The sequence below is a fragment of the Cervus elaphus genome, chromosome 19 (assembly GCF_910594005.1).
Source record: "Cervus elaphus chromosome 19, mCerEla1.1, whole genome shotgun sequence".
Classification (NCBI taxonomy): Eukaryota; Metazoa; Chordata; class Mammalia; order Artiodactyla; family Cervidae; genus Cervus; species Cervus elaphus.
Genome location: NC_057833.1, coordinates 50,758,617 through 51,046,974, shown reverse-complemented (window position 1 = coordinate 51,046,974; position 288,358 = coordinate 50,758,617). Strand labels below are relative to the sequence as shown.

The 288,358-nt window shown below is 45.8% G+C and overlaps 2 protein-coding genes across 3 annotated transcripts; one reads left to right on the top strand and one right to left on the bottom strand.

Annotated features, from left to right (window-relative positions):
• Positions 1-16,714: 16,714 nt before the first annotated feature.
• Positions 16,715-94,851, top strand: SEC22A (SEC22 homolog A, vesicle trafficking protein). Of its 2 annotated transcripts, XM_043874463.1 has the most exons (8): positions 16,762-16,801; positions 18,783-18,874; positions 29,455-29,655; positions 42,379-42,542; positions 43,687-43,881; positions 69,543-69,658; positions 82,594-82,659; positions 92,270-94,851. In XM_043874463.1, exons 2-8 carry the CDS (start codon positions 18,870-18,872, stop codon positions 92,468-92,470), a joined length of 948 nt encoding a protein of 315 aa, XP_043730398.1. In that variant the 5' UTR covers positions 16,762-16,801; positions 18,783-18,869; the 3' UTR covers positions 92,471-94,851. The 2 variants fall into 2 exon arrangements, with proteins under 2 accessions (XP_043730399.1, XP_043730398.1); XM_043874464.1 differs by lacking the exon at positions 18,783-18,874 and having other exon boundaries at positions 16,715-16,801.
• Positions 94,852-119,386: 24,535 nt separating this feature from the next.
• On the bottom strand, positions 119,387-282,306 carry ADCY5 (adenylate cyclase 5). Its single transcript, XM_043873986.1, has 21 exons — positions 280,845-282,306; positions 193,227-193,376; positions 189,421-189,542; positions 175,393-175,504; positions 173,763-173,890; positions 171,594-171,752; positions 170,605-170,746; positions 168,541-168,681; positions 163,900-163,922; positions 161,337-161,481; positions 159,993-160,090; positions 150,120-150,207; positions 140,923-141,039; positions 140,331-140,495; positions 137,018-137,193; positions 134,935-134,964; positions 133,773-133,905; positions 127,646-127,909; positions 126,393-126,597; positions 123,469-123,593; positions 119,387-121,775 (listed from the first exon to the last, which is right to left on the bottom strand). The coding sequence occupies exons 1-21, from the start codon at positions 281,970-281,972 to the stop codon at positions 121,647-121,649; spliced, it is 3,780 nt and encodes a 1,259-aa protein (XP_043729921.1). The 5' UTR covers positions 281,973-282,306; the 3' UTR covers positions 119,387-121,646.
• Positions 282,307-288,358: the final 6,052 nt, after the last annotated feature.

The following is a 288,358-nucleotide window of genomic DNA, read 5'->3' as shown; positions in this document are numbered from 1 at the left end:
CTATGGTGTTGGAGAAGACTCTTGAGAGTCCCTTGGACTGCAAGGAGATCCAACCAGTCCATCCTAACGCAATCAGTCCTGGGTGTTCATTGGAAGGACTGATGCTGAAGCTGAAACTCCAGTACTTTGTCTACCTGATGAGAAGAGTTGACTCATTGGAAAAGACCCTGATGCTGGGAGGGATTGGGGGCAGGAGGAGAAGGGGACGACAGAGGATGAGATGGCTGGATGGCATCACCGACTCAATGGGCATGAGTTTGAGTAAACTCCGGGAGTTGGTGATGGACAGGGGGGCCTGGCGTGCTGCGGTTCATGGGGTCGCAAAGAGTCAGACACGACTGAGCGACTGAACTGAACTGAACTGAATAATACACTGATTTCTATTTATGTACTGATTTAAAAAATTGTTTTAAAATTTATTTTACTGCTCTGGGTCTTAGGTGCAGCACACATGATCTTCGATCTTTATTGTAGCATGCAGGATCTAGTTCCCTGACCAAGGGTCCAGCCTGGGCTCCCTGCATTGAAACACAAAGTCTTAGCCACTGGACCACCAAGGAAATCCCTTATGTACTGATTTTTAACTTAATGTTTTATTATGAGCGCTTCTCTACATTATTTGGCATAACTTTAATAGTTATAGAATATGCCACATTATGGATATACCAATAGTTATTTAATAATGAACATTTGATAGTTTCTATTTTTTGCTATTGTAAATAATATGTATGCATGCATATAAAATATGTTTCGTTATATCTCTTGATTGCTTCTTCAGGATAAATTTCTAAAAGGAGGAGGAGTGCAATCTTGGCTCGACACATGTTGCCAAGTTGGTTCCTAGAAATACTAAATTCGTTTGCAGTTTTACCAGAAGGAGATCAAAATGAATGAGCTTCCCAGGTAGCTCAGTGGTAAAGACTCTGTCTGCTAATGTAGGAGATGCATGGGACATGGGTTCGACTGCTCGGCTGGGAAGATCCCCTGGAGGAGGGTGGCAACCCACTCCAGTACTCTTGCTGGGAAAATCCCATGAACAGAGGACCCTGGCGGCCTAGAGTCCATGAGGTCACAAAGAGTCAAACTCGACTGAGCACCTGTGTTGAAACTTCAACCATCCCACTGTGGCCAGTAGCTTAGATTCTACTTTAAATAGAAAATAAAAAGAAGCGAAAATAATAAGAAGGAATCTATTTAACAGGCAAAATTTTTTTCCTTTTTAAAATTTGATTGTTATTATAGTTGGAAAAATTAAAATATATTTTTTACTTCCATTTGTAGTTTAAAAAAGAACATTTCCCTCCATAAAAATTATAATTTTTAATATTATATCAATATTTGTTTCATAGTTAAATTGCACCATTGTCTGAAAAATGTCTTTTCTGGTTTTGTTTAAAACAAAATCCAAATACTTGTAAATCTATGGCTGATTCATATCAATGTATGACTAAATAAATAAATAAATAAATAAGAATGAAAAAAATAAATAAATAAATAAAAAATAAAAAATAAAACAAAATCCAACCCAAGACCAGACATTGAACCTGAATATTATGTCTCTTAAGATTCTTTTAATCTACAGTTCCTTTATTTCTCTTTCTTTTTCCCTCTTGTTTTCTTCCTTTCTCACTCTCTCTTTTCTTTTCTTTCAAAGAAAAGAGATTTGGTCAGTTGTCTATAGAATGTTTTATTTTTCCATATTTGTCTTATTTCCCTGCAGTGTTGTTCACTTTGATCCTCTATTCCTTGTGTTTTCTGTAAATGAGGAGCTGGAACTAAAGGCATGAGATTTAAGTTAAACATTTTTGGAAAGAATACATCACAAGTGTTGTATATTTCTTATTGCATCATATTAACAGTCTGACCAATAACATCTTGTGGTCAGTCATTAGGAATGTTAAGGTTGACCCCTGATAACAGTAGCAGCAACCTTCTCCCTCCATTTCCCCTTTGCAACTGCACAGTAATCTGTATGGTGCCCTTGAGCACCGGAGGAGTACTATTCTATTAAATAGAGCTTTCTCTCATCAACTGGGACCACTTGTTTATTCTGAAATGCAATGACTAGGAAGGTAAGATATTTCATTTTTTCCCCTTTAATTACCCCTTAAATATTTGTTTGCCACTTACAATAGTTCTTTGGTGAATGATCTTTTTAGTGCCTTGCCTATTTGCATAAAAACAAAATTTTAGGATGCATTTATTTTACTATTCCTCTGCTTAAAATCATTCAGTGCCTGCAGGATAAAAGTCAAACCTGGCAACTTGGCATATCAGCTCTTTGGAATCTGGCCTTTCCTTTGGCTTTATTTCCCATCTACATTTTAACAAGAGAAGGCCACTTGCAGTTCCTTGAATTGTTAATGCTGTTCTATGTGTCTATGCCTTTACAAATATGGAGTCCCTTCTCCATGACCCACCACAGCTTGCCTGATTAATTTCTCTTCTTCCTCTTTATCACCTCTTTCTGTAAAATGTTTTCTGTGTTTCCCTGCAGCTTAGTCACCCCTTTGTGATCCTCCAGAGCCTCTTGGTCATATTTTTATTGACTTTTATCTTATTGGATTATCATTGTCTTTATACATATTTCTCTCCCCATCCTAACTGTGAGGGCCTTAAAGGGGAGGACTGTATTGTATTTATCATTGTGACTGCCAGCACACAGAGGGCACACAATTTGTTGAATGTGTGAAAGGTTAATGAAAATACAGTTTTGGACAATAAACCAGATAACAGTTTGCAAAATTGTTGGAAACCACCTTTGCAGTGGTGAAAATGTCATTTCAGAATTTCCAAGATGTAAGATGCTTCCCCACCTCTGTTTCTAAGAAATAGAGCTATCAAAGACTTCACTAACCTAAAAGAAAAATAACTTCATATAAATATGACATGATGTGCAGTGTTAGTGACAAAGAAATGATGTCATAGTGGCAAAGCTACTACACAACTGCAATGCTGGGCAATCCTTGCCCTCTGGCTTCCCTAGCCTTTCTGTCCTGCAGTTCTTTATTCCTGGGTCTGCAGTGCTGCCATGTAAGACTCAGACACACTACCCCCAAATGCAAATCTTCACTTCCTTCCCCACCAGGTCTACCCGGAGCCTTGAGGTATGAGGGACTCCCTTAGATGGCTGGCTGCATGGAGGGTCAGCACTGTTTTTCTGTCCCTCATTAACAGTTTAAAAAAAAAGAACCCAGGCCTCCCATGGAACTGGCTCATAAAGCAATAGAGCAGTCTCAAACTAGGGCATGTAAAATGTTTAAAGATATGTGATGATGACAGTACTAGAGATAATCTTGATTTCTATACTATGAAAAAGTAATGGAATCCAACAGTGCTATCCAATAGAAATAGAATGCAAGACATATAATTTTAAATATTTAGTAGCCATCTTTAAGGAAAAGAAAAGTAAAATTAACTATGATAACATATTTTAACCCACATATTAGCATACTATGATTTCATTGCATGTAAATTTTAAAGTTCTACATTGCTTCAATTTTAAAATAAAAACTTAAATTTAACTAAAGTTAAGTAAAATGAAAATGGTTAAAATTGGTACATTTAGTATTGATACAGTACTATTGATACTATCTAATCCATTCTCCATATTCAAATATTATTGGTTGTTCAAATAATGTTCTTCATGGCTATTTCTTCCCACAGTCCAGAATCTAATTTAGAATCATATATTGCATTTAGTTGTCATGTTTCTTTAGTTTCTTTGAAACTGGAAAATAGTCTCAGCCTTTCAAGACATTGAGATTTTTGAAGTGCATGGGCCAGTTGCTACGAAGAATGTCCTTTAATTTGGGTTTGATGTTTCCATATGATTATTTTCACGTGTTGCACTTTTGGTAATCATCCCGCAGAAAATCTGTGTGTCTGCTGTAGACACAGGGACTCCCTTCCAGAATCTGCCTCAAGGGGGGACTTGTTGAATTTTATGGACTAAATGTTTGTCTCCCCTTGTTGAAGACCTACCCCACATGTGATGGTATTAGGAGATGATGCATTTAGGTTTAGTTAAAGTCATGAGAGTGGTGCTCCTATGGTGGGATTATTATTCTTATAAGAAAAGAAATAGACACCAGAGCTCACTCTCTTACTATATGAGGATATTCTAAGACAAGAGAACTTGTCATGTACCTGCAGGGAGAGTGGTCAGAAGATAGGCTGTAGCTAATAGATGATCTATTGTCAGCCTCCGTTTCAGAGAACAATCTTGTGTGATGTCATGTCCATCTCGAGAAGTCCACATATGGTGACTTGTGAGGCAAGGATATCAAAGCCTGGCCATCTGATCTGACACAGGACACTATAATAGGTGGTACCTGTTCCAGAACTCCTGCTAGACTGACTGAGCACTCCTTTGTTAGATTTGCATCACAGTTCAACTTATTCCTCTGCCAATACTGTTTCTTTCTCTGCCCTTCACAGGCGTTGGTCCCTAATAAACATTTCATACCCCAAACTCTACTTAGTGCCTACTTTCAAAGAACCCAACCCATGATGATAACAGAAATGGGATAATGAAAAAAAAAAAGGCAATAATAAAGAGTGTTTGAAATGGAATCATTTACCACCTGGCTGGGGATATTAATAGATGGAAAATTTGACAGTACCACTTGTTAAAGTCTTTAGCAGGGGTAAGTTGAGAGGTATATAGGTGGAAGGGAATATATATGAGCAGATACAATGTATGAGACATTCAAGATATATGGAGAAAAGAAAAGCTATGAGGGTAGTACATTGGATGACTCTTGCTGATTGCCATTGAGGTTCTACATAGAAATATAATATATAGCTAAAGTTGAATAACAGGCGATTGAAAACCAGGTATGAAAGTTAGAGGACCACTTTGATTACATATATAAAAAGAGAAAAATCTCATCTCTAACAAGACTGCAGAGAAAGCCCAGGAGAAAGCCAAGTGTTTAAGAAGTTAAAAGCCAATAAAGGCAGGACTGCTTTGCCAAGGTCAGATTCCTGGTCAGGAAACACTGGTTGGGAAACAGCACACAGGGTCATACGTGTAGAGGACCCCAAAGTTTTTGCAGCCCTATCCCACTCCTGTCTCTTCTGAACCTTTTGAGCCTGCGTAAGCGTCTGTGGGCCAACCCTCCACATTACGTGTTGGTAACTGACCCTCAAAGGCAGTATGTGCTCTTGGGCTATCCTATTGGTCACCAGGCCTATGAAGAGGCTTCAGCGAAGGTGTAGCCCAGCTGAGGACATGGTGAACGTAGGAAGGAAGGAAAGGAGCTATACACCAAGGGAGCTGCAAGATCCAGCCAACAGTTATCAGAAGGAGCGGGGCAGTCTATTTGTGACTGGGTTCTAAGGCTGCTTAATCTAAGGGGTCAGAGTATAAAATTGGATAGAGAAGAGTTAGACTTGGGAGTACCTTCCTGAGATTCAGGATTTAACACACAGCAAGAGCCCAGGATGCCAGGAGGTGAGCATTCAGCCCTTGGATGGCTCCTTCAAGTGTGGTTCACACAGGGCAGTTGAAACGCCGGAATGGCGGGAGAGGACGGAATGGAAAGCGGAAGTGAGCACACTGGAATGGTTACACTATGTGTGACTGCAAGAGTTGCCAGATGATATCTTCTTGGAAAGGCCCAGAAGAATGAGCTGTGGGGCACTGTTCAGAGGCTCAGCAGATCTCTCTCTGTCAGCCAGGCTTGATGGCAGCAGAAGTCATAATAGAATTTGGTTCCGTGATACTACAAGACCCTGAGCAAATAGAGGCCAAGTGTTGATGTTTAATAGCCAAATGCCAGGGTGAGACTGTGATGACTATAATGGTCTGCAAAGCTAGAGTGGCAGGCTGCTGGCCTGACTGCAAAGAATTATGCTGCTGCTAAGTCACTTCAGTCATGTCCGACTCTGTGCGACCCCATAAACGGCAGCCCACCAGGCTCCTCCGTCCATGGGATGTTCCAGGCAGGAGTACTGGAGTGGGGTGCCATTGCCTTCTCCAGCAAAGAATTATAAAAAATGGTTAATAGAATGTGGCCTTCACTGGGGCAAAATAGATGGGTAGCTGACTAAATACTACTCAGCTTTCACTAATAGAAAACTGGGAGGTTGAGTGTACTCATCCCACAAAAAAACTCATGATTCCTCATCATAACTACCATAATTCCTTGTATCCCTAGTAGAGACAATACACAAGTCTGGGTACCAAGGGGTAGAAGCAGGTTGGCATCTCTTATTATGACTCTTAATGACTCATCAAGGGACCTCATATTTCTTGTCTCCATAACCCTGGGCTCTGAGAGGTTTGAGTTCTTGGTCTCCACATGTTTGGCAGGTGATTACAAGAGTCCTAGGGGATTATGAACTATGGTTGCTCCCTGAGCACTTTGAATTCTTGTGTCCAGGGACCAGGCAAGAAGAGGGTCACTGTCTTGTCAGGGATCACGGAGTGTCAGGAGGAGGTTGGGCGCCTTTTTACACAACTGAGGCAGGGACGAACATGTGTGGAATGGAGGCTTCCCGCCTGGGAGCCTCAGAGTATTGCACTGCCCAACTGTGACTGTAAAACCACGGCTGGAGCAGGGCATGATGACCAGGAGATGAGAATCGGGGTCATGCCACTGTTAAGGCACTGAGGCCAGCAGAGTTGGAAATGGAAGATAAGGACAATTAGAAGGAAAAGTGGAGTGGGATGATGTGATGTATCAGTTGTAGTTTGTCTCCCTTCCTTCCTTCCTCTAAGTTTGCCCTCTGAAAGAGATCCACCATATCCTGGAGAAGTGGGTTGGTTGACAACAAGGTGTTGACTGTGATAGACACAGAGCTAAGATGCCTAGATCTCCCCTCTCCCCACCCCACCAGTGAAGAAAATGCTGCCCATCTTTAGTGAGTGAAGACCCTTCAGCGTCTGCATCAGCTACAAGAGTATGGCCTCATCTGGGGTCACACCCTTCCCAGGGCAGCCTGCTTCTGGTCCCTGAACGAGGTGGGACTGTAAAAGTGGTCATTTTGGCCCACATAGGACACTCTGATAAGCAACACTCACTCCAGAGCTACCCATTGGATCAGAAGAGGCTTTCTTAAGTCTGAATTGTAGTGTAAACTCTTAATCCCATCTCCACTTTGTTTTCCTTCATAGGTGTTAATCGCTAACATACATCTTACACTTCAAACTGGCTCCAAAGAACTCACTTTCTGACAGTGTCCTTTTCAGTGCCTCACATTAGGAAGCAAGCATATAAAGTCACTTGGTGATTTGGTGGCATCTGCCAGGTTTCTCCATTATAAAATTCCTGGTTTTCCCTTTGTTTAGTAGGCAATTTGGGGAGATGTTTTAAGATATATAAATATCTTGTTCCTCATTATACTTCTGTCTACTTAGATTGGGATTGGCATCCATTAATAATTTTCTAAGTCTATCATTCTTTCTGTATTTGTTACTTGGCATTTACTGTAAGGAAAGGCTTTCCTTCCTCATTTATCTATATTTATCATCTATGATTTAAATTTATATCAGTGTGGACTCACAGATTTCCCTGGTAGCTTAGCTGGTAAAGAATCTGCCTGCAATGCAGGAGACCCTGGTTTGACTCCTGGGTCAGGAAGATCCCCTGGAGGAGGGATAGGCCACCCACTCCAGTATTCTTGAGCTTCCCTGGTGGCTCAGTTGGTAAAGAATCCACCTGCAGTGTTCCAGACCTGCATTCAGCCCCTGGGTTGGGACGATCCCCTGGAGGAGGGCACGGCAACCCACTACAGTATTCTTGCCTGGAGAATCCCCATGGACAGAGGAGCCTGGCGGGCTACAATGCATCAGGTCGCAAAGAGTCAGACATGACTAAGCACATAGACTCACAGGTTATTTGTTTCACTGATATTTATTCTACTCAAGGGGAATTATATAAAAAATGACAGCTATTGCTTAGTTTGAGACTATGATATTGTCCCAGATAGGATCAGAGGAAATCCTTCAAGCTGGCTCCTGTATCTTGGATACGTCTCTGTCGTTCTTTGACACTTCTTTGTTTTCTGGCATAATATGATCCAGGTGCCTATTGTTCTTTCTGTGCCGTAGACCAGCGATCAACCTTTTCCCCAAAGACTTCTGGTCCCTTTTAGTGGAAATGGCATTTTGTTCTCTTATTTTCAGGTAACTCCATTATTTTTAAGTAACATTAGATAACTCCTTATTTTTAACTCCCTTTCTTGACTTGAGTGACCTGCCCTCCATCCTTCTCCGTGTATTGATTTCTTTGTTCAAGCCTAGAAAAGACAAAAATAATTTCAGATTGCTAGTTAGACTTCAATATTTATATGCCACTTTTTTCTTTGGAGGTAAATTTACATGCAATGAGATGCAAAAATCTTAAGTGTACCATTTAGTGAGTTCTGAATAATTCATACGCCTGTGAAAACCAAATCCCTATCAAGATAACAGAACCTTATCACCACCCCAAAAATGTCCCTCATATCGCTTTCTAGTCAACCCAACCACTAGAGGCAAGCATTTTTCTGATTTTCTTTTCACTATATATTATTTTTAATTGTTTAGACCCTCATTTAAATGGAAAGATACAGAATGTACTTTTTTAGTATTTGGTTTCTTTTGCTCCACTAATATTTTAAAATTTATTTTTATGACCCAGAGTATGGTATAGCTTAGGGAATAGTGCATGTACACTCAAAAAGAATGTACATCCTGCTGTTGTTTGCCATTATTTCACCTTCATACTTCGAAAGAAATTTTACTGGATATAAAGTTCTAGATGGACAGAGGTTTTTCTTTCAGATTTTATTCCATTAAATTTTGGCTTACACTACAGTCATCAAGACAGTGTGGCAGTGGCACAAAAACAGAAATATAGACCAATGTAACAAGTTATAAAGACCAGAGATTAAACCCAAGCACCTATGGACATCTTACCTTTGACAAAGGAGGCAAGAATATATGAGAAAAAGTAGTCTGTTCAGTAAGCAGTGCTGGGAAAATTGGACAGTTATGTGTAAAAGAATGAAATTAGTACACATCCTAACACCATACATAAAGATAAACTCAAAATGGATTAAAGACCTAAATATAAGACCAGAAACTCTAAAACTCTTAAAGGGAAATATAGGCAGAACTCTCTAGACATAAATCACAGCAAGATCCTCTATAACCCACCTCCTAGAATAATGGAAATAAAAACAAAGGGAATCTAATTAAACTTAAAGATTTTTTTCACAGCAAAGGAAACCATAAACAAGATGAAAAGACAACCCTCAGAATGGGAGAAAATAATTGCAAATGAAGCAACTGATAAAGGATTAATCTCCAAAATTACAAGCAGCTCAGGCAACTCAATATCAGAAAAACAAACAACCCAATCAAAAAATGGGCAGAAGACCTAAACAGACATTTCTCCAAGAAGACATACAGATGGCTAATAAATATTAAAAAGTGCTCAACATCACTTATTATGAATAGAGAAATGTAAATCAAAACTACAATGAGATACCACCTCACACCAGTCAGTATGTCCATCATCAAAAAATCTACAAACAAATCCTGGAGAGGATGTAGAAAAAAGGGAACCCTCTTGCACTGTTGGTGGGAGTATAAATACAGCCACTATGGAGAACAGTATGGAGATTTCTCTAAAAGCTAAGAATGAAACTACCATACCACCCAGCATTCCTACTACTGGGCATATACCCTGAGAAAACCACAATTCTAAAAGACACATGCACCCCAGTGTTCATTGCAGCACTATTTACGATAGCCAGGATATGGAAGCAACCTAGATGTCCATAAACAGATGAATAGATAAAGAAGACAGACAGACAGACACACACATACACACACACAGACACACACATATATAATATATATATAATGGGATATTACTCAGCCATAAAAAGGAACAAATCTGAGTCAGTTCTAGTGAGGTGGATGAACGTAGAGCCTGTTATACAGAGTGAAGTAAGTCAGAAAGAGAAAAACAAATATTGTATATTAACACATATGTATGGAATCTAGAAAAATGGTACTGATGAATCTATTTGTAGGGCAGCAATAGAGATGCAGGCAATAGAGGACAGACTTGTGGACACAGTTGAGCAAGGAGAGAATGGGGTGAATTGAGAGCATAGCATTGAAACATATACATTACCATATGTAAAATAGATAGACAGTAGGAATTTGATTTATAACACAGGAAGCTCAACCTGGGGCTTTGTGACAACCTACAGGGGTGGGATGATGGGGTAGGTGGGAGGGAGATTAAAGAGGGAGGGGACATATGTATACCTATGGCTGATTCATGTTGATGTATGGCAGATACCAACACAACATTGTAAAACAATTACCCTACAACTAAAAATAAGTAAATTAAAAAAAATTGTAGCTTACAGTCTCTCTGATTCATAGTAGTAATTCTTATCTTTTCCTCTGTATACAATGTGGCTTTTTCTGTGGTTGTTTCTAATATTTTCTTTTAATTATTTATTTTCAGAAGTTTTGTGTAATGTGCATTGATGAGGATTCTTTGTATTTATCCTCTTTAGGGTTGGTTTGATTTCTTGATACTGTGGATTTCTATTTATCATTAAATTTAGAAAAGTTTTGGCTGTTATTTCTTCAAATATTTTAAAATCACCTCTCCTCTCTTTCTGGGTCTCTGATTATACATGTGCTAGGTAACTTGGTATTGTCCTGTAGGTCACTAAGTCTCTTTTCATTTTCTTTTCAACTTTTATTCTCTTTGTGCTCTGGCATAGATAATTCTTTTTGTACTATTCTCTTATTCACAGATCTTTTTTCTGTATAACTAAGCTGTTTTTAAGGCCATCCAGTGAAGTTTTCATTTTGGATACTGTATTTTTCTGCCCTAAAAGTTCTATTTGGTTATTTTTGTAGTTTTCATTTCTTGTGTTTTCCTTTAAATTCCTGGCTACATTTTTAACAGCTGTTTTAAGTCCTCTGATAAATTCATTATCATTGTCATTTCTGGGTCCATTGACTAATTTTTCTCCTGTTTATGACTCACATTTTCCTGCTTCTTCACATAGTTCAGTTCAGTTCAGTCGTGTCCAACTCTTTGCGACCCCATGGACTGCAGCGCATCAGACTTCCCTGTGTATCACCAACTCCTGGAGTTTACCCAAACTGATGTCCACTGAGTCGGTGATGCCATCCAACCATCTCATCCTCTGTTGTCCCCTTCTCCTCCTGCCTTCAATCTTTCCCAGCACCAGGGCCTTTTCAAATGAGTCAGTTCTTCGCATCAGGTGGCCAAAGTATTGGAGTTTCAGCTTCAACATCAGTCCTTCAAATGAACGTTCAGAACTGATCTCCTTTAGGATGGACTGGTTGGATCTCTTTGCAGTCCAAGGGACTCTCAACAGTCTGCTCCAACACCATAGTTCAAAAGCATCAGTTCTTCAGTGCTCAGCTTTCTTTATAGTCCAGCTCTCACATCCATACATGACCACTGAAAAAATCATAACTTTGACTAGATGGACCTTTATTGGCAAAGTAATTTCCCTGCTTTTTTTTTTTTCATTTATTTTTATTAGTTGGAGGCTAATTACTTTACAATATTGTAGTCGGTTTTGTCATACATTGACATGAATCAGCCATGGATTTACACGTATTCCCCATCCCGATCCCCCCTCCCACCTCCCTCTCTACCCGATCCCTCTGAGTCTTCCCAGTGCACCAGGCCCGAGCACTTGTCTCACGCATCCCACCTGGGCTGGTGATCTGTTTCACTATAGATAATATACACGTTTCGATGTTGTTCTCTCGAAACATCCCACCCTCGCCTTCTCCCACAGAGTCCCAAAAAAGTCTGTTCTGTACATCTGTGTCTCTTTTTCTGTTTTGCATATAGGGTTATCATTACCATCTTTCTAAATTCCATATATATGTGTTAGTATGCTGTAATGTTCTTTATCTTTCTGGCTTACTTCACTCTGTATAATAGGCTCCAGTTTCATCCATCTCATTAGAACTAATTCAAATGAATTCTTTTTAATGGCTGAGTAATATTCCATGGTGTATATGTACCACAGCTTCCTTATCCATTCATCTGCTGATGGGCATCTAGGTTGCTTCCATGTCCTGGCTATTATAAACAGTGCTGCGATGAACACTGGGGTGCACATGTCTCTTTCAGATCTGGTTTCCTCAGTGTGTACGCCCAGAAGTGGTATTGCTGGGTCATATGGCAGTTCTATTTCCAGTTTTTTAAGAAATCTCCACACTGTTTTCCATAGCGGCTGTACTAGTTTGCATTCCCACCAACAGTGTAAGAGGGTTCCCTTTTCTCCACGCCCTCTCCAGCATTTATTGCTTGTAGACTTTTGGATAGCAGCCATCCTGACTGGCGTGTAATGGTACCTCATTGTGGTTTTGATTTGCATTTCTCTGATGATGAGTGACATTGAGCATCTTTTCATGTGTTTGTTAGCCATCTGTATGTCTTCTTTGGAGAAATGTCTGTTTAGTTCTTTGGCCCATTTTTTGATTGGGTCATTTATTTTTCTGGAATTGAGCTGCAGGAGTTGCTTGTATATTTTTGAGATTAGTCCTTTGTCTGTTGCTTCGTTTGCTATTATTTTCTCCCAATCTGAGGGCTGTCTTTTCACCTTGTTTATAGTTTCCTTCATTGTGCAAAAGCTTTTAAGTTTAATTAGGTCCCATTTGTTTATTTTTGCTTTTATTTCCAATATTCTGGGAGGTGGGTCATAGAGGATTCTGCTGTGATTTATGTCGGAGAGGGTTTTGCCTATGTTCTCCTCTAGGAGTTTTATTGTTTCTGGTCTTACATTTAGATCTTTAATCCATTTTGAGTTTATTTTTGTGTATGGTGTTAGAAAGTGTTCTAGTTTCATTCTTTTACAAGTGGTTGCAAAAATCCTTGAATAGCCAAAGTAATCTTGAGAAAGAAGAATGGAACTGGAGGAATCAACCTGCCTGACTTCAGGCTCTACTACAAAGCCACAGTCATCAAGACAGTATGGTACTGGCACAAAGACAGAAATATAGATCAATGGAACAAAATAGAAAGCCCAGAGATAAATCCACGAACCTATGGACACCTTATCTTTGACAAAGGAGGCAAGGACATACAATGGAAAAAAGACAACCTCTTTAACAAGTGGTGCTGGGAAAACTGTCCCTGCTTTTTAATATGCTGTCTAGGTTGGTCATAGCTTTTCTTCCAAGGAGCAAGCATCTTTTAATTTCATGGCTGCAATCACCATCTGCAGTGATTTTGGAGCCCAGAAAAATAAAGTCTGTCACTGTTTCCACTGTTTCCCCATCTATTTGCCATGAAGTGATGGGACTGGATGCCATGATCTTAGTTTTCTGAATGTTGAGCTTTAAGCCAACTTTTTCACTCTCCTCTTTCACTTTCATCATGAGGCTCTTTAGTTCTTCACTTTCTGCCATAAGGGTGGTGTCACCTTCATATCTGAGGTTATTGATATTTCTTCCAGCAATCTTGATTCCAGCTTGTGCTTCATCCAGCCTGGTGTTTCTCATGATGTACTCTGCATGTACGTTAAATAAGCAGGGTGACAATATACAGCCTTGACATATTCCTTTCCCTATTTGGAACCAGTCTGTTGTTCCATGTCCAGTTCTAACTGCATACAGATTTCTTAAGAGGCAGGTCAGGTGGTCTGGTATTCCCATCTCCTTCAGAATTTTCCACAGTTTATTGTGACCCACACTGTCAAAGACTTTGGCATAGTCAATAAAGCAGAGATAGATGTTTTCTGGAACTCTCTTGCTTTTTCGATGATCCAGCGGATGTTGGCGATTTGATCTCTGGTTCCTCTGCCTTTTCTAAAACCAGCTTGAACATGTGGAAGTTCACGGTTCATGTATTGCTGAAGTCTGGCTTGGAGAATTTTGAGCATCACTTTGCTAGCGCGTGAGATGAGTGCAATTGTGTGGTAGTTTGAGCATTCTTTGGCATTGGAATGAACACTGACCTTTGGATACTGGATATTATGGGTGCTACATTGTTTAGTGTCTGGATTTTGCTGTCCTTAAAGATTATTAAGTTTCATTCAATGAAGCACTTAATTCACTTGCAGGTAAGTTTTCTGTTTTGTTTGAGTGAGTCTAGAATAGCTTTTACTCTTGGGCTAATTTAGCCTTATCTCTAAACTGTGGCCTTTCTGAGGTTTTCTTACCAAATGCTCTATTTGTTTAATAAGGTTTTTCCATTCCAGTTGGTCAGAACTTCAATGATTCCAAACTTTATTTAAGATCTAGTAGTTGTTCAGCTTGTAGTTCCCACAGTGGTTATTATTTAACCAGCCTCCTGGAGTCTCATTAAAGCTATGTCAAAGATTCAAGGAGACTCATGTATATTCCTGAAACTCTTAATCTGTTTCTCTGCCCTGCAAATTTCAGTTGCCTCCATCTCTCATAATTCAAATTTCACTCTCCTCAGTTAGAGAGAGTACTGTATTCTGCTTAGCTTTCTTCAATCCTGTGCTTTGGAAAATACCACCAGAAAGAAAATCTGCGGACATCTTTGTGCTCATCTTATTTGCTTTCCTTCTTTCTAGGATCACAGTTCTACTGTGCCTACTGTCCAATGTCTGAAGACACTTGTCTCAGATTTGGTTCAGTTTTCTATTGTTTGTGGTAGGAAAGTTAGTTTAGTTTGGTACCAGTCACTTATTTATGGCTGGATCACCATAACACTTTAAAAATATAAAATTTCTATTGAATAATAAGATGCATACTAAAAATTGCATATCTTAAGTGTACAATTTGACTAATTTTCTTTTCTGTTTTTTTTTTTTTTTTGCTTTCTCCATGTAGCAGGCAGGATCTTAATTCCTTGATCAGGGATTGAACCTGTGTGCCCCCTGCAGTAGAAGCAGGGAGAGTTCCCACTAGATTGCCATGGAATTCCCAACCCCATGAATTTTCATTAATCAAACACACTAGTGTAATTAACATCCAGAGCAAACATTACTAGAATCCCAGAAGCCCTCTAGGGGCCCTTTCCAAACCTTAATGCCACCTAAGGGTAACCAATAGTCTAACTTCTATTACCAAATATTATTTTTGTCTCTATTTGAATATTATATAAGTGGAATCAAGTAGTATACAGTTTCTGTGTCTGGCTTATTTCAGTCAGTTTTACAGTTGTGAGATTCATCCATGTTTTGTATGTAGTTGTTGATTGTTCATTCTCTTTCCTGTATATTGTTCTACTATGTGAATATTCTAAAGTTTATTTATCCTATGAGAATTCTTATATATGTGGTATATTCTTATATATGTTTATGGTAAACATATGAATACAATTCCGTTGCATATATATCTAGGAGTGGAACTGCTTGGTTAACCCACTCCAACAACCAGCAAATTTATATAATTAGTCCAGACATTGCTTCCGGACTTCAGACTTACATCTCCAAATTTGGTTGACATCTCCATATACAAGCATGTCCAACTTAATAAGTCCAAGACCATTTACTCCTCCTTCTAGGTTCCCTGAGTCAGTAAATGGGTTCTTAATTCATCTAGTAAGTTATGGAGTCATCCTTAATGCTCCTCTTTTCTTTATCATTCTAGGCAAACCAATTCATTATTACATCCTTTGGATTCCACTGCTAATTTACAAATAAGTATTTCAAAATTATCCAAATCTTTGTGTCTCTAGTGTCATTATCCTAATTCAAGCCACTGTCATCTCCGGCCTTGACTAATGTAACTGCCTCCAAACTGGACTTCCAATAAGCCCTTCTCTCCTCTTTCAAACTATTCCCCACAAACAGCCTAAGTGAGAGTTTATTAATAAATATGTAAATCTGACCCTACTTAACACTCTATTAGCTGCCTATTGACCTTAAGATACATTCCAAAATACAATCTAAAACTTATAATGTGGCCAAGAAGAGCCTGCATAGTCTGGCCTCTGATTCATTTCAACTCGTTTGCTCCTACACCTCAAACCCATTGACTTCCTTTCAGTGACATGTTCCTAGAACACATCAAATTCTTTCATGCCCCAACAATCTCAAACATAATATTCCCTATGCCTGCAACATTCTTAAAGGCTCTTTCATGTGCCTAGAGCTTCAAAGGCACTTCTTCAAAGAGCTCTGCCCCCATAGTCCTGATTAATCTGTCGTTGCGCTCCCTAATTTTCCTTCATAGAACTGATCACAATTTATAATTACGTAATGTTACCCTTTAACATCTCTTGCTCCTATCACACATTAGATCCACTGAATGTTATATTCACTCCTATAACCCAATGCCTAACACTGTGCTTGGCACATAGTATGCAGTCAGTAGGTACTTGTTTAATAATGCATGACCGATGCAAAAGCTGGGATGGACTGAAGGAACAGCATCTGGCATTTCTTTGTCAAGGTTGGATGCCTTCCCCCGCGTGGTAATAATGGGACAGGTCCTTTTCTTGTTCACTCAGAGCGGGGCTTTCATGCTCCTTCGATAAGTGTTTCCTGCAGGGCCGCATAAGAAACAACCTGCAGGTACAGGCGGCAGACAGGAGATCAGCTTTATTTGCGAGGGACAGTATAATCAGTCAATCCAGGACTTGCCACTCTCTTGGCGTAGAAGCGTGAAAAGCTGTCAATCTCCCCCGGAGCGGGCGGGTGTGTTCTTCCCCCAGAACCTGATTGGCCTGAGCCAGATGGAACGGGGGCGGGGCTTGATCCCGCTGGGCGCCAGCCACGTTGCACGCGGGGCTGCCCCGCGGAGAGGCCACTCCCCGGCCCCACAGTGCACTGCGAGGCGCGTCACTCGGAGCGGCGGGTCTCGGCTCGACAGGTACGACCCGGCCCCTCACAGTCCTCCTTCGTCCCTTCTTGGGGTCGCTCGAACCCCTGATCTGCCGCTCCCCTCTCTCTCCCGGTCTCCTGCTACGGTCCTGACCCTCGCCGTTGGGACTACAGACCTACCTACCCCGGGCGGGAACTAAGTTCGTGGCGTGGGAGCGGGAGTCGTCGGAGTCGTGGAGCTTTGGAGGGGTGGGATTGCTGGGATTTCGTTCACTTCAACTTGAGGGATCACTGGGGCCGCGCGAAGGGCGGTTGTCCTTCGGCTGACCTGCCGGGATATCGGGCTGCTTGGGCGGGGGGCCGAGGAGGGAGGGACAGTCGCTGTGAGCTGCCAGCGGTTAAGCGGCATTCCCTGGCGCCCAGGTGTCAGAAACACTGTGGTCCTCCTAGGCTGTTTAGGTGGCCCAGAGAGCTTGACATGGCACTTCCTATTTTCTTTTAGGCAGGGTTACTTTGCTTTTTTTGTGAGGTAATCCAACCTCAATGCTAATTCAAGCGTTGAACCCAGAGATTTTCCCGCGTTGGCTCACAGAAACCTAAGGTCCTGTTAATGGTACTTAGGAAACGATGTGGCATAAGGGAGACCTAAGCAATTGACTCGACAGGTAGATGAAGGTTCCGGAATAGGAGGCCGAGCCCCAGCTTCCTTTAATCTCTCTGACAGTGAAAACAGCAGCTTTGGCCCGCCTCCCCCGCTCCTCCGCCCCCGGTTAGTTTCCTGGATCATCCACCTGGGGCAGTGGGAAAGCTTGAGAATCAGTTCCTTTTTTGCTTTGCTTCAGCCAAGGCAAAGCCTAGGGGTGAAGTGTCAGCCACTAGGAGGGAGATGATGGGATCCCAGCTAACAGGTGGAACAGCCACTTCTTAAAACTCTGAGTCACTTTGCAGGTTACTGGCATTTGTTCAGGTGCTAAGATAATGGTTTCCCTGTTGGCTCAGATGGTAAAGAATCTGCCTGCAACGTGGGAGACCTGGGTTTGATCCCTGGGTCAGGAAGATCCCCTGGAGAAGGAAATGGCAACCCACTCCAGTATTCTTGCCTGGAGAATTCCATAGGAAGAGGAGCCTGACGGGCTACAGTTCATGGAGTTGCAGAGTCAGACAGGACTGAGCGACCAAGCACATAACACAACCCTAACTTAAGGGACATCTGGGCATTTCCTGTATTGAGAACCATAATTAGTTTAGTGCTTGTGTGTGTGTGTGCGTGTGTGTGTATAAAGTGTTAGTCGTGTCTGACTCTTTGTGATCCCACGGATTGTAGCCCACCAAACTCTTCTGTCCATAGGATTCTCCAGGCAAGAATACTGGAGTGGGTTGCCATTTCCTCCTTCAGGGGATCTTCCCCACCCAAGGATCGAACTTGGGTCTCCTGCATTGTAGGCAGATTCTTTACCATCTGAGCCACTAGGAAATCCCGTGTGTACAAAACTGACTCTTAAAAAATCTTTAGTGTATTTTATGCTGGTGTGTTAATGGAGCTTGGAATTCAGTTCAGCCGCTTAGTCATGTCCAGCTCTTTTTGACTTCATGGACTGCAGCACACCAGGCCTCCCTGCCCATCACCAACTCCCAGAGCTTGCTCAAACTCATGTCCATTGAGTCAGTGATGCCGTCCAACCATCTCATCCTCTGTTGTCCCCTTCTCCTGCCTACAATCTTTCCCAGAACAGGCTCTTTTCTAATGAGTCTAGGTCTTAACAAACGGGTACTTTTGACCTTCCTGTCCACGTAGTTGAGTTGCTGCTGCTGCTAAGTTGCTTCAGTCATGTCCGACCCTGTGTGACCCCATAGACGGCAGCCCACCAGGCTCCCCCATCCCTGGAATTATCCAGGCAAGAACACTGGAGTGAGTTGCCATTTCCTTCTCCAATGTAGTTGAGTAAGAAGCTTAAATATGTTGAGAGGCAACATTTCAGAGTGTGGTTAGAATTATGCTTGAGTTTAATTCTGTCACTTGCTTGTTTCAGGATTGAATAGATTACTTTTCTGGGCTTGAATTTCCTCAGAGATAAAATGGAACGGATAACTACCTCACAGGTTATTGGAAGGCTTAAATGAGGTAATGTGTATAAAATGGTAAATAGAGGACAGTCAATAATAATAACAAACTTAATATTGCACTTTCCGTCTGCAAGGTGATGTTTCAGGTTCCTTACGTGTTCTTATGAGGTAGATACTATTAGTATCTTTAAACAGTCCTATGAGATGGGTGCTATTGGTAGTCAAAATTGACAGATGAGGATATTGAGCATAAAAAGACAAAGTTTGCCCAAGTTTACACAGTTACTAAATGGTAGAGCCAGTTTTTGAACCCAGGCAATTTGGTTCCAGAGTACACCCTGTTAACTATAATACTATACTATAATACTATACTATATAGTATATATGCTGTTTTTAAAAATTACTGTTATTTCAGAATGAGTAGCTAATTCCTGTATCACTGGCTTCTTGCCCCTTGTTGATTATAGGAGGAGCACAGTGATGTAGAGATACACAAGAGACTTAGGTTTAAGCACTGCCATATATTAGCAGTGTGACACTGAGGAAGGTTTCCTCATCTGTAAAATGGAGGTTATACCTCCCTCACTCTTCGTGAACTGTGAGGTGTTACACAAATTACTGATGCAATTGAGTATGTGTTGAAGTCCTTCTTCCTAGATGTGTGTATGATCTATGCTGGAGCTGGAGTTCTTATGCATACTATGCAGTATAAGTACCTATAATAAAAATACCAAAGTCTGTTGATAAGGTGGGAGGCACAGGTAAAGTTGCAGAATAAACTCTGGTTGTTCTTGGTACCCTTTCCACCTCTTTTCAGGCTCTATCTCCCAAGTGCCTTCCTGCTAACCTATGGCTGCATGAAGTCCTTCTCTTTTCACTCAATCTTGCCCCAGCCCAGTGCATCACAATTAGTAGAGCTTTCTCCAAAACTACACCCCAGTTCCCAGATCTCAGCTAGTACTTTTTAAAAAAATTAATTTATTTATTTTAATTGGAGGCTAATTACTTTACAATATTGTGGTGGTTTTTGCCAAACATCGACGTGAATCAGCCACGGGTGCACGTGTGTTCCCCATCCAGAACCCCCCTCCCACCTCCCTCCCCATCCCTTCCCCCAGGGTCATCCCAGTGCACCAGCCCTGAGCACCCTGTCTCATGCATTGAACCTGGACCTGTGATCCGCTTCACGTATGATAATATACACGTTTCAATGCTACCCTGTCAAATCATCCCGCCCTCGCCTTCTCCCACAGAGCCCAAAAGACTGTTCTTTACATCTGTGTCTGTTTTGCTGTCTCGTTTATAGGGTCATTGTTACCATCTTTCTAAATTCCATATATATGCAATAGTATACTGTAATGGTGATTTTCTTTCTGACTTACTTCACTCTCTACTATAGGCTCCAGTTTCATCTACCGCATTAGAATGGATTCAAATATATTCTTTTTAATGGCTGAGTAATATTCCATTGTGTATACATACCACAGCTTTCTTATCTATTTGTCTGCCGATGGACATCTAGGTTGCTTCCATGTCCTAGCTGTTGTAAACTGTGCTGTGATGAACATTGGGGTACATGTGTCTCTTTCAATTCTGGTTTCCTTGGTGTGTATGCCCAGCAGTGGGATTGCTGGGTTGTATGGCAGTTCTATTTCCAGTTTTTAAAGGAATCTCCACACTCTTCTCCATAGCGGCTGTATAAGTTTGCATTCCCACCAACAGTGTAAGAGGGTTCTTTTTTCTCTGCAACCTCTCCAGCATTTATCGTTTGTAGACTTTTTGATAGCAGCCATTCTGACTGGTGTGAGATGGTACCTCATTGTGGTTTTGATTTGCATTTCTCTGATAATGAGTGATGTTGAGCATCTTTTCATGTATTTGTTAGCCATCTGTATGTCTTCTTTGGAGAAATGTCTATTTAGTTCTTTGGCCCATTTTTTGATTGGGTCGTTTATTTTTCTGGAATTGAGCTGCAGGAGCTGCTTGTATATTTTTGAGATTAATTCTTTGTCAGTTGCTTCGTTTGCTATTATTTTCTCCCATTCTGAAGGCTGTCTTTTCACCTTGCTTACAGTTTCCTTCGTTGTGCAAAAGCTTGTAAGTTTAATTAGGTCCCATTTGTTTATTTTTGCTTTTATTTCCATTACTCTGGGAGGTTGGTCATAGAGGATCCTACTGTGATTTATGTCAGAGAGTGTTTTGCCTATGTTTTCCTCTTCAGTTCAGTTCAGTCACTCAGTCATGTGACTCTTTGAGACCCCATGAACTGCAGCACGCCATGCCTGTCTGTCCATCACCAACTCCTGGAGTTGTGGCTAAAACTTCCAAAACTATGTTGAATAGTAGTGGTGAGAGTGGCACCCTTGTCTTGTTCCTGACTTTAGGGGAAATGCTTTCAATTTTTCACCATTGAGGATAATGTTTGCTGTGGGTTTATCATACATGGCTTTTATTATGTTGAGGTATGTTCCTTCTATTCCTGCTTTCTGGAGGGTTTTTATCATAAATGGATGTTGAATTTTGTCAAAGGCTTTCTCTGCTTCTATTGAGATAATCATATGTTTTTTATCTTTCAATTTGTTAATATGGTTATCACATTGATTGATTTGCAGATATTAAAGAATCCTTGCATCCCTGGGATAAAGCCAACTTGATCATGATGTAAGATCTTTTTAATATGTTGTTGGATTCTGTTGCTAGAATTTTGTTAGGGATTTTTGCATCTATGTTCATCAGTGATATTGGCCTGTAGTTTTCTTTTTTTGTGGCATCTTTGTCTGGTTTTGGTATTAGGGTGATGGTGGCTTCATAGAATGAGTTTGGAAGTTTACCTTCCTCTGCAATTTTCTGGAAGAGTTTGAGTAGGATAGGTGTTAGCTCTTCTTTAAATTTTTGTTAGAATTCAGCTGTGAAGCCGTCTGGTCCTGGGCTTTTGTTTGCTGGAAGATTTCTGATTACAGTTTTGATTTCTGTGCTTGTGATGGGCCTGTTAAGATTTTCTGTTTCTTCCTGGTTCAGTTTTGGAAAGTTATACTTTTCTAAGAATTTGTCCATTCCAAGTTGTCCGTTTTATTGATATATAGTTACTGATAGTAGTTTCTTATGATCCTTTGTATTTCTGTGTTGTCTGTTGTGATTTCTCTATTTTCATTTCTAATTTTGTTGATTTGATTCTCTTCCCTTTTTTTCTTGATGAATCTGGCTAATGGTTTGTCTATTTTATTTATCTTCTCAAAGAACCAGCTTTTAGCTTTGTTGATTTTTGCTGTGGTCTCCTTTCTTTTTCACTTATTTCTGCCCTAATTTTTATGATTTCTTTCCTTTTACTAACCCAGGGGTTCTTCATTTCTTCCTTTTCTAGTTGCTTTAGGTGTTCAGCTCAGCTCAGTCATGTCCGACTCTTTGCGACCCTGTGAACCGCAGCACACCAGGCCTCCCTGTCCATCACCAACTCCTGGAGTTTACCCAAACTCATGTCCATTGAGTCGGTGATGCCATCCAACCATCTCATCCTCTGTCGTGCCCTTCTCCTTCTGCCCCCAATCCCTCCCAGCACCAGAGCCTTTACAAATAAGTCAGCTCTTCGCATCAGGTGGCCAAAGTATTAGAGTTTCAGCTTCAACATCAGTCCTTCCAATGAACACCCAGGACTGATCTCCTTTAGGATGGACTGGTTGGATCTTCTTGCAGTCCAGGGGACTCTCAAGAGTCTTCTCCAACACCATAGTTCAAAAGCATCAATTCTTTGGCCCTCATCTTTCTTTATAGTCCAGCTGTCACATCCATACATGACTACTGGATAGAGCAGGTTATTTATTTGACTTTTCCCTTGTTTCTTGAGGTAAGCTTGTATTGCTGTGAACCTTCCCCTTAGTACTGCTTTTACTGAGTCCCATAGGTTTTGGGTTGTTGTGTTTTCATTTTCATTCGTTTCTATGCATATTTTGATTTTTTCTGTGATTTGTTGGTTATTCAGAAGTGTGTTGTTTAGCCTCCATATGTTGTATTTTTAATAGTTTTTTTTCCTGTAGTTGACATCTAATCTTACCACATTGTGATCAGAAAAGATGCTTGGAATGATTTCAATTTTTTTGAATTTACCAAGGCTAGATTTATGGCCCAGGATGTGATCTATCCTGGAGAAGGTTCTGTGTGCACTTGAGAAAAAGGTGAAACTCATTGATTTGGGGTGAAATATCCTATAGATATCAATTAGGTCTAATTGGTCCATTGTATCATTTAAAGTTTGTGTTTCCTTGCTAATTTTATGTTTAGTTGATCTATCCATAGGTGTGAGTGTGGTATTAAAGTCTCCCACTATTATTGTGTTACTGTTAATTTCCCCTTTCATACTTGTTAGCATTTGCCTTACATATTGCAGTGCTCGTATGTTGGGTGCATATATATTTATGATTGTTATATCTTCTTGTTGGATTGACCCTTTGATCATTATGCAGTGTCCTTTGTCTCTTTTCACGGCCTTTATTTCAAAGTCTATTTTATCTGATATGAGTATTGCTACTCCTACTTTCTTTTGGTCTCCATTTGTGTGAAATATCTTTTTCCAGCCCTTCACTTTCAGTCTGTATGTGTCCCTTGTTTTGAGGTGGGTCTCTTGTAGACAGCATACATAGGGGTCTTGTTTTTGTATCCATTCAGCCCGTCTTTGTCTTTTGGTTGGGGCATTCAATCCATTTACATTTAAGGTAATTATTAATAAATATGATCCCGTTGCCATTTACTTTGTTGTTTTGGGTTCGAGTTTATAAACTTATAAACTTTTTCTGTGTTTCCTGTCTAGAGAATATCCTTTAGTGTTTGTTGAAGAGCTGGTTTGGTGGTGCTAAATTCTCTCAGCTTTTGGTTGTCTGTAAAACCTTTGATTTCTCCTTCATATTTGATTGAGATCCTTGCTGGGTATAGTAATCTGGGTTGTAGGTTTTTTTCTTTCATCACTTTAAGTATATCCTGCCATTCCCTTCTGGCCTGAAGAGTTTCTATTGAAAGATCAGCTGTTATCCTTGTGGGAATCCCCTTGTGTGTTATTTGTTGTTTTTCCTTGCTGCTTTTAATATTTGTTCTTTGTGTTTTTGATCTTCATTAATTTGATTAATACATGTCTCGGGGTGTTTCACCTTGGGTTTATCCTGTTTGGGACTCTCTGTGTTTCTTGGACTGGGGTGGCTATTTCCTTCTCCATTTTAGGGAAGTTTTCAACTATTATCTCCTCAAGTATTTTCTCATGGTCTTTCTTTTTGTTTTCTTCTTCTGGGACTCCTATAATTCAAATGTTGGGGCATTTGACATTGTCCCAGAGATCTCTGAGGTTGTCCTCATTTTTTAAAATTCTTTTTTCTATTTTCCTCTCTGCTTCATTTATTTACACCATTCTATCTTCCACCTCACTTATCCTATCTTCTGCCTCAGTTATTCTACTGTTGGTTCCCTCCAGAGTGTTTTTGATCTCAGTTATTGCATTATTCATTACTGATTGACTCTTTTTTATTTCTTCTAGGTCCTTGTCAAACATTTCTTGCATCATCTCAATCCTTGTCTCCAGACTAATTATCTGTAACTCCATTTTGTTTTCACAATTTTGGATCATTTTTACTATCATTGTTCTGAATTCTTTTTCAGGTAGACTCCCTATCTCCTCTTTTGTTTGGTTTGGCGGGCATTTATCATGTTCCTTTACCTGCTGAATATTTCTCTGCCTTTTCATCTTGTTTAGATTGTTGTGTTTGGGGTGGCCTTTTTGTATGCTGGAAGTTTGTGGTTCCTCTTTATTGTGGAGGTTCCTCCCTGTGGATGGGGTTGGACGAGTGGTTTGTCAAGGTTTCCTGATTAGGATAGCTTGGGTCGGTGTTCTGGTGGGTGGAGCTGGATTTCTTCTCTCTGGAGTGCAATGAAGTGTCCAGTAGTGAGTTTTGAGGTGTCTATGGGTTTGGTGTGACTTTGGGCAGCCTGTATATTAATGCTCAGGGCTATGTTCCTGCATTGCTGGAGAATTAGTGTGGTATGTCTTGCTCTGAAACTTGTTGGCTCTTGGGTGGAGCTTGGTTTCAGTGTAGGTATGGAGGCTTTTGGATGAGCTCTTGTCGATTAATGTTCCCTGGAGTCAGGAGTTTTCTGGTGTTCTCAAGTTTTAGATTTAAGCCTTCTGCCTCTGGTTTTTCAGTCTTATTCTTACAGTAGCCTCAAGACTTCTCCATCCATACAGCACCGATGGTAAAACATCTAGGTTAATGGAGAAAAGAGTCTCCACAGTGAGGGACACCCAGAGAGGTTCGCAGAATTACATGGAGAAGAGAAGAGGGAAAATCAAAAGGGGAGAGAGCAATCTAGCCAGTAATCAGTTCCCTATGTGCTCTCCACAGCCTGGAACACCCAGAGAGGTTCACAGAGTTATGTAGAGAAGAGAAGAGGGAGGGAGGAGGTAGAGGTGATCAGGAGGAGAAGAGGGGGAGTCAAAAGGAGAGAGACAGATCTTCAGCTAGTACTTTTAATAAAACAGTATGTATCAAAGTAGAGTTTCCCAAACTTTAGTAACTTAAGATAGGTAAGATAATTCAAATGATAAGCAGATAAACATAAAAGAAATTCTGCAAAAAATTTCCCACACATGTTTGATGAGGGAAAAGTTCTTTATATATTTTAATTTAAATTAGAAGGAAAACCTAACACCTCAAAACTGATTTCATAGATGCTATTGCTAAGCATAGGGCAAAAAATAAATCAATTGAAAGACCTGTATTAGGTAAAAAACAGTACAGGTGGGATGCAGATATGGTAATATGACTTCTGAAAATGGTACTTGGATGATGGAAGTTTGGGAAATAACAGACTAAAAGTATGAGTGATCAACCTATTATGAAATTTTTTTTCCCTTAAAAGTGGCATTTATGAAAGCATCTTGCTGGAAAGTAGATATAAAATGTACTTATTTGTTGGGTTTTGTTTATTACTTTTGAGAAATTGCCTTCCTGGAACTTTGGACCCACAGTCATTACCCCACAACATTCTGAAGAAGAGAGGCCAGCGTCTTGTCTTGGGTCTAAAAGGCTGCTAACCACTGCAGTAGGAGTTTGGTATTGTGAAAATTTTTCCTCTAGCAGTTGCTATTGGGCAAAGAATATATAAGCCAGCACTCAGATTTCTTATGAGTTTTCTGATGCTGTGTAAAGGCATATGTTACTTTTTTTTTTTCCTGTTAAAGGTAAGGGAGAATGGATCAGTGTCCTAAAAATCTATCTATAACCCCAATAAAACTACTGCTCTTGAATCTTCCCATGCAAGTGTCTTAACCGCTCCCTTTTCTCAGTTCCCACCAACTTTTCCATGTTTTCTCCAGCCACCACCCTGCCTAGACTTTAAGGGTATCCTAATCCGAGCTTGGCCTTAATGTCAACAGATTCCTTTTTCTACTGCCACAGTCCAGATTAAGATTGGAGTGTGTGTGTGTTTAAGGAATTGTATTAAGAATTCAAGGTAAAAAGAAAAAAGGGGGGGGGTGTATTTATTGAGTTAATAAAGGAAAGATTGCTAATCCAAAGAGTTGGACAGGACTGGACTGAACTGAAGGTGACTAAAGTCTCTACAAATTAGTCAAGCCTTTTATTGTTCACTGGGCAGTCATCCCAATTTCTTTTGTTAGTTCAGTGGTTTGAATGCTAGGTTAAATGACTCTGAAAGGAAGAGGTTTAATTTTTTCTCCTCAGAGAAATCTTATCAGTAGGTCTATTGAAGTAGTTCTCTGAAAACCTTTCAAGAATTTAGAAAGACTGTTGTGCTTTTGGTTATAAGCCTAAAACTGTATATTAGGAATATCTGAAAGGCAAGTTTGTGTAACTGTAGTTTTCCAGTTAGTAAAGCAGTTGGCAATATAGCTTTTGTTATGTTTGCTCTTTCCATCTGAATTTCTTTAATTCTGGGCCAATGCTTCTCAGTGGTAGGAACTATCTATTCCTAATGTCTAACATAGCCCCTGGCATAAATAATAAATGTTTCTTAAATGAATGGAACTTAACTAGGTTGGTATTCTTTTAGGAAGTATGAATCATACATTTCTGTCTTTTAAGTCATATAAAAAGAAAAGAGTAGCTTTGAAGGTTATGTGAAAGTTGGCACTGTATAGTAAAGCTTATTCCTAATATTTCTGTTGAGATCCTAGAAAGATTGAACATAAAGAATGCAGTTTCTTTTAAACAGTACTAAGAATATGGATGTTTGGAAACTGTAAGTCACAATCCTGCCCTCATGTTAAGTCCTAGAGTGGTCTTTGTGTTTCAGTATACTTCTGGAAAGATGAAATTTTCTGTTTAAATCATAAATTGTAAGTGTATAAAGTAAGCCATTTTCCTAATTTCTTACACTTAGGATAAATGTTACAATTGTGGTTTAATAAATGTAATAATTTTAAAAAGAGATTTATAGTATAGACATTATCCCTTGATCCCAGCTTTCTTTTGCTACTGCCTTCAGAAGAAAAAAGGAGCTGATTGAATAGGAAGAAAAAAAATGATTTGGATATGTCATGTTCGAACTTTTGTTTGAAGATTCCATTATGGTAAAGACTAATTTAATTCCTGCTGGGTTTTTTTTTTTCCTTTCAAATAAATGGAGAAGAAAAATATTAAAGGGTAATGACATATTAATACCTAGCTTTTCCTCTTATAACCTCATAAATAGAGGTAAAGGGGGAAGTAAATTTAATGCACTAGCTTTATTATTTGGGTTAAGCTTTGTTATCAGTTATGATCATGATTGGGCACTCAGATTTCGATTTGACACAGCAACAAAAATTAGGGGCCGCTGGTTTCCAAACTTGGTACCAATTGGTTTTCTTTGTCATTGTTTGATATATTACTCAGTTTTTCATTTTTGGAGTGAGATAATATTGAACTAACTAAGCTGATCAGGTAAGGATTAATTTAATCTCTGAGATATATTATCTTGAAAAAAGCCTATGACATTGTTACCAAATTTTTCAGTTTTACTGCTGCTAGTGAAGGAGACATATTTAGTGGCATTATGCTCTATGGCCTGGCAGGAAAGAGTTATCACTTAATTTTAGACTGTTAATATGTTGTAATTCAGTTTTTTTCAAAGTATGGTCCTTAGATAAGCATAGTAATTACTTGGGGAATTTGCTTAAAATGGAAAATGCTCAAGCTCCACCCCATAGTCAATGGATCAGAATTTGTTGAGGGGAGGACCCAGAAATCTGCATTTCTAATAAAAATTCCAGTGGTTTTGATACAGGCTAAAATTTGAGAACCACTGTGTGTGTATTTTATCAAAGTTTGACCGTTTACCTGATTTCTTTCAGACCTGCATAAACCTATGGTCTTTTATTTATTTTTGTAAAGCATGATTAGAATATAATAAAACAGGTCATTATGATTTAGTCCGTTCAGTCACTCAGTCGTGTCCGACTCTGCCACCCCACAGACTGCAGCACGCCAGGCCTCCCTGTCCATCACCAACTCCCAGAGTTTACTCAGACTCATGTCCATTGAGTTGGTGATGCAATCCAACCACCTCATCCTCTGTCGTCCCCTTCTCCTCCTGCCTTCAATCTTCCCAGCATCAGGGTCTTTTCAAATGAGTCAGTTCTTCGTATCAGGTGACCAAAGTATTGGAGTTTCAGCTTCAACATCAGTCCTTCCAATGAACACCCAGGACTGATTTCCCTTAGGATGAACTGGTTGGATCTCCTTGCAGTGCAAGGGACTCTCAAGAGTCTTTTCCAACACCACAGTTCAAAAGCATCAATTCTTCAGTGCTCAGCTTTCTTTATAGTCCACTCTCACATCCATACATTATGATTTGCTTTCTGGTAAAAAGATTGAGAACAGTATTAATTAGTATTCCTTTAGCTTTAAGATTTATTTTAAATAAAACATTTATCTGATTATAAAAATAATATGTGCCCATTGTGGACTATTGTGGAGACTTAGGAAATTGTAAAATAAACTGTCACCCATAATACTGTTTCTTGGAAATAAGCATTCTGATTTTGTCATGTTTCCTTCCAGTATCTGTTTCGCCATTTATCCCTCCCTTCTTCCTTCTCTGTGTCTTTATGGAAAACAGCATATACAGTTTTGATCCTTCCTTTTTATTACCTAACATATAAACATTTTACCATATCATTAAACTGTTCTTAACAAACATAACTTTTAGTTGCATTATATTCCATCATGGGGTGTACCAATAATTTGTTTAACCATCCCCCTGTTGTTGAATGTTTAGGTTGTTTTCAGCTCTTTTTATGCGAAAAATGTCTGTTTAAAATTTTTTTCTAAATCTGATTATTTTCTTTAGGATAAGGAGATATATGTATATATTTATTTATTGTGGTCAAAGGGCATATGTTTTTTTAAACTCTTGTTGAGCATCACCAAATTGTTTTGAGAGTGCTGTTTATTCCAATATTTATTTCCATGTATACCTACAGAAATGCCAGAAGGAAGCAAGTGGTTTTTTTTTTTTAACAGCTAATTTGTGAAGGAAAGTATGATGTGTCATTGCTTTAATTAGTATGTCTTTGATTATTAGTGAGTTGCACATTTTTGCACTGTTTACCAGCTTTGGATTTAATTTCTTACCTAACCCAAATTGTTAATTTTGTTTCAGGTCTTCTCTGCTGGTGGAAATGTCTATGATTTTATCTGCCTCAGTCATTCGTGTCAGAGATGGACTGCCACTTTCTGCTTCTACTGACTATGAACAAGGCACAGGCATGCAGGAGTGCAGAAAGTATTTTAAAGTGCTCTCAAGAAAACTGGCTCAGCTTCCTGATAGATGTACACTGAAAACTGGACGTTATAATATTAAGTAAGACTTCAGCTTGCTCCCTTAGAATTATTTGCTTAGTGGTTGTCATTTTAATGAAATTTTAGTTGTTGAAATAGAAATCAATATTTGATTAGGAAAACTTTTCAAGTCAAAAATGATGTGATTCTGACCTTACACTAAATAATATTTATTATGTCATTACCCTTTTTGTAGTTTCTCTGTGTTTATGTCTGGCTTTAGAAAATTTTATATTTTTACAGATTGCAAATATTCTGTCATTAGATATTTATTGGTGTTCTAACATATCCAGGAAAACTTTCATGGGAAATATAAAAAAATCATACCTGATAGCTGTACCTCAAAGAACTTACAAGGTTTATATCCTAGTGAGAGGAGATAGTGCTTATCTTTATTATTTATTGACATAATGCCCAATAAATAATGAGCAGTGGAATAGTGACTTTTTGGTGGTCAAGGGCCTCTCTGAGAGGGTGACATTTGAACAGAGATCTAGAAGACATGAAAAATGACAGTCTTATGAATGCCGTGGATGAAGATCAAAGTGTGGTAGATGCATTAACCTGGCCTGGATTAGTGAATGGTGATTTAGGGATAGTTATGGGAAATGTGAGATAATTAGTGTGGGGTCATATCCTAGATCTCCCTGAAAGTTCAGGTCAAGGGATATCACTTTGATTATGTAATAAGTTTAGGAAACTGTTATTGCAGGTTTGAGGAAAATGGCTTTATAAAAAACAACGCTGAGACAGTGAAATACAGGGTGAAATGAAAAAAAAACCAAACAAAAAAAAAGAAATATAGGGTGAAATGGAAAGTCTGAGCAGAGGAGAGAAGTCAACTTGTAATTAGGGCCTGAACTAGTAACATAAAAGTGCAAATGAAAAAGAAAATGCCAGCCAGAAAGATACTTCAGAAGAAGAATGGTTAAGCCTGATAAGATAGAATATCAGAGATGAAGAGAAGAAAGGGACGAAGTTGACCTGGAATTGGAATAGGACAGAATGAGATCTTTGGAAAGGGTTGTTTATGTGGTGAGGAAGAAGAGGGAGACAGTGAAGCTCCATTTTGATCATTTTAATTGAGGTTATGATAAGGTGTTCTGTTGAAGTGGTAGAGAGATTTTTGAGTTATTCACATAGAAACTGAAATGTGAGGGTAGACATGCCTACTGAATTTCAGAGAGGCCCAGAAGAGAACCTTAAAGAAGGTCCTTATTTACTTGGATTACCTGGGATAACGAGCATTGTCTTTACTTGGTCTTTCTGAGAGTTTTAGCTAGAAAATGTGGTGGTCATGGTGGTTTAAATATATCTAAGACGGTATCTTAGTCTACTTCTATATTTTAAAGAAAAAGCCTGAAACCTTAAAATATTTCATAGGCTCTTTTAGTGTCCTGGGTTTATCATCCTGAGTTCCAGTTGTTGTATAGTGCCAAGACAGATTGGTTTGAGTATGTATTAATTCTAGCAGATATCCTGGACTCTAAAAAAACCAAAAGCTTGTTTGCAAATGTTTTTTGTTCCTCTGCCTTATTGGCTTAAAAGGAGAGTAGAATGTGGTGAAATTTTAGCGCTCTTCTAGTGCTCAATGCTGTTTAATTGTTGTGAATTCTAGATTTTGTATTATTTATTTGCAAGCAGGATTCCACAAAGGATGTGAGGCAATTAAAAAAATTCAAGAGTACAGTTAAGAGAATCATATGAAAGAAAAAAATATAGACAGACTAATAAACTGAAGTAACATATCCTTTTAGAGATGCAAACTACATAGTCCATTCATTTTTTTAGAGAAAGACTGCAAACATTGTCCTGAACTTCCTTGGGGCCAAAACAAAAGGGGGATATGGATCATTTATGGGATTCACAGTATCCATTGGATAAAAACATTGTTTCTCATGTTGCTGAAACCTGATGTACATAGAGACAGAATTTGGATAGTATTCTTCCAGCAGCCATACCATGAGCTTTTTATGATTTTTCTTATAATATTCCTTAGTGTAAGCAAATAGCTTGATGCAAAAAGCAATTTATTAGGGAGTTTAGGAGTCAGGTGAATCAGCAGAAGTCTAATCAGCCTGATCTAAGAATATAATTTAGAAATGTCTAAAGGACTAAATAGATTACATGGCCCCCAGAACCACATATAGAAAAATCTCTTTGTGTATTTTTATAGCCAAGTTTTAAGAAAGGTTGGAATAACAGAATTTTTAGTTCTAGTTCCTGACAACCTGGGTTTCATATATCTTCTTGTACTGATTAGAAGTCTTGTTAGTTGATTTCTAGTTCACTGAGGTTTTTATGCTTTATGACAACAAATTTAGCCTGAAATACATAAAATTGGAAATTTATGTGTTACCTGACATATGTGAAATTCTCACATGACACCTCTTTTTCTAAGCACCATGAGTTTGCCAGATAAAACCCAAAGATCTATAGTAGTAGTTGCAGCACAACATGAAACTGGCAACACTCTGTACTTTCTTAGCCATATTTCTAAATACTTCTCTTTCTTTCAAAGCTCCGCCTATAGCCTGTGTCTTTTGAGTCACCTGCCTCATTACTACTGTTTGATTTCTCTAGTAACCTCACTCCCTTCACAGATTGCCTGTAGAACTTGCTGACTGGCCTTTTCACCATTTGTTTTTCTTATTAATATTTTTTAGAATTTCTATATCCACTCTCTAAAACTACGTTGTAACTCACTGAGATAATTGACCTGCCCTGGCTTGTATTATTTTTGATTCCTCACCTCTAAGCATTGTGGTTTTCAGATTTGTACAGAGATTGAAGTGCTCTTTGCAGAATACCCCCGAGAAGCCAAACCAAGTGTCAAATTATGTGCTAAATCAGATGGTACCTCACCTTAGATTCTAGTTGAATAGGTAGAGGAAGTTCAAAGTTTTAAGAAAAAAAATAGGTAACATTTAAAATTGAGAAAATTCTTTTAATTTTCTCCCCCTATGTATTGGATAAAAGATAAATTTCAACAGATTGTAGTATCTGAATAATGCAGCTCAGCTAATGGTGCACGTTCTGTGGAGCCTGGCTCGGGGTGGCACAGTGCCATGCACGTATCATAGTAGCTGCTGCATGAGGGGCGGTTGTTCGGCATGGCAGCAGTCAGAGTGCAATGGGGTTAAGTCTTCGTTTTCTCTTAATTCTTCAACTTGACTAATTGATTGGGGTGGGGGTGGGGGGTGTATAATCCAGTTTTGTGATTTCTTTTCGAATTGCATAGTGATAGTATAATTCTCTGTATAAAATTTTAAGGAATTCATCTGTTTTATTAATTGAAGGATACTTTCCTTAAATTATAGTGTTTAATAGATAAACTTATATTACTACTTAGGGAACAACAGTGACTCACACAATAATTATTAACCATATGGAAATTAAGTTGTATTTTATGAAATCTTGAAACTTTGAAATTGGTTTTAGGTGTTTAAAAAGTATAGTTGTATATTTTGAAATCTCTTTAAACGTTGAGACACTGATCTCATGAAAAGACAAACCCTTTGGAAGGTCAGTCATACTTTGAGGTGAGTTTAGTGCAAGAAGTGAAATTCTTTAGTTCTTTCATAGCAAATTCATTTGAAGTCTGATATTGGCTGTGAACTTCATAGGTTCTCTCCTTACCTGTGGAGTCACTTTCTTCATATTTGTCCCCAAACTGCTGCTACCAACCAGGAATGCTGTCTTAGACTTATCTATCTTTTTGTTTTTATTTCTGGCATTCCTTTCATACTTTGTTTGTATTTTCTGATTATAGGAGTAACAACTTCATCAATGACCCAGTTATTAATTACCTGCAGTTGCCAGGCACGTTAGTTACAGTAGATCCCCTACATGTGAATGAGTTCCATTCTGAGAGCATGTTTGTAAGTCCAATAAAGTTAGCCTAGGTACCCAGCTAACACAATCAGCTGTATCCCATTGCTTTTATGCTTGCTTCTGGACATCCTCAACTTGAAGTAAAGATACTATACTACTGTACTCTAAAATACACAGAACCCAGCCACTTGTAGAGGATGCATGCGTTACACTGTATGCCAGACATGAACTAACTTACATGATTAGACGTGTAAACACGTTTGCATCTTTGAAAGTTTGCAACTTGAAGGTTTGTATGTAAGGGATTTACTGTGCTTTTCATTAAATTTTGCAGCTGCTCTGTGAATGACTTTTAAATAGAACTTTTCCCCGTTGTCAAGGGCAAAAACACAACTCACACTTGCTTAAGCAAAAAAGGGTATTCTGAAGGATAGGCCAGATTCCTAGTTGGATGGAGCCAGGGACTTAGATGTTACCAGGAATTGTTCTCTCATTTCTCCAGTCTTTTGTTTTGCAGATAGATGTTCTGCACATATTAGAAAACACTGTACGGTAGCTTCAGGCTTACTTCATTACAGCTGGGCAACCCCGCCTCCTCCATGTTTCAAGAAGAGGACCTCAATTGGCCTTGTTGTGTCGTGGCGCATTTCTGGACTAACTTTGTGCTTGGAGGTACTCTTAGTTGGCCTGACCTTGTACATACCCATCTGGTTGGTGGGGAACTTTATCAAAGCCACATGGAATAGGTAGTGGGGCTGGAGGTAGTTCCCCAAAGGAAAGGGGTGAAGGGATGCTGGGCAGATAGCTGTATAGTACTACCACTCCTATTGTACAGATGAGGGGACTGAGACTTAGGGGTGTAAAGAAACTTGTTCAGAGACACAGAGCTAATAAATCTATACCTCACGTACAGTCTTTAGGGGTGCTCAGAGGGTAAAGTGTCTGCCTGCAATGTGGGAGACTTGGGTTTGATACCTGGATCGGGAAGATGCCCTGGAGAAGGAAATGGCAACCCACTCCAGTATTCTTGCCTGGAAAATCCCATGGACGGAGAAGCCTGGTAGGCTACAGTCCATGGGGTCACAAAGAGTTGGACACGACTGAGCGACTTCACTTTCTTTCTTTTTCTTTTCTTTATTCACATTAATCTCTGGTAAAAGAGGGAGTTACCTCCCTTTACCCTTAACCTCTTTCTTGACAAAGTGCCTTCCTAATTCTTTTCATTTTATGGACGGAGAAGTTAACTAGGGAAGAGTATTAAGTGAAACTATCCCCTTCCTTTTTTGGTTGAAAAACAGTGAGGAATAGAGTATATATAAAGTCTAAAATTGATGAGAAAACATCAATTTTAGGTGTTTGGTGGGGGCGGGGGGTGTAGCAGGGGAATGCAAGCCACCCAGTAGTTACCAGGCTACTTGGGGGAAGAAGATAACCTGTGTTTTGTCTCATTACTAGCATCATATTACTTTTCTAATGTTTATTATGGTAAGATCCACAGCTTTTCAGCTCCATGTATGTTAAATAGGCTCTTATGAACTGATCTAGAAATCCAGTTACTCTTACAATGCAGTTTCTGTAGGTGTAGTAAACCTCTGAAATACAGCTAACAGGCAAATAAGAGACTGTCAATGGTTGGTTATCTAAGTTAGGATCTTTATTCCCTGGAACGTGAAGGTGTAAAGGTGTTAGGGTTAGTGGGAACAGGTAAATCAGGAGATAGATTAACTCTGCAGAAAAAGAAAATGAAGGCTGTCAAAGGCAAAGTTTGTATCCAAGGTTCTGATGGTGTAATCATCTTCAGTCACTTAAAATCATCTGATTCTCCTTTTGTTTTTGTTTAGTTGATAAGTCATGTCCACCTCTTCTGTGACCCCATAGACTTGCAAGATGACCCCCTGGGTCAGCAAGATCCAAGAAGGGAATGGCAACCCACTCCAGTATTTTTGCATGGAGAATTCCACTGATAGAGTTGCTTGGCAATTTATAGTCCATAGGATCGCAAAGAGTCAGACACGACTGAGTGTCTAACGCTTTCACTTATTTTCTCCAAGGCATCTTCCTGACCCAGGGATTGAACTGTGTCTCCTGCATTGTCAGGCGGATTCTTTACCACTGAGCCACCAGGAAAGCCCAATTCTTCTTTAGCTTACTGTTATAAGTTGCTATCACCTGATATATTACATATTAATACATATTTTCTTATATAATGAAGTTTAAGTAATGAAAATGGGTCTTTTATTTATGGGATAGTGTATTTATGATTTAGCTCTTCACCATTGGCGGATAATTAAAGGTTGGCTATGTAAGAGAGGAATAAGTGAGAAAATATGAAATTCCTGGTAGAATGTGGAGCATGGCAGATGCTCATTATTACTTAGTTCTCTTTCTGGTTCTTGTCATCGTACTGTCAGTGTACTGTCCCTTTGGTAGTAAAGTCTTGTTTTCACTTTGTTTCTTATCATATATATTTGGTGATAACAAATTCATAAGGTATACTCAATTTCATAACATCAAACCATTTTTGTTTAAAACTTTAAAATCATTATTTTAGGAAATGGAATGCAGTGTGGAAGGTTTTTTTTCTTAGGAGTTTTAAATGTAGATTAGAGATTTCATGTCCAACTGGAGAACTTTTCTTCACCCAGGAAAGCTATTTACTTGGTAAACATGGCTACAAAGGATGAGCAGATTTTCTGTGTGCAATGGTACAACTGCAGAATGAAAACTATCAGTTCAGTTCAGTTCGGTCACTCAGTCGTGTATGACTCTTTGTGACCCCCATGGCCAGCAGCGCTCCAGGCTTCCCTGTCCATCATCAACTCCTGGAGCTTTCTCAGACTCATGTCCATCAAGTTGGTGATGCCATCCAGCCAACTCATCCTCTGTTGTCCCCTTCTCCTCCTACCTTCAATCTTTCCCAGTGTCAGGGTCTTTTCAGATGAGTCAGTTCTTTGTATCAGATAGCCAAATTATTGGAGTTTCAGCCTCAGCATCAGTCCTTCCAATGAATATTCAGAACTGATTTCCTTTAGGATGGACTGGTTGGATCTCCTTGCAGTCCAAGGGACTCTCAAGAGTCTTCTCCAACACCACAGTTCAAAAGCATCAATTCTTCAACACTCAGCTTTCTTTATGGTCCAACTCTTACATCCATACATGACTACTCGAAAAACCATAGTTTTGACTAGACAAACCTTTGTTGGCAAAGTAATGTCTCTGCTTTTTGATATGCTGTCTAGGTTGGTCATAGCTTTTCTTCCAAGGAGCCATTGTCTTTTAATTTCATGGCTGCAGTCACCATCTGCAGTGGTTTTGGACCCAAGAAAATAAAATATGTCACTGTTTTCACTGTTTCCCCATCTATTTGCCATGAAGTAATTGGACCAGGTGCCATGATCATAGTTTTTTAAATGTTGAATTTTAAGCCAGCTCTCCTCTTTTCACTCTCCTCTTCCACTTTCATCAAGAGGCTCTTTAGTTCTTCTTTGCTTTCTGCCATAAGGGTGGTGTCATCTGCATATCTGAGGTTATTGATATTTCTCCTGGCAATCTTGATTCCAGCTTGTGCTTCATCCAGCCTGGTATTTCGCATGATGTACTCTGCATGTAAGTTAAATAAGCAAGGTGACAATATACAGCCTTGATGTACGCCCTTCCCGATTTGGAACCAGTCCGTTGTTCCATGTCCAGTTCTAGCTGTTGCTTCCTGACCTACATGCAGATTTCTCAAGAGGCAGGTCAGGTGGTCTGGTATTCCCATCTCTTTAAGAATTTTCCACAGTTTGTTGTGGTCCACACAGTCAAAGGCTTTAGTGTAGTCAATAAAGCAGAAGTAGATGTTTTTCTCGAATTCTTTTGCTTTTTCTGTGATCCAACAGATGTTGGCAATTTGATCTCTGGTTCCTTTGCCTTTTCTAAATCCACATTTAACATCTAAAAGTTCATGGTTCATGTACTGTTGAAGCCTGGCTTGGAGAATTTTGACCATTACTTTGCTAGCATGTAAGATGAGTGCAATTGTGCAGTAGTTTGAACATTCTTTGGCATTGCCTTTCTTTAGGGTTGGAATGAAAACTGACCTTCTCCAGTCCTGTGGCTGAAAACTATATGTAATACAAATATTATTACTATTTCAATTTATAACTATTTTTATACTTTTTCATTTAGCATGCTAAAAGGTTCAGTTTTGTTTCTTTAATCTTGTTTTGTATATCATTTTAAGTATATTCCCAGTACCTAACTACAGGTGCCTGGTGGGCAGGGATTTGGTCTTTGACATTAAAGCCTGTAGAGTAGAATGCTGGATATGTACTGGGTACTTTATTATTTGCTGTGAGAAAGATCATAGTCTTCACTTAATCATTTTAGTTTGGTACAACAAGCCAAATCCTAATAATGTTGATGTTTAATTGGTGATGTCTAAAACAATTTTTTTGACATTTCATAAATAAAATTAGGTACTAGGAAAAGTTTAATGTCTAAAACCACTTATTCATTTTGTTGGACTTTAGGAATCACTTGAGGTGTGGCCTGCTTGGATACATGTTAAAATTAGCTTTTAAACAAAGTGACTGAAAGTGGTAAAGTCTCCTTATCTGTAGTTTGAACTTCAGCCAGCCTTACCTGTCCCAGACACTCTTGACTCTTGAAATTCCCTAAAGAATTTCTAGTATATGTGCCATGGAGAGGAATCAAAGATGTAATGAGGTTAGATAAATTCCTGGGTCAGATGAAAGGCAGTAGCTATAGAGATCAAATCCCATGGATCCCAAAGTCCAGAAGTGGAAGGAAATAAAAAAGGAAAAGGAAATTAGAGTGAAGTAGGAAGAAAATAGTAGCAATTTAAGAATTGTACTCAAGGTGGAGAAAAGAGGACTTTCTGTTGTTGTGAGGATTAGTAATGACTGTGATAAGAGGAAAGCTGACAAACTTGTTAGACCTTTATAACCACCTGGAGGTACTCAGTGCACAGGTGAGTAATTCTACATGATCTCTGAGACCAGCCCTGTCTTTTGAATAGGGGAATGTTGAAAATTTAGTGACTTGAACTCAAGCCTTCTGGGAACAATGACCTGGAAGAGTATGTGAAGTTCTACTCCCTTCTGTCATTAGTCAGGTGTTTATTGAGCTTCTTGGTGTAGATGCCACTGAGCTGTGCAATTGTCTGTGCATAGTATCTAAACCAGTTAGGTATAAATGAATAAATGAATGATGCCGTCTATGCACTTATTTACAAATTTATTGAGCACTTATTGTGTACTGGACATAGTATTCTACGTATTAAGAATACAGTGGTGAACCGTAAGGAATCATCTCTGCTATCATGGAGCATAAATATTAGTGAGAAAGACATGAAACAAACATACAAATATGTAAGTATAAACTGGGTTAATTACATGAAGATAGATAACATGTGCTTTATTTACATAAAGTAGGAATGAAATAAGATAAAATATGTAAAATGCTTAGCAAAGGGCCTGGTTCATACCAGGTGATCAGTAAACTGTACCTGTTACTATTACTGTTACTACTACTTCTCTTCTTCCTCCTCATCAAGGCAAAAGAACAACAGCCAAATTGTCTGTAACAAGTGAGCCAAATGAACTTGATGGACAGGCTAAAGCTTGCACAAACTTGCTTGCCTCTAGTGACTTTAGACTATTTCATTGCAGGTTGTCCTCAGTGCGATGGTAGTAGTCTTTCAGTTTGTCCCAGTGATATGAAAAAGTAGAACCTTTGATAATAAAGTAGAACCTTTGATAACAGAGTTGTATGTAATTTTGGAAAACCAGCTTTGCATTTCAAAAAAAAGACAGCATTGTAAGGGTAAATTCACTATGAAAAGTCAGAATACTATAGAATATAGCATTTTTGGAGACTATTTAGCATTTATAATAAAATAAAGACTTGGTAATAAAGACTTGAAAATGTTAATATACCATCTTAAAAACAGGACTTTTTTTATTTCACAAATAATTTGCCAGGTAAATTGAATGCAAGCAAGAGAAACCATTTGAGATAAACACATGTAGGTGTCTATGGTTCACTCTGTTATTAATATGGAAGTACAGTAAAACCCTGTTATAGCACAAAAACTGGAGTGTGGAAGTTTTCATCATATTATTGAAGGATAGTGAAATAATGCCTCAGTAGCTACTTGAAAGTTCCAAGTGTTTAGAAGCCAATCACCAATTGTGTTCTATCGCAATTCAAGTTATTGTGAGATATATTTGAATGCTAATGACATGTTGAAGAATTTTGATAGTGACAGTGAAGATTTTTTTGGACAGGGAAAAGTATTTGGGGAAATCATACTTTGATTTTTCAATTAATAACAGTTGAAAAATTGACAAATTTCTTGACAATTTTGTAGAAAAGTACAGTACATTATGGCTAAACTTTTTTGACTGTGATCCATAAGAAGAGATACATTTTACTCTGTGCCTGTTACTTAGCATACAAATAGGATAAACCAAAGTTTTATGAAACAATTTGCATTCCAGCATTTTCTGTAATATTCTATTTCAGTTTTTAAGAAAATGCTGTGTGTAATTCATTAATTTTATGATCTACTGGGGAGGGGTCACAACTTGCAACTTGAAAAACATTGCATCAAATGGCTGTGTGTTAAGTGGAACTTCAGAAAGGAATTTCAGGTTATTTCAGAAGCACAAGATCAGCAGTTTCCCTAGTAGTGTATCCCACACCATTAATAATAGATGATTAACAGGTACCAACTTCACATCATTTGGCTGCATTGGGTGGTCTTTTAAAAAAGATAGATGTATATTTGTTTTCATATGCATAACTCTCACTGGAAGGATGCATATGAAATTAATAGTAACATGAGTTGCTTGAGGGACAGAGAACTGAGTATCTGAGAGCAGTGGTGGGGATAAGACACTTCAAGTATATATTTCCTTTCATTTTTCATTCTTTTAAAATTTGAGTCATGTGAATATTTTAAAAGTTAAATTTAATATCAATGATATTAAATTTATCAATAAATAAATTCTGCTTCTATAATAGTAGAGAAAAAGGGGGAGAGAGGGACTCTGATATGGATCAGGGTTCGGTAGTAAAAATTGCTGTGACAGATTAGCAGTGTCTGGCATGGGATTGGCGGTTACAGCCTGTACACTCTGTTTGCTTCCCTTGATCTAGACCAGAACTGTGTTGACAGTACCATGCAAGAACGTTTAATGACTCATTAAAAACGTCAATTTGTGTCCCATACTATGCATGTTATAGGGCAATGTATACTTTGTTTTAGAAATTTTTTTTCCTATGGAAGATAGTTAATTTATTAAACATTTTTGTTTTGAAATTTTAACTTATGTAGAAATAATTTCAAACTTTCAGAAAAGTTGTACAAATATGAAAATTACAAATAATACTTGAACCCAGAGTCACATTTTGTTAACATTTTACCCCATTTACTTTATTGTTTTATCTATCTATCTGATTTACTTTTGTCCAAACCATTTGAGAGAAACAAAAATACCATACCCTTTTATTCCTAACTACTTCAAAGTGTATTTTCTAAGGTTAGAGATATTTCTATACTTAATTATAGTACAGTTATCAGGTCTAGTATATTTAATATTGATACCATACTTTTACCTAAACTATTGTACTGGCTGTTTTCTGTTTTTGTCAATTGACCGAGGAATGTCCTCTATGGAATTTTTCCCCTTTTCTAACACAGGATCCAGACTAGTGTTAGATATTGCATTTAGTTGTGTCTCTTTAACCTCCTGTGATCAGAAACATTTCCAAAGCCTGCCTTTATTTCTTTTTTTTTTTTTTTAAACATTGAGGTTGCTGAAGAATACAGCTCCCTGCCCCACTCCCTTTTAAAGAAAATAGAATGTTGATTATTCTGGTGTTCCTTCATGATTAGATTCAGATTATGCGTTCTCAGCCAGAACTGATAGGTCTTACTGAGGATCACATCTGGAGGCATGGGAAGGCCATCTGTCCCTCTTTAGTGATATTAGAGTACTTGGTTAAGATGGTGTCTAGTTTCTACTGTTTGATAAATACAGTAGAATTCCCCTGCAGCCAATAAGCAATCCATGAGAAGACATTTTAAAGCCATGCACAATTTCCTGCTCCTTACCAAAGTACCTACCTAGATTTAGCATCCACTGTTTATAAATGGATTCAATCTTTACTGTGTAGGCTGCAAAGTGCTAAGTTTTCCAGTTCTACCACTATCTCCACATTTACCAGGTGGTATTCAGCATTCTGCTGTGAATGAGAGTTTTCCTTTCTTCCCTTTTATTTGTTGTTACGAACTCATAAATTCTCTTTTTCCTCCAATGATACGTAATTCATTTTGTGAAGTAGAGGATTTGATTTTGGAGTCAGTGGATAACTTTAGGAGGTCAGTAATCATCTTGAAACTGTCTGCCAGATTCTGTGTTGTTCTGCAAAGAGTGTCTATAACTTTCATCAGAACCTCTAAGAAGTTCTTGGTTCGGTGTTAAATTCCTCTAGGTTGAAGGATTGAAATGTTAAGCTATCTATGACCCTTATCTATTTGCATAGTCTTTTCTGCTTTCTATCCCAAATGATAAGTAACTGAGGTGTTCGAATCACAGTATATGTCCCTCTCCACTTTTTTAAAATGAATCTAATTTGAGTATGGTTGATTTACAATGTTGTGTTAGTTTCTGCTGTACAGAAAAGTGAATATATTCCACTTTTTTGTCTATTGTTTTTAAACCGCAACTGAAACTAGTATTATATTTCAATTACTTTAATTTTTTGCTAAAATATTTAATAAGTGTTAATATCATCAATGCCTCTATAGCAGCAGTGTATGGTGTATAGAGCCAGTCTTGTGAAGTAATGAATTACCTTGATTTAATTTGAAATTTTAAATCCAATGTTTTTTACACTGTAGTTTTATTAGCTCTATGGGAGTGAGCTACATGATGTTGTGCACTGAAAATTACCCAAATGTTCTGGCCTTCTCTTTCCTGGATGAGCTTCAGAAGGAGTTCATTACTACTTATAACATGATGAAGACAAATACTGCTGTCAGACCGTACTGTTTCATTGAATTTGGTAAGGGCCTGAATTTTTTTTTCCCCCTTTTCATTATCCTGTCTCTATTCAGTCATAAATGATTTTTCATCTAATACTAAGGGACGGAGAGAAAACTCAGAAAATTCTACTAACTTGCTTTTGACAGAATAGTTTGACAGTCTATAAATTATGGCAACTTCTTCACTTGGATGCCTATTAGAAAAGGTTCTGTTTGAACTCTGTAGAGGATCGTGATTATTGGCTCAAAGAATTAATCCCAGAGGATAATTTCTCAGTGAGAAATTTATAAGCTAGAGATCCAGAGCTTTGTGTTTATGTGATAGTATTTTTAGGCTGCTTAATGTAGAACAAAAGTTGGCAAACATTTATTGGAAAGGACCAGATAGTACAATTTTAGGCTTTAAGGATTATTTTCTCACTGTCTCAGCCCTTGCCATTATAGCTTGAAAACAGCCATAGGCAATGCATAAATGAATGAGTATATTTATATTCTAGCAACATTTTATTCACAAATAGAACCAACAGGCTAGATTTGGCCTGTGGACATTAGTTTGCTTGACTCCTGATGCAGAAGGGGGAAAAGGGTAAATTCAGGGTGCAAATAGTGGAAATAAAATTAGGAGAAATTTAGGAAATGTCTTTTATTCATTTCATTAAATTTGTTCTTTAAAGCATATGTTCTAATGGTATAAGCAATAAATAAGAAAACATTTATATGAACATGCAATTTATAGTATATATTTTAATGTAATTACAACTGGTAATACTTACAGATAGTATTTTATGAGATCTGAATCCCTGTACAAATTAAGGCTTTGGTTCAAATTTAAAGGGAGCTGTTTTCAGTTTTTTTTTTTTAAGAAGTTCAGAGTAATTCCTTGAAGTGGATATAATTGTAGACATATTCTCACAATCATGTAATATTAAATCCTTAGTTTCTTTATAATTACTAGTTTCTAGAGTATAATTTCTAGTGAAAAAAACTGATGATGCCATGATATATTAACCATTAAACACAAATAATATTAGGGCATTCCATGACAGGTTGAACATTTAGGATAACAAACTGTTTATCACCAAATTTACTGTCTGTAAACATCACACTTTCAAATGATTTAATTAACAAATGACTGCAAGGAAATTTATTTTTTATTTTACATAGATAACTTCATTCAGAGGACCAAGCAGCGATATAATAATCCCAGGTCTCTTTCAACAAAGATAAATCTGTCTGACATGCAGATGGAAATCAAACTGAGGCCCCCTTATCAAATTTCCATGGGTGAGCTGGGGTCAGCCAATGGAGTCACATCTGCATTTTCTGTTGACTATAAAGGTGCTGGTAAGATTTCTTCTGGTGAGTTCTGGATCTCAATTACTTCATTAAAAAAGTGTTTTCTAAGAACTGAGGGACTCTTAAAAAAATGAATTAATTTATTCTAAAATTTTAAAGCAAGTACATGAGAGAATGTAGACGCTCAAAGTAATTAATCATTTCTCCCAATGTTTTATATAGTTATCTCTCAGATATGTGATTGATCAGAAAAATACTTTTAAACAGCAATCTCAAAGGAACTCTTCGCTAGAAAAACATTTAAGAAGGTTTCTTTGTACACATTTTTCTTGAAAAGAATAATAGTTTATTTGCAATGTATACCTATAGGCATGTAAAGTGCTTTGCATTGTGTAAAAATGACATTTGAGGTCAGGGTTCTTGACTGTCATGGAAAATATGATCATCTACTCAGAGGTCCCTGTCAAACAAGGAGTGCCATTCTCAACAGTTGTGACATGTTGAAAAGTTCTGCTTAAAAGTAAAACTCTTGTTATTTTATAAGGTAGTATATGCCACTGTTGAATTGCTTATTTTAAAAATTCTTTCTTGTATTTTTGAGCTAAAATCTGTTCCCTCTAATGCCTACATTTGTCTAAGTTCTGTGATCTCTCCCTCCCTGGCTTCAGCTGTACCAAAACAGTGAAATCAGCAGCTTTGTGTCCTTTTTATCCTGTTAGTCTGATTGACTTCATGTAAAATATCCCCAATTTCCTTACCCTTTTTGTCTATTGTATTTTGAAACCCTCCTCATCCTGGAAGCTTCCTCTTTATATGCTTATGTTTGTTAGTATTCTTCAGATGTGGCATTCAAGGCCGAACACAACATTTCATGTTTGGTTTGATTAATACAAATTATGGGAGAGAGAGGAAGCAGATTTTACTAAAATAATCCAGCTAGTCAGAAAACAAGTAAACAAATAGTATTAACAATCCCTGGGGGAGAGGAGGTGGATCAGTACCCAGAGTTGTTAAAATATAGTTTCTAAAATTCCTAGTTTCCAATAAAAACAATTACAAGACATTCAAAAGAAAAGGAAAGTATAATTCATTCACTGAGGACGGGGTATGGTAGGGAAGGCAGGCAATAGAAACTGCCTGTGAGAATGATCTGATGTCAGATTTAACAGACAAAGACTTCAAAGTAGCCATTATAATTTTTTTTCAAAAAACCAAAGGAAGCCATGATTAAAGAATATGATAGTGATGTCACATCAAATAGATAGTATTAATAAAAGAAATTTTAAAGTAAAGGAACCAAATGGAAATTCTGGAATTGACAAATACAGCTGAAATAAAAAACTTGCTAGTTGGGCTCAACAGTAGATTTGAACAGGCAGAAAAAAGATCAGTAGAGATTATGTAATCCAAAGAACAGAGAGAAAAGTGAAGAAAAATGAACAGAACTTCGAAAAATGTGGGTCCCTATTAAGCACACTAACATATGCATGATGGGAGAACCAGAAGGAAAGGAGGGGGGAGAGCAGAAGAAGCATTGAAGAAATAAGAGCTGAAAAGTTTCTACTTATTCAAATATGTCAATCTACTTCTCCAGGAAGCTCAAGGAATTTCAAATAGGATACATGCAAGAGATTCACAAATAGATGAATCATTAAAAATGCTGAAAGACAAGGAAAACTCTTTAAAACAGCAAGAGAAAAACAACTTGTCATTTGCAAGGTTAACCACAACAAAATTAACAACTGCCTTCTCAACACAGACAGTGGGGACAAGAAGGTAATGGGATAATATGCTCAAAAAACTCAAAGGGAAAAAAAAACTCAACCAAGAATCCTACATATAGCAAGGCTGTTTTTCAAAAATGAAGGTGAAATAAAGATATTTGCAGATAAGCAGAAGATGAGAGAATTTGTTGCTGGTGGACTCACCTTAAAGAAATACTAATGGAAATTCTTCATATTTGAAAGCAAGACCCAGACAATAATTTGAATCCATACTGAAAGAAAAAAAAAGCAAAGAGCAATGGTAAAGGTAATTAGGCAATAAAATGTATTTTCTTCTTTTCTAAGTCAGTTAAAAGCAATAGTATAAAGCTATATATACATAGTCTCAGTAGATGTGGAAAAAGCTTTTGACAAAGTTCAACAACCATTTGTGATGAAAGCTCTCCAGAAAGTAGGCTTAGAGAGAACCTGCCTCAACATAATAAAAGCCATATATGACAAACCTCTTGTGTTGTTGGAAGAGGGTATTTGCTATGACCAGTGCAGTCTCTTGGCAAAACTCTATTAGCCTTTGCCCTGCTGCATTCTGTACTTCAAGGCCAAATTTGCCTGTTACTCCAGGTGTTTCTTGACTTCCTACTTTTGCATTCTAGTCCCCTATAATGAAAAGGACATCTTTTTTGGGTGTTAGTTCTAGAAGGTCTTGTAGGTCTTCATAGAACTGTTCAACTTCAGCTTTTTCAGCATTACTGGTCAGGGCATAGACTTGGATTACCGTGATATTGAATGCTTTGCCTTGGAAACGAACAGAGATCATTCTCTTGTTTTTGAGATTGCATCCAAGTACTGCATTTCAGGCTCTTTTGTTGACTATGATGGCTACTTCATTTCTTCTAAGGGATTCTTGCCCACTGATGCTGCTGCTAAGTCACTTCACTCGTGTCTGATTCTGTGCGACCCCATGGACTGCAGCCTACCAGGCTTCTCTGTCCATGGGATTTTCCAGGCAAGAGTACTGGAGTGGGGTGCTATTGCCTTCTCCGATTCTTGCCTACAGTAGTAGATAAAATGGTTATCTGAGTTAAATTCCCCCATGCCAGTCCATTTTAGTTAACTGATTCTTAAAATGTCGACGTTCACTCTTGCCATCTCTTGTTTGACCACTTCCAATTTGCCTTGATTCATGGACCTAACATTCCAGGTTCCTATGCAATATTGCTCTTTACAGTATCGGTCTTTGCTTCTATCACCAGTCACATCCACAACTGGGTGTTGTTTTTGCTTTGGCTCCATCTCTTCATTCATTCATGCAAAGATGGGCACAATAAAAGACAGAAATGGTATGGACCTAACAGAAGCAGAAGATATTATGAAGAGGTGGCAAGAATACACAGAACTATGTGAAAAAGGTCTTCAAGAACCAGATAATCAGTGGTTTGATCACTCACCTAGAGCCAGACATCCTGGAATGCAAAGTCAAGTGGGCCTTAGGAAGCATCACTACAAACAAAGCTAGTGGAGATGATAGAATTCCAAGTTGAGCTCTTTCGAATCCTAAAAGATGATGCTATGAAAGTGCTGCACTCAGTATGCCAGCAAATTTGGAAAACTCAGCAGTGGCCACAGGACTGGAAAAAGTCAGTTTTCATTCCAATCCCAAAAAGAAAGGCAATGCCAAAGAATGTTCAAACTACTACACAATTGCACTCATCTCACATGCTAGTAAAGTAATGCTCAAAATTCTCCAAGCCAGGCTTCAACAGTACATGAACCATGAACTTCCAGATGTTCGAGCTGGTTTTAGAAAAGGCAGAGGAACCAGAGATCAAATTGCCAACATCTGTTGGATCATTGAAAAAGCAAGAGAGTTCCAGAAAAACATCTGTTTCTGCTTTATTGGCTATGCCAAAGCCTTTGACTGTGTAGATCACAACAAACTGGAAAATTCTTAAAGAGATGGGAGTACCAGACCACCTGACCTGCCTCCTGAGAAATCTGTATGCAGGTCAAGAAGAAACAGTTAGAACTGGACATGAACAGCAGAGTGGTTCCAAATAGGGAAAGAAATATGTCAAGGATGCATATTGTCACCCTGCTTATTTAACTTATATGCAGAGTACATCATGAGAAACACTTGGGCTGGATGAAGCACAAGCTGGAATCAAGATTGCCAGGAGAAATATCAATAACCTCAGATATGCAGATGATACCACCCTTATGGCAGAAAGCAAAGAGGAACTAAAAAGCCTCTCAATGAAAGTGAAAGAGGAGAGTGAAAAAGTTGGCTTAAAGCTCAACATTCAGAAAGCTAAGATCATGGCATCCAGTCCCATCACTTCATGACAAATAGATGGTGAAACAGTGGAAACAGTGTTTCCACTATTTTTGGGGGCTCCAAAATAACCCCAGATGGTGATTGCAGCCATGCAATTAAAAGACGTTTACTCCTTGGGAGAAAAGTTATGAGCAACCTAGACAGCATATTAAAAAGCAGAGACGTTACTTTGCCAACAAAGGTCCATCTAGTCAAGGCTATGGTTTTTCCAGTGGTCATGTATGGATGTGAGTGCTGGACTATAAAGAAAGCTGAGCGCCGAAGAATTGATGCTTTTGAACTGTGGTGTTGGAGAAGACTCCTGAGAGTCCCTTGGACTGCAGGGAGATCCAACCAGTCCATCCTAAAGGAAATCAGTCCTGAATATTCATTGCAAGGACTGAGGCTGAAGCTGAAACTCCAATACTTTGGCCACCTGATGTGAAGAACTAATTTGAAAAGACCCTGATGCTGGGAAAGATATGAAGGCGGGAGGAGAAGGGGACAACAGAGGATGAGATGGTTGGATGGCATCACCGACTCAATGGACATGAGTTTGAGTAAACTCCAAGAGTTGTTGATGGACAGGGAGGCCTGGCGTGCTGTGGTCCATAGAGTCGCAAAGAGTCAGACCCAACTGAGCAACTGAACTGATGACAGATGTACAGCTAGCATCATACTCAATAGTGAAAGGCTGAAAGCATTTCCTCTAAGATCAAGAACAAGACAGCAAGCGTCTTTTAATTTCTTGGCTGCAGTCACCATCTGCATTGATTTTGGAGCCCAAGAAAATGAAAAATGACACTGTTTCCACATTTTCCCCATCTATTTGCCAAAGTGATAGAATTGGATGCCATGATCTTAGTTTTTAAATGTTGAGTTTTAAGCCAGCTTTTTCACTCTCCTCTTTCACTTTCATCAAGAGGCTGTTTAGTTCCTCTTTGCTTTCTGCCATTTAAGTGATATCATCTGCATATCTGAGGTTATTGAAATTTCTCCGAGCAGTTTTGATTCCAGCTTGTGATTCATCCAGCCTGGGATTTTGCATGATGTACTCTGCATATAAGTTAAATAAGCAGGGTGAGAATATACAGCCTTGATGTATTCCTTTCCCAATTTGGAAACAGTCTGTTGTCCCATATCTGTTTTTAACTGTTGCTTCTTGTCCTGCATACAGCTTTCTCAGGAGGCAGGTAATGTGGTCTGGTATTCCCATTCTCATTAAAAATATTCCACAGTTTGTTGTGATCCACACAGTCAAAGCCTTTAGTGGATCAAGTGGATGTTTTTTGGAATTCCCTTACTTTTTCTATGATCCAGTGGATGTTGGCAATTTGATTTCTGGTTCCTCTGTCTTTTCTAAATCCAGTTTGCACATCTGGAAGTTCATTGTTCATGTACTGCTGAAGCCTAGCTTGAAGGATTTTCAGCATAATCTTCCTGGCCTGTGAAAGAAGTGCAATTGTATGGTAATTTGGATATTCTTGGCATTGCCTTTCTTTGGAATTGGAATGAAAACTGACCTTTTCCAGTCCTGTGGCCACTGCTGAGTTTTCCAAACGTGGAAAATCCTGAAGATGCTACCAGAAAACTACTAGAGCTCATCAATGCATTTGGTAAAGTTGCAGGATACAGAATTAATACACAGAAATATCTTGCTTTCCTATACACTAACAATGAAAGATCAGAAAGAGAGATTAAGGAAATAATTCCATTTACCATTGCATCAAAAAGAATAAATAAAATACCTAGGAATAAACTGATCTAAGAAAGTAAAAGACCTGTACTCAGAAAACTGTAAGATACTGATGATAGAAATCCAAGATAACAAAAATAGATGGAAAGATACACTGTGTTCTTGGATTGGAAGAATCAATATTGTCAAAATGTTATACTACCCAAAAGCGGTTTATAGATTTAATGCAATCCCTATTCAAGAGCATTTTTCAAAGAATTAAAAGAAAAAATTTTATAATTTGCATGGAAACAAAAAAGACTGAATAGCAAAAGCATCTTGAGAAAGAAGAATGGAGCTGGACTTCCGACTATACTACAAATTTGCAATAATCAAAACAATATGGTACAGGCACAAAAACAGAAATATAGATCAGTGTAACAGGATAGAAAGGCCAGAGGTAAACCCATGCCCCTTTGGCCATCTAATGTATGAAAAAGGAGGCAAGAATATACAATGGAGAAAAGACAGTCTCTTCAATAAATGGTGCTAGTAAAACTGAACAACTGCATGTAAAAGAATGAAATTAGAACATTCCCTAATATCACACACACACACACACACACACACAACTCAAAATGGATTAAAGACCTAAATGCTGGACACCATAAAACTCTTAGAGGAAAATGTAGACAGAACATTCTCTGACATAAATCACAGCAAGATATTTTTTGATCTACTGCCTAGAGTGATGGAAAAAAAGACAAAAATGAACAAATGGAACCTAATTAAATTTAAAAGCTTTGCACAGCAAAGGAAACCACAAAACAAAAAGACAACCATCACATGGGAGAAAATATTTGCCAATGAAGCAACAGCAGGGATTAATCTCCAAAATATACAAACACCTCATGCAGATCAATATAGAAAGAAAATTAACAACCCAATCAAAAAAAGTGTGGAAGACCTAAATAGACATTTCTTCAAAGAAGACATATAGATGGCCAACAGATACATAGAAAGATGCTCAACATTATTATTAGAGAAATGCAAATCAAAACTACAATGAGGTATCACCTCACACCAGTCAGCATGGTCATCATCAAAAATTCTACAAACAATAAATGCTGAAAATGGGAACCCTCCTACACTGTTGATGGGAGTGTAAAGTGGTACAGCCACTGTGGAGAATAGTATGGAGGTTTCTTAAAAGAGTAAAAATAGAGCTATCATATGACCCAGCAGTCCCATTGCTAGGCATATATCTGGAGAAAACCATATTTCTAAAGGATGCATGTACTCCAGTGTTGATTTCAGCACAGCGGGCAATGCAAATGTCCATTGACAGAGAAATGGATAAAGAATAGCTTCTTTATTCTTTCTACTGTACATATACACAGTAGAATACTTGTGTGTTTACTTGGCCATAAAAAGGAATGGAATAATGCCGTTTGCAGAGATGTGGATGGACCTAAAGATTATCATAACAGGTGAAGTATGTCAGAAAAAGATGTTGTATAATAATGCGGCTTTTCTGGTGGTTCAGATGATAAAGAATCTGCCTGCAGTGCAGGAGACCTGAGTTCGATCCCTGCATTGGGAAGATCTCCTGGAGAAGGAAATGGCAACCCACTCCAATATTATTGACTGGAGAACTCCATGGACAGAGGAGCAGCAACTAACACTTTATATGTGGATTTAGAAAAATGGTAGAGATGAACCTATTTGCAAAACAGAAATAAAGACACTGACATAGAGAACAAATGTATGGCCACCAAGGGGTGGGAGAAAGAGAGAGAGGGAAGAACTGGGTGATTGGGACTGACATATGTACACTGCTAGATATAAAATCTGGAGTAGGAAATGGCAGCCCACTCTAGTATTCTTGCCGGGATAATCCTGTGGACAGAGGAGCCTGGCAAGCTACATACAGTCCATGGGGTTGCCAGGGTTGGACACGACTTAGCCACTAAACCACCACTATGTATAAAATAGATAATGAGCACAGGGAATTCTCCTCAGTGCTCTGTGGTGAGTTAAATGGGAAGGAAATCTATGAAAGTGTGGATATATGTATATGTATGGCTGATTAACTTTGCTGTACAGCAAGAAAATAATACAGCATTGTAAAGCAGCTATTTGTTGTTGTTTAGTCGCTAAGCTGTGTCAGACTCTTTGCAACCCCATGGACTGCAGCTCCCCAGGCCTCCCTGTCCCTCACTATCTCCTAGAGTTTGCCCAGATTCATAAGCTTCAAATCGGTGATGCTGCCCAATCATCTTATTGTCTGCCACTCTGTTCTCCTTTTACCCTCAATCTTTCCCAGCATCAGGGTCTTTTCCAATGAGTTGGCTGTTCGCATCAGGTGGCCAAAGTACTGGAGCTTCAGCTTCAGTGTCAGTCTTTCCAATGATTATTCAGGGTTAATTTCCTTTAGGATTGATTGGTTTGATCTCCTTGCTGTCCAAGGGGCTCTCGAGAGTTTTTTCCAGCACCTCAATTTGAAAAGCAACTGTACTCCAATAAAAATTAATAAAAAATAAAACTGTGTATATTTTGCTACCTATGACATATAGAAATATAATGTATTTTCTGTTTCTATAGTGCAAAGGAGGTAGATGGTGGCAAAGTTCCATTGGGTTAGAGAAATGACCCCAGATGGTAATTTGATACCCCAGGTAGTAATTTGATTCCACAGGAATAAATGAAAAAGCCAGAAATGATAAGAATTCATATTAACAAAAACCTGAAAAAATATAATTGCAGCCCTTTTTCCTCTTAATTTCTTTAAAAGACCTACACATACACACAGAGCAAAGCCACAAAAACAGGAGAAAGGGAATAAAGCCATATAGGAGTAATTTTTCTGTAGCTCATTTGAATTAGGTTAGTATAAATCTGAAGCTGTTTCTGATAAGTTAAGATGTATATGGTAAATTCTAGAGCAGACACTAAGCAAATAACTCAAAGAGTGAAAAATCATTGAAGAAAAACACTGCAGTATTCACTTACTGTAAGTATAGCAGTAAGTAAGGAATAGAGCAAAAAGTATGAGGGATATCAAAATGAGTAAAAATGGCAGGTGTAAATCTTCTGTCTCAATAATCACATCATATGTGAATGGATTTTTTAAAATGTGAATGGATGAGACATTCCAGTCAAAAGTTAGAGATTTTAAAAGTGGATTAAAAAACCAAAATTCAAAGATACAGATAGATTGAAAGTAAAAGAAAGAAAAGAGATATATATTGCAAACGACAACCAAAAGAGAGCTGGAGTGGCTATTTTGATACCAGACAAATGGAATTTAAACAGAAACCAATACTAGAAAAAAAGGACACTTTATAATGATAAAAGGAATCGATATACTAGGGTATAACAGTTTTAAATACATATGCATTTCTCAACAGAGAAAATCCTAAAGAATTCACCAAAAAACTGTTAAACTAATGCATCAAGCAAGGTTATAGGGTACAAGACCAAAATAGAAAAGTCATTTATTTGTGTTCTAAATAACAGCAGTGAATAATCTGAAACGGAAATTAAGAAGATCCTAGCAACTACAGACATGACAAAACAAGACAGACATGTATATATTCTACTGTTTGCAATTAGAAAGAAAGAAAATCCCATATGCTGAGAAGTACCAAACAGGAAGAAATTAAAGAAGACCTAAATTAACGGGAAGTAAAGTAGTCCTTTATTCACGGATTCAAAGACAGTATTGTTTTCATAGCCATACTCCTAAATTGATACACAGCTTCAGTGAAGTCTCTGAAAATTCCAGCTTTTGTGTGTGTGTGCAGAAATTGGCAAACTGATCCTAAAATTCATATGGAAATGCAGGGAACTAAGAATAGTCAAAATAATCTTGAAAAAGAATAAAGTTGGGGGACTCACACTTCTAGCTTACTACCAGGCTGGATAGTCAGGACTGTAGTTCTGGTGTAAAGATAGACATCCAGATCAACAGACTAGAATTGAGAGTACAGAAAGAAATTCTTCAATTCATTTTTAAGAAAAATGCCAAGACAATGGTGAAAGAATAGTCTTTTCAACAAATAATTCTGGGACAAGTGGATACCAACTTGCAAAAGAATGAAGTTAGACCTCTACCTTACAAAAATGTGTTGAAACTGACTCAGAATGAATCAAAGATCTAAATTTAACAGCTAAAACTGTGAGATTCTTAGGAGAAAACTTACTTCTACATTTCTACAAAGAAAATGTGCAGCTGGCTAATTAGCACATGAAAAAATGTTGAACATCATTTAGTCACTCAGTCATGTCTAACTCTTTGTGACCCCATGGACTGCAGCACTCCAGGTTTCCCTGTCCATCACCAACTCCCGGAGCTTGCTGAAACTCTATTGAGTCGGTGATGCCATCCAACCATCTCCTCTGTCATCCCCTTTTCCTCCTGCTTTCAATCTTTCCCAGCATCAGGATCTTTTCCAGTGAGTCAGTTCTTCGTATCAGGTGGCCAGAGTGTTGGAACTTCAGCATCAGTCCTTCCAATGAATATTCAGGACTGATTTCCTTTAAGATTGACTGGTTTGATCTTGCAGTCCAAGGGACTCTCAAGAGTCTTCTTCAACACCACAGTTCAAAAGCATCAATTCTTCAGCGCTCAGCTTTCTTTATGGTCCAACTCTCACGTCCATACATGACTACTGGAAAAACCATAGCTTTGACTAGATGGACCTTTGTCGACAAAGTAATGTCTCTGCTTTTTAATATGCTGTCTAGGTTGGTCATAGCTTTTCTTCCAAGGAGCAAGCATCTTTTAATTTCATGGCTGCAGTCACCATCTGCAGTGATTTTGGAGCCCCCAAAAATAAATTCTTTGTTCAAGAAAGTGCCATTGTTTCCTCATCTATTTGCCATGAATTGATGGGGCCAGATACCATGATCTTAGTTTTTTGAATGTTGAGTTTCAAGCCAGCTTTTTAACTCTCCTCTTTCACTGTTACATTGTTAATCATTAGTAAAAAGCAAAGCAAGGTGTTAAGATACCGCTTCACACCCACTAGGATGACTATAACAGGACAGACAATAACAAGTGTTGGCAAGGATGTGAAGAATTTGGAACATTCTTATGTTGTTAATAGGATTTTAAAATGGTGCAGCTGCTTTGGAAAATAGTTTGAAAGTTCTTGGAAGAGTAAACAGAGTTATCATATGACCCAGCAATTCTAGTTCTTGGTACATACCCCAGAAATTGAAAGTGTATGTCTAAACAAAAATTTGTACATGAATATGCATACCAGTTAAAAAGTAGAAATAACCCAAATGTCCATCAGCTCATGAATGAATAAAGTATGGCATATTCACGCAATAGAATATTACTAAGTAATAAAAAAAGAATGAAGTATTGATATTACATGGTACCATATGAACTTTAAAACATGCTATGTGAAAGAAGCCAGGTACAAAGGTCACATATTTATAATTCATTTATTCAATATGTCCAGAGTAGGCAGATCTACAGAGATAGAAAGTATATTTGCAGTTGATAGGAGCTGGAGGGAAATAGGCATAATAACTACTAAATGTTATGAGGTTTCTTTTTAAGGTGATAAAAATGTTGTGGAATTAGTTGATAATGATGGTACAACTCTGTGAATGTATTAAAATTTCTGAATTGTACACTTTAAAAGGGTGAATTTTATTATATTTGGATTATATTTCAATTATTAAAATCAGTAATAAATGAAGGGGTTATTACTTTAAAGACTTCCAATAATGATGGAATAGGGTCATGTCTGACTCTTTGTGACCCCATGAACCATAGCCTGCCAGGCTCCTCTGTCCATGGAATTTTCCAGGGAAGAATACTGGAGTGGGTTGCCATTTCCTTCTCCAGGGGATCTTCCTGACCCAGGGATTGAATCTGGGTCTCCTGCATTGCAGGTTGATTCTTTACCATCTGAGCCCCCAGGGAAGATATTCAGACCAGTAGTCCCATGAAATACATGTAGACAAGCTAAATGGAATGTATATATTATATAGAATAATAGGTCTAATATAGATTTTAATTTAAAATATAATGTTCCTGAAGTCTTTGGAGACCTAAGAATATTACTAAGAATTACTAGGTTACAGGGGAAAATGGAGGCTCAGGAAAATGAGCCCAATGTTTGGAACTACTTTTTTGGTGGGGAGGCTTTTTCCAATTCTGGAGGGAACTACTGATAACCTCTCAAGACCTGGGAGACAGGGATTAGAGAACAGAACCCACCAAGGTGGTGAACCTCATGAGCAACTCTTCAGCTTTGGGTTAGAATTTTGCGTGTCTGCACTTTAAGAAAAGGATAGACAGGAAGGAGTATGAAGTAGATAGGCTTTATGTATGAAGTAGATAGGCTTTATCAGGACTGAAGCTTAGTTTTGAACTATATTGGTCTCTAAAACTGAATTGAGCCGATTATACCATGCTTTGCTTCAAAGATCCTGGCAGAAACAAACAAATTTCCTAGGAGAAATAGCCTCACAGGCTTTAGATGTCTACAATACGATTTTGAAAATAGATTGGCAAGCAATCAAAAATAACCAGATTCCTTGAGGAGACTAGACTATGTGAATGCAAACCATTAGACACATACACACACTCTCTCTCTGTCCCTCACACAGAAACTGTGGAGGCCAGAAGGCAACTTAATGATATCTTCTAAAAAAGAGGATAACTGCAAATGTAGAATGCTGTGGTTAACAAGGATATCCCGAAAGAATAAAGGAGTAGGAATGGATAGCCTTGCTTTGTTCCTGATTTTGATCTTACCAGGAAAAGCTCAGTCCAAACAGTTAAATACTTATAATACAATATTAACTTAGGGTTTATATTTGATACCTTTTTACCAGGTTGAGAAAATTCCCTTATATTCCCAGTTTGATGAGTGGTTTTTATCAGGAACTGAAGTTGTATTCTGTCAAATGCTTTGTCTGCATTTTTTGTCTGCATTTATTGAGATGATTGTAGCTTTTCAAATGTTAAATCAATCTGGTGGTTCTATGATAAACCCCAATGAGTCATCTTGTATTATCCTGTTTATATAGTCAGATCCAATTTGCTAAAATTTTCTTAAGATATTGTACCTGTATTCGTCAGGGAATTGGTTTGTAGTTTTCCTCTTTTGTGATTTTTTTTGTGGGGGGGCGGTGTCTGGTTTTGCTAACATGAAAAAACTGGCCTCATAGAATAAATGGAAAGGTATTCTCTCTTTTTCAAAGTCTGAGAAATGTTTCTGTAGAAGTTTTATTTCTTTAAGCGTTTGGTGGGTGGAGCCTTTCGAACTTCTGGTTTTCTTTGTGGCAAGATTTTTATCCAGAACGGTTTCTTTAGTGACTGTGGTTATTTATCTTCCTGAGTGAGTTTTAGTAGTTTGTTTAAAAATTCTGTCCATTTCACCTAACTTATTGAATTTTGGGGCATAAAGTTTGACATCAGTATTCTTAGAGTTTATAATTGTTCTTTGTTTTTTAAAAAAATATATTTTGTATTGGGGTATAGCTGATTAACAATGTTGTGACTGTTTCATGGTGAACAGCAAAGGGACTCAGCCATACATATACATGTATCCATTCTCCCCCATAGAGTTTATAATTTTTATCGATTTTCTTAAAAAGCTAGCTTTTGCTTACTTTGACTTTTTATTGTTTTGTTTTCTGTTTCATGATTTATGTTTTGATGGTTATTACTTCCTATCTTTTTCTTCCTTAGAGTTTAGTTGAGTTTTCTTTTTGTAAGTTATTAAGGTAGAAGTTGAGGTAGTTGACTTCAGAACTTTCTTTTTTAATACAGACATTTAGTACTGTGTATTTCCCACTAAATATTGCTTTAGCTACATTTTGTAAATTTAAATTATAATCTGTTGCATTTTCGCTTTCATTCTGTTCAGAATGCTTTTTAATTTCCCTTTTGATTTCTTTCATGATCCATGGATTTGTTAGAAATATGTTACATGTTTCAAATATATAGAGATTTGTCAGATACCTTTACGTTATTGATTTCAAATTTAATTTCACTGTAGCCAGATAGCAAATTTTGTATAATTTTAATCCTTTTACATTTATTGAGCTTGTTTTGTTTTCTCCGAGTATAGTATATCTTAGTCATTTTTCTGTGTTCATTTGAAAAGAATATGTATTCTACTGTTACTGGCTAGATGATCATATATCAATATTGGTGATCAATATCATTTAGATCAAGCTAGTTGATGGTGTTCAAGTCTTTTATACCTTTCTGATTTTCTGTCTGTTTCTGTTAATTATTGAGAAAGGGGTATTGAAATCTCTCACTGTATTTGCAAATTTATGTTTTTTTCCTTTTAGGTCTATTGTTTTTATTTTGGATATTTTAAATCTTGTTAAATATTTAGGATTGTTCTCTTGGTATATGTACTCCTTTGTCCTTTGAAATTACTTTCTTTATATCCAGTAATATTCTTAGCTCTGCAGGCTACTTTATTAATATAGCAATGATAATCTTCTTTTTTTAAATTAGTATATATTTTACCATCTTTTTTCTTTTAACATTTGTTTTTAACATTTTTAAATAGGTAAATCTATTTTTAAATATTTAAATAAATTAGTTAATTTAAATACATTTACATATTTTAAAATATATACATTTACTTATATATTTTTAAATTAAATATAGTTGATTTGCATGTTGTGTTAATTTCTATTTTATAGCAAAGTGATTGAGTTATACATATCTATCTATATTATACATTCTCTTTCATGTTCTTTTCCATTATGGTTTATCACAGGATATTGACTATAGTTCCATTTGCTATACAGTAGGATCTTGTTTTCCATTCTATATACAATAGTTTGCATCTGCTAATCCCAAACTCCAAGGCCATCCCTCCCCTCCCTGCTTGCACCTTGGCCACTGCAAGTCTGTTCTCTGTGTCTGTGGGTTTGTTTCTGTTTTATAGACATGTTTGTGTCATATTTTAGACTCCACATATAAATGATATCATATGGTATTTGTCTTTCTCTTTCTGACTTACTTGGTATGATAATCTCAGAGTCCATGCTGTTATGTGCCATTGTATATATGTACCACATCTTTAGCCATTCATTTGTCAATGGACATTTAGGTTGCTTCCATGTCTAGTAAATAGTGCTACAATGAACATTTTTGAATTATAGTTTTGTCTGAATATATGCCCCAAAGTGGGATTGCTGGATCATATGCCAACTCTATTTTTAGTTTTCTGAAGAACTTCTATACTGTTCTCCGTAGTGACTGTACCAACTTACATTCCCACCAAGGTGTAGGAGGGTCCCCTTTTCTTCATACCCTTTGCAGCATTTGATATTTATAGACTTTTTAATGATGGCTGTTCTGACCGGTGTGAGGTGGTACCTCGTTATAGTTTTGATTTGCATTTCTCTAATAATTAGTGATGTTGAGCATTTTTCACATGCCTGTTGACCATCTGTATGTCTTCTTTGGAGACAGTCTTCTGATCATTTTTTTTTTCCTGATCATTTTTTGATTGGGCTTTTTCCTTGTTCTTGTTATTGAGTATGTGAACTGTTTGTGTATTTTGGAGTTTAAGCCTTTGTTGGAAAACATTTTCTCCCTCCATAGGCCGTCTGTTTGTTTTGTTTATTGTTTCCTTTGTTGCACAAAAGCTTGTAAGTTTGATTAGGTTCCATTTGTTTATTTTTGCTTTTATTTGACTATTGTATTTTTATATTTAAAGAGTTGTTTTTTTTAGGTATCATGTAGTTAGGTCTTTTGGGGAAAAAATCCAATTTGACAATATCTGCCTTTTTACTTATGTATTCAGATCATTTATGTTTGGTGTGGTTATTGATATGTTTGGGTTTAAACCTATCATCTTGGCTATTTGTTTTTGTTCTTTTGGGTTTTGATCACTTGTCTCTTTTTCTGCCTCTTTTTGTATTGATTACTTTTGATCTATTTTCTGTTCTTTGTTGCCTTATTATACCTCCTTGTTTCTTTTGTCAGTTTTTGTGGTTCTTTTGGGTTTTGTAGTCTTTCTAATGGATAAGCTGACAAGGTAACTTCTGACTGAGATAAGACAGGAATTGAAAATACAATTTCTCATGCCTTAACTGCCCTATTTGACAAAATGAAAAAAAAGAAGAGAGATTATTAATATATATCTGATACTTCATGGTAGGGACACAAGGTTCTGCTGTGGCTAATAAGCAAGCCTAAAACTAGTTCTGAAAATGAAAACAATTTTTGCCTAAGGGCTGTGTCATTGCTTCAGAATACCTGGAGCCTCTTTTATGATTTTTCTTTCCGGGTTCACTGCAGGCTCAAAACATCATCCCTCTTATCCACAGATTTTACATAATTAGTTAATTAATTTTTAGCTGCACTGGGTCTTCATTGCTGCACACGAGCTTTCTCTAGTTGTGGAGCGTGGGGGCTACCCTCTAGTTGTGGTGTATGGGCTTCTTATTGCTGTGGCTTCTTGAAGTTGTTGCAGAGCACAGGCTCTAGGCACACACTCTTCAGTAGCTGCAGCACATGGGCTCAGCAGTATGGCGTGGGGGCTCTAGGGCCTGTGGGCTTTAGTAGTTGTGACACAGGGGCTCTTGTTAGTTGTGGCTTAAGAGCCCAAAAGCATGTAGTCTTCCATAGTTGTGGCCCGTGGACGTAGTTACTCCACAGCATATGAAATCTTCCTGGACCAGAGATCGAGCCCGTGTTCCCTGTATTGGCAAGAGGATTCTTTTCCTCTGTGCCACCAGGGAAGTCCCACAGATATTTTTAGCAACACTGGATCCCTGGGTCATAAGTACTGAGTAACAAAATGTCCTGTATTGAAGTCTGGATCCTTCTGTTGCTTTGGACCCTCCTCAACCATTGTCATTTAGTAAATATGTTGTAGCATTGTATACAAATCTAGAAAGGCATATTAAGCAACATATGTTTTCTTAGTGGTATGGGTGGAAAGGTGCAACTTGATCTTTACTTTGAATGTTCTCTAGACCTTTAATCCCCAGAAACTTGACTGAGGTGGTAGACTTTTATAATCTTGTGATTATTTTTTACCCTCTGGCATATATGTCATCTCAAGGTATCTAACCCAAAGCATATACTGTCTGTTCTTCAGGCCCTGTCAGCGTGAGGTCCTCAATGAAGTAGATTAATATAATGTTCTATGAGGTGTTAAGATGTTAAGTGCTTGTAAACCAAGATTTAGAAAACTTTTTCTGTAAAAGGCCAGGTAGTCAATATTTTAGATTTTACAGGCCATGTGGTCTCTCTCATAACTACTCAACTCTGCTGTTATAGTATGAAGACACATATGCAGTGAAAGAATAGCTGAAACTGTCTTGCAGTAAAACTTTATTTACAAAAATAGGTGCTAGGCTGGATTTGGTCTGTGGGTCATGGTTTGCTAACCCCTGCTATAAACAAATCAGTGGCACACAGTTGGTAAAACCTAGTGGCAATATGATAAATTTACTGATATCAGCATTAAGTAAAAGCAAAATGCTTCTGATCTTCTGTTTTAGTATAGAGAAAGTGAAGTGAAAGTGAAGTCGCTCAGTCGTGTCCGACTCTTAGCGACCCCATGGACTGCAGCCTACCAGGCTTCTCTGTCCATGGGATTTTCCAGGCAAGAGTAATGGAGTGGGGTGCCATTGCCTTCAGTATAGAGAAAAGAAGTGTGCAGAAGTTAGTACCTGTGTGCCAGGGAGTTAATTGGTTTGTTCCACATGGAGACTGCATCTGGAAAAGCATGTGCAGTTGGAACCTACAGTAATCTGTTGTCATCCTCTACGGTGCACCTATTTTGGAGACAAATTAGAAAGTTAAAATGGAGTATGATAGGAATCATCACCCATGCATCTTTTTAAGCAAGCCTTGGGTGGTCACACCAATCTCTGCAGTTAGCCTAGGGATTAATTTTTTGATGATATTTGGGTTGAGGGAGCTATAAGACTTCCATTGGTCTTTCCTCCAGTAGTTTAAATTTCATAGGTCTGGCACTTGCTAAGAATATATGTTCATTAAAATATACACTCAGGATTCAGGAGAATTACCTTAATTTGGGGTAGAGGTTCAACTTGACCTACTAGGAGGAAGACTTTATTAGAAACTCCTTGTATTACTTGACTTCCATAAGTCTCCACTCTGATGTGTAGATTGCAGTGGTATCTTGGATCACCAAATAGGAGATACTTGGAAAATGGGGAGAAATCTAGAATTTGTTATTGTTTTAAGAAAGGGAGAGAAAAACCATAAGAAAGAGAAAATTTTAAAAGTAATTGGCAATTGGAGATTATCATAATATTAACTTTAAATTTGTTTTAAATTCAGATCAGGCCTGCATAATATTTTCTGCATAGTCTCCCAGTTTAAATATACTTTCTTGTTTTGCAGTTTTCTTTCCTAAATGAATTTATTTTAGAATCTGATTAATAGTTATTTGATAAGCATTATTTTGCAGGCCTTTTTCTCTCTTACTTTTGATGTCTTTTTTCTACAGATGTTCTGCTGGGGTCAATATGTTAAATACTATATCCCACTTTTACTTGTTTTCTGTTTTAAACATTTTATTATAGAAAAATTTAAACATATATCAAATAAATAGAATATTACAATTAACACTTGTATCCATCATACAACTGTTATAACTATATCAACATTTTGACATTCTTGTTTAATCTATACCTCCCCTCACTCCCCATTTATCCACTTGATAATTTCTATAGTTCTTTCTCTTTTTCTTTTTAAATCAAGTTTTTATACAATTTATAAAGGCTGTTTTTCATTTACAGTTATTATAAAATATTGGCTATATTCCCCATGTTGTATAATACATTGTTGAGCCTGTATTATACCCAATAGTTTGCCGCAGTTTTCTTTTTTAAGGGAAATTTTCACATACTGAAATGCACAGATATTTGCCGTATGGTTCAACATATGGATACAGTTGTATAAACCACACTCTGTTTCAAAATATAGATTTTACTCTTATTCACGTATGGCACGGCATGGCCAACAGATTAGGAAGTTGAGTCTTTGCTGTGATTTCCCCAGGAAGGAACTGGAGAGGCAGAGAAAGTACATTTAAGATTGGCTAGTTTGAATACTTGTAGTGATACCTGCCCCTGGGGTGGTTCAGGCAGGGGAATAGTGGCCTTGAGTATGAGAACCCTGTAGTTAGGAGCGTGGGCTCCAGATGTGGGGTTTGCTTATGAAAGACATGCTTGCGGGTGAGTTGTTTGCCATCTCTAGGATTTAAATAGTCCTGGGAGAGGCAATCCTCTGATGTCTGCAAGGTCCCAAGATGTCAAAGCATCAACAATACAGAGTAAAAACCATGATAGTACACACCCCTATCACAGTGTGGACCATTTCCATCTCCCTGGAAAGTTTGTGTCCTTTCCTAGTCAATCTCTGTCCCACTCCAGACAACCACTACTGAGATTTTTTTCACTTTAAATTAGCTTTATTTGTTCTATAGCTTTATATAAATAAGACTATGTAAATGTAATTCTTGTGTTCAGCCTCTTTTGTTCAATGTATGTGTATGTTGCATCTCTGTAGTTTGTTCCTCTTTATTGCTGAGTAGTAGTCACTGTGTGGGCATGCCACGATTTGTTTATCCAGGGTGGGTAGACACTGGACATTGGCTTGGTTCCAGTTTTTGGTTATTGTAGATAAACCTGTTATAAACATTCATCTTTTGTTGCTGTGTGTTTTCTTTTCTTTCTTTTCCATTTATTTTTATTAGTTGGAGGCTAATTTATAATATTGTGGTGATTTTTGCCATACATTAATTTCATGTCTCTCAAGTAAGTATTAGGAGTCAAGTTGATAGGTCACAGGTTAGGTGTGTGTTTAACTCTTTATGAAACTGCCAGTTTTTTGAAGTAATTGTGCCATTTTACATTCCCACAAACAATGTTTGAGAGTTTTGATTGCCGTCTATCCTCACCAACATTTAATGTTGTTATTCTTTTAAATTTTATATCCTTCAAAACAAATTTATGAAACCCTAAATTTAATACATGTTTCTCAGTTCCTTTAATACCTCTTTTTAGCATAAATACTTGGTGGTTAATCAGCGTTTTGTCAATCTGTGTAATTTTCTAGACAATTTATTAGTTGCCTGCAAATGTGGCTGTATTTGGTTGTTGTCCCACAATGCAAGTGGGTTTCCCAGTCTCTTTCTCTTATACACACACACACACACACACACACACACACACACCCTCATAATCTAACAAATATTTATTGCTTTTTTCCCTCCAAAGTATTGTGTTTAAATATTTTAGGGCATTTTATAAAGACAATAAGCACATATCTGGTTTCAAGATGGTAAAAGCAAGTAAAAGTCAATAAGTAAAATACAAGGTAGAATGTGATACATGCTCTAAAATAAAAAGGAAGTAACACTTTTAGACCTTGGAACCTGAAGGACATGCAGGTTTTTGACAAGTGGTAATGATAAGAAAGGGTCTTGTAGCAATAAATGCTGGAGAGGGTGTGGAGAAAAGGGAACCCTCTTACACTGTTGGTGGGAATGCAAACTAGTACAGCCGCTATGGAAAACAGTGTGGAGATTTCTTAAAAAACTGGAAATAGAACTGCCATATGACCCAGCAATACCACTTCTGGGCATACACACCGAGGAAACCAGATCTGAAAGAGACACATGCATCCCAGTGTTCATCGCAGCACTGTTTATAATAGCCAGGACATGGAAGCAACCTAGATGCCCATCAGCAGATGAATGGATAAGGAAGCTGTGGTACGTATACACCATGGAATATTACTCAGCCGTTAAAAAGAATTCATTTGAACCAGTTCTAATGAGATGGATGAAACTGGAGCCCATTATACAGAGTGAAGTAAGCCAGAAAGATAAAGAACATTACAGCATACTAACACATATATATGGAATTTAGAAAGATGGTAACGACAACCCTATATGCAAAACAGAAAAAGAGACACAGAAGTACAGAACAGACTTTTGAACTCTGTGGGAGAAGGTGAGGGTGGGATGTTTCGAAAGAACAGCATGTATATTATCTGTGGTGAAACAGATCACCAGCCCAGGTGGGATGCATGAGACAAGTGCTCGGGCCTGGTGCACTGGGAAGACCCAGAGAAATCGGGTGGAGAGGGAGGTGGGAGGGGGGATCAGGATGGGGAATACATGTAAATCTATGGCTGATTCATATCAATGTATGACAAAACCCACTGAAAAAATAAATAAATAAATAAAGGAAAAGAAAAAGAAAAAAAAGAAAGGGTCTTGTAGTGAAAAAAATAGTGTGTTTTTGTACCTTACAATTAGTGTCAGTCTTAATTTAGTAATAAGTTTGCTCATTTAGATAGAACTGACTTGAAATTTCTCTGTGTTTTAAAACCTGTGTCTCTAGGTGTTTTGGACATCATTGAATGACTGCACCTTTTGAACTTTGTCTTTGACTCAGCATAGACACTGGTAGTATGATGAGGTTTGAGGTTAGAATGGTACCATCTTTTTGAATACTCACTATGACTCTTCTGGTACTCTGTTTCACCAATTATTTTTCCTTTCTCTTGATTCTTCTATTTCTTCTTCACTGAATTTGTTGTTCCACCTATAAATGTGTTAAAGTCTCCTTCCTCCACCCCATTACTGGGGAAAAATAATTATTTTTCAATCCTATTGTATCTGTCAGGCTGTCGTCCTCTTTTCCTCTCCTGTAACTGCAGAAGTGTCCACTTACTGCTTCTGTCTTTTACCTTTACTAGTTATTTAACTTCTTGCAGTATGAATTTTGCCTTCAGTCACTCTTCTGAAACCATTGAATACTTTCTGAAGTATCTTAGTCGGTAAATCTAATCTTTTTTCTTTTTCAGTTCAGATTGTCTTTGGCCTGTTTACAGGCATTGTAAGCCACGTCTTGATGGTCTCCCCTTCCTGAGCTTCTGTTGCTCCCTCCTCTTCTGTCTGTTCTACATCTATCTTCCTTGCCTCCCCTTCCTTTCTGTAAAGGTAGTGTTTACTTACCAAGGATTTGCTGTTGGCTCACTTCCTTCAGTGTAATCTCATCCAAACCCTTCCCATCAGATGCAGACCTCATCTGTTTTTCCAGCTCACCGTTCTTGCGTTCTTCAGTTGCTTATTAAACATATCTCACCATCACTTCAAGTTTGATATGTTTAAAATGTCTCCATTCTCAATCAAACCTGAGTTTCTTCCACTGGGTCTGTTAATAGTACCCTTATCTTTCTAATACCTGCACTCCAAACCTTGGCATTTTCCTTGATTTTTTTTTCCTTTTTGTTTCCCACATCTAGTTAGTTGCCAAGTTTAATAATTTTAGACTCTATAATCTCTCTCACCTCTTCTTCTCCATTTCTACTTCTCTATCCTAATTCAGGCCCTCAATTCAGTCAATATCTTATAATGACTTATTCATGAATTTCTTAATGCAGAGTTGTAGAAAAAGCATGGGATTTTCAGACCCAACTGCTGATTGTGAAGATGGAACTTACCAGCCATCTTAGAGCAAATTATTTAACCTCAATTTGTAGGTGAGAAAATTCAAACACAAAGAAGTTAGTCATTCCTACCTCATGAAGTACACTGTTTTGAAGGATAAATGGGACTGTGTATCCCTAGTGAGAAGGTACTAAGAAAATATTATTTATCTCTCCTTTTAAGAAAATATTATTTATCTCTCTCTCCTTTTAATCTCTACAACCCATTTACAGGTTAATATTCTTTAAGAACAACTTTAATCATCAATCTTGCTCTTCCATGTTTCTCTGTTGTTGAGTTTGTTCATAATTTTTAGCCTCATATTTCAGACTGTTAATTTGTTTCAGCCTCCCTTTCTGACCTAATTTCTTCCTACTTTTAACAAACATCTTTTTGAGCAAAACAAAGCCAGTAGCAGTGCCCAATAACAAAGTGGTGAAGAGCATGAATTCTAGAGTCAGGCTGTGTGTGTGCCCAGTCACTCAGTCGTGTCTGACTCTTTGCAGTCCCATGGACTGTAGCCTGCAAGGCTTCTCTATCCATGGAATTTTCCAGGCAAGAATATTGGAGTGGGTTGCCACTTCCTACTCCAGGGAATCTTCCCAACCCAAGGATCAAACCCAGGTCTCTTGCATCTCCTGCATTGGCAGGCTGATTCTTAACCACTGTGCCACCTGGAAAGACCCCCCTAAATTTAAATCCCAGTCCCTTTACTCATTTTGGGCAAATTTCTCAATTTCCCGAAACCATAGTTTCCTGACAGAAAAAACTTCAACAAGTGTGTGTGTACTGCTTTGAATTCTTGGAAGGATAGAATGAGATTGTATATATGAAGCACTTGGTGCCTGGTATGTTGAGAGCAGCCACTATTAGAAGGATTAGAATTAGTAGTGGCAGTGGTTTTTGTTGATGCTGTTATAATTTGCTTCTCCCATTTTCATCTCCAGGCTCCTCATGTTCTTTTCTATGCATGGAGTACAGTTCTTCCCATTTGTACGTGTCTTAAGTTTTAACCATCTTTAAAGACCTACCTTGGTTCTCTTACCACTCTGGTGTCACCATCTTCCCCTAGTTATCTTTCCTCTTCAGAATTCCCTAACTCTTTTAATTTAGAATGCTTGTTACTTCCATGAGCTTGCTGTAGAAGACTAGAAGTGCCTTGCAGGCAGATTGGGTAATTCATTTTTTTAAATCCTGTAACGCACGGCATCTTACACAGAATCACGCCCAAAAATGTATGCTGAATAAATATATTAGTTCACTATAAGCAATAGCCCTTTTGTTCCAAGGGATTTGCTCTTATTTCTTTAGGAATTTTTTTAAACTTTCCATTAATCGTTGGCACATTAAAATTTTACTTTTGACGTGAAAATGTAATTATTGGGCTCAAGGAGACTAATCTAAAAAAAAATCATAGTAGAAGACAATAATAGCTAAACAAATAAAAAGTGACCTGGTAGTGTTATTTTGAATTAAACAAAACTATTGTTTTCTACATTACCTCTCATTTCTTCATTTCTTACTGTTCCAAACCTGCTTTATACGTAATAGTACCTATCATGGTGCCAAATTGAAGGGTGAAGTAAGCATTTGTGGATAATTCATCTAAAACCTGTTTTATAAAATAAAAAATATGTAATATAATTCATTGAAATGTGATTAAATATCTCATTCAGTTCGTTAAAATGAGAAAGTGTCCTTACAAAGTGTCAGCCTCACATTCTGTGCAGATGGAGTTTTTCTTAGTAAGTGTTCCCACAGGTCTTAGGAAGGGGGTGGGGTGGGAGTGGGGGAATCTCCACTTGAGATTTTCTTTCTTGTGGTGATTTGGCGCCTTTCCAGCCTGTCCTTCAGTATAATTTGTGCCTTGTGCTTGTTAAAGGAGGCTTTCATGCCTTAAAAATGTTTCTAGTCATTTGAAATAATTTTTAAGTCGTATACTATCATTATAAAGAGAGTGCTCCAAGGGCCTAAGAGGCAAGTGTTAGAAACTTGGTAAATATTATTATTTATTTCTTAAATAGGTATTGATCAACACATTAAAATGATAATATTTTTTCGTTTAAGAGTGGTCATTCCTTTCTTGACCACAAAAGGCTATGGTTCTTAATTACAGTATAGATTACTATTTGGTTTTTTGGTAAGATAAACTTGTATACTTTAGAAGTGTTATTTCTGTAATCTGTTTAGTTATCAGGTGGCTTTGTGCTTGAGGACCTTGCTAAGGATTTCTTTTTCACTTGGAGGTCAGTTTCCTCTTACTACCCAGAGGGAGTGGGGAAGGATGGAGGGAGGGATGCAGAATAGGACTAACTGGTGGACCATTGGATAGATTCTTAAGTTGTGCGATTTTTTCTCTAGTGATAGGAAATTTGGTACTAATACTTTACAAAGACATTTAGTTTTTGCTTTCATATTAATCTCAAGGAAATTAACTGGGAGAACAAGCAGTTAGCTTTGGCACAGAAGAAATTTAAGAAAATATATCCTATATTTGGATTCCTACTGAATTTGAGGAATAACTTTTTTTCGTGACGTGGGTTTTTGTGTTTTTATGAATTATTTAGGGACACTTTTCTGCTGTACTGGCTGAATATAAGTTGCAAAGATTTAAGCCTTTATATTAATGTTCTACCTCATTAACTTCATTGTTAGGGCTTTTACACTTCAGTGATTTAAAATAAAATGATCTAAATATAGTTCTGTTGTCCTCTTTTTCCCTCTCTCTCCCTTTTGAGGTCTAGATGATTATGTATTTAATTTTGTGTTTTCATTTAGACTCTGTAGTTAATTTTGTTAACTGTAGGATAATGAAGGGAAGCTATTGTATATCTAAATGTGTTACACTGTGAAGCCCCGATGGATAGGGCATGTGTTTGTAAAATAAACTGGTCACTGTTTTACCTTCAAGTGGTCTTCAGAGACCAGGAACCTCATAACTGTAAGAGTCCATTCTATTGTAGAGTTCAGATCAGTGGTTATAGATGAGCTTTCACATATATCCTGTGGTATTTATAGCCCTGGAATCCAAATAAGGAAGAGCTTTGCTTAAAAGCAAGCTATGTTTGTCCTTTAAAATGTTTTCTAAGCATTTTCAGAAAAAATAGGAATTATGCAGTGATTTTTTGAGCAAAGTCACCTTAGCAAATATTTGCAGCTAAAAAAATATACATATTTGCAGCTACTTGTAAATGGTAGACATATTTAGGCAATAAGATTTTTTCCTATATGGTTTACTGGCAAATGTGACAACTCCTTAGCACTATGTACCCCAAATGCAAATTAGGTGTCTTTGTTAAAAATGTAGAAAAAAGTTAACTTGAGTTCAAGGGAATGAAGCTGTTATATCAGACATTTTGCATTTTAAAAAAGATTTAATCTGTAAGGTATCTTATTAAATAATTTTATGAAGATTCACCAATATTTGATCCATTTAAATTGAGCAGTGAATTTCATTTTATGTAAGTATAGGCATTGATGTGAGGTATTGATGTTCATTTCTGATCATTTCTTTTATTTTTCAGCTCACCAGAGACTGGAACCAGCAACTCTTTCAGGGATTGTGGCATTTATCCTTAGTCTTTTATGTGCTGCTCTGAATTTAATTCGAGGCTTTCATGCCATAGAAAGTCTCCTGCAGGTACTGTGCTATTTTTGCAATTTCAGGTGACTGTGCCTTTCATACTACTTGTTACACAATTGATTTAGATTGATTTGGTTATTAATACAACTTACTGTGCTCAGATTTTGTATCCTTTATACTACTCTAGTTTCCTCTCCCCTTAAAAACACTACTTTCTAGTTGGCTTCTTCAACTTAACTAATACATATTTATTTATTATCTGCTTTGCAGGAGGCACTGTTTAGAGGTATTCTGGGGAAACCAAGATATGTGTGACAAGGGCCCTGCAGTCTCAGGCCCTGGAATTGAATTGGGAGGCAGAGAAGTCCACAAATAAATGTCAAGTACAGAGAGTTTGAGAGAGGAGTCAGGATAGGAGAAGGAAGCTCTGGGGGCGGGGTTGAATAGGACCTGGAAGGACCTGAGTAGACAGAAGTAGAAGAAAGAGGAGAGCACTCAAAGGCAGGTTTTTGTCCTTCTTTTGGGTTTCATACCTATTATTTCCAGAGACTATAGCTATCAGAACATACTTTTTCTCTTACTCTTTTTGTAAACTTTTGAAACTTCCTTTCTTGAATTAACACACATCTCCCCGTTTCCTTTCCCTGTTTTTGCTCACTTTCTCTGAAGAGTTTTTGACATTTACACATTGTAAATTAGTTCTTTTTTCTTTGGCTAGTATTATGCTAAAAATATCATTTATAAGAACCCAATCAAGACACTTTATATTCTGTTTTAAAATTGCTGTTAGTTTGCGGAATACACAAGAGAGTGGCATCTTTAGTACCCTCTGAAAGTCCTCAGCCACAGGAAGCCGAGAGCAGAGGACATCACAGCTTTCAGGCAGCGGAGCTGTCCCTCCAGGGGGGTTGAGGGTGTTCTTATGGCTTCCCAGTTCCTCTCCTGAACATCCCGGGCCTGCAGGTAAAGCCCCTGTTCCCTTTCAGGCACAGGGCAGCTGGCTGCTCTCTCTGGGCATTCCTGCCCTGGTTGCTTAGCTGTTTAGCTTTATTCCAGTAGGGCATCAATTTCAAACCACTTAAACAACCTGCCAAAAAGAAACAAAGGCAATTTGGAGACTGCTGACTGGAAAAAGCTAATAAATAAGATCTTCTCTTGCCTTAAAAAAAAAACAAAACAAAACTTGATATAGTGGAAAGAACAGCAGCATAGAAGTGTGGGAGCTGATTTTTGTTTGTGGAAGAGTGAGAGAGAGGGTTAACTCCAGCTGAGCTACTGATGAGTTCTGTGACCTTGAATTGCTCACCTTACTTTATGGTTCCCCAGTTTCATTTCTTAAAAAATGAAGGGGACTTCTCTAGTAGTCCAGTGGTTAAGACTCCATGCTTCCAATGCATGGAAGGGGACATTGGTTCAATCCCTGGTAGGGGAATTAAGGCTTCCACATGGTGTGCAGTGTAACCAAAAAAAGAAAAAAAAAAAAATGGCAGAATACATCCAAATAAATCCATTATGTTAAAAAAAAAAAAAAGTGAATGATGAATGGATAAGCAGATTTCAGCAAACCATACAGTGGAATATTATTCAGTAATAGAAAGAAGTGAGCTATCAAGCTACAAAAAGACATGGCTAAACCTTAAGTTCATATTGCTTAATGAAAGAAGCCAGTTTGAAGAAAAACTATATACTAAATGATTTCAATTATATGACCTTTTGAAAAAGGCAAAACTCTAAAGACAGTAAATGAAAAGATTCCGAGGGATGGAGAAAGGGAGCATGAGGTTTTTAGGGCAGTGAAACTGTTCTTACTATAATAGTAAGTCATTATAGTACATATATAGTGTTAGTTGTTCAGTCATGTCTGACTCATTTGCAACTCCAAGGACTGTAGTCCACCAGGCTGCTCTGTTCATGGAATTCTCCAGGCAAGAATACTGGAGTGGGTAGCCATTCTCTTCTCCAGGGAATCTTCCCAACCCCGGGATCGAACCTGGGTCTCCTACATTGCAAGCAGATTCTTTACTGTCTGAGCCACCAGGGAAGCCCTAAGTCATTATATAGTTGTCAAAGTCAGTAGAATGTACAACACTAAAGAGTGGGCCCTAATGTAAACGGCGGACTTCAGTTAATAATAGCATGTCACTGTTGGTTCATCAGTTGCAATGTTAGTGCGTGATGTTAGTGATAGAGGAAACTGAGTAGGGGAAAGAGTGGATATATGGGAGCTCCCTGTACCATGTGCTTAAATTTTCTGTAAACCTGAAACCGCTCTAAAGATGGCAGTCTGTTCACATGTACACATACCTCCCCACCACCACCAGATTAAAGCAAAGCCTGGAGGCACATTCTCCAGACTTTGATATTTCATTAGGTGTGGCTCTACTTAGTTAAAGTACAGCTTGTTACCCTTGGCCAGCTCTTAGGAAATGGTGGATGGGGCTTTCTTTTCTAACAGAGTGGCAGAGCGTTCCCCCTCACACAGGCCAGGTAGGGACACCAGAGCCCTAGCCAGAATGGAGCCAGGGTTCAGGAGTCTGATTTGTGTTTAATAGTCAGATGTACAAATTTTTGCTGTCTGAGAACTATGGCCATTTTGAGAAAGCCACTGAGAGACAGAGCAGGTTCTCTGACATTGCACCCACCAGTCTCTCTCAGCTTGGCCCCCAGCTCCCCTCATCAAGATGTCCTGGGAAATAACTATAGTTTGCATTAATTTGCACAAGGAAAGTCTGGAAAGATAAGAAACTAATAAATGTAGTAGGAACTGGATAGATAGGAAGCAGAGTAGGATTGGGAATCTTCATAATGGATATCTTCTTGATTTTTACTTTTTGAACCGTATAAATATATGACATTCAGATTTTAATGCTAATAATTAATATTAGCACCTATTATGTAAGCAGGAAAACACTTTTCTTAATCCAAATTAATAGGTAGATTTTCAAGAAACAGAAATTTCAGGCAGAGTAAAGGTATATATTTTCATGGAGGGTAAGAGGAAGCTGAGCATTTTCCCTACATTTTTAAAGCTTCTTATTGCCTCTTAAAGTCTACAATTTCCCTAGGAGCTTCAGGAGTTTTTTGTTTTAAACAGTTCCTTAAAACTGTGGTGGTGGGGTATGAAAGCAGCATGGGGTGAATTATGAATGGGGAAAAAGTTATAGTGGTCTTTTATAGTTTGGATGCTTATATCTTTGAAGATGTGTCTTTCTGATAGTTGATATGGAATTCTTTTTCGCTGTCATCCTAGACTAAATTCACCCCAACAACACTGCTTTCTCATTTGACCCAGGGAACTGTAAAATGTTCCATGTGGGGTTTTTAGCTATCTGGAGGCTAGGGACACCTGGTTATGTTACTCTCTCAGCATTGTTTTAAGTCTTTGTTCTGCCATAACCCAAATACACTCATCAACAGTTGAGGTTCTTGAAATAGTGATGCTTTAAGAGAGGAGTGAGGAAACAAAAGAGTACAAAGTTGGGGGAATATAATCTACAGATACTTTGTCACTCATCAGTAGTTTTAAGGTATTTTCCAGCAAATTTTGATCCTCTCACCTAAATGAGAATTACTGCTTTTGGAAATTTACTGGACCAAAAGTAGAGATTCCCATTGTTCCAGTTATTGGGGTTTTTACGTCTGTATAGAGAGAGTGTTCTGGTAAGTGACTGGAGCTTGGAGATATGTTTCCTTGTCTTGTTATGAAAATAATGAAGGAGTTCTATGTAGTGTTGGATTCCATGTAGTGTTGAATTCCTGAAAGATGGAATGGACACTAGGCTAACAAGTGGAGAAAAATGTCAGATTGCAGAGAGCACTGTGATAAACTTAGAGCTCTTACCAGGATGAGATTAGTCGTGCAAACTAGATTAATTTCAACAGTACATCCTTTATAGCTTGAATTAACCTGAAAGAAACTATATACAACATTAGGGACCTGAGTTCTCTCTCTTTTAATCTTCCCTCAGCATCTCTTTTATCATTGTATATGACTTATGTTGGCTAAAAGGTTCTTTTTATTTTCATTAAAGCCACTAAACTTAAGACATACTTCTTAATCTTCTCTCTGTTCATCACTGTACTTTGTGTTTGGGATAATCTCTACAGTTGCTGTAGATAATTTTTGATCAATAAAGTAGATCTTTTTGAGGTGGTCCACGGTGCAAATTTGAGTGCAAAATCCCAAACATGAGTCTTAAACCTTTATCTGTTCTGAACTAACCTGTGTTGGTGTTAACTCAGATCATGGTAGTAACAGAGGAGATAGAAAGATAGTACCTAGATTAAGTGGCCTCAGCATTTCCTTAATACTTGATTTAAGAGCAAAGGGTTTATTTGGGGGCCATATTTTTAGATCTAGCTGAAAATGTATAGTGTGTGCCCTGAGTGTGAGCAATATATTGATATTAATTTCAAATTTGATTTTTTAAAGCTGTGAATTCTAAATACTCTCCTTAAGTATTAAAAATGATTGCCACATTTATCTTCTAGTATGTAACTTGGTGCCTGAGGCAATTTAAATTTGAGAACCCGCAGGAATCAACATTCCTGTGTAGTTAATGTCGTTTGAAGGTTCAGCATGAGTTTGTTTCTTCTAGATTAATAACTGATTCTTAGGGTGATAACGAGCAATTTATTACAATGCCAAAGTACTGAAGTTTTTCTTTGGTATCTAAGTTCGGACTGGGGGAGGTTTAGGATGAGTACAGCTTTTTTTTCAAGTTGGTAAATTTGATTTGGTGTTCACAGTAACGTGTAAATTAGATTATTTTCGCTCATTTCCATACTTTGTTCTGAGTTTAGAGATGTTATTGTGAGTTGACACCTCATGCATAAGCTTTTATCACATTGGGCTTATTTTTCCTGTGTTCTTTTAAGGATCAGCCTTGGAACAATGATCTTAATTAGGCTGATGCCAACCAGAAGTAATTCACATGTGGTGCACTAGAAAAAAAACGAGTATTCCGATACAGAAGTAGAAATGCTCATCTGAAAGTCAGAATACCTGGGTCACATTTGCCAATAGCAAACTTTGTGACCTTGGATGGGCTATTTTACCTTGTTGGATTTCATTTTTCTATTCTACAAGAGGAAAGTTTTAGACTACATAGGCTTGAGGATCACTTCATTACTACATCTCTGATTCTAAAATTGTTTGTAATGGATACTATAACTAAAAGTCAACTTGCTTTTATTCCTGGAGTTCTTTATTTCCCATAGATTTGTTACTATCTTTTAAACAAATTACGTACCTATTAAAGCTCAATGGAAGTTTTTATTTCTTTAGTAGCATTATATCTATGTTAAGATGCAGTGATTGCTTCCTTCAAAAAAGTAAATGCATTTTTCGTGTGTTCTGTGCATAAAGAGTTGGAAGGAAAAGTATAAAGAAGAAAAGGAAAATCCCCCAATTTTCTCTTATTTTATTAATACCTACCATATATATATATACACATATCATACCATTATGTAACTTTGTGTCCTTTTTTCCACTGAAGTTTAAAAAGTGAATGTTTCTCAATTATTACAGACATTTAAATAGTATCATTCTAACACATTTTGTGGCTATCATAGGAAGCTTCTGCTTACCTTGACATCCTCATTTTAAAAAATTCTTTGCCTTTACTAGTTATTTTCCAAGCAATATATTGGTACCCTAGCATCCTCTGAAGGTGAATGTGATTTTTAAAAATTTGGACTCTTTACTTCAGCCCTTTCTTCCCCGCCCACCCTTAATCCCATCTCCTGTCCACCCTGCCCCCACTGACTCCCACTTTTGTCTCTCTCTAAACCTCTGCCCCATGTTTCCCCAACCTGTAGCTATTCATCTGCTTTTCATATGCTTCCTCTCTACTGGCTCTGTTCTCGAAGCTCGTGGGCATGTTATAGCCTGCTGATCTGTAAAAAAAAAAACAAACAAAAAAACCCCTAAAAAACTTCTTGATGTGTGTTCCCTTCTAATATTTTGAAAGCATAGACTATACTTGTGCCCCCTATTCCCTTACCTCTGTTCTCTTGGTTTACCATGATCTCTTTCTTCCCTTATAATTCTTTCAGTGACAATTAAGTTCACCAGTGTCTTTGGGTCACCAGATATTGCAGCCATGCTAGAGGCCTTGTTTTATGTGTCCTCTCTGTCTCATCACACATGTTGTTCAGTGCTTGCTTTTGAAAATAATTCATTGTTTAAATTCAAAACTAATGCTTATTTTAGAAAACTTAGAAACAAATAAATAGATCACTGTTAAAAACTTCCCTGGTGGCTCAGACGGTAAAGCGTCTGCCTACAATGCGGGAGACTCAGGTTCGATCCCTGGGTTGGGAAGATCCTCTGGAGAAGGAAATGGCACCCCACTCCAGTATTCTTCCCTGGAAAATCCCATGGATGGAGGAGCGTGGTAGGCCATAGTCCATGGGGTCGCAAAGAGTCGGACATGACTGAGCGACTTCACTTCACTTAATAGTTTGATGTTTTACTTTATTCTTGACATAATCTCATCCCTTCATTTCCATGAAACAGTTTTTCCTATTGTATTTTTTTTCCTTTCTCTTCTTGTTGTTCAGTTTATTTGGTAAGTTTCTTCCTCCATCTATCCTTTAAATTGTAGGGTTTGTGTCATGTACTTGGCTTTATATTCTTTTAAGTCTACATCTTCTTGGATATTATCATAATGACTTTAAAAAAAGTTAATGCATGTATATCTAAGACATCAACAGTCATGCATACACAAGTAAAATATGTACAAGGTAAATTTCAAAGCCTGTAATTTTCATAATAGGCAATTCTCTTCCCATTTCTCCTCCCCACAGTCAACCACTGGTGTATCCTTCTAGAGAGACTATGTGCATATGTTAGTGAAATGAAGTGAAAGTCGCCCAGTTGTGTCCGACTCTTTGTGACCCCATGGACTATACAATCCATGGAATTCTCTAGGCCAGAATACTGGAGTGGGTGGCTGTTCCCTTCTCCAGGGGATCTTCCCAACCCAGGGATCGAACCCAGGTCTCCTGCATTGCAGGCGGATTCTTTACCAGTGAGCCACCAGGGGAGCCCACATATGTTAATATGTATGTATTTATATATTTACTTATATATTCTTTTAAAATTATTCCTTTGTAAATGGCAGTATATTATTCATATTGATTTGAATCTTTTTTCATCTAACTATGTAAATCATTTCATAGCAGTATATAGAGATTCTTGTTAGTGACTGAATAGCATTTTTTCTTTTCATTTGTATCCCTGTTTCCCCCACCACACAGCATTTTAGTTTGAAAGAATTCAAACTTACAGAAAGGTTTTAGAAAGCAATATAATTAACAGCTACCAAACCATTCAATATCACAGTAATCCAAGTCTATGCCCCAACCAGAAATGCTGAAGAAGCTGAATGGTTCTATGAAGACCTACAAGACCTTCTGAAACTAACACCCAGAAAAGATGTCCTTTTCATTATAGGGGACTGGAATGCAAAAGTAGGAAGTCAAGAGATACCTGGAGTAACAGGCAAATTTGGCCTTGGAGTACAGAATGAAGCAGGGCAAAGGCCAACAGAGTTTTGACAAGAGAACGCACTAGTCTTAGCAAACAGTGCTTCCAACAACAAAAGAGAAGACTACCATGGACATCAGCAGATGGTCAATATAGAAATCAGATTGATTATATTCTTTGCAGCCAAAGATGTAGGAGCTCTATACAGTCAGCAAAAACAAGACTGGGAGCTGACTGTGGCTCAGATCATGAACTCCTTATTGCGAAATTCAGACTTAAATTGAAGAAAGTAGGGAAAACCACTAGACCGTTCAGGTATGACCTAAATCAAATCCCTTACGATTATACAGTGGAAGTGACAAATAGATTCAAGGGTTTAGATCTGATAGACAGTGCCTGAAGAACTATGGACGGAGGTTCGTGACATTGTACAGGAGGCAGTAATCAAGACCATCTCCAAGAAAAAGAAATGCAAAAAGGCAAAATGGTTGTCTGAGGAGGCCTTACAAATAGCTGTGAAAAGAAGAGAAGCTAAAGGCAAAGGAGAAAAAGAAAGATATACCCATTCGAATGCAGAGTTCTAAAGAATAGCAAGGAGAGATAAGTGATCAATGCAAAGAAATAGAGGAAAACAAAAGAATGAGAAAGACTAGAAATCTCTTCAAGAAAATTAGAGATACCAGGGAAGATTTTCATGCGGAGATGGGCACAATAAAGGACAGAAATGTTATGGACCTAACACCAGCAGAAGATATTAAGAAGAGGTGGCAAGAATACACAGACAAAGTATACAAAAAAGATCTTCATGACCCAGATAACCACGATGGTGTGATCACTCACCTAGAGCCAGACATCCTGGAATGGAAAGTCAAGTGGGCCTTGGGAAGCATCACTACAAACAAAGCTAGTGGAGATGATGGAATTCCAGCTGTGCTATTTCAAATCCTAAAAGATGATGCTGTGAAAGTGCTGCACTCAGTATGCCAGCAAATTTGGAAAACTCAACAGTGGCCCCAGGACTGGAAAAGGTCAGTTTTCATTCCAATCCCAAAGAAAGCCAATGCCAAAGAATGTTCAAGCTACCACACAATTGCCCTCATCTCGCACACCAGCAAAGTAATGCTCAAAATCCTCCAAGCCAGGCTTCAACAGTACATGAACTGTGAACTTCCAGATGTTCAAGCTGGTTTTAGAAAAGGCAGAGGAACCAGAGATCAAATTGTCAACATCTGCTGGATCATTGAAAAAGCAAAAGAGTTCCGGAAAAACATCTACTTCTGCTTTATTAACTACGCCAAAGCCTTTGACTGTGTAGATCACAACAAACTGTAGAAAATTCTTAAAGGGATGAGAATACCAGGCCACCTGACCTGCCTCCTGAGAAACCTGTATGCAGGTCAGGAAGCAACAGTTAGAACTGGACATGGAACAACAGACTGGTTCCAAATCAGGAAAGGAGTATGTCAAGGCTGCATATTGTCACCCTGCTTATTTAACTTATATATAGAGTACATCATGAGAAATGCTGCGCTGGATGAAGCACAGGCTGGAATCAGGATTGCCGGGAGAAATATCAATAACCTCAGATATGCAGATGACACCACCCTTATGGCAGAAAGCAAAGGAGGACTAAAGAGCCTCTTGATGAAAGTGAAAGAGGAGAGTGAAAAAGTTGGCTTAAAGCTCAGCATTCAGAAAACTAAGATCATGGCATCTGGTCCCATCACTTCATGGCAAATCGGTGGGGAAACAATGGAAACAATGAGAGACTTTATTTTTGGAGGCTCCAAAAATTTTTTTGGGGGCTCACTGCAGATGGTGACTGCAGTCATGAAGTTAAAAGATGCTTGCTCCTTGAAAGAAAAGCTATGAAATTAAAAAGACGCTTGCTCCTTGGAAGAAAAGCTATGACCATAATTAAAAGCATATTAAAAAGCAGAGACATTACTTTGCCAACAAAGATCTGTCTAGTCAAAGTTACGGTTTTCCCAGTAGTCGTGTATGGATGTGAGAGTTGGACTATATAGAAAGCTGAGCACCAAAGAATTGATGCTTTTAAACTGTGGTGTTGAAGACTCTCGAGACTCCCTTGGACAGCAAGGAGAGCCAACCAGTCCATCCTAAAGGAAATCAGTCCTGAATATTCATCGCAAGGACTGATGCTGAAGCTGAAATTCCAATACTTTGGCTACCTGATGCGAAGAACTGACTCATTTGAAAAGACCCTGATGCTGGGAAACACTGAAGGCGGGAGGAGAAGGGGACGACAGAGGATGAGACGGTTGGATGGCATCACCAACTCAATGGACATGAGTTTGAGTAAGCTCCGGAAGTTGTTGATGGACAGGGAAGCCTGGCATGCTGCAGTCCACGGGGTTACAAAGATTCGGACACGACTGAGTGACTGAACTGAGCTGTTACATACCTACCATTCTTTCTTACTTTCTCTCTTTTTATTTTCTTTTTTTTTTCTGAATCATTGGAAAGTAAAATTGTCAGTATTATGACAGATTTATTCCAAAATTATTCAATATGTCTGTCTTTAGGACTAGAACTTTCTCCTGCATAATCACAATACCTTTATTAAACCAAAGAAACTGAAGACCAATGTAGTATTAGCTAATAAGAAAATCTATTTTCAGATTTCACAATTCATATTTGACCCCAAATATCCTTTAATTTATATTTTTTCCTCTCTCCAGTCTATCAGCCAGTCAAGAAATATATTTTGCATTTCGTTGTCATACTCCTTTATTTCATTTAACTACTATTTAAATATATGACTACTAAACTAGATCTGTAGGTTAAACTCTTCCCTGAAGCTGACTTAAATGTCTACTAAACTTATTTATTAGGATATCTCACTAGCAACTCCAAAGTACCTTGTCCAGAATGAACTCACTTTTTCTTCTCTCAAGCCCATTTTTCCTCCTATATTCCCAACTTAGTGTTTGTGTATGCTTAGTCTCTGAGTTGTGTCCAACTCTTTGTGATTCCATGGACTGTAGCCCGCCAGGCTCCTCTGTCCATGGGGATTCTCCAGGCAAGAATACTGGAGTGGGTTGCTATGCCCTCCTCCAGGGGATCTTCCCAACCTAGGAATCAAACACATTGCAGCATCTGAACCACCAGGAAAGCCCAACTTAGTGAATGGTGTCATTCAAATGTTGCCTAAATAGGAGACCTTTGAGTCATCCTATCCTCCTCTTAAAACTGCACAAGCTACTCCGTTTGCCTGGAATTCTTGTCCTACCTTGTCCCACCTTGAAGGTTTATCCTTCAAGATGCAAATTAAGCTTTACTTTCTGTGACAAACCTTCCCTGATCCTTTTTTTCTCCAGAATTAAATGTGTCTCCAGTAGGCTTCCTTAGTACCCTGTACATATACCTATCCCATCAGTTACCACTTTGGATGCAAATTGTTACTTTCTACCAGCCTCTGCCTTCCTGATTAGAGTTGAGCTTCCTCATTTTGTGTTGACTTGTTTTCTGTCCTTGGTTGCATAACACAGTACTTGGGCCATCAGTGTTTAATGAATGACTATTTTTTGAATGGAAGAATATGTTTATAGATATTCTCTTTAGTAAGTGGAAATAAAGATTTTCCAAAGCACAACTCAATTTGGCATTCATTTGTTGAGTTCCTACTTTGTGCACAGTTTCTTGCAAGTAGTAAGATTTATTTTCTGCCTTGAAGGAAGGTTAGGATCTCACTGAGAAGACAAGGCTAGTACATTAGAGATTTAAACAATATTGAAACGTAATCCTAATTATCTGATAAATGATGCACATAGTAACTTCTGGGAAGGAGAAGTTAGTGAATGTTTTTGAATACTTACAGTCAGTTACTGTTTTTTGTGTTTGCCAATATTATTGATATTTCATTGAATCTCTACAACATTTATTTTCAAAAAAGGGAATTGAAGTTAAATATTAATAATAGTCCATGGTCATACAGCTAGCTAATAAGTAAAGATTTGAACCCAGTTCTTATCTACTCCAGAAACATGCTGTTAAGTGTTCCAAAGGCAATTAAGAGAGTTATAAAGTGATAGTGTAAATTTAGGGAAAATATAATATTCGATTTTAAGACAATGAGATTATTGTATAGCCCCACAGTTAAAGGTTATGTAATTATTACAAATTAAGTGTTTGAGAAATATTTAGTATCTTGAGAACATGTTTTATGACATAATGTGAAGTATTAAAAAGTAGTACATAAAAGTATGATTCTATTTTTTTCAATGTACATATATTTTTGTACAGAAAGGATTAGAAGGAAGTACATAAATGGTTAGCAGAATTCTCCCAAAATTGTGATATTATGTACTATTTGAGTTTCTTTGTAACATTTTGTTTCAGATTCTCTACAATGAACATGAACTTTTATAATCAAAAAAGATCATTGAAAGGACAGAAGAAAAAACAATCAAGCAGAACTTATTTAAAAGTCTTAGAATTATTAAAGTAGAAGGGCTTTTTCTTGACCTTCCTTGTCTCTGGGATAGAACTGGTCTAACCATCCCAGACAGATTAATGGTTTCTATTTTAAGATCCTCTCACTAGGATAAGCCATTTTCTCTCTGCCTTACAGGCACTTCTGTTGCCCAATAGCAAATGGAAAAGGAATGTTCTCTTTATGTTATTTCAAGTACTTATGGTCATGAGAGACACTCCCATGTCTTCTGAAAATTTTTATTGTATAGAAAGATTTTTTTTTTTCCCTAAAATAAGAGCCAAATTTATGTTTCTATCTAGAAGAAAAGAAATTTGATGCTCCTGCTTGGGCTTTATGTTCTACTCCATCAAAAGGCATGAGAAATACAGATATTTAAAAGTAACCAAAGAGAAGTAGGAAAAAATAGGTTTTTACATGTCTCCATTAGTTTTCTTTTAAAAAAGAAATACTCTTATGCATAATCTCTGTTTTTCCTCTGAGTGGTTTTAACTTAATACATGTGACTGAATTTCCTCATTGGGATTTAGCACACTCTAGTGGACAGTAGCTTTTCAATTTTGGTTGTCTTTTTAAAAAAATTTTAATCATGTCAAATGACTTCATTGGACAGTTCATTGATGTGCTAATTCTAGATGTAAACTATCAGTATTTATTTGAGTCAAGTAGTAATCCTAACAAGCAGGCCTAACTTTATAGGCTGCTGGAGTGTTGTATATTTTCATATGGTTTCTTTAGTGGAAAGTAGAGACATGTTTAATGTTACACAGAAACTTGTTTCCGTTGGCTTTCATCTTCTCTTGGGTAAGATATAATTGATGGAGAAGCCCAGACCTAGAGGAACGCTGGTAGTCTTCCTCTACCTCACACTCCCAGGTTCTTATGATGTGTTTTATGTTTCTCTTTTAGTACTTGAGTATTTTTATATGCCACTTTTGAAAATTTTGACCATTTGTGCATAAAGGTTGTCATATCCTATCCCAATGGATTGTTTTTGGAAATGGGCTTCCACAGAAAGAGTAACTTTTTATTTTATTTTTGCAGAGTGATGGTGAGGACTTTAATTACATTGTTGCATTTTTTCTTGGAACAGCAGCCTGCCTTTACCAGGTATGTACTCTCTCATTTGTAAGAAATACCTTCCTATTATTGCTCATTTCAGGTGTCATTTCTAATTAACTTCTTGGGCACTTTAAATAAAATAATGTCTGAGTTCTTTGCCTCATTTTTCAATTTGAGCCTCTGTTAGCTTTGTGACCCTTTTGAATGGACATAGATCCCAGTGAATTCAGTGTTAGCCCTCTTCCTGTTCTGGGGCTTTATTGGCAGCTGGTCATCAGCCTGTGGCAGTAAAGGCTACGTCTAGATATTCTGGTGACTTATTATTCAACTTGCAGGCTCTGCTTTTACTCCAGGTTGAGGATTTTGTGTTTTTGATAAGGTCTGTGAAGAGGGAACAGCAAAAGCATGGTTTTAGGATATTTAATTTAGCAGTGATGAATAGTGTAGATTGTCAGAGCAAAGAGACTACAAGCAAGGGTATTAGTTTTGAGGCAGAAGGTAATGAAAGCCTAAATTATGGTAATGGCAGTGAAAGTGAAAGTCGCTTAGTTGTGTCCGACTCTTTGCAACCTCAAGGACTATACAGTTCATGGAATTCTCCAGGCCAGAATACTGGAGTCGGTAGCCTACCCCTTCTCCAGGTAATGGCAGTAGGGATAGGAAAAGAAAGGACGGTGAGAAGGAAGACTCCCTGAGATTAGAAGACCGAGTAGATCTGAGACTTCAGGAGAGAGGAGGTTTTGTACCTGAATGATAGGGAGATACATACTCCCATTTCCAAGACCAGAGGAGGCACAGATGTGTTAGAGAAGGGAGAGTTAACCATGCTGATTACCCAGATTCAAGTGTCTTTGCTGAAACATGTTAGAGCAAGCAAGGCCTTTTGACTTAACACTTACAGGTGACACATTTCTCTGTCTTGCATAGAAAAATGTTAGATTCAGTACTGCAAATAAAAGGGTACCTAAAACTCAGAAGAGATCGTTAGAGAAATATATTAAATATATGCGTTTGACTTTTATGTAAAGACATATTAGAAATTTTAGTTTCAGTGACCCCATTTTTTTTTAAATCCCCTAATTTTTCTTAATCATTTATATTAGCTTTAGAAATTGTTTTTCTGTCAAATTTGACAGATTGAGTTACAATGAATGACATTTCGTGCAGGAGATATGAAAGCTTGTCTTCATTGATGTCACAAGTACTTTAATTTTATGAAATATTCTTGTGCAGATTTTGTCATTTAATCTCTACAGTCTATCACAGAGGGTATATTATCCTCACTGTTTTGAAACAGAGAAATCTGAAGCAGTTTCAATACTATCCTGAGATCACATAGCCGGCAAGTGGTAGAGTCAGAACTGAACTGGGTCTTCAGATTTTAAATGTCACATTCATTTCACTATATCATGCTATCTCTAAGCAAAATTCCTATATTTGCATGACTTTTATAATGCTATAAGTTCATAACTTAATAACTTATATGCACTATTTCATATTCTAAAACAATGTGAGGTAAATATGACTTTAAAATAGTTTCATGAATGATTATCCTTATAAAATATACTTTTAGCTGTTTTACCTTAATGAAATAATTTTAAATGCTAATAATAATGCAAAAATGTGTTGAGCTCTTCCTTTGTGGTAAGCCCTTTACATTTCTTATGCCATTTGATCCTCAAAGAAAGCCCCGCACTAATCCTATTATTATCACCATTTTTTACTGCAGCCTAGACAGTTCTTACAGTCAGTCAGTGACTTGAAATCTAGGTGATCTTAGAACCAGTGCTCTTGCCAAGGATAGGCATACCTCTGTTAACTTTCTCAGAACAGATGAAAGTATTGATAGTTGTAAGAGTGGTCTCATGGTAGAGCAGTGTCACCCAGGTCTTCTTTTAACTTGAGAAGTAAACAGATACATACTTTAAAAAAGAAAATTTAAAAAAAATGTCCTTCATATTGACAGGCTTGAAACTGAATGCTTTCCAAATATGATTAGCAGAGTGATAATAATGTTGTTTTTCCCCATAGGAAAAATTAAGTGATTAGGTTTTACCATGTGATATGCTGTATCTCCAATTTCAGGATATTTTTTAATCTCCTTTAGATCAGACCTCAAAGGCCACTACTACATTGTTTGTTGCCTTTTCCTCCAGGCTCTGGATACTTGTAGAATCACAGGGTTCAGTCAGATAGAGATCATCTTGATATGGAGCATTTACAATAGGAAATCTGGGAATTCCCTCTCAGTTCAGTGGTTAGAACTCCATGCTTCCACAGCAGGGGGCATGGACTCAATTCCTGATCTGGGCACTAACATGCTGCAAGCTGCATTGCATGACCAAAAACATAAAATAGGAAATCAGAGGAAGTCTGAAGAAACTAGATACTCTACTTTTCCCTCTGTGTTTTATTTTGAAAACCTTTAGACTTACAGAAAAGTTGGGAAACTGGTACACCTAGAATCACCAGTTGTTAACATTTCACAACATTTGCTTTATCTCATTCTTTTTTGTGCATTTATGTATATGGGGTATATACTCATTGTTTATAATGTAAATTGCAGATAAGGTGAATGTGTAAAGTTGTTTTTCTCATTAGACTTTTTATTTTGAGAGACTCACCTGGAGTCGTAAAGCATGCTTGAATAACATTTATCTGTTTCCCCCCAATGTAACCACCTTGGAAAGCTATAATCCAACATCACAATGCACATTGATGCTGTCAAGTATATAACAGTCCTTACCATAAAGACTCCTCATGTTGCCTTTTATAGTTCTCTCCTGCCTCAACCCCAACCCCTCTTTAATCTCTGGCAACCACTACTGTATTCTCATATAATTTTCTCATTTTGAATGTGTTATATGAATGGAACCATGTAGTGTATATAACCTTTTGTTGTTGGCATTTTTTATTCAGCATAATTCTCTGAAAGTTTATCCATGCATGTGTCAATGGTTTGTTCCTTTTTATTGCTGAATCGTACTCCATGGTATGGCTGTACCACAGTTTGTTTGATCTTTCACTCATTTAAAGGACGTCTGAATTGTTTCTAGTTTTTGGCTATTATAAATAAAGGTGCTATAAACTTTCATGGGTGGGATTTTGTGTGAAAAAAAAGTCTTCATTTCTCAGAGCTAAGTGCCCAGGAGTACAATGACTGGGTCATGGTAGTTGCATGATTATTAAGAAACAAACTGTTTTCCAGAGTAGTGTACCATTTTACATTCAGCATTGTGGGAGTGATCTAGTTTCTCTGCACCCTTGGCAGCATTTGGTGTTGCCTGAATTTTTTAATTTTAGCCATTCTGATAGATGTGTAGTGATAATCTCATTGTGGTTTTAATTTTCATTTTCCTAGGGGCTAATGATGTTGAAAATAGTTTCATGTTTGTCACCTGTGTCTTTTCATGTCTTTTGCCTATTTTCTAATGGGATTGTTTGTCTTTTACTATTGAGTTTGAGAGTTCTTTATATATTCTAGATATTAGTCCTTTGTCAGATATGTAGCAAATATCTTCTCCCAGTCTTAACTTGTCTTTTCATCCTCTTAAGAGTCTTTTGTAGTTCAAGTATTTTAAATTTTTATGAAGTTTAATGTATCAGTTTTTCCTTTTTTTTCCCCTCTACTGAATTGCTTTTGCATTGAAAAAAATCTGTTTGGCATGTTTATGTGGATCTGTTTCTGGATCCTCTCTTCTGTTCTGTTGATCTATGTGTCTGTTCCTCTGCCAGTACCGTACAGTTTTGATTACTTCAGCTATTAGTAAGTCTTAAAAAAAAAAAGATTATTTTTATTTTTTGGCTGTGGTGCATCTTCGTTGCTGCACACAGGTTTTCTTTCGTCACGGTGAGCAGGGGCTGCTCTTCACTGTGGTGTGCGGGCTTCTCATTGTGATGGCTTCTCTTGTTGCAGAGCACAGGCTGTAGGTGTGCAGACTTCAGTAGCTGCGGCACGCAGGCTCAGCAGTCGTGGCACATAGGCTTAGTTGCTCTGCAGCATGTGGGGTCTTCCTGGACCAGGGATTGAACCTTCGTCCCCGCATTGCAAGGTGGATTCTTAACCACTGGACCACCAACAAAACCCTAATAAGTCTTACAATTTTTTTAAATAGTTATAGAGCAATTCACATAATTGTTTACAATGGATGGTTTGCATTTTAGGAGGAAATTTTCCATTTCACTTAAGTTATCAAATTTGTGTGTTGGATGGTTGTGGTATTCCCTTACTATTCTTTTGATGTCTATAGAATATGTAGTGATATTTCTTATTTCAGTCCTCATATTGATCATTTGTATCTTCTCTCTTCTTGATCAGTCTTATTAATTTCATTGATCTTCTCACCAAGCCTATTCTTTGTTTCATTTTTTTTTCCTATTTTCTATTTTATTGATTTCTGTACTACCTCCATTGTTTCTTTCCTCGTGTTTGCTCTGGGTTTATTTGACTCTTCTTTTCCTGGGTTCTTGAGGTGAGAGCTTAGATGATTTGATTTGAGAATTTTCTCTTTTGTAATGTGTACATTTAATATTACAGATTTCCCTCTTAGCACTTCTTTAGTTCCATTCTATGTTTTGATATGTTGTATTTTCATTTAATTCAGTGTATTTAAAATTTTTTTCCTTGCAGTTTCCTCTTTGGCCTATGGATTATTTAGAATTGTCTTGCTTAGTTTTCAAGTGTTTGGATATTTTCATTTTCTTTCCATTATTCTAGTTTGATTCCATTGTAGTTTGATAACATATTCTGTGTGATTTCAGTTATTTTACATTTGTTGAGGTTTGTTCTGTGGCCCAGAATATGTTTTGTTTTGGTATATATTCCATGGGCACTTGAATAGAATGTGTATTCTGTTGTTGTTAAGTGAGTATTCTGTAAGTGTTGATTAGATTCTGTTGGTTGATAGTGTTGTTCAGTTTTTATAGGTCTTTGTTGATTTTTCTGGCTAGTTCAATCTTTGGGCTTCCCAGGTGGCACCAGTGGTAAAGAACCTGCCTGCCAACGCAGGAGACATAAGAGATGCGGATTTGATCCCTGGGTCAAGAAGATCCCCTGGAGGAGGAAATGGCAACCCATTTCAGTATCTTTGCCTAGAGAATCCCATGGATAGAGGAGCCTGGTGGGCTACATGGGATCCATGGGGTCCATGGGGTCACAGAGAGCTGGACATGACTGAAGCAACTTAGCATGCATGCACACTCAGAGGAGTATTGAAATTTTCAACTATAGTTGTGCATTTTTATATTTCTTGTTTGAGTTCTATCAGTTTTTACATCTCTGTTGTTTAGTTCATACACATTTAGGATTGCTGGATCTTCTTAATTGATTGATCCATTTATCATTATATCCCTCTCTGTCCCTGGTTATTTTTACTTTCTTTGAAATATTTTTACTTATTTATTTTTATTTTTTGGCTTTACTTTCTGGTTCTTAGTTTCTTGACCAGGGATGGAACTTGTGCACCCTGCAGTAGAAACAGAGTCTGGACCACCAGGAAAGTCCCAAAGTATTTTTATATTTATCTAATAGTAGGATAGCCACTCATGCTTGCCTTTGGTTAGTGTTTGCATGCTACATCTTTTTCCATCCTTTTACTTTAAACTTGCCTATATCATTTGAAGTGAGTTTCTGGTAGATAACATAGAGTTTGTTATGCTTTTTAATACATCCTGCCAATCTCTATCTTTTAATTGCTATACTTAAGCCATTTATATCCAGTGTAGCTATTAACATGTTAAGGCTTATGTCTGCCATCTTATTTTTTTGTTTTCAGCTTTTTCATTTTTATGTTTTATTGTTTGTGTCTTCCTGTGGATTACTTGAACATTTTTTTTTAGAACTCCATTTTGTTTTGTCTGTAATGTTTTTGAATGTATTTCTTTGTATGACTTTTTAAATATTGCTGCAGGTATTACATTTTACTTACTCATCTCAGTTTACTGGTGTCATCATTTTACTAGTTCAGGTGAAGCATAGGGATTGTAACTCTTTATATCTCTTTGTCCTTCTCTATTTATAATTGTCTTAAATATTTCCTCTACATATGTTTAGAAACATATCAGACCTGTTACAATTTTTATTTCAATCATTAAACATAATTTAGAAAATTCTTAAAAAGGCAAAGCTAGTCATTAACATGTATTTTTGCTGTATTCCTTTTCTATCCAGCATTCCAAGGTTCCCTTTTTTTGGTTTCCTTTCTGTCTAGAGAACTTTCTTTAGCCATTCCTTTAGAGTATATTTGTAGGTGATGAATTCTCTTCATCTTCTGTCATCTGAGAATGTCTTTATTTTTCCTTCATTCCTAAAGGATATTTTTGTTGGATATAGGATTCTGGATTGACAGCTAATTTTCTTTCAACACTTGAAAAATGTTGTTCCATTCTCATCTGAACTTCATAGCTTCTGATGAGAAATCCATTGCCTTTTTAATGCCAAGTGGAGGTGAATTTCTGCAGTCCTTCTTAGTCTCCAGTGATACACCATGGGGTGGGGTTGAGGGACTCCTACCATCCAGTGGAAATCAAAGTTCTGGCTTACCACTTGCCTTCTCTGAAGCCCTGGAGAATTAGAACATCTCCTTACAGCATGATAGTCTCCCCACATAGGCTTTGATGGGGTGAATGTGGGTGGTCACAGTTTTTGTATGTATGTGTGTGTGTGTGTGTGTGTTGGCTTTTTTGGTTTGTTTTGGTTTGGTTTTGGTGGTGTTTGTCTGTGGTAGAATAGTTGTTATGTACAAGTTTCTGTCGTGGAAAATCGCATCACTCTTGGTCTTTTGGCTAGAGAAAGCAAAATTTTATTGAGTTTTGTTTGTTTTGTTGGTGTGCATCCAGTGGTTTTCTAGTTGTCAGATTCTTCAGCTCCAAGTGTGGGGTACATGAGGCAAAATAAAACAAACAAACTTAGGTAATTTACCAATGTGTCATTCCTTGAGACTTAAGGTCCTTAGCCTGTCTGCCTTCTTCTCTTTATCATCCAGAGTCATCTGATACTTGTTTGATATATAATGTCCAGGGTTTTTAGTTGTACCTAGTGGGAAGAATAGAGGAAAGTGCATCGACTCCATCTTCCCAGAAGCAGAAGTTCCTGCAGTTTTTTGTTTTTTTTTTTAAAGTAAGTTACAAACATCAAGATACTTCACCTCTGGAAACTTAAGCATGTGTCTTTTGAGAACAGAGACATCTTTCTGTTGTACATAGCTGTGATACCTTTATCACACCCAGGAAATTTAACGTTGATACAATATTACCTAACATAGGATTCATATTCAGATTATGTTGTCTCTGAAATAGTCTCTATAGCTCTTTTCCTCTGATTTCAAATTATGCATTGTGTTTGGTTGTATCTTTTAACCTACAATGCCATCTCCTGGCCTTTTTGTTGTTCTATTTTGTTTTGGTCTTTCATAACCCTGACATTTTTTAACAGTCCAGGCAAATACATTATAGAATGCTCCATAATCTAGATATGTCTCTTCTGATTAGATTCAGGTTAATTATTTCAGCGACCATACTATGTAGTATAGTGTGCTGTATACCTCTAATTATATAAGTCAAGAGGCATGTAATAAATTTGATCATTCGATTAAGTGATGTCTAACAGATATCTCCATTGCAAAAGTATCTTTTCCCTCTTTGTAATTAATAAGTAATCTGTGGGGTACAGACCATTATCTTTAAAGCCTTTGAAAACCACAAATTAAATATTTTTAAAAAAATACCAGGTAATCTAGCTCTTCTTCATAGTAGAATTTTCAGTTAATAAATGTAGAGAATGATGGAAATTGAAAGTGACCATTTGGTAAACACCTATGGCAGGCAGGAATCATCAATAGATGCTAAAATTAGTGGGCAGAAGTATGATGGGATAGAAATCTACATAATCTCAAAGTATCCTCCCACAGGATACTGATTACAAAGGGAAAAATAGTAACTAGCGGAGAAACCTGTTGGATACCACCTACCAAAAGATCAAAGTTAAGAAGTAATTTGGCACATCACACATTCCCTCTTTGGTATTCTTCTTTCCAAAATTGGATATCCTCTATTCAGTTTTGAGATAATATCAGGCGAACCAAAATTAAGGGCCATTTTACAAAATAACTGATCAGTGCTCTTTAAATTGTTAAGGTCATGGAAAACAAAGAAAGACTTGAGCTGTTAAAGATTCAAGGAGACCTGACAGCTAAATGAAATATGGAGTCCTGGATTGGATTCTGGACCAGGAAAAGGGTCTTATGGGACAGCTGGCAAAACTCAAGTGAAGTGTTTAGGTTACTTAATAGTATTAAAATCAATGTTAATTTCCTGTTTTGATGATTATACTGTGGTTATATGAGGACAACATTTGGTTGGGGTGAAAAGCTTTTGCAACTTTTCTTACATTTAAAATTATTTCAAAAGAAAATTTCTCCTATTTTTTTTCAACTTTTTAAATTCAAAACTCCAATAAAATAAAATTTTCTAATTAAATTTTGCTTGGATAGCAAACACAGTCCTGATTTGTATAAGAACTAAACATATTAAGCAGAACATCACATTCTTTCTGTATTGTCACAAACACTCTAATGTTCTTCCTGTTCTGAAGTCTGGATATAATTTCACACAGAGACCTGCACCTCTTTCCTAAGGCTTTCTGACCATATGTAATTCCTATATATCCCAGACTTGGAATTTTAGATATCTTCTAGAAAACAGTTCATTGATTCAACAGATTTTTATTGTGCACTTATTATATACATAGCAGGCACTGTCTGGGGCAATGGAGAAAAGTGAGTGAACAAGGCAGTTAAAAACCTCTCCCTTCATGAGGCTTGTATTTCATTGGAAGAATATAGATGACAAATAAAATAAGCATATTTTTGAAGTATTTTAATAAATGCAATGTAGAGAAAAATAAAGGAGGAAAGGTGAATGCCAGGGTTTGGGTGCAGGGGAGTACTTTATCTTCTAAATCAGCACTCATTGCGTTCTGTGTCCCATTTTTAAAAATCTTTTTTAAAACATAACTACTTGATTTTATATATATAAATACATATATATACTTATATATAAACTTTATAATCTGGCTTCTTCCAGTAGAATGTAAGCACCATCTGAGTGAGGTCTTTGTTAACTTGAGACTAAAGAACAACGCTAAGTAGATAAATAAATTTCCATTGAATAAGTTCTCCCTCAGGTGTTCTCTCGGGCCCTACACCTAGGTTAACTCCTGGGACTCAAATAAATGTTTGTTGATTTCATTAATATACAGATTCAGGTTATATGAGCCCATTTTGCTGAATAACTTGCATGAGTTTTTTTTAACTTTTCTGGAATAAGAACCCTTAAGATCCTAAGAATGCTTCTTAGTTGCCTGTCATCTTGAGGAATTTGTTTAGCTTGTTTGCATGGAGGTTATCTATTTTATATATGATACAAAACGCTTTTTCTTTTGAAAAGTGAAAAACATAAAAGGAGACCCCTATTTCCCTCTTAAGCTGTGGAGCTTTCATAGCTGAATGTCTTAAAGATATTACATTGTCTTATCTGTAGTTGAAAAATCCCCTTACTGCACTCTCATATTTCACCCTGTGGCCTGTTAAAGTTTATAGCTGCAGCATCTATTTCTTCTTCCTGTAACCCTAACCATCATTCATTTTTATATTTTCAACAGTGTTATTTACTTGTCTACTATACCAGCTGGCGGAATGTCAAATCTTTTTTGACTTTTGGTTTAATTTGTCTATGCAACATGTATCTCTATGAACTGCGTAATCTGTGGCAGCTTTTTTTTCACGTGACTGTGGGAGCATTTGTTACACTACAGATCTGGCTAAGGCAAGCCCAGGGCAAAGCTCCTGATTATGATGTCTGACACCATCCTTCAGACATAGTGCCTTGCCTTAAGGAGGAAAAGGAAGGACACCACCACTGTGATGAAGAAACTGTTCACCACAAATGAGAAGCTCCGCTTTCTTTCTCTCCAGCTGTCCTTTTTAAGTCAGCCTAGCATGCCTGTGAGCATGCAATACCTGGTAGGCAAACTGTTCTCAACAGAATGTTGGCCATGATTATCATTCAGAAGAAGATGAGGAGACCTCTCTACAGGGCAATGGCAGTGGAAGAACAGTCAGATGCCATTGGAAGACTTGGCCAGCAGCTCTGAATCATGGCTGGAGAATTCAGTCAAAAAGTGTGTGTGGTACTTGCTCTGAGAACCAAGCAGGAACTCTACAACCCCGGTTTGCCTTTGTGAGGCATTAGTATAGACCAAATAAAAGATGCTGCAATGAATTGGAAAGTTTATGTGTAAAACAAATGACTTACTAAATATTAGATCATTTGCACATTTATTGTACCATGAGTTTATGAAGTCCAGATTGGTGTGGAGTGGGTTCTTTTTCCTTTTATATTTTTGCTTGAATCTTAACTCTGGAAATCACCTGATGTAGGAGAAGGCTGTGGTGAGGTCATCCCTGAAGCGTCATAAGTATTGAAAACACAGTGACACATGTTTCTTTCCTAGACCGCATTTATACCTTCTTTTGAAATCACTTTTTAAAAATATGTCATTAGGCTATAGCCATTATTTGCCAAACTTCAATCACTTAAGTATTACATATACTATTATTTACTTAATATTTATCTTTTAAATTTTAAAATATTTTAAAAAGAAACTAACCTCTACTCCAAGTGAAAAACCAGCATCAGTTTGCCATTAAAAAAGAGAACTACAAAATAAATTAAAAATAAGCCAGGATGTTGTTAGATTCTAACTGTATGCTAATGACTGCCAAGGCTCTGAATCCAAGAAGCCTACTCTTTCTTTGTTGCAGTGAGAGATATTACCTAGCACCAAAATGGGCTCTCTCTGTGGAATTATCAGAAGTTTAAAAGAAAATTATAAAGGGAATGACATTCACATTGTGATTCAGCATTATTTAATTCTGTGTTGTGAATCACCTAAAGTCATCTCACACGCCACCAAGTGATATGGGTCCTGCCCTGTAGAAACACTGAGTTGTTCTAAAAGAATCAGAAGGTAACTTTTCTCTCAGCACTTATTATTATTCCTCTTATAATTTCATAGCTTCAAGGAGTTAAGCACCTAATATCTAAGTGGTGCTTTTCAATAACTTTGTAAAGATTGTTTAAGCAGTTGTGAATTATTAGAGGAAGCATATTTTGGTTCTTTTAGCAAAATCTACAACTCTTGTGGTTTTGAGGGTTTCCCTGGTGGCTCGGATGATAAAGAATCTGCCTGCAGTGCAGGAGACCTGGTTTGATCTCTGGGTCGGGAAGATCCCCTGGAGAAGGGAATGGCTACCCACTCCAATATTTCTTGCCTGGAGAATTCCATGGACAGAGGAGCCTGGTGGGTTATAATCCATGGGGTTGCAAAGAGTCAGACAAGGACTGAGGGACTAACACTTTCACTTTCTGGTTTTGAAATCATCTTCATGAGTGATTTTCTTGAGGAAAGATTCCAATTAAGGAATTCATAAGGTTCGAAATTTGATATCCAGAGAAAAGTGGACTCATTACATATAATTCATGTTACTGGGTATATTAATTATGCAGAAAAAATTGTCCAGAGGGGTAAAGTCACCAAACTGCATTGTTTCCAGAACCAGTATATATAGGTATGCTTACAATGAGAAATCCTGCTTAACTAAAACCTTTTTGCTACACTCTCCTTTTTAGGAGAATGAGGCAAAAGAAGACAGTGAAAGCTTACGATTTTGGGGATTTATTTAATATAAGAAACTCCAGTTCCCTCCAATTTTCTGCTCCTAACAAAACTGAAAAGAAATTATGAATATTCTGAGAGATATCCCAAGGTACCACATGATCCTAAATCATCAAAATGATGTTTGGTATTTTGTAGTTACTGAACCAGAAAGTTAACTGGTTCACTTTACTTTAGAAAGTAAAACTTGAGAAAGTTTTTTAAAACTAATGGTTAAAGCAAGAAGAGTTTTCTTGTAAATAGTTTATTAACCAGGAGATTGGAGTATTCTGGTTTATCAAGATTTTGCTGTATATTGATACTTTATAGCTCTCTTACCAGTTTGGTTCTTTTTATTATTGAGTCATAATGTTTGGTATTCAGCAAGGACACTTGAAAACTCACCAGCTATCTTTAAAGGCTTCATTTGTTTTTCGTTTTGTTTTTTCACCAGCTATTTTGGATAAGGGGATGTTTATATTTTAATGTAAAAAATGAAAACAGGTATAAATAATGTTTTATGTATAGATATGTTCTCTTTCATTATTTGGTGCCTGCACCTTTGTTTGTTTATATAGCTTTCCTGCCTCTGTCATGTTGTTGCCAAAGAAAGTATGAATTTAGAAAGATAAATTTTTGCCATAAATGTAAAGAAGTTTTTAAGCTCATGAGAAAGAATCACTTAGGCCTCTAATGTGTATGATGGTGACACGTTGCATTTATATTGCAATTTTATTTCTAAGAGCACCTACCTAATCATAATGGGTCTTCTACTGTCGAGGAGGTACTATTTTCCCAATAGGAAAGAGGACACTATGGTAACCAAGTGTTAATGACTTACCTAGGGTCAAGAGCAAAGCACACACAATTTCTGATCTCTTAGCCCAGGGTTGGGCTAATGAGGGTAGCTAAGATTATATAAATGAAGATAACTAAGATTATATTCAGGAAATATGTCTATTCTTGATAAAATTGAAGTCCTGGGGACTTCTTAAAATAATGAGCTTTAGCCCACTATTGTATCTAGGTGTATATTACCTTATTTAAGGTAATTCTGAAATACTGCTTCTGATTAAGGTGTGCTGTGAGGGCAAAGATACTCCCTTTTATATCCTAAAAGTATTTGCAATATTTGCTTGCTTTTTTCGGGTGTGTATTTGAAGTATACCTGTCCTCTTTGCCAAAAGAATTTGGGAAGCATATCCAAAAAAGACATACACAATAATGGTAATAAAATATGAACATTAAGGGAAGAAAAGCAAAACCAATGAGACCGGAAGGAAGGGTGAACACATTGCTGTTACTGAGTATAAAATATGATTCTTGAACTTCTTGAAAGTCAAGGCTAGAAAAAGGAAAACAAGTTTTGCCTTGATTTATATCCATAAGTCAAAGTGTGTTTCTCAGAGAAGACATCTTCCTGATGAATTCAGGTAAAAATGTTTGCACTTGGGGGTCTTGTGAAATGCTAAAAGGAACAAAATCCTCAATTGTTTTACACACATTTCCACATTACAATTGTGCCTTGGATCTTCAACTTTGTACCAGCTTTCAAAGACTTTCATTTCAGGTATTTTTTTATGTGTTTAATAGAGGATTTTGTTCCAGTAAGAATTCTGCTCCTAAGCTAAAACCAAGTATCTGTGTTAAAACTTGAAATCCATTTAAGACAAATGCCTTGACACTTGGAAAACCTTTACCCAATTTTGTAATTTTATGACTTCTATAAAGTGAATCTGCTACCTCTGGGTTAGCACATTTGTTTGGTATTAAATATGGTCTTTTTTCACAGTGGAATCCAGTCTGGAGAAATGTATAGCTCCATTTCTTTTGGACTGTATGTGGAATCTCATTAGAATTCTGATTTGTCAAGCCTCCACAGAGACCAGATTTGTCAGGTGAACCTTTAACCCTCCTGTCACAAAAGTACTTCCTCCTGGGGTTAGCTACCTACCAAAAAGGCAGACACTTGGCCTTTATTACAGAAGATTTACTGAGTAACCCAAGAACCCATTCCAGGCTGTTGGATTTCCAAGAGATACAGCAAAGTGTATGCATGTGTTCACTATTTTTTTTGCTGTTTTAACAGACATTTTATTCACTTTATTTATTTATTTTTTTTATTTTATTCACTTTAAAATAGTTTTAATAGAGTATGTAGTAAAAGAACAAATTATTTCAAAATCAGCCACTACTCAGACCAAATTGAACACTTAGCTCTACTACATATTATAGGTCACTCTTCAAGGCTTCCCTGGTGGCTCAGATGGTAAAGCATCTGCCTGCAATGCAAGAGACCTGGGTTTGATCCCTGGGTCAGGAAGATCCTCTGGAGAAGGAAATGGCAACCCACTCCCATACTCTTGCCTGGAAAATTCCATGGACAGAGGAGTCTGGAAGGCTACCATCTATGGGGTCGCAAAGAGTCAAACACGACTGAGTGACTTCACTTTTTTTTCAGGGCTTCATTCTTTGTCTGTGGTCAAGCCTTTGTATTTTTCTGCTTTATATCTCTAAGGAAATGGAGTCTTTCTTTCTAAAAATATTGTGATAAAATCAAACCTAATTTTGGGGTTAAATTGGCTTTAGGAATATCCTGGCCTAAAGTTAATAGAAGAAACCTTTCCAACTCCCAGGGTTATAAATGAATTGTGCAGAGACCATGTCAGCTGAGGATTTTACTCTTCTGGTCATACTGAGTAGGGTCTGATGATCTTCATCAATGTCCTGGGACTGCTGTTGAATGCTAGCATATTGCAGCCTTCTGTTTGAGCAGTGAGCTTTTCAAAGAGAAGTGGTGTTTGTGGCTGCCACTCTTGTAACATCTCTTCCTTGGGTGGCCAAGCTTTCTAGGTTTCTTTATTCAACAGGTGAAATCACAGTGCCACAGCAGTGTGTGACTGGAAGCCACATGGCTTGTATCCTCCTTGCCTGTTACAGTGAGCGGCATTGACATGAGTGCAAACGTTTTCTTCTGCATTGGTGGTGCTGGTGTGTAAAGAATAGTCTCAACACAGTGGAGGCTAAAGAATCTCAAGAAGAGAAAAGGCTTCATTCTCAAAGAGTTCCTGAAATCAATACCGTAACCTTATGAATTGTTCCTGGTGTTTTCTTGGCAACAAGTGTTTTTAGCCCAACCCCACCCACAGTTTACATTTGCCCTTTTCTTCTACATCCCACAGTACAGCAGTGCAAGCGTCACACACAAAAGCACATTCAGGCTCCATCTGACAGTGGGCAATAGGGCTCATCAGTTCTGTCTCCTGTCTGGTCCCAGCAGCCCCTTTCCAGCTCTGCCTTGGTTACCTGCCTTCTTGTGCTGGTGAATTTCTTTGAGGCTGGGTTTTCAAGGGGACCTTGCCTAAAGGAGAACAAAGAACATTTTGCCCTTGCTCTTTGAATTCTCCCAGAAAATTGGGAGATACCAAGGGAACATTTAGGCAAAGATGGACACAATTAAGGATAGAAATGGCAAGGACCTAACAGAAGCAGAAGAGATTAAGAAGATGTGGCAAGAATACACAGAACTATACAAAAAAGGTCTTAATGACCTGGACCTAACCACGATAATGTGGTGACTTAACCTAGAGCCAGACATCCTGGAGTGTGACATCAAATGGGCCTTAGAAACCATTACTATGAACAAAGCTAGAGGAGGTGATGGAATTCCAGCTGAACTATTTAAAAATGCTAAAAAAAAAAAAAAAAAATGATGCTATTAAAGTGCTGCACTCAGTATGTCAGTGAATTTGGAAAACTGAGCAATGGCCTCAGGACTGGAAAAGGCCAATTTTCATTCCAATCCCAAAGAAAAGCAATGCCAAAAAATATTCAAACTTCTGTTCAGTTACTCTCATTTCACATGCTAGCAAGGTAATTCTCAAAATCCTTCAAGCTAGACTTTAGTAGTATATAATCCAAGAACTTCCAGGTGTACAAGCTGGATTTAGAAAAAGCAGAGGAACCAGAGATCAAATTGCCAACATCTGTTGGATCATAGAAAAAGCAAGAGAATTCCAGAAGAACATCTGCTTCATTGACTGTGTTAAAGACTTTTGACTGTGTGGATCACAAAAATCTGTGGAAAATTCTTAGAGATGGAAATACCAGATCACCTTACCTGCCTCCTGAGAAACATGTGTGCAGGTCAAGAAGCAACAGTTAGAACCAGGCATTGAACCACAGGCTCGTTCAAAACTGGGAAAGAAGTATATCAAGGCTGTATACTATCACCTTATTTATTTAACTTACACGCTGAGTACATCATGGGAAATGCTGGGCTGGATGAATCACAGGTTGGAATCAACATTTCTGGGAGAAATATCAGCAAACTCAGATATGCAGATGATACTACTCTAATGGCAGAAAGTGAAGAGGAACTAAAGAGCCTCTTGATGAAAGTGAAAGAGGAGAGTGAAAAAGCTGGCTTAAAATTCAGTATTCAAAAAAAAAAAATTCAGTACTCAAAAAACAAAGATCATGACATCTGGTTCCATCACTTCATGGCAAATAGAGAAACAGTGGAAACAGTGACAGACTTTATTTTCTTGGGCTCCAAAATCACTGTGGACAGTCACTGCAGCCATGAAATTAAAAGATGCTTGCTCTTTGGAAGAAAAGCTATGACAAACTTAGTGTATTAAAAAGCAGAGATATTACTTTGCCCACAAAGATCCATCTAGTCAAAGCTATGGTTTTTTCCAGTAGTCATGTATGGATGAGAGTTGGACCATAAAGAAAGCTGAGTGGCGAAGAATTGATACTTTTGAACAGTGGTGTTGGAGAAGACTCTTGAGAGTCCCTTGGACTGCAAGGAGATCAAACCAGTCAGTCTTAAAAGAAATCAAGCCTGAATATTCATTGGAAGGACTATTGCTGAAGCTGAAACTCCCAATACTTTGGTCACCTGATGCAAAGAGCCCACTCACTGGAAAAGACCCTGATGCTGGGAAAGATAGAAGACAGGAGAAGGGGACAACAGAGGATGAGATGGTTGGATGGCATCATGACTCAGTGGATATGGGTTTGAGCAAACTCTGGGAAATAGTGAAGGACAGGAAGCCTGGCGTGCTGCAGTCCATGGGGTCGCAAAGAGTTGGACACAACTTAGCAACTGAACAACAGCAACAATACCTACAACTCATGTAAAAAGAATGCTCATTAGCACCTTTTGTGGGCCAGTGCCCATGTAATTAATCCTTATTGGCAGCCTTAGGGGACAAGGGTGGCACTATTTCACATTCATTTGAGGAAACAATGGCTCAGAGTCAAACCTAGGATTCAAGATTAAATGACTCAAAAGTTGGTGCTCATTTTTCCATGCCGCAGAGCCTTTCAGAGAGCACGTTCTTCATGTGTGTGTTACTGACAACACTGGGCTCTTACCAGTACAGCAGCAGTGAGAACAAATGAAGCCAACATGGAGGGGAAAACAGTACTGTGTATGTGCTAAACATCCTCACAGGTTGCTCTATGAAGGCTTTCTGTGTTATAGATGAAGCACCTGAGGCCCAAAGAAGTCAAGTGACTTAAACACAGTCACAATCTAACCTTTGTGGTGGCACCAGGATTTCAATCCACATCAGCCTTAGAATTCACCTTCTTAATCAACCACCCTATAATATTAAGCTAGGCAACATGGAAATATGTTGAAATATGTAAGGAATATATATACAAGTAATGCACATTACTTTGAAAAGAGGTGAAGTCATGGCTAATTCCTGCAATATAGATGTCCTAGTAAAATTGTTGCCTAAAATCCCTACATGTATAATGGTCAGGACAGATGGTTGCCATAGGTATGGTGAACCTCAGGTGTGCCTTAGATTTTAGGGCAAGGAGGTATAAAATTTATTCTTTCTCATAAAATTAACTCACAAATTAATGATTCTTGATATAGAATGTTAACGCTTCATTGGTATTACAAACCAATGTAAATGTGTTGCAAACATTTCTTTTTTCTAGCTGAAGGGCAGCATAGGTTGACTCTGTGATATGAAAAAATTTCATAGGAATTCTGCTTTAAGTCATTCCTATATCTGAAAATATTAAACAAAAGGTAAAAGGTAACTAATTGCTTAATCAAAAAGTAGTAATGATGAGTTTAGAGCCAGACCGTCTCCCCTGCACCCTCTACCCCACTGGCTCTTCCTGCCACTGGTATGGTGACTTCGGCAAGTCATGTAACCTCTCTGCCTAAGTTTCCTTAGGTATGAAGTAGAGGTAACTGCTTTGGGCAAATTGTTGTGAGGATTGAATGAGTCAATAAATGTAAATCACTCAGAGCTGGGCACAGCAAGTGCTAAGACAACGTTTGCTGCCTTATTGTGGTCTCCCTAATAGGTATTGCTGTTACTTTCAAGATAATAGGCATCTTTATATATATATATATGTTTATTTTTAATTGAAGGATAATTGCTTTACAGAATTTTGTTGTTTTCTGTCAAACATCAACATGAATCAGCCACAGGTATACACATATCCCCTCTCTGTTGAACCTCCCTCCCATCTCCCTCCCCATCCCACCCCTCTAGGTTGATACAGAGCCCCTGTTTGCATTCCCTGAGACATACAGCAACGCAAATGCCCCCAAATATATCATTGCCCATAACTTTTCAGAAATTGTGAATTAAGAAAGGATCCTAATTCAAAAACAAAAACAGATGAAGGATCCTGTTGAAATATTTGGTAGGCCGTTGACCTGCTCTCGCAAGCTCTTGTGTGCAGAATTCAGGGCAGTGTGCTGGGGATGCATTCAAAGTCAGAGAAGGGAATTGAGGGACTGACATTTGCCATATGCCTGCTGTACATCAGGTGTTTTACATACAGGATTTACGTGAGCTTAACAAAATCCATCTGAGGTGAGTAAACAGGATTAAGTTGTCACTTTATAGAACGTCACTCAGCTTGGAAGAAGTAGACTGCTCTCCGGGCCCCCTCAGTGTCCTGGGTGCTGGACCACGTCAGATGGGGAAAGTGCCTCTGGGAACCGCTCCTGCTACAATGTGGCACTGGTACTTTGGCTGCCTCGTCCTTTGTTTTGAACATCCTGTTTTGGTCTAGTGGGTATTCCTGGATGGCTGCCACCTAGTGCCTACAACTCTGCAGGGCCTCCACAGAGTGGAGTGTGTGTGTGTGCACATGGTCTGTGCCTGGCCGGGAGAAAGGGGTGAGGAGGCAGCCAGCAGCCTTCTAGAACAGAATGGAAACATGTAGATGCTGATGATGTGAGCAATTCAAGGCACTCTTCAAACATGCAAACGCAACATGGCTTTCAAGAGAGTAATCTGAAGAGAAATGCGTTCTCCCTGCCCCCTAAAAAAAATCCCATGTGAGCCAGGGAAATGCCTGTCTAGCTAACAGAATCAAAGCAGAGCAGCACAGTTTGCAAAATTGGAAAATAGTTTAAGAGAATAACCAGAGATGCTGACAAACTAGAGATTATGGGTGGATCTACATTGGAAATTGGTTGAGGGGGAAAAAGTGATGAGGCTTCTTTCTAATGAATTCCAGTGAGACTTCTTTATTCACACAGGCCTAATAGGCCGGCAATATGAAAAGGGCCTTGGGGATGAATGTGCACTCAACAAGGGAGGGGGCAGCTCCGCTCTGCTCATTAGAAACAGATGGTGAGGTTTGGGGCTGACAAGCCAGTGGGGACAGGATGCCTACTTAACCCGCAGCCCCAAACAATCCTTTTCTTTCTCTTTGTCTTCTCACCATCATCCTGCCTTTCTGGATCTCTGCTTGCTCTGTGAACCTAGGTTGACCTGCACTCACCTCTCCTCACTCCGCGGACCAGGGCCCTTGATAGAAAAGGGTATCCATCGTGCATGGTTGCTGCTCCTGCTGGGTTGGCAGGAGAAGGACCAAACAAAGGCTGCTTCTGACTTTGGTTTGAAGGTGATCCTCCCACAGATTCCCCTTGGCAATGTGCTTTCACCTCATTTGTCTTTCTGTTTTTGTCTAACATCTTAAAATCCTATTTCAATTGTGTTTATGTTTGCACCATCCTTGTAGTCTGGCACTTGAAGGTAAGATGAAGAGTTGCACAAATGTTTAGTTAGGGAATGCCATTCCAGTGGCCTCACTTGGCTTTGTTCTTGTGTCTGTCTTGCAAAGCAGTGACTTTGCCAGTGAGAAGGGGAGATAGGCTAGAGGAAGACAGCAAAAAAATTTTTCCTCCCAAGACAGAAAGAAAAAAAACCCACCAAAAGGCTTTTTAGAAATTTTGGAACAATAAAATCTACAGAATACTATAGCAATTGGATCTCATTTCATCTATTGTCAACCTTGGAGAGGGGTAGACCCTCTGTTCCTGCCAGGATCATTGGTACTTAGCCAGGTGGGTACACTGAACAAAAGTGCCTCTGGGCTAATGCCACAGCTTTTGTCCCCAAAAATCCAAGCCACTGCAGGAGCTGCACTGATCATTTCTCCCACTGCCTGCTAGTCATGGGGAGAAAGTGTACATGAAAGCTCTTTATACACTGGGAAGTTCATCCAAATGAGGGGGCTTGGTATCCTCTGGTCATCTGTGCCCTCACCTGACCCCAGCTCCACAAGTAACACCAGCGCTTCCACCTTTCCTCCTGACAACTGTGTTCCACGCTGCCTGCCACCGCCAGCGTGGCCCAGCCGTGTCACCCCTCCCTTCTGGACACGGTGACCTGTACGGTGTTCCCTTCCATGTGGCGTTGTTTCAGTCTAGGCAAATTCAAATGCTGTGGCTTTTCTGGTGTGCTCATCCTTGCCAGTGCAGTTCTGTCCAGTGACGGGGAGACCCTGCCCAGCACTGCTTTCGAGCGTGTACCTTATGTCCAGGAATGCTTTCCTGCCCTGTGACGACGCAAGCCCGGCATCTCTTTCTGGGTCTGGGAAGCTCATTTCCTATCAATTAGTAACTCATGGCCAGATTGCCTGTGGAAACATCCATGCTTTATTATGTAAAGACCACAGTTCAGGACATGATTTATCTGTGTGCCTCTCAGGTGATACTCGTTTTAGGAAAAGTTCTGTAAATGTAATTTTGAAAGTCTTAACTTTCAAACGTAGACTTCCCTGATGGCTCAGATGGTAAAGCGTCTGCCTACAGTGTGGGAGACCCAGGTTCAATCCCTGGAAGATCTCCTGGAGAAGGAAATGGCAACCCACTCCAGTATTCTTGCCTGGAAAATCCCATGGATGGAGGAGACTGGTGGGCTACAGTCCGTGGGGTCGCAAAAAGTTGTACACAACTGAGCGACTTCACTCACTTAACGTAACATGGCTACCTGATGAACATTTAGCTTCAGCTTCCTCAGTGCACCAAAATTCACTGTGCCTTCCTGCTAACATCACTACCACCACTAAGTCATCCCCCTGTTGGATGAAATCAGGTCTTAGTTTTAGCGATCTTTGCTTCTTTGCTGTCAGTTCAGTTCAGTTCAGTCACTCAGTCATGTCCGACTCTGCTACCCTGTGGACTGCAGCACGCTAGGCCTCCCTGTCCATCGCCAACTCCTGGAGTTTACTCAAACTCATGTCCATTGAGTCGGTGATGCCATCCAATCATCTCATCCTCTGTTGTCCCCTTCTCCTCCCGCCTTTAATCTTTCCCAGCATCAGGGTCTTTTCAAATGAGTTAGTTCTTCGCATGAGGTGGCCAAAGTATTGGAGATTCAGCTTCAGCATCAGTCCTTCCAATGAATATTCAGGACTGATTTCCTTTAGAATGGACTGGTTGGATCTCCTTGCAGTCCAAGGGACTTTCAAGAGTCTTCTCCAACACCACAATTCAAAAGCATCAATTCTTCAGCGCTCAGCTTTCTTTTTTTGTTTTTGTTTTTATTTTTATTTCTTTTTAATTTATTTTTATTAGTTGGAGGCTAATTACTTTACAATATTGTAGTGGGTTTTGTCATACATTGACATGAATCAGCCATGGATTTACATGTATTCCCCATCCCGATCCCCCCTCCCACCTCCCTCTCCACCCGATTCCTCTGGGTCTTCCCAATGCACCAGGCCCGAGCACTTGTCTCATGCATCCAGCCTGGGCTGGTGATCTGTTGCACTATAGATAATACACATGTTTCGATGCTGTTCTCTCGAAACATCCCACCCTCGCCTTCTCCCACAGAGTCCAAAAGTCTGTTCTGTACATCTGTGTCTCTTTTTCTGTTTCAGCTTTCTTTATAGTCCAACTCTCACATCCATACATGACTACTGGAAAAACCATAGCTTTGACTAGGTGGACCTTTGTTGGCAAAGTAATGCCTCTGCTTTTTAATATGCTGTCTAGGTTGGTCATAACTTTCCTTCCAAGGAGCAAGCGTCTTTTAATTTCATGGCTGCAGTCACCATCTGCAGTGATTTTGGAGCCAAAAAAAAATAAGGCCTTTCATTGTTTCCCCATGTATTTGCCATGAAGTGATGGGACCAGAGGCCATGATTTTAGTTTTCTTAATGTTGAGCTTTAAGCCAACTTTTTCACTCTCCTCTTTCACTTTCATCGAGAGGCTCTTTAGTTCTTTGCTTTCCGCCATAAGTGTGGTGTCAACTGTATATCTGAGGTTATTGATATTTCTCCCGGCGATCTTGATTCCAGCTTGTGCTTCATCCAGCCCAGCGTTTCTCGTGATGTACTCTGCGTATAAGTTAAACAAACAGGGTGACAATATACAGCTTTGACATACTCTTTTCCCTATTTGGAACCAGTCTGTTGTTCCATGTCCAGTTCTAACTGTTGCTTCCTGACCTGTGTACAGATTTCTCAGGAGGCAGGTGAGGTGGTCTGGTATTCCCATCTCTTTAAGAATTTTCCACAGTTTGTTGTGATCCTGTCAGTGAGCATTAAAATGGTGTTCAGAACTCACTCTATATAATAATGATGCTCTTGCTAATTAACATTCTAGTATGGATGTGCTTTTGAAAAAAGTATAAACCTTTGGGAGAAACAAGCATGTTCTCTGGATTAGCTCAGTGGAGATGGAGATGGGAAGGTGTGAATTGTGTCCTTTGTTGTCACCGTGTGCCCTGGGTGTGTGCGCATGCCTGGGTGTGTGATTTCAGCGCCTGCCGGAGGCTTGCTCTCCACCACCCACTGCAGGGTGGGAGGTTCATTTTGCTGGATGTGCAGCCAGCCAAAATACTGTGATGCTGAGGTTTGCAGCAAAGAGAGGGTTTATTCCTAAAGCAGTCGAGCAAGAAGACTAGAGAACAAATCTGAAACCTGCTTCGCCAAAAGCAACTGCCTTAGGGTGTTTATGAGATAAAGAAGAAAGAAGCAGGACAGACAGGCGTGGGGAGTATGGGGAGAGGTGATTGGGGAAAGGTGTGGTAACTGATGTTTTGTGCAGGCGTAACTAGGCTACCAGCCTTGGTGTGTTCTGAGGATGGAATTTTCAGCCCTCTGATATCAAAACGTCACTGAGCGGGTGCTCACGTGTGCCCAGTTGAAAGATTGGTGATCCTGCCTAGTCTTAACCAGCTCAGCTTGAATTGGACACAGCTGACTCCTAACTAAACTGAACTAGGCATAGCTGCGAACATCTTGTTTTTTAGGCTATGTACCCCTTGGAAGAAGGGGTACAAAGAAAACATGCAAGTTTTCAAACTACCTTATTAGTGAAAGCAGGAGAAATGCATTTAACCCATGGTTTCAGTTCCCCTTAGCTTTTGATCATTCCTCAGTCTTGGGGGAAAAGGGGCTCTTACTGAAAAAAACTTAGGTCTGCTAGCCCACAGCACAGCATAGTCAAGCTGCTGACACATGGTTGTGGTAGACAGTACAGCATTTACTGCAGGGTGCCCAGTAAGAACAGGCAGCTTGTGTGCAAATGACCTAAACTCCCTAATGGCTTTCAGGGAAGGGTTTTTAAAGGCAACATTTGGGGTGAAGGTTGTAGAGGGCATGACCTTCTGCTGATTGGTTGGTGGTGTGGTAACAGGCTATCATTTCAGGAATTTTAATCATCATCCTTCTGGTTCCAACCAGTACTTGTTCTGCTGCTTGTGGTCAGCAGGTAATCACTATTGTCCTCTTGGGTAGGAGTCTTAATTTCTTCAGAACAACTCAAAGATATGCATCAAATTGTTATATATATATATATATGTATATATATATATATATATATCCCTTGAGGAGGACCTAGGTAAGACTGTTTTGTTTAAGCTATCATTACTTAACTTGCTTCACTGCTTTTACTTGGTTTCTGCTTTCTCTCACTTCCATACTTAGTAACTGCTTGAGTCTGCTCTTCGGAACTCAGGGAAGGCCTAGAGACTAAAATCTTTTATCTACAAACAGGCAATGAGGGACACAAAGGGGCTTTTGTACCCAGAGTGGCCCTGTTGAGTAATGGGGTCTGGGGTGTCCTGAAGCTTTAATTGGCCTGCTAGTAGACAGGGCCCAGATGGTCACAGAGTAGGGTCTGGCCTGCTGTGGATGGACTGGGTTTGCAGGCTGCAGGGCTGTAATTTTCCCCTGTCTGATGTCTGCTCCCTGGTGGGGGAGGCTGGTTTAAGGCAAGCGTAGGCTTCTTCTAGAGTGGGGCTGGTTCCTGCCCAGTGATGGATAGAGCCGGGTCTTGGCCCTCTAGTGAGCAGGACTGTGTCTATGGACATGTCTAGAGGTGGCCATGGGCTCAGGAAGCCTTAAGGCAGCCTCTCTGCTGATGGGTGGGACTGTGTCCATACCCAGTTAGTTGTTTGGCCTGAGGCAAACTTCCCTGATAGCTCAGTTGGTAAAGAAACCGCCTGCAGGGCAGGAGACCCCAGTTCAATTCCTGGGGCAAAAAGATCCACTAGAAAAGGGATAGGCTACCCACTGCAGTATTCTTGGGTTCCCATTGTGACTCAGCTGGTAAAGAAGACCTGGGTTTGAACCCTGGATTGGGAAGATTCCCTGGAGAAGGGAAAGGCTACCCACTCCAGTATTCTGGCCTGGAGAATTCCTTGGACTGTATAGTCCATGGGATCGCAAAGAGTCGGACACGACTGACCGACTTTCAGTATCCCAACACTGGTGCCTACAGATTGTTGTGTGAGATTCTCTTTTCTCTGCATCCTTGCCAACATTTGTTATTTGTGTTCTTTTTGATGAGGGCTGTTCTGACAGGTGTGAGGTGACATCTCATTGTAGCTTTGATTTTCATTTCCCTGATGATTAGTGATGGTGAGCATCTTTTTATGTGCCTGTGGAACATCTGGTATATTTCTTTGGAAGAATGTCTATTTAGATTTTCTGCCCGTTTTTTAATTAGTTTTTTGATGTTCAGTTGTATAATCTATTTATATCTTTTAGATGTTAACCTTTTATTGGTCATGCCATTTCCAAGTATTTTCTCCCATTCAGTAGGTTTTCTTTTCATTTTGTCAGTGGTTTCCTTTGCTGTGCAAAAGCTTTCGAGGTTCAATTAAATCACATTTATTTTTGCTTTTGTGTCTTTGGCCTTATGAGACAAATTATAGCAATCTGTGGAGGGTCTATGTTAGAGTATTCTACCTGTGTTCTCTTTTAGAAATTTTGTGGTTTCAGGTCTTACATTTAGGTATTAATCTATTGAGTTTTTTTATAGGGTTTGAGAATATGTTTTAATTTCTTATACATGTAGCTATCCAGTTTTCTCAGTACCACTTTTGAAGAGACACTTTCAGTGTATATTCTTGCTTCCTTTGTTGTAGATTAATTGACCATAGGAGTGTGGGTTTATTTCTGGGCTATCTATTCTGTTCCATTTATCTATGTCTTTTTCTGCTAGACCATACTATTTTGATTACTGTAGCTTCATTGTATAGTGTGAAGTCAAGAGTGTGATTCAAGCTATGTTCTTTAAAAATTGTTTTGGCTGTTTGGGGTCTTTTGAGCCTCGGCTCATTCAAATTATTCCTTAGATGTGCATCTTAATTATATAAGTCCAGCATCCAAAGCACAACATACATCCTATTTTTCTCCATACTGAGTTTCCCTCAGCACACACCATGGGAGCAATGGGCGGTAGCTATGGTGACTGGTAGCTTGATCCTTGAACTGGAATGGCAGGCAACATTCCCTTTTCACAACCTCAATAATCAATACCACATATCTGCCAACTGTCGAGGCCTTCACTGGTAATCAAACCAATGGTAGATAAAAAGACATACCCTGAAGGGGTACACAGAATGCCAGACATTAGACTCCTAGGAGACAGTCTAGTTAGGGATCTGTGTCTTACCTTTACTTATTGGACTTTCTCACCATTCTCAGTTTGTCTCAGATACCTAGATGTTAAACATGGAAGTGACATAGACTGGGAAAAATAGGTACTGTTTCTACTTTTTTTTTTTTTTTTTTCAATCTGAGGACCAAATTTCAACTTAGTCAATAAAACAGGGGACAGGAAATTCTGTTGACTTGCCTAAGTTGTTATGTTATATCCAAGGACTTTTTATTGTAAGTCACAGTGACATTAGAGATGGTTGAAAATTGATAACAGGCACAACCAAGGGGTCAACATGTGAAATACAGAAAATAGTTTTGGATGACATATCAAGAGCTTGAGAGATTATCTGCTTTTGACAAAATCTGAGAAATTCTCATCATTGTTCTTTTAAGCCTGGAAAGTTAGAGACAAAGAGAAATCAAAATAAAAGAAAATAATCATTCTGGTAAGCTAGCAAACTATTTATACTGCCTTCTGAGAAGTTTCACTTTACAAAGTTACCACTGCAGCCATGCTGTTCACCTCAATTTCTTTCCTGTAGCTTCCTTCTGAAAAGCAACTTAGGAACCGTTAGGGGTCCACTTGCCCACTTGGAAAAGCCAGTGCCAGGGTCTGGAACAGCCACGTTTTGATGATCTCTGCCAAGGTTGTCTTCTACTGCCTGGTTTCTGTTGATCTTTGCAAGATGAGCTTACCATGAGTATGATGAAGCCATGTCTTAATTCTCTTCCTCTTCACTGTGGAATGGGACACAAGTAGCACTTGTAAGGTCCAGTCCAGCAAGTATGGAACTGGTCTTCTGGATGTTTATTCTTCCAAGGTTTCAATAGGACCCAATCTCCAGAATAGACACGGTTGACAAGAAGCAGGTAATTTCCAGCAAAGGCCCTCCTACAAAGGTCCTCCTGTTGTCTCTGAATGGACATAGATACCAAATCTAGGATTTATTTCTTGCAATAGGGCTTTAACCTCAGAAACTTACAGAACAGCAGGAAAATACTTCTAAACAACCAGTTTAAGTGTCCAAGAAAACCAATAAGTGCCTGAGTACTCTAGTGGTTCTTCAGCATCATAGTAAAATCAACCTGCCAGTCTTTGAATATAAACTCAGTACTGATAAAATGATCATACTAGACTACCCAAAGCAATTTATAGATTCAGTGCAATCCCTATCAAATTATCAATGGCGTTTTTTGCAAAAAAAAAAAAAAAAAAAAGTTTGTATGGCAACACAAAAGGCTCCAAGTAGCCAAAGCAATCTTGAGGAAGAAAATGGAGCTGGAGGCATCAGACTCCCTGACTTCAGACTATACTGCAAAGCTACAGTAATCAAAAAGTAAAAATATGGCACTTGCACACAAAAACAGAAGTATCAATGGGACAAGATAGAAAGCCAAGAAATAAATGGTGGTCACCTAATCTATGGCAAAGGAGGCAAGACTATATAATGGAGAAAAGATAGTCTCTTCAATAAGTGGTGCTGGGAGAACTGGATAGCTATGTGTTTTTTTTAAAAAAAGTGAACCATACATAAAAAATAAACTCAAACCTAATGTAAGGCCAGACACCATAAAACTTTTACTGGAAAATATAGGCACTCTTTGACATAAATCACGACCATATCTTCGACACACCCCCCAAAGCAATGAATACAAAAACAAACGCGACTGAAAAAAATGTAAAAGCTTCTGTACAGCAATGGAATCCATAAATAAAATGAAAAGAGACACTTAGAATGAGAGAAAATATTTGCAAATGAAGCAACTCACAAGGGATTAATCTCCAAAATATATAAAAAGCTCATGCAGCTCTATATATTTAAAAAAAGGACCTAATCAAAAAATGAGCAGAAAATCTAAATAGACACTTCTCCAAAGACAACATACAGATGGCCAAACAGTACATGAAAAGATGCTCAACATTACTAATTATCAGAGAGATGCAAATCGAAACTACAATGAGAATATCACCTCACACTAGTCAGAATGGCCATCATCAAAAAGTCTACAACAGATGCTGGAGAGGATGTGGGAAAAAGGGAACCCTTCTACACTGTTGGTGGGAATATAATTTGGCACAACCACTGAGGAGAACAGTATGGAGGTTCCTTAAAAAATTAAAAATAGAACTATCATATGATCCAGCAAGCCCACACCTGGGCATGTATCCAGAGAAAACTATAATTTGAAAAGTTACATGCGCCCATGTTCATTGCAGCACTACTTACTATAGCCAGGACATGGAAGCAACCTAAGTGTCCATTGACAGGGGAATGGATAAAGAAGATGTGGTACATACATACAATGGAATATTGCTCAGACATGAAAAAGAACAAAATAATGCCATTTGCAGCAATATGGATGGACCTAGAGATCATCATACTAAGTGAAGTAAGTCAGACAAATACCAAACGATATCACTCATATGTAGAATCTAATTCTTTTAAATGATACAAATGAACTTGTTTAGACAGATTTACAGATATCAAAAACAAACTTATGGTTACCACAGAGGGTATAAATCAGCAAAGAAATAAATCAGCAGTGGGAAACATAACCTGCTAGGCAAAACACCTATAGCAGTCAGAGTAGCTCCCAGTGATTGCATATATTCGACAATGTCTGGTTTTTTGTATCAAGTTTCCTCCTGGTCTAAACTATTTCTGGAAAATAGGAATTGTCTCCCATAGAACATTCCATAGGGGCTCAATTGGAACTTGCTTCTAGGGACTGCTTTCATTCAAAGCAGGGCAACTGGTAAGACCTTATTCCAGGGAACTATAGCTAAAATTTGTCAAGAGACTTGTCTTTTTAAGATTATAATTCATCTTTCCTTTTGCCAGTAGATTAGGAATTACATGCATGGACTTTCCTGGTGGCACAGTGGATAGGAATCCATCTGGCCAATGCAGGGGATAGGAGTTGGATCCCTGGTCTGGGAAGATTCTACATGCCACACAACAACTAAATCTGTGCATGACAACTACTGAACCCGTGTGCCTAGAGCCTGTGCTCTGCAACGAGAGAGGCCACTGCAGTGAGAAGCCTGCACTCCCTGCAATTAGAGAATAGCCCCTGACCTCTGCAAGTAGAGAAAGCCAGCATGCAGCGATGAAGACCCTGCACAGCCAAAAATAAAATAGGTAAAAAATAAATATAGCAGTGTGTACATGTCAAAAGAAAAATTACACGTTTCATGGCAACCTCAACGAAGCTTTCAAACTCCAGATACTTGAGTTGCTATAAAGGCCCCTCCACCATCACTCTGAATGGACAAAGAGAACAGAAACCTAGGAATTCTTTCTTTTAGTAGGGATTTTTCAACCTCAGAAGCTTTTTCAGACCAGCAGAGAAATGCTTCTCACCAGGCAGTAAAAGGGTCCACAAATACTAGTAAGTACCTAAGGTTTCCAGTTACTCTTGGCCTCACAGTGAACTCAGCCTACCAATCTTCTCCTAGTCCAGCACTTCTGGTCTCAACATCTTTGATTGGCAGTAACCCAGTGATAGTGTTATTTAGCACATACAGTGTATTTCTGTATCACCTTTTGAATTGTCCTTTTCATGTTTGGTCCTATAGTAAATTTCTGAATCCACTGCAGGGTGGATCTCTCCCATTGTGGATGCGCTTATGTAAATAATTTGTTAGATCTTCCATAAGGTGTTCAGGGGCAGGCACCTTGCCTTGTCTATTCTAAACCAATCCTTCTTTGTTGTACCTTTATAGTCAGCCTCCTGAGAATAGCCAGGAGGACTCCAGTCAAATCCCTATTCACTAGCCCCTTCTGAGTTTTCAGGAGACTACTTTGGATAACATTTGTCAAGGGTAAGGGCCCAGGGGTTTTAGTCCTAACTGCTAGCTTTTCCACGTGAACTGCTAGATTATTCCCTCAAGCAGTCAGACAACCTGATTTCTAATGCCCTGCACAGTGGGCAACAACCAGTTGTTTTGACTCTCTGACAGCTTCTAAGTTTAAAATTTCTTGGCGTGTTTAGTTTCCTTCTTTTCTGCAGTTAATAGTCCTTACCCCAAATGGCCCAATGGACTTGGGCCACCAATAAAGCATATTTGGCATCAGTGAAAATCGTTATTTTCTTATCCTTATTAGATGGAGGGCTCTCACCAGGGCTGTGAGCTTCCACCTTTTGAGTGGGGCGTGCCTCGCAAGGGCTTCAGCTTCCAGTGCCTCTTGATGAGTCAACACCACATACCAAGGCTTACATTGGCCCCGGTCCCTAAAGCTGCTTCCATCTGTGAACATCCTGTCAACTTAAAAATTCACAACCCAAAAGTTGATAATTATGTTGAGGGCAATACTGAGGACATAGCCTGGGGTATAGTCTCTTGAATAGCTCTGAGGGGCTGTACTGAAGAGGAAAAGGAGGAGCCAGGACATATAGGAGTTTTTGCAGGAAAACATGAAAACAAAAACAAACCAGGTAGTCAAACATTGGAAGAGTCACTTAAACAGACATCTCAAGTTTTGCACTTTTCTTTGTATAGGTGCTTAGTCGCTCAATCATGTCCAACTCTTTGTAACCCCGTGGACTCTAGTCCTCAGGCTCCTCTGTCCATGGAATTTTCCAGGAATTCTGGAGTGGGTTGCCATGCCCTCCTCCAGGGGATCTTCCCAACCCAGGGATGGAACCCAGGTCTCCTGCATTGCAGGTGGATTCTTAACCATCTGAACCACCAGAGAAGCCCTTTCTTTGTATGGGAAGATGCAAGAGTCTGGGCTCGTTGAAATCATCCCTTTGATATGCACCATAACAACCTGTCCTGTTTTTTTCCATCCTGAATCCCCTCAGGGTGCACAGTCAGGGGCAGCTGCAGTGGCTGATGGCTGCAACGTTGGTTGTCTTCTTTGTCTGTAGTAGAGACTGCTTTCAGAGTAATATTAGGAACGTTACAGCCTTTTTGCTTATTTCCATGGTGCCATAACAGTCCCAGTTTGACCACGCAGGGTCAAGAAAACTCCTCTGCCGTATATGGACAAGGAGCTGATGATGGAAGTTTGATGTCTACTCAAGAATGAGGAAGGGGACTTCCCTGGTAGTGCAGTGGCTAAGACTCCATGCTCCCAATGCAGGAGGCCAGGGTTCAATCCCTAGGAAGGGAACCAGATCGTGCAGGCCACAGCTAAGACCTGGTGTAGCCAAATAAATAAATATATTTTTTTAAAAGAATGAGGAAGAAGATGCTCTTATTCCTCCCCCACCTTTTATCTATTATAAAACTGTAGCCCACTAAGTTCTCGGTGGCACGCCCTTTCCTGCCTGCTTATATCTCTCTCAAGCGTCCTATACTAATAAATTATTTCCTGCCTGACCCTTTGCCTCTTGCAGAATTCTTTCTGCACTAAGACAAAAGAACCTGAGCTTCATTTAGCCCTGAGATGCGTTCTGGGGTTTTGGCAACCTATGCTCTGAGTCCCAAGACTAGTTGTGTGGTTTTATGAGGAAGTACCATCCAGCAGTACTGTTAAATTTTTGTTTAACTTTTGTATCTAGATCTTCCCATTTGAAAGCAGAAAACTCTTGGGATTCAAAAACTTAAGGGTATACCCAAAAAAGGCGTTCTTTGAATCCAAAATGGTAAACCAACAAAAATCTCCAAAGTAGTGAGCAGAGTGTATGGGTTAGGCACTGGATGAATATCTTCTACAGTTTGAATAATCGTTCTTTGGTTTGTGCACAAACCAGTTTGTGTCTGGTTTCTGACCAGTAAAATTAGAGTTCTAGAAGGTGACAGGCAGAGGTGTATTAAATCATATTCAAGGAAGGCTATTAGCAGGGGTTGACTTCCACACTTCCCCTGTTCCTTTAATGGGTAATGTTTTTAAGTTTGGGAGTTTTGCCCCAGAGCAAAGCCTAACCTATAGAAGTATAGCTGTGTTTGTTCTCCCTGCCTCCCATCCATTCACATCTCTGAGCTCACCTTCTGCCATCTCTCTCCTTGGATAGTTGCTAGATGTTTTCTTCAGGGTCAGAGCCATAGAGCCTGCAATGTGCAAGCCTGCCCTGGTGGTATTTTAATATCCATTCTTGCAGGTGCAAAGGTACCTTTGGCATTTAACTCAGTAAATCTCAACCCAGAGGGGAATGAGGCCTTTAGGCATGTATAGAAAGCCATGCTTCAGATGGGTCTCCCCCATCTGACTGTCCAGTAGCAGGAGAAAAGGCTTTTTCTAGGTTTATCTGGACATCCTAGCCTCAGAAGAAAGTTTAGAAAGCCAACTATTTTTAACAGAGTGAGTGGCCTTGGCATCAATCAGAAAATTCAAAAGCTGATTTCCCACGGTCATGGTCACCTGCGGTTCCATATGGGGATATTGATGGATGCAGGATTGAGAGGAGGTCCTGGGCCCTGTCATTCTTGTTCACTGTCATTCTCAGCTCACACACCTGACGTGCCACCTGTTTGCCTTCAAGAATCTTATTTAGGATGTGACAGTCTTTTCCTCCTGTTGGCAGTATGCACATTGAGGGGTCCCACTGTTGAGTGCCCCATTCAAGTGGAAGTTCGGGGCTTGAGGCCTCCCACCTAGTGCTGAGTCCCTTGTGAGGCTCCTTGATTTGGTCTAGCTCTGCCCTGTGTTGAGGCAGCAGCCAGCTCCACGGCCTGTCTCACTCTCCACTGTTTCCTTTTCTCTTGAACATGGTTCCTGCCATTAAAACCTTTGAAGGCAATTCCAGCACGTTGAGACACAGGTATTCCTAAAGCCCTTTCCACCTTTCCAGTTTCTCTGTATATTGAGGTTGCTCTCACCAATAAAAGCCATTAACCATTTTTTTAAAATTCTCTGGAGTCTTAGCATCTGTATCTGCACATTGCCTATAGGCTTTAAATACTCCTTCTAGAAATTCTGAAGATTCTTACTCAGTTTCTGTTTTACCTCCCTGACTCTATTAAGGCTTTTTTGTTTTGACCCTGGGTCCTGCAAGAATGCAATCTTGATAATGTTCAGAATTCAAGCCCCAATTAGGATCCACTGTTGGTGTAGCTCTGCTTGCAGCAGCACATGCTGAATTACCAGGTGTTTCTGTCTGAAGCCTATCTGCCTCCTCCCTAGCTTTATTCAGCACCATTCTATGTTCTGCTGAAGTGTGGGTGGTATTTAATAAACTTTCAACATCTGCCCAGGTTGGGTTGTGGGTTGCAGAAATTGAAAAGACACTTTTCATTTTCTGTGTGTCATCTCTATAAATTGGCATGTTTTTGTGTGTGTGTGTGTGTTTGGTTTTTTTTGACTGTGCTGTGTGGCATGCAGCATTGTTGTTCCCCGACTAGGGATGGAACTGGTGCCCCCTGCAGTGGAAGTGCAGAGTCTTAACCACTGGACTACCAGGAAGTTCTGGCATTTTGTTCTTCTGATTAATTAAACCTGAAGTTAAAGAAAGAGTGGAACGAAATCAATGCCATCAACTGCCCAGTCTCAGCATTTACACCCTCATTGTGGATTTGCCTTAATGGTAGGATTGCCCTACCTGAGTTTGGGTGGCTCTCTGGTGGATATGATTGGACTTCCCTGGTGGTTCAAATGGTAAAGAATTTGCCTGCAATGCAGGATACCTGTGTCCAATCCCTGGAGAAGGAAATGGCAACCCATTCCAGTATTCTTGCCTGGAGAATTCTGTGAACAGAGGTGCCTGGCAGGCTATAGTCCACAGGGTCGCAAAGAGTTGGACACGACTGAGCGACTACCTTTCACTTTCTGGTGGATATGAGAGGCGAGACCATTCCTATTTCTTGATTCTCAGAGACAGGGGCAACCGTGGTCCAGAGGCTGTGGCTTGGGCACTGGCAGGGAAGGAGTAGCAGCCCCATCACATGAGGGTGGAGGAGGAACAAGCAGAGTGTTCTACTGAATTAAGAGCAAGTCCTCTTTTTCATTAGGATCAGGCAGAACGGCTTTCTTTGCCTTCCCTTCCTGTTGAACTGTAGTCTTATTTTCTTTGCACAGGTTTACTCCGATACAATGACATAAAAAATTACATTAGATTTTCGTCACACTTTTCTTCCTGCTTAATAAATAAATCTATCTGCAAAATTGTATTATGATTTAAAGATCCATTTTTAGGCCATTTTGTTCTTGAGCCTAAAGCCAAGCTGTGCTATCAAAAACTACCATCTTCTTCTCCATGGATTCATAACTGAAAGCTCCCTAGTTTTGGAGAATGCAGCCTAGAAGGCTTGAAGAGGGAATTGAATTAACATTTTTGATTTTGAAAGCGCTTTACTCCAGGTGGTCACAGCAACCAAGTCTTTCAACCACTGCTTACTATGGTCACCAAGAAGCTTAGTCCCCAGTAGCCAGTTCTTAATAAGTGACAACCTGACATAGACGTCGACAAACAAGACCAAGCCAAAACCAAGACAAAACCAAAATAAAACGAGACAAAACCAGGAGTCCCCAAGCCTTTAACCCATTGTCTGCCACAATTCCACCAGGTGGGCCTTCAACCCATGATCTATATGGTCAGTCTTACACAGGTATACTTCTTTAACAAGGTTTCTCCCCCAAAGACAGCTTCCAAACCCCAAAGCCACTTCTTTGCTACAAAACGAAACTAAATGCTAGAGGTCAGTGGCCCCTCCCTGAGGAAATCGGGGTGGGTAGCCCTAGGAACAAACGGCCCAGGAAGCTGCTTGAACTTGCTCATAGGCTCTCAATACAGGCAAGGGGCTGACAAACAATGGGCAGAGCTCCCTCTGGACTTCTCTTCTGGCAGGCTCATCAGATCTATTACCAGATCAGGTTCACCCTCCCTGAAGAATAGCAAGCCAAAATACTGAGACACCAAGGTTTGCAGCAAACTGAGGATTTATTTGCAAGGCAGCCAAGCAAGGAGACAGGAGAAGGCATCTCCAATCCACCTCCCCAGTGCAAGAGACATAGGTTACTGATACAGGATAACCAATAAAGAAACAGGGCGATTGGAGGACGAGGGAATGTGGGGAAAGGTGACTGGGGAAAGGTGATTGGGAAAAGATGCAAAAATCCTCATTCTGCACAAGCGTAACTAAGCTACAGGCCTCTGCCTGTTCAAAAGGTCACTTGTGCCTGCCTAGTTGAGGTGTCTGTGGTTAAGAGTCTGAACTGGCTGGCCCATCTCAAACAGGACATAGCCAACTCTTTAGTTTCTGGAAAACAACTCGGACCAATATCTCATTGTTTAGGCTACATGCAGATTGGAGGACATGCAAGTCTTTTGTAGCAAGTTAAAATGATTAGTGAAGGCAGGTTACAGATGAAATGGATTTGACTGATGATTTCCCATGGTTGCTCTCCTAACAGATCCTGAAAGATCTCTAAGTTAAAATTTAGCTCCATGTTGCAGAGCATGGGCTCTAGAATGCTCGGGCTTCAGTATTTGCATCTCCCAGGTTTTAGAGCACAGGCTTAATAGTCGTGGTGCACAGGTTTAGTTGCTCCAAGATACGCGGGATCCTCCACGCTCTGCAACAGGAGAAGCCACTGAAGTGAGAAGCTGGCACTCTGCAACTACAGAGTAGCCCCCTGCCCGCCACAATTAGAGAAAAGCCTGTGCCGCAATGGAGACCCAGCACAGCCAAAAATAATGAATGAATTAATTATAAATAAACTTTAGCTCTATGCAACTACATTCTTTTCCACACATATTTGAATTCCTAATGATGTCTCTTCTCTTTGGAACAGGAGGCCTACCTAGAACCAGGAGTACCATATCTGTGTCTCTCTGTGGCCATTATTGCAATGACCCCCAGTGAAGTGTCTTTCAATAGTTCTTTCATTCTCACTTGTATTCAATTTTATTTCACCAAGCTCCTCTGGTTTTATTTCCTAAAGCCAAATATAACCCTGCATTTAATGGAAGCAGCAGCTGGGAATTGCTGAAAAGGGTCCCCTGATCTCCTACTGGAGAAGGCAATGGCAACCCCACTCCAGTACTCTTTTGCCTGGAAAATCCCATGGACGGAGGAGCCTGCCAGGCTTCAGTCCATGGGGTCACTAAGAGTCGGACACGACTGAGTGACTTCACTTTCACTTTTCACTTTCGTGCATTGGAGAAGGAAATGGCAACCCATTCCAGTGTTCTTGCCTGGAGAATCCCAGGGATGGGGGAGCATGGCGGGCTGCCGTCTATGGGGTTGCACAGAGTCAGACACGACTGAAGCGACTTAGCAGCAGCAGCAGCAGCCCGCCTACCACCTTTCCCTTCCTCTTGGGAAAGGAGGAGTCCTGGACACATGTGAAGTTACTCATCTGTGTGGGCTTACTAAACAGGCCCGCTTTAATCTTGGTTGTTAATTACCAGCTGTGTGGACTTAGGCAGATGACTGAACCTCTCTGTTGTGGTGGCCAGGAGGATTAAATGAAGCCATGTTTGTAGGGTGCTTTTCCCAGGCTTTGGCACACAGATTGCCTGATAAATATTCCTAGCTATCCAAGTCAGGTCAGTTCACCTCCTGCCTACATCTCCCCAACTGCCACCTACGTGGGTCCTTTCGATGATCTGTGTTCCCTCTTGTATTTTCAACTTTCATTCCCTTAGCATTGAAACACATTTGGCTCACCTGTTTTAAAACATCCTCCCCTTGGTCCTGAATCTTTCTGGTTCCGTCCTTCATTGCTTGTTCCCTTGGTCCCTCTGCTTATCTCTCCATCCCATGGCCTCCTGAACCCTGGCACGTCCAAGGTCACCAGTGTTCTCCCACCTGCTGCCACAACGACTGCAGTCTTTGGCCAACATTCTCACCTCAGCAGTGCACTGTCCCCACTCAGGGGCGCTCTCTGCCCTCTGAGCTGTCCTCTGCAGGACCTGTCCTGCACTGAGAGCACCGTTCTTCCCACTGGAACCAGACCCACCGCCCAAGACGCAAATTAGACCAAGACACATTACCAGTGAAAGTGTTTAATAGTTAAATTATTTAAATAGACTTTTCCATTTCCATGGGAAATCATAATTGTATTCATTTTTGCAAGAGCAGGGATAAAAAGAGTGCACACCCCTTGGAGGGAATGAAGAGCTAGCACTGCACGTGGTCACCAGTCACTGCCGGGATGGGTGGGAGGGCCCCACAAGGCCAGGGAGGCCATGACCAACAGGGGAAACAATGGAGAAACCAGCACGCACATTACTCAGGTTGGGAGCAAAATGAAAACCCAGCACCACTGGCGGGCCGTATGGAGAGGTCAGGGACTCGAATACAACACCATGGAGAATGCCAGCCCCTTGTGACAGATGCAAGAGGGGTGATGCAGAATTCAGAGGATGGAGCAGCAAAAGCATAGATAGACTAAGGCTGCCAGTGTTAGGCCCATAAGCTTTGCTTCTCAGAATTGTGTTTGATTGGGGTGGGAGGTGGTGTGTAGAAAGGGGAGGGCGGGGCTAGTGTCCACTGAGAGGTGGTGCAGGGGGGTGTCAAAGTAACGTTTTGCAGCTGGCATATAGCTGCCTCCTCACCTCCTTCAAGCTCACATGGGAGGTGAGAATAATGCTGCCCTGAGACAGAATGAAGAGATCTGGGCACAGGACCCAAGATTCTGTTTGAATAAGGTCTGTATGACAGTATATCATTTTCCAAATGCCTCCCTCATAGGACATAAAAAATAGCAATTTTTCTTGGTATATTTGGCTGCTCCCACCCCCCAAATGAAATCAGACAAAACGAAGTTTCTGCTGGCTTTGGCCCATGGATTGGCCTCCACTCTTTCCTCTGTCTGATTTGTAGATGGAGAGCAAAGACCCCATCCTTTCCTTGCCTGAGGGATCAGCTCGAGAGAGAGATGCCTGCACCTTGGCCAGCATAGGAAACCAGGCAGCCCAGCCTTCCCCACACCCCCACACCAGCTGAGCTCTCAGGGTTGCAGGGGCTGCCTCTCTGCTCAAAGCAAAAGCTGACATCTCTGAGAGCAGAAGGGTGGAAGGAGGCCCGGCTGTCTGCCATGGGTTGAGGCTGCTTCCCTTGACTCCAGCTCAGCCTGAGATGGGAAAGAGGCTTTTGTTTTCTTTTTATTCTGTTTGCATTTTACTTAAGAGAGGTGACGCGTGTGTGTGTGTGTGTGTGTGTGTGTGTGTGTGAGAGAGAGAGAGAGAGAGAGACAGGGAGAAAGATGGGGTAACGTGTGCATGCATCTTCCTACATATGGTACCCCAAAAGGACACGCTCACTGCTATGGTTGGACCTGGGAAAATCTGAGGTGAGGGAAACAGGTGTCCTGAATGAGACCAGTTCCACAGCATAAACACACACACACATACACACGCACACACACTCCAGTACATACATCGACATACATACAGTACAAATGAGCACAAACGCCCTGCTGTGCACAGCTGTTTTCTAATATAGAGAATTTACAAAATATAGAATTTGGTATATTTGTTAGATCTCCAAGGTTTTCAATAATACAAAATAAAAAATACAAAAAGACAAGTTGGGATCCCTGCCCTCCCTCCCCAGTGGCATCCTGGTTTGCTTGTGGGTCTCTTACACGCATACAACTAGCATAGTCTAAAGAAGGGCACAGAAACGTGTTTTGTTTTATTTAATAAATATTTTCTTTTTTTCTCAGAACCACCACTCCTTGCTTCGAGTCCTCTGGCCTCCCCCTCGCAGTTAGTTCTGCCCCCTCCAGGGGCACCGGCTGTGGGTTGTGGGAGGGGCCCGCGATGAAGGCCACGGGCCATCCAAAAGCCAGCACTCCTGCCGAGGCCTGCAGAGCCTCTCGCTGCCTCGGTCTGAAGTGTAAAGGCTCACATAGAAAAGCAGCCCCGGGCCCGGGCCAGAGTGGCGCCGCCTCCCGCCCGCCGGAGGCCGAGCTCCGCGGCCCTGCGCCCAGGCGGCCTGCCCTGCAGAGCCCGATCCCTCCTGCTGCTCCTCTCCGCGCGCGCGGCAGCTCCCTTCAGTCAGAAAACTCGAGGTTCCGACCGCATGTGGCGGCGCCTTCAACAGAGGGAGACATCTTTGGTCAGCTTGGTGCTCGCAGGACGCTGGCACCCCGGGCCTTAGACGGAGACCGCCAGCCCTCCCGCCCGCAAAGGCAGAGGCTGCTTCTGGAGTCAAAGTGGGAAATCTCAGGGCGGCCTCGCGGGCTGGAGCGAGGCTTCCGCCGTGTCTCTGGAGGCCAGGCTGCCTGGCGTCCGCGGTGGCTGCTAACTGGGCGGGGGCCCTCCGTTGAGGAAGTAGGTCATCATCTCGCCTTTGCCCTTGACCTTGACCACACCCCGGCACTCCAGCTGGTACGTGTTGGCGGCCAGCACCTGGTACATGTCTGTGGTGACCTAAGAGGCAAAGGAGGAGAGAGGACAGGCCAGCCATGACCTGACTGCCCCAGACTCCGAAGGGTGGGTGGTAGCCCCACTGCGGGGCAGCTCCTCCAAGGAAGGGCCTCAGAACCCAGAAGGAGGCAGCACCCACTCGCGGCCAGGTGGGGTGGCCAGCCCCTCAATGCGCCTGTAGCCACGCACTGCCTATCCTCCCTCCACAATGAGAGAACCGCAGAAGCCTAGGGGAGCTCTCAGGAGCTCACAGCCCTCCCACTCTCCACAATCCGTGCCCAAGTGTTTTATTAAAGCCTCACTCCAGAACTTTCAGAAGGTTCTAGAAAATGGTTTTCCACCACAGACAGTTTGAGAACCACTGCTGATTTCATTTCATCTTCCTATGAGGTGAGAACTATGATCTCAGACTTGGAAAACCTATGCCACTTGCCTGAAGTCACACAACTGGTAAATGCTAGAGCCCAGATTCACTTCAGATTGTGCTGCCCGCCTCTGCTTTGGCTTTTGGAAAAAAGAGGAGGACTCACAGGCAGTGTCAGTAACGACAGGACATGACTGCAGGGCAAAGGGCCAAGCAGAGGTGACAGGAGGAGCAGTAAGACTAAAGCTTCACCACAGGGTAATCCAAGAGCCATTTTGAGTATGGCCAGCACCCCTGCCAGGGCCCCCATCCACACCTGCTGTCCAGCCAGGGAGGAAGGGGCAGCACATTCTGTGAAAGGTAAGCGCTATGTAAAGGTAGGTGCCCTGCCGTCGGTTACTGACTGAGTCTCTCACATCTGCATATGTGTGGGGGCGGTGGGGTTGAAGCTCTGTAAACACTCCTCCTCTCTTTCCATCTCTCCTCAGGACCCCCACTCCCACCTTTCTGTCCCACTCTCTTCCCCCCGCCAACCCCTGCCCCCCCACTCCCAGGATGGAGGTGAGAGAAGGCCATCTGGCCAGGCCCCTCAGGCAACACCCACAGGCCAGCCAGGGCTGTGCTGGGGTCAGTCCCTTTGTTCAGAGGCCCCACAAGGGAGTGAAGTTAGTGGACAGTTAAGCAGTGTCAGTGTGAACTAGGACCTTAAAAATGGCCCAGTTTGCACTTGGGAAAACCGAGACCAGGAAGGCTACCCGAGGTTCCACGGTTCAGGGTCTTTCTGTGTCAGATCAAGCAAGACCTGAGAAAAACAAAGAAAAGCAGCTGAAGAGCACCAACCAGCCTGCACAGGATGAAGAGATGAGAAAGTCTCCAGGTCTCTGGCTAGGCTCCTTGGCCGTTAAGACTGGTGGGGGCACCATCCAGGGACCAGTGGCCTTGGCTTGTTTTCGGAACCAGGCCCTGAGTGCTCTGAGCTCCATTTAGCAAATCCTGCTCCCTACAACCGCCTGCCTCGTGTCTGCTCTGTGTGCCTGGAGTGTGGCATTAGCCTCCTGGCTTGGCATGGGCAGCTGGCTGTGCCATTCCCCACAATTCCTCCTGTGGCCAGTAGAGGGCTTTGCGCAGGCTAGAAGATCTGTCCAAGGTACTGACAGCCTGAAACACAATTGTGTTCTCCAAGTTTCCACTGCATCAGCACCAACCACCCCATCTCCCTCAAATGTGGCTGCAGAAATTCTGAGTAGGAACTGTGAGCAGCCTGCTGGAAGACCGCTTAGCAGCACACAGAGGTCCCCCAGTGGACATGGAGGTGGACGCTCCTGCACTCACCTGGATGCGGTCGGGCACACCGGTGCTGTCCATGCGGCTGGCCACGTTCACTGTATTGCCCCAGATGTCATACTGAGGCTTGCGGGCTCCGATCACACCTGCCACCACGGGGCCAATATTGAGCCCTGCAGGGGACAGAAGTCAGAATTCTCATCAGGGTTCAGACCAACTCTTTCCTGCCTGCCCTCGATCCCATTCCTCCCCCTATTCTTGGCAGATTCTCTCCCCGACTCTTGGCCTGAAGATACCCAGGGTCCTTCTGGCTTGAGGCTGTACCTACCCCCAACACCTGCCACTGCTCTGATCCTATCGCACACTTCCTGACTCGAGACCACAGGAACCCAGTCACATAGTCGCTACTCCTGTGTCCTTGTCACCCAGGCAGCACTCAGCTCCTGCAAATCCACTGCTAGACTGCCCTCTTTAAGGCATCCAGTGACCTTTTGCATTTTCCGGTTGCCTTTCTTTAATCACCCCTCTCCCGGTGGCATTTAAGTTTCCACCTTTAATTCAGACTCAGCATCCCAGACTCACCTCGCTCCTCTGTTCCAGGGGTGCCATCACTCTTGTTCTCAGAACCTGCCTCCTAACCCATTTCCCTGCCCAGTGTCTCCTCTCTCCAAGTAATTAACCCCCAGGTTTCTGCACCAGGGTGGTGATGCCTCAGTGACTGATGCCAGGAAGTAATCTGCTGCATCCATGTGGACTCTCCCTCTCCGTCTCTCTCCTCCACTTCTGCTCCAGTCTGTCTGCCTTCCTAGTCCTGCCCAAGACAGCACTGAGCAGCCCTGCCCCAAGCCTCTGCTGTGCTGGTCTCTACCTCAAATGCCCTTTCTCCTCTCCCAGCAAAGTCCTTCCCAGACACATCTGCCTCAACCAGCACTCTCTGGATATTTCCTGCCCCATCTCCAAGGCCCAGGGCACTGCCTCCTATTACATAAACTGTCTCTCATGATGGGCCTCATTAAGCCTATTTGTGGCTTAACTATTTTTTAGCGTGTGCCCACAAATACAGCAGAAGCTCCCACACACCCTCCTCGACCACTCACTAAATCAGAGATGTCATCAGTCCTCAAACCCTTCCCTCCACCAACCTCCTCTTTGGGTCCATCAAGCCACAGGTAGCTTTTTACCCCATGTGCTATTCCCAGGCTGGGCCGCCGCCCTCACTGGTGACAGCCATGCTCCCCAGGGAAGACATCCCTGCGTCTGTAGGGCAGGATCTACCACATGAGACTCCAAGCTGCCTGCCCAGCTCCTTGTCTGCCTGCCACTCAATCCCCAGTCCTGGTCCAGCACAGGAGCTGGGGCAGCTCACAGAAACATACATGCCAGGAGAGAAGTGCAGATCATTGGAGGTGGGGAGGTGGAGTGGAAGAAAAACAAGGATGGCAACATCATGGGAAACCAGGGGTGATGTTTACACAGAAGCACAGATGGCTCATCAGTTAAAGCCACCCCCCAGCTGGCTCTGGTCTGGCTTTAGAGCACCTGATGCAAAATGAAAACCTGGTCCAGTCCACAGGCATGTGCCCACCAGCCCGCACAGCCAACTCCTCAGGGAAAGACAGTTCCCAGCACTCAGGCCAGAACAAAAGATCTCCTGAGGACCTTCATGATCACAATATTGACTTTTAAGAATCCATATTTCAGTTTAACGTGCTAATTTTGAGAACTGAAATACCAGTATCTTTGCTGGTGAATCACTGTTCCTTTTTTAAAAATTTGAAATCTGAATCATTTTTGGCCTGAGACATTTCTGGGAGGGAGCTGATAATACATTAAAATTTTGACAAAGGACTGCTCTTTCGGAAAGCATTCTTTATCTCCACTATCCTCAACAGGCAGAGAGCAGTGCTCGACAAAGCTGTTTCTTTTGAAAAAGTAACTCTTATTCTGAAAGCCTGGGTATCCTTGACAAGATAAGGACAAAACGAGCCACTGAGACACCTTGAACCTTATCAAGCAACACAGAGTTGTGTTTCTCAGATCATTTAGTGCATGCAGTGGTGGAGCAAATAGGCAAGTGTGCTGATATACATGGGTTTTCCCTGCACTATTCTTACAGCTTTTCTGTAGAATAGAAGACTAGAAGACTGGGGTAATAAACAACAAAAGGAATAAAAAGATGTATAGCACAGGAAATATAGCCAATATTTTATAACTTTACTTGGAGTATAATCACTATGCTGTATACCCACAACTAATATTATATTGTAAATCAACTATACTTCAATTAAGAAATAAAATAATAAATACAAAAATTGAAAAAAATTATATAGGGTTTTGGTTCAAAGGTTTTCTAAACAAGTAGAATACAGCTCTGCCTGTTTTGAAACTGGCCCAGGGCTTTTGCTCAGAACTTCCCCCTCTCTCCTGCAGCAGCCCTGCCCTCCAGATACCACAGCATCTATGAAGCACCTCAAAGCCACCCAACAAGGGCCAAAGCATTTGACAAAGAAGGAATCCAAGGAAGATACATGGACTCAACTTATCTCCACATCCTCACCATTTCTTTCCCCAGTTTGTGTAGATTAGAAGAACCTTCACAGCACCTAGATCTTGCTCACACACACACAGAAACCACTTAGAACTCAGCAATAATCTCTTTCTGAGTTCCAGCCTCTCCCATGGGGTGCCCTGTGTGTGCCCTTGGCACACAGCATCCCCCACAAAGCCTCTATGGTGGGCATAGTGAGTAGAAAAGGCAGGAACTGAGAAAAATGGTGTCCCATGCTCACCACCATGCAGAGGAGGCACCTCTAGGCCCCGGAAGAACTCTGCTGTGTGATGGGTACCATCCCCCACCCCTTGGGCAGGGACATTCTATAACATCAGCCTCCTTGGACTGGCTCATGGAAGCAGGATGGGAGAGGGGGATTGGGGAGCCCCTACAAGCCCTCAGCACTCTGAGCCAGGCTCACCGATCTTCATCTGGAAGTTGTTGAAAGAGTGCTCGTTGATGTACTTCATTTGGTCCATCAACTTCATGGCAAAGTCGGCCAGGGCTTTGATGTGGGTCTTGCCCACCTTGTCGTAGGTGGAGTCATTGAGTCCCGAGGCGGCCATGTAGGTGCTGCCAATGGTCTTGATCTTTTCCAGCTGCCTGAACCGGTCCTCACTAATGATCTGGGAAGAAGGAGGCCAAACCTGGGTCACCCCAAAGTTGGGTACTGAGGTCTGCAGGGGAGTGTAGCAGCACAGCCCCTCGTGTCTCCCTTGTTCACACAGAGGGGCCCATCTCTGTCACCAACTCAGTGTAAAGCCTCGGTGCTCCCCAATAGTCAGGCCTCCTCTGGCACTCACCCGCTGGCTGTCTAGGGGCTGTGGGCTATGAGCCCAGCCACATACCAGAGCCCCTGGGGCCAGGTCACGAGTCACCTCTGGGGCTCTTTCCCATAATATGGATTGGCAGCTGCCCTCCCCTTTGCTGGCTAAGGTCCCCAGCCCTCCCAGGGAAACCTCCTCATTGTTGTCCAGCAGGCCACTCTTCTCCTGTCTCCAGGATCTGCTGGAAGCCTGTCCATATCCATTTCAGCCAACTCCAGTAACCACAATGCCCGGGAGTCTTGGGGGCTGCTTCTGACACTGCCTGGTCCCAGCTCTACCATCTCACTAGTGTTTGTGCTCCATGCCCCGGCCCCTGTATTCCTGCTGGGCTTGTCCCACTCACACTCCCTACATGGTGAGCTCCCAGCACCGAGACTGCTCTACTGGGCACAGTATTCCTCAGGGTCTGGCACACACTAGGTACTCAACAAAGAAAATGTCTTTGCTTCTGCTTCTGCTGTTCAAGGCTTTGCAACTTGGTCCCACCTCCTCCTCTAGCCGGGGAATCCCTCCTCCCTTGGACTCTCTCAAACACTGAGTCCCAGCCTGAGGCCCTGTCCAGCCCAAGATGGCACAAGAGGAATGGCAGGTGATGGGGGTGGTTGGCGAGTCAGCCAGGCAGGGCCTTGATGAGGCAGCTGAGGCTGAAACCCAGCTCTGCCGCTTACAGGCAGTGACCCAAGGCAAGACACTTATTGTCTGTGAGTCTGGGCCTCCCCATTGTGACATGGTGATGGAGAAGAGATACACGCAGGTGCCTGTGGCAGTGCCTGGGACACAGTCAGGGCTCCTGACGTCTCCGCTCACACTGGTGATGGGAAAGGGGGGTGTCGGGGCCCAGCTGCACCTCGTCAAAGTCTGCGATGATCTCGTTGAGCAGCCGCAGGCACTCGACGCCCTCGTTGTTGGCCTCCAGTTCCACGTAGAACTCAGAGAAGTTGGCGATGGAGGCGAACATGACGGCCACGCACTCGCATGACTGATAGTAGAGCTCGTCGTTGCGCCGTTCGCGGGCCAGGAAGTGTGCTGCCACGTCCTTGGGTAGAATATTGTGCAGCAGCCGCCGGTTGTAGGCCTGCAGCTCCTCCATCTCCTCCTTCTCCTCTGTGGCCTGGGACAGAGGGCCCGGTCAGAGGGAGGGCAAGCTGCAGGCTGCTTAGAAAAAGGCAGTGCAGCCCGCCTACATGCCTACATGGGTCCAAGATTTCAGCAAGTGCCAGCTTTGCATCCTCACTGCTGTCTCTACTTCCAGGTTTTCTATCAAGAGTATCTATTACTTTGACCATCAGAAAAGAGAGCTCTGTAAGTGGCTAACTCTTCCCGCCTGCCTCTTGGTATATGTGCTGCCGAAGCGACCACCTGCCTGCCTCTTGGAAAGCGACACCTATGAGAGCGTTGATCCTGAAGGAAGGACCCTGAGTGAAAACAGGTCCCAGAGGAGAAGCTAGACGGATCCTGTCTGCCCCAGATGAAAAGGAGGCAGAAGGATAAAAGGATGGTTCAAACCCAAACCTACACGGCCCTCTAGCCACCCAAGTGCTCCTCGATTGTCCATTTTCCTCTTCGTATAAGGAAACACACACAGAAAAGCAATTTTATAAAAATCATCTTTAGCAGACTGAATGCAGGGAAACCTGCTCAGAGCCCTGCCTGGTCTCCCTGGTTCCCCGAGAGCTGACCCACCCCAGGACCAGAGGGTGCAGATGCCCCGAGGTGCCACCTGGGCAGGACAGGGACATCACTGATGTCCCCAAGCTTGGGGCCCGGGCCTGGGATGAACTCACCATCCAGGATAAAGGGACAGTGCAGAACCCTCAGGTCAGGAGGCCAACAGTGGCCCACAAGCTGAAGCACGGAGGTAGTCCTACACTTTGGTGTGCAAGGAGCCAGCTGACCGAGTGTTCAAGGGGCACAGGGGTCCAGAAGGGGGGTCTTCTTGCTTCCTCCCCTCAATGGCTAACAGAATGGTCCCTTGAATGGGGGCAACCAACAGTGTCGGTGAGCCAGGCAGACAAGCAGGCCAAGCATCACTAGCAGTTTAAAAGATATAGCCAGCTTTCTTGGGCCTTCCTTAACTAAACATGGAGGCCTTTCTATTCACTGCAGCTAGAACCTCCAAAAAGGCCAGGACTATTTCTCAGGGCCCCGGGTCTCCAGGTGGGCAGTGGCTGCTCATGAAGAAGGAGCTGCTATACCCATCAAGGCTGCAGGTCTGGCTTCAGGGGGAAAGGAGAAAGCTGAGGGATGAGGTGAGAGGACCCACCTTATTCTTGGGATGGGTGGGTCACACCCAAGGAAGTTCCTGGACCCTCAGATGCCAGGGGGGTCCAGCAGGTACATGCTGTCTTCCTGCCAGGTGGCTCCTGTGGGGTGGGACACTTTGACCACCCCCTCCCCTAAATTGGGCTTCCCTGGTGGCTCAGTGGTAAAGAATCCTGCAATGCAGGAGATGCAGGTTCTATCCCTGGGTCAGGAAGATCCCCTGGAGAAGGGAATGGCAACCCATTCCAGTATTCTGGCCTGAAAAATCCCATGGACAGAGGAACCTGGTGGGCTACAGTCTATGGGGGTCACAAAAACAGACACGACCTTGCGATGAAACAACTCCCATAAATAAGGGCCCCTGCTCCTGCTCTGGAACAGGTGTGCCAGAGGGAGAAGGCTGGTGTGGGAGTCCCTCTCCTTCTCCCTGCTGTCCCCGCAGAGGGGCCCCAGCTGCTTTGAGGATGCACCAGGCTGCCCCTACTCCTGCCCCTACCACCTACGGAGACCACACGCCTGGGGACCCAGGAGCACCTCAGCTCCTCTGATCAGCCCACAGATGGCAGGAATGCTTTCCCAGAGAGCATCTGCCCAGAGTGTCAGGCAGTGGAGGCTGGGGGTGGGGACGCTGGGAGCACAGCTGCTGCTGGGAACAGAAGCCAAACACAGAGTCGCTGGTCAGGTGCACCTGCCACCTCTGGGAACTCTGCCCAAGACATGTGGGCAGTTGCCGGCACAGCCAGCTGCTTCTAGGGCTGGGCTCTGCTCAGGCAGGATGGCTCAGGGGTTCACAGGTGCTTGCTGGTCCTAATAAGGTCAAGGCTATGGGAGGAGACACGAATGGGCTCTCCTGAGAACCAAGGCCCAGTGGAGGGGGCCATGCAGGTGTGTGTTTTTTGCAGGTGCTTCAGGGAAGCTAAGGACCCCAGGCTCCCCACCTCCCTGTCAGCACTACACCCACCCACCATGACCATAGATCCAACAGCTAAATGGGCTGCTAGGCAAGACTGGGGGTGGGGCAACAGACCATCACTCATCCATCCCAAGAACCCGTGTTCAGGTTATTACTTACCCCTCCCCAAAGCCCTGGAGGACGATGGGAGATGGAAGGATGTGGGAGCAACATGAGATGCTTCAGTAGAGACAGGCTGACACACCTGGCAGGTAGAGACACACTCACCCCCACACTCACATACATGTGCATGTTTTCAAAATGGGGAGTAGCCAGCCACTTCCTTTTCAATTTTCCCTTCCTTCCCAACCTTGTACAGAGTGCTTGTGACTGAGGAAGGACGTGATCAGAGGAAGGAGTGCCACATGTGGTGTATCCAGCAAGGAAGCAGGGCCGTGAGGTGGGGAGAGGGCATGGTGGGGCAGAGAAGGGGGCTGGGGTGATGGGGAGGTCAGTTCCATTGCACAAATGAGTAAATATGTGAAAGAAATAGAAGGGGAAGTTCTCACTGCCAGTGATAATATTTGCATGCATGGAAGGAGGAAGGCTAGAAAGAAGCCTGAGGTATTGCATTGGGAATGGGGGTACTGCTACCAACTCATGGTTTTAAATATCAACTGACAGTTACTGCAGTAGTATCCATTCATATGTATGTGTATATGTGTGTATTTCCTATATACTTACATACATTTCCTAGCTTTGTCCACAGAGGGGACCTAGAACAGTGAGCACACTGGGTGCCCTGATCTGGGTTTCTAAACACCATTCTCCATGAAGAACAATTGGGGCGCTTTGATGGGAAAGTACATGATGAGCCTCAGACATCATCTTGTGCCAGAAAGTAAAAAAAATGCTCAAAGAATGATGGAGACGTGTCAAAGAACATGGAGGCCAACCTGAAGACACACTGACCAAAGCCAGGACACATGAAACATTAAAATAAATAATGAGAGGAGCAGAGTATAAGCCCCACCGAATTCGATAGGAATCTATGAGTGTAGGCTGATGTAGATAAATGAATGAAGCAAATAAGAGGAAGATAAAGAAAGCTCTGGGCTTCCCTGGTGGCTCAGATGGTAGAGAGTCCCCCTGCAACACAGGACACCTGGGTTGGATCCCTGGAGCAGGAAAAACCCCTGGAGCAGGAAATGGCAACCCACTCCAGTATTCTTGCCTGGAAAATTCCATGGACAGAGGAGCCTGGTGGGCTACAGTCCATGGGGTTGCAAAGAGTTGGACATGACTGAGCAACTAATAGACACAAGGAAAGCTCTGCCTTAAAGGAGAATGTCGATTAACAAATATAGAAGGTTCTACATAAAAGAAGAAGACTTCCCTGGTGGTCCAGTGGTTAAGAATCCACCTTGCAATGGCAGGGGACATGGATTCAACTCCTGGAACTAAGTAAGATCCCACATGCTGTGGAGCAACTAAGTCCATACACCACAACTACGACGAAAGATCCTGCGTGCCGCAGCTAAGACCCAATGCAGCCAAATAAATAAATAAGCAAATGCAGAAGTAATGACAGACATAGGTCATCACACCTGGCAGGCAGGAGTCAGTGATGGATTGCTGAGACTGCTGTGTGAGGTTTGCTGAGAATCAGAATATTGGAGTAATGCCAGAGTATCTTTCCACAAAATGCTAATAGGGTACAAAAAGGAAGATGGGGACCTGACAGTGGAGAAATCTGGCAGATGCCCACTTGAGAGGGTGATCAAGGTTAATGTTGCCAGGGGTGGGACAGGCCAACACAGAGGAATCTTCAAGGTGATGCTCTGAGAAGTGCCTCGTGAGTGTCACTTCCACGGTTTTCCTCCCAGAAGGCGGGGCCCGAGTCTGGACACAGGAAACATCAAGGGCCCCGGACTGAGGGTCACAGAACAAGGACCTCTTTAAGACTGACAAACTGAGAGACAAAGACAGGAAACATAATGACTAAATACACAGGGTACCTTGGATGGGGCCCTGGGCCAGAACTGGGACAGTTGACCAAAACACGAAGGGTTCTGTGAGTGGATGTATTATGGGTGGACAGTGTTGATTTTCTGTCTGGGGGTTTGCATGGGAATAATGCAGAGAGTGTCTTTGCTTTGGTTGGGGAGATAGACACTGGGGAACTGAGGGGGTGTCAGAAAAGAAAGGGTGATGGAGCAAATGCAGAAAAATGGTTGGGGAATCTGATGAAGGGACTGGTGGAGTTATTTACACTGTTCTTTTAACTTTTCTGTAAGTTTAAAATAATTTTTTTACAACTTAATGCCATAAAAGCAGATGAAACCTGGTGGGAGCCTCTGTTTGAACCTGTACTCTCACAAGCTGGACAGGGTCCGGGGGTGGGAGGTGAAGGGTTAGTCAGTCATAGGAAGCAGAGCGGCAGGCTCCCTGTCCCTGGCCTCCACCCCTTTCTCAGGGTCTTTGCAATACAACTGAGTCACACAGCAGCAACTACCTTGGGAGGGGCTTCTGGAGGGCTCATGGGGGAGGTGGGAGGGGGCAAGTAGAGGAATGGAGGGAAATTGGCTTCAGGCTCCACAGAGTCTGGTCAGCCCCCAGGGGAGAGCTGGGGGCCTCCCGGGAGCTTCCCCAAGAAGAGGGGCGCGAACCAGTGGGAAGGAGGCTGGGAGGCCGCTCCCTGAAAAGAGAAGATGCAGCCTTACAGTGGGTACCCCTGAGGCCCGTCCCGACCCAGGGCCTAGGAGGGGCGATCTGCAGGAAAACATGTTTCCCCAGCCTCAGGGCATTCTCACCGGAGACCTCAGTGGGGACCTCAGCAAGCCCTCACACAAAACTCCCAGTAGCAGGTGCAGCTAGATGCCTCCACTTTCACTCAGCAGCCAGTGAAAATCAAGGCTTCCTGCCCTGGCCCAAAGACTTCAGTCTCAACATTACTAGGAAGCTGAGGATGGAGGAAGCCTAAGCAAGCTACAGATGAGCTGGAGAAGTGGTCTACACACAGGAGTCAGGCCAAAGGAGGCAAAGAGGCCAGGCTAAGCTATGCCTTACAAGTGGCTGGGCGGGAGCAACAGGTCTGAGCCCCACCCCTACTCCTATCTAAAGCCAGGTGTTCTCAAAGGTCCTGGTCACCCTCTCCTGCACCTTTTGAGGTGGCCCAGCAGGTAGTAAGGGGCCACACAGGGGCTGCCACTAGCACCTGGAGCATGCTGTGCATGGCCCACATCACCCCCTCCTCCAGGTAGACACAGTCAGCATGCAGGGCACAGAGCCTGGACAGCAGAGTGCTGGTTGGATTTCAGCTCCACCAGGGCACCCAGCACCCAGCACCTCTGCCCCTGCCTGGGCCACTGCTCATCAAGGCCAGGGCATAGCCACCTGGCTGGACATCCTGTCAACGATCTTTGATGCCCCTTCCAGCTGTCTTCCCCCGGAGGAGGCTTCAAGTCCAGTTCTGGTCACATCGAGCCCTGCTCAGATGCCTCTGGTGCCAGCTCCTGCACTCAGGCCCCTGAGACCCCAGAACCGCACACCCCCTGCTCCCCTCCTCTCCTCCTGCCTGTCCATCAGGGTCCCAGCACTGGGCACTGTTGCAGGTGGGTTTGCTTGGAGCTCTGCGGTTTTGCCTCTTGGCCCCAGAGAGCAGGAGGCAGACTCACCGGGACACAAGGTACCAGGCAATTGGGGCGAGGCCTAAGCAGGACACCTCGTCAGTGCAGAACCCAAGCCCGGCCCAGCCCAAAAAGTGCCCAGAAGTCTGGGTACCTCCTCCCGCCCCCTGCCCCAGCCCCTGGCCACCCACCTGAAGTTTCCAGAGGAAGTCAAGGCGGGCAGTGGACTCCACCTGCTGGGCGTGCAGGTACAGGGCCAGCACGAAGACGGAGATGATGATGGGCGTCACCACCTTCAGCGCCACCTTGGTCGGGTGCTCAGGGCTGCAGGCAGGAGGCAGAGGCCCCACGCTTCATGTCAGGCTCTGAGGGCCGCTCAGGCCTGTTTGTCTTCTTCCCACTCCAGCTCCCTCCTCCTGCTCTAACTTTGCCTGAGGTGTGCCGTCTTCCTGGTGGACAGCCCCGTCGCAGCCCCTGCTTGCCCTGCAGCTCAGCAACCATTACTCCTTCCCTGAGGCTCACTACCCCCCATCACTGGGGTGCTTCCCTCTGGTTACAGCAGGGGATGAACCGGGCCATCATACAAGGCAATGTATACATCCCAGGTCTCTCTCAGTTGACAAGACAGGGGTTGTAACAAGGGAGCCAGGCAGGCCATACTGACTGTCTCTGGTCAACCTTGGGCAAATCTCTTAACCTCTCTGAATCTTAGTTTCCTAATCTGTAGAATGGGATAACAATACCCACATTTCAAGATTGTGGCAAGAATTACAGATACTGTATGCAAACTCCTGTATAGTATCTGAGAAACAGTAGGAACTCCAAAACTGGTAGCAATTATTGTCTGATTATATTTCTGTTGACATTACTAACACTCCTAATAAAAAACAGCTGTCCCAAACCCTTCTCCTGTCCCAGCAAAGAGCCCAAACCTTGAAGGCTGCATACTCCCTGTGCAGCAGCGGCCCGGAGGCAAGACCCAACCAACCAACCCTGCAGGCCTGGCCTCTGCTCCTCCCCTCTGGGGCACGTGTTCTCCTGTGCCTGGGGTCTCACATATGCCCCCAAGGAGAGCTGGAGGCCTGTGGAATGGCCTCTGAGTCCTGATAATCTTGGTCCTGAGTCTGTAAATCATCTTGGGGTGATGGAGATGGTAAAAGAACGGTACCTATCCAGGGAGGCCCCATTGGCACTTAGAGAGGGGAGGGCCTCCTCCTTCATCACCCACCTTGCCACCAAGGCCCCCTCCCACCTGTGCACCGCTGTTTTCTCTGCTGGGCTGGTGGCCTGGGCTGGTGGCCTCTAGCAGGCAGTGGTCATATCAGAGAATTCAGACAAAGAGCTTCAACTCACCACTGGGAGGTCCCGTTGTTGTTGAAGTCTCTGTGAACAGGAGTGGAGAGGGCTGTTCAGAGCTGCTCCTGCCTCACAGCCTCCAGGCCTCTCTGCGGCCACCCTCTTCACCCTTTACACCCAGCTCTGTGTCCCCATACCTCATACTTCTGCCCCCACAACTGCTGCTCCTTTGCCATCCCCCCAGCATCCCTCTCCCCAATCCAAGGACACTTTCAGGATAGGAGGCTTGCAGAAAGCCTGGTCCCTATTAGCATCTGGTCACCAGGACCACATATCACTGGTCCTTTCCTGGGACCCCTCTCCCACCCCAGCCCATCGCTGCCACCCAGAGGAGAAACACTACACTTGTACTCTCCAGTACAGTAGCCACTAGCCATATGTGGCTACTGAGCTTAAAATGTGGCTAGTACAAGTTGAGATGTGCTATCAGTGTAAAATAGATACCAGGTTTTGAAGAATTAGTGTGGGAAGATATCAAATACTTCATTAATAATTTAAAACTGACTGCATATGAAAATAATATTCTGAATATATTGGTTAAACAAATATATTATTAAAATTAATTGCATGTTTTGCTTTTTAATATAGCTACTAGAAAATTTAAAATTACATCTGTGGCTTGCATGATTTTTCTAGTAAACAGTGCCTCCCTAGAGCCACGCCAGGGTTTCTCAACCCAGAAAGGACCTCCACTCTCTGGGTGGGGCTCCTTTAGCAGGAGGACGGGTGGGGCTGGCGGGGGAGGGGCAGGACAGGAGAGAAAAACAGGCAGAGTCCCGCTCTTGCCCCATCCTTGGGTAGAAGGGCCGATTTCCTCCTTCTCCTGTCCCCACAAGACTGTAACCTGCACGGCTCTCCATGCTACAGTCTCCCTGTCATCTGCCCACAGCCCTGCGCAGCCGCTGGGAAGTTCTTCCTTGTATCTGCCTTAGATCCTTCACTACCTCTTCATTTTCTCAGGTGACACTCTCTGCACAAGAAGGTAACATCATTTCTGACACTGGAATGGCCGATGTTATCCATGACTGTACCTCCACTGCCAAGCTCGGTGCCTGGAACAGGGTAGGTGCTCTGTAAATATTTTTGAGTGATTGGATAGATGGATGAATGAATCTCTTCCTCTAACTCAGAGAAAGCACAGTTTGCTGCATTTTCTCAGGGGACACAGACCTGTCAGCTCACATGTTTTGTCCTTCCTGATGTGTATGTGTTGGGGTAGGGAGGGCAGAGATGGTAATGGGAAGAAAAGGGTACTAGGTATCAGGCACTTTACACACATATTGCTGCTATAGGCATTATTATTCACACTCTACTGGGAAAAAATAATGGGAGATTCAGGAAAAATAGCCAAATGTGTGTCTGAAGCTGAGATTCAAACTCAATTCGACCCCAAATCAGAGCTCTTTCCCCTCACAGAGCCACCTCCCTGGGAAATCTGACATCTGTCACTATTTGACCAGATTGACTGCCAGCTAGAATGCCCGGGGCACAATCCTCATTCGTGCCACCTCTTGGTTGTGGGACTTAACTGCTCACCATCACAGTCAGGAGGCTTTGAGCAGTGCACAAACTACCCAACTGTCCAGGGAGGTCCTCTCTACTTTGCTGAGTTGCCATGAGGATGAAAGGGATAAAGTATGTCCAGGTGTCTAGCTTAAGGCAGGACAAATGCCCACAAACAACGAGGCTGTTCCTTTGCTCCCACACACCTTGCTTTCCAGCTCTGTTGGACCTTGACCCCTCTGGGCCTGAGGCTGCAAGGCAGTGAGGTGAAAATAGCCCTCAAAGGCTGCCTGGGACAGATGAGGAACAAATCACTGAAGCCTGAAGTCAGGACTGAGTAAGAGTCTGGAGGCAGAAGGACAGGGGACCTAGTAGCCCTGAGGCCACCCTCATCACTGGGAGAGGGATGGGGGAAAGAAAAATGACACTGAACTGTTTTTGCCTAGGTGGTCAGAGCTGGGAGCAAAAGGATACTCCCCTGGAAGCCCCCTGCGGCCCAGGACCCCAGTCTTCCATTTTTCCTGTCTCTCTGCAATGCTCCAGACCCCTTTTGGGGTCCAAGGCGGGTGCCACCTACATGGCGTTGGCCGTGACCAGTAGGTCGGCATTGTCAAAGAGCGTGACACCGGGCACCTCAACGACGAGCACATAGATGAGCTCGATGGCCAGCATGAGCGCCAGCTTCCCGATGCAGCTGATCTGCAGGAACACGGAGCAGGCCAGCAGGCTGAGCAGCACGCTGTAGGTGAAGTACTGCGAGAGAGGAAGGCAGCTTTAGCACCCCAGGCCCCACCGGTCCTGGCCCCGCCCCCCAGCCTTTCTCCAGTCTGAGTTGATCTCAGGTGAAACCGAGTCTGGGGATGTTTCTGCTGATGCAAACTTGTACTGTGATGTGAATGGCCATGGGTAGAAACCAGGAGATGGGGCTGGCAGGATAAATACCACCAGTTCCAGCAGTGATGCTCAGTGGTTAGAGCAGGTCTTCCAGCTCAGGCAAACTTGAGTTTCAGCCCTGATTCATTATGGACTGTTTGTGTGACTTTGGCCATTTATTCAACCTCTCTAAGCTGGTTGAAAGTGAAAGTCGCTCAGTTGTGTCCGACTCTTTGCGACCCCATGGACTATACAGTCAGGCCAAAATACTGGAGTAGGTAGCCTTTTCCTTCTCCAGGGGATCTTCCCTACCTAGGGACCAAACCCAGGTCTCCTGCATTGCAGGCAGATTCTTTACCGTCTGAGCCACCAGGAAAGCCCCTAAGCTTGTTTCCCTGCATGCAAAACGTTTTCTCTCTTGGGCTTACTGTGATGATTAAAAATGATATGAAGCCCCCTGCCACAGTGTGTGGTGCCCTCGATAACTATGAGACTGCAGGCCCCAGCCCTGGATCTACAACTTCAAAGTCCTAAAAACTGAAAGTGTTTTCAAAACTGATGTGGTGGCAACATATGAACTGCCTTATTTGGTGGCCAAACTGATCTACTGACGTGATGTGAAGTACCACCTTGGTCCTGCTTCCTGTGACTATTCATACATTTTGCTGCAGAAATATTTCTGTGTTTCATTATCAGGTGCTGCCCAGATTGCACCGAGGTGTGAGGTAATCTTTTAACTCTGAAGAATTTCACAGTCCAAAACGTATCTGATCTGAAAGGTTTCAGATGAGGGACTGTGCCTCCCTGTACTTTGGGGGGAATCCCTTCTGGTCTCGGAGCCTCAGTTTCGGAGCCTCGGACAATCATCTGAGAGGCCAAACCAGGCCATCTCAGAGGTCAGTTTCTGTTCTGTTGTCCCCTAATATTAATCCAAGACAGTCAGCATCTATTATTTTGCTCTTTCTTTTAAATTTAGCATCACTATTTCTGCGCCAGGCAAAAAGACCCACTGCTGCCACTGCCTTGGGATGGAGGCCAAGAATTGGTGGCTGGAAGTGAGGGTAGCCCCTGGTGACTGGAAGAGGGAGGGACCTGCTTCAGCTCACCAGCAGGAAGGGGCAGAGGAAGGAGTAGACACATCAGCCTCAAGGATAATAATTGTGTCCTCAGGGGGTGGGGAGGGGAACACAGCACCAGCCTGGAGGCCCATTCAGACCCTGGGCCCAGACAAAGCCAGAGCTTAATACTGAGGTCCATCCAGGTCTCTGAGGAGTTGCTGAATTGCTGAATCAGAACAACACTTGTGGGGTGGGGTCAGCCTGAGGGGTCTGCAGCTGGTGAGGCCTGGGATCTGAGGGCCCAAAACGGGTCAGGCTGGTGAGAGCTGAAGGCTGTGATCAACTGTCTCCCACAAACACGGAACCAGAACAGGCCCTGCCATCACTTTGTTCCCCTGCTCTCCCGTGGAGCAGCCACCAAGGGACACGTGCAAGACCAAAAACGGCCTCGGCTTCCAGCCAACAGCCCTCAGGCAGCAGCTCCTAGAGGCTGTCAGCCAGATGTGAGAGGGAGAGAGGTGGACAGCCAAGGGCAGGCGCTGGAGCATCCTTCCAGGGCAGAGTTAGCGCACCGTGGGGCCCAGGGACAGGCAGTCCGGTGACACTGTGCGGGGGAGCCCCACTTCTCACTGAGTCTCCCTCATCCCGTCCATACAGGGGAGGTAGATCAGTCCCCTTCCCTGGGGCGGGGAATGTGGCCAGCACTGTGAGAGTCCCCGAGGGCCCTCACTGCCATCCTGGAGACTTCTTATGAGTCATGGGCCCTTTGGGAGTTGGATGAAAGCATGGGCTTTCTCCCCAGAAAAGGGCAAAAATCGCCATCATCTTAGATTTCACGGGCGCCCTGGTAGGGAGTCAGGTTGTGGGAGTGACCAGTGCTGGGAGAAGATGTGCTGGGCTGGAAGCCTGATCCTGCTGCTCTCTGCAGAATGGCTCCCTGAGGAGGCCCAGCAGGGTGGCGGAGCACTCAGCATGCTGCTTTCTAAGGGTTTGCGACACCGAGTTTTTAAACCCAATGATCTGTAGGTACACGATTTCATTTTGGGGTGACAAAAATGCTGTACAATCCCATTATAATGACGGCTGCACAAGTTGTGAATACACTAAGTGTGTTAGTCGCTCAGTCGTGTCCGACTCTTTGCGACCCCGTGGACTATAGCCCCCAGGCTCCTCAGTTCATGGAATTCTCCAGGCAAGAATACTGGAGTGGGTTGCCATTCCCTTCTCCAGAGGATTTTCCTGACCCAGGGACTGAACCAGGTCTACCTGCATTGCAGGCAGATTCTTTACCATCTGAGCCACAGGGAAGCACTAGTGAGTTAGTAGGAAAACCCAACCCAGTGATACACTAAAAACTACTGAACTATACTTTGAATGGGTGGGCCAGGTGGTAGTACTGGTTTGGGATAGTTTCTTTTGCTCTCCTCCACTCTCTGACCTACAGCAAAGGGATCAGACAGGCCACCCAGGGCAGCACTGGGGTGTGCTGCTGAGGCTGAGGGTACAGAAACAGCTCTGCCTTCAGGTTAAAAGCAAAAATTCTTAAGTCAGGTGACCTGGGTGGGAGCTCTGGCTCTGCCACTTGCTGTGTGACCTTAGGCACATTACTTAACCTCTCTGTGCCTAAATTTCATCTGTATAAAGGAGCTAATAATAGCATCTTTGTCACAGGGTTGCCCTGAGGACTAAATGAGTAAATGTGAAGTTCTTAGCACTGTGTCTGGCACATGGTAAGCACCCTATAAGCAATAGCTATGCTATTATTGTTGGTAATATTATACAGGGAGGTTGGCCTTGCTCACTGGTGTCTGGCACATAGAGTGAGATAGACTTCAGGGGAAGGAGGTTTCTGGAATGGCAGTGAGCCCAAGGGCCCCTGACTGTCCGTCAGAGTAGTTGAGGGTGGAGAGGGGCTGGTGGCGGGTCCCCATCAGCATCCTGCCCCACCCTGCCCAGTACCTCGGGGAAGTTGCAGTTGGGCCAGGAGCTGCCGCAGAAGCCCTGCTCATCACCCAGACTGTAGTTGACGGCTGACTCCACCACATGGCAGGCGTTGACCTGACTGGCACTGATGTTGTGCTCGTCGCCCAGGCAGCCAAACAGGTCCTTGGAGTTGCACGTGAACTGGGGGCGGGGAGGAGAGGCTCAGCCCATGGGGGCTAGGCCAGAGCAGCCCGTCTCCACAGGCAGCACATGCTCATGCTCCCCGGCTTTGGGTGCAGTCTGACCCTGACCAGGGCAGGGGATGAGCGTGGAAGAGGCCGAGGAACAGGCAAGACTTGCCCAACTACCCAGGGCAAGGCTCATAAACCTCCCTTGGGGGGTGTACTTCCGTGAGCCTTTCTGGTCCTCTGGCCTTAAGAGTGAGGACTAAAGGCTGTGTGAGAGGCTTTAGGAGCTAAATCTGATTCCAGGCCTGAGGTGAGACCCAAATAAGAATTTCCAGGGAGGGAGAACCCCAGGGCCTGGGGGAAGTCTCCTCCCAGTGCATGCTTGTGGGGTTCAGGGCTCCAATGGGCTGGGGAGGTGCTGGGGAGGTGGAGCCACCCACCATGTTGACAAAAGCCGACAGGAACACGAGGGTGATGGTGAACACCCCCACCAGGGTGCTGTTCATCTTGGACCGCACGATCTTCCTGGAAAGGGTCTGCAGTGGGGCCGGGAAGAGCTGTCCCAGGGGCAGAGGGAGGGAGAGAGAGAGAGATGAAACAGAATTCAATGGACTCCACATACCGCCACAGAGGAGGCAGTGAAGCCTCTCCCCCTCTTTGTCTGTCGCCAGCAGAACCCTGAAAGCTTTCCTGACCCCTCTCCCTGTGTGTGAGCCTCCAACCTCTGCTACCAGGCCAACAACAGTTAGATTCTGCAGGGGGCCAGGAGGGGTCCACCTGAGGAGGTCACAGGTGAGAAAGGATGGATGAAAGGAAAGATGCTACCTTCACCCCAACATGGAAGCAAAGGAAAAAGCCCATGTACCCTCTGTGTGAATGCTGGGCCCCTTAGAGTTACATTCAAAAGGCGGCAGGAGGCAACAGTGAAAGAGTCATGGAGGGCTCAGAACTTTCCGAGGAGGGTCAGAGGGTTTCTGGGACGAAGCAGGGAGCTGTGGATCTGAGGGCTCAGGGAGAGCCTGGCATCTGGAGGAAGGGGATGGGCACGTGTAAAGGGGCAGAGCAACCTGTGAGCAGAGGGTGGTGCCCCGGTCACATGAACTGAGTTTTTTCAGCAGGACGCCCATGGGTCTGCCATTTCCCTCACCTAACCCTCCCTATATATTTCCTTCAACTACACACACTGTATGTCCAAAAAGACCCACTGCAGTTTTGGTAATTAAATGGTTGGGTCTACCAAATCTGATACAACTGGCCTTGGCCACCACGTCCTCTTCATCTCCTAAGCAACCCAAAGAAGTTGGCAGACCCAGAAAAGCAAAGTGGTGGACCTGTTTCTCTCACCCCACCTATCTTAATGCCTCCTGGTAGGCTGATTTTCAAGCTTGCCATGTGTCCCATGGAAACCCCTACAGGCAGAGGAAGCTGGTGGAAAAGCACCCAGAGGCCTGGGTTCTGGGCATGGCTTTTCCTGGGTGACCCTAAGCATACCTGCACATTCTGACTGAGTGTGCCGGATGCAAGGCTTAGCCACCCACTGTTACAGACAGTAACACAGACAGCTAGGTAGGTGAGGGCACACAGTGTGACCGTGATATGACTGCTCATTCCCAATGTGGAGAAGACTGGCTCATGTGCTACAGTGTTTAAGGCCAGCAAGTGTCAGGCCCTCGGTCCAGTGTTCCTCAACTGTGACCCAAACTTATTACATGTGGTTCCACGTGGGCCCATCAGGTTGCCCCCATGAGACTTTGGCAAACCAAAACAAATATGCTGATGCTTGTAGTGCTTGCTATGATATGAGTAATAAAGTCTCTTGTCCCTGACGCAGGAGTCTGGTGACTTCTGCTAGTATCTGTGAAAGAGCAACAAGAGTAAAACCAAACCTCAGACCCTTCACAGTTCTTGACACCAAGAAAGTGCCCTGCTTATCCCTGAGTCTTGGGCTTTGGGATAAGTATGCATGTAGGGAAGCTGTATATCTTTTCCGCTCCACATCTCCCTCTGCCTTACCAACAAGTCCATTTCCTATTCAGCAGAGGGAAAGAAGGGACCACATAGAAGGACTGTAGCAGGGACGGAGGCTTGCAACCCACTTGGGCTCTAGGCTGAGTGGTGAAGACCTTGAACTTCATGTGCCAAGCAGGGGTGCCTCTCAGCTGTGTTCATGGAGCACTAAGTCTGTGGCATTTTTTTCTGAGAAAACACTTCCTTTGGAGGGTAATCTGAACTCTGACTGAACCCACTCTTTAATACTCTTAGGTATATACCCAAGAGAACTGAAAACTTAAGTCCATATAAAACTTCATATGCAAATATTCAGAGCAACATTAATAGCCTGAAAGTGGAAATTGCCCAGATGTCCATCAACTGATGAAGGAAGAAACCAAATGTAGTAAGTCTACATATGGAATATTATTTGGTCACAGATGAAGGAATGAAGTGCTGTTTTATGGTACAAGATGAACAAACCTTGAGATATGTTATGTGAAAGGAGCCTATTTCAAAAGGCCATTTTTTATATTATACCACTTACACAAAAGGCCCAGAACAGGCAAATTCATAGAAACAGGAAATAGATCTGAGGTTGCTAGCAGATGAGAGGAACCGGGAATGAGGAGTGACTGCTAATAGGTGTGAGGTTTCTTTTGGGGATGATGACAATGTTCTGGAATTAGTGGTGATAGTTGCAGAATTTTGTGAATATGCAGGAAGCTACTGAATTATAATTTTATGACCCTTTTAAGGAGAATTTTTTAGTATATAAATTATATCTCAAAAAAGTGCTTATTTAAAAAATTCCTGCTCACCCTCCAGTGTGATCCTGGGAAAGTCATTAAGATCTTAGAGTCCAAGTTTCCTTATTGGTAAACAGGGAATATCTACTTTCCTGGGTAGTGGATATTCTAGGGTGGTCATGAAGACCCAATGAAATGATGCATTTGAAAGTGCTTTGAAAGCTGTTAAATTCAGTAGAAAATTTAGTTAATATTTTCATTTTAAAGAGCTATGCTGCCAATAAGAACAAAAGTCCTTGTTTCTCATTAAAGGAATTTTTGGTTTCACAGCTGTGGAAAATGTTTTGGCAGGAGCATGAGGCACTTACTCCGAAACGGTATGACAGATGGTTTCTAATCTTTGCCTGCTTAAAATTTTGCCATTTCATCCTCCCATCCCCCATGTTGCTTAAACCATTTCAGTTCTGATCACCCTATCCATCAATTGAATGACTTCTTTCATTACCAGTGTAATGACTGATTTAGGTAAGTTATCACTAGATGCTAAAGCCTTTATAGAAGGTGGTTTTGTTGTTCTCTAGTTGCTAAGTCATGTCCGACTCTTTTGCGACCTCATGGACTGTAGCCTGCCAGGATCCTCTGTCCATGGGATTTCCCAAGCATGAATACTGGAGTGGGTTGCCATTTCCTTCTCCAGGGTATCTTCCTGACCCAGGGATCAGACCCACGTCTCCTGCATTGCAGACAAGTTCTTTACCACTAACCTGCCAGGGAAGCCCATAGAAGGTGGTGATTGTTGCTGTTCAATCTCTAAGTCGTGTCCGACCCTCCCTCTGTCCTTCAGTATCTCCTGGAGTTTGCTCAAACTCGTGTCCAGAAAGGTGGTTGGGGAACACTAGGTGCACAGAGGCTTCCTGGTGAACCTGGGACCAGGAGCCCCACGGGGGCCACCCAGAGGCCAAGAGAAGAACTGCAGGCTATTAAACAAAATTCAACCAGGAATAAACTTGTAACAGCTAAACAATGATTACCTCAATGCATTGGCTTGCTACAAACCAATTTTCCTTGTCACCATTTCAAAAGATCTTCTCTTAACTTTAAATCTCAGCAGGAACCCAGGAATTGCTGATTTTTTGAAGTCTGCAGAAGATTTGACATCCTGGCCTGGCAAAGGTTTGTGGAATATCTCATCTCCTATAATAAAAAGTTCCCCTGTATATTGACCTGAAATCCTACCTGTACTAATCCTGGTGTAAACAATAAGATTCTTCACCTGGAGTAGAATCTCCTCGTGGGGCTGCCCTACAGCTGCAAACAGATCCTGGAGGGCATTTGTCTGGCAGAATGATTATATCTGTGCAAACCAATTGCTCAATGCCTGTTCACCAGCAGAGCTCAGGAAAAGAATCAATTAAAAAAAATTTCCCATCCAGTACATTCCCAATCTGATTAATTCAAATCAATTCAACTTGAAAAATGGGAATGGCGACACAATTAATAAACCGTGACTGGGTGAGGGACAGCTTTGATCCTGGCCTCTCTGAAAGTCTCCAGGCAAATCAATGACCTCCCTAGGGTCCTGGTTCCCTTACTGTGATGCAGGGCCAGGGTATCCAAGAATGAAATCTGGATGCAATCTGACAGCAGAACATTTAAGAAAACAGACTTTCTGACAAGGAGCTAATAACAGAAGCAGTGGCTCCTGCTTCAGAAAAAAATTTTTAAAAGATACTAAAATTTCAGAACAAAGCAGACAGACAGTGACCAGGTGATGCACTACTGCTGTCATCACCTGGCCTTTCAGGGGTCAACTGGACATATTAAAGACAGCGTCCTTGAGGGGAAGGGTTGTGGGCTCTGGAGTCAAGAACCATCTGCGTATAAAACCCAGCTATCCCATTTCCTGGCTTCCCTGATGGCACAGTGGTAAAGAATCTGTCTGCCAATGTAGGAGATGTGGGTTCGATCCCTGGGTCAGGAAGACATACTGGAGAAGGAAATGGCAACCCACTTCAGTATTCTTGCCTGGAGAATCCCACGGACAGAGGAGCCTGGCAGGCTACAATCCATGAGATTGCAGAGTTGGACACGACTTAGCAACTAAACACCAACAACAACCCCACTTCCTAGCTCTGGGATCTAGGGGAAGCTGTCTAACCACTTGGAGCCTCATTGTTCTCATCTGCAAAGCAAATATAATAAAAGCTGCCTTCAAGGTTTGGGAAAGGCCAGGCAAGGTGGCACAGCTGGGCTCTGGACCTAAGACAGCAGACTAAAAAGCCACGGGAGGAACCTAAGTTCTGCTTCCTGGCATGAAGTGTTCTCCACCCCTAGAAGACCTGTGCCCGGCAGCAGCACATCCTCTTCTAGTAGATGGAGTGTGAGCCCAAGCATCTGGAAAAGTGAGTGTGGGATTCTGCAATGGTCACAGGACAGAGGTACTGGGAGGTGAGATGTACTGGTGGTGGAGTAAGACCTTACTTCAGAAGCTGTGGGCAGGAGTCAGGGTGGAGTGGTAGGAAGGAGAGCTGGCAAGGTGGGACTTGGCTACATTCAGGCTTCAGGGAGAGGGACAGGGGGCCTTTTGGTGACTGCACAGGGCAGACAAGGGCCTGTAGGAAGCTCCGGTCAGATACGCCTTCTGGGCCTATCTGTACCCAGCTCCCAAATTGCAGGAAAGCAGAGTTTGGCCTTCTGAGATAGAACATGATGAGGAGCCACAGGAGAGACAGGGAACCCTGATCAAGTGTAGGAACAGAAGGGAGGCATACTCTTCTACCCACTTGGGTGGCAGCGTTGGCAAAAGTGCCAGTGCTGTCGGGGGCAGGCCTTGGCCCCTTCACTGGATGGTGATGGGACGGAGGGACAGGGAGACTGATGGACCAGGCAGAGCCGGCCATAAAGGGAATGGACTGCACTCAGGAGATATAACAGGCTTGCACCCCTGGAGGGGACCCAGCAGAGGTTGGCCTGGATCTGGCAGGGTTTTGCAAAGGGGTTCCAGGCTCAGGTGGTTGTCTGGACTGTCTCACTGTTTGGGAACCTTCCAATCTGAGATTCTCTGAGTCTGTGGACCACGTGTGATGCAAAGAGGGATTTAGCATGGTTTTCTCTGAGCAGCTCTGAGGCCCAGATCACCACCAATGCCAAGGGGAGAAAGGACTGGAGTGTCTGGGTGTCCACAAAGCCCTCTAAGAGCCTCACCAGAAAGAGGCGCTCAGGGGACGCTCCTCAGGACAAAGTACCCCAGGCAGAGGAGCTCCAGAGGGCAGCGAGACCGGACTTTGGGACAAGAGGAAGATCAAGGCTCCAAATCAGTCTTGCTGAGAAATCTAAGTGTGTGTATAATCTGGACCAAGCTGTGTCAGGAAGAGATCACACAGGCCCAAGATAAAAACACACTCAGAGCCCTTGGTGAGCAGCACATTTCAGAAAAACCTTCCAATAGAAAGGACCCAGGAATTGCTCCCAGACAGATGGCTAAGAAGACTGTGTCAACTGACTCAGACTACAGTTTCTTCATGTTTGTCTCTTCAAAAATAAAATATGGATGGTTTAAGAAATCATCCAAGTCCAAGTTGTTTTGGGGAAATGGAAAAGTAAATGAAACAGAGAAAGAGACCATGTCTGACAGAACCGCCTGGCTTTGGATCTGAGGAGCCCATTGTGATGGGGGTGATTTAGGAACTGCTCTATCTCTTCATAATGCCAATAGCCATGACATCTGAGAAACTGTGGGAATAAGATGAAAAATGTCTGAGTTCTGGCAAATCTTTTCACAGAGAAAAACAGAATGACACTGAAAATTCCAGTTCAATCAGCTTCATGGCAATACCTGAGAAGGTGATATAATCAACTTTCAGTCAGTCAGGCTGCAGGCAGTGTGGGCAGAAGGGAGGGCCAACCTGCCTTGCTACAGACCAAAGGGGAGACTTAACCCCCTTCACATCTTACTGTGCAGTTCATGCACAACACGAAGAGGAAAGATTAACTGGAAGATTAACTGGAAGAGGAGTTCATACTACAGACAATTGCTCAGGTTGGGGTCTACTTTACAGAAAGTGGATAAATGCTGAGAAGATGGATTATCAGAGGCTTGTGAGAGACAGATGCAGCCAGGACCCCAAGATGGGTATTAGAGTCTATTTGCTTCTTGGCCTAGATCAGCAGGTTTCAGGCCTGATAAGTCACAGAGCACTTTTTTTTTTCCTAAACACACTCTTTATAGAAACTCTACATCTGCAAGATAGAAGAAGCAGGCTCCCCTGGTGGAAGGGTGTGGGGAGGTGGAGGTGGGGGATGTAAGTGTTCCAACCACCCCCTGCCCCCCAACCCACCCACCCCCCCCCCAGGAAAACTGAGGCCTCAGAGCAGTCAGAAAATCGCTGAGCTGGATAGAGGAATTGAGAGCAAGCTGATTAAATGTGACGTTGATTACAAAATAGGTAGACTCAATAAAACACAAGGAGGCGGGGAAGATTTTTATAAATAATCTCCAACAATGGCAAGAAGAATTCACTAGACCAGAGAACTAACTCAACATGGCAGTGCGGGTGGGGAAATGGGTCTGTCCCCCGTCCCTCCCCGATTCCGCCTCTCCCCCGCCTCCCCCACCAGCAGATACACACTCAAAACAAGGAACACAACCCAGATGAATTCAGTGTAGCTCAGGCTTACCACAGCAGCTAATAGAAAAGAGATAAATCTAGGTTCCAGTTTAAAAATTGTGAACAAAACTTTGATTCTGATTTGAATAGGCTCATTAAGTTCCTCAAATGAACAATGACTTTGCCTCAGTTTATAACTTCAAAGAAGGAAAGATTCTTTTTTGAGCATTCAGCAAAAGAATGTTTAAGAGGCCCTTTCAGCTATGGTATGCTTTTTTTTTAAGGTTGTGGTGAAATATATATAACACAAAACTTGCCAGTTTAACCATTTTTAAGTGTCCATGTCAGTGGCATGAATTACCTGCACAAATGCCGTGAAGCCAGCACTTCTGTTTCCCAAACCCTTCCATCACTCCAAACAGAAACTCTGAACCCAGTAAGCAATAACTCTTCATTCTCCCTCTCCCAGCCCCTGGTACCCTCTAGTCTACACTCTGTTTCTGTGAATCTGTGTGTTCTCGATACTTCATATAAGCAGAATCATGTAATATATGGCTTTTGTGTTTGGCTTCTTTCCCTTAGCGCAGTGTCTTCAGGCTTCATCCATGTTGTCGCGTGTGTCAAAATCTCAGTCCATTTTATGGGAGAATAATACTCCATTGTATGGATAACACGTTGTTTATTCGTTCATCTGTTGATGGACACCTGGGCTGTTTCCACCTTTTGGCTCTTGTGAATATATGGTGTGCTTTTACAGGCATGAGATGAAGAAAGTGGGACAGTCCACGGGGGGATAAACAGGTTTGGGGGAGGCGGGCTTGACCACAGCAAGACCAAAGGGCAAGAGGGACTGAACACAGAGCAGGAGCGAGGCTGTAGCCTCGGGGAAGGAGCTGGGGAGAGGCAGGGAGCCAGGGTTAACCCCTACCTTGCAGCACAGCAACAGGCTGAGCACCCAGCTCAACCTGCCAAGTCACCTTGGCCAGCCCTGCCTCTCCCTCAGCCCACGCAGGGGCAGGGCTGTAGCACACAGATGGTTGTAAGGTCCTTCCGGTTCTGACCATCCATCCTTCAAGATATTGACCATCAGGTGATGAAACAGTGAACAGCCCAATGAAGGACTCTGTTTGGAGGGTGGAGGGAGAAAGAGGACTCTGGAGGTGACAAAGGCCCAACTCCCCAGGAAGGAGAACAGGGTGCCCCCTGCAGAGGGTGTAGGGAGTGGCAGCAGGGCCTGAGGCCCCAAGGGGCTTGGCTCCACGTGAGTGTCCAGGAGGAGCAGAGAAATGGCTACAGCACAAGCTGGACAGGGCTTGTCCCTGCCGGGATAGAGCGCTTTCTAGAACCAGACTGGCCCCATCAGGGAATTCTTAGTGAAAGTGAAGTCACTCAGTTATGTCCGACTCTTTGCGACCCCATGGACTGTAGCCTACCAGGCTTCTCTGTCCATGGGATTTTCCAGGCAAGAGTACTAGAGGGGTTCCCATTTCCTTCTCCAGGGGATCTTCCCGACTCAGGGATCGAACCCAGGTCTCCCATGTTATACGCAGACGCTTTACCCTCTGAGCCACCAGGGAAGCCCAGGGAAGCCCAGGGAAATCTTAAACCAGTGGGAAAGAACTGAGGAAGAGGTTTGGTGGGCAAGGCAAATGGGAACCTGACTGATTTCTACAACTGACCCTAATGACCTGTGGTCAGGTCCCCTCAAAGGACACAGCTTGGATGGCAACACGGCATGCCTAAGAAGAGACATGGGAGAAAAACATAGAGCAGGGTCTCACATCCTTATCCCTAGCCATGTGGCCTAGTCTGAAACAATGGACCACTCTGGATCTCCCTCTCATCTATATGATGGGCAGCTCAAAAGCTATCATCTCTAAGGCCTCCTCCAGGGCCATCTCTGGGGCACACTGGAACCCAGAAGAGGTGTGACCCCTTTCACCCATTCTTTCAGCAGATTTTTTGCGACCACTGCTCTGTTCTCGGCTTTGTGCTGGGTGCCCTTCCTTCGGCCCATCTGATACCCAGGGGCCAGATGGAAGAGGTGGCAATAGAATCTTCTTGTTGCAGAGATGGGCAAAGGCTAACAGAAACAGCCTGTACAAATAAACACCCTCAGACAAACTATGGCCCCTGCAGTCTGGCTTGCTGCTAGTGCCAATCAAGAGGTATGATCCAGCTTCAGGCACCTTGGTCCCGAGCATGACCCTCCAGCTCCAGCGCGGGGAGCTTATCAGAGGGCTGGAAGTGAGGGGAGAAGGCAACTGGGGATCAAGTGTAAACCGGACTCACCTTCACGCAAGAATAGATCACGGACACAAACACCACCAAGGTCAGCAGCAGGAAACAGGTCAGGTAGAAACTCAACATGAACACGGAGCTGGAAGGAGAGAGGAGGTGGGAATCCCAGGGCTCTGAGAGGCCCTGCGAAGGAAGCAGAACTTGCTCATTTCTCCTGCACCCACTGCCCAGTCTTTGGTGCCTGGCTCCTGACTCACCGAGGGGAGATTAGAGCCTTACAAGCTGATCTAGGACCCTCCTCCGTAATGGTCTGGCTCCTGCCCTTCCTCTTGGTCCTGTCACTTTCCTGGGGAGCACAGCCCACAGCAGGGACGAATGGAGAACTGGTGACACCTGCTCAATGTTTTACCTAATCCTTAGCTATCCATAGACTCACTTTGTTTAACTGGGAAGGACCCATTTTAAAAATCACCTGGTTGTTCCCTCCAGGTAGTCACTCATGGCTTGACAAGTAACTCTGAAGATGGAACATTGATTTGATAAGTGGCCATCATTTATAGAAATGCATTTGTCAACAACACAACCAGCCACTCTGAGAAACAGTAGTGACATGTCCCTTTGGAGGGCAGAGTCCCTAAAGCTGTGCCCACTGTCAGGCTGTACAACAGTCCTGCTCAGTCCTTCTGTTCCCCTACTCCCACCCAGCTCAACAAAAGTCATAAAACCTGCCAGGCTCTCTACATTGTCCCTCCTTACAGGAGCAGATCACAGGTGAGCTTAATGTTCACCAAGAGCCAGAATCCTCGGACGAGAGAACTGCAGATGACTTTCCATCTGGGGCCTGCCACGGCTCTCCTGGGACAGGAGCTGGCTGAGGCACGGCACTCTCCACCAACCACAGGAGCCTCAGACACTCCTCCCTTTCAGGGAGTGAGATGGCCTGAGATGCCAGGCGTTGTCCGCAGGTTAGAGGCAAGTGGGGGACACAGAGGGCAGGTGGACACCTCCAGGGAGGAGTCTTTGTTCCAGGCTCTCCCAGGAGCCAGCACTTATCTGCCTTAAACAAATAGAACAGGCAGAGAGAACTCTCTTCAGAGGGAAAGAAAGACCTTTAAAGTAGCTTTTAAGGCTTCCCTGGAGAGAGGATGGCCAGAGAACGACCTCTGTCCATGCCTTAGCAGCTCGGTGCTGTGGCCAGGAGGGAGGGAAGCTGCTGCTGGCAGAGCAGGGATCTGCAAAATCCCAGCCCCAAGCCACGCTGTGGAAAAAGAGAAGCAGCAAGGAGGCGGACTGTGCACCCAAGCGAAGGGGACTCTCAGCTGCAATGGGACAGAAAGTCTAGGTTGCTTATTATGCCTATAGCTCCATTTCATTACTGAACGTAGGTCCATGCCATAAAGACCCACAATCCCACCAGCTCTGCACACCCTCAGTGCAGGGGGCAATGGGCACTAGCTGCCTAACCAGGGAGCAGCAGGCTGCTGGTGTCTGGTTTTCACCTGCAGTATTCTGATAGGGTCACGGCAGACACAAACGCAAGGGCCATCTCTTCAACAATGAGCACCATTAAAAAAATAAAAAGCATTGAGTAATAAGACACCATGACGCGTGCACCTCCCCATATGATGCACTGAGGACACTTCTGTGGGATTCTTGTCAAAAATAACCTCCATCGAATCATGAGGAAACATCAGACAAACCTAAATTGAGACATTCTAAATCGAGACATTCTACACATTAAAAAAAATTTTTTTTTTTTGGATGCCTGCAGCTTGTGGGATCTTAGTTCTCAGATCAGGGATTGAACCCTGGGCCCCTTGCATTGAAAGCATACAGTCTTAACCAGTGGGCCACCAGGAAGCCCAAGACAGTCTACACATTAATTGGCTAGTACTCAACAAAAGTGCCTAGTCCACGAAGGATCAGTAAAGGCTGAGGAAGCATCACAGACTAGAAGGGACTAAGGAGATACAGCGGTTAAATCCAATGTGGGGTCCTGGCCCAGTGCCTAGAACACAAAAAGGCCATTTGGGGGAATGCTGATGAAATGAGAATATAGCCTGTAGATTGACAATCATAGTATTGTTGCAATGCTGACTTCCGAATTTGACTACCGTACTACAGTTATGTGGGTTGTTAACAATAGGAGAAACTAGATGAAGGATGTACAGAAACCCTCCACAGTACTTTTGCAACCTGTTTATAATTATTTCGAAATGAAAAACAGAAGGTGTTGGGGTGAGGGGACACTTCTAGATTGTTAGATTTAAGAGACATAACCAAATGCAACCAGTGACTCTTGAGTATATCCTGGCTATGAATAAATTAGAAGCAGAAGACATTTAGGGGTACAATTTTGGAGATTTGAACATAGATTTGGTATTAGATGATTGCAGAGGAACTGGGGTTAGTTTTGTTTGGTATAGGAGGCATGGTGGTTAAAAAGCAAAATGCCTTTAAAACAGGTATTGCGGGGAGCGGCTTGAAAGAGCTGACTCTGGGAGCTGCCTTGATTGATTGTCGAGGGTCTGTTCGCAGACATAGCTCTCTGTCCCGCCACCCCTCTGAAATTTACTATCCAAGTTAACTCCTAACAGACCATTAGTGAGCCTTGAATGCACACAAGGTGCAGATAGATGGCTTTGCACGACTGCCCTTAAGATAAGTAGGATGCCTTTGGCGCCAGGAGAGAGCTCTGGTGATTGTTATCTTAAAGATGATGTACATGGGGAAGAATTTTCTTTGGGATGCCTCTCTTCTTGGTTTAGTATATATGTAACCCTGAGAAATAAAGAATCATCGTTGACTGCAGCGATCCTCTCGACCCCATCTGTTCTGTCTCCTTTTTTCTTAGCCTAAAGGAACGCATCGTGTTGCTCGCTGAAATCTTCCGGCTGGCCCGGCAAGTGGCGCCCAACAGCGTGGGGCTCGACGAAAGTTCCTTGCGGCCGCTGCCCGTTGAAACTATTAAGGTAAGTAAGAGTGTGTGTACTTGTATATTGAGGGGCAGGAAGGAATATTGTCGAGAGTATAAACCATGGGACAAGATAATAGTCGTCAGTTGTTTGTGCATATGTTACAGATAATGTTGAAGGATCGGGGAATGCAGGTTACTAAAATGAAATTGCAGACTTTTCTTAGTTTTGTTGAGGAAGTATGTCCCTGGTTTCCACAGGAAGGGACTATGAGTTTAGAGATATGGAAAAAGATAGGGAAACAGATTCAAACATATTATACTCTCCACGGACCTAATAAGGTTCCTGTGGAAACATTTTCATTATGGTCTTTAATAAGAGACTGCCTTGATTTTGAACATGAGGAAGGGAGTAAATTAAAACACATGCTCCAACCCAAAGAACCAATTTATGCTACTCCTAAAGTTTATGCTACTCCTGAAGGGAAAGGACCCAAAACCTTTGAATTAGAATCTGCAAAACCTTTGAAGGAAAATGAGGGAACGCTGACTCCAGAGGATGAGGAAAGTTTAGAGAAACAGGCAGCTGCTTATCATAAGGATGATCATTGGGAATTACTTGTAACTGACAATTCGAATGAGCAGGCAGCAGCTGCCCCTCCGACAAAGGGTCTGGAGGCACTCATGCAGAAATTATTAATAACAATAAAGGAAGAAATAAAAAGGGAAGGTAGGGATGAAGGCGCTGGTGCAATCTCTACTGCGCCTCCTGCTTATGCACCCTCAACTATTGCTGGATTAGATCCTCCAACTATTTCCAAACCTGAAAATTTGTTGAATATAACTCGTGAATCACACAGTTTGTCCCCCTTGCAAAAGGCTATGCAACAGGCCCAAAGAGCTGGAGAAACTGTTCAGGGATTCTCCGCTACTTTCCCGGTATTCGAGCATGAAAACCAAAGGTATTATGAAGCTTTACCTTTCAAACAACTAAAGGAATTAAAAATTGCCTGTGGTCAATATGGACCTACGGCTCCTTTTACCCAGACCATGATAGAGAGTCTAGGAGGTCAAAATTTGCCACCTAGTGATTGGAAACAAATTGCAAGAGCTTGCTTATCAGGAGGGGACTATTTATTATGGAAATCAGAATTTACAGAACAATGTGGCCATATAGCTGAACTAAACCAGCGACAAGGGATCAATACTACATATGAAATGTTGGTAGGGGAAGGGGCCTACCAGAATACCAATGCTCAATTGAACTATTTGCCTGGAGCATATGCTCAAATTTCTAATGCTGCTCGGCAGGCTTGGAAAAAGCTCCCTTGCTCTAGTAATAAGACTGAGGAACTTTCAAAAATTCGTCAGGGGCCTGATGAACCATATCAAGATTTTGTGGCTCGTCTTCTTGAAGCAGTAGGTAAGATTATAGCTGATGAGCAGGCTGGAATAGTGCTTACTAAACAATTAGCCTATGAAAATGCAAATTCTGCCTGTCAGGCTGCACTTAGACCGTACAGAAAAAAGGGAGGTCTATCAGATTACATTCGTATATGTGCTGATATCGGACCTTCCTATATGCAGGGTATTACCCTGGCTGCAGCTTTACAAGGTAAAAGTATAAAAGAAGTATTATATCAACAGCAAATGAAAAATAAACGAGGATTACCTAGTAGGGGAAATGCTGGCTGTTTTGTTTGTGGCCAGCCTGGACATCGTGCTGCCTTTTGCCCCCAAAGAGCCAATTCAGGGAATATTAAAACTCCTAATTTATGCCCTAGGTGTAAAAAAGGAAGACATTGGGCAAAAGATTGTAAATCTAAAATTGATGTCCAGGGCCACCCACTTCCCTCGCAGTCGGGAAACTGGGTGAGGGGCCAGCCCCTGGCCCCGAAACAATGTTATGGGGCAATGCAGGGAAATCAGATGGTAGAAGGCGAGTTACAGATTTGTTCAGAGCCACCTCAGGGAGCGCAGGCTTGGACCTCTGTTCCTCCTCCTACACAGTACTGACTCCCGAAATGGGAATGCAGGCTCTGCCCACTGGGGTATACGGCCCTTTGCCTGATGGAACCGTTGGACTTTTGCTTGGACGTAGCAGCTCCACCATAAAAGGACTGCTCATAGCTCCTGGAGTAATTGATGCTGATTATACAGGAGAAATCAAAATTATGGCCCATTCCCCACAATGCATTACCACCATAGCTAGTGGACAGCGTATAGCTCAATTGATATTGGTCCCTGCAGTGCAAACAGGAAAAGCATTGGCTTCCAGGAGAGGGGAAGGTGCCTTTGGATCCTCTGACGCCTACTGGGTCCAGGCAATAACTAATAATCGTCCTGAGTTCACATTAAGAATAAATGGAAAGTTGTTTACAGGCATTCTGGACACAGGAGCTGATGTTTCTGTTATTGCTGAGAGACACTGGCCCCGAGAATGGCCTAAACAGATAGCTATATCAACATTGCAAGGAATTGGTCAAACTAATAACCCTGAACAAAGTACAGAGCTGTTACATTGGACTGACCATGAGGGTCACGAAGGAGACATTAGACCTTATGTCCTCCCAAACCTCCCTGTAAATTTGTGGGGACGAGATGTTATGACTCATATGGGAGTATATTTATACAGCCCCAGTGATCAGGTTAGCAATCAGCTTTTAGATCAAGGGCTTCTTCCCACCTCGGGACTTGGAAGAAATAATCAGGGAACTGTTGCGCCTGTTCAGACAAAAAGGTTACCAAAAAGAAGTGGACTTGGGTATTTTTAGAAGGGACCTCTGATCCTCCTGTAATTCACGCAGATCCTATTACTTGGAAGTCTGAGGAGCCTGTGTGGGTTGATCAGTGGTCCCTTTCCAAAGAGAAAATTGACGCTGCCCAACAACTGGTGCAGGAACAGTTAGAATTGGGACATACTGAACAGTCTAATTCACCTTGGAATTCGCCCATTTTTGTTATTAAGAAAAAATCTGGGAAATGGAGGCTTTTGCAGGATCTGTGAAAGGTTAATGAAACTATGGAAGCCATGGGAGCATTACAACCAGGATTGCCTTCTCCCATGGCTATTCCTAGGAATGCCCACATAATAATCCTAGATTTAAAAGACTGCTTTTATACTATTCCTCTAGCACCTCAAGATTGCCCTCGATTTGCTTTTAGTGTTCCATCTGTTAATTTTTCCCAACCAATGCGCAGGTATCATTGGAAAGTTTTGCCACAGGGTATGGCCAATAGCCCCACCTTGTGCCAGAAGTTTGTTGCAGCAGCATTGTTTACGGAGTTTTTCTGCTATGGGCCTACCTAAATGCATCAAAACAGACAATGGCCCTGGATATGTTGGCCGCAATTTTCAAACCTTTTGTGCCCAGCTGCGCATCGTACACAAGACTGGAATCCCATATAACCCACAGGGAGGGCCAAGGAATTGTTGAGCAGGCACATCAAACCCTTCAGCACCAACTGAAAAAATTAAAAAGGGGGAGTTTGTATGCTATTACGCCTAACAATCTTCTTAGTCATGCTTTGTTTGTTTTAAATTTTCTGAGCCTTGATAAAAATGGAAAATCAGCAGCTCAACGTTTTTGGCACAATGATAATAAAAAGGCACGGCCATTAGTCAGGTGGAAAGACCCGCTAGAAGGCAGATGGCATGGGCCGGATCCAGTTCTAATATGGGGGAGAGGTCATGTTTGTGTTTTCCCGCAGAATGCCGAAGCGCCGCGCTGGCTCCCGGAAAGGTTGGTACGCACGGCAGAGGAGAGCACTGGAGGAGCGAATGAGACAGCTCACAATCCAGGAGATGGTCCCGCTGCCGACAGCTCAGCAGATACAGGAACTGTTACAGATGGCGTGTGAGAATGCTTCCAACCCTTCCCCTGCCTCTCCTACTAGTATATTAATTTCATTATTACTTCTTTTAAACCAGATAAGTTCCATGGAAGCCAGTATCTTCTGGGCGTATGTTCCTGATCCCCCTCTTTTACAGCCCGTTGGATGGGAAATGAGTTCTGTTCCTGTGTATGTGAATGACACAATACTTTTGGGGGGGTTTTCTGATAAGCATGTTTTTCCACAGAATGCCAGTATTTCTTATACGGGATCCTCTTCACAATTACCAATGTGCTTTTTCCGAAATCATAATGTTTCAGGTTGTCTCACTGTTACAGATGTTGGATATTCTGATTACAGCACTGGCTGGAGTGTGGATATTCCTGGTGTGACCAAGCTCACAGGGCATGCACAGCGACGCAACGGGACGGGACCCCAGGATATCCCATTCTGTGGCCTGGGGCATAAAGGGAAACATATAGCGGTGCCATGGAAACTCTGCCGGAATGAGACTGCTACGGTGTATTCTATTACTAATGACACGCACTCACTGTGGGACTGGTCGCCAGACTCAGAGAGAAACCCCGGAAAGGAAAGTAACAGACAGTTTGCAGCGAGAATTTGGAATCTTGGCGGCACCCTTGTTTATCAAACTGAGGTCTGGAAGTTGCTGGCCGCTTTTGAAACAAGCGGATCCTTCATGCAGACTGGAGAAAAGGTTAAAGGTGGACTTTTTTGGAATGCAACTTGGAGATATCCTCGGGCTTGTGTACCTTATCCATTTATGATTATTGCTGGTTCTGTAAATCTTACTAAGAATAATAGTCAATATCATGTTCATTGTTTTAATTGTACCCTGACTAATTGTATAAGAGGAATAAGAAATAATTCTGGAGTCTTGATAGTTAAAAAACCACCTTTTGTTATGTTGCCTGTAAATCTTACTGAGCCTTGGTATGAAGAGTCAGGGCTTGAGCTGTGGAATAAGGTGCGTACAGCCCTTGCTAGGCCAAGAAGGGGGATAGGATTAATAATTCTAGGAGTAGTAACACTTATAACTTTAATTGCTTCTGCTGTTACTGCTTCTGTATCTTTAGCTCAATCTGTGCATACTGCTGGCATTGTAGACGATTTGGCAAAAAACACTTCAAAGGCTTTAGGGATTCAAGAAGATATAGATAGAAAATTAGAGGATAGACTAAATGCGCTTTATGATGCAGTAAGATTTTTGGGAGAAGAAGTGCAAGGGTTAAAGCTAAGAACAAAAATTAGATGTCATGCTAACTATCGTTGGATTTGTGTTACACCAAAAATTTATAATGATACTGAAACTCCTTGGGACAGAGTGAAATCACATTTAGATGGTATTTGGCATAATGAAAACATTTCCTTAGATCTATTACAACTTCATCAGGAAATTCTTGATATAGAAAATGCTCCTCGGGCTAGTATGGATTTGGCAGAAAATGCTGAAGAGTTTGTTAACAGTTTGTTTTCCAATTTTCCTTCGATAACCTCACTTTGGCATCTTTTTTCAGGGGTCGTGGCCATGCTTCTGGTATTAGCGCTTTTTGTGTGCATTACTCCTTGTATCATAAAGAAATTTGTCAAAGAGCTGTGGGACATCAAGGCTGTCCTACACAGTAATTATTTACGCCAAAAGAATCAGGCGTGCCATTTTATTAAATAAAAGAGGGGGAGCTGCGGGGAGCGGCTTGAAAGAGCTGACTCTGGGAGCTGCCTTGATTGATTGTCGAGGGTCTGTTCGCAGACATAGCTCTCTGTCCCGCCACCCCTCTGAAATTTACTATCCAAGTTAACTCCTAACAGACCATTAGTGAGCCTTGAATGCACACAAGGTGCAGATAGATGGCTTTGCACGACTGCCCTTAAGATAAGTAGGATGCCTTTGGCGCCAGGAGAGAGCTCTGGTGATTGTTATCTTAAAGATGATGTACATGGGGAAGAATTTTCTTTGGGATGCCTCTCTTCTTGGTTTAGTATATATGTAACCCTGAGAAATAAAGAATCATCGTTGACTGCAGCGATCCTCTCGACCCCATCTGTTCTGTCTCCTTTTTTCTTAGCCTAAAGGAACGCATCGTGTTGCTCGCTGAAATCTTCCGGCTGGCCCGGCAAGGTATAGATTGACATTTCATCAGGGGCACAATGTCCCTGTGTCTAAAATTTACCTTAAAAAATCAGAAATACAACATTCTAAATCAACTATACTTCAATTTTAAAAAATCAGATAAAAGCAGATGAAACAAAATTTGCAAAATATTAACAATTGTTCTACCAATGGGGTGGGTGTTGATTACATTAATTACTTCTCTGTATGCTTGAAATATTGCTTAATGAAAAGTAAAAGATGTGTATATATGCATATGCATGCATATATATATACACATACATAAATACATATGTGGAGTGGTTATCTTTCTCACTTAGCTGTGAGCCTACAGTGACTGACTGTCTAACAAACACTTCATTTCCAACAGCCCACTTCCGAGTGGTTCCCTCAGAAGACACAAGCCTCTCTCAGGACACGGCCAGTCCTCAGAAAAGTTCAGGAACATCTCTTTGAGAGAAGCCTTCAGAATCTGAGATCCATTCTTTGAAATATCCAGAGTAGCAGAAAACCCTTATCTTAAAAAAAATTACTTATTTTTTATGTTTTGGCTGTGCGGCATAGCACATGGGCCCTTAGTTCCCCAACCAGCAGTCCAAATCCAACCTGTGCCCCCTGAGTGGGAAGCACAGAATCTTAACTACTGGACCATTGGGGAAGTTCAACCTTTATCTTTTGAAGATGCATTGACTTTTTGCAAGAACCAAAGGTCACACAGAAACCAACCTGGTGAATACTTTGGGTGATTCAGTGGGCAACAGTGGTCTGTGTTAAAACAGGATAAGAGGATGAAGTGGAGAGAGGGGTGTCCCATGTGCTGGCTTGCTCCCAGATAGAAGTTCCCCACAAAGAGCACTTCGCCTCCCCATCAGGGAGGAGGCAGACCTCGGCTTCCTGGTTCCCCTGAGCACACATCTGGAGACTTCTCTCCTATCTGAGCAAACTCAGCTCAGATCCCACCCCCCTCTGATCTCCTATGACCTCTTCTTTACTCCTGGAGCCCCTAAAGCCAGAAGAGGTTGCCTGGAAGGGATGAGGTACTTACTGGGGCACGATGGTGATCTGGACAAAGCAGATGAAGAGGAAGACGAGTGAGGCACATGCCACGTAGGCACCGAATCGGTCATCCACCTGCTTGGAGTACTGAGAGGACATGGACAGGGTGAGGGGGCGGTCACCCAGCCAGTCTGCTCCAGCCCCCTTCACCCCAGACACAGCCGGGACTGCCCACTCCTGATACATGGAAGGCCAGGTCAAGAAGCAGCACTGGCCACAGCTCTCAAGAAATCAGTCCACTCACCACACTGTGGTGGCCCTGGGGAGGGCGGCTGAACTGTCTTAAACCAGAAACTCTGCAGGCTGGGTCACCATGAGAGGAATCCATAACGATCATGGCACACGTTCCTGAGCACCACCTACACACTAGGACATGTGCCGGAGCCTGCAGGCATCACTGCACATCCTCACAAGAGCCCCAGGAAACAGGCACAGGACTGCTGCTGTTTCTGTTTCAGAGATGAGCATGCTGGGTCTCAGAGAAGCCAGGCGGCTTGTCAAGAGTCACAGAGCTCATCTCCAAGGTCCTGACTCCCAGCTCCCACCCCTCCCATGACATCAACCAGCTGCAAGGATGGCTGTGCTGGCAGAGAGAGGGTAATGCATGAGTCAGTTCCATTTATGCCGGTAAGCAGACTAAGTTCCCTTCTCATAGCTCCCTCCTCCTGATTTGGAGTGCCTCACTTGGCCACGATCATGAGTCCACATGATCCCATGTTGCCCAAACACAAGGGAGACCCTGTGATGTGTAGCAGAGACCCTGGACCCGCTCTGTCTGGTTCCGGTTCTGTCTCTACCTCACTGGGTGGCCTAGGGCAAGTCACCCAACTACTTTGAGCTTTACTCAGTCACAATTTAAGGAGGGGGGAGAGAGAGCTCTTGACCACCCCTTCCAACTAGAATACTTTGAGGTTCCAGTGTGCCAAAGGCAGCTGATGGTCCAGTTATCATTATAATGATAATAACAATAATACAAACAGCAATATTTATTGAACATCTACTATGTGACAGATACTGTTTCATGTGTTTTACACATATGGACTTGCTTAATCCTCACTGACACTATGAGGTAGGTATATTAAATATTCCCATTTCCAGATAAGGAAACTGAGGCACAGAGAAATTAAGATTTACCTTTTTCCACCAATAAAGTCTCCCTAAAAGCCCCATTTCCTGGTCAGGACAGCGTCAGAGCTGGGGAAATGGAGATGACAAGAAGGAGCTCTTTCCATGGTAATGGAAGTGGGAAGGGAGCCAGCCTGTTGCTTCGACCCCCCTCCCCTGTGGTCCTGATTCTGCCTGGGGCCCCTCCTTCCCAAATGGGGTGCTGTACCTTCTTCTCTAAGTCAGGCTCCCTGAAGGTCAAGAGGAACTTGCGAACATGTTCAGATCGCAGCCTGTCGATGCTCCTGGCATCAATGGCACGGCCCAGAAATTCATCCACTTCATCCTCAGGGTTCGAACTTTCCTGGGCGTTCCTGGTGAGCAAGGAACCGCAGGCACAAGATAGGCTGACCACCAGGGGGCGCTACTGCGAGGGGACTGCCGGCTCAGCCCTGTACCCAGACCCACTAGAGGGGCTGGATCAACCCTAATTAGGGGGTGGGAAGCTGAGAGTGACACCAAGACAGCCAGAAGCTTAAGTGCTTACATGCGCAGAAAACTTCCCAATTCTCAGAAAACTGCCCCCGCGGGTTGTGGGGGCTTCACTGACCATAGTGAAAATGAAAGTGTTAGTTGCTCAGTAGTGTCCAACTCTGCCACCGCATGGGCTGTAGCCTGACAGACTCCTCTGTTCATGGGATTCTCCAGGCAAGAATAATGGAGTGGGTTGCCATTTCCTTCTCCAGGGGATCTTCCCGAGCCAGGGATTGAAGCTAGGTTTCCTGCATTGTGGGCAGACTCTTTACCATCTGAACCACCAGGGAAGCCCCCGACCATAAGGATTTTCTAACTCTATTGGTATATATATTATTATATGATAATGATAAAACATGTAACCCACCAGGCTCCTCTGTTCATGGGATTCTCCAGGCAAGAATACTGGAGTGGGTTGCCATGCCCTTCTTCAGGGGATCTTCCCAACCAAGGGGTCGAACCTGCGTCTCTTAACATCTCCTGTATTGGCAGGTGGGTTTTCTTTACCACTAGCACCACCTGGGGAGCCCATATATGTTATATATGATAATGATAATATGAATTATCATCAAAGGTTTGTTTTTTTCCCCTTCAGGTAACAATTTCTGCTCTTAACTCTTCAGCTGTACCATCATCCTGAAATCAAAGGCTGAGACCAGAAGGCAAGACCTCTGCCACAAGGCCTGGGAGCCTCCTGGCTGCTCTTGCCTGACTCTGGGGACTCTATGGAAAACATGGTGCACAATCTTTTGGTGCTGAACTAAACACTCTACTTCTAGAGTGAAGCCCAGTCCTCGAGTGGGATTTCTGACAGCCCCAGAGACAGGGAAGTGGAGGAGAGAGAAGGGGATACTCCCTCAGGTCGCTGGGATAGGGCCAGGAGCTGGCGACCAATGTATAAGGCCCTCCCCAGCCTGGGAGCTGCACGTGTGTGTGTGTGCGGGTACACACGCAGAGTGTGTGTGTGTGTGGGGGGTACACATGCAGAGTGTGTGTGTAGTTGTGTGTGTGTGCGGGTACACATGCAGAGTGTGTGTCTGTGTAGTTGTGTGTGTGCATGTGTGTGTGTGCGGGTACACATGCAGAGTGTGTGTGTAGTTGTGTGTGTGCACGTGTGTGTGTGGGTACACATGCAGAGTGTGTGTGTGTAGTTGTGTGTGTGCACGCGTGTGTGTGTGGGTACACATGTAGAGTGTGTGTGTGTGTAGTTGTGTGTGTGCACGTGTGTGTGCAGGTACACATGCAGAGTGTGTGTGTGTGTAGTTGTGTGTGGCACGTGTGTGTGTGTGGGTACACATGCAGAGTGTGTGTGTAGTTGTGTGTGTGTGTGTGGGTACACATGAAGAGTGTGTGTGTGTGTAGTTGTGTGTTTGCATGTGTGTGTGTACGGGTACACATGCAGAGTGTGTGTGTAGTTGTGTGTGTGCACGTGTGTGTGCGGGTAACATGCAGAGTGTTTGTGTGTGTAGTTGTGCGTGTGCACATGTGTGTGTGCAGGTACACATGCAGAGTGTGTGTGTGTGTAGTTGTGTGTGTTCACGTGTGTGTGCGGGTACACATGAAGAGTGTGTGTGTGTGTAGTTGTGTGTGTGCACATGTGTGTGCGGGTACACATGCAGAGTGTGTGTGTAGTTGTGTGTGTGCATGTGTGTGTGTGCGGGTACACATGCAGAGTGTGTGTGTGTGTGTAGTTGTGTGTGTGCACGTGTGTGTGTGCAGGTACACATGCAGAGTGTTTGTGTGTGTAGTTGTGTGTGTGTGTGTGCGGGTACACATGCAGAGTGTGTCTGTGTGTAGTTGTGTGTGTGCACATGTGTGTGTGTGCGGGTACACATGCAGAGTGTGTGTGTGTAGTGTGTGTGCACGTGTGTGTGTACGGGTACACATGCAGAGTGTGTGTGTGTGTGTGCAGTTGTGTGTGTGCACGTGTGTGTGTGCAGGTACACATGCAGAGTGTGTGTGTAGTTGTGTGTGTGTGTGTGTGCGGGTACACATGCAGAGTGTGTGTGTGTGTAGTTGTGTGTGTGCACGTGTGTGTGGAGTGGAGATTATAAATGGGTGGTCCCAAGGCCCAGCCTCTCTACGGGGGCCTGGGCTCCAGAGCTGCTGGTCTCTCAGGTGCAATGGGCTCCGTTCACTGGTGGCCAAGACTGCGTGTCCTGAGCTCATCCTCTCCAGAGCACAGAAACCCAGCTCCGGGCAGCTTGGAGGCAGCCCCCAGACCGAGGAGCAGGAGTGAAGAAGGGCACGTGACTCACTTGTCCTTGGGGTCTTCAAAGCCCTGAAAAAGAGGGATGGAGAGAGAAGGAAAGGAGCGTGAGAACAGAGGGGATGAAGTCAGGGGGCTGCAGCTCATCCTCTGCCCACAGTTCATCCAGAGCTCAGACACAGACAGCACTGTACTCAGCCGTCCGCTCCTTCCTTCGTTTGGTGAACACAGCTGGGGTTGGGACAGGCTCCGTGCTAGACACTGGGGGTGCACTGTGATTTCACTTCCTCCACTGGCAAAATCCATGTGTCTGAGCTCTTCTGGTCCCCACACCTGATTCCTCGTCTTTCTCCAAACCTCCCGTCACTTTCCTCCTGGACCATGGGCTTGGTGGTGTATATGTGTTAGTTGCTCAGCTGTGTCTGACCCTTTGTGACCCCATGGACTGTAGCCCACCAGGCTCCTCTGCCCATGGAATTCTCCAGACAAGCATACTGGAATGGGTAGCCATTCCCTTCTCCAGGGGATCTTCCTGCCCAGGGATCGAACCCACATCTCCTGCACTGCAGGCAGACTCTTTACCATCTGAGCCACCAGGGGCTTGGTGGGTACCCTCCCCATTCTCCCACTTACTTAGATGGAAATAAGAGAAACTGCTAAGTCAGTGAATCCCCACATGCCTGTGCACACCCATGCACACACAGCTCATGGACACTCACCGCGCCCACTTACAAGCACACAGAGAATCTGGGAGTTCACAAGTTTTGAGCTTAAGAACATGAAACTCTGGTTACCTGAAACAGCTTTTCTGGTATCTGAGAATCTGTGTTCTTGTAAGGCTGGGGTGGCTGGGGACCCAGGAGGTGAGATACCTGGAGTCAAACCTGCCCCGGTTTGACTACTGTCCTGATGTTCTGATGTTCACTCACACAGGGCAGGGGTGAGGGTGGGAGGGGCCCTCACGAGTTACCAAACTCAAGGCCCTACCTAGAGTCCACCTACAAAGTCCACAAAGGATAGCGGTGTGTCAGGGTCTGACTGACGGAATGGAGGGAGGGGTCCCTAAATGGGGAGGGGTGGGACTCAGGAGGCAGTGAGGGAGACATAAGCACCCAGGGCAGGCAGCTTCAGGTTGCCAGGACGAGGGCAGAGCGTGCCCTCCTGTCCCTGCGATCCAGCATGGAACATACTGCTGGGCAGACAGGGGGCTGGTAAACATCAGGGGGGGCCCAAACCCCAGAGGAACACACCCCTCTTCATTCCCGCTGAGGAGGGGGACTTAGGTTGGTCCCCAGAAGTCAGAGCTTCCCGGCTCTGAATAGACGTGGGGCCCATGGGAACTGAGGTGTCTGTTCTCCCCGCCAGCTCGGGGCCTGCAGGGACCTCGGCAGGCCCTAGTGCTACATCCAAGGGCCCGACCGTGGGCTCTGAGAGCCTCCCGGGCTGCCCAGTGGAGCTCTTCCCTTCTCCTTGTCCTCTGAGAACCTCCAAGCCCTCCGTCCGGGCTGCAGGATCTGGCCCACCACACCGTTCCTGCTCGAAGCTGGAGGAGCCGGGGCCACTCAGGTGGGTGCCCCATCTGGGGGCAGGCAGGACCCCTCAGGGTACAAGGCCCATTCCCCACAGGCCACGGTGCCTCAGAGGACGTCCAAGCCACGTTATGCCTACACTGGTCTCTACAGCTCAGAACTAGAGCCGACACGTTTCTAACAAACCTGTCTCTGAGTTTCTCCAGCATTCCTTTGGTCATGTGTATGGGCTGCTGTTGGGGGCTGTGTCCGCTCTAGGCTCCCTGAGTGCCGGGTTGGAGTGGTGAGCTGACGACTGTCAGAAAACACTTTGGTGGATGAACCACAGCAAAAGGCCTCTGAGAACACAAGCCAGGACTCCCCTGAGGGTCCAGTGGTTAAGAACTCGCCTTCCAGTGCAGAGGATGCAGGTTTGATCCCTGGTCAGGGAACTAAGATCCCACTTGCCTTGGGGAAACTAAGCCTTCATGCCATAACTACAGAGCCTGCACACTCCAGAGCCTGTAACAAGAGAAGCCCGTGCACCACGACAAAAAGCCCATGAGCCACAGCTAGAGAAAGCCTGTGTGCCCCAACAAAGAGCCCGCTTGCCACAAGGAAGACCCAGTATGGCAAAAACAAACAAACACAGAAACAACCCACAGGCCAGCGGGCTGGGTTCCAGTCCCCGACCTGCTCACCAGCTCTAGGACTGTGGTCCTCAGCCCAGGGAGGGGGGGGGTCCTCAGATGGGTTCCTGCAGTTCTGCCTCAGCACTTCTGGGTAGCAGCTCAGCCCAGTGTTTCTGTCTGGGGCCCAAGTCCTCACCTTACACACTCCCCTGCCAACCTTTGTATTAATAAATAACCTTAGAGACTTTACGACACACGCCTAAAGCTCCTCACTATGCTTAACAAGCTGGGTAAAAGATGGATCAAGATTTAAAGAAAGAAGCTTCTGACTGCTAGTTACTACCCTCTCACTGCTCTCGGTCACTCCTCAATCTAATTCCTCAATCTAATCTCCACCCCATCTTCAGTGAAAGTCCAGGAAGAAGCTCTCTTTTTGCGTATCTTTCTCCAGGGTTTCTGGGCAGATTTAACACCCAAAGCCAATGGTATTCCAGACAGGACACTCTGACTGGGCAGGCAGGGGCCCAGGAGATGGTACTTCGATGCTGGCCCCTTGGGTAACTCTGCCCAGCAAGGAGGGGGGTGGGGAGCCTCTTCTCTCCTTCTACAGGGGTGTCCTCAACACTTATCTTCTGCTCACTCTCCATTTCCTCCCCTCTGGGCGAAGCAATTAACACCACGAGGAACCTTTCCTGCAGCCAGTCTCCCCTGAGACTCTTTCCCAATTACGGCCCTTCTGCTAATTCTTCCAAGGCTTCTCGTCCTAACAATGATTAATGTGTCTGTCAAATAGGTGCTTATAGTCCAAACTGGCTCCTCTGAGACTCTGAAATAACTGAAGAGTCTACTTACACCAAACATCACTAGAGAAAAGAACTTTCCAAAGATTTTAAACAGAGAACGGACAGCAGGCAGCCTGCCTTGTGGCGCTTTTCCCTCCTCACCTCTGTCCCGCCACATCGCTTTCTTCTTTCTTCTCCCGGATATCTCCACCTCCCCCTTACCCTCTTTCTCCAGTCTTCCTGCTCCCCTGTGCTTCTCTTTCCTCCCACCTGATGAGAGCTTCCCTCTTTGCATCCTGTTCTCAGTCTTCCCCCCCTCTCTCCTCTCACCCTCTCTCTCACCTCTTGGCCATCCTGGTCACACCGTACGGAGTCTGCAGAGGATGGTTAAAGAACCGGGGTGAGAAGAGAGAAGGTCCAGCAATTGCTTTGCAGAGGGGCCTGGAGGGAGTTGGAGTGGTACCTAGAGCCCTGGGTGGCACTGACCAGGTCCAAGTTCAAAGCCCTGAGGCTAGAGGCCAGCCTTCCTCCACCCTGTCCCTTATATTATGACCTTGGTGTCCTGCAAGTTGCCTCTTTACCGTCAAAAGTTAAAGTGGTGGTCCTGACTCAACTCACTTTTTTACTTCAGGGCATTTTTGTTACAACTTCGTCATTTGCTACTGGCTAGCTGGCAAGGAGCAGAATGACTGGTCCCCAGACTGTGTCCTCCCTCAGACCCCTGGATCTGTCTGCCGACTCAGCTGGACTCTTGGAGTCTCTAGTCACTGCAGCTGCAACTTAAAGCCAGTCTGAGCCACAGATCCCAACGTGGGGGTCCTCGTGTGGGTGGCATGCCTCCCATTCCTTGATCAGAATCTGTGGGAACTAAGTGGACACACACACACACCCCATCCCTCTCTCAGGGTGGGCAACTCCTGCCTGGGAATCGGGCTGCCCTTGAGCTGAGGAGTGTGTTCAGATGTAGAGGCTAAGCTCTCAGGAAAAAAGAAAGGAAACACTGCTGCTGAAACTGACTTCCTGTCACCCCTCTCCCTCTTCTTCCCACCCGCTGATGTCTTCCTTCCAGCCTCACTGATGGAACCCTGGCAGCACCTCCTGAATTAGCTGTCCCCGGTGTGTGCAGGGGGGGCTGAGGGTGTCTGTCCCCCGAGGCAGGCAGGGTCCCTTGAGATGGAGGCAGCGCCCCTACCACAGCCTCAGCTCACTCAGCCCACACTCAGTCCAGATGGTCTCACAGGGAGACTGGAATTAGCAGGGTGTTTCTCAGCCCCGAGGGCAAAAAGACCATCTCCTGGCACCTGCCAAAAAGCAGTGGGATTTATTCTGGGTGACTGAGCCAGAGTATATGTTTCAGCTGTCTGGGAAATGTACCAGATGCTGGAAGGTGTCTGAAAAGCTGGTGCCCACCTAACTCCCCAGGGTTCCTCAGACAGTTTCAAGAGACCCCTGGAGGCTCTATGGGACCCTGAGTCTAGCCTGCACCAGCAAGCTCTGCCAAGCGGGAAGGGGAAAGGGGCATTGCCACTCTGTTCCAAAGTCAAATCCAGCATGCCAAGAGATGGTGGGGCCCACAAAGAAAGCCCGGGGCTGGAAGTTAGGTGCTCTGGCTCCTGGTTCCAAGTCAGGGTGAACCCCTTTCCAACATTTCCTCCCGTGGCTCCTCAGGTTCCCTTGGCCACATGAGGGGCCTGACCCAGTCCCCTCACCCACAGGAGGCCCCAGCCCTGGAGAGTACGGCCCACACACTGCCCCACCAGCCACTCACCATCCGCTTCATCTCCTTGGACACCTGGTTGCCACCCAGGTGGTTGTAGAAGGGGCGCTCGGCCCCCCAGTGAGGCGGGTTGTGCCCGATGGAGTTGGTTCTCTGACGGTTCATCTTGGCAATCATGGCCTTCTCTTCTTTCTGGGAGAGCAACAGAAAGGCATCAGCCCATGGACAGGGCCCTTCGGGTAAGCCCACACAAAGTTTCATTTCTCCCAGTGCCTGGCCAGGTAGGAGTTGTGGCAGAGGCCTCTTCCTTCTCTGCACAGCCTGGGGCCCTAAGTGCACCCAAGAAATCATCCGAAGTCCCTCCAGACTCCCCAGACCAGTGCTGGCTGGGGGCTGTGAGCCTCAGGCGGGAGCAGCAGGACAGGATGATGAGGTTGGTCTTGTTGGAAAGCCATGGGGCGTGGGAACATCTGTCATTGGCACAGAATGTTAGAGCCTGTGATGCAGGGAGAGAAACCCGAGATTCCAATTTCTACCTCAAAACAGGCTTGTTCTAGCACAGTGAAGAGTAGAACAGGTCCTGCTGCTCAGAGGCAGCTTCGGGAGGTTTGGGTCATCAGAACGTGAGGTTCAAGGGCTGACATGCATTGTACAAATACACAGACGGGGCCTCAGCCAGCTCTCCGTGTGCCAACCACAATCTATCTGTTCATCCATCCAAACGAGCTAGAGGTGGAGGGCTAGAGAGGTCCTGGGAGGAACAGGGTGGCCTTCCCTTCTTCTCCATCCCTGAGCCTGGGAAGGCAGCTGCTCAGATCAGGGAGGCAGAGGGGAGAGATATAGCCTGCTCCAGCAGACATGGCTCTGGGTTGGGGCTAGGGTTGGGGGTTGTCCCATTTCATCTTTTCTGGACCACTTGTCAAGCTAGAAGAACCAAGACCCAGAGAACCCAGGGCAGAGGGTAATCCTTTATCCTGGGTGGGGCAGGATGAGGAGGCCTGTGGGCCCAGCGGAGAGGAAGGGTGTGGGAGGAGGGCCTGGGAGAATTTCAGTTCATTTATACTCCAGCCAAACAATAAGCAAATGCTTTAAAATGAGTCAACTAAACCACAAGGCACTTCCCCCAAAGTACCTACACCCTCCCATCCCTCTCCCAGGTGTCTGTGGCAGGCCTGACACAGCTCCCTCAGGGACCCTCCTCAACACCTCCCACACCCCACTCCCTGCAGCCAGAATCCATGTGCTGGGCTGCCCAGAGAGGGTGGGGTACCCCTCTGATGTCCCTCACAGGGTGGGCGCCTGCCTCAAACAATTCTGCCCACTTTGAAAAATCTACTTTTGCTGTCTCCAAGACTTTCGCTGAAATTTTCTCACAGCTTAATTTTGTCTTTAGTCTAACTCCTAATGAAAGAAACAGGGAAGTTTTTTTCTATCAAAGGGCTCTGACCAACAGATTAATTCAATTGGAAAATTTATAAGTAAAAGCATTTAAGTCTAGAGAGAAATATGAAGTGGGTAAAATAGAAAATGCTCTCGTTTGCTTTAAAAATTAAGAACATGGAACATGACACTATTAAAAATAGAACACTGAAGTCTGCTAATAATTCTGTTTTATATTTTGGCAAGTGTGGGCTGAGACAAAAGAAGGAAGAAGAAAGACTAGAAAGTGAGAGAGGGGGAAGAGAGTACGAAGAAACAGAGATATATAAGTACAGGCAGAGAGAGAGCAAGATCAACCTAGTTAGGCAATAGATAAGGAACGAGATGGAAATAAAGGACACCGTATACCCTGATGCTTCATGTCCATCTCATGGTCTTCTGTTGCATTGTTACTAACTGATCTGAGGTCTGTTGCATTTTTGCAACAGAAGGAAAATGAAAACATCTCCTGTTTGCCATCAGCCTTTGCTAAGCCTCTGTGTCTCTCATGTCCTTCTGGAGGTGCAGGAACCACGACTGCATCGGGACTTGACTCAAGGAAAGAGTAAGAGGAGAAGGAAGCAGCAGGCCAAGAAACATTCCTCCCCCAAGGAACGAAGCTCTTCCATCGTCCCCCCCCTCCACCGCAGGCCCCTGCCCACGCCCAACCCTGCCCCCAGCCCTTGGCCCCCTGACCCGCTTCTGGGTGCAGCGCAGGATGAGAAAGGTCTCGATACTGTGCTCCTTGAGGTAGGCGTTGCGCTCGCCCCCACAGCCTGGCTCCACCTCGTAGTCACCATTCAAGTAGTTGAGTGTGGCCTTGGTGATGTGGATGCGTCTAGGGTGGGGAGGCAAGCAGGGAGAGCAGGGCAGTAGATATGAATTCAGAACCCCCGCTCCTGTGCAGAACCAAACTGCCACCGACTGAGTCATTATTCAAATCCCAGAGCTCTGGCTCAAATTCTCACCCCTACCTGGGTCCCTCAAGGGACTGTACCCCTCCAAGTCATCAGGGTGGCTTGGTGGGCCCCGCCCCAGCTCGCGTCCGATGAGACTACACCATAGCACATTGGCATCATGTTATTATAATAAAGTAACATGTCAGCCTGCCAGGAGAACATGGCCTCCAGTCTCACAAACCTGCAGAAGCCAGCGGTGGCTCTTGCTGACTACAGGATTGTGTCCAAATTCTCCAGCCTGGCGTGAGTGTCCTCTGCACAGACATGTTGCTTCTCCCACTGGTTCCTAAAAGGCCATCTGCTCTACTTGCATTCCTTGGAAGTACTGTGTTTCCCTCCACCTGTGCCTGTCCTCAGCCCAGCACCTCCCCCAACCCCACCTTCCTCACCTGTCCCCATACTGCCCCTTGTGCCGGGCCAGCTCACCTTCCACCTCCATATGTCCTGGCTATCCCCGAAAGTATCCAGGGATCCTCCCCCATCTAGAAGTCTCCCCTACCTCCTGCATCTCAAAACAGGCCACCAGGTTCTGTGTAAATATTTCGGTGAGGGTTGGGACATGCTCCCTACAAATTGCCGTGTGTGGTGTCAGTGCTCAGTTACTAGAGGAATCCCACTTAAATTCTGCCACCCCCAGGCCCACAGTTACCTGGTCATGCCCATCCTGGCCCCTCCCACAGGAGCCACCTGGGTGGGCCAGGCAGGAAGCTGCCGTCCCTCACTCACCCCGCCTTGCCTCCAGCCTCCATGTGGTTGGCCAGCGTGACATCGTTAGACCAGACATCGAACTGCCACTTCCGGAGGCCAAGGACACCGCAGTGTACTCTCCCGCTGTGAATTCCCACACGCATGTTCACGTTCACACCTGTCACCTCCCGGACCAGCCTGGGGATGGAGCAGGGGTAAGGCTGGGAAGGGGTCAGGGCCAGGCGCAGAGAGTGGGGGTGGCTGGAAGGCATGGGACCAGGGTGCGTGAGAAGGGGCAGGGGTCAAAGGGTCGTTTCTCTCTGGGCCAGCCCCAGTCCAGAGTCTGAAACTGTTCAACCCGAAGGGCAAGGGCTGAGCCCTTGGTGCTCAGGGGCTCTAAACTGTGAGAGCGCTGTTTCCCATCTTTCCCACAAGGTGGCGCAGCACCTCACAGTAGAATCCAGGCCCCACTGCTTCCCCCCACAGCTAGGACACCTGAGCCAGCTCAGTCATCAAAGTTGTGTTCTGAAAATGCAAGCGCACGTTAGTGCCGATTTGAGTTAACAGGAAAGTTACAGTCACTCCAAACTCCATTTATATAATTGTCAGATTAATCCACATTGCTGCTTCTTCAATTTTAGCAGGATGATGGAGAAAGAAAACACAGACCCTGCCCAGGAAAGAAAGGAAGCTCGGGCAGGTGCAGGGGACCAGGGGTCTCCACATGCTGGAAGACAGCTCCAACCCCACCACATGCACCATGCACGTACCCAGGGGTCCCCAGTAGATGGGTGGGCCGCCTGTAGGAGGGGGAGTCGGATGGAAGCTCTGCAGCTCTGGGTGTGTCTGGGGCACAGGAGAAGGAGCCAGTACTCTGGGGGGAGGCTCACATTTGCACTTTCTAGGGGCCTGGACCCTCCCTGACTCCCTGCATATGGGCGCACTCAGCCAGCCGTGGGCCCGGCAGTCTGACTTGGCCTGGTGGGCAGGACCACCACGTGGACTCCAGCTCTTGCCCCATCCTACCACCAAGAGGCTGATACCCACCACAGGGAATACTTAGGTCACCCAGCATCTCTCTCTTCCTGGGATCAGCTCTGCCAATACCTTTGCTGGAGCTGTGTCTTCCATCCACAAGACCTCTGGACACTTTTTTAGGTTAATGTCTCTCATTCTGCCTTTTTGGCTTAACTCCAAGGCCACCTCCTTTAGGAAGCCTCCCTTGGTCCTCCCAGTGGAATCAACTGCCCAATCCTGGGCCCTCTGCTGCAGTTTGCCTCTCTTACCTGATGGGGTCCACTGCGCATGCCTGGTATCAGAGCAGCGGGAGTCCTGGTCTCTCTCCCTCAACAGACTCCATGCTTCTGGCCCCATGTCTAGCCCAGGCACGCAGGGGAACTCGGAAAACACCGCCGAAAGGAAGCGAGCCAAACAGGATGGACCCGGCCACCTCCTGGGCCAGCTACTCTGACCTCTGACCTTGCCCACTGTGGCTTTTCTTTTGCCCCACCCAGGCTACTTCTAAAACTCACAATTATTAATCCTGGATGCAATCCTGATCCTCTCCCTTGACTGACTGTAAGCTTGGATTGTCCATGTCGTTTAATGACTGGGGCTTCTTCTGTGGTCAGCAGTGATCAAGAACTGGCCCAAAGATCCTGTTTGCTATTGTTCCCAGGAAGGATGGATTTTCTTAAATGGGAAATTTGTGTCTACATCCACCTGCCTAGCAGTATTACCCCGGGGAGCTATTTAGCCCCTGTGAGCCCAACCTTTCTCATCTGGGAAGAAATGGGACTGGTTACTTCTTACTTGGCTGAGTGGCTCTGAGAAGACATAGGGGCTAGAGTGGTAGGCCCTCCCACAGCACAGGGCACAGTGCGACTGCCAGCCAGTCCCCCTCTCCTGGGGGGTGGCTCCACACCTCCTGCTGCCCTGGAGTCTGCAAAGTCCTCCCTTCTCCTAGGACAGGTCCCTGTGTGCAGAGCTTCCCAGGCTGCTGCGGACAGCCCAGGAGAAGCCCTGCAGGTGTGGATCGACCCTCCACGGTGGCCAGGGTCCTTGGGACGTGGCTTTGGCCCACTGTTTCCCTGCATCCACCAGTTCAACAAGAGTCAGTTACTCAGGCTGTGGGACAGCAGACGGGCAGTCCCCTGGAGATGGACATGTCCTTACAGGCGGGCAGTCACCCTGGAGACGGGCACTTACGAGATGGCCTCGATCATGTCCATGCCCATCTCCACGCAGCAGTGGGCGTGGTCAGCCCTGGCTTCAGGCAGCCCTGAGACACAGTAATAACAATCTCCCAGGATCTTAATACGTAAACAGTGATTCTCCTGGAAAGCAAATTAATTTTAAAAATTAAAAATAGCAGGAAAGAGAAGTGGGAGGGAAAGAAGCAGGAAGCAAACAGATTCACCCTCTGCCTGGAATAACTTGCCTTTTAGGGCAGCGAGCACAGACCCAGGGCTGGCACGAGGTGAGGCCCCAGCACTGGGACAGGCTTATCAGGAGTCGTGGGGGACGGAGGACAGGCCAAACAGCCCTAGAGAAGCACTCCAGCCCCCAGACTCAGGAACTCGCTTTTATGGCCACAGCTGAGGTCCAGGGAGAATACAACTGGCTCAGTGTGGCAGCGAAGGTGGCAGGCTCATCAATGTGAGGCCCCGAGCTGAGAGCAAGGGCCCCATCCCACTCCAGCCTTGGGGCATGCTCCGACTCTTGGCTGAAGGTTCTACTAACAGTTTTGTGACTCTCCTTTTATGAAAGACTGAAGCAGAAACAAGATTTAACTAAATCTCAGCTGACCCTCAGCCTGGAATCTTTTATCCAAGGGAGTTTTGCTAAGCCTGTGAGCACATGTGTGCTAAGACCGCCATGAGCGGAAGCCCCTGCCAGATGCAGGGTCACCCTGCAGGCTGCAATTGATGAGGAATTGGGACTGAGATGGACTGTCATTAATCACCAATTCAGAGCTGTCCAAACCTGCATCCCAGAAGTTATTTCATGAAGCTGGGATGCTGGAACCCAAGTATTTGTGTGCCCTGGACTCTCCTTTAAGGCCCTTCCCACGCCCAAGGGCCGAGCCTGTTGCCGTTCACCTTGCCCACATTCGGTGGTAAAATCCGTGAGGTGTGAGGCCCCCTGTCAATGCCCTCAGAGACCCTGGTACCAGCTCTCAGCTGTGATCTGGCCTGGCATCCTGAGACTGCCCTGGGACATGTCCACATGCCAGTGGACACTGCGGTGTCCCCGATACAAGACTCCAAAGGCAGAGCATGACTCAAAGTCACAGAGTAAGACAGGGACTAATGAAACACTGTGTCCTTTGCACTCCGTGTCCGGGCGGGGGGTGGGGGGCACTTCTAATCTGTCCCAACGTGGAGGAGTCCTCTTTCTGGAAGTCCCAGGGGTGACACACAGCTGTTTGCAGGCCAGTAGAGATTCAGACTCTTTCTTTTTTTTTTTTTTAATCACTCTGGCTACCTTCATCAGGAAAGTGACTGTGTGGCACCGAATTTGCTCCCCCACACACAAATTCCACAAATTCAGGGGTCTGGGCCACGATCCCTGCAGACCTCACCTCCTGTCTGCTGATGGAGGGCTCATTCCCTTCTGGCTGGTGACACCATGGGAGCACCTCTGAGTGTGTGGTCGGGGATGACGCAGGGCGTGAGAACACGCAGCCACAGCCTGTGCAGCCCTGCTCACCAGTTCCAGTGGCCGCCCCGCAGCACCCTACCCCAGGCAGCCCGGATCGGGCCACCCTTCCGGCCCTGACTCAGGCACACAGGGGTCCCAGGGCAGTGGTGGGCGCAGGGGGATGAGGGGGACTCACCGCAGCCAGCTTGTCGAAGCGGGCGAAGAGCTCGTTGAGGGTCATGACCAGCTCCTGGGCAGTGCACTGGGATGCCAGGCTGGTGAAACCCTCGATGTCAGCAAACAGGATGCTGGGGAGACAGGGGGAAGACCCCCGTGAGGGAGGAAGGTCGGGGGGGTACACAGCCAGGGTCACCCTCTGCCTTAGGAGGACCGCTGGCCGGTGAGTCCTGGGAGCTCCGAATGGCTGCTGGGGAGGGGACAGAGACACAGCTGACACTGGTGGCCTTTCCCAGCTGGCGGGGAAATGCCGGGTCAGCCCTTCTCTCTGAATCTCCCTGCACCCTCACCCCCGACCCACGAGGAAAGGGAAGGCAGAGGCCTGGGAACGTGTGCTTCTGCCTGAGGCCACACCAGCAGGGCTGGGGCCCCCCATCTGATTCCTGGGCAGTGTCCTCAAGGTAGTTGGGTCCAGGAGAGGGTCTTTGGTTCCTCTTGTCTGGAAAGTGTTCAGGCCTGATGGGAGCCACACAGACGTCTCACTTCCCAACCCCATACACAAGGGAATCCCAGCCCAGGCCCTCCACCCCGAGGGAGTCCTCTAGCATGCCCCAATCTTTTTGGCACCAGGGACCAATTTCACGGAAGACAACTTTTCCACAGACCAGGGGGAGTGGGGATGGTTTCGGGATGATTCAAGCACATTGCGTTTATTGCCCACTTTATGTCTAATCAAATACTGCCATGATCTGACAGGAGGTGCTTGTCCTCAGCCCAGAGGTTGGGGACCCCTGCTCTAGCAGAGACAGAACAAAGAGGCCAAGGGAAGAGAGAGAGGAAGATGCAGCCAGTGAGCACCTAGGGAAGCCCCCCACCTTGTCCCACCAGCTCCTTCGGTCTCACCCCTAAGCCCCTCGGGTGTGCCCGCTGGTCCCTGTATTGTGTGGTGTGATCTTTCATCTGTTCCTGAGATTCAACATGTCTTCCTTTTCTTTCAAAACAGACTCTCAGAGGTGAGGCCCCGGGGCCAGAACGTGTAAGGGCTCTGAGAGCTTTTTCTTAAAACAGACACAGAAATATAATAGCTCTTGTGAGCCAAGCTGTTCCTGGTGGCCACGCACGGGGGCTGGGGCCCTCGAGGCAGCACTGAAGGAGGTCCCGATGTCCCCGTCCCAGGACAAGTGGGTGGACCCTCAAGAGGAGCTTGTGGACGGCAGCGTGGGGGCTCCTCCCCACGGCCTGTGCTCTTTTCTCTGATCCATGCGGCTCTCGAGGCTCCAGACCGACAGTCTCACTTCACACCAGAATGTAGAACTAAATGTATCTTGTCATTTTATTTGGATACTGTGTGTTTGTGCATGAAGCATGTCTTTTCATTCTGCTGTCTGACATCTGGGGCCTTGCTGACCTGGGGAGCCTGCCCCTCCCAGGCCAGTCAGGTGCTAGAGATGGTTAACCACTTGCCTTAGAGTCCAGAGCCTCCCACCCCAGTCAGGTCCTCACACCTGGGCCATCACTCCCCTGCCCTCATCACCCCAGGGACAGATGCCAGGTGACATGGGACAGTCCTGTGCCCCAGAGCCCGCCAACATTATTCTAAAACTAGACAATCAGAAGCCTGCTGACTCTCCCTTTCCTGTTCATTCCTGCAGAAACCACAGCAGAGGTTTTGCCCACGTTTCTCCTCACTCTACCTCCTGACGGACCCCTGTGTATCCCCGAGTGCTCCCCCCACACGGCACAGTGCACCCTCTCTTCTCGGGACCTGTGAGTAACAAACTCTCTTCAATGGCGGCTGCCTCCTGATCTGTCAGCCTCATCGTACCTGGATAATAACACAGGTCTTAAAACAGTTGGACACTGTACTAAACCTTTTACATGTATTAACTCATTTAAGCCTCATAACCACCCCATGAGGTAGGAATCCTTTTATAGGTAAAAAAACTAACACAGAGAGAGGTCAAGTCAGCTGCCCAAGGCCACACAGGAACCTGGCTCCACAGGCCAGGTGTTAAGCCAATAAACATTACACTGTCTATTGACCCCACCGTCATCTTAAGTGAGTAAAAGCATAATGCTCTGGTCTGGCACTGTATATGGGATGGAGGGAGGTGGAGGGGTGGGTGTGGGCTGCCACAGGTGGGCAAGTGCAGGACTCCATCACAAGGGGACACGCTGGGCACCAGTTTACACGATGGGAAGCGGGAGCGCCTCCTGGGGCTTGGGCCAGGCAAGTACAAGAAGAGTGTGAGGAGGCAGCCCCTGGGCTGGAGCTCAGTGCTGCCTCCCAGCTTCCCGGCTCCACCAGCCACTCTGATCCCAGTGGAGACCAGCAGACAAGTTCAGAAGGAAAGGCAAAGAGGGTGGCAGACCTGGGGGAGCTGGTTCGAGAGACAAATGAAGGGGAAGGAAGAGAAGGTAAGGAGGGAGAGGAGTGGAGAGACTGTGGGTGAGCCCACAGGACTCAGGAATCAGTCCAGCAGCTCCAGAGGGCAGCCGCAGGGCAGGGGCTCGGAGTCCCCATGAGGCTCTGATGCCTGGCACCTGGAAATCCACACTGATGATGATCCCGGCTCCTTACGTAAGTGCTGACCACAATTCGGCCCACCAGCCACCTCCCTGGCTCTCAGCCTCTCCGGCAGCCCCACCCCACCCAGGAAAAGGGAAAGGTCTCTCCCAGTCTATGTGAAAGAACCGTTATATAGCTGTTCTGGAAATTCTTCTTTAACTTTCAAGAAATCAAAGCCAGGGGAAGTTGGAGTCAAGATCAACTGCTCAGTCAAGGAACACCTTTATAAGCATCAGTGTTTTGACTTCAAAGCTGGCAGACACCAGGCCCACGGGCTGTTCCACACTGGAGCCCAAGCTACACAGAAGAAGCCCGACTTTGGGGGTTGATTAGTCTCTGCCATGGTGGGAAGGAAAAATAATTCCCAACTGAGCTCCTAGGAGGAAAGGCTATGACCAACCTAGACAGTGTATTAAAAAGCAGAGACATCACTTTGCCGACAAAGGTCCATATAGTCCAAGCTGTGGTTTTTCCAGTATTCATGTACAGATGTGAGAGCTGGACCATAAAGAAGGCTGAGTGTCAAAGAATTGATAATTTCGACTTGTGGTGCTGGAGAAGACTCTTGAGAATCCCTTGGACAGTAAGGAAATCAAACCAGTCAATCCTAAAGGAAATCACCCTGAATATTCAATGGAAGGACTGATGCTAAGGCTGAAGCTCTAATACTTTGGCCACCTGCTGTGAAGAGCCAACATTGGAAAAGACCCTGATGCTGGGAAAGATTGAAGCCAGGAGGAGAAGGGGACGACGGAGGATGAGATGGTTAAATGGCATCATGGACTCAATGGACGTGAGTTTGAGCAAGCTCCGGGAGATGGTGAAGGATAGGGAAGCCTGCTGTGCTGCTGTCCATCGGGTTGCAGAGTCAGACACGACTGAGCAACTGAACAGCCTGGTAGAGGCAGGATTGCTGCTGGGCAGGGTAACCCACAGCACCAGGCTCAGGAGGAGAGGGGAGGAGGACAAGCACGAGGCAGACATGTGTGGACCAGACTCAGGGGGTCTCGCTTCACTGCATCCTCAGCCCACAGCTGCCTGAGCTCTCCCAGCCATTGAGCCAGGTGGGCTTCTGCCTGCCGCATATGGATACAGGCAGGCCTGCCACCAGTCTCCTCCACAGGCACCTGGCTGGGCTTTGGAGAACTCCTTTCTCCAATGTAGCTCTCATTCACTAACCTGATGGTTCTCAGACCTGGTGTCCATCAGAATCCTCTGGGCGCTTTTCTATGGAGAAGTCCCGCCACATCCCAAGAGACTCTGACTTCATCGGTCTGGGACAGGGCTCTGCTATTGATTGTTTTTGTTCCGTTTCATTGTAATCTTCCCTGGTGATTCTATATGTAGCCAGGGTTAAGAACCACTGTACTAGTTTAAATGACACGTTCTCAAGGCTTCCACCACCCTGCTTAAATCTACAACCCCTCCCATACGTCTATCTCCCTTCCCTTCTGTATCTGTCTCCACTGCATTTTTACCACTTAACCTATTAGCTATTCTTGCTGTTGTTATTTATTATCACGCTTCTGTCTGTTTCTCTCCACTAGAATGTAAAGCCTTTGAAAGAGGAGTTTTGGTCTATTTCATTTAGCGCCACATCCTGGCCCCTAGTACAACGTCTGGCAGACAGAGGAACTGCTCAGTGAAATTTGAACTGACTGTGTGAATGAGGACAGGTCACATCCACCATGCCCTCTGCTCTGTCCAGCCCAGTTCCACACACTCACACACCCAGCACAATACCCAGCACATGGCAGTCGCCTGTGTTAGCTTCCTAGGGCTGCTATAACAAAGAACAACAAACTGGGTGGTTTAAGACAACAGACATTTCTTTTCTCAGTTCTGTCCAGCAGGCAGGAGGCTAGAAGTCTAAAGGTGAGAAACCTGAAGTCAAGGTGTCAGTAGAGCCATGCTCTCTCTGAGACTCTGGATAGAATACTTCCTTGCCTCTCTACCTTGCACGAGTGGATGTCAATCCCTGTACTCCTTGGCTTGCAACTGTGTCACTCCAGTCTCTGCCTCTCCCTGCAGAAGGAGTTCTCCACGTGTATCTGTGTCTGCATGACATTTTGCTCTGCTTATAAGGGCACCACATATACTGGATCAGGGGTCCACCCCCTCCAGCATGCCCTCATCTTAACTTGACTTCACTGCAAAGACCCTATTTCCAACTCAGTTCACATTCACAGGTCAGGACTATGTATCTTTCAGTGTTAGTCAATTAGTCGTATCTGACTCTTTGTTACCCCACGGTCTGCAGCCCACCAGGCTCCTCTATTCATGGGATTCTCCAGTCAAGACAACTGGAGTGGGTAGACATTCCCTTCTCCAGGGGATCTTCCCAATCTAGGGATTGAACCTGGGTTTCCTGCATTTGCCCACAGATTCTTTACCATTTGAGCCACCATCTTTTAGGAGAACACAATTCAACCTACACAGTGTCTAATATATATTTGTTGAAAAGAAGAGATTAGTTATAATTTAAAGCAAGGAAGAAGCAGGCTCAGTAACTCCAGTAGCTTGTCCTTCTATCACACTGGGCCTGTTGGGGTCCCAAGCACGTCATCTGAGACACGAGCCTGGGGAACCCTCGGCCTGTCACCCCATTGACACTCAGCAGTGTGTCAATAGAATAAATGGTGTAATAGTTACAGAGGAGGCCAGGCAGCTTCCTGGTCTATGCTAGGGGACATCAGAAACAACATCCATGGGGATGGTGCCTTGGGAAGTCTGACCCTCCCTCCAGCCTGCTGGGATCTACTCTTCCATTAAAGAAGTTCCTGCAACAGCTGCTGAGGAATCAGGGAGGGGCAGTGGCCTGCTCCCTTCCTTCACACGGAGTGACAGTGACCAGCAGCCAGGCAGGAGGTGGCTCAAAGCAAGACTTGTAACTGGCATGGAAGCTTGGAATGGTCCCAAGCCCGAGCCCTGCAACCGGTCCTCCACATAGATGGAAATGCTACCCCCGACCCCATGATCCCCCCCACCTCCTGTCAGAGGGGAAGTCACACTCCTCCGCTGCCTTGGGGTGGGGGGGATGAATCTGCTTAGTGTCTGTCACTTCTGGAGACTCCTCTGGTTTATGAGGTTTACCCAATGGCAGGCTATATATTCTGCTGGCCAAGATTTCCCGATCTGCTCCTCAGTGGTTCCAAAGGCCATTTTACAACAGCGCGGGGCCCAGACTTGCACTAAGGCACTAATTCATCCATTAGCTCCCACTTGAGAGCTCGTCTTGGCAACGTGACCAGGCCCTCGTGGCTGGTGCGCGCAGAAGCTGGGCAGGCCCACCCCGGCTGTGCGCTCCTCCCTAACTGCATGCCATCCATCACTCAAGTAGCCTGCCTTCTACTCCAGGGGCAAGAGTGAGCAGGCCTTTCATCCCAACTACCACAACAGGCCCTTCCTCGAAGCCTTACCATGCGCATTTTTGGTTAAGCGTGTTTCCTCTCTCTTGTTCCCTCTTGCTGCCAGCAGACCCTAGGACTTGATGGAGCTGCCGGCATCTGATCCTATTCCTATGCTGAAACCGCATCCCACAGCATATCTGAGCAGCCAGGAGTGGGGGAAGCGGGGAGGGGGGTGTCTGGGCTGGCAGCAGCAGGAGGGCCCACCCCTCTGAGCTCCAGCGTTCCCCATCTGGCGCAGAGAGGGAACTTGAGAAATGCCAAGAAACAAACCATCTGTCCTGGTGAGCCCAGGAGGAGGGGGAGCCTGGGGAAACAGAGGTCATGGGGTGGGGGTTGGGAAAGGAGCACAGCCAGGTCTCAGCCCAAATCCTGGGGTGGTGGGCCCAGGGGAGGCAGAAGGTTCTCGGGAAGCAGGGCAGGAAGTGCCCTGCAGGCCCTGAGTGTGCAGCCTGGGGAGGCCCAGCCACAGGCCAGGGGTCTCTTCTAGATGGAGAGGGATGCCCCCTCAGTGTCTCTCCATTTGCTCCAAGCCCTGTAACCCAAAGAGCCACCCGGCTCCATGCCGCTTGTAAGATAAGGGAGGGGGTGATGGGCCACCCTCAGGCCCTAGGTGAGCAGCACAATCAAGTGTGGTCTTATCAACGCTTGGCTGAGAATGGGCACCAGATGACTGGGCATTTCCTGAGGGGCAGTGGAGAACAATTAAAGTGGGGCGTCAGAATACGGAGCAGCCAGAGGACCGTCTGACTATGCAGGCTGGGAGGGCAAAGGGGGAAGGCCAAGCAGACGACCTGAGCGCACTGGGTGTCAGCACACACCCACCTATGGGGAGAAGCTGCTCTGGGATGGCCGTGCCCTCTCTGTTCCCACAGATGGGACCTCTGCCTCCAGAAAGTGTGGGTCCTAAGACAAGCCTGACTACTAGGACTGGGTCCAGGGCGGCTGGGATCAAGGTATGTCCTGGGATCCCCACTGCTGACCTCAGGGTCTCGGGCAGACCTCAGCTCCACCCGCCAGTCCCTTGCTCTTGCTTCTGCCCCCAAGCCTTTCTCCCTCCCCAGACAGTGAAGCCCACAGCAGCTGCAGGCCTTCTGTTTCCAGAGTCTAGGGAGAGCTGGGGGGACGCTTCCTAAAGGGAGGGGCCCTGCGCCAGGACAGAGCACAGTCAGGACCTCTCAGGGGTGTCAAGACGGGTGCTTTTTATTTACCTCTCATGCTGCTTTTATTTTCCAATTTTCCTACAAAGAACATATGTCCTTTGTATAATAAAAATGTTAATTTTTAAAAGATGGAAAGTAAATCACATTCTTCTTTTAGGCCCTAACTCTAACCCTTTCATCTTCACGATGTCCTCTTTGACTCACTCTGCCCAGAATCAGCCTTCTTGTGTCTGAATTCTTATTAGAATCGGAATCACAAAGCACAACTGATCTCAGCTGTTTCAAAGGCAGCCTGACCTGTCTCACTGGCCAGTGACTCTGCACCCTGACTTCTCTGTCTTCCAGTTTCCTCCAGGGCCCCCCATTTTGAGAGGCAGAGAGGTGCTGGTTCCACTCCCCACTGATACCCATTCTATGCCCCAGGACAAACTTAGGTCTGTTGTCAAGACCCAATCCCAGGCAAGGATGTGAAGAAATTGGAACCTTTGTGCACTGTTGGTGCAAAGGTAAAATCGTGAACCACTATGGAAAACAGTATGGTTCTTGAAAAAGTTAGAAACAGAATTACTGAGATTTCCCTGGTGGTCCAGTTAAGCATTTGACTGCCAGTGCAGGGGACACAGGTTCGATCCCTGGTCTGGGAGGAACACACATGTGGTGAGGCAACTAAGCCTGTGCGCTATGACTACTGAGCCCAAGTACCCTTGTGGTGCTCTGCAATGAGAGAAGCTACTGCATTGGAAGCCCATGCACCACAACTAAGTCGGCCCTGCTCACCGCAACTAGAGAAAGCCCACACAGCAACGAAGACCCAGCACAGCCAAAATTAAATAAATACAATTTTTTTAAAAAGAAATAGAATTACCATATGAAATAGCAATCTCACTTCTAGGTGTATACCCCAAAATATTGAAAGCAGGGACTCAAGGAGATATTTGTACACCCATGTTCATAGCAGCACTATTCACAGTAGCCAAGAGGTGGATGCAACCCAAGAGTCCATCAATGGATGCATAGAAAAACACAATGTGATAAAAACATACAACAGAATGGTATTCAGCCTTAAAAAACAAAGGAAAACATGATATAGTCTACAACATGGATGAACCTTAAGGACATTAAGTGAAATAAGCCAGACACAAAAGGACCAACACTGCATAATTCTATTTAAATGTGGTACCTAGAAATAGACGAATTCGTAGAAAGTGGGATGGTGGTTACCAGGGGCTGGGGGAAGGGCAGGAATGAGGAGTTAGTATTTAATGAGTACAGAGTTTCAGTTCTGCAAGAGGAAAGAACTTCTGGAGAGGCATGGGCTGATGGCTGACACAACAATGTGAATGTACTTAATGCCACTGAACTGTACCCTTAAAATGGTTAAAACGGTAAATTGTATACTGTGCATATTTTACCACAACTAAAATAATCAATTGATTGATTAATTAAAAGAAAAGACTCAACGCCAGGGACCAGATTGGTCATCAACCCATAGCATCCGGCTCCGCCTTACCTCACTGGAGAGGGCTGGACATTCTCTAAGGGGCAACACAATGTCTTTTCCATCTACTCTGAGTCATGCCTGGCACAGAGTAGCAGCTCAAAAAATGTTTGTGGCAGGAATGAGATGATAAAATAAAGCCCCTTGTATCTATAGTTGATAGGAAGTATGACAAGAAAAGGGCTTCCCAGGTGGCAATGGTGGTAAAGAACCTGTCTACCAATGCAGGAGATGCAAGAGATGTGGGTTCAATCCTTGGGTTGGGAAGATCACCTGGAGGAGGGCATGGCAACCCACTCCAGTATTCTTGTCTGAAGAATCCCATGAACAGAGGAGATTGGCGGGCTACAGTCCATAGCGTTGCAGAGTCAGACATGACTGAGGTGATTTAGCACACACGCATGCACATTACAAGAAAGAATACTTTTCTTAATATCAGATTGGAGACAGGAAACCTGTATGTTTGTAGACCACACTTCTGTCTGTCCACTGGCTAGGGACTTGGGGAAGTAAACATTTCCCCTCTCTGCCCACAGGGTGTACAGTCCACCCATGGGTATCTGAGCATCACAGACATTGTCTCGTGGTCATTATAATTCAGAACCATGCCGTAGTGGAGCCAGACGCCAGAGTGACCTGGGGATGCAGCCAAGTCCTTGAAGGAGATGGGAGAGGAGACGATAACCTTAAAAGGGGGAGGTTGGGGATAGACGGGGAGAGAAGGAAAGGGAGTGGGGAGGGCTGAGGTAAGAGCAGCCCTCCCCAGATCCTGCTACACCCCCACTGCATAGTGAGGAGGTGTTACTCACTTCCACCCCCACCCTGGGTCAGCAACCCTCTGCCAGGACCCCCAACTCCAGCCCCACGGGGCTCCTGGGTCCCTGAGAATGAGGCTCTCATTCAAGCCAGTGAGCTAACACCCTCTTCCACACACTGGAGCCTGCTCTGCCTCTGCAGGGCAGACATTCTGCAGCCCATTCCAGGGCCCAGGGCTTTACACCCTGCACCTCCTCTACCCTCCCAGCACCCTTGCAAAGTCCCAGGCCCCCTCTTACAGACTCTGCTCCTCAGTGGCTGAGAGGTCGGTTGTCTAGCATTGTACTCTGCCAGAAGGCAGAGTCCGTGTGTCAGCTCAGTAGCTTCACTCCCCGTGTGTTATGTCTCCAGTTCACTCTCTATTGTTTGTGTGTCCTCCCAAACAGAAGGGGAGCTTCCTGATGACAGAGCCAGAGTCCCCCTCAGTTCCCACCATGGCTCCTGCCTCTAGCTGAGTGTCTGAGAGCACAGTCAGCGGTTCCCAGCGAGGAGATAGAGATGAAACCTCTGCTGAATGGATGAGTGGGTGGACATCACCATTCCCATGTCACAGATGAAGAAACTGAGGCTGAGACTCAGTGACCTGCCCAAGTCCCCACAGCTCCTAAGGGGCAGGGGTGTTATGAACTAGCCTGCTCAACACAGATGCTCTTCTTCCTCCACAACAGTGACCTCTTGGCAAAGGTAACCCGGCTGCACCCCGGCTCTCCTGCATCAGCCCCCTCATTCTTCTTCCCCAAGTGGTACCTCCTCTAGGTGCCTCTTCCTCCAGTCTCCATCTCCTCCTCCCAAAGCAGAGCACTAGGAGCTCCCAGGCATGAGCAGCCTCCACTGGCATGATCTGGAGGCCCTTGTCCCAGGAGTGAGGACAGCATGGCCCTCCACTGACCCTGGCACTGTGGCTGCAGCAGGAGGGCTCTGAAGCCACAGGTCTGAACCCAGCCATGGCCCCAGCCCCAAATGACCTGTCCAGCAAGAGTGGCAGAGATATCTCCACCTGTTACCATACATCAGAGGTGAGAAGCATCTGGGGACTCCACGGGGGTCTTGAGGGTTCCGTGGCCTCTGACCAGCCTCAATCCACAGGACCAGCGCATCCAACAGGCCTCCCCAGAAACCCAGGAATTGGATGCGATAAAAGGATCCTCCTCAGGCCCAAGGGAGAATGAGGCCATGGAAAGTGATGGGCGCCCATCTGTCACCCTTCTCTGCCAGGGCCAAACTCTCCAGCCACCCATTAGTCTCTTCCCTCCCTTAGATCCAGGCCCAAACTGTCACACTGCACAGTTGATTTATTTATTCTTGTGGCCTTGCTCTTGGTGGGGTTAGAGAACAGCGTGTCATCGCCCTCTCTAAATATTACAACTCCACAGAGAATTGATGAATGTGACTTATCACCTTTCCACTCCAGCTCCAGAATCCCCAGACCGTTCTCTGTTGATAGGAGTGTGATCATAATCATAATAATAACAGAAACAACAATAATAGCTGCTCCCAATTACTGAACACTCACTCTGTGCCAGAGAGTGTGCTAAGCGCTTTCCTCGTATTATTTCATTTACTCTTTAACAACCATTCTGTCCTACTACACAGAGGAGGAAACTGAGGTTCAGAGTGTCTCAATGCTGATAACTTGCCCTGGTCATAGCAAGGCTGGAATGACATGAAGGGCAGCCTAGTCCAGGCCCTAGGGCCAATCACTGGACCATAAGCCAAGCCCCAACATGCATTCCTACACCATAAAGTCATTCCTCCACCTACTACTCAACCCCTAACTGAAGGCAAAGGTTCAGCCCCAAACCAGAGGCCAAACAGAGCAAGCCACGTGTTTCCCCCAAGAGCTGCACTGGGCAGCGGCTGCTGAAACAGGGAAGGGGGCCAGTGGGATATTTGCATATGATTGCTTGCGGCTGGCCTCTGATGTGTACCAGCCACCCCTGGCCCCGGCAATTTCAGAGCCAGACTTATGTCTGTCCCCGTGAAAATGATGGCCTCTTAGCTTTTCTCTCCTTTCATCTCTTTCCTGATTGCTGTCATTGATCCTGAGTGCATTCTAGAAGAGACACCACCCCCCGTGTGGCTGGGGTCTGATTTTGATTCTTGCCATGCAGATGCTCTCGCCACTCCGTGACTCCTGCATTGACCCAGAGTCACGGCCTCTGTGGGAGTGGAGGGGGCGGGGGTGCTCCTCAGAGGGTGGGCCACTCCATGGGGCAGTCCCTGTGGAAGAGGCCTGAGTCAGCCTCTCTGACCAAAACCTTTGCTGGAGGGCTGGGGGCCCAAGAGCCAGCAACAGAGGGGTGGGAAGTGAGACGCTGCCCCGCCATGTGGGAGGACAGAGGGGTGAGCGGGCAAAGTGCTGGGCAGAGATGCAGAGGTGGCCAGGTGTGAAAGCCACGGCAGCCAGGCCAGCCTAGGCTGAGACTTTGTGCCTTGAATCCAGACTGTTTCTGGGCAGAGAATTTTCTGGATTTCCTTTGTGTTCCACTTTACAGGTTAGTAAATCTGCTGAACGCTCTGCTGTGCTAAGAGGAGTCAAGAAAAGCACCCTTTGTCCCTGCTCTGCCTGGAACAGAGCCATGCTGGGACCAGTGGGGTGGTGAAGACAGGACCAAGAGAGAAAGTTCCAGAGGAGCTCAGGGGTTTGTATGTGTTGGAAGGCTTGGTGGGTTACCCCCTACCCCCTGAACCTTGGGTTCTTGTTCTCTGGGACTTGTTCTGAGAGTGAAGGCTGTTTCTTTACCTGGCCTAAGGTGGGGACCCCCACATTTGAGGGGTAGCCATCAGGCAGGAAAGGCCCCCCTGGCTCCTCAGTCACACACACGCAAGTGGAAAACCTCTCCTCTGGCCAAACTTCTCTCCTCCTCTTCTCCGAGTACCCTCCCTCCTGAGGGCTCCCCAGGCCTCCTTCCCACAGAACCATTATACAAACCCCTCCTGCTGGGCAGATAAAAAACATCTGTCTAGTAGTTGGGCCAGGTGGAAACTTCAATATCAAAAAGCTTTCTGGGGGCAATTCCCTCACTTAACAGTTATGGATCTTGGACAAGTTCATCTCTGTGCCTGTTTATTCACCTGTTAAAAGGAGAAAATAATAGTACCAACATCTTATATTTGTTGTGGGGATTAAGTGAATATACAAAAGTGCTTAGAACAGTGCTTGGGTTAATGAAAACTCTATATAGGTATTAGCTGTTGTTAGTGATTACCCTACCACATGAGGACAGAGGCAGGTATGAGCAGATGAGCAGAGAAACCCTCAAATCAGCACCACCTTTCGAGGCCTGGACCCCACCATCATGTTGAATGGAGCACACCTGAGCCCACAGCCCCTCAGGACACCTCCTGGGCGTGGAGACTCAGCCAGGGTGGCTTTCTTCCCTGAGAGTCCAAGGCTGCCGCTGGCCATGATCTCCCTGCCTGAAGGTGAAGTGTGGATGGGCGTCAGAGGGGGTGAGATACTTTGAAAACTGAGGACAAATATGGTCTGCATGTACTTTTTCTTTCCAAAGGCTTCAGATCTGTTTTGGGAGGTGGATGGAGGACACACCGGGAGGACGGGCAGTCTTGGGGCACACTGGGAACTGCGCAGTTCTGCCCACTCCACAGGACAACACATGCCTACTCCCCATCCCACCATCAGCCTCATCTGACTCTATGGATACATATTAGTGTGTGTTTGTGTGTTTATCCATGCACAATGGTTTAATTATTTTATTTAACCCCTTTATTGAAAATTCAGCCCAAAGCTCCAGAAGGTTGTCTTTGTGTCAGCTTTCAAGGACTCCTAGGAAAACTCACGCAGGGAGGGAAGAACCTGCCCAAAGGCAAACACAGCAGCTCCTTTTCTGGGCATATGGGAGGATTAGCGGACTCTCCAGGAAGCCATGCTGGATGAAGGCCACTGTATCACTTCATGTCCCCGTGGAACGCAAAAGCAGATTTTGCACTCTATTAATCTACATCTGTTTGCATGTCCCTGCTGTTAGCGCTTCTGTCTAGGGAAGCAGCAAGCAGGCAGTAAAAGGAACATGGGCTTTGGCGGGGAGGGGTGATCTCGGTGCACCCTGCTCTATCGCTCCCTGCCAAGTGACCTTGGGCAAGGGTCTCAGCCACTCTGAGCTCATTCTCTAAACAGAGGATGCTGATAAGGGTCCCCACCCTGCAGGGTTGTCAGTCTCCTGACAGGATTAGCAATGAGGTGGATAACGCCTGGCGCAGTGCCTGGCACACACTGGCTTAGAAGGCATGGAGGTTGCCAGAGATGCTGGATGCTGGTGGAGATTGAGATGATGATGGTGACACTGAGGTCCCAAGTCTGTGCTTTCTGCCTCCCTTGTTAGGCTAGGGGTTTCTCCAACAGCTGGTGGTGGTGTTTTCTCCTTTCTCCTCCTTCCTGCAGCCTCACCTCCTCCCCACAGTACTAATTCACTTAACAGAGGGGCAGGGCTGGGGTGCCCCAGACAACACACATTCCAAAGCCACCAGACCTCCTGGTTGGGCTGTGCCCTCTTGCAGTGAAGGGAAGGGACATGCCATCTCCTATGGGATTCAGTCTTCCCACCCTGCCCTCGCCCCCCAGCCTTGCCCCTACCTCACGTTGTCATGTTTCTGGATGTAAATCTTATGGAACATCATATCCTCCTGTTTGGCATTGATGTCTGCTTTCATCTCCATGGCGACGTGACGGGGAAGGACAGACAGCAGGAGCCGCTCCTGGAGGGGAAGCAGATGCTTTCATCATAGCCTCTCCCCAACTTGGCAGTCCCTTCGCCTCCCCAGGCTTCACTCCTTCACACCTGTGTCCCCACTGCAGGGCCCTGGAAAACTCCTCAGGCTCTCCTCAAATGCAGGGGGCTAACACTTGTACATGCTGGGGGCAGAGACATGCCTCAGGGCCACCTGGCCCCCATCTCCCTGGGACACCTCCTGGTTCTTCGGTTACATGGGGAAAAGCACTCCTGGTGAGCCTGTAATACTAAGCACCTTGGGTCAGAGACCTTGGGCAAAGAAGTGAACTTCTCTGAGCCTCCAGTTGCTTATATAAATGGGGGTAGGGTTGCTGGAGCTTTAGATTAGATTAATTCAGTCATCAAATATTCACTGCAAACTGACCATGTTCCAGGCATCATGCTGGGTGCCAGGAGTGATAACTGTGAAGAAGACAGGCCAGGTTCCCCTTCACAAATTCCCAGTCTCTTGCATTACAGGTCCTATGGGGCACTGAGCAGGGGTACCTGTCTGAGGCTAGGGAGAAGTGGGGTGGTCACAGAAGGCTTCGTGGGGACTGGAGGATGACGCGCTCCATTTTCACGGGATGCTGGCCCAGGAGGATGGGAAAGCTCCCTGACTTGAGAAACTGGGAAATTAAGATCAGCTGAAGGGGAAATTGGAGGGAAGCAGGGAGAAGAGCCAGGGCCACCGTGGGAAGTGGGGGAGGGTCACGTCAGCCCTTGATGGAGTCTGGATGTGGCCTCCTCTCTAAGTTCTCTGGGCCCTGCCTGCTCCGAGAGGTTCAGCTGCCCCCAGGGTATGCAGCCTCCACCTGTATCCTCTGCAGCCCCCTCCCCATGCCAGACGCTCTGCCAGGCTCACTCACGAATCCTCTCATCTGAAGCCTTTCCTCCTGGCTGCCCGCAGCCCTTTCATCTTCCCTCCCATCCCCCAGCATCGGAAGCTGGCCACTCCTTCCCAAGGCCCTAAGACTTCTGCTCCTGCACCTGTGTAGTTCCCCTCCCTCCTTCCTGCCCCACCTCTGTCCTCCTCCTGCTCACTCCTGGCCTCAGGGAGCAAGGCTTCCACCAGTACCTCCGCTGGTCACCTCCCAAGCCACTCCCTGGGCCAGGTCCCCAGGTCTTCAGCTGCCCGCCTGATACCTTGCCACCAGCACTGACATCATGCCCACACCACACTCACCCTCCCGGTGGCTCTTCTCAAGTCCCCTGCCTTTGCCCATGGCACTCCGGGTCACCAAGGTCAAGGCCTTGCTCCTCAGCTAGAATCACCATTCTCACACATGCTGCTACCCTTCCTTGGGCTCACCCCCTTCCGAGAAGGAGGGTCCTGGCTCCAGCTGCCAGCCTCCCTTGCCACCCTGGGCCTTCCTGTAGAGTCCCCCATTACTCTGCATTTCAGCCTGTCACTGGGGCCTCCTGAGGGTGGGAATGTGTCTTGTTGGGCTTAGAGCAGACAGTCTTATGCTCAGGAAGCTCTGGTAAACTAGTGAGGAATGGTGCTCTCTGTGGACCAGCCTGACCTCTGGTCAGGACCTCCATCAGTGGACACGGCCATTACAGGCCATCTCTTATTCACTGAACTCTCCATAAACAGCTACTGGTGATAAAAATACAAATGAAAGGACAATTCTGTGGAAATATAGGATGACTGCGAGAAAGTGTGCAACAAATTTTTTCGATTCCTGAGAGACCTTCCTACATTTCCAACTAGTTCTGGGACTGAGGACCAGGAGGAGTGGGCAGGGGATGGGTGGGGAACAGTGTTGGATCCCCTCATCAGGTGGCACTGAGGAGCATCCTCGGATCTAAGAGCACCCCTTTCTGCAGAGGGCAGAGGAGGCCGGACTCTGGGCCGTGGCTGGGTGAGGAGTGCCTGTCCTCTGGAAGCAGGCCTCCCCTCCCTGACCTGAAACACGGTATGGTGAACATACTCCCCTCCCCCCAACCAAGATCCCTGTGGATTTGCTGGAATGTCCAGCCTGGCCAGGGCCAGCACAAGTAAACTGTGATGAACTGTAAATGCTATAAATGCTAATTTTACTGCAAAATGGTAAGGTCCAGGAGTGGGAGGGCAGGGGGGTGGGAGGCACTCCCTAACCCAGAAGGGGCGGGAAGGTATCCTGATCTCAGGTAAGTGATGCTGGGGCCTGATACGGGCATGAGAGAAGGGGCTTTTGAGGCAGACAGGGGCTTGGGGGTGAGCAGGGTGCAGAAGTGAGGTAGCCGTGTCAAGAAGAGACAGTGGGAAGACTCAGGGACACCCCTGGGAATGAGTTTCATTGCAGAGCTGGGCCGGGAGCCTAGATGGGACCAACAGAACGCATGGGAAGGCCAGGCCTCAGCTGGGACAGCCTGAGCTGGGGGCCTGGCCAGGCACAGCGGCCAAGCTCAGGGCTGGAAGGGAAGGGGGGGCAGGCGATGACTGGGGGTGGGGGGCCTGGAGAGACACCGCGGAACTCTGCCCCCTGGCTCAGCTGTCTGAATGTCACCAGCCAGGTCACTGTAAGTCCCTAGACTGAACCCAGACAGAGGCAGAGGGGTGCCTCACCCTGTGATGAACGCTGCACTCGTGGGGACTGAGCTCGTGGGGGGCCCGTGGAGCACCCAGGCAGGAGGGCGCGCGTGACTCCTGCGCTGCTGGCCAGGCCTCTGGCTCCCTGTCCTCACGATCAAAGGCGGACCTTCCATGTTTACACCCGCCTGACACGGTGCGCACACAGAACAGAACTCCGCCAGCGTCTGGGCAGGCTGTGGGGGGCCGCCAGCCTAAGAATAGAGCGAGGCCCCTCCGGCCTGGGTAGTGACCTTACCTCTGAGAGCCAGGATGAGTCCCAGCCCAGTGGGAGCCCCAGTACCTGGCCGGCCTGCCTGCTTCCTGCCCCCAGGTCTCCCTCCAGGCCTGCTGTTTGGGAGCAGTGTACCCTGTGCAGCCTCAGAGTTCCAAGCTTCTATCCAGTTCACACACACGAGAAGACACAGGGGCGACCTGGCCAGACCTGAACCCCGAACAGGACGCCCCCAGGATGCTAGGCAGGGAACCCTGACAAGTCCTCAGTCCCCACCCCACCCTCAGCCAGAGGGGCACAGCGGGGCAGGTCCCTCTGCCTGGGGCTCATGGAGAGAAGCCCCCGAGTCTGTGGCCCGAATGAGTGACCTGCTTCCTAGCCTTGGAGTCCTGAGGCTGAGGTTTGGGGTGAGACATGGTCGTCTTCCTTTCTCGAACTAACCAGACCCCAGAACTCAGCACACAGTAAGTGCCTAGTGAGGGCATCATGGGGCCGACAGCTTCTCTCCTCCTCCCTCCCCCTCCCCAGGGAGCACCTTCATCCCAGGAGGGAATGCTGATGCTCTCATCACCCAGCTCATCAGCCCTGGGGACAGGAGGGAAGGCTGCTTCCTGCCTCCCAGGGCCTGGGTGCTTGGTTTGAGTGCAAACCACAAGGAGGCTGAGGAGGCACTCTCAGCCCAAAGCTTGAGCCCAAAGCTCATTCTCCAAAGCTTCTTGAGAACATTCCCACAGAGCCAAGAACGCTGGGCACCCTCCAGAGGAAACATCCCCCACGGCCTGGGCCCCCGCCCAGGAGGGGCTGGACAGCTGCCCTCAGCATCGCTGGCGGGCAGGCAGCAGCTGGGCAGCCACGCGGGGCAGGAGGGCCTCACCCACCTGCTGCTGGTTCTCCCGCTGCGAGTGGAGCCGTGCCTGGATGCACTCCCGGGTCTCCTGGAAGGCCTGTCTCTGCGATACCTCAGCCGGGTAGTGGGTGCACACACCCACGATGTTGGTGCAGGAGAAAATGAGGACATTGGAGACGAGCTGCAGAGGGAGAGATGAGGACATGAGCTGAGGCCTGGAGCGGGCACTGGCACCCCAACCACGACCCTCCCACTCCCAGGGCTCGGAGCCCTCAGGTCCCACTGTAGCAAACACACACCTAGTTGCCAGCAAAGAGATGCCAAGGGCTCCCACCTACAGCCAACTACTGGGAGCAGCCAAGTGCAATCAGTCGGGCTCCCTGATGTCCTCAGAGCCCAGAGCTTGGCTGGCCTGCGACAAAATATGGCCCTAAGGATGCTGAGTCACAGAATGATTACCCTGGCTGTGTCCATAGTACCAAAGGCGACAAGGTTAGGTGTCCTGGGGATGCTGTGTCAGAGCTGTGGGTGTTGGGGTGGCAAGGCCACTGCAAGGAAGTTTCCTTGAGGGGGATAGGACTTCATTGTTTGAAAGAGTGACAGGGCCCACACAGGACAAAGGACTGCTCTTTCACGGAGAAGCATTAGCTGGCTAAGGGGATCAGGGATCAGCTCTAAGAAGCAAATAGCTGCTGATGCGCAGCACTGTGTCAAGTCCTCTGGGGATGGAGGGGAGGACGAAGTCCCCAGCCAGTGGGGATCGGGGTCCACACAGGTCTCATCTCCTTCTCTACACCAGCACCAGGGCCTCCTGATGACCCTCCCCACAACACACCAGTTGGTGGACATCCTCCTTCACCCCCACTCCACACGGACGCCCATCTCTGTGCTGTCAGAGATGTGTGCAGAGAGACACTATTGTCATCAGGTCACAGAGATAAGGCTGGAGTTCTTTTGAAAGCAACACTCACTGAAAAAATAAGGGAAAACACAACACAACCCACAAAAGCTAGTTGACAGAGCACATTCTGGATCTGGTCCCTTGGACAGCAAGGAGATCAAACCAGTCAACCCTAAAGGAAATTGACCCATAATATTCACTGGAAGGACTGATGCTGAAGCTGAAGCTCCAATACTCTGGCCACCTGATGCGGAGAGCCAACTCATTGGAAAAGATCCTGATGCTGGGAAAGATTGAATGCAGGAGGAAACGGGGATGACAGAGGATGAGATGGTTGGATTGCATCACCGACTCAAAGGACATGAGTCTGAGCAAACTCCAGGAGATAGTGAAGAACAGGGAATCCTGGCTTGCTGCAGTCCATGGGGTTGCAAAGAGTCTGACACAGCTGAGCAACTGAACAACAAAAGGTGCTGTTTGGCCAAAACCGCTCTTGGCAGGTACAATTCCTGGGTAGTCTGCGTGATGGGATTCTGGTCCTGCCCTTGACTCAGGCCACATCAGACAGAAGCCACACAGGCTCAGCTTTCTAGGCTTCAATCACTCCCTCTAAATACATAGTTCTTAGTCCCAACTGCTGCAGGGGAGCGCGGCTGGGCCTGCGCCTTCTGCTGTGGTTCCACCCTATCCTCACTGAGAGCCCTCCATTGGTCTCCAGTTCACTTATCCATTTGGATCCCAAAGAGCCTCCCCTTGAGACTTCAGTTGCCAGGCAGTGATCGGCAGCAGTTCCCACACGCTTCTTCCAGGGTCCTCTTTTTCTCTGGATGTAGAAGTCCTGTCCTTGGCGCTGCTCTGCCTTCTACCTGAAAGCTTTCCCCACCCCACCCAGCCTCCGAGGTGGCCCTGACTTCCACCCAGGCTCTCAGGCCCACAGCCATGTAGGCTTCAGGCTGAAGGCAGTGCCATCTTTCCCTGGAGACGACCCACACCATGTCTGTCCCCAGTCGACGCACAAAGAAACCTTTCCTCTCCCATCTCTGTCTTGCTCCGTCCTCAACTGCATGATAGACTCTAATGTTCTGGCTGAAAGACACTGTGGACTCCCCTCAAGCACCTCCTGGACACCCCCAGATACCTCCCTGAGGAGCCTTCAGGGAGGGGGCAGACTCAGATCACCAGTCCTATCAACTCAGCTGATGACTCATAACCCCCCACCCCAACCCCATTCACCCCAGAATCCTACCACTGTCATTTTATATAAACACATCACAGAGAAAAATCCAACCAGTTTGTTACAAGCAAAGAAGACTTCTGATATACAGAAGCTTACAGTCCAGTTGAAGAGCTAAGTGGTCACGACTGACAGAGAGCCAGCAACAGGAAGCGGAAACTGAATCATGCCAAGCAAAAGGGAGTAGAGGGGAGCACAGGGCAAGGGGAGATCTCTGGGAAACCTGGGCTTGGGGTGAGGGGCATGTTTGGTGAGGCTGGCAGACATGAGACAGAGTATCCCTGGAGAGAGCAACTACAATAGCCAAAATAATTTTGAAGATGAACCAAGTTGGAAGATTTATACTACTCAAGTTCAAGACTTCCTATAAAGCTACAGTAATTAAACTGGTGCAGTACTGTTCTAACAGAAGAAATATAGATCAGTGCAACAGAATTGAGAGTCCAGAAATAAACCCTTATGTTTATGACTTGCTGAGTTTTGACTAGGATACCAAGACAATTCAATGGGAAAATAATAGTCTTTTCAGCAAACTTGCTATCCCATATGAGATAGGAGACTCTACCACATACCATATACAAAATTAACTCAAAATGGACCAAAGACCTAAATATGAAAGCTATAACTATAAACTTTGAGAAGAAAACATAGGAATACATCTTAATGACCTAGGATTAGGCAGTGATTTCTTAGACATTACATCAAAAGCACAAATGATAAAAGAAGAAAAGATAAATTGCACTTCATCAAAATTAAGAAGACTTGTGCTTCAAAAGAAACCATTAGGAAAGTGAAAAGACAACCCATAGAATGGGGGGAAATGCCTGCAAATCATCTATCACACCTAAATAAAGGTGTTATATATTTTTGACAAATATACAAAGGCAACTAAATGGAGGAGGATAATCTTTTGCAGCAAATGGTGCTAGAACAATTGAATATCCATGTGATTAACTCAAATCTCACAAAACATTACAAAAATTTATTCAGAACAGTTCATAGGCCTAAATGTAAAACCTAAAACTATTAAACTTCCAGAAGAAAACACAAGACTTTGGATTAGGCAAAAATTTCTTATATACCACAGCAAAACATGATTCATAAAAGAAAAGATAAATTGATAAATTAGACATCATCAAAATTAAGAACATTTGCCTTCAAAAGACACTGTTAAGAAAATGAAAAGACAAGCTATAGAATGGAAAATTTTATTTGTAGATCACATATCTGATTAAAAGACTTGTATCCAAAATTCACAAAGAGCTGTCAAATCAAAAATAAAAAAACCCTCAAACCACTTTTTAAAAGAGCAAAATATTTAAGTAGACAATTTAGCAAGAAGATATAAGGATGGCAAACACAGAGAAAGATGGAAATCATTAGCCATTAAGGAAATGCAAATGAAAAAAAATGAGATACTACTAAACACTATTAAAATGGTTAAAATAAAATTAAATTTAAAAAATGAAAATAAGGATGTCCCTGGTGGTCCAGTGGTTAAAAGTTTGCCTTGCAATGTAGGAGACATGGGTTTGATCACTGGTTGGGAACTAAGATCTCAAAAGCCTCAGAGCAACTAAGCCCACATGCCGTAACTGCTGAGCCCACGTGCCAAAACTAGAGAGTCTGCATACCTCAACGAAAGATCCCTCATGATGCAACAAAGATCCCGTGTGCCACAACTAAGACCAAAAGCAGCCAAATAAATAATGTGCTTTGCTGCTCAGTCGTGTCTGACTCTTTGCAACCCCATGGACTGTAGCCCGCCAGGCTCCTCTGTCCATGGGGTTCTCCAGGCAAGAATGCTGGAGTGGACTGCCTGCCATGCCCTCCTCCAGGGGATCTTCCCAACCCAGGGATCAAACTCAGGTCTCCCACATTGCAGGTGGATTCTTTACCATCTGAGCCACCAGGAAAGCCCAGGACTCTGATAACTTCCTGTTAAAATGGGGCATAAGACTGCCTCAGTTTGGAGAATAGACACAGAATTGGAAGTATTTCTGAGTTTCAAGTTCTAGATCTGAGTCTTGTATGATTAAAATCTCAATCCCTTGGTTTGTCATTTTGGTGTAACAGAATTAGAAGTACCTGGAGGAATGACAATTGGAATTTTAACTGACAGAATAAATCTCATTTCTTTACAGAAGCATAGGTCTGAAACCCAGTCTGGACCAGGCACTTCGGGGAGACTTGTAGCTAGGTAGCCAGTTGCCTAGTTTTATAAAAAGTAAGGCTGTAGTTGCTAGCTGTCAGCAGACATTGTTTTGAGAATGTTTTGTGGCATCCAAGCCTAACACTCAGAAAACTCAAGTGTTTAGAAATACAAGGTCTAGTCTGAAATTACACCCATAGTATCACCTAGTTATTTCCTTGGATGTCTGAACCATAGCTACTTTATTTTGACTTTTAATTATAAAATTCTCCTTAATAGCCAAAGCAGATGTCACCATTAATTATGTCAGTGTTTCTCTGAGCTTCCCTGGCGGCTCAGATGGTAAAACTGTCTGCTTGCAATGCTGGAGACCCGGGTTCAATCCCTGGGTCAGGAAGATCCCCTGGAGAATGAAACAGCAACCCACTCCAGTACTCTTGCCTGGAAATTTCCATGGATGGAGGAACCTCGTAGGCTATAGTCCATGGGGTCACAAAGAGTCGGACACAACGGAGCAACTTCACTTTCACTTTTCAGTGTTTCTCTAGGTATAGAATATGCAAGAATTGGGACTCATAAAATCTTCTCCTAAAAAGATCTAACTATATGAAGCCCTGTTTTGCCAGTTTTTCCCAGAGCACAGAGTGCACAGAAATAAGTAATAAATAAAAATAAATATTTTTATAAAATGAAAAGAAGAAAGAACTGCCAACACTGGTACTGATAAGAGGGTGTAGCAGCTGGAACTCTCATACCTTGCTAGTAGGAATGAAAAATGGTACAGCCATGTTGGCAACAGTCTGGTATTTCTCATACATACACTTGACCAGCAAGCTCACTCCTATCTGCCCAAATCACAGGAAAAGTTATGTTCAAATGGAACAATCTCATGATAGCACATAATAACATGGATGAATCTTAATTATGCTGAGTGAAAGAAGCCACACTCAAAAGGCTACATACTGTAAATGACTCCATTTATTTGGCATTTTGGAAAAGGCAAAACTTCAGGGGCTGAAAACAGATCAGTGGTTGCCAGGGGGAGGGGCGAGTTTGACCAAAAGGGGCGGCTAGAGGAGATCTTTCAGGGTGATGGGACTGTTACATACCATGATTGTGTTGGTGGTTACACATCTATATGCCTTTGTCAAATCCAAAGAATGATACACCAGAGAGGGCTTCTCAGGTGGCACAGAGGTAACCTGCCTAACAGTGCAAGAGACGCAAGAGACACATGTTCTACCCTGGGTCTGGAAGATCCCCTGGAGTAAGAAATGGCAACCCACTCCAGTCTTCTTGCCTAGGAAATCCCATGGACAGAGAAACCTGGCAGGCTCCAGCCTACTGGGTCACAAAGAGTCAGACACGACTGAGCACGTGTGTGTGTGTGTGTACACCAGAGAAGCCAAATTCTACTATATGCAAATTGTTTTTATTATTTAGTTGCTAAACTGTCTGACTCTTTTGAGACACCATGGACTGTAGCCCACCTGGCTACTGTGTCCATGGGATTTTCCAGGCATGAATACTGGAGTAGGTTGCCATTTCCTCCTCCAGGGAATCTTTCCAACCCAGGGATTGAACCCACGTCTCCTGCATTAGCAGCTGGATTCTTTACCACTGAGCCACCAAGGAAAAAAAAGAACAAGAGTAAAAGTCCAGGAGGGACTAGCAGAGAGAACATGAGTTGCCGGCTGGACAGGGAAAGGGCAGCTTTTCCTCTCTGAGGCCAGAAAGAGGAACCAGAGTCTCTTTTGAGACATGACCCTCGAAGTAATTATCAGCTGGCCTCTGCGTATCTCGGCACTAATCCTCTTGGCCTCTCCTGCTGTAATCGGACTCTTCCTGCAGCCAGAAGGCCAATAGCAACAGAGGGTGTAAATCCAGGTAAAACGATGTGCTGTAACCCAGTAGGGTCCAAATGGCTCAGCTGAGCTTAGCATGCCTCAGTGTTCCTCTCTCCCATTGACTAAACATACAATGGGGTGAGCAACGAGAGAGCGCTGGGTGTGAGAGGCCTTCAGAAAGGCCTGCTGGAAAGGGTGATTTTGGCAAACTGGACCTGAGAGTGAAAACGTAAGAGATTAATACATCAAACACACATACACCCACCAAAAAGGTGAGAATCTGTGTGCCAGATCTTAATAGATGCTAAGATCCCTGTGCAGATGCAAAGGTTATGAATGAAGAGAAAGCTTCAGTAAAAGCTGATGGAATTCTGCTTCCAGTCTTCCAGAAAGGAGTTTGTAGCTTAAAAATGATCTCACACCTCAGGCAGGAGGGTCCAAATCAAATGCTAACCAGCTTTCTTCTCCACTAACAAAGAAGATCAAATATTGAGCCCCTTCATACATGCTTATGAAAAATACTTAACTAGTAAATAATGACAGGTATCAGTCACAATAACAGGTAAACAGGCCTAATTAAGGGTTTGTTGCTTTTCCCTGTGCATACTTCACAGGACATGTCCAACCACATGAAAGAGGCGTGTGTGTGTGTGTGTGTGTGTGTGTGTGTGTGTGTGTGTGTGTGAAGGGATACCTACATCATATCAGGTGGAGTAACAGGGACACCTGACAATACAACAAACCTCAGGCCTTACACTGGCCTCAGCATCTGCTTTTAAAACCAGCCCTGCAGATGGTTTGGGTCTGGGAGGTCCCAGGACCACACCAGGAGAAACCCCATGAGAGGGGAATGTTTGGAATTCTGGTCTCCAAGTGGAAACCCAGAGGAGGTGCCTGTGCATATTTATAAGTCCACTGGCATTCCTAAATCCCCAGCACTTCAGAAACCCAATCTCTCCTGTCTGCAGGCTGCAGGTTTGATTTGGCCACGAGTGAAGTTACTGCTCAGGGTGTGCAGCGCCGCCGTGGTGAGGCCTGAAAGGGCTCCCAGCAGCTTGCCTTGGGCTCTGCCATGCCTGCTGCCTCTTCTCCCTTGAGTATTCAGGGGACCCCCATGGGCCCATTGCCATAGGCTTGCTGTTTGCCAGTACTGAGAAAGGTGAGAGGCAAAGAGGAATGAGGAATGAACTGGTTTGGAACAGAAGAAAATAAGCTAGGAGGACCTCTTCACCATCTACTATTTTGCATGGGTTCTGTTCTGGACAGGTCAGCTGGTGCCTTGCAAGGTAGTTCACAGGGTTATCTAATGGGGGTTAAGGAGACAGAGAGCCAGAATTCCCCAGGGAGCCAGATTAGGTGACTGGGGCGAGGGGCCAAGATGTTCAGTTGTATTTGAATTTCAGATAAACAACAGGTTTTTTTTAAAGTATGTCCTGTGTGATAGTGGGAACATGTGTGTTAGTTGCTCAGTAGTGTCTGACTCTGATTAGGTGCAGCAATTTACAACCTTCTAAACACCTTCACAGGTCATATTTCATTGCATCCTCACTGCATCCTTCTAAGAGAAGCAAGTTGGGTGGTATCACCTCCTCCTGCTAATGCAGGAACTAAGTTAAGTCTCGAGGCAGGAGCCTTGGCCACTCAGCAAGACGGCAGCAGAACTCAATCAGATTCTCATTCTGAGTTCAGAGCATGTCCTGTTCTACTGTACTAAGCGGTTATTTATCCCAACTTAATTTAGGTCCACTTTTGTTTGATTCTATTTAATAAAGGAACACTCAACTTTCTTTCACCCTCTTCCTAGGTGCCTTAGGCCTTCTTTATAGATCCTGGTCACATAACATGCTGCTGATTAGGGACCTACACACAGCCACTGCCTCTAACCCAGCTCTATCCAAGGAACTCGCCACTGTGAGTGAGAACAGCCCATCGCCTGTCTTACAAGGCCAATTCTTACCCCAGCAGAGCTTTCTTTAATTATTTTTTCATTGGTAGAGATCATACACCACACGAGAGCAGTCTCCAACCTTTTTGGTACCAGGGACCGGTTTTGTGGAAGACAATTTTTCCATGAACCGGAGGCTGAGGGAATGGTTTCAGGATGATTTAATAAGCACGTTACATTTATTGTGCACTTTATTTCTATTATTATTACATCAGCTCCACTTCAGATCATCAGACATTAGATCCCAGAGGTTGGGGACTCTCTGGCCAAAGAATTCATCCTTTTAGAGTATACAATTCAGTAGCTTTTAATGTATTCTCAAGGTTGTGCAGCCTTCACCACTAATTCCAGAACGTTATTAACATCCCTTAAAGAAATCCCACACCCATTAATCATTGCCTATTCCCCACCTCTACCTCCACTCCCGCCCCCAGCTCCTGTCAACTACTAATTTATTTTCTGTCTTGATGGACTTGCCTGTTCTAGACATTCATATAAATCGTATCATGTAATAGCCTTCTGTGTCTAGCTGTTTTCACGTAGCATAATACTTTCAGGATCCTTCTCTGGTTAGCATGTATCAGTACTTCATTCCTTTCTATGGCCAAGTAATAGTCCACAGTACAGGTATGCCACGTTTTGTTTATTCTTTCATCAGTTACAGGCATTTGAGTTGTATCTACTTTTTGACTGTTATGAATAATGCTGCTATGAACATCCATGTACAGTTTCTATATATGTTTTCAGTTCTCTTGAGCATATACCTAGGAGTGGAATTGCTAGATGTTATGGGCTGTTATGTTCATGTCCCCTTCTCCTAAATGCTTATGTTAAAATGCTAACACCTAATGTGATGGTTTTGGGACGTGGGGTTTTGGGAAGGTGATTAGGTCATGAGGGTGGCACACTCATGAGTCGGATTAGCACCCTTACAAAAGTGACCTCATAGAGTTTTCTAATCTCCTTCCACCATGTGAGGACACAGTGAGAAAATGACCATCTATGACCCAGGGCTCTCACCAGACCCTGGTTACTTGAATCTGGATTTCCCAGGCTCCAGAATGTGAGAAATAAATGTTGTTTAAGCCACTCAGGCTACGGTATTGCTATTTTGTTATAGCAGCCTGGATGGACTAAGACACTGGGTCACACGGTAACTCTACGTTACATATTTTGAGGAGCTGCCCAACTGTTTTCCAAAGGGGCTGCACCTTTGATATTTCTATCAGCAATGGCTGATAATGCTCCACACCCTCCCCAGAACTTGCTGTGTCTATCTTTTTTATTATGGCCATCCTAGTGGGGGTGAAGTGGTATTACGTTGTGATTTTGATTCCCTTAAAATTCAGAACAAACAGTGACAATAATGAGTGAAGTAGTTTATTCTGTAACTTGAACAGCTGTGCTCTTAGAGAGAAATGGCCACACTGTAAATTTTATTTTTGTCACCTTTGATTATTGACTCCTAGGAAACCCCCAGACCTTATGCACATAGCCAGAGGGGAAAAAGCAGCTTTCATGTAACAGTACTTGCTTGAACAGGACATTCCCTTAATTCATTAAAAAATTACTGACTGAGGACCCAGTACAGAGCCCAGTGTCAGGGCATTGGGGAACCTGGACTCCAGTCACCCAGCCCCTGGCCTCCAGGACACCACGTTTGGTGGTGGAGGCAAGTACATGCAACAGAAGCAGCTGGGAGGACACAAACTTTGCAGGTTTTGCAGTCACTAACCCCAAGTTAGTTCCACAAACACTCAACAAATATGGCAGAGGAGACAATACTCTTACTATTGATATATGAACTGGCTTATAAATTAACGAAGAATAAGTAAAATTAGGGTTAATCCCTGGGTCGGGAAAATTTAACAGAAAAAATGGATAATGTAGATGAAGAAGCTTTTCCAAGAAGTAAAATTACAAATGACATAAACACATGATATGAGATACGTGAACCTCACCAATAGGCAACAAAATACAAAATGAAAACAATATTCGCCCATTAAACCAGCAAAGCATTTTTTTGTGGGAATAATGTTGGCAAGAATGCAATAGAACAGGCACCCTCCAGTACCTAAGTGGGGATGTGAAGACAATCCTTCTGGAAAGCATTTTGGTCATGTGTATGAAGAGCTTTAAAAATGTTCACACTCCGTGACCCAGATTCGGTCTCCTCTCGGGAATCTGTGCTGCAGAGACTCAGGAGCTCGGGCAGGGTTTTACAGCCAAGGATAATTAGAAAATTAAAAAATGGGGAATGGTTAAATGTTGAACAACTAGAGGATAGTTAAATAAATTATGGTGCTTTGATACCCTGGAATATGTCAAGGCCTTTCAAATGTTTCATTTGAAGAAGATTCAACATCATGGGGAGGTTTTCAAAATACAATGTCACATGGGATAAGAAGAGAATACAGAATGGCAAATTCAGCATGATCCCAATCTCAAACTATATGTATGTTAACAGTGGTAGGATGTCTCTAGGTAGTGGGATTATAGGTATTTTTTACTTTTTTCTTTAGATCATCGAATAGTTTCCTACTTTTTGCCGTGTGTATGAATCTTAAAAGAGAAAAGTGATATGTTTATTTTAAAAAGAGGAAAAACATACATGCTTTTACTCTGAGCATGGCAGGATGAAGGAACTTCTTTTCTAAATAGAAGAGATGAGAATTCAGATGCCTACACAACCAGCCAGAATAGGTCAAACAGGAAAAGAAAAAGAAGTCATGTCTGGGCAGTGGGGACTAGGAAGGCTAGTCCTGGAGATGGAGCTTGGGGTGTGGGCAGGATCTGGGCAACCAGCATGATAGCAGAGGTGCATCCCGGTGGCAGAAACAACCTGAGTTAAGGGGTGGAGAGAGGAAAGTGCAAGGCTGTCTGGGGAATGAGAAGTCACCCCTGACTGGGACGGAGCCCTCAGGGGGAACTGAGGCATGGTGGGGTTCACAGCTTTATCACAAAGGACATCCATGTCAGGGTAAGGAGCTGGCACATAATCCAGGAAGCACTGAAACCTCTTGGTGGCTGCATTTCCCAAAATAAAAAATGTATTAATTTTTCAATTTATAAAGTGTGCATTCATTAGAGAAAATTTCAAAATCATAGGAAAAAAATCAATTTACCACCCCCAAAGACAACCAATGTTGTCTGCTTCCTCACTTCCTTCCTCTCTAATCTACTCAGTTTTTTGTTTTTGTTTTTGTAAAGCTGAGATCTTACTGTTTCTATAATTTGGCTTCCTGCTTTTTTTCACTCAGCATTATAGCATAAGCATATTCCCCTGTTCTTACAATCTCTAATGCTGTGGGCTGTCAACAGGGAAACGTGATCAGAGCTGCTGTTAGGGAAAAATAATTGGACAGCTGGGAAAGAAGTAGTCAAGGGCAAGGTGCAAGGGGTGGAGAGACCAAGAAAGAGGTAGGGATGGGAATTCCGTGGTGGTCCAGTGGTTATGACTCCATGCTTCCACTGCAGGAGGCATGGGTTCAAACCCTGGTCAAGAAACTAAGATCTCCACAAGCCTCGCAGTGTGAGAGAGAGAGAGGTGGGGAATGCCACAGATGAGAAGGACCAGGGTCTCAGAGGGGTTGGGGGCCTGCAAAGGGAAGGGGGAGCAGTGTGTTGGGAGGTCCCAAGCAAGCATGGACCAGGAATGGCTCTCCAGGGGAACGGAAGTTTGCACAGTGAGTGGAGTGAGTGAGGTGGTGTCATCAAAGCTAACTGGAAGGGAGTCATTAAACTGGAAGAGTTTGTGGAAGAGGTGGATGAGGCACTATGAGTCCAAGGTTGTCAGGGCCCCATGCATGACCTCTGAGGGAGACAGGATAGAATAGGGGTCCTGGCTGCAAAGGCTTTTCCCTGGTGGCTCAGATAGTAAAAAATCTGTCTGCAATGTAGGAGACCCAGGTTCAATCCCTGGTAAAATACCCTGGAGAAGTGAATGGCAACCCACTCCAGTATTCTTGCCTGGAATCCCATGGACAGATGAGCCTGGCGGGCTATGGTCCACAGGGTTGCAAAGAGTCAGACAAGACTAAGCAACTTTCACTTCACTTCAAGTCATAGGGGCTGAGAAGGTGACTCTTAGGATGCTTAGGAGAGAGCACAGAGTGAAGGGAAAGGAGAGAGAATTTGATTTACCCAAAGGCAGAGGGATGAGAGGATGACAGACACAAAGGAGGACAGGAATCTATTGAGCTGCAGGACAGCGCCATTCACACTGGCAGCCCCCAGCTGCACGCGGCTGTGAGCACTGCAAATGTGACTCATCTGAACTGAGGTGTGCTGTGAGTGTAATATTTCCCTGGTGGCTCAGATGGTAAAGAATCCGCCTACAATGCAGGAGACCTGGGTTCGATCCCTGGGTTGGGAAGATCCCCTGGAGAAGGGAATGGTCTGCCCACTCCAGTTATTCTGGCCTGGAGAATTCCATGGATTTCCTGGAGAAGTCCATGGGGTCGCAAATAGTCAAACATGACTGAGCGATACACACCAGTTTGAAATAATTTTTTATTTTAACTACCTGTTGAAATGATATTCTTGAGATACTGGGTGAAGTAAAAATACATTATTAAAATTAATTTCACCCATTTAAAAATAAACTTTTTTGGTGACTGGAAAAATTAAAATTACATATGTGGCTCTCATTATATTTCTATTGGACAGCACAGCTGTAGAACAAAGGGAAGCAAAGCAATAGGGGCTGGGGGCACAGCAGATGTGGGAGAGACCACAGGCTGATCTGCAGACTACCCAACTGCTGTTTGGAACTCGACACTTGAACTGACCTAGAGCCCCACCTTTGGATCACAGAGGGACTGGCCTCCCTCCCTGCCCTTTAGGGGGTCACTTTCCAAAGACTCAGATTTGTTCATCTACCAGGCTCAGAGCAGACTTCAGATGGTGTGCCCCATGACAACCACTCCCTCTGGCCTTTGGGAGTATGACATCCATAGGAGAAAAGGAGAGGGTTTCTAGGGGCTGAGACTCAACCATAAGACCCCAAGGGACTGGAAGCTTTCACACGGGGTCTCAGGTACAAACTGAGGTATTACACCAAGAGGTAAGGCGGGGAATAAATTAGGACATTGGGATTGACATAAACACATTCTATGTATAAAATAAATACATTCTATGTATAAAATAAAGATAACTAATAAGAACCTACTGTGTAGCACAGGGAACTCTACTCAATACTCTGTAATGGCCTATTGGCTAAGGTATAGTGTAGTATGGGGGCTTCCCAGAGTTCAATCCCTGGGTTGGGAAGATCCAAAGATTAGGAAATGGCAACCTGCTCCAGGATTCTTTTCTGAAAAATTCCATGGACAGAGGATCCTGGTGGGCTACAGCCCAGAGGGTCACAAAGAGTCAGACACAACTGAGTGACTGAGCACACATATAGGGAAAAAAATCTAAAAAAGAGTGAAAATATGTTTAACACACATATAGGTGATTCACTTTACTGTGTATACCGAAACTGACACAACATTGTAAATCAAAAGAACACCAATAAAAAATCTTTTTTAAAAAAAGGTTATATTAAGAGAGGATGTCAATGTTTGTATCATGTCATGAAACTTGGGAGCTTTGGGAAAGTATATGAATTTAAAACCATGGGGAGGGGACTTCCCTGATGGTCCAGTGACTAAGACTCTGCATGCCCAATGCAAGGGGCCTGCATTTGATCCCTGGTCAGGAAATTAGATTCCACATGCTGCAACTAAAGAACCCACATGCTAACAACAAAGATTGAAGATCCCATGTGCTGCAGCTAAGACCCAGCACAGTCAAACAGATAATAAAAATAAATAAATAAAACCATGGGAAGAGAGAGCAGCCTAAAAACAATGAGTGAATGTCGAGAGGTAGCACGGTGTAAAGAAAGGACTAGGGATTTCAGCAGCTAAGTTCTCTTCCTGGATTTGCCAAAAAAAAAAAAATTAAAAGCACTATGGCTCTAAGCAAGTCAGTTTTCCTCTATGGACCTCAGTTTCCTTGTCTATAAAGCTGGAGTGGCAATGGGTGATGGCCACAGTCTCTGACAACTGGGACAGTCCATGGAGTGGCTGTGGCCTGGGGCGCTCTGGCAGCATAGCCATCCTGAGCACTGTAAATGGAGATGCCACATGCAGGATTTTCTGGGAAATCTGATTTCAGATGTTCTGTCCCACGTTCTCCTGAAATGCAGTAAAATGCCCAACACTTCAGCATGGAAGTCGCAGCTTTAAGACAGCCGGTCACACCTGTAAGTCATACACAACTCTCCTGTCTGACCCAGGCTGAATCTGTGGGGGATCCCAGAGGAGGCCAGAGTCCTTCAGAATCTAGGCCAGGCAAGGACCCCTCCCACATACACCCCAAGCTGTGGGAAATCGCATGTGCAAAGCAGCGTGGAGACATAGATATGTTCCCACACAAAGCAAGAACATGAGTTGGGGTAGAGGGGTCGGGTGTGATGGACAGGCTGGCTTGGTGGGCATGCCTTGGCAAGGCTTTCTATAGAAGCTGGGTGGGGCTTTGCCACCCATAAACTGCTTCTCATGCAGCTCTCTGACCTCCGAGGTAAGACAGAGTTTGCTCTGTGGCCTGGCAAGAAGTTTTGTGGGCTAGAAGTTTATTTATATCTGAGTGCAAATGAAGTTTCTCCCCTCCAAAAATCTCATCTTGGAGAACAATTATCCAGCCCCACCTCCCCAAGTTCCTCCACCCTCAGCATTGTCCTCCCCCTTCCAGGAAAGTCAGACAAGCTTTCATTGTTCTAGGTGAGCTCTGGTGACAGCTGAGGATGACACCGGGCTGTGGAGGTGGAGGGAAGGGGCTGACAAAATGCTGGAATTGGATCCAGGGGCGGGAAAAGAGCACCCCTCCCCCAATACTGAGATCGGCTTTCGACCCCACACAGGTGAAGTGTGCCTTTCCCCCCCACACCTTCCCCACCCACCGCCTGTCCTCACCTCCAGTCCTCACATCCAGGGCCCCATTTTAGGTCTGCTGAATTTGGAAGGAAGAAAGAAACGCCAAAGAGAAACTGGAATTGCCAACAAGCCGCTTACCTAACCTCGGTTTGAGTACAGAACATGTATGGGGCTGTGTCTATCTGTGTGGAAGGCCTGGGCACCCTGTGAATGACCCAGGATGCAAGGTCACCCTGTGGCTGTTCAAAACAAGGCAGGCTTGCCCAGCTCAGCCAGATCCCTCAGCAGGGATTTCGGGCAGCTCCAGGGGTTACCCCAGAATGACAGGCAAGGAGATACCACGGAAGGAGTGCTTTACTGGGAGTCAGGGGACCCGGGTGCTAGCTTTGTGACTTTGGGCAAGTCACAGAACTTCTGCAGATAACTTCTAAAATGCCTGCTGATTTTACTGATGCAAACATGTTACAGGTGTAAGGCAATACAAGTTGGTCTAGCAATGCCCTGAGTAGCCAGGAGGGGCGAAAACTAGATGACAGCCCTCCCAGGGCTGGCCATGCCTCCTTCTGCACACCAGTACATCCTTGTCCTCCAGGGCAGAGGCTGACACAAAGAAAGTACCAGTAAATGATTGTTAAATGAATAAATGGGTGAACAGCACACCGAAGGTTGTGGGGCACTTTCAAGGCCTTGACTATCCCAGCTCACGTCAGAAGACAGTTCAGACTCCCAGTCTTTGCCTCTGACACTGAGCAACAGGCACAAGGTGGAAGAGGAGGTTACAACACCCCTACCCACGGGAACGCAAAGGCCTGAGTTAGAATTAAATAAAACACAAACAAGACCAAGAAAGATAGACAAATGTGGCACTAACTGCCGTGGCTGCGAAGGGCTTGGTGATGGTTTCTACCAGAGGAGGCAAGTCTACATGTCCCTGTGAGCGGGTGGACAGCTCTGTCAGGCTGGGACCCGGGAGACTTGGGTGTCTTCTTGCTGGGTCCCTGCCTGGCTGGCCAGCCTTGAGCAGATCACTGGGGAATCCCTGGAGGCTGAACCTGGGAGGAGAAATGAGATAATGTGGAAATGAGGCTTGATGAACAGCCAGGACCTGGACTGCTGCAGGGCCAGCCCTTCTCCTCACAGGCTGGGCCGCCTCAGCAAGTCTGCTGGGTCCCCTGAGGTTTCTTATGTAAAACAGAAGAACGTGACTCCACGTCTCTCAGCTGCTTTGTAAGGACCCTGACATCCTAGGACTCAGGGGCCTTCTCTGTGACATGACAGCCTCCCCGAGAGAAAACCAAGAGTTGGCTCCAGGCGATGCTGACTCCCAGCTGTCCCACCAAGAAGGGCTGGCACCAAGAGCCCAATTCTTGGGACAAAAGAGTTAAGACTCCTTCCCCATGAGACATGATCTGAGTGCAGAAGGGTGAGCAATTAAACTCAACCATTACTGATGCAAGCCTGTAAAAAGCTCCCCCCACCCTGTGGGAAGAAGGCAGCAAGTATCCACCTGCAGACTGACCACCCCCCCACCCCACTCCTAAAAACATACTTTCAGCTCGAGGGCCATCTGGTAGACTATAGATGATCACACTACAACCTCCCACCATGTCCCTTTAGAGTAGATAATTAACTTTTTAATTAAAAAATAATTTTACATTTGCAGCAACATGGAAGGACCTAGAGATGGCCATACTGAGTGAAGTCAGCCAGGGAAAGACAAATATCATATGATATCATTCAAATTAATATGCGGCATCTAAAAAAAAATGGTGCAAATGATCTTATTTACAAAACAGAAATAGAGTTACAGATGTAGAAAACAAACGTATGGCTACCTGGTGGGAAAAGAGGGGTGGGAGGGATAACTTGGGAGACTGGAATTGACAGATACACAGTACTGTATGCAAAGCAGTTTACTAGCAAAAGCACCTACTATAGAGCACAGGGAATGCTTCTCAACACTCTGTAATGACCTATGTGGGGAAAGAATCTAGAAAGAGTAGGTAGATGTGTATGTATAACTGATTCACTTTGCTGTGCTGCAGAAACCAGTACAACCTTGTAAATCAACTATACTCCAATAAAAATTACATTTAAAAATAGTTTCAAAGATCATGACAGAGACTGTTAGTTGTCCACCTAAATTCATTCTCTCCCTTTACCAAAACACTGCACAGTAGCTGGATATAAGGCTGCCCAGCTAGAGTATTTCCCAGCCAACCTTGCAGCCAGGTGTGGTCATGTGACTATGCTCAGGTCAAAGGGATGTGAACAGAAGCGATGTGTGCAACGTCCATGCCATTTCCCTCTCTATCATCAGATAAGCCCCTTGTCCCACCTGGACCAGCACTTTCTTTTACCATCTTCTGGGCTGAACGTGGACAGCTCCCCAACCCAGCTTTGACATACAGATGAGGGTAACGGCCTTGTGGGTAGTGGGACACCCTAATGGGATGGACCAGAATGGGTCACTTTGGGACAACTACCTGAGACAGAGAAAGAAACGCTCATCTTCTAAAAGTGACTGCATCCTGGCGGCTCTCTGTTACACTAACATACCTGCAAACAGCAGATATTTCTAGACTGGAACATCCACTGGCAGCCTGATCCCATCCTTCCCCCTCCTCTCCCATCACTTCGTCCAGCACAGAAAGGAGAAACCACAACACGCAGAGCACGGAAGATGAGGGAAGGCAGGATGGGGTTGGAGGTGTGAAGATGGGAAGACCACTTCAAAAACAGTGGAAGGCTTCCGAAGCAGTGGTCCTGACAAGTGCTGGGCCCGAGCCCAGAAACAAGACCAGAGGCAAAGCAGACAGACTGGCTGGATTCTCAAGGGCGGAAGGAAGTAGAGTGGCTGCACTCCTCAACCTGGGAGACGGAGGCCCAGAGGAAAGAATGAACGGGCTCTGCATTATCTCAAGGGATGAAGCATGTGTGGTATGGGGGGGAACATGGGACCTGGTGTCAGAAGACCTGGGTTCAGGTCCCAGCTTAGGTTATTATGAGATAAGTGGTGTGGACTGAGTCATGTCACCTTAGTCAGCTTCAGATTCTTCTCCTAGAACATAGGGAGAAACTACCTACTTCTCAAGGACTATTGATAGACTAAATTGGGCAATAATAGTAAAATGTCTGAAAAGCAATTATTCTTTTTACAGTGAAAGCAAGAAACTGAGAACCCCAACTAATCTATGCCCAGTCCCCGGGTAGGGAGTGGGGAAGGGAGGCTAGAACAAGGATCAGCGTTTGTCAGGCATGTTGAAGCACCAAGAACGCGGCTGGGAGCATTTCCCAGAGCATCTCCCAGGGAAAGTGACACATGACCAACTCCCTGAGGGTTTGTCTGGAGCCCTGGGACCCTGCGCACAGGCAGCCTGGCTTCTCTCAACCAGGCCTGGAGGACTGGGCAAGGGCCTGGGGGCAGAGGCCTCCAAAGATGGGGACCCACCCACGCTGGACAAGGGGGCTCCCCTCCTCAGTCCAGTGGCCTCTGCAGGCTCTAGCCTGGAGATGACAGGCCTTGACCGGGAATGAAAGCAAAGACCAAAGCTTCTCTTCTCAGGGGGCTCTTGGCAAACTGCCAGGCCGGGACCAGCACAAGCATTGGAATCTCAGCTTCCAGTCTGATGTCCCCTCAGCACTTCCACACAGCAAAGTACAGGAAAGTAGAAGAAGCCTGAGGGCTTTGTCTCAGGAGCAGCTGGACCTTGGGCTGCTCCTCAGCCAGATTTGGGGAAGAATGAGGGGTTTCAGACAGGCAGCAAGGTCTCCAAGGTCTGTAATGAGGCTAGAAAGAGGGCCTGGGACACCCGGCCCAGCGGTTCCCTTCTCATCTTTTAGCCCTTTTCCTTCCTTCTCTTCTAATTTTATTTTATTAATTTTTTCATTAAAGTACAGTTGATTTACAATGTTGTACCAATCTCCAGTGTACAGCAAAATGACTCAGTTATACACATAGACATTCTTTTTCCTCTTCTTTTATAATCCAAGCTCTTTTCTTTCTTCAAAAAATGATTTGAGTTGGTAGAAAAAAGTGAGCTCAAGCTCAGCCCTTGCCCGGTCCTGCAGGGGACCCTGATACCCCAGCATCACCAGCGGACAAGCTCCTCCTGCAGACCCTTTGTCTTTCTGTCCCAGGGCTCATCTGGGAGCCTTGAAAGGTGAGCTGCCACACCAATGCAACACCTATTCTCTTGCCTCAGTTCACCCCCATGCTCCCTGCCAGAACACCAAGCCCTCTGAGTCCCCGCTGCTCACACCCACTTCAGCCCTAGCTCTGTCCTGGCTGGCCCTCCTCACCTCTCCCCAGAGACCCAGCAGCGGCACTCTGCCCTGTCTCCAGAACACGGGCAGACAGGACGTTTCCCGGGACCGCCCTGGGATCTGGAGAAGTGTCACGATACCCTGTGAGATAGGATACCAAGCCCCGAACGGCATTCCCATCCTGAGTGTGGCTGGATGAGAGGGGCCAAAAGAGTCCTTTCTCCTCTCCATCTGAGGGAAGCAGAGTCCTTCCCGAGACTCAGAGGTGCATCGAGAGAGACTGAGTCCTCGGAAAGAATTCTGGAGTGGAACCCGAGCCAGCAACGCCAGATGCTCTCCATTCCCTGGCCACATGCATGTGCCTGGAGTGACAGAGCGTGAGAACGAGAGAAGAGAGGAACACAGCAGCCTGTCTCCCCACCACCAACCCCACCCCAAGCCCTGCCCCACGCCAGCAGTGAGGCAAGAAAGCCTGACCAGGCTTGTGGCTGGCAGCAGAGCCACCTGACAGTCCTCTGTGGTTCAAGGTCTGCATAAGGCAGCTGCCGTGGAAAGGAAGCCGGGGGTGCGCCCTATGTGATGCAAAGGGCCACTCCCCTAATAAATCAGCTCAGCAAGCTTGGATGTTTGTCAACTCCACTTTCTCAAAGAGGGCCACAGCTGCAGCAGAAAGCAGAGTCTAACAAAGCCACCTTAGACCCCAGCAGCCTGAAGCCTGACAAGCAGAGGAGGGGGCAGAGGTGCTCAGAAAGGTGGACACTGCACCACTTGGCCACCTGTTCTCTCCAGGCCAGTTCAGGTCCTCATCCACTGTGGGAATGAATCATCCACAGCAGTCCACTACCCAGGGTCAGCCAGGCTGCTCTCGGGGCACAGGGATTACATCGTTTGGAGCCTCAGCACCCCACAGCATGCTTAGCACACTACAGGTGCTCGAGAAATGCTGGGTGAGTAGGAGAATGGGCAAACACATTAAGGAAAGACTGGCTCACCCTTACCATGGCCATTTCCAGGCAGCAATACGTACACAAGGAATACAGATTGATCTGACCTCAGCATGAGCCCAAAATAATTAAGAGAGGAAGTCTGCTACAAATCATCCAATGCATTCCAAACTATCAAATGCATTTAGAAATCCTCTGCTGTTTGGTATTATCCATGCCTCTGGCTTCCTCGCTTAATGGAGCTAACTGGATGAACACCCAGAGGCACAGAGAACTCTCTTGGAGCCGACTAGTCTCAGCTGGGGCTACTCCAGGAGCCAGAATGGGACTGGAAGAATGAGGGCTGAGGGGGACAAGTTCTCCCCAGCCCACCCCACGGTCTCACAGCAGTGACCCCCCTCTGCCGACCATAAAGGGCCCTGGGGAGGCAACTGGGGCAGCAGTTCTGGTGAGCACCTCAAGCGCTAGCAAGTAACATAAGCTAAATTGCCCTGTCAAAACAGACCACTACAGGGCTGGTCCCAGCTCTTATCACTGCCACTTGCTGAGCTGTGGAATTTGGCCAAGAAGCCAAGATCCCCCCTCCCCCACAGGTAACAGAGGCTCAGGCCTGAGGGTGCATAGGACCTGGGCCGGAGTCCAATTCCGCTGCATCTGCATGGTCACTTAGGAAGCTTAGAGTATAGCTCTTGACCTTTGGGCCCCTATCAAATCAGGATAGGACTTCCATATAATTGATGGAGAAGTTTCTACTGATCTCTAGGATCAACTCCCAGGTCTCCATGTTAGGGGAGGCAGATCAGTAGGTGGCTGGCCCCATGAGACAGGCTGGGGACATTCAAGATGAGGCCCCCTTCTTCACGGCAACCACAGGAATAAGTGATGGAGAGCAAGATGGCTGGGTTCAGGCTACAAACACCTCTGTTGGTCACAGAGGCCAAGACGGGCTCAAGGAAGTGGTGAGGTTTGGGTGGGAAGGTGAAAGTTTCAGATGGAAGTAAGTGACAGTCCTGGAAAAATCCTGGCATGGCTGAGGCAGTGAAGGGACTACCTAGCAGGATCAGACAGTGACAGGTGTAACACTGCAGCCAGCTGTGGCTCAGAAGTAAACGTCTACCAGGATCGGAAGCTTGTCTCGGGATCACAAGCCTTAAGGAGCCACTGATGGTTGGTGAAATGATCTTTAACAACAACTCCTGTCTACTGAATGACTACAACGTGCAGATATATCCTCCTTTCATTCTCTGGACAATCCAATGAGTTGGGTACAATTAGAATTCCCATTTTACAGACAAGGAAACTTGTGAGGCATGGCAACGTTAAGCAACACGCCCAAGTCCACACAGCTAGGACATGGCTTAACTGCTATGCTCCCTGGCCCCCAAGAAGGAAGAATACATTGTCTGCAGTTGCCAAGAGGCTTGGAGATGGCAAAAGGAAGGAGCCACAGCATCCACTGGGAGCCCGGGCCTCCAGGGCAGGAATCCTGTTGCATTACGAGTTTAAGGATAGGAATGAGGCTGGAGAGGAGTTAAATTCAGGAGATTTCATGAGGAAAGTACTGACAAAATTTGGGACCAACCCATCCCAAGCCCCAGGGAGACTCAGATATTTAGGGGACGCTTGCCAGAGAAGGAAAGTTAAGAAAGGCACCAGGTATAGGGCAGATGATGAATCTAGTCTGAAGAATTTATGAACTGTCCACAGAGTGGACACCGACGTGTCTCTCCTTGTGAAGTTCTTCTCCCACCTAGCCTAACCTTCACCTGCAGCCCAGGTCTTCACAGGTCACCCTCCAGGGACAGGAGCACCGACCATCCCTCATCCCCTCCACAGGCCCCGTCTCAGTGGCAAACCCACACCCTACCACGTCCCTTCTCCAGGGAAGTGCATCTGTTCCCAGGGGAAACAGACAGTATCTGCTTAGTGTCTGTTCGCTGCCACAGAGTCCAAAGTGGGGGACTTAATATTTCCAAGTCTCTGTGTGTGAAAGCATGCATGCATGTGTCAAGATCCTACAGATATAAACAGCTCTGCCTCCAAGAAGGAAGCACACTCTCATTTTTCCTCAGTGGACGACAAACAGAGATAAACCAGGCGCTGAGCTTTCCCAGGTCCCACTGCCAGTAATCTCAGCCAAGAGGGCTTTCCACAGGGTGTCCTTCCTGGAGACTCTGGGCCCTGACACTTAAGTGTCAAGACATCACCTCAACAACCCAGCATATCCTGCTCTGGTTTCAGCCACCCATGTCAGACAGGCCACTCTGGCTCCCAGTTTTCAGAGAAATCTGGAGAACGGATATTTACAAACCAAGGTCAGCAGGCACCATCTTGCTTTCTTGAGAAGGAATGTCAGCAGCTACAAGTTGCCCCAAGAATACATGAGGGGTCAGAGGGACCTGAGGCTTCTGGCAGGCCAGCCACTCTAAGAGCTGATTTCACCCTCCAGTGTTAACAGGGGCCACTGTGTGCTGGGCACTCAGGCATCTGAGGAAGCTGGACAGGGCACTGGCACAGCAGGTAGACAGCTGCAAGGCTGGGAGGGTGATTTCAAAGGCCTCGTTTAACCCTGAGAAGAGAACACCTTGCCCTCTTGTCCATATCAGCATCTGTCCTGGAGGTTCTCAGGGACACACGGTCCCACAGCTGGGCTCCGTGCAAGCCTTCAGAGTGGTGGTGGGAGTCATGGTGGCGATGGTGGTGTGGGGGTTTTAAACCAAAAGCTGAGTTTTTTCATGGCTGTTTGGGGGCATCTGTGCAGCAGACCTGGAATTTCACAATCTGTCTGCTCTCCAGGGCAAGGGGCTGCAGTGCGGGTAGGGGAGACTCAAGGACTGCTTGGCCGTTCTGCCTGTCTCAGCAGGACTGTGGCTAAAGTGCTCTTTTGTCCGGGGGCCCACAGGATTGAAAAGCGTGGAAATGCCAAGACTGTAGCCACAGTGGTCACGGTTAAGCTAAGGGGTCCAGGGGCAGGCTGTGGGTCTTGGCATTTCTATAAGAGAAATCAGAATTTCATCTGAGGACTGTCTAAGTTCTCTCTGCCTGGTGCCTCCCAGTCCAGGCTATATATTTCTGAGAAATGTCTCATTAGGAGGAGGGGACACCTGCTAAGAGGAAATCATGATCAGCCAATAGCCAGTCTGCCCACTATTTGGATGCCCAGAGAGGTCTTAAATAGGCAACAATGGGGAATTCCCTGGTGGTCCAGTGGTTAGGACAGTGCTTTCACTGCCAGGGTTCAGGTTTAATCCCTCGTTGGGAGACCTAAGATCCTGCAAGCTACACGGTATAGCAAAAAATTTAAAAATAAAAAAAAGTAACAATGAACCCCTCAACCTTAACCCTAGAGCAGAGGGGGTGGCTGAGGTAAGAGGATGAAGACAGGCTGGAGAAGAGAGGTCTAGGCAAGCAGGAGGAAGGAACCAGAGCCAAGCCCTCAGCAAGGAAAGAGCAGGAAGAAATTTCACTAAAATATTCCCAAAGCCTAATTTTAAACAATAGTTCCTTTCTTCACCAGCATTCTTCTCAGAATTAGGATCTGCATCTGGTGAATTCCTGCCATCCCCTGGGGAAGTTTCATCCTCTGGTGTTTCATGCATGGAACACCATGCATCTGATCTGGGTTAGGGCAGGCCAGGGGAGAGACATGCCCCAGCAAGCAGCAGGCAACCTTGAACTGCAGGCGTTCTAAAATCTTACGCATGCTCCCCCACACAAACACACACACCTGTCCACCTCCAGCTGACAAGCACAGAGCAGACAAGGACTGGAGTTGTACACAGCAGCCAAGATGATCTTTTCAAAACACAAATCTGATCATGTAAACTACACATCCTCTCCCACTTCAAACTTTGATAACTTCCAAGTCTCTTGGAGTAAAAGCTAACCTCCTAACTCAGCTCCCTGGGCTTGTGTCATCTGCCTCTTCCTGCATCTCCAGCTTCATCTCACATCATCTCTTGCCATCACTACTGTGAGTTCAATTCCACTCCATTTGGTCACAGGGCTTCTGCATACACTGGTCCCTCTCCCAAGAAAACCCCATTCCCACCCCTCTTTACCTCATTACCTCCTACTCTTCTTTTAGACTACAGCCAAATATCCAATCCTGCTGAAAAGCCTTTTCTGATCTCCCAAAGTGACAGCCCCCAACAGCTACCATAGTCCATGCCTCTCTCCCTTTTGTGGTGAGTATGGTAATTTCACCATTACCAGTGTGATTTCTTATCAGTGTACAACCTCCCTCCTAGACTGAGAGCCCCATCTGCTCACTAGCAAAACAGCAGCACTTAGCAAGGTGGCAGCATATACTAAATGCTCAAGGAATTTTGCATGAATGAGTGGATAAATGAATAAATGGACAAGAAAATCAACCCAGTAATGAGCTGGGCATTCTCCAAAGTTAGAGCCACCTGTAACTCCACTCAAGAACAAAGCTGACAAACAACTTGGGCAAAGCAGCCACCTGCCCTGACTCTTCACCCCAAGCCCAGGAATCAATCCTTCCTTCTCCAGTGTGTTTACTCAACTCTGATCTTCACAGCCTCACCAAATTTCAGAACTCGAGAGGGCTTGGTGCTCTACTTTTTCATATGAGGGCATGGATTCAGTGCCTAAGACCACACTTTGAGGGAGCAGTATAGCACGACTACAACTCTTTTTTAAAATTTATTTATTTGGCTGCGTCGGGTCTTAGCTGCAGCATGTGGGATCTTTGCTGCCACAGTCGGGATCTTCCACTGTGGCAGGCTTCTCTCTAGTTGTAGCATGTGGGCTCCAGAGTGTGCAGGCTCAGTAGTTTTAGCACGCAGATTTAGTTTCCCTGCAGCATGTGGGATCTTAGTTTCCCAACCAGGAATTGAACCTACATCCCTGGAATTGGAAGGTAGATTCTTGACCACTGGACCACTAGAGAAGTCCCAGGCCCCTTGAATCTAATGTGCTGCTGGGTTGGAATAGGTTCCTGCTTCAGGACAAATACGCCCTGACAACTCTGGCACTTAGCTCCATAAAAGTTGAGTTCTGGCTCATAAGAAATGTGATGCAGGCCACATCCGGACCATGTGGAGGTTCGTATCAGGTCCCTGTGGAAAGGGAGAAGGGAAGGCACTGGGCTTTTCATAGACCAGGTCTGGAAGTTGCGTCGAGGTGTAATTGGCTTTCACCCACATTCCGCTGGGGACAACTCAGACACATGGCCTTGAATTAACAGTGAGGGAGGCTCAGGTACACAGCCTTCCCAAGTACCCATAAAAGAGAATGATGTGGAGAGCACGTCTCCGCACTGCTGTGTGACCCTACCTACAGCTACTTTAGTCCACAGTCCTGAAGAGTCCTGCAGCCTCCACTGACCCAGTGGCCCCATGTCCCTGCTGGGAGAACAGAGCCTCCTGTCCTGAGATGACATGCTGACCAGGAGCCCAGTTTCCCAGAGCATGGAGTCCCAGGCAGAGATCAGCAGGTGGTCCTCCGGACTAGTGTGAAGTTGCGGAGAAGGGCCAAGGTAATACTGAGACCATGCCCTCCTGCTCCGACCACTGTGACCTCACTGCTCGGAGGTTCCAGAAGGTCCAGCTGGCCCTGTCCTGCAGGAGGGCAGCCTGATACCATTCAAGGGAAGCCTCACCACCATGTTGAGATGGAAGGCTCCTACCCCTGTCACTGCTGGAGATGTGGAGGTTTGCTCTGATTGGCCAAAGGTCTTAGCTGTGTCTCTTCGTGCTTTTGTTTACCCAAAGGTAAAATGGAGACGCTCAGCACCAAATCCCCCCATCACAGCCGAGGGTTAGTTCCAGACTCAAGAGAGGAGGTGAGGACTGATGTTCAGGTGAAAATGACATCAGTTGCTATAAACAGAGACAGTCCTCTAAAGCTCCAGGGCAGCTCCTTCTCTTTGCTGTCCTCTGACTCTGCAAAAAGGCCCGTGCTATCAATGCCCTGTCCTACACTCTCAGTTTCAGAGTGTGCAACTCCGTTTCCAGTAATTCAGGCTGAAATTCTCCAAGTAAAGTGAATTCCTGGTATTGGCTATTGTCCCGTGGTCCTTAGAAAGGGCATCAGGTGCAAATGTTTACTTTTCTACATGCGCCACCCACCCACCTGCTCACAGATATTTCACCATCTCCAGCTGAGGTGCACAGGACCACTTGTGCCCTTACTAAGGGTAAGGACCACTTTACCTTAGTGCCTGGTCTTTTGCAGGCAAAGGTTCTGGTGTTGGAGGGTGGGGTTGATAGAGAGGATGAGAGGTGTTGGGGGAGGCATGTTTGAGACCCCTTGAGGCTGAGCCTGGGGCACGCTTTGGCTTCCCTGGGGTGAGACCTCCCATCAGCTTCCCTCCTGGAGGACTTGTGAGGCAGTCCTCTCTGCCTGTTTGAAACAGCACCGAGTCTCGAGCGGGAGTCATATGAGGTAAGAAAGGAACTGACATAGGGCAGGAGGTGAGCATCTTCAGGCCCACAAAGTAGGTGGGTTTGCAGGAACTTTGAGAGGATCCAGAACAGCAATTGCAGCCTAGGGGGGTGGGGGGCTCGGAAGTGGGGGCGAAGGCAAGGGGGAGAGAAGGTGTGAGAAGAGAGTGGGTGACGCAGACAATGGAGGCTGTCAGCAGGGCTCTGTGACAGCACAGAGTGTGGGAAGGGTGTGTGGGTGAGGGTAGGGTCGCTTCATGGGGGCTCAGAGACATAGGGACTTCAGAGTAGAGCAGGGAGTCGGGGTGAGTGACAATTGCAAAGTTGAGAAACCCAACCGGAGGCCCCAAGTCTCTGTCAACTTTTGAGCAGACTTTGTCTGAACAGCAAAGAGACTCTAGACTAAAAGCATTTCCAGAATTGCATTTCTCCTTCCTGTTAAGTATCTCACCGCAGGTCCTTACATCACCTCGAACACACCATCCTCATTTTTGCAGAAGAGGAAACTGAGACTCAAAGGAGAAACCAAAGCTCAACCCAAGGATAAAAGTGAAAGTATTAGTCGCTTCCATTGTATTCAACTCTCTGTGACCTCATGGACTGCAGCCGTCAAGCTCCTCTGTCCATGGAATTCTTCAGGCAAGAGTACTGGAGTGGGTAGCCATTCCCTTTTCCAGGGTATCTTCCTGACCCAGGGATCAAACCTGGGTCTCCCGCATTGCAGGCAGATTCTTTACCATCTGAGTCACCAGAGAAGCCCCAACCCAAGGATATGTAGAGAAAATATTAAATGCAGGGTGAGAATTCAAGTCTAGGACCTTTTAATCCCAAAGGACATAGCCAGCCATCTCTGGGTCTGGACTTCCCCTCCCATCAATAGGCCAGACTCTCCTAGCTAGGGCTACTTCCCTAATTAGAAGTAATTAGGGACTTCCCTTGCCTCTCTTCTCAAAATAAATCCAGGCTTGAGTACATTTTGGTTTCCCAGGAAAAAAAAATAAGCCAGAAAAATCCCAGTTACAACTATCAATGCCTCAGTATGATTATCAACCACAAACATTTATAAGGAGCCATGGAAATGGGGAACAAGCTGAGTAGAGGCAGGTGGAAAATGACCGTACTACCCTCTGCCCTCAACCTGATTCTGGTCCTGTCAACCAAGGCCCAACTCTGAGCAGCATTCAGGGGATTGTGGATCCTGGCCCCCAGAGCAGGGAGTGCAGATATAGAAAGTGACACCTAGGTGAGTTTTGTCAGCTCACTTACCAACCTAAACCATGCTACAAACTGCCCTCTTTGTTACAATGAACACTGTTGGCTCCCTCTCGTAGAGTCAGGATGCCCTGTGGGAAGCCACCTCCCCCAAATTTGGGTGAGCACACACCCACAATGCCAGGCCTGGGGTCTCTCCCATGGGCTCTCCTCAGATCCTGTCCTTCCCCCAGGAGAAGTGCAAACAGCATGGTGCCCCCTCCCTTGGTGTTTCCTCTCTACTCACAGCAAGGACCTGACTGTGCCTCAGTCTCCTCTCCTGTGAAATGGGGACACCTTCCAGGCTGGCCTGAGGATTAAATGAGTTACTATAACATAACGTACTAGCAGTGCCAATAAATAGAGCTCTCATCCCACTCAGAGTAAAATGAAGGACCAAATCATGATGGTGGTCTTGAGCCCCCTCACAGTCTGCACCCTCTCCTTCCCTTGTTGACCAGGCACATTCCAACCCCAGGGCCTTTGCTCTGGCTATTCCCCCTGCACAGGACACTCTTCTTTAGGCTTTTATATTAATATTTATTATATTCAGCATTCAACAAGCATTCCAATGGCTTTTGGGGCCATTTATAAATTTTATCTTCCCCCATCCTAATCATTCACTCTTTATTTACTCAAAGGACTTTTACATGTATCCCCTCTCCATCTTGTATAGCATCATTCCTTTTCCCTTTTTGTGACCTTTGAATATCCTTCCCTTTGCTTTTAAGTAGACTGATTTCAGGGCTTCCCTGGTGACTCAAACGGTAAAAAATCTGCCTGCAATGCAGGAGACCCAGATTTGACCCCTGGGTCGGGAAGATCCCCCTGGAGAAGGGAATGGCAGCCCACTCCAGTATTCTTGCCTGGAGAATCCCATGACCAGAGGAACCTGGAGGGCTACAGTCCATGGGGTCGCAAAGAATCAGACATGACTGAAACAACTCAACATGCATGCAGACTGATTTCCAGCAACTCGGTTGTTGCACTGCAATCCCAAATCACATGAATGAGCCAAATATTAGTCAACTGAATAACTGAAGAAGACAGTCCTTCACTTCCATTTGTGCACAGGACACACTTACCTCAGATATCCTTCCCCAAACAGAGGACCAAACACCCCTTTCAAGCCAGAAAAGTCCTCTTAAGTCATATCCATCCTATGTCCCCAAGCTGGACTGCTCTTAATCCAGCCTTTAAAAAGCATAGGGTGTTGGTAAGGATGTGGAAAAACTGGAACTCTTGTGTATTACTGGTGGGAATGTAAAATATACAGTCACTGTGGAAACTAGTATGGCAGTTCCTCAAAAAACTTAACAAAGAATTACTACTGGATCCAGCCATTCAACCTCTGGGTATATACCCCCCAAATCGAATAGAATAGGTATTTGTACACCTATGTTCACAGCATCATTATTCATAATATCCAAAAGGTGGAAACATCTCAAATATACAGGGATGAATGAATGGATAAATAAAATGTGGTATATATATAATGCAATATTCCTTAAGAAGGAATGAAATTCTGACAGATGCTTTAACATGGATGAACCTTGAGGACATTACACTAAGTGAACCAAGGCAGACACAAAAGTACAAGTATTGTATGATTAAACTTAAATGAGGTATCTAAAATAGAATTCATAAAGACAGTAAGTAGAATAAAGGTTACCAGGGCTGGATTGGGACGAATGAGGAGTTACTGTTTAATATGTACATAGTTTCTTGCTTAGTATGGGAAAAGGTCTGGAAACGGAAGCAGGTGATAGCTTTACCACATGGTGAATGTGTTTAGTGACACTCAATTGTACAGAAATTTGGTTAAAATGATAAAATTTATGTTATTTATATTTTGCCACACACAAAAAAAGGAAAAAAGCATGAGGGTAGAAGGCTCGATGGCATCTGGAATCTACCCTGGCCCCTGCCCTCCCCTCAGCACCCTCCGCCGCCTCCTCACCACCCCAAGGTCTGATGCTGCCACCTGGTGACTCTGACCACCGTGCACCATGGGGGCTGAGAGTCGCCCTGTCCTGGAGAGGGCAGGGGGTGCTCCGGGTCTGCTTCGTCCCTCACTGACGCTCTGTGAGGGATGCTCAGGTGCAGACACACACGGGAGGTCTCTTGCTGAGAAGAGGTGGCTTTGTGCAGAGGTGGAAAGTGCAAAGGGAAAGGCAGTCAAAGGGAGAGGCGTCCAGGGACCCTGGTTCTGCCTCCAGGACCACGGGCTTCCGTAAAGCCACGTCAGGGCCAGGCATGGCCACAGCATGTGACAGAAGGGAAGGTGGGGGCCTCTGTCCCCTCCACAGTCCAGCCCAGCTGCTGCCCTGCGGCTGCCACAGGGATGTGAAATGGGTCCGTGTGGCTCTTGGGCTTTACCAGCCATCAGTCAAGGCCAAGAGGGGAGAGAGAGAACGATTCTTCTGGTCGTTGGGGAAGTCTGCGATGCTCGGAGTTCTGCCCCCAAACCGAGGTGAGGTGGGGAGGAGCTGCCCAGCTGAGCTCCAGGCTCCCACCTTCCTGAGATGGACAAGCTCTTCAGGGAGAGGAAAAGCAGATGGAAAAGTGCCCGCCCATGGGGCTAATTTTAGGCTCCACAGCAGCAGCTGCGGCTCCCCATGCACAGGCCCCTGTGAAAGTCAGCTAAGAGACATACACTACAGGGCCACCCAAGAGGGCACACAAATACACACGCACACGTGTCCATGCAGATGTACATGTATCCATGCCAGTGAACATGTACACATGTCCATGTACACACAGGTGCCTGAGCACACACGTGTGCACACACCCTTCCTCCCCGCAGGCCTTGGAAATGCCCCTTCCTGTCTTGTAAGAGGGAGGGAATCCATGGATTCTTTACTCCCTGCAGCTCTGAACCGAGTAAGGCCCCACCAGATATCACGGCCTTATGATTCCCAGGTCAGAGGGCCTGGGGTGGCTACGACCCAAGAAAAGATCCTGAGGGAGATTTAATAATAAACAGCCTTTAGCCCACAGCTGCAGATGGGACCAGCTGTCTCCTCTGAGAACTGAGCAGAATGGCTCAACAGTACGTGTTATCAAGGAATTTGGTTGCATTTGAAGATGAGCTGTCCCACCAAGGGAAATCTAAAACACAGAGTCCCGGAGTCTGGTCCCAGAGCTCGACTACATCACGGAAGGGTAGTTAGCAGGGCCCAGTGTGGCCTGCCTGTGGACAAGGGGCGGCTTCGATGGCCTTGACAACACCAGCTGTATTTGCACCAGCACCTGCTGTGACTCTCCATACATTGCCCCGGGCTCAGAGATGCTGAGAGCCTTGCCTCAGGGCATACAGTGGGTAAGAACCAGAGCTAGGACTTGAAGCCAGGTGTGTCCCAGTAAAGCCTGTCCACCGTCACGTGCACTCCCCTTTCTCTGACCTCAGAACCAGGCTCCAGGGGCCATTTAAATTTACTGCCTGAGAAATTGTTCCTTCTTTGCCTCCTCCCCGTTAAAGCCACAGGAACTGACCCGAAGCCCGGGGACACCTCTTCTTTCCCCACCACCTACTCTGACGCTCAACTCTGGGACAGTCCCTGAACCCCAACATTTCTAATCTGAGGAGCCCAGAGGCCATTATATTAGTAGCCGTCTTGGCCTTCTTGCTGCTCCTAAAGCCACCACTCCTTCTGTGAGCCTCAGCTCTGAAGAAGGAGGGGACATGAGACCTCAGGGATGCAGCCACCAAGTGCAAGGCCAGCCCTTAGGTCTCCTTGAAGTCAGTTGATGGGACCCCACCCCGGTCCTCGAAGTCATATTTACAGGCAACACTGCAAAGCCAGCCACCCCAGCAGCTCCGCCTGGCTGGCAAGTTACTGCAAACAGCAGATGTCTCTGAACAATGTGAACACAGCGCCCCCTCCTTACGCTCCACACCCCACCACGCCCCCGGTAAACAAACAAACAAGGGAGCCGCTGGAGCCAGGCTATCTGCCCTTCCTGCGGAGGTCACCCTGGAGTCTGCATCATACTCCACTCCTTCTAGGGGCAAAAAATGTTCATTGCAGATACACACACACACACACACACACACACACACACACACTCACAACCAGGGCTATAATCTGTGTGTGTGTGTGAGAGAGAGAGGCAGGGGAGGGAAGCAGTGGAGAAAGGAAAGAGAGGGAATGTCAATACAGCCAAAAGGCTTATTTTACTAAAACCTTTTATAAATAAGTCCCACTTAGCTCTAGCCAGATACACAGTGTCTGAGCCAGAAATCATGACTCCTCTACTTTCCGGAGACCTAGCTGGTGACACAGAGGTGTGCACAGGGTGAAAGGGGAGACCTGCCAACATTTGTTAGGACCCTGAGTTTCAGAGAAGGACCCCCACAGGATCCCAACTCCCACCCCAGCCTCTCAACTTCCCATGATGACCAGTCTGCATCGGCACCCTGTGGACGGAACCACAGGGCTCCTAGAGCAGGCCTGCCTTCCATTCGGGTGACCTTCTGTTCTGATTTGCCCAGGACAGTCCTGGGCAAATTATTCACAGTGCTCCTCCCTTTCCCTTTCACTGCCAAAAGGAGCCTGGTTTTAATGCTAAATTATATGAACACCATACTTTGACCCCCTAAGGCTCCTGAGCACTGGGCCTAAATCTGCTACCTCTCTGGGTAGCTCTAAGGACCTTCAAGAATTCTGACCACCTTCCTTTTCTTTTCAGTTCAGTTCAGTCGCTCAGTCGTGTCCAACTCTTTGTGACCCCATGAATCGCAGCACACCAGGCCTCCCTGTCCATCACAAACTCCCGGAGTTTACTCAAACTCATACCTATCGAGTCGGTGATGCCATTCAGACAGAAACTTTCTTCCCACATTGCCTGCCAGCCACCTCTGCCCGTGACTTCTAGAAGGGGCCCAGCTAGGTTTTCACAACACCACATAAGGGACCGAAGGTCATGAGTCAGCAGAAAAGGCCACTCCAGAGAAAGGAGACAGGGAGAAGTGTCACCCAGCACTGCCCAGCGTTAGGATCCATGAGAAATTGTCGTACCTTCAAACAGAAAACATACTCCCTCAAGCTCTAGTCTGTTCATCTGTTTATTTGTTCATTCAACAAAAATTGAGTAGACATCAGCCAGGCTCAAGGCTAGGTCCTAGAGTCAACAGGACCAGAACCCACAACATTAAAATATATATACAACCTACAGAAATAGGGTGGAGATACACATATGCATATGTAAAATTCAGTTGTTTGTGTTTGTGAGGTGTGAGGTATCCCATGAATAATCTGAAAATCACTGAAATCAGGTTTCAAAATGCATTAGGTGATTTTATTTTCAATACCTGTATCTCCTTGGTACTATTTCAGTCCATATGATACTACATTGTTATTCAAATGAGCTTGGATTCTGAGATCTCCTTCATTTCCAGAAAACATCTGGTTTTGGGGAAGCTAGCCAGGGGGGAAAAATCAGTTTGACCAAATTTATCACTCTGGATGGGCTTCCCAGCTGGTGCAGTTGGTAAAGAATCTGCCTGCCAAAGCAGGAGACACAAGAGATGCAGGTTTGATTCCTGGATTGGGAAGATCCCCTGGAGAAGGAAATGGCAACTCACTCTAGTATTCTTGCCTGGAAAATTCCATGGACAGAGGAGCCGAGCGGGCTACAGTCCATGGAGTTGCAAAGAGTTGGACATGACCAAGCGTGTGCATGTACACACACACACACACACACACACACCCCATTCCGGAAGTATGTGTTAATTGACCAGGATGTGACAAACATGGAGGAGGCTGGAGGTAAACGACATGCAAACAGGGGTAAGAATAAAAAAAATAGGCAAATCCAATAGCCTGCAGAGAGAAGCCTGAACACAGCCGAGGAATCCTGTGAGAAGCTAAGGAGGACATTCATCTCAGCACAGCCCAGTCACAAATATGAGACATTCAAACCAAGTGACACAGTAACCTCCTTTAAAAAGGTTTATTAGCATATGTAAGAGAGAATGTATCTTCATACAACATTAATTAGACAAACATGTACTGAGGCCAGCGGCAGGCCAGGCACTCTGCTAGAGCTGGAGAAATCAGCAATAAATAAGGGCTGATCTCTGATCTTGAGACACACACATCCTCAGACTGGGTGTGTCTTTCTCTAGGAGGAGAAGGACAAAACCAGGAGGTCACAGAGGGGCCCCAAGGAGAGGAAAAAAAAAAGAGCCCATGCCTGCAAGTTGGGGTGTGGCCCAGGAAGCCTTCCTGGAGGAGGTGATGTTTGACTTGGGTTCTGAAATGCAAGATAAGTCGGCACTTGGAGGGACTGAAAGCCTTCCAAGAAAGCTTGGAGAGGCAGCTGTGAAGGGCAGATGGGGAGAGGGAAGCCACACGCAGAGCCAGAATGGCCTGGAAGCGATGTGCTCAGTCCTGAAGTTATGGAAATGCAAGATTACAGCTGTGCGGAAGGTGAGCCAATGAGGGAAAGAGCTGAGTCAGGGGACCCAGTTAAAAGGCTGTTGCAATGATGTAGATGAGAGATGCTAGGGGCCAACCAGGGCAGGCTGGGAGGGGATGCAGGAAGTGGAGGCACCGAGAGAGAGTTTTCAGAGTTACAACCGTCAGCACCAGATGACCAGCCACAGGTGAAAGTGGGAGGCGAAGAGTGGCTGAAGATAACTCCCAGTTTTTAACTGAGCAACAAGGAATGGTGATGTCAGAACACAAGACAGAGAAGAGAGGTGGAAGAGAAGCTAGCCTTGCCAAGGAAGTGGGGCAGATGGATCAGGCTGTGCACACGATGGGTTTTTGATGTTCCCAGGGATGAACAGCCTGGGAGCAACAGACAGCTTGAAATCTGAGAGTGGATCTCCAGAAATACCTGGGCCAAAGGGATAGGTATGGCAGACAACTAACTGAATCACAGAGGAGCGCAGATCAGCCGGAAGAAGGGAGCTTTTTGTGGAGCCTGGGAAATGCTTCAACGCTTAAGGTGGAAAGAGAGGACCAGGGGCCAAGACAGGAGATGGAGTGGGAGCAGGCAGAGAGGAGAACCTGGAGTGCCAGGAAGGAGGCAGGGCCAGGCTGAGGAGAGGCAGGAGACCAGTGGCTGAGCGGGCTCAACCGCACGGTAGCCAGGGAACCCCAGCGTGTACAGCGATGGCTGCTCTCATCGTGGGTGGCAGGTGGGGATTGCCGGGTTCAAGGAGAACTACCCTGTTGAGAGGGCTGGTGGTGATGAAGAGGGGAAAGAACATACGAGGTGGAGGCAAGTCTGGAAGAGACAGGATGGGTTTGATGCAGGAGAACCTGTGTTCTCACTCAGCATCGGAGGGAGGAGAGGCCAAACAATGCCAGGAGTGATGGAGGGAGGGAGGGAGGGAGGGGGCCAAAAGAGACATAACAGAGGCCTGGCTAGTGCAGCGAGCACTGTGGGCAGGAGAAGGTCAGGGCTGGCTCCGAGAGGCTGGGAAGGGTACCCAGGAGGTGGCTGAGACAGAGAGGGACAGGGGTTGAGGGGTCCTCAGTGAGGCAGGAAGTTCATCCAGAAACAAGGAGGGCTTGGTGGTGGGACAGGACCAGAAGTCAGAGACAGACAGTGGGAAGGGTTCCGCCTGGCAACTCTGGCGAAGAGGATATGAATAAAACTGTGAACCTCATTAGAAAATCCTTGCAAGAAATTCTGGCCCTGGGGGAGGGGGAACTGGTTCAGAATTAGGAACACAGCTTGAAGAGTTTCCTCGGGGTCAAGATTTACAGCCTTGTTCCTTTTTCCCAATACCAGTAGGGTTCACTGGCACGTGGAGAGTTTTCACAAAAGACAGCGAACCACTCCCCACCCCCACCCCCCAAACGCCCTGCACACCCCGGCTGGGAACTCCTAGTCCAGCATAGGCCTGCATCTGTTTCTTGTTTTTGGTGATGCCCCCAGCAGAGCGCCACATGCAGAGAGGCATGTGACAAACAGATGCGAGGGACGCTGACCCTGAGATTAGAAAACCCTGTAACTTTCCCCCTCGCTGACCACAGGGTCAATCAACTCTCCCAGAATAAATGCTTCTCAGTCCATGACTCAGAGCAGGATAAACTCTAGTGTGAAGTGCATATGATTAGAACCTAATTGCATGGAGTGTACACAGATGTCCAAAACAGCCTGCATGCTTCCTCAAGAGCAGAGCCAGGGTGGGCGAGTGTACGCTGAGGGCAGAGCCATGGAAGGGTCTGGGGAGTGGTTCTGGCACATAGCTGGACATCAGCGCAGAGCAGCCCACCAAGGTGGCCCTTGGTGACAGGGGTGAGGGTGGCTGCCAATCCCTGAGCCACCAAGATTCCAGCTTCAGGCTCCAGCTGGGAAGTTGAACAGACACTTTGAACCATCAGATCAGAAAACAGACCCCACTGCCTACCACTCATCCCCAGCAGGCACAGCTTACAGCCAAGCCTGACTTTTTCGCTGCTTGAAGAAGAGTGGGGAGAGAAGAGGGAGCTGGTGGTTCCTGAGTGCTGTCATTGTGGCAGAGGCAGAGCAGACTTCAGAATTCACTTGATCAGCCAGCTGGGCATTAGTCTAGCACTTTCTCTCAAGGTCTCCCACTGCATCCTCAAGCCCGTTCCCCCATGCATGCTGGTGGAATGGGCCATGGAGAGTCAGCCTCCCTGTGAGATCTGGTTAGCAGGGCTCTACCCTGAGGCTTGTGTAGGTGGTCTTCAGGAGTCCAGGTCTCCCTCAAATGGTACAGTTCCCTTCAGGGAAGGTGAATAGCTTTCCTTAGATTTTTTCCAAGAGGCTGAGACACAAAGGAGGATGAACAGCTGCTTCAGAGAAATAAGAGGTGCCATGAAGTAAGGAATGAGAGCTGGGCTTAGACTCCCGTGGAAGTGGGTGAAACACCTTCCTCACCACCCCCTGGTGGTGGTCCTGGGCCATCACAGTGAGGCCACCCAGTCCCATCCATGGAATGGAGTTGTCCTGCTCCTTCTCACCCCTTCATCTGCTCAAGACAGCAGGCTGGAGTTTGTATCCATGAAGGTTCACCTCTGTGGTCTGTCTTTGTCCCCCAAAATCTCTACCTGAGAATAGGGTATTTGTTCAACTTTCAGTCCTGCTAACAGAGACTCAGGGCATGAAGGGGACATTTCGAGATGGAGAGACCTCCCTTGGAATGACTCTAGAAAATCAGAAACAAACACTGAAGCACTTTGTGCTGACCCAGCTTTGGGTGGGGGCCAGCACACTTCCCATCGACCCTCCAGGGGCTTGGGGGCCGCCCAGCACACCTGCACATGGGGACCAGCTGCCCAGGCAGACTGGCCAGCAGTGCCCGGAAGCTTGAAGGATGTGCAAGTACACTGATCCCTCCAGGTAAGTGGGATGGGAGGAGATGGACGGGAAAGGAAGCAAAAGTGTGTGGGTCTGAGATGCAAAAAGCAAGCTACATTCTGAGAATTTCAAAGTGCCTGCTACCCATGAAGCCGCTGGGCCACTGAACTAGGCCAAACCCACCCTTCCCAGCCAGTTCGCGGGGCCACTGCGTGATGACCACAGACTGTCTAAACACTTCCAGATGTCCATGAGGGCCGTGCAGGGGAGAGCAAGTGCAGCTCGGACAAAATAAAGTGAAAGATCATCTCTTGGGAAAGAGAGGCTATAAATTACAATTTATGACTTCCCACACAGAAGGAGGGAGAGACCCTGGGGCTGAGGGCTAAGAGAGGACAGTGGGCATGTCCCTCCTGGGAAGTGGCCCCCACCCAACCCATGAGGCTGAGAAGAAGCAACACACCCCCAGGACTGTCCCTGTTCTCCTTGCTTCAGCCCAGCCCCTACCAGCTCCCCTTCCCAGGGTCCAAATGCCACAGGATGGAAACACAACCAAAATAACTTCACCCCGTGAAATGTGCTGAGCCATTTCCAGGGCCCAGGGCTCCTATTAACTCACAGGGGTGACACAGGCAGTCTCTCCGGCTTTGGTACAACCTCTCACTGCACAACACAGGGGGTGCCACTCATAATGCAGACTATGATGGTTTTGCCCCAGAGCCCTGCAGGCTGATGGCTGGCCAGGTCCTGGGGTACACGCAGTCCCCGCCATAGCACCTCTGTCATGGCTTCCTTGACTGACCAGGGCTCTGAGGCTAAGGGTAGGGCCACGGGTTTCCAGAGGACTCAGAAGCACGGTCATTGACACAGGCTGCTGAAGGGCAGCCAGCCCAACAAAAGCCTCCTCCTCATGTCTAATTTGCTTTACGTAATGAAGAAAGATGCGCTATGTAGTGACAGGAGTGCGGGAAGCAAGTTACAGAATGGTATATCCTGTATTATACTAATTTAGGTTTTAAATGATCAGAAGGAAATATCAAAATGTGGCAGAACCAAGGGGGATTTTACATTTTCTCCTCTATACATTTTTTTTATGTTCCAGACTTCTTCAAAGGATATATATAGCTTTTATGATCAGAGAAAGAAAGCTATGCATGCAATAAAGATTTTTCTTCCTCAGAGAAACCTTGAGTGGAAAATTCTGTGAGTTCCAGGTAGGATAAAATCTGTTGAGTTTTTAGAAAGTCTGAGGAATGGTGGAGACAGGCTAGTGTCTGCAGGTATCACAGGAGGGCATGCTTCTTGAGGTTCTCAAAATCCGCAGAGTTACAGACCAAGAAATCACTTCCAACTTTCTCAGCTTGTGACTGGCGGCCCAAGGCCCAGAGCCACCAGGCTGGCCTAAGGTCTGTTAGCCAGGAGGAGTGGCCAAGTAGAGTCTGAAGCCAGGCCTCTTGATCTCCAGGCAGAGGAAGGTGTTGTTACCCTGCTCTGCATCATTCTGTCTCTGTTTCTCTCTCTCTCATACACACACACACACACACACACACACACACACACACACACGCACTGTCCTTACCTATCCCACCCCCCCAGCCTGAATAGGACAAGTTCTTTGTGTGTGTGCGTGTGTGTGTGTGTGTGTGGAAGGGGTGGAGGCCACCAGTCTCCCCCACCCCAAGTGGCTCAAAGGACGTGCGTGCCTGCTCAGTCACTTCAGTCGTGACTGACTCTTTGCAACCCTATGGGCTGTAACCCGCCAGGCTCCTCTGTCCGTGGGATTCTCCAGGCAAGAATACTGGAGTGGGTTGCCATGCTCTTCTCCAGGGGATCTTCCCGACTCAGGGATTGAAACTGTGTCTCTTATGTCTCCTGCACTGGCAGGCAGGTTCTTTACTGCTAGTGCCGCCTGGGCTCAAGGGACACGTGGCTCTAAATGCTCTGGGCCTGGACAATGGAATCCAGTAGGAAGACTCAGGTCCTATAATCAGGCCACACCAGGCAGACAAGTGAGTAACCAGGCACAGAAACCCATGCTGCTTCCAACTAAACCACTCCCTACCCCACTGCACCAACACGCGCCTTGAACAAGCTGTTTCTCTTAGAGCTGAGCTCTGGCGGTTGTGAGCACATGAGTCCTCTTCTCTGAGCCCCCATGTACAGGCAGGACAAGAACATTAGCTCCTAGAGGGTGGTATCACATGAAAACCAGACAGCATAAGCAAAGTGCCCACTTGAGTTGGCCTGGCCAGGTGCTCACTGACTGGCAGCTACCGTTGTCATGAACTTGAGCCTTCTGGACACCCATCTTCCACCCCCACACCAGCCCCAGGCCTGGGCTGGCCCATTCCCAATTTCCCTTGCTTCCCTCCAGCCCTGGTTGCTGAGGACCCTCAGAGATGATTACAACAGCAATAGCTAATTTTAAGATGGTAGTGTTTTAAATTTACTTTTCTAACTTTAAAAGGTATATACCTTTTCTTTATTCTCTTAATTAAAAAATTTTTTTTCTCACCCAAATCAGATATGATAAAGGATGTTTCCTCCAATACTTCAGCAATCAACTGTTTTCTGTTCCCTTCCAGGGATCTGATAGTTGTTTTTTTTTTTTTAAAGACAGTTCATTTTTATTTATTTATTGGCTGTGCAGGGTCTTCGTTGGGGTCAGCGGGGCTACTCTCTAATTGCTTCTCACTGCGGTGGCTTCTCTTGTTGTGGAACACGGGCTCTACAGCATGCAGGCTCAGCAGTTGCATGGTATGTGGGATCTTAGCTCCTGGACCAGGGATTGAACCCTTGACCCCTGCATTGGCCATAGGATTCTTAACCACTGGACCAGCAAGGAGCTCCCTAATTGTTTTTGAATGAATTAAAATAATGCATATTTACACTAGCCTTCTATAGCAGAGGTTCCCAACATCCGGGCCATGAGACAGTACCAGTCTGTGGCCTGTTAGGAACCAGGCCGCACAGCAGGATCTGAGCAGCAGGCAAGCAAGCAAGGTTTCATCTGTCCCTACAGCCGCTCCCCATCTCCCACATTACCACCGGAGCTCTGCCTCCTGTCAGATCAGAGGTGGCACTAGATTCTAGAAATAAAGTGCACAATAAATGTAATGTGCTTGAATCATCCCCAAACCATCCTCCCCACCCCCTACCTACCCACCCCAACTCCATGGAAAAATTGTCTTCCATGAAACTGGTCCCTAGTACCAAAAAGGTTGGGGACTGCTGTTATATAGCACAGCTGAGAACCCAGAAATAGCCCCAAAGACACCCTACATGGGACAAAACAGATGTCACTTAGACTATGTACTCACATTCATGAACTTTACCCATAAGGGAAAATCTCAGGTTATCACTAAGTCCCTGATAACTGTTAGCTTCCACAAATTCTAATAATGTATTTGCCAAGCTCATGCAGTTTAGAAACAGTCAATTAGAAGTGGGGTGGGAAGGGGTGGGAGAGGTGAAGAGTTGCTTGGGAAGGCACCGTGATAATTTTGAGAAGTGACAAGTGACAGTATGTTCACCAAGAAAGAAGACAGAAAATGATTTCTCAAGTATGAATAAGTTATTCAAAAACTTATCCAGTACTTAGACTATTTCATGTAGGAGCAAACATTCCTGCAGTCCCTAAGCAGGCCTGCCCTGTACTATAGCAGAAGACGATAATTAACTTACACAATGGTGGTTCAAGTCACCCAGAAAAGGTTATATTACATCAGTGACTATTTAAGGAGAGGACAAAGAGTTATACATATTTTAGGAAGAGTTCATCAGAAATAGTTATAATAATAAATGTCAGCATAAATACTTAATTATCTAGAAATGGCCTACTCCCCAAGGGTTCTGGAGAGAAGGGGTTTACTGGGTAAACTTCACTTTTTAAGTGACTTACCCTTTGGACCTCTCCACTTTGAGTAGCCTTGTGAGCAGAGGGGCTCCCCAAGCCCCAAGCCATGACTTAGACTTCTCCCCACTCAAAGGACCCATCAGGCCAGTGCCCAGTGTCCAGGTGGGATCTCAGCATCCCCTGGGCCAGTCATCTGACAGACGGGCCACATGGGTATGAAGTAACCCCCAAACTGGGGTCTGCTGAGGCCCCGGAGGGCTTACCTCCCCCAACATACCCACACTCCCACCAGTCTCCTCTTCCCGAACCATACCACCCACCCCGACAGGGCCTGCAGTGTTCCCTCACACATGGTCCCCACATGGCACCTCCTTTGCCTGCAGTGTTCCCTCACACAGCCTGCCACCTCTCTCCCAGCAAAGTCCTACCAGCCCTTGAAATCCTCCTCACGGTCGCCCTCGCAGGCCCTGGCCTGGGCTTTCCTCTGAGCTCTTTCCTATCCCGTGTTGATGGGACCTGCTTGCACACCCGCCTCCCCTGCTCTGCTAGACGGTAAGCCGTGTGCAGATGGAACGCAGCTTGTTTGGTCCCCCACAGTTGACAGCACACTCAGCACCCAACAAGTGTTCATTAGACTTTTGTTGGACTTGAAGACCCACGTCCACACCACAACAGATCGGGGCCCTGCTTTGCCGATCATACACAGGCGTGCACGCCCACAGGCACCCTCATACACATGACTTCCCACCTCTTTGGGGAAACTCATGGAGGACGTGATCTCCCAGAAAGGGGGAAGGACAAAAGGAGGTCCAGCTGGGAAGGAATTCCTTCTTGCCCAAGAAAGGTTTTATGCTAAATTTTTCTCCATAAACTCTAAAAAAATAGAAGGGCTAAATTTGTTTCTCTTCTGGTGTTCCTGAGAATGGGTGGAACTAGGTGGAAGGGAAGGGGGCCCTGCCAACAACTCCCTCTGTGCCTTGCCTAACTGACTTTTTCCTTACTCTTTGCTATGGCATGGTGGGGGACAGGCACAGAAACATCTAGGATCACTAGGCCCCTCTTTTTCTCCTACATGACCAAGCAGGAGTCTCCCTTGTGCTGAGACTGCCATAGAAAGGAACAACTGATGCAGCCATTCCAGCACTTAATCTTCAGGTCTGGAAGTTCTTCCTGATGTCTAGCTTAAACCCCTTCTTCTGTTCTGTGGGAATGACCTTCTTTCCCACTCTGTACCATTTTTTCCCCTCTGATCTTAAGTGATGGGCTTTTTAAACCAGAGAATAAGAGGGATGAAGAAAAGAGGGCCTCAGTCAAGTGTATCTCTGGCTCAAGCTGTTTGATCTTAGGGCTTAAACAGGAAAGGGGGTACGTGCAGGAGACACAGCACAGAGGCCACTGTGGAGAGTGAAGAAGAGGGGACCTGAGAAGAGGAAGAAGGAAGGTTTAGGGGTTAACCCTCCTGTCTCAAAGTCTAGCTGACTATTGGGCACCAACAAACCACTCAAAGGTATTCTTGGCATTCAGACACCGCCTTGTCTGGGTGCCCCACCTCCTCAGCCCTGTAGCACCCAAGCAGCTGTCTGCTGCCCTCCTCCTCAGAGCACTTGCCAACCTGTGCCCATTGCCATGGCAACCAGCTCTCCCAGCACCTGGAGAGTGGGTCTCATCAGCAAAGAGGCCCCCGAATGACCTCAAGCAAAGCCCCTTTCCCACCAAAATCAGGGGCTTTACCTGCCCCTCAGCTGAGACCCACATACCCCGGCTAGAGTAATGGAAGAGGGCAGTGTATAACCCCCTCTCAGGCCATCACATGGTTTGGGGGCCTGCTTCAGGGATCCCCAGGCTGAGGTGACACAGGGACACTGGGAGGTGCTCAGTTCTCTGAGATTTTGCAAGGATGGATCCAAATATGCCTTACCATCTATCATCACCACACCCTCTACCCACTTGTCACCTCTGGTCCAGATTCCAGGCCAGTCAGCCCTGCTCCAAACAATCACACTCATGGCCACTGCCACCAGGATAATCTTCTTCAAATTCCACTTTTATCCAATCACCCTTCAGCTCAAGCACCTAAAATAGCCTGCCCCAGCTTATCAGTTCATTTCTAAACCTTTACAGTATTTACACCCCCACACACTCAACCCCAAATCCAGACCCTCCTCTCTGAAAACAGCCACACCCATTTCTTCTCTGTCTCAATTTTCTTATTCCTGCCACGTTTTCTCTGCTTATGCCATTATCCCCCTCCCACCACATCCTTGCATCCTGGCTCACATTTCCCCTCCTTCAACAAGCCACACTGTGTTCTGTCACTGTAGATACTTGCATCTACCATGATGTTCCTATAAATGACCATTTGATTGTAGGTTCCAAATTTCTAACTTCATTGCAAGCTCCTCAGGGGGGATCCTCCTCTTTCATTAGGCTGCAATATCCCCCTGTTAGTTGGGAGCCCCCAGAGGGCCCACAAGTCTTCCTCCATTACTAGGTACTCACAAGACAAGCACCACAGCTATTGCATTAGAATTCTGCAGGGACAGGTCTGGGGGGCTGGTCATCTCTCCACCTCCCCCAGGCCTCAGCTCCTCATGGGCTTCTCTACATTGCAGCCAAAGCTTCCAAAGCAAGGTGGAGGATGAAAGTGTAGAGCAGTGCTATCCACTGGAAATTTCCGCAGTGCTGGAAATATTGTGTGGCTGAGCTGTCCACAAGTTGCATGTGGCTACTGACCACTTGAAATGTGATGAGTCTAAAATGACATGTAAAATGAGATGTAATGTAAGTATAACATAGACACTAACTTCATAGACATCATAAAGATGGAAAATATCTTGATAGTTTTCTATACTGGCTAAATATTAAAATTATACTTTGACTTTGTTGGGTTACATCAAATATAGTGCTACCATAAGTTTACCTGTTTCTTTTCTTTTTTTGGCCTCACCATGCAGCTTGTGGAATCTTAGTTCCCCAACCAGGGATTGAACTTAGGCCCTCAGCAGTGAAAGCACAGAGTCCTAACCACTGGACCACCAGAGAATTCCCTGTTTCTTTTCATTTTCTAAAAATGTGGCTACCAGGAAAATTTTAAATTACACATGTGGCTAACATTATGTATCTACTGGAGAGTGGCAGTCTAGGGAGCTCTGGGGGTCCTTACTGGTCTGTATCTTTTAGTTCTGTAGGGTGTAATGAGTGTTCCTGTGAACTGTCCCCATGTCTCGGGTTTTTTTTTCCCCCTCCGTCTCCATATTGCATAATGTGGTAAAAATATCGTTAACATGAAAGCAACCTTTTCAACATTAGAAGTATACAGTATGGTATTGTTAACTTTATGCACTTTGGTGTACAGGATCACTTTTTTTACTTTCATGTATAGTCTGACAGATGCTTCGTATTCTCTCTAGAACAGACTGGTATTACAAGTGAGTTAATTAATTTAGACCTTTAGTTTCCTAATGCTGAATTCTCCTATCCCAGGAATACTTCCAGAATAAACCATAATCATAATAGCATGTTTCATTTGGATTGTTCCTTACTGTACTGTGATACTTTTTGCACATTGATCCTGTGAAGTGGGAAGGTCATGAACTGACAGCCCCAGAAAAGAGGTAAGGGAACAGAGGTTGCGGGGGGTGGGGGGGGGTAGTCAAGTGTGCAAAGGTGGTGTCAGGACTAGGACCCCAAATCCTTGACACCCAGACACCTTCCACTTCACACATGCAGGAAGGGCAGTGCATATGGTTCAGAAGCAGCAGAATTACATGCTCTCCTTGCCTCCATAGGAAAGACTGGGACACAACTCAGAAAAAGGAAAGGAAACATTATAAAAACAAGAAGGTGATGAGGACAGTTGAAGATGTCTAAAGTGAGAGCCTACAGGCCTCGATTCCGGAATCACCTCTGTTCTCGAGGAACTGTGTGACCCTGGATCACCATTCCTTTCATGTCTCTGCGCTTCGGTTTCCTCATCTGTAACAAAGGAGCTGGATGTTCGAGAAGCAGCTGGATAGTCACCCACTTACCCTGCTATTGGGAATGCCAACTGGCTAGATCCTTTTGTACAGAAATTTGGTAATATGTGTCAAGAGCCTTAGAAATGTTCAAACTCTTTGACCCAGTAATTCCATTTCTGAGAATCCTAAGGAAATAATCCTAAATAAGCAAAAAGCTTTATGTGCAAGGACCTTCAACTCAGCACTACTTATGACACTAAAATACTAAAGGAGCTAAAGTCTAATAGTAGGAAAATGGTGAAACTATGATATAGCAAATTCATTTAATAAACCATTATGCAATTATTTGAAAAAACAGAATGTGCTTTTGGCCACATATTAAAAAAAAGCAGGGTACTAAAAGGCTAGTACTGTAGAGTTGCAATTAAATTTTTCAAAAAAAGAAGCTGTGTATCCTTACATAGGGTTCAACACCTACATGTTCACAAAAACTCATAAGAAATTCACCATAAAGCCAACAGTGACTATTTATAGAGCAATGGGAATAGGGGTGTTCATTTTTTTTTCTTCTTTTCTCATTTTCCAAAGGTACATAAATAATTTTGGGGAAAGAACACACAACAAGGGTCCTGATTTGAAGTTCCCCAAGAGTACTTTTGAACTGTGAAGACTCTTGAGAGTCCCTTGGACTGCAAGGAGATGCAACCAGTCCATCCTAAAGGAGATCAGTCCTGGGTGTTCATTGGAAGGAGTGATGTTGAAGCTGAAACTCCAATACTTTGGCCACCTGATGTGAAGAGCTGACTCATTTGAAAAGACCCTGATGCTGGGAAAGATTGAGGGCAGGAGAAGAAGGGGATGACAGAGGATGAGATGGTTGGATGGCATTACCGACTCGATGGACATGGGTTTGGGTGGACTCTGGGAGTTGGTGATGGACAGGGAGGCCTGGCGTGCTGCGGCTCATGGGGTTGCAAAGAGTCAGACATGACTGAGCGACTGAACTGAACTAAACTGCAGATACTCCTGGCTTGAATTGGTGGATGGATCAGGTAGATGGGGAGGGAGGGCTTGGATGCTAAGCCCAGGCACGTGCCTGGGTTGGTCAAGGAAAAACCCAGCACCTGAGGACTCCTCCAAATGAAAAGCAAAACACCGTGAGATCAGGGACCAGCAAAATTCACATGCTGGTGGGAACAACTGTCCCTATCCCATCCCTCTACTTTAAAATAAAGAGCATTTCGTGGCCATTGGCACTTAAGGTAAAAACAAGCATATGTCTGACTCTATAGCCCAGAGCAGATGTTTTTCAATCTGTGCTCCTTGCCGCCCAATTGGTGGCTGGGGTCAAGGTAGGGGAGCTGGGCAGAGGAACGGGAGATGGAAACTTAAGTGACCATTAACTGTTTTTCCCAGGGAGACCTATATAAGATTTCATTGAAACAAACGGTGGTTAAGATCAAGGCAACTTTCCTGAGCAGGTAGGGAAGAAAGCTGGGTTCAACTTGAGCCCCGATCTCTCTCTCTCTGTTGTCGGCATTCTTCATGGCAGGAATAACTTGCTCCCAAACTTTCCAGCTGTTCTCCCGGGCCCCTGCTGAGATGTGTGGCTCTAACCAAACCAACCTAGAGATCATGGCCTGTCTCAGAGAGGGCCTTAGAAACACACCAGGAGGCTGAGATGACCCCAGATGATCATACAGTGCCTGCCCCTGCCCTGGAATCCACAGGCAATGCCTCAGAAAAGGCCTTGCTGGGCTGGAGTGGGCCCTGAGGGGAAAGCCGCCAAGTAGACAAGGGCTGAAAAGGCAGGTTTTCTGTGCATCAGCTCCTCCAAGACCAGTGCTAAATGGGGATAGGGTGTGTATTAAGTTGCTTCAGTCATGTCTGACTCTTTGGGACCTTACGGGACCATAGCCCACCAGGCTCCTCTGTCCATGGGATTCTCTAGGCAAGAATACTAGAGTGGGTTGCCACGCCCTCCTCCAGGGGATCTTCCCCACCCAGGGATTGAACCCATGTCTCTTATGTCTCCTGCTTTGGCAGGCAGGTTCTTTACCACTAGCGCCACCTGGGCTTAAAGAAGCACGGTTAGGATACGAGAAAGAAGCACATTCTCCAAGCTGGATGGGAATTCCTGGCCTCCATCTCTCTAAAAGCTGAGATAGGCTGAGGACAGAACAGGCTTGTGGAAGGTTCAGATAAATTAAAGAGAAGGCAGAATCACAACTGGTTATCAAGGGACATGAGGGATGCCTGGACCACAAGCAGGGCCTTTTAAGGCTGATGGCAAGGAGGACAACACTCCACTCTCCAAACATACGGCTTGGGCCGGGCCCAGATGTGGAATGCTGGGGCTGCAGAGCGTGGCTCCAGTCCAGTTACTATTCTTGGGACCCAATCTGGCTGCCTGACAGCACTGGACTGCTGCTAAGCCTGGTGACAGGCTGACTGACAGTGCTGGCAGGATGTTAGACGGCAAGAGGGGGCCTTGTAATGCAAACAAGGGTGTCTTCCAAGCACTCCATCCTAAGGCAGAGTAGTTCACAGGACCATGGCTGGGAAAGGTGTTCAAATGGGATTCTAGTCACAACTCTAGTTTTTCCTTTTACGCAGGGAAGATGTACTTATATTTATTATCTGATTAAAGACTGGCAATTAAAAAAACAAATCATTAAAGCACTGATGCGATGAACAACGAAATCAAAAGATTTCTTTCCCAGGGCCTCCGTGTCCTGCTGAGTCTTAACTAACATGAAGAGCACACATTTAGAGCTGGAGGACCTGGTTTTGAATCATGGTTCCACCACCTACAGAAGATATGACCCATGTCTAGACATCTTGTCAGTGAGATGGGGATGGCAGTAACATTCAGCTATCAGAATCACTAGAAGGAAGAACTCAGGCAGTGTCCCAGTGCAGTGAGGAACCCATTCTCAGTTCCTTCCACCTAAGGACGCCACCTTCTCCTCCTCCCAACCCACCCCCATACCACCACCAGATGAATGAACCAGCCACATTAATCAAAAGCTCCCAGAGGGTTCCCACTGTCCACGAGATTAAGAATGAACCTCTGAACCAGTCTTTCCCAGCCCACAGGGCCTCTCCTCACAGATCCCTTCTTATGTGCTCTTGTCACATTCCTCCTTCTATCCTTCTACTTTTGATCCCATTTCTCTGTGGAATCCATACCCACCTACAGTCCCTCCTCCGTGAGGTCTCCTCTGACACACACCCCAGCCAGGAAGGATTCTCTCTCCCACCACCTTGTCACATGCTGCCTAAATAGAGTCAGCTATGTGAAGGGGTTCACCCTCCTGACTTAGCCAACAGCTGGAGTTCGGAAAGAAAGAAGTAAAACCCACTCCTTTCGAAGCACTGGAAACACAGCAAGGAAGGACAGAGACATGCCCACCCCAGGAAACACCAAATGAAGCGGAACAGCCAACTGCAAAGCGCCAGCAAGAGCAGCACACCAGCACTGTGTCTGAGTCACAACCCTGTCCCGGCCAAGCAGAGAGCCGCTGCTGCCAGCTTCGAGAGGGGGCTTTTATTTATTTTTTAAAATATTTTACTTATTTATTCGGCTGCGCCAGATCTCAGCTGTGGCAGGTGGGATCTTTGACCTTCGTTGTTGTATGTTGGATCTTTCTTTTTTTTTTTAAATTGCGGCATGTGGGATCCAGTTCCCTGACCAGGGATCAAACTGGGCCCCCTGCACTGGGAGTGCAGAGTCTCAGCTACTGGATCACCAGAGAAGTCCCAGAAAGGGACTTCAACGTATATAGCATGAATGGCTGGTGGAACAAGCACTGCCAAGCACCTGAGTGCTGAGAACACAAGACCCCAGTGAAGTCAGGCTCCTCTTCCTCTAGCTTCTGACCTTGGAAAAACACTGTCCTTTCAGACCCAGGGGAAGGACATGGTCACTTTGGAGCTGCCGGTCCATTCTGAACATCAAGCAGAGGACCTCCTGGTATCTTCAGCCCTTGCCTCACCAACCCCCATCCAAACTTCAAACTCCAGAGAGGTCAGAGGGATGTGGCCAGAAGGCCAGCAGTCAGCTTACGTCCCCCGCCTGTGTTTAGGGCCTGCTTCCTGCCTTGCCCTGTCTTTCCAGCTGTGTTCTGGAGGGAAGAACATGTACTATGCCCAGAACAAACACTAGCACAGACCTCCTGGGTGGGAAGGCAGCTCAGGAAAGTGGGATCCTCCACCCCCATCAGACCAGGGCTCCTAGCAGCTCTGTGGGCTGCGTGGGTGTCACCAGAGCCATCGAGTTCAGCTCTAGGGGATTTTTCAGACCAGATGAGCAAGCATTGTAGGAGAGTCACAAAACCAGGGCTCCCTGGAGGAGTCAAGCTGAACCTGGACTTGTCTGGGCATGAGTGCCCCTGGCTGCAAGGTAAGGTGGCTGACAGATTTCTGTCTTATTCCATCTTTTTACACTCCATCTTCAACTGGCTTTCAAAGAGAAACCCTGTCTGAAGGGCCTGGTAAATGTGTCCACTTTGGGGTTTGAGCCCCCCCCCCAACTCTGGCCTCCTTTGAGCCTCCATCTTCCTATGCACCACAAAGAGACCTAGACCGATGCTCTCTGACTCGGAGGGTGCTGCTGGGACAACACAGAGATGACAGAAGGGGGCGGTGGGACAAGCACGCCAGGACCACCAGAAATGTGACCCATGACTGCTGCTGCTGATTGCCCAGAAGGGCAACTGAAAGCAGAGCTGCCTGATGAAGGCCTGAGGTCCAACCAGCACCAGCTTCCAGTCCTGCCCTCCTGCTGCCGTGGCCTTGATTTTGTGGTGAGACCCAGGCCCTCAGTGGCCCCACCCTGCACGCTCCTCCCTGCATCTCTGCTCAAGGCTCTGAGCATCAGCCTGGAACTGACAGAGATGGACAGGCAGACACCAGTCATCTTGGGCCAGAGTGTGGACATCTTCCAAGTCCTCTTCTTCCTTCTTCCTGGAAGGCAAATGCTTCCAAGAGTCCACCCAGGTGGAGGAGAAGACTCTAAGTTTGTTCTCTTCTCTAGTACCTGGAGCTATGAGAGGCAAGGAGGAGAGCAGGGGATGAGGGGAGATGCGCCCATGCCAGACCTCAGCCGGACTATGCTGTGAACACAGTCCTGTGGTTCCTCATTGTACCAATCATAACTTTTTATTCTTCTGTATTTCTTTTCTCTTTTTTTTTCATTTTTATTTATTTTTAATACTTTTTTATTTGCTCCCAGAGATGCTTAATACCTAAGGACCAAAACAATCCACACTCTGCATGATTTTACTTTGTCTTCTCCAAAGAAAGTGCGGCAAAATAACATATGGCTGGGTGTTGCAATAAATTCATTTATACTGAAGCAGTCTGGGTCTTATTATACAAAGGCAAGATGGCAATGATGCTGGTCATATTTAAAATTTGAATTATTAATGAGAGATATAATCAAGTACTAAAGTTTGCAATGTTAAAATAAAAAGTCTGTGTGTGACATGGCATTAAATATTGGGTTGGCCAAAAAATTCATTAGGGTTTTTTTTTTGTAAGATGACCAACACAAGATGTAAATTCAATATTGTATCTGTTTCTGTTATCTATTTATATATAAATATTGCAATACATATATATATATATACACACACACATATTCTAAATCTAACTTTTATTTGGCAAGTTTAAAAAGAATATGCTCTTCAGATTATACTAAATTTTTTACTTCCAGGTTAAGTTCTGGGGTCATTACCCTAGGCATGCAGGGGATACTTTCATACTTTGGGACCTAGTCAGTTCCTAGAGATAGTAAATGACTTGCTTCCACATGCAAACTGATGAGTCCAGAGCCCTACCCCCAACCACCTCTTTTATCAAGTTCTTACACTCTCACACCACTCCCCTGCCCTAAATCACCCCAGGGACAGACAATGGATAACTTGGACAGTCCTGTGCACCAGAGCCTGCTGACATCATTCAAACTAGCCAATCTGAAGCCTGCTGACACTGCCTCATCCATTCTTTCCTGCAGAAAGCAAGGTTGAGGCTCTTGCCCACATTTCTAATCACCCTACCTCCTAAAAGACCCCCGTGCATCCCTGTGTGGCCCTCCCAGGGTAAGGCACCCTCAACTCTCGGGGCCTGTGAGTAAGAAACTCTCTTTTCAAAGGCAACTGTCTCCTGCTCTTTCAACCTCACCATACCTGGATAATACACCTACATTTTAAATGCTCACCCTATAGTCCTCCAGTCAGTTACAAAGATAGTTGTCTGGTGTCAATGACCAACAAAGTAGTGTCTCATTTGAGTTCAAGGGAGTGAGAAGGAGAAGAAAGGGATTTTTTTACCCTTCTGACACTGTGCTTTGAGACTTGGGGCTCTTCCCTTTCCATTTCTCCCATGATCACTCAAATGGTACAAACAATGGTCTAATGAACATTGATTACTGTAATGCTGGGAGGGACAAGGGCACTCGGGTGACTTGGGGTTGAGCAAGCTGGCATTCCCACAACTCCGCCCAGCCAGGCTCCTTATAAGGCCCTGCTCCTCTCCGGGACACAATGACGCCAGGCTCAACCAGCCAGTCACTCGAACACCCGCCTGCAAGCCAGGTCCCAGCTATTGCTTCTGTTTCCCAGGAAATCCAGGACCTTTTCCATCTGGGCATCAGGTCATGCCTTGGTTTTGGATCAAAATTCTCCCACTTGAAGCCATTCACATGCAGGCTTGGGGACATCCTTGGAATTCAGCCACACGTTTCCCTGAACTAACTGCTCCTCTCTTCTAGGAATATGACACCCCCTCAGCTGCCCCTCCCTGCCAACCTTCAGCATTCTGATCTTCCCGCTCAGCCTCTCAAGGGCCCAGACCCAGTCCCATCTCTGACCTCCAACCTTCTCAACACCCCCAACCACTCCCCCCATGTCCCATGTAGCCCCCATTGATAAACTGCTCTCCTACACCCACTCTCTTCTCAAACATTAGCATCACACTCCAACATCGAACATTAGCTCTTGGATCTCCCTGGTTACCAAAAAGAATGTGGTTAGATAAACAAAATGTGATATATCCTTGCAAATGAATATTATTCAGCCACAAACAGGAACAATGTACATGATATATGCTATAACGTGGATGAACCACAAGACATTATACTAAGTGAAAGAAGCCAGACACAAAAAAAGACACATATTGCATGATTCCATTTACATGAAATATCCGGAATAGGTAAATCCATGGAGACAGAAAGCAGACAGGTTGTTGCCAAGGACTGAGGGAAGGGGAGAATTAGGAACGACTTCTACTGGCTATGAGGTTTTTAGGGGGTAACAAAAATGTTTCAGACTAGACAGAGCTCATTATTGTCAGGCACGATGAACGTACAAAATGCTACTTAACTGTACACTTTAAAATGCTTAATTTCATATTATGTGAATTTCACCTCAGTTTTTTAAAAAAGAATCAGATCAGATAATTCATCCGTGATCAGAGTATACAGTGCACACATAAAAAGAAATATAAAAAGTGGTCCCGGATGTACAAAGAGCCCTGGACCTACAGTGAAAACTCCAAAAACCAATTCCACGTTCATGATGCTTGGAAAGCACTGGGCAAACCGGAGAACATCACCTCCGTGGGACAGTCCATCCCATGAAAACAGTCACAATACTACCCTCAGTATTGCTGCGAGAATTAAATGAGATGACGTAGGGCCATCACACGAAAGACATTTCGTCTGTACACTCAGGAAGAAAATTAGTATGCAAAATGTTAATTTAAAAAAAAAAAGCAGCCACAAAACTCTAGCTATGTAGACTGCAATTACATATACACAATGCATCTCTGCAGATACAGAAGAGACCTGAGAACCAGCTGATGTTCTAAGCTTATGAAATTGTTTTGGTCAAATTGTCTATACAGAGAGTAAATAGTAGGAGTCCAGGAAGCCAGGTTCTAGCTCTGATTTGCCCCTAACCAGACTAGAAGGCCTCTGTGCAATGCCCTCCCCACGTGAACTTCAACTTCCTGGTTTTGAGAATGACCTAATCATGACAACCTCCCAGTTTCATCAGACCCACTGATCCCAGTTCCTCTATGTGCCTGGCCCTATTCGAGGCACCACAGGGGCTGGGAATTAGTGAGAGGGACTCCCGGTGCTGAGGGAATGTTCAACAGTACTGTAAAACCAGCAGAATGTGAAAGTGAAGACAGATGGCCCAGCACAAGTGGCGCTCAGTCTGGCCATGAGGGAAGGTATCCTTTGAGTCAGGGCCTCAAGGTAGGATGTGGATTTCTCAGGTGGAGAAGGCAAGTTCCCAACCACAGACTTGTCCAAGGAGCAAGGTGGGGTGAGTGAAGAGTCATCATAAACTCTCATTTCAGTGTCTAGCACCACAGTTCTCAAAGTGGGATCCCTAAACCAATAGCAGCAGCAGCATCTGGGAACTGGCTAGAAATGTGAATTCTTGCACCCCATCCTGGAAACTCTGGGGTGAGCCCCTCCACACACCGCTCCCATGCCCACAAGCCCTCCAGGTGGTTAAAGTACAGCTTCCCTGGCACCTCCTTCCTTAACAATGCAGAAACTGCCCCAGAAAGACACCCTTTCCTGGCCTGGCCCCGCCTAACCCCCAGGCCCCAGCCAAGAAAGTTTCCTGGCTTTAGAGGAACTAATCCATCACCTGGATATAGATTAACTTTCCCTCTCTTCACCAGCCCACTGGCTTGGGAAAAGCAAACACCTAAAGGGACAGCCATCATAAATCTGTCTGCTGCAGCCACCCAGCTTTTTCCATAGCCCCTCCCATACCCAATCCCCCACCCCAGGACCTATGCTCCCCAGGACAGTGGCCCCATCGTCTCAAGGTCCCCACACAGGAGGGGGCACGGGGACCTTCCTCTGTTCTCCCCACAGGGCCCAGGGCTGGTATCCTATCAGCTCCGTGGGAAGCCCCCATCCGCCCCCAGGGTCCCCTCCAGAGCTGGGAGGCTGTGGGAGGGAGGGACGGAGGGATGGGGGTGGGAACACAGCTCATCACTCTTAAGGGCGGCAGGGTGACTGGGAGTTTCCTTTCTAGAGCTCCCCAGGAAACAGCTCACAAAGACTCCCTTCCAGGGCATCTCCGCCCAGTGAAAGAGTGCTCCTCCCCTTCTCCCCCTCCTTCTCCTGGAGGGAGCAGCCTGGGACCACCCTCACCTCCGAGCTGTCAGCTCACGCTCCCATATTCCAAGGCCCTTGGCCACACCCTGCACCTGATCTGGCTTGGGAATCACACTTCCCCTGCCTGCTAGATGGATGACCTTTGAGACTCGGTTTTCTGGAAAACCAGAATAACAATACCCTCCTTAGAGGGCCGCAGTGAGGATGAAATCAAAGCACAAAACAACAAAAAGCGCACAGAGGAAAGGCTCAGTAATGGAAGCTCTTACTCTCATCACCACCATCAGCCATCCTTTATGCAAACACCTTCAGTAGCTAATGGTCACCTACTGGGTAAAGCTCAAATTCCTTAGCACTGGCCATTCTGGCTCCTGTTCACCTCCAAACCAGCAGCAGTACGACATTCTCAATTTGTCAAATTATGCCTTTTGCCACCAAGCCTGACCTTCATGACCTTCCTGGCTCTATTTGTCAGAAAGCTCCTCTTTCCTGCCTTGTGGCCCCTCTCCCAGCGTTCTGCCCGGGCCTGCCAGTGATAAGCGCTGGCTTTGAGGAGAGCCTGCTGTCCATCACGGGGTCCCCTTGCAGAGGGCTGACCAAGCAAAACAGATGTTTGGAAAATTGAATGGAATCCTTCCAGGTTCAGAAGAGAAAGCAGAGCCTTAAATAAGCAGGGAGCAAGTGGATGCCGGCTAGCCGACCAACCTTCTCCCATTGCTGTCCGAGCAGTCAGGTGACTGTGCTAGGGGGCCTGTCCTGGGCACCTGGGAAGGGGCAAGGAATCACATTCTGAGGCCATGCCCTCAGAGTTCCCAGCCTGAGACAGAAACATTCAGAGACAACAGACACTGACCCAGCCCCGAGGGGACAGAGGACAAAGGCCTGAGCCCAGCCCAGGGTGCCAGCGCCTACCTTCTCTCCTCACCTGACCCCCATCCCTGGGCTGAAGACCCACCAGCCAGAGGCTCATCACAGCCGGCCAACCCAGCGTTACCTGCTCCGCCCCTAGAACTCAGTCCAAGTCCTAAAAGCAAAGCGGGGAGGGGGTTAAAGCTGCTCCTGAGCTCACACTCTGAGGCTAGCTCAGCCTGGGGAGCCAGGCTGCTGAGCCTGCCCCCAAAGGGCTCAACATAAAGGGACAGCTGTGCTGACATGTCAATACAGGTGAAGGGGCCCCTGCGTGGCTTTCAGTCCGTGCTGACTGCACTACAGAGTCCCAGGTGGACAGCTGCAGCCTTCACCACCCTTCCCCACACACGGCCTAGTTCCTGTCCCTGCAGCCTGTGGGCCCGCTTGCCAAACCTACCCAAACAGAACTTCCCACCGGCTGGAGCACGCCCTCCCTGCACGGCCAGCAGAGCTTTGGAACACCAAGCCAGGAGCTCAAGACACCTGCCCACCTGTCTACAAGGTGCCAACAAGGCCTCCACTCACAAAAATCTTCCTCCACCTCACACAGGGGAGGGTCAGAAGAGACAACAGGAGGGAAGGAGACCAGACCTCTGGGAGGCTTCCTGACCAAAGGAGAAGGTCATGGAGGAGAGAAAGCATCTTCCCCTATGGGCTCTACTGGGCCCAGCCTGGGCACTCTGTCTTAGTTCAGATTCCTGCCACCAGGCCGCCCTTAGAATGGGGGGATGGGAGAGACAGGACCAGAGGGACCAAAAAAAACCTAACGGGACTGTCCTTGTGTGTCTCTTACTCCAAAGAAATGCCAAATATGCAACTACAATGTTCCCCAACATCCAGGCACTTCTTAAAGAGTGATTCCCAAAGGGGCCAGGGCCCCAGGGATGGTTTGTGGGCTGACATGATAAGGGAAGGAAGACAGCAATTCCAGAGCCAGTGGCAGAGAGCTGAGAGAAGGTAAAAACACAAACCTAAGAGGGGGCTGTGCTGGACAGTCAGGCTGAAGGTGGGAGTCCAGAGCAAAGGCAGCCTGAGCCCCCCAGGGAAGACAAATTATCAGCTGGTTATGTTATGTGGAAGGCTCTGGTACCACCGACCCCCACCCGCAACATCCTTCATTTTCTATCTCTAGTCGTCAGCTTTACCACAGAAAACAGCTGGAGAACTAGAAACATCTGGATCCTTCCTTGGGCTAAAAACAAAACACACAAACAAAAAGGGCAGTCACGGTCACACATTCCACCAACGAGTGCCCTAAATAGCCCCGTCCACGAACATGCCCATCACAAAGGCTGGGGACCATCACGCGTCAGGTACAGATGCCCAGAAGAGCCTCCAGAGTGAGCATCAGAGCTCAGCCATGGACTCTATCTTCTGGTGAAACCCAGATTCGTGAGAAGTCACGGTTCCCCCAGCAACATATGTCCTCAGTGTCAGCAGACTTCACAACACGGGCTGGTCCAGGAGACGATGAGCCTCTTTTGCCTATTCTATTTTCTCGTCTCATCTGAGAAGTGCTGCCAGCTTATGGGAGAGGCACTGCAGACTCTGCTTCCCGGCAGAAGGGCCAAACCCAGGACCTGGCTGTTTTCTTAAGCAATGACCTTTCCAAAGGCAGGCACTGAGCGTGCCTAAGACGCGTCACGTTTCCCTGAACCCTAATCTCAAGCAGCGGGAGCACTTCCCGTCCCTGATGAGATCCCAGAGCCATGAGCTCAGGCCCATGGGTGGGCTGGGGCCCAAGCAAGGTTGTCCGTGCCTGGGAGGCCTCTGATCTCCATCCAAGGAGGGAGAGAGACACTCCCTCCCAGATAGAATTTGTGGAACAGAACCCAAGAAAAATGCATGTGGGGAGGGCCTCTGCTCAGAAGTTTGAGGCCTGAAGTTGGGAGACCAGATCAGGAATCAACTCTGTATCCAGACCTGCCTTGAATTCTACCAAAGAAACCCAAACTGGTACGGCTCTCAGCAGAGGAGGCCACTGAGTCCATAGCCTCCAGAGATGCGAACAGCAGGGCCACCACCGGAAGTGGACCTGCCTGAGCTCACTGTCAGCCTAACCTAAATGCCTTTGGCTGCAACTTGAGGCATCTTCTGTTTCATCTCAGAAAGAACACAGAAAGCAGTTCCCTTCCCCTTTGATTTGTTCAATCAGTATTTATTAAACATGATTGTGCCGGGTGCATGAGACAGAAACCCAGGATCTGCCCAAAGGAGCATATAAGCAGCAAAAACCAAGGCCTGGGAGTCCCAGCCCCACCGGGGACTGTGTACCGACTCTTTACAACCCCAAGGACTATTAGCCTACCGGGCTCCTCTCTCCATGGAGTTTTCCAGGCAAGAACAGTAGGATGGGTTGCTATTTCCTACTCCAGGGGATCTTCCCAACCCAGGGACTGAACCCACATTGCTGGTGTCTCCTGCATTGGCAAGTTGGTTCTTTACCAATAGCACCTTCTGTAAGAGATGTATGCCCCTGGGCAGGTCATTTCACCTCTGTGTATATAGCCTCACTTTCAGACAGAGCTAGGGGAGGTGACCCCCAAGGTCCCTGTGGGCACTGGTTCAAAGAAAACAAAACACAGAGAGGAAGAAAAAGGGGGAGATTGAAAAGTGGTCCAGGCAGGGACTTCCCTGGTGGTCTAGTGGTTATTAAGACTTCACCTTCCAATGTAGGGAGTGCAAGTTCAATCCCAGTGAGGGAACTTAGATCCCACATACCTTGGGGCCAAAAAATCAAAACATAAAACAGGAACAATACTGTAACAAATTAAAGACTTTTAAAATGGTCCACATTCTTTGCCCCCAAAAAATCTTAAAAAAGAAAAAAAAAGTGGTCCAGACAGTATGTTGCCTGCTAAAGGTGTACTTCACTTTCACTTTTCACTTTCATGCATTGGAGAAGGAAATGGCAGCCCACTCCAGTATTCTTGCCTGGAGAATTCCAGGGATGGGAGCCTGGTGGGCTGCCGTCTATGGGGTCGCACAGAGTCGGACACGACTGAAGTGACTTAGCAGCAGCAGCAGCAAAGGTGTACAAACTGCCAGAGGATCTACCCAGGATGGGTTAGTGAAAACGGTCTTGAGAGGACACTGAATCTTCAAAGGTCTGAACAACTTTTCATTCCACCCCCAGCCTTCTCTGCTCCTGGGTGGACAATCCTAGCCCTTGGGCCACTCCACACCAATTTCACCCACTAGCCTGTGTCACATCCACGTCCAACCTCCACACTTACTGTGCAACTTTGTACAACTTTCTTAGACTCTCTGAACCTCAATTTTCAAATCTGCAAGGTGGGAATGATGATAATTCCTATTTCACTGACACTCGAATGAGATAATGTATGGGAAGTGCTCCTCAGAAACTGTATCAACAATGATTTTCATTTTTCGCCAAGGATTGTCTGTGTCCACTATGGAATGCCAGAGGGACATGGGAGCTCCAGATCAGAGGGAAGAGAAAGCATCATTTTTGAGGAGGACCAGTTCTGAACTAGGGGCTTGACTTGAGAACTCATCTTTAAAGCAACCCTTATGAGGATTTACAAATGAGGAAACAGGCTCTGCAAGGCTAGGTAGCCAGAGCAAGGTCCCAGGGGTAACCAAGGCAGGAAGCAGGATTTGAATGCGGGGCTGTCTAACTCCAAAGCTTCCATGACACCAGCCTCTGGGACCCCCAGAGAGAGGAGCTGAGGGGTGAGCCATGGCGGGTGCTGCAGCCCCCTCACAGTCACCAGGGAGGAGACCCACAGGTCCTCCCATGGTCCCCACTGGCCCTTGGGTCTGACAGGAACTGTTTATTCTAGACTCTGATATTTTCTGTAAACACGGTTTGGTTGCCAAGAGAGGGAGAGAAATTCATTTGTTAGAGAGGAATGAGACGCAACCATTAAACTTCCTTTGACTCAGCCAGGGACCAGGGGACAGGGCGGAACCAGCCCTGGACAGAGCCTTAACCCGCCTCTCCATGGCCCCACCACCCACTAATGCACCTCCAGGCCACGTGCCAGCGTGCCTGGGGTCTCGCTGGTTGGGCCACTTCTTACCAGAGCCCCGGGGAGATCTTCATGGTACAAGATAAAGCGACCCAGATTCTTTCTGAGCTGGGCCGCTTGTCCTCCCAGAGGTGATGGCAGCCCCGGGAGGACTAACGAGACTCTCTTCAGTATCTGCGGGGCCATTTAGAAAATGATTACTTCTCCTGCAACCAGAGAGAGGGGGAGGTACATCCCACAGCGCCTCTGTGGCCTTCAGGAGGAGCCTCAACCAGGGAGAATGCAGCTTAATTACAAAACCCAGGCCTCCGGTTCAATCTGGCACACCTTCTTACTACACTGTTGTTCTTTTTAAGTTCTCCTTTATTTTACCCGACACCACACCCTTGGGAAAAATTCACAGCAAAGAAACTGAGTGATGAGGGCACTGTCGACTGACCTGGGATGGCACAGAGAGGCAAAAATCAAAAACTCAGATGCACTTTCTTTTTTTCCCCCGAAAGACTAAGCATATACAGGTTATATGCACATGATGGCTGGAATTTGCTTTAATAGACTTCAGCAAGAGGGGGGAATAAATGTGGGAAAAATCATGCCAATCGTTGAATCTGAATGATGGGTCTATGGAAACTCATGGTTATTCTCTCTACTTTGCCATGGTTGTATTTAAAAACCTGAGACAAAGGCCCCACCCAGGGGCAGGAAGTTATAATGCAGGACCCAGGTGAGGTGCTCAGGGAGGGCTCGGGGAAAAGGAACCAGAGGGATAGGAGGAAGGAAAAGATGGTGCAGGGGGACTGGAAGCAATGATGCTGTTTCCCGCAGAGGGTGGTGCTGTACAGGACCTGCTGTCTTCTTGGGCAGGTCACTGCTCCCTCAACAGCTCTCTGAGACTTCATTCTTTTTTTTGACTCACTTCCAGCCTCTTCCCCCAAAGGGCCAATGGCAAGAATCTCCTCCTCGGATGTGAGGGTGATCTGGTTGAGACATCTGTCACCCTACTGACCGCCAGGGTTGATTCAGCTGATCTGGCTGGCTAGGCTAGTGTCCCCTTCCTCCCTCACCACTCCATGTGTGTCCCTCCAGAAGCTGCCTGCTTGGTCGAAGAGAATGACCATCCCCAACAGAGAAGGACTGGTCTTCAGTCAAGGATGTATGAGTAGCTGGGCTTCCCTGCTAGAGCCTCCAAACAAGCTCTTAAGAATCTCCTTCTCTGGAACTTTTATCATCAGGGCATTCTTTCTAGTTGGATTGGGGAAGACACCAGGTTTCCCCACAGAGAGGTGGCCTAGCCAGCCTCCCAAGGGCCTTCCCTGACCCCGATCTGTTTGAGAAGGAGGGGAAGGAGCTCTAAAGACAAGGGGCTCTGGGACTCTGCCCCCTCATCTGAGGTAAATGGCAGTACGTGACTACTATCTCACAGAAACTTGTAGAGACTTTGAGATTTGAGTAAATTTCCTACCAATCAGGTCTTTCACACCCACAGACAGGGCATCCTGACACTGAGGAAGATGCAAACCCTCTCTGTATGGACTGAATTAGGTTCCCCCAAATTGACAGGTCCCCCCCCCCCACAGTGTGACTGTACTTGGAGATGGGGTCTTAGGGCAGTATCTAATATTAAATGAGGTCATAAAGGTAGTGCCCTCATCCAGTAGGGCTGGTGCCTTTTTAGCTGGAGGAAGAGACATGTGAGATCTCTCCCGCTCCAAGCTCACACATAAATGGATGGCCATGTGAGAACCCAGCAGCAAGGCAGCTGTCTGCAAGCCAGGAAAACTGTTCTCACCAGAAACCAAATCTGCTGGCACCTTGATCTTGGACTTCCAGCCTCTAGAACTGTGAAAAAAATAGATGCCTTATTTAAACCAAGTCTGTGGCATTTTGTTAGGGCAGCCCAAACTGACTTTCCCTCTGAGACATGAACCCTAAAAGCACACAGTGTTTCCATGTGACCCAGTGAGCATACCTGTCTGGCTCAAGTGCCCTTGGTTGCCTAGCACTTTCAAAGGCACAGGTTCCCGCCTCCCTCCTCAACCCACCATGCACAATCTGGGCCAGGAGGCATGAAAAGGCTGCAATGGGTCTGCCTTACCAAGGAAGAAAAGGAGTTGTAACAATGTAACCCTCTCTTCCTCAGTCCTCTTCTCAGGCTCCCTCCCAGTAGTGAAAGAAACCACTGCTTGATGGCCAAGCCAGCCAGAACCAGCCAGGACCCCAGAGAGGACACTTCCTTAAGCCCTTGCCCATGCCACCCCCTAACTGAACAAATATATGCACTTGGACTTCCCTGTAGCTCAGACAGTAAAGAATCTGCCTGCAATGCAGGAAGGAGCCCCAGGAGACCCAGGTTCGATCCCTGGGTTGGGAAGGTCCCCTGGAGAAGGAAATGGCAACCATTCCAGTATTCTTGCCTGGAGAATTCCATGGCCAGAGGAACCTGGTGGGCTTCAGTCCATGGGGACACAAAGAGTCAGACACAACTGAGCAACTTACACTACTAAGTAAGCACTGTCCTTCTTTCATTCAGGCAACAAATTTTTATTAAGTGTCCACTTTGCTGAGCGCTAGAGATGAACACGTATATCCTGACTTGGAAGAGGCCAGAAATCTATAAATAAAGGAGGTGACATGGGAAAGAGGACAGTACCTCAAGTCAGAAGGCAGGTCTAAATCCCAAACAATTTATATGCATCTAAATCAGCCATGGGCTTCCCTGGTGGCTCGGTGGTAAAGGATCCGCCTACAATGCAGGAGATTTGGGATTGATCCTTGGGTCACTAAGATCCCCTGGAGAAGGGAATGCAACCCACTCCAGTATTCTTGTCTGGGGAATCCCATGGACAGAGGAACCTGGTAGTTTATAGTCCATGGGATCACAAAGAGTTGGACACAACTGAGTGACTAAACAACAGCTGCAAAATCAGCCATGGACTAGCCCTGTGACCTTGGGTGGTCACCTCATCTCTCTGGGCCTCTGTTCCACTGAAAATAAGAGAGTTGGAGATGATTGTGAAAGTTCTTTCCACCTAGAATTCCATGAAGCAAAGTTCAGAAAAAATGATACAAATGAAGACTTGTGGGGTAAGATGACTTGAGGGGCCTGAAACATGCTGGAGGAAGTTGTAGAGCAGTCCTCTAGCACAGTAAAATCCTGGATTAGCCATGGCCACCAACTCTTTTGTGAGCAAGGAGACAGCCACGCTCAGGAATCAGAGTGGGCCCATTTCCTGGGGAGCCCTGGTCACTGGGCCCACTGGCAGGTCTGAGTTACAAACATCCAGGGCCCCAGGAGCCAGGACCCATGCTGGTCACTCTTTCCTGCAAAGGCCAGTGGCACCTGTTCACCCAGGATCCCACCTCACTGCTTGGCTGTGCTCCCTCCATCCCCCACTGTGCCCCACAGTGATTCCCCAGAGACCTGCCCACCACTGCACCAGAGGGCCCAGTGCCAACCCCAGGCACAGGCGGATGGCACAGAGCCCCTTCCTCCACACACCCAAGGCCAGGGGGGCAGTACCCACCCACTTCTCACTGAATGACGACACCGTTCCCTTACGCTGTCTCATCCTCCTGGCCACCACTTCCTCACTTGCCAAATCCTGTCAGTCTTCCAAGAGAGAAGTCTTCCCTTCACCCCTTCTTTCCTCTCCCACTCTGTTCCCTCACGTCAGGCCTCATCACAGTCTCTCAGCCCTGCTTCACCCCTTTCCAGGGCGCCCCCGGCTACATGCTCTCCACCCCACGCACTCTCCCTGTCCACCCCCTTTCTAAGGTGTGACCTAAACCACATACCTGTGCCCACAACCCCACCACCTCTGATGGCTACGTGAGACACGCCTTGAGCCAGCCTATGAGGCCCCACTTCCCACCTGACCCAGGACCCTGCACGTGGGTCACTGGGAAGATTCTATACCAGACACACCTGTCCCTCCAGCTCCCAGGCCTGTGCCTCCTCACTGCCTCCTGCTGAGGCCTCAGAGGCTCCTTCGTGAAGTGCCCCCTCCCTGTGGTTCCCCCCCACCCATAGGACAGGACATCCTAACTGCCTGTGCTGAGGTTCCCCTCCTCCCCAGCCCCCCACCTTGACTCTCAGCATGCACTTCTTCATGCTCTTTGCTTTATTCCCCTGGTTTAAGAGTTATTCTGTGCTTGTCTTAGACACCCACCCGCCCCTCCGCCCTGCATAAATGACAAGCTCCCGGAGGACAAGGCCGGCATCTTCCCGGTCGCTGGATCCCCATGCCGTGCTGACAGACACACAGACCTGCCTGTTCCCCCAGATGATGAGCATAGCCCATTCTCTGGAGACAGCAAGCAGGGGAGAGCTGCCAAGGTGCACCTCAGAGGGTCCTGGTGCTGGCTGCTGCCTCAGGAGCTGGCATCACCCACCGGGGGACAGGTCTTCTCCGGCCAGGGAAGCCTGACTATGCGTATGAGTCGTGGTCATGAGGCCACAGAAGCGGAATGAGGGATGTTTTTGGTACACACACTCTGTCACACACACACACAGATATAACCCAGAGAGGCAGACCATTTCGCACCCAGAGATCAGAGCTGAAGTTCCAGGAGATGGGCAGGAGAGAGGCAAAGATGTTCAGACTCGAAGCCCACTTTGGCTCATCCTCTCCAGGGATTATTGTCTGCTTTCTCCATTTCCTCCTTCCTGGAGCAGGGGGTGAGGTAGGGAGTGTTCCCAGAATCGGACACAAGAGGCAGGAAGGCAGGGCAGGAGGTGGAGGATGGGCTATGTGGACCCCAGACCCTATAAATGGCTCCAGCTCCATTTAGCTGCATGGCCAAAAGCCCAGGTCATCTGAGAAGGACGCCAGAGGCCCAGGGCCAGCTGAAGCCTCACAGCAGGCTTGGACCCTGCCCTGCTCACTCCCATCCCCCTTTGTTCTTCTCCCCTGGGGGTGGCAGGCAGTTCAGGGGAGCAGTGGGAGGCCACAGGCCACACCCCCATCAGATCCTGCCTTCATTTCCCAGGGCTGCCTTGACAAGGTACCACAAACTGAGTAGCTCAAATGACAAAAATAATTGTCTCATAGTTCTAGTGGCCAGGAGTCCAAGATCAAGGAATCAGCAGGTGGACGCCTCTGAGAGTGGTGAGGGAGGCTCTCTTTCAGGACCCCTCCCAACTTCAGCAGCTTCAGGCATTCCGGGCTTGTAGATGGCTCTTTCCCTGTGTCTTCAGGTCATCTTCCCTCAATGGATGTCCACCTCTAGGTCCAAATTTCCCCTTGTTCCTAAGGACACCAGTCACACTGGATAAAGACCTTCCCTAACGACCTCATCTAACTTGATTATCTGTTCAGTTCAGTTGCTCAGTTGTGTCCGACTCTTTGCAACCCCACAGACTGCAGACTATCTGTAAAGACCCTATTTCCAGATAAAGTCAAAGGTACTGTGAATCAGAACTTCAACATCTTTTCAGAAGACAATTCAACACATAACAGAACCCAAGGGTGGGAGCTGCTTAAGGTATGGCTATTGTTCCTGCTGAAAGAATAGTAACTAAAAAAGAACTGACCCTTGGTGGGCTTACCATGTACCACATACCACTATAAGCATGGATAAGCATGAAATTAGCTTTATTATCTCTACTTCCTGATGAGAAAGCTGAGGCCCAGAGAGGTTAGAGAACTTCCCCCAAGGTCACTGAGTTTATGCATGACAAAGCCAGGATTCTAATGCAGGTGATCCCCAGCCATTGCACGATCTTAATTGCATCATACAATGTAAGCATTGCACCAGTTCTGGGTAACACAGATACCATCTCACTATGACACCTTGCTCTAAATCCAAAACCTGGATGCAGTCCACTCTGTAAATCAGATTGAGCCATGGACGGAGTTCTCCCAGGGCAGTTGCCCCCTGCACCTGAGCTCAAGTTGCCACTCAACAGGGCAGATAGGCCCGCAGTAGGGGCCATGCATAGGTGGGAGTTCTATGTGGGTGTGAAGAACAGGGGGCCGGGGACACATGAAACAAATGGAGCCCACTGCCTCCCTTTCTGGGACCTTGCCATCTGCCCCCTAGAAGGGCACAAGACCACACTCTGCTGTTGTGGAAGGGACTTAATGGTTTGTCCAGAAGGCTTTTTATTTAACAGGGGAAAGCTGTGGGTGAAAGAGTTGAGCATGAAAACCTGAAATCTGCTGCCTTCAAGTATCCTGGTACACATCCTGGTACACCATGCCTGGTACACTCACCACAGCCCTGGCCTGGAGTCAGATCTTCAAGTCCCAGCCTTCTCTTTAACTGTGTGTGCTCATCAATGTTGTTGCTATTATTATTACTGGTGTACTAATCATATTACTCCGGGTTTCTTCCCTGGCTATTCCGGGGACAGCACAGACATTAGCTCATATTACTGTAGTCTCTACTGGGAAGCAGAAAACCACTCAGGCTTGGGACTGCCAGCTTCCTCCCTGGCAGAAAGGGGCCCTCTAAGGGTTTTGTTCAGCTCCTAATACGGCCACACTCTCTCCAACTTCTCTCAGCAAAGCGGCACCAGAGCTGAGCCTCAATTTAGAGGAGTAGTTAAAGCGGCCAAAAGTTGAAGTACACAAGACCATGGGAAAGTCAGGGCGGCTCGGTGGCCGGAGGAGCTCCACATCGCGGTGATGCACCTCCTCTCCCAGTCTGTCCGTGGGATTTCCGGGGCAGTGGGGAAGGGCAGGGTGTTTTATACGGAGGAGTGTATAGCGCCACTCATCAGACAGCAACAGCCTCAGGTGGTCACATGGAGACACTGAGGGTCACTCATCCAGGGTAACTTGTACACAGGTAGGTGGTAGAGCTACCTAGGAGGGCCCACCTCTTTCCAGACCTTGTGACAGTGGCTTCCAGGTGGGGCCCACCAACGGCAGCCTTGGTCCCCCTTCTCGGGCTGCTGGGAGCCCTGAGAAGTCACCGCACTCCAGAAGAGTCCAAGGGTTGAGTCCAGGAGAGAGGTGAACACACCAATTAATGAGACGGTCCCTCTCAAGTAGGGGAGAAGGACAGATACATCACAGTCTGTCAGGGGCCAGCACAATCTGGACGCACAGGCCAGACAGGACTCCCCAGCCTTGCCTCCCGGGGAGAAACATCAGCGCTGACCTCGAAGACAGGAGATGACACTTCCCTACACCTCAGAGGGAGGGGCAGGCCAGTTACCAGGGCTGCACTGGCCCTTGGCTCAGAAGTGGGTCACATGAGGCAACAGCTCAAGAGGACACTTTAGTCTTGAGACCACCAGGGGCCCCAGGCCAGCCCTCCCTGAGTGCCCACCCATCCCACACCCTCACCTGCCACCCGGACTCACTCCATGAGCTTATTAGCACAAACCTTTACTGCTCAACTGGCTCTTGGGCTTGTGAAATTCTGCCCCCCCACCCCCACCCCAGCTATAAAACCCATCCCTACCGCACCCCTGGAGAGAAGGGGAAGTGGAAGGAGGCTCCTGATTAAGGAGATGGACTTCTTGATTTGGACTTCCTGTAGGGAGTTGGGGAGTTTCTCATCTTCCACATCCCCAGCTACAGCCTTGTGGCCCCCAGCATTCTACCCTCTTTTCAAGTTTTCCAGGCACCCAGGACCAACTGGGTCCTGATCCCATCCTCAGGGAGCTCCCAGTCTGAAGGAAGTGGTAGCATCTTCTGCCCTCAGGGAGCTCCCAGTCCGGTGGGGACAGACTCAGTCTCTGCCCTCAGGGGGCTCCCAGTCTGAAGAGGGAGACGTGGTCCTTGTCCTCAGGAGCTCCTAGCCTCAGTCGAGGAAATGCAGCCCCTGCCCTCACTCTCAGTCTGATGGAAGGGGCCCTCTGCCCCCAAGGAGTTCCCTGAGTCTGAAAAGGGATGGCATTGAGTCCCACAGCAGAAAAGCCCCACAGGACATAGCCCTGTGCAGTAAGTCTCTAGTAACAGGAGTGTGGTGTCTTCCTGAGGGCATGAGGAAAGTAGACGGCACACACCCTAAGGAGGGTAGGGTGGGGTTGGCCAGCTGAGTGGGAAAAAGAGGGAGCCATGCTGGGACTCAGGCCTGGTCGCCACCACTCCAGCCCCTGAGCCCCTTGCTCCCTGCCTTGGAGGTGGCAGAAGCCCCGTTCCCAATTCTCACAGATGCAAACCAAGGCCCGGGAAAGGCCCCAGGCAGCCTCTGGAAGCAGGAGGGTCCCTGCTGCTCATTCTTTTCTCCCATTGGTGCCATGCTGGTTCTGGGGAGCCCCAGGAGCACAGCTGGGGCTCCAACCTCAGAGCAGGTGAGCTGCCCTAAGGCAGAGTCTGGATGTAAATGTGGGGATCATCTGACACTGCTCACCCTTGTACCACACACGGTGCCCTGCACGCAGGCCGGCACCTGCTCTGCTAACAACCTGCTCTCAGAGGGAGAGAATGACGGTCAGGGCCGAGTGCACACTGCCCCTCAGGTGGGACCTGTTCCCCCTGATGCTCCATGCTCTCAGTGGGGCCTGTTCATCTGATGACCAGAGCCCAGGTTTGTCCCCAGGAGGCTTGGAGCTCTCTGAAGGCAGAAGCCAAGTTCCCCTCCTCTGGAAGGTGAGGGTTTGGTGGGGCAGGGCAGAGGAACAGGCCTTCTTTAGGAAGGAAGCTGGGCCCTCCTGCACCCTAGCAAGGGACCCTGAGATCTCCCAGGTCTTCCTGCTGGTTTCTCTGGAAAGATGGCTCAGGCAGGACCCACAGCCTTCTCACACACATGGCCCCTTCCCAGGGCTGAACACCCCTATGGGTGAGAGAACAGGAATGGAGATGCTTTGGGAGAGGAGGTGTTTCTGGGGAGTGATGAGCATGGGGAGGCCACTGGTTCACATCATCCCACAGCCCTTCCTCTACCCTGACTCAGACAGACCATCATTTCCCTCTTTTGCCTCCCATGCTCAACCTGATGGGTGCACAATGGTTTTTCCAATGGGCTCTGGGTTGAAGAGTGTGTGTGTGTTTGTGTGTGTGTGTGTGAGACAGAGAGAGTGTGTGTGTGTGTGCACGCGCGCACACACACCCATCTGTCCTGGGGAGCAATAATAGTTAATAAATAAGTGAATGGCAAAAATAGCCTCAAAGGAGCTGACAGGCAGAAGGCCAGAGTGGCCGGGCGTGGGGCCAGCACCCTGAAATGCCAAATGTTAATTTAGCCAAAAAGAAAAAACATCCATTTCAAGACCGCCTCCATTAGCCAGGGTCCGGGGCTGCTGTAGTTTCTGGCTCTGGCATAGCCCCTCTCTATGCATCCTAAGTGAAGCCAGGCACAGAAGACCCCTCGCTCAGTGTGAGGGTAACAGCCCTGGAGAGAAGGGGCTCAGGCAGGGGCACACAAGGTTATGGACCAGCAGGAAGCCGGCAGGCTGCTTCCCAGCCATCCTCCAACAGTCCACCCAGCTGGCCAGCCCTGGTGCAGTCCCAAAGGTCCAGCCAGCTGGGGGAAGTTCTGGACATCATCACATACTCTCACCCTGGGCATGGGCCCTGCCCCACCTAGACACTCACTTGGGGGCGAGGGATCGGACTTGATGTCCTGGTTGTCACTTAACCTTGGCCGGATCCCTCCAGCATCTCAAATGATTTCTCTCAGGCTCTGAGTGTTCTCCACCCTGAGGCCTCTGGTGGCCCATGGGTAGTTTTGTCTTCTGGGGCAGGTGTGCATGTCTTACTAAGTTCCAGAAGGAAGCTCATCTGGGAGAAGCAGATGTTTGCCAGCTCTCTTTGCTAGTGGTTCTAACCCTTTCAGAATCATCCTCAAGTTTATTTACTGGCCTCTCTAGATAGGATGCTGGTCATATCCCTGTAGTCACCCTCAGCCATGTGTGTGCATGTGTGCTAAGTCACTCAGGCGTGTCTGATTCTTTGTGACCCAGTGGGCCGTAGCCTGCCAGGCTCCTCCATTCATGAGATTCTCCAGGCAAGAAAATTGGAATGGGTTGCCATGCCCTTCTCCAGGGGACCTTCCTGATTCAGAAATCGAACTCACGTCTCCTGTATCTCCTACATTGGGAGGTGGGCTCTTTACCGCTAGCGCCACCTGGGAAGCTCCTCCCTCAACTACAGCTACCCCCAAATTCAGGGAGACCTGGTTCAGCCCACGCCCATCCCACCCCCATTCCAATTCATACTCCTTCAGGAAAGTCCTGGCTCCAGCTCCCAGGCTGGCCCCAGTCAGTGCTCGAGGCTGCCTCACTTGTGGAGGGTCTATGCTGGTCACTTGGTGGCCAGCACCCAGAATAAGGATGGGGCGGGGGTGGGGGGGGTGGGGCAGGGAAAACCCATGACCCAAGACCTAGTCCTTCTTCCACTCAGACTTCTTTGGGGACTTTGGTAACGCAATTTTCTCCTACCCTGTTTACCATGGTCCAAACACAAAGGACTTCAAAACACTAGGCTCTCCTACAATGTGTGGGAATTTAAAAGCTTGTGTGCAGCCAGGACAGATCCCAGGTCATTTATGGAGGATGTGTCTCTCGGCAGCCCCTGTGCTAAGGGCTTTGCATACATCATCACACAGAATGTTCAGTGCAACCCTCAGGGGCGGCAATCCTCATTCTATCCCATTCTGTGGAATACGCTGAGGCTTAGAAAAGGCAATAAACCTGCCAAGGAGAAACAGTGGGACATGGAGGAGCCGGGATTTGAACCATGTAGGCACAGGGAACACAGCCATGAGTACAAGGAGTCCCTGCCTGGAGAAGCTGACATGCTAACAGAGGAGGGGGAGTGGACAAGCAATGAACAAGGTCCTCTGTAAATATGCATTTTGTCTAGTGGCCCCTGGAGGGACACTGTGTCCAAGAGTGGCATCTTGGTCCACAGGAGCACGAGGAGTTCTGCTGGGGATCTGGGTGGCCAGGGTCCCAGGGACCCAGAGAAGGATGAAGTGCTCAGAGACTTGTGAGCTCTGGGCACCAGGAGCTGGTTAGGGTGGGGATTCCTGGGTTCTAAAGGGAGGAGGGGCTAAGAGGTCAAATGTTTGGGTGCTTAACACTTAGATAAAGGCAGAGCCCTGGGAATTTAAGGAGAGAAGGTTGACACGAAGTGTTTATTTATTTATTTGGCTGCCCTGGGTCTTAACTGCAGCACATGGGATCTTTGATCTTTGATCTTTGTCACGGCATGTGGGATTTGTAGTTGCAGCATGCAAACTCTCAATTGTGGCCTGTGAATTCTCAGTTGCAGCATGCATGATCCAGTTTTCTGACCGGGGATCGAACCTGGGCCCTTTGCATTGGGAGTGCAGAGTCTTAGCCACTGGACCACCAGGGAAGTCCCTGATATGGGATATTTAAATCCCAAGAAAAGATAAGAAAGAGAACCCTCAGGATTCACCCCAGGTCCCCTGGGAAAGAGATGATATCTGGTTCCCAGAGGCTGAGGAGCTGGTCTATTAGGGAGCACAAGGGAGTGGGTTTGGCACCATTGATAACCAAGGCAAGGAAAAATCAATAGGAAAACGCCCAGGTGCTCCCTGTGACCCTCCCCTTCTTGTTGAAGGCCCTGACTCTCACCACCACCCCCACCCCACTCCCACCCCTCCTGGGCCTTCTCCAGCCTCCCTAGACAAGGGTAGCAGCCTCTGCACTCAGCACCACCTCTACCTCCCCCTGCAGGCTGCTCCCTCCAGCTCCACACACTAGAGCCACCTTTCCAAATACAGATGGGGCCATGTCCACTCACTGTCTTGCATAAATATCTAGAGATGCCCACTATCTCAAAAAACACAACTGCCTTGGTCCAGAAATCTATAGGCTTCCCAATGTAGTCCAACCTACCTTTGCCACATATCTCTTTCCCTGCCTGCTACAGGCTGCACGCTTTGTCTCCGCTGCTAAAACTGCAGGTATCATGCGGCTCCCAGCAGGTGTGAATGCCCATCTGTCCACTGCACTTGGGAGGTCAGAGCCGGTCAGAGCCAGGCTGCCCAGTTCATTGTGTGAGCTTGGGCCAGTTACCTCACATGTCAGTCTCAGTGTCCTCATCTGCAAAATGGGGGTGACCACAGTGCTCACCTCCTAGGGCTGCTGTGGGAATTAAATGAGTTAACAGAACAAACACAAAGCACTTAGAACAGAGCTGGGCATAGAGGAGACACGATGCACAGGTCCTGCCCTTGAGGGCACAGTCTGCAGCTTATTCATCCTGGTCTCCCAGTGCCAAATGCACGGCTCCACAGAAATAACTCAGTCCCACAAACATCCAACACAAACATCCCACAAACATCTCTAGGCAGAGAGAGAACTGATGTGATAAAAATAAAGTCCATTTATTTTATATGTCAATTTAGGGAAGACGATGAATTTTGTTTGGGGATGTGTTGAGTTCAAGGAACTGGAGGGACACCAACCAGGACAATCAAAGGACAAGGACCCATTGAGGACCACACACCATCTGGCTGGGTGACTCTCAGTCCCCTCAGGGTTGTATCATTTTTGTCACTGTTGCACTCTCCAACCAAACCTATGGAGTGAAACCCTTTCTTTTTGGCCCCAGTGCCCCTATTAATAGGACTTCCCAGGTGGTGCTAGTGGTAAAGAATCTGCCTGTCAATGCAAGAGACTTAGGTTTGATCCTTGGTTTGGGAAGATCCCCTGGAGGAGGGCACGGCAACCCACTCCAGCATTCTTGCCTGGAGAATCCCATGGAGAGAGGAGCCTGGTGGGCTATTGTCCATAGGGTGGCAGAGTTGGACACAACTGAAGCGACTTAGCACGCACACATGCCCCTGTTAGCATACTCACTGGACGGACCTTCAGGGAATGTCTGATCTGTGTGTTCCAGATGAGGAAACTAAGGCAGAGGCAGATGTCTCCTGATCAAGACCTCTGTGCCTACAGAGTCACAGTCGGCGGCCCTGCAGTCACCTGAGAATCCCTTTGTAAACTGCTCCTGTCTCTGGCGGTTGACATATGCTCAGCTCCTGAACCACTTCTCAGCTCTCATCCTCCGGGTTAGAGTCTCTCCCTCGTCTCTTCCAAAAGTCCCCTCACTTCTGCCCCCTGAGACCAGCACAGGCCCAGCAGAAAGGCCCCTCCTTACCTCAGTCTGACTATCTCACTCTGCCTTTCCCAGCTACATCCTCGGGAAGTCGACCCAGAAACTTCTGTTTCTGTGGGAGCCAGATATGTCCCCCTTACCAGCCCTTATCATTTCGGGGAAGGGAGACCCTGTCAGCTGAATCCTTTCTCCACTGGGGGAGGCACTGTGGGGTAGAACTGTGTTTCTGGGGCACCAGGCTCAACTTTTAGGGTGCTGACTTGAGATGCAGATTCTGGGGGTTTACCTTAGACTTACTGCATCAGGCTCCCTTGACAAGGGGCCCAGGAAGTTTTTAAATTGACTTCATGGGGAATTCCTGCACACACTAGTGTGGGAGCTGCCGGTGTCCTGGCTGAGAGCAGGAGCTCCGGAGCCTGCTGTACCACTCTCCAAACATGCAACCTCACATGAGCCACCAACCTTCTCTGGGCCTCAATTTTCTCATCTATAAAATATTCTCTTTTTTAAAACCCATCTAAACAGAGATTACGAGGGTCAAATGAGTTACAGGGCTCAGCGCTGCCTGGCACACAGTAAGTGCGTGATATGTGGAAGGAATTAGTAATGTTGTCCTATCTTTAAGTTGAGCATCTCAGAAAGGCAAAATTTCCATCAGACTAAATATGCCCCCAGGGGAAGGACAAAGCCCCCTCATTTTTCCCCATGCCCAGGGTCCCAGGAGTTGATCAGGACAGCAGCAAAGGCTGGTGAATGGAAAAGAAACAGAAACGCTGTTCTGAAAGGACAGTGCACCCTCGACCAGGTAGGCTATCAGGACACCTCCAAATCCAGAGCAGTCCCTGGAGCAAAGGAGGAAGGAGCAGTGCCCCCTCCCCAAGGAGTACATGTGCTCAGCCTCTCCCCAGCCCTGGATGGAGGTAGATCACAAAGCTCTCCCTTCCTTGGAGCAGAAGCCCAGGCACAGCCCCATCTACTCCCACCAGCCAGTCAGATAGCTCCCCCAGGCTTTCCACTCTAGGGGCCTGGAGAGGTCAGGGGTCACACAAACACAGAGGGAGGTACCTCCAAGACCATCTGATACCCATTCCCTGGAAGGGCAGTGCTGCACCATGGGGCTGGAACAAGTGGGAGAAGTCAGGGAAGCATATGACACCCAGGTGTGGCCAGCCCGGTGGCTTCTCGGCTTCTGAAACCCAAGGCTCTGAGCCTTGGCACCTTCACTGGGGAAGAGTAGGCCCTGCTCCACACCACACTCAACTGCAACAGGTCCTCTGAGCTCACCTGCCCACAGCCACTGCCTACTCTGTCCCGGCCCTCTTAGATGAATTACAACTAGGGGTGTGAAGATCCAGTGGGGAATGCCTCACACATCACTCCAGGGCCAGCCTCAGCCCTTCACCCCACCTCTCAGCACCTCTCCAGTGTCTCCTCCCTTCTCCCTCGACATCCCCCGTACCCCTCACAGCACAGAGGCTCCACTGGCTGCCCTGAGACCCTCCTGCTCCACAGTGGAACCACAGATGACCCTCGGGGAAGCGGGGTGGGGCTTGTCTCATTGTCCATTCCCTTAGGAGAAACCTAAAGGGAACCTAAAGAACAGCTCTGTTCTTTAAATCCAGGCTTCAGGTGATTTTCCTTTTACTATTAGGAGACTGTACAGACTGACATTAAAGAAGGGAAAAGGCCACTGGAGAATGCAGACTAAACCAGTCATACAGACCTGTATGAGGCAGAGAAAGGCCTGGATGCCATCGCCCCCTGTGAGGAGAGGCAAAGGGCAGCACCAGGGCCCGCTCCCGACACGCAGGACAGAGCAGGGGATGACCCCGGGTAGGTCCAGCAGTGCTTCCCTGAAGATCCTTTGCCAGTGAAAGCTCCCCTGAGGGAGAGGCTGTAAATCAGCCCCACAGGCATCAGGTGGGAAAGAAGCAGGGGCAGCAGACACTCAACACGGGGAAGATGTCAGATGTGGTGACTAACTGGCTTTTCTAGGCCATTGTCACTAATGCTGGAGAAATATTCCACTTTAAAAATAAATGTAAAGCAAAATCCAAAATTAACTCTCCCCAGATAACCCCTTTCCAAAAACAACCATGTCGTAATCCACATGTGGCCATTCATGGAGGATTTAACCTGAGGATGTCTCCCTGTCCTGGGACAGGGACGCTTCCCAAGCCTCAGCCCACATATGTGGGGCTTTTCAATCCTCCCGGTCCTCAGATGGATCCTGGTTTCATGTATGTCTCTCGGCCCTCCCAGAGCATAAGGGCTAGAGCAGGATCCTTGTACATTCCTAGCCCAAGGTGCTAAGAAAGAAGTAGCTTCAAAGTGCACAGGAAGGAAATCCTTTCCGGGGTGGGGAAGGCCCGTCTCTCCATCACCTTTTTTTCTTCTAAGTCTTTGCCGTGTATGTTGATAACAATACATGCAGACAGGGAGTCTCTGACTATATAGTAATTCCTTGCGCATTTCATGAGCTTACGGGTCAAAGAAAAAAGTAGTGCTGGACTCACATCGCCATTTATCTGCTGTTTAACTCTGTGCAAATTCATTCATTCTTTAACAGACATCTACTACAGACACTGTTCTAGTTTACATTCTAGTTGGAGGGAGACTCACAAAGACTGATGTACAATTTCTCCCACTATTGTGTCTGACCCTTGTGACCCCATGGATTGGGGCCCACCAAGCTCCTCTGTTATGGGATTTCCAAGGCAAGAATACTGCAGTGGGTCGCCATTTCCTTCTCCAATTCTGAAAGGAAATACCACATAAAAAAGAGAGAAGGGAAGAGTTAACAGTGATCAGCAGGCCTTTGCGTGTAGCCCTCAGGCCGTCAGGAGCCTTGAGTGAGATGCGCCTCTCTGCCAAGATGGCACCATGGAGCCCACAGGGCAGCAGTCGTTTTCTAAACTATCCCTGCAGTTATTACAGCACTGTGCTAAGCCATTCATTGAGCGACGTTTGGGGCTAATTGCTGGTGATAAGAGGAACATAAATATACTGAGCCATAGCCTGGCCTGATAAGATTTTATACACCAACTACCAACCAAGTTTTCTTCCCCTATTACACACCTGCAATAATTTTTAGTGGTCATCGCTCTTTACTGAATCACCACACAATAAACCCCTTTCGATATAAACAACTCTCCTTTCGATACAGCCATAAATCAGACTCAGCGTCATCCTCACGAGCCCTCTGCTGATGCATGGAGGCTCAGGGCAGTAGTTCCCATCTGTGGTGCACATCAGAATCAGCAGGAGCATTCCAAAATGCTGATGTCCAGGCCCACTGCAGATAGCCTGGGTACCAGGGTTATATAAGAACTCCTAAATATGCCTTCACCTCCCACGCCTCAAGTTCTGTTGGGTGACTGGAGGTTAACCTACCCCGAAAGTTGATGTCTCAGTGCTGGGCGTTTGAGGTGAAAACAGAGGTGCCTCCTGCACTGTGATACAGGGCAATCAACTATCAGGAAGTTTATAACACACTGTGAGAACTGCTCTTTCATGGGATTGCTTGGAACAGCATGAAGAATACTGTTTGAAATTTGTGTAGTTAGCCATGCTCACATTTACTGTCCTTATAGTTGAGCTTGCCTCCTGGCGAGTCTCTCAGGTCTTTCCCACGTCTTACAGCTGGAAAGAGGGAAGTGGGAGGACTCAAGAGGAGGAAAAAAGATACCAGAAGAAAAAGGAGAAGAAGAAAGGGGACCAAGGATGAGAGGGAGAAGCAAAAGCAGACAACGGGGAACCTTCCTGACATCACTGGACAGACCAGCAGAGAACCCATAAGAAGGAGGGCAAAGATGGAAAGCAGTGTTTCCTAAGATCACACCCCCAGGCTCAGAGCCCGGTGCCAGCAGGGGACAAGCTCACCTTGGTCAAGGGAGGGAGCCCTGGCTGTAAAGAGTCAGCATTCCCTATGGAACGTGCAAATGGGAACTATCCACTTGCTTCCCACAGTGCTGGGCAGCGGGGGTCAGAGAGTCAGGAACATTCAGTAAATACCTGAGTATTAAAACAGACGAGGCCCCTGTCCTCAAAGAGCTGACTGACAAGTTGAAAGACAGATAGATAAACCTACTGAAATAAAATTATAAACCAGTATGAGTGCTCCAGAGGAAAAGAAGAGGGTGTTTCAGAGTGACTCTGATATTAAATGCAGAGTGTCAGATGTTGCAAACGCAGACTCCTTCCTCGGCAGGGATAGGTACAAGCCTAGCCTGCTCACCCAGGATTCAGTGACGATCACTCTCCCTTGGCTGCCTCCTCCACTCGGCTGTCAGGACCAAGGCACTTCTGAGCTGTTGCTACCCTTTGGGAGCCCTTCCAGAGGATGGCCAGGTCCCTCCCAGGCAGCATGGTGAAATGGTTACAAGAAAAGGGACTTGGGGGCTTGGGCCTGTTAAGTGAACAAACAAACAACAAAGGAAAATGGCAACCCACTGAGGCATTGCCTGGGAAATCCCACAGACAAAGGAGCCTGGGGGCTACAGTCCATGGAGTCAAAAAAGAGTAGGACACATGTAATTCTCCAGGCAAGAATACTGGAGTGGGTAGTTGTTCCCTTCTCCAGGGGATCTTCCCAACCCAGGGATCTAATCCAGGTCTCCCACACTGCCGACAGATTCTTTACCATCTGAGCCACCAGGGAAGCCCAAATCACCACACTCACCCCCAAAAGAAAATGTGAAAATAAAATCTTGAAAATCCACTTAGCAAAAGACTGGCACTTGGGAAGGAGTTAGATTTTCCTTTATTTTTCTTGAGAAGAGTGACAAATAACAAAAGTGGCTTTGAAGCAGGATATCTGGGGTACTTGTTAGGATGATGGTGGTTTGGGTGAGATGGGCTCTAAAGACATCCTAGAGTAAACGCTAAACTGCTCTATCCACTAGATGTGACTCTACAGAAAGACCCCAGATTTGACCTCTGAGAAGTGATGCTGCTGTGTACCCAGCCGCCTCCTCCCTTCCTGCCCCTGTTCCATCTATGCCACCAGAAGCCTGGACGTGAGGCAGCCTTACACCCAGACCTAAGCTACCCGGCATCGTGTCTGACCCCTCTCCAGGTCTTCATCCCTCCTGACCCATCCAGAAGACCACTCAGGGGCCCTTCACAGGTAAACATCTGATCTCAGTTGTCCTCTAAACACTTTCACGCTCTCCCCTCTTGCAGCATCACTGCAGGCTCCGGAAGTGACAAATGATTTGATGCCTATCTGAGCCAGACACCCCATGGGAAGGAGGCATCACAAATGAGAAACCACGTGTTCCAAAACCACCCAAGACAACTGCTTGAGAGCAGCTGTGCCTTCTACAGCCTCTTTAGGTACTATGGGGTGGACTCAGGTTCACATGTGCAAAGAGCACTGGATTTGGAGTCAGGGATCTGTATTTGTACAGCAGCTCCTAAGCTAACTAACTGGCTGTGTGACCTGAATAAGGTCACTCAACCTCTTTCAACCCCTACTTCCTCCTCTTCAGCACAATATAAGCAGCACAGGTCTGTAATTATGAGAACCCTCGCATGCATTACCTTGTCTGGGCACCCAACAACAGATTCTGTCAGTCAGGAACTTATCCTCAGTTTACAGAGAGGGAATGGGCTGAGCGAGAGTAAGGCAGCTCAGGATCACCCAACCAGGGCGTTCTCCTGGGCCCCGAAGCCAATGTCTGCACCTTCTCAGCTCATCACCTCCTCAGGGCAGTAGTGAGAAGCAAGTAAGATCGCACATGGTAAAGTCCTTTGGCATCTACAAAATGCTAATCAAAGGTCAAAGTAGTTGAGTCTTTTGGCTGATATTTGAGCCATTGTCTAGGGGACAGAAAGCCATACATTTTTAAGAAGCAGAAATTCAAAACAAACAAATATATACATATATAAAACAAGACCAAAAAAAATACATTTTTTCACATCATCCCACTAGTCTAGAAACCACTGTACTGGTGACAAACATATGTTATCAGATAGGAGGGAGAGGCCAGGCAGGACTAGGGTTCTGAGTTTGCCACAGAGCTCCGTACTTGATGTATTTTAAAAAATATTTATCTTATTTACTTGGCTGCACTGGGTCTTAGCTGTGGCATATGGAAGCTTTTAGCTGTAGCATGTGGAACCGTTGTTTTTTTTTTTTTTTCAAGCCGTGGTATGTAAACTCTTTGTTGTGACATGTGGGATCTAGCTCCCTGACCAGGGATCGAACCCAGGTACCCTGCATTGGGAGCACAGAGTCTTAGCCACTGAACCACCACAGAAGTCCCTGTACCTGATGCATTTTTGCCCCAGTAAAGTGATCACTCACCTCCCTAGTGTTCAAGTCAAACCGGATTAGAATCTCAGTTTCTCCACTCTCAATTTGGATTCTTCCTAGAAAAGGATCCTCAGACAAGGATTTGAAAGAAGTGGTTTGCCTGGGAGGTGACCCCAGAAAATATTAGAGAATGGAGAAATGAGGGAAAAAAAAACATACACACAGAGGAAGAAGAAAAAGAGAAAGGAAAGATGGAAGGAAGATTGGGGAGGGAGGAAGGAAGGGAAGGAGGGAGAAAATAAAGAAGGAAGGGAAGGAGGGAGAAAATAAAGAAGGAAGGGCAAAACAGAAAAACAGCCTGTACCACTGTGGACAACCAGAGCTGTGTCCTGCAGGCCTGGGGGCTAACACAGAAGGCTTGTCTCAGTTAACTCCCCCCACACCAGGGTCAAGGGAGCTAGCTATCCACTAGCGCCCAAGAGTCACTGCTTGAGATCTGCTCTGGGGGTGGGCACTCCCCCCCGCCCCCCGGTACTTCTGACCTGCCCCACAAGCAAGCAGAGAGGCTCAGGGCCAGAGAAAGCCCTCAGGTGCTGACAGCTGGCAGTCTGGCTGGCAAGAGTGAAAGGTACATGCCCAGGGAATATGGGCAGGCGCCGAACCATCTGCTGTGCTTGCTCACTGAGTGACCTTGGGGAAGTTACTTACCTTCTCTTATCCTATATTCTGCAGCCCTGAAACAGGGATAAGAATGTCTTTCTCTTAGGGTTGATACTAAGCGAGGTCATATATGTAATGGATTAGCTTAGTGCCAAGCTTACAATGAAAACTCAATAGATAGTCATTGTTTTCAATCAACATTCTATAAAGTCTTCCTCCTTTTAGATAGTAGGAAACAAAGCAAACTGGGGAACTCTGTTTGGTCCCAGAATGCTCTGAACGGCCCGTCACTACTTTCTCGTAGGCAGCCAGACCCTCAGCGAATGGACCTGCTCCCCCACCAAAGGTCATAATACAGAGCCCAACAGGCTCCAATGTCTAACGACAACAGAAAACCCTTAAAGGAAACTGGAACTAGATAAAGGAGGCATCTCCCTGGTCCCTTCCAGTCCCATCATTTTACTTTATAAAGAATTTTGGATGCAGACAGAGAATGAGACTTTTAATGCAGGCTGCTCCGTCTCCTTTTTGAGGGAGAAGAACCCCCAAACAAACACCCACATCTAGATGACCTTGCCTAGGCCTATCCCTGAGGCGGGGCTGGACGCTGAGACCCTCCCAGCCCCTGAAGCAGTGTGTCCCAAAGTGAGTTCCAACATACACTAATGCCTCTACTATGTTCCTTCAAAAACTGGTTCTGGGGTCAAACATGTCTGATAATGGCTTCATGCAAAAACCCCCTCTTGGCAAATTCTATGGCATGTTAACATATGAAAAGCTTTAAAGTTCTACAATGAAGAATTCTGATCAAGCCAGTATTTCCTAAACTTACCTGACACAGGACTGAATGTGTATACGTGAAACATTGAGCAACATCCCTCCAAAGGACAGTTAGTGGGAGCGTCTAGGCTAAAGGCAATGCTGGGTGCTGGGGCTTGGCCTGAGTCCTCTTTGGACCCTCGTGGCCTAGCACAGCGCCTGGTACACAGTAGGCACCTAATAAATGGTTGTTGTCTGAATGAATGGGGAGAAGGCTGAAAGAATGACTTAATAATGGTTTTCAAATCCATGAAGGGATATAGTACCGGCACTGCCAGGCAACAGCTCTCTGTTTCCAAGAAGACACACATTCTAAATTGCAGCAGGAGGTACTCTGGAAGCCCTGCTCGGAGTTTAGGATAACAATCCACCAAAATAGGCTCCAAGCCGAGCTGCATCGCTTCCTTCTGTGGAGGTGTTGGTCTAGCACTTCGGCACAGCCGAGAGTCTGCGTGCAGCCATCCACCCACCCCACCACCCGTTCATTCATTCATTCAAACCCTCACTGAACACCTACTACGTGTCATGTATCAAGGTCCCTCAGGACCCCTTCCAAGAGCCAAGTGAGACTGTGGCAACCTGTGAGACAACCCCCAGGAAGCCCTAAGGGAGAAGGAAGAGGAGGCCACCCAAGTGTGAGATCAGGAAGCCTCAAAGCCCAGAAGCAAGAGCCGATAACCCTCCCAGAGCAAGAAGTGTGTGTATGTGTATGTGGTGGGGGAACAGTGTCCAGGCTGACACATGAGGCAGGCCTAAAGAATAAAGCCACTACTGTCTCCCAGTGTTTGCTTGTTTACCCCCTCTTCTTGTGACTATATCCCATTGTTCCAGACAGCATCCCTGCCCCCACTTCCAAGCTCTTCCCCTCCCCACACTCACAGCTCCAATCTCTTCTTCCTTGCCTGACATCCTACTGTTCCTCCTTCAAACCATCTCCTAGTTCCTGACCTCTTGCCTACCCCTGATCTCACTTTCCACATTCTGTACCGTCCCTTCTGGACCTACCTTGGGTACCCTCAGTGTTTTTCATTTTCACTTACCAGACAAATGAATGAGTAAACCAGGACTCAAACTAAGGTATATCTCTCTGCTGACCACCCTCACCACCGCTACCACCACCAATGCTGAGCCACAGATTGCTTTGCCTCAAACAAGAGTGGGGGGATGGGAATGGCTGGGAGGCAGGATGGGAGGTACAGGCCATCTTTCCCACCCTCTCTAACCACTACCAGTCACCTTCCCCTCCGCATCCTACAACCAATATGCTCACCAGCCCCACCTGGACATCTCCTAAGGGGCCTGCAAGTCTGCAGTGATTTTGTGACTTTTAAACAGAGACCAAGTTAGGCGTGACGATGGACATCCCAAAAGATTCAGCAGGCATTCATGCTGTAGCAAGACATGAAACCATAGAATTCAAGGGTTGGATGTGAATTGAATGGTTATCTTGGCCAACGATCCCAAACCTAAGAGTTGGTCATCAAGATCAGCTAGAGAGCTTTGAAAACTAGATCCAAGCTGGCAAAAAATATAGATCCCTTCCTGGGACCCCCCCCCCCCCCCCCGGACCTTCAGAAGCAGAGTCTTCCATTACCTCAGCCCAGTCTCCCCTTGAACACCTCCACTGACACAGCTGGCTACCTCAGGGGGCATCTGGTGTAATGGCTACAACCCCAAAGGCTGGAAAGTATCTTCTTCCTGGAGAAGGAAATGGTAACCCACTCCAGTATTCTTCCCTGGAGAATGTCATGGACAGAGGAGTCTGGCGGGCTACAGTCAAAAGGGTCCCAAAGAATCACACATGACTGAAGCAATTTAGCACACACACACCTGGAGCTGAAATCTGCCTACTGTTTCTACCCATTTGCCCCAACTCTGCTCTTGGGAGCAACCAAAAATAAATTCAGTCCTTCTTCTAACATCTGATAACAGGGATCCCAGCAATAAATAACATTTTGCCCATGTTTCTGCTTTCTTACCTTGCTACAGTCTGCTGTCCTCCCAGCTAAACATCTCTCACTCTTTCAAATGTTCTCTCAGAAGTCAAGGTTTCCAATGCCCTGACCAAACTAGTACCCTCCTCTAAATTCTAGAATCAAACATAGAATCTCAGATGGGGCCTCAGTCTTCCTATGAACTGGATACGCCCACAAGCCTAACCAAGACCCTACTGGCCTTTTCCAACAGCTAGACCAAAATGCTGCTTCCTATGAAGCTCATGGTCCATTAACTAGAAACTCCCAGATTTTGTTCATGATGTTGAAAGAGAGTTCTTCCCTGTCCTGGATTTGAATGTTACCTGGAGAAAAGAGGTGGGGGTCGGGGGTGGGGGGAGTCGGGGGAGTAGAGATTTCTAATTATCTTCACGGAGCCTTGCTTTTGGGAGAGAAAATCAGCACTGACCTGCCCTTCACTAGCAAGCTCCCCCGACCTGATAGGCATGGAGGAAAGAAGCATATGCTCAAGTGTAACTTATGTAACTGCACCCAAAGAATTTCTGGGCACAGTCACATGGGACTCCGAGAGAAAAGTGCTTCCATTCCCAACACAGAGGATGCTCCTGGGAAGTAAATGACCATTGGCCAGATCTACCACAAGATAAATAAAGTTAACAGAGGTGCCAAGCAGGTTGCCATGACTGAAAGTCATCGGGCAAGAGGCCGTACACTCGCAGAGAGGCTCTCACCTCCCTCCCCCAACACACACCCCACCCCTGGCTGGGCCCGAGTGGGCTCCTCACAGCCCTACACCCTCTGACAGGGTGACTGTAGCCAGGGGTCTGCACAGGACAGCTTCTGTCCAGGCCTTTTACACTGATTTTCAAAACTCTTCTGTGAGGCTGGGCAGGTTTTGGTGCTGGGGTTTAATATGTTGTCTGTGTCCTGTTTATAGACAAACATGAGCACACTGTTCTGTGCTCCACAGCACACAGACCTCATGCTCTTGCTCCAGATTAAAACTTAGATAGAATTATTACCAGTCATCATTCCCAAAGTACAGCAGCTGACCGTTCTGCTCCTTGGCCAGGCCTCTGCCATTCCGGAAGTCCTCCCCACAGGCATCGAGACACCCCTATCCAGATGTGCCTAGACAACCCCCTATCTAGAAGCCTTGCTTGACCCCCACCCTGAGGCTTCTGCCCCACTCCAAGCACACCCTTCCCACTGCAGAGATAAGGAGGCCACATAATCAAAAACAATTAGCAAATACAATTAGCACTGAGGCAAAACAAGCAGACCCTCCCCAGCTACAAACTCAGAGCCAGCCCCCCACCCCAGCCTACTTTTGCTGCTGGGGTTCACTATGGCCAGATTTCTCCTGTCCAGAAATGTGAGTGATGGGGAAAGTAACTGGTGGCAGATGACCCCTGGTGTCATGCTGAATGTGTGTGTCCTTCTCCACACCACCTAGCAAGCAGGGAGGCAGCGGCAGCCAGCAGGGTACACAGGGCGGACACGGTGACCCACCACACAGGCCTCTGGGCCAAGCTCCAGAGTGAGGTAGCAGCTCACCACAGGGCTCACCGGATGGCTGAGTGAGTGGGCAGCCTGGGCTTCTGAATGGGAAGGGTGAGACTCCATGGGGGCAGGGGAACTGACCACTCAAGTCTAGCCCCCAGGTTCATTATGGAAAGTGGGGGCATGTGCATCCAGGGTACTTCCCTGGGGAGTCAGAGGTCAAGGTGAGAAGGTCGATCAAGGGCCAGAATCAGAAATGCAAACAGCCACAGGAAGTCAGCCACCAGCAAAGAATAAACAGGACAGAGCTGTGATGATTTCCTTTCAAAGTCAACACAAAGGCTTCCCTCAGCCCACCTCCATAACCCAGGCCAGCACACACAACAGATACACACAAATACACACATGCACACACATGTTCACATACATGCACACACATGCACATACATACTAGAGGCTGCCCACATGACAGACAGACACCCACCCTTCAGCAGCCACAGTAGTCATTTCTTGGTCTGCTTCCCCATCCCCATCCAGTCCAACCACGGACATTCACATGTGCTCATGGTCACAGAACATCACCCACATAGCGCAAGTGCCATTCTGATCACTGGAACAACTGGTGACAGTTGTGGATTCAAACAGGCACAAAGGAGGAAATGCAGAAAATCACTGAGTTTCTTCAAAAGGGACAGAGGGAAGCAAGAAAGGAGCTGGAGACAGGCTGGGTAGGGATGGGTCAGCCCGCACCACAAGGGCAACCTCTGACAGCTCTCCCAGGCTCACAGGGACCCACATGGGGTCAGAATCTTCTTTTCAGAAACTGTAGCAGGTGGGTTTGATGCTGCTGCAGACTAATAATACCCCACATCTGAACAGGACTCTCTACTTTTCGAAGCACTCTTCCATCCATTATCACCTCCTAGAGTAACAGTGGACAAGCAGAGACACTCGTCTCCTTTGCCAAATGACTGTCCATCCCCATAAGACCCAAAGATGTTTTCTACAAAATAATTTCTAATAGCTAAGCATATGTAATAGTTGTGTGAGCACACTTGTTTGTGTGTGAGTGCATGCAGAGGCTTTATGTAGCAGAGTGGGATACAGTCAAACAAAAATGAGGTTGCCATGGCAACAGGCTCCGGCATCATTGCAGCCTATTAACACAAGTGAGGAATGTGTTTGGCAGATGCTTGAGTGTTATTTATGGTATGGGTGTAGCAGAGGGACTTCTAACAGGCAAAGAAGGGAAAAAAAAAAAATCCCATGACGCTCCTACTGTATCCCACCAAGGAGACGACAGTGAGACGAGCACAGAAGGCAAGGCTGAGAGGCTGCAAAACAGGGAGTAAGAGACAGGGAAGCAGAAAAGCAGGCGTGCAGAGGAGAGGAGAGCAACAGGGGAGTGGAGGAGGAGGAAAGTGAAAGGAAGTGAGAGAAAAAGAGCAGGGGGGCGGGGCGTGAATACCAGGGGAAGAGCTGGAGCAGGGGATACAGCAAAAGGAAGAAACATCTCCCCACCCCAGAAAGGGCTGCCCCACCTTGCCTCTCAGTTTCCTCTTGAGTAAAAACCATCAGGAGGCATCAGATAAGATACTAAATGTTTCTCCCTTCTAACTGGAACAAAGGGCAGAGCCCAAGACAGAAGAGGGACTGGGAAAGAATAAAATACTGAGATCAGATACTGATATTGAAGATCTGAGCTGTGGGGCAGCTGGCAAGGGGACCAGTCTCGCATGAGAACTGAAAAAATGCCAACAGATTCCTGAGGGCCTACTCTGTGTCCAAGGTCAAGGAGGCAAATTCCCAAAGCCCCAATATTAAAAACCACACACTGATGGCCCATTTACCTGGATGTGTATCTTCATCAAAGATAAGAACAAGGCATTTAACAGAGGCCATTCTCCAACACCTGCCACTCTGGGGTAACCTGAGGCAGAGGGTAATACTTGATTGTCTCATTAGTATTTCCCACCATCCAATAAGATTTGCTCAAGAAACACAAAGTTAATATCAGACATAATTAAAAAGGCAAATGAAATACAAACCAAAAAAAGATACAGTTTAGTCTTAAGTCAACTAGAAAGAATGCTTGCATTCTGATTATCATGGATCATTTCTAACAAGCTCTGCTATACTCAGCACAGCAGGTCATGAGAAGTTAAGTGCAAATGTATGCAAGAGCCTACAGACAGGGGAAGGTCTGAAGACCACAACTGGATAAAAGAAGCATGAGTTGGGAGGTGTGAAGCTGGGGAGAGAAGGGAGAGAGACTGGCCTGAGGAACTAGATGGGGAAGTCAGTCAGCCAACTCTGCTGCTGCAATGGCATCTTCATGCTAAGATGGAGATGGAGCACCCCAGGTCCAGCACTGCCATCCTGGGATCTGACTCCAGTCTCCTAAAATCACTCACCTCGGGTTGCCTAGGGCTGTAATCAGGCCCCGAGTCCCGAGTCTGGTTTCAGTAAATACTCTGAATGATCCTGGAAACCTCTGCTGCTCCATGTGGATGCCATGCCTGTCTTTCTGCAGAAAAGCCAAACCCACCCAAGCAACCTGCCTCCCATTCAAGCCAGGAACAACCTTCAAAGATAAAATACTCATATGCTAGCTTGTGTACCCGGGTCAAAACATTTGGAGCCTTTATAAGCACTAACAATAGTAGTTAACTTTTTTAAAACCAGCTCTCAATAGGTTTTTCTCTTAAATTTAAAGATGATCTCTAAAGATTTTTTTTTCCTTCTGATCCCAGATCAGAAAAACTTCTTTAGCATCAACAACCCCAATTACTTCACTCATTGGAATATAACTAGTTAAGCAATTATGAAGTCCCTATGTATTCTACACAGTGCTAGACAAGGAAGAGATGGTAAAGAAGGAAAAACACACACACCTCAGGAATTCTGTATCCAAGGGGCTTACATTGGATGGGGAGTAAAACCAGGGGCACTAGGGAATAAGTAAGTGCCCCACTCTGTGGCTCTGACTCTGTTGCTGGCCATGCAGAAGAGGGAGAGGCTAGCATGGCTGGAATGGAAGGAGGGCTCCTTGCAGAGGTGAGGCTTGGCACAGAGGGGGTAGAACTGGAAGGGGCATGCATTATCCTCTCGTTTGCTAGACAAGGAACCTAGGGCCCAGAGGGGCTGCAGATCCTCTCCTTCCCAGTCACAGAGTGCCTTGGGGGTACACCTAGAGCCCAGTGCCATGAAGACCACACTGGCACTATTTTGAGAAAGCCAGGGGGTACAGGAGAGCCCCTCAAGAAACACGCAGCCCTCAACAGGATTGAAGTCTGACAAAAGGCACTAAAAGTGGGGAGGAGAAGGCAATGACTGGAATTCAGTTAGTTAAGAAGTTCTGTAGAGGAAGCAGATGCCCAGAGAGAGGTAGGGGGTGCAGTAGGGTCTACGGTCAAGAGACTAGACTGCAGCAAGGGGCCATTTGACTCTCACAGTCAAGCTGCAGCACAACCAAGTAGGCTGAGCAGGGGCCAGTGGATGAGGCCCATGGTGCCACAGACAAGGGCACTGCTAAGGGGAGAAGGTGTGTATGTCAGAAGAGCCAGTCTCATCCAAGGTCACCATGGCAAGCATGCCTTCCTCTCACAAGTCTTCAGAGGAATCACCAGTTAACCAGGCAGAAGTTTTATTTCCTCCTGATCCCATCATTTGAGGCTCACCTAACTCATTCCAGGAGTGAAAAAAGCCCCCACCACAAGTAATAACCAGGAGCACCCACATGAAGGGGTCCTGACATACAACACTAGCTTTTTGCTCTGGCCAGGAGAGGACTGTCACCACACACAAAGGTTGCTTCCCACTTCTGCTGAAGGCAGCTTTTTGGCTGTGGGCACTTTCACAAATGAAACACATTTGTCAGCCCTCCCTCAATTTCAGGTATATTTCCAGCTTTCAAACCCCCAGTCTCAGGCAACTGGCAGGGTTACCCTTTCTCCTCCCTAAGACTAGGCAAGGAGTTCCTAGGGTTTCCCCTCATCAATCCTCCATCCAGGACTCAACTGAGTTCACTACAAACTATCAGTGGCTCTTCCCAGAGAGAGGCTGGGAGAGGGATTAGAAGGTCCAGTCACTTCGGTCAGGGGCCATATATACAAGGACAGAAGCACAGGAAGAGAAGGGGACCTCTCCAAAGAATTTTCTCCTCCAACCCGCCTTCCTCATTAGTATCCCTACAATAATGGATAGGCTTTGGTGTGTCTTCTGTCAGCGGGAACATTACATAGAAGAGCACCCTTTTTGTGAAGGAAGATGCTAGGGCTCAGAGTAGGGGGTCAGAGGCTAGAAGACACCACACAGCTGACAGAGCCATGTCTCTCTGGATCTTCTCACCAGTTTAAAGGGTGAAGGTGGGTTGCCTCTCTTTGGAGTCAGGCCAAGGCCTGCACACCCTACTATCCAGTACCTGTGCCCAGGTGGGCCCCTACCTGCTTGAGCAGGAACTGATCCTGGGCGTTGGTGCGCAGGGCGATGGCCAGGTGGAGGGCGGACAGGAGCACCCCGCTGAGTACCGCAGCCCGCATGCGCACGGGCAGGAGCGTGTAGATCGTATAGATGAAGAACACAGTCCACCAGATGCCCTCGGAGGCACTGCGCGGCTGGGGCAGCAGCAGGCCCACCACCTGGACGGCCAGCACCACGGCGATAAGCGCGTAGCAGGCCAGGCCCATGTGGTCCTGGTGGAAGGCGGCGCGGTTGCAGAGCACGGCCATGACGAGGATCACACCCACAGCGGCCGCTAGGACGGCCAGGTAGGGCAGCTGCAGCGGGGGCCGTGCCGCGTGGAAGGCTAACATGACGAGGCACACGAGCACCAGCACAGCCATGAGCATCGTGAGGCTGCTCTGGTTCAGACGGAAGAAGTAGCGCTGGTACAGCCGCTCCAGCTTGTCCGATGGGAACTTCTTCGAGCGGAATATCTGCAGCAGTGCCAGGCAGCAGGCGCCCAGCGACAGCACCGCACCAGGCCCCGCGCCCGAGCCTGCCGAGCTGCCCCCATCCCCGGACCCTTCGTCTTCCTCGACGGCGCCGGCCTCCAGATCGTCGGCCGCGTGGCCCTTGCCACGCCGCTCCTCCAGGCCTAGCTCCACCGAACGGGGGCGCACCTCTGTCCCGCCCGCTGCGGCGGCCGCAGCAGCCGAGCCGCCGCCGCTGCCCGCAGGGGGCGCCCGGGTGCTGCCCCCGCCGGCCGCGCCCCGCCGCTGCCGCCGGCTGCCGCGACCGCAGTCGTCGCCGCCGCGCTCCTGCCAGGCCGACTTGGAACGGAAGCTGAAGCCGAAGCCCCCGGCCAGGGGGTCATCGCCACTCAGCGGAGGATCGTCTTCGTCGTCGCTGCGCCAGCGGCTGGCCAGGCGCTGTTGCTGCTGCGGGGTCACCGCCCCCCCAGGTCTCTTGGTGGAGCCGCGGGCCGAACCCCCTGGGGCTTGGGGGTAGCCATTGGCGCGGGAGTCGGCCTCTCCCCACGCGGAGCGGTGTTCCGGGCCTCCCCGGGACGCCGGCGCCGCCGCTGTCTGCGCCGCGTAGCCCGGGGGGCTCACGCTTTTGGAGCTGGACATCCCCCCCTCGGCCTCGTCGTCTTCTTCCTCCTCCCCCGGGGGCCGGGCCGGGGGTCTCCAAGGGGAAGGTGGACGGCCGAGTAGGGGGACCAGGCTGGGGTCACACGTCGGGGGCGGCCCGGGGCCCTGGGCAGTAGCGGGGCATCTTGGCACCCCCGTCCTGAGCGGAGAAGGAGGGCAGCGGAAGAGCGAGCGGGAGGCAGACACAGCCCCGAGGTGAGAAGTGGCTGAAAATCCGCGTCGGGAGCCCCAGGTCCGAGAGGGAGCTGGCTCCGAGCAGGGGCAGCGGGGACTGCTCGAGCTGCTGAGCCGCGCGCAGAGGGACGTCCGGACTCCTGGCTCGCGTCGAGCTCGACAAGGACCGGAGTTGCGGACGAGGCGGGACGGAGAGGTGTCCTTGCGGGCGGCGCCTCCCCGGGACTGGCAATTCCCGGGCGCGGCACTCGCAGACTCTGCCTAAGCGGAGACCAGCGGCACGCGCGGCAAGGAGGCAGCTAGGGCGGCTCGGCAGGGGTCCCGGCGTGGAGACGAAGCGGGCGCCCTTCCCTCTCGGCGGACTGGGAGCGACTGGGAGGTGCGGGCGCCAGCCAGCATTATTTCCTTACGAGGGGTGGGGAGGTGGGATGGGGGGGTGGAGAGGACGGGGGAGGGGGCGGCGGGCGGAGCAACAGCTCCAGAGCCCTGGGGGGAGGGTCCTGGAGCCCAAGGGGGCCGTCGCCCGCATCCCCCACCACCTCCCGCGGCGAGAGTGGGAGCTTGGCCCGGGCCAAAGCCGAGCCCAGCCTTCAGCCGGTCCGCGCAGGGGGCGGGGGCGAGGACCGGCTCCTGCACCGCGGCCCTTCCCCTCTCTCCTACCCCTTCCCCCAAAACGGAGCTGGGCTGGCCCGGACCCGCCGGCCCAGGAGGGCTGTCGCGCCGACTCCTCAAGCCCCAGGCTCCTCGCCACCGGCTGCGGGCCCACCGCGGCCGGGCGCAGAAGGACTAGGCTGAGGGCGGAATCCGGCGCAGCGCCGCCGCCGTTCCGCCCCAACGCAGGCGGGCTTCTCCCAGGGAGCACGGCATCCAGAGATCGAGAGATTCAGATGCAGCCACACGAGAGAGGCCGGCCCGAGAGCCGCTGCTGCGCCCCGGGGGCGCTCCGGGGAGAGCCGCGGGAGGCGGGCTCGCGGCGCGCCATGCACGCCTCGGGCCCTGCGCTGCTCCGGCCGCTCGCGCCGCTCCTCCCTTCTCGCCCGCTTGCCGCCGCCGCCGCCGGAGCGCCCTCCGCATCCCCTCCTCCCGCCGCCTCCCCGCCCCCCCGCGCCGCTCGGGCCTCGGCTCACAGCGGCGCGCGGCCGCCTCCGCCCCCGACCCGGCCGCGGCCCCCGCCTCGGCGCCCCGCCGGCATCCTCAGGCCCGGCCTCGTGAGCCGCCCTTTACCGTGGGGGGCCCCGCTCCCCTTCCTCACCTAAAATTCTCTCTGCCCCCCCTCCCTCCCTGGCGCCTGGAGCCGCATCCAGCCCGCGGTCCCTTCGCCCGACCTGGGTGGCATGCGGTCCTCCCTCGCCCTTTGCTTGGGTTCCTATGCCCCTAGTCCTAGCTCCCCTCTTTTGTATCCCCCTTTAATCCCCCATCCCCCCATTCAACCCAACTTCAGCCCCCGCGCTGCGCCCCCCTTCCCTGGCCCGGCTCGATTGGCCGTTTCCTGAGCTGTCAGACTTGAGCCCGGCTCTCTTATTGGGCGATTCTCTGGCCGGGCGGCTGTGCCAAAGGAGGGCGCACCCGGGCCGGGGGCGCCCAGGCAGCGACTGCCGCAGGGAGCCGAAGACCAGAGTCCCTGGAGAGCCAGAGGGGCCCAAGAGCCAGACCCGGAAATGGACGGGAGAGATGGAGAGACCGAGGATCTCTGCGGCCCAGGAAGACAGTTACGGGAAAGATGGAGATGCAGTTGGTGAGGCCGATGCAACCAGGGCTGGGCGGACAGGAATGCTTTGGTGGCTAGTTACCGAGCAAGAACCCCGCAGACAGCATTACAAACACCTGGCATGTGTGAAGAGCGCTCTTTGCTCGTTCATATGTTGTTTTAATTATTATTATTGAAATCTCATTTGACTCCCCTCAATAACCCTGGGTTGTGACAGGGGACAGTGCCCGGGTGATTATTCCCAGTTTACAGGTGCAGAAACTAGAGCTTCAGAGCTTAATTAACTTGCCATGGGCCACACAGTTCTCCTGATTTGCAACCAAAAGATCTTTCATCAGCTCCAGGCTGGCTCCTTACATTGCAAGGTGTTATCAGGAAAGATAGGCACCAGAGCACAGTGGAGATGCCCCGCTGGAGGGGGACCAGATGCTCCTACACAGCGACAAAGAGGCAGGAGTGGAGAGGAATTTTCTTTGGGTTAAAGGACCTAGGCCTGTGGAATGAGGTACCTCTCCAATTCTTCTTCCCCCAAGCAGTCCTGCTGCAAGTTCCTGCAGCCTAAACTCTGGACGGGTGGGGAAGTCACCTCTAATCCCAGGAGGGAGAAACAACCTTCACTTTCCCCCCCCACCCCCGGGCCCCCCCACTCTCCCTGCGGAGCTTCTGACAAAGAGACTAGAGGCCTGGGTGAGCCTCCCATCGTTTCTCTATTGGTCATCTCTTCGGAAATTGGAAGATAAACCTTGCCAGAGTTGCAAATTGAGAGGAGAACCCTTCCAAGAGATCTGAATAAACTAACCCTAGAGTATTCCAGCGTTTGAGTAATCAATCCATGATTAGCAAAGTCTTAAAAAGCCTGAAGCCTGAATTTAGCCAACAAACATTCATAGAGCACCCTCTATGTGCAAAGCACTGTGCTAGGTGCTTCAGGGATGGAGTTTACCCACCTCTGGTTACGGTCAGGGAGGGAGAGCAGCTAGCCACTAACTCCAGTTCAGAGCACAATTCAGTCAGTATTCAACAGAGGACCAGAGAGAGTGCTTTGGGGGTTGGAGAGAGGAGGCATTAATTCCTACTGTAGGCGCCAAAAAGAGGTTGAATCTGGAGCCAGCAGAATAGGAGTCAAGAGAAAAAAGAGAATGGACTGGTATTAAGCAACAACAATATGTCTGTGAGTCTTATTGTCATATAACCCTTTTGAAGAAGATGTCATTTTCTCCACTATAGAGATGAGAAAACCAAAACTTACAGAATCAAAGTTTGCCCAGTTTGTGTAGCAGAATGGAAACTAAGTTCAGTCTACTTGTACTCTACCACACAGCCATGCAGCAAATATGATATAAGAACACCCAGACTGGCAGCTGCATGGACAGAAACCAGATGACCTGAGGTATTAAGGTGGTTGGGTTCCATCTTTGATCTTCTCATTCCCTAAGCTCTCCCTAGGTCATTTCTTTCCATTTTATTCACAAATTTTATATAACCATCATCTTATAACAAAAACAATGTATGATTAAATGTGGGAAAACTAGAAAAAAGAAAGACAAAAGAAAACATTTATAAATTACACCTAGCAAGATTAACATCTTAATTTTTCTCTTAACAAAAAATGGGACTTTTTACAAAGAGTTGTAGAATCTGCTTTTTTCTACTTAGCAAAATATGTGGGTTTTTTTTATACCAATAAGCATCCATCTACAATACCCATTTTGTTGTCTGAGCAGAATTCCATTGCATGAATATAGCAAAATTTATTTAACCAGTCTCCTACTGTTGGGCATTTTTCACTGTCATAGCAGTTTATAAAAAGTTTCCACTCTTTTACTGTTATAAACAATGAGCATTTTGTAGATAAATCTTCACACACATCTTTAATTGTATCCTTAGGAGAAATTCCTACAAGTAGTATTGCTGAGCCAAAAGATAAACATCTTTTCACTAAGGTATTTCTGAAATCTGAATCTTATGCCCCTGCCTCCCCTTCTCAGTTCCAGTCTTACCTACCCCTGTCCACTGGAGAAATCCCTGTGGATGTTTCTTGGTATCCATCAACACCCTAGATTCATTTGTTCTAAAACAAAGGTCATCACCCAAGAAGCTTTCTCCTCCCTCTGTTTTCTCACCCCTGGTGGAATTACCATCTGCCCAAATCCTGGATCTTTGACTGGTGAGCCCTCTTATCCCGATTCCCACAGTCCTGCCGCCATACCCATGTCTTTTCAAATCTGTCTCTTCCACATTCTCTGGCTACTACCTTTGCCCAGGTCCTCCCTTCTTGCCTGGCCAGTTACCAACTCTCCCTCCTTGCCATCCAGTCTATCCCCCACTTTGTTCCCATCTGATCATACATGTCACACCCCGACTGCAAGCTGTCCAAAAAACTTCCTCTTCCTACCTGCCAGCTTTCAGTATCCACCACTTCACCACATCATCTAGCCACCCCTGAAGGATTCTATAAGCCTCTGCAGAGATCACTCTTCACATACACCCCCAGCACAAACCAAATTTATAGCACCTCTGCGATGCCTCTCTAAAGCCTCTTCCCTCCCCCGCTCCCAACCCCAGGCTAGGCACTCCCTCCTCCTCAGCTCCTAGCACACCTTGCTTTTCTCTTTTATTGCACTTGTCACGTTGTATTGTCTTGACTTGTTTTCAGAACTGTTTCCACAGTCTGTTGAACTCCTTGAGGGCAGAATTGGTATCTTTCTCATTCTTGTGCCCGGTACCTGGCATATAGGAGGTACTCCTTAGCTGTTTGTTGGATAAACAAATGGTACATCTGGGGAATAGTGATGAGAATGGAGTCTGAGGGGTGGGGTGGGGCTCAGTGACTGACTGGCAACCATGTGTGAAGATTGAAAAGTGGGTTGGGCTCTTTAACACTCCGTTGGAGGAGCGTGGGCTTCAGTTTAAAGACAGGGAAGAGTGCCTGAATTGGGGAAAAGAGGTTGGGCTGTTATGTTTTGGGAGGCAGATGCTGGCAATGTAACTAGCTTGGAAAAGCAAGATTTAAGAGCAGAGGGGACTAGTCAGGAAGCTATGTCAGAGAAGGTATAGATGGAGCCCAGAAGTGACATGGCAATGGGAATGATGCCATTGGCTGGAGGACAGCTGTGAAGGGCTGACAAGGAAACCCAGGGGTTGTCTATGGCCATACCACCCTGACCGGGCTTGATCTCGTCTGATCTCAGAAGCTGAGCAGGGTCAGGCCTGGTTGGTACTTGGATGGGAAACCCAGGGGTCAACCACTGTATAGAGGAGGAGTTCGAAAGGTCAGATGAAAACCGAGAAAGGTGAGGGTCACAAGGGCAAAAGGCAGAAACTTTTTTTTTTGGGTCTGCAATGAGTCTTAGTTGCGGCCCTCGGGTTCTTTGTTGCTGCGAGCAACCTTTCTCCAGTTTTGGTAATGGGGGCTACTTTCTAGTTGTGATGCACAGGCTTCTTATTGCAAATGGGTTCTCTTGTTGCGGAGCACAGGCTCGAGGGCACATTGGCAGTAGTTGCAGCACATGGGCTCAGTAGTTGCAGCTCTTAGGTCTAGAGTGCAGGCTCTAGTAGCTGTGGTGCACAGACTTAGTTGTTTTGCAGCATGTGGGATCTTCCCGGACCAGGGATCAAACCCATGTCCCCTGTGTTGGCAGGAAAATTCTTAACCATTGGACCACTCAGGAAATCCTGAAAAGCAGAGGTTATGAAGAGCAACTCAGGATGTACACCTGGATGTTGTCATCAGATAGCTAACCCAAGGACCACCTCGGGGCTCTGTCTGAAGTGAGTACTTAGTTTGCAAGGAGAGGGGCCTATGCCCTCCAGGACACAGCAGGTCCTTTGGGAGATCTGCAGACCCTTTTTTCCAGCCATCTGCCCCTTGTACCTCAGTTACCCTTCAGGACTTCATTCTTCATTTCCCCCAGACTTCTTTTTGAAAGAATAGTTGTACTTTGGAAATTAAAATACTAATATTTTAGAATGTTTAGAAATATTTGTAGAAGTGAGTCTCAGTAATACTTTTGTACCTAAAAATACCTTCCTTCCTCACAGTGCTTCCTCACAGTGGGATAGTGTAAGTACTATCTCACCATTAGATAGTCATGCTTTGGGATGACAATCATTCCCTAAAAGTGAATGTAAAAAATCTAGGGACAGAAAGTGGCTTAGTATTTGTTTAGGCCTAGAAGAGAGGAGGACTGGGAAGTGATGGCTAATAGGTAAAAAATTTCTTTGGGGGTGGCGTCATGAATTAGATTACGGTGATGTTTGCACAACTAGAGAAAAATACTGAAAGTGAATGAATTGCACTTTAACCCAACTGGGTGAACTTTGTGGTATATAAATTATATTTCAAGAAAGTGGTTGAGGGGCTTCCCTAGTGGCTCATGGATAAAGAATCTGCCTGCCAATGCAGGAGACATGGGTTCAACCCCTGATCTGAAAAGATCCCACATGCCTCAGGGCAGCTAAACCGTTGCATCACAACTATTGA

Excerpts from the sequence above, each read along its gene's own strand:
- SEC22A (XM_043874463.1), top strand. Across the intron at positions 29,656-42,378 it reads ACTGGACGTTATAATATTAA|TTTTATTAGCTCTATGGGAG; the intron begins GTAAGACTTCAG and ends TTTACACTGTAG. Across the intron at positions 69,659-82,593 it reads CCATAGAAAGTCTCCTGCAG|AGTGATGGTGAGGACTTTAA; the intron begins GTACTGTGCTAT and ends TTATTTTTGCAG.
- ADCY5 (XM_043873986.1), bottom strand. The coding sequence starts at position 281,972 with ATGTCCAGCTCCAAAAGCGTGAGCCCCCCGGGCTACGCGGCGCAGACA. Across the intron at positions 137,194-140,330 it reads CCAACTGCAACTTCCCCGAG|TACTTCACCTACAGCGTGCT; the intron begins GTACTGGGCAGG and ends CCTCTCTCGCAG. Across the intron at positions 126,598-127,645 it reads TCATCGCAGACTTTGACGAG|ATCATTAGTGAGGACCGGTT; the intron begins GTGCAGCTGGGC and ends CCTTCTTCCCAG.